Consider the following 244,687-nt stretch of genomic DNA (forward strand, 5'->3'; position numbering starts at 1 on the left):
CTGCCCCAAACCCCTTTCCAACTTCCAATTCATTCCTCTCACTGTGACGAGAGCAATTTTTTTTCCACTCTATATATGGACATCTCGCTCCTCTGCATAGTGGGCTTCAGTTGTTCACCACAGCTTCCAGGAAGCCCGTTTCTCAGAGGTCCCACAAGCCCCCCAGACTCATCCCATGCTCCTCTCTCGCCATCACTCTGTCCCTGCCACACTGGCCTTCTTCCCATTTCTGGAACAACCCAAGCCTTTTTCTGCCTCTGGGCTGTCACATGTGGCCAAAACTTTTACATTTTACCTGGCTAATTTCTCATCCTTTGGGGCCCAGCCAAGTATTACTCTCTCAGATAAAAATCTTCCCTGACTCTCCTTCCCCAAACTGGCTTAAGTCCTTCCATTATGCCTTTTCTGAGTCCACATTTCCTGAATTACAATTTTTTTTCACTTGTAAAAGGAAAAGGTTGTATTTGTACACCTCATAGCAGTGTCATTCACACCAGCCCAAAAGTGGGAGCAAACAAGTGTCCATTGATGGTTGAATGGGTAAATAAAATGGGATATATACATATAACAGAGTATTATTTAGCCTTCAAAAGGAACACATTCCAACACATGTGACAGCTTGGAGGATTATTGTATGATTCTCTCTATGTTGTCTATCTTCCAATTGGACTGTCAGCCCTTTGGAGGGCAGGGACTTGATTCTCTTATTCACACACCATTTCCAGCACTTGGCACCATGCCTAGGGTAAAGCAGACTTTCAATCAATATATGAGAGAAGGAGATTCAGAAGGACACACAGAGGACAGAAATTAGGGATCCTCAGTTTATGTCTGTCCATCTCCAGGCTCTGAGAGGCCCAGCTGCCCATTGACTCTTCTGCCAGGCAGTCCTTGAATGTACAGACTTGTAATTACAATCCCTTGACTTACGGTGACATGAGGACCTTTCTGTTCCTGGAGTGCTGAAAACATGACTTCTTTAAAATCCCCCAAGGCCTTTCAAATAATAACAACAAATGCTTAGCATCAACTTGTTGTGAGCCAAGCACTATTTTCAGTGTTTTAAAAACTACTCCCTTAATCTTCACAACAACCCCCTGAGGGAGGCACTGTGAACTAGTCCTGGTTGTCCAGATGAGACACAGCATCGAACTAGGAGGTAGCAGAACCTAATAGTCCAGCCCTGACGTCCCGACGTCCGTACACGTGACCATTACACTGCATTGCAAATCCCCCTGTAAGCCTGGCATGAATGTTTGTGGGATAAAGACGTGGCGTAGCTGAACAGAAGCAGGGCCAAAACGTTCTCTCCTCCCGGCCACGCTCTCTCCCTCCAGCACAGCCTCTGGACTGTAACCCTCCTAACCTGGCTCCACTCTCTTGATTCTGTGTGTCGGATTCATCCGACTGGCAGATTTGGAAAGAACTATCGCCCCCTTCCCGCCGGCGGTGTGAATGCTGCGTTACCCACCCAAGAAGTCTCCTGGTCCAGCGTCTCCCCATCACCGCCACCAGGTGGGAGATCTTGCTGTGTTCTGGCTTCGGCAGCCCCGTGTGACTCAGACTAACCTCAGGTCTCCAGCTTCGCCTTTATAAAAAATAAAAATGCAATTTCCATGCTCAATCTATGCAACTCAAGCAAAGGAAGGGGTCTCTATTGGTTGCCCCATCAGAGACCCCACACTCAGGATCTTAGGGGAGCCCTGGCTGGTCTGGGTAGAGGGAGCAGGTTTTAGTGCTGGGCCCCTCTGAGCATGGGCACCCCAAGCTGAATTCCTAGTGGCAGGCATGTAAGGCAGGTGCCCCCACCCCTGCAGACACACTGCCCAGCCTCCCTGAGCCTTGGGTGAAGAGGGCCAGGGTTCTGCTGTGGATGGGAGTTGAAGGCGCCCTTTTTTCCACACAGTGAAACCCATGCCTGCTGTAGACCTCTCTGCCTTGTGCTCAGGCCTCTCTGCTTTGTCAGCTCCCCCTGGGGCACCATAAACAATGCTGAGGGAGAACACCCATCTTCACTGTGTCTACAGGTGCTGCACCCTTATACCTTTCCACTCATTTTATCCTCACCACATCCCTAAGGGAAAACTACGATTATAACCCCATGTTACAGACGGGGAAACTGAGTTGAAGAGCCTTTAAATCACTCCCCCAGGTCATGGAGCCTTGACTGTCAATGGCAGAGCTGGGAATTCCCCCCAGGCAGGCTGGCTTCAGAATGAACCCTCCAAACTATGCCCTGGGCTGCCTCTGCCCAAATAGACACCAGCTGATGACCCTCAGGGATACTGGCCACCAAGATCTCCCTCCCCCAGGGGTTTTGGTGTCCCTAGCATTCCTGTGACAGTCCCAGACCCTGCCTTCCCGGCCCCTCAGTCCCTGCTACTTGCAGCAGACACCATCTTTCCTGAGGAACAGATGGTAGAACAGGAACAAGTGTGTCCAGCGGCGACTTTCCAAAGCAAGGGACTTTCCAAAGTTCCCGCCCTGCTGCTTTCTGCCCCCGATTTTCCTGGGAATAGTGACATCTGGAAGGGAGCAGGAAGATGACCGATCTGGATAAGCAACAGAAATGAAAACATGAGCACCTGTGAGGATTTTGTTAAACAGCCAAGGTTTCACTTGTGTCATTTAGACAGGGAGTTTCAAATTCCGTCTCCCTCCTTCTTTCTTTCCGCTCCCATGCGGGTCTAAACACGGCTTCTCTCCCCCCTCCCCCCCACCTCCCTCTCTTTTGGCAGGCAACACTTCTAGGTTCAAAGCCAGGACTGTTCTGCAGACACCAGGCTTTTTTTTAATCCAAACCCAGAGAATTTCTCTTCCTCGAGGATTTTTAGCATCCTTTCCTCTAAGATCTGTGACTCCCATTTGCCTCCCAAACGGAGCCGGTTCCCTCATCCTGGCATTCCAGGCCGGCCGGATCTAGTCTGTTACCAGCCATTGCCGCTCCCGCTCCAGACACTTGTCCGTTCAGCTGCTCTGCCCTGGCACATGCTGAAGCTGTTCCTGGCTCCAGCTTCTCCCTCTGCCTGAATCCCCTCCCCCGCACGGGTGACAGTTACTGCCTCCCCTTCGCCCCCTTCCGGACCGGCTCCCTGAGCCCCGGCAGAGCCATGCTTCCTTCCTCTTCTTGGGCCCCGGTTCTGTGCCTGCTTGTGACATCGCCTGTCCCCAGGGGCTCCATGTGCCCTCTGGACTGCAAGCATCCCCAGTGGTACAGCCCGGCGCTCAGGCAGCTTCCTCAGCCCCTTCATCCTGCCCTGCTTCCCATCCTTCTCCACCCACCCCTCCGGTGGGATCTGTAGTGTCCCAGGAGGCCCCTTCCAAAACAGACTCCCCTCTGTCTTCCAGAACTCCGCCCAGTCCCAGGGGCACCAGCTCTCTAGCCCCCACCCCCGACGCCCCGCTCCCCATGCCCAGAGCTGCAGACCCGCCCAGCTTCCCCGAGCATCCCCCACTCAGACTCTAAAAGCCCTCCTCCTCTGGGGCTCACACCACCCAGCTTTGCCCCCTTCTACCCATCTAGACATCAGCCTCCCAGGTTGCTTCCCTGTATTTAGTCTCTTGTCCTCACTTTGGGTGACTTCAGGGTGACCCCAATGACGTCCCAATCCCATAAATCCCCCAGGACCTCTGCTGCCCCCTCATTTCCACCACTCATGCCCAAAGCCACAGGCTACACCTTGTCCTCACTCAGGAACATGCAGCCTTCGAAACCTGAATTTCACCTTCTGGCCCTGTGAGCTGACTTCCTCTCCCTCATCTCTCTCCCTTGTTCCCTCCCAAGTGCTGGTCACCTCCGGCCCACCCCGCCAGGCCCTCCCTGGCCGCACTTCCCACGCCACCTGGCCTGGACTCCAGGTCCACGCTGTGAACCAGCTTGTCAGAGGTCTCTTGCCACCCTCCCACCAAACAGACTCACCCTCGAATCCCCCCAGGCATGGGGCAATTGTATGTACTTATGATTAAGATAATTTAAAGGAAGACACAGCTGTGAGATCCAGTCAGTACAATCCCAAGGTTATGTCTAACTTGGGTCCTCAGCCTACCCCTCCTCTGCTGGAACTCAGCAGCCCCCTCAGCAGCTCCCTCGGCCGCTCTCCGCACACGAGCCCTCCTCACAAGTCTGTGTCCAGACCTCCACCACCTCATTCTCCTCAGACAGCCTGGCATTCACTTGGCCTAGCAACTCCGGGAGCCTTGAACGTACCGCCCCCTCCACAAACGCACAATTCTCTCCTGTCAGAGGCTGTGGTGTCACCGCTCCTGTTCACGGCCACCACCTTCAGCTGTGAGTGCCCTTGAGTCTGTTTGCTACTATCTCCTCCTTGACCTTGCTCCGTTCTGTTACTCTCCTGTCTCTCTGGCTCTGTCTCTCTCTGGCTCCTTCTCCCTTGGCTAGGGGGCCTTGGCAAGAAAAGTCTGGGTTGAACTTTGTCCCCTAAAAAGATATGTCCAAATCCTGACACCCATACTTCAGAATGTGACCTTATTTGGAAATAGGGTCTTGTAGGGAAAAAAATCAAGTTAAAATGAGGTCAGGTGGGCCCTAGACCAAAATGATTAGTGTCATAAAAAGAGAAACTTTGGGCAGACGATGACAGCATGAAGACACATGGGGAGACGACCACAAGAGTGGAGTGATGCATCTACAAGCCGACAGGTGCCAAGGGAAGCTAGAAGCAGAGGATTCTCCCTTAGAGCTGTCAAAGAGAGTGTGGCCCTGCCCACAGTTTGATTTAAAACTTGTAACCTTCAGAACTGAGACAATGCATTTCTGTTGCTTTAGGTCAGCCCATTTGGTTACTTTGCTGCGGCAGCCTGGAAAACCCATGCAGCTGGGGATGCTGGCCCAGAGAAGGGCCGCAACCCCTCGCTGGGAGGCTGAGGTCTTGGAATACCAGGTGAATGGAGTCTCCCTGAGTGTCCTCTAGGAATACTAAGTACCTCCTGGCAGTCACCAATTTAAAATTGTGCTTCCACAGACCCCAGGGGTCTGTGACGTGTGGTAATTTGCAAACCTGAACACCCCAGAGGTGAATCCTAAGTACATTCAAATCCCCAGCTGCTCGCCCAGGGCCTAACACCCTGCGGGCTTTCAGGGCTATGGACCTGGTCAGTGCTCTCTGGTCAGCTAAGGCAGCAGGAGTCCGTGCAGTACAAGGCTGCGAGGCACATCCGAACATAGCAGAGCTGTCCTGCGCATGCCCACAGGCCAGCCCCTGGGACACATTTGGTCTCATGCCACGGTGACGTCAACCAAGTAAAGCTGCAAGATGCTCTGGAGGGTTCTGCAGACTGTTTCCCAAGGGTGACAGCTCCATGGAGAAGAGTAGGCTGAAACTATGCCTTCTTTTCCTTTCTTCTCTCTTTCCCGGAAGTCCTTGGAACAGAACATAAACGTAGCTCTTTCCATCAGCCTGGCATCCTACTTCCAGATGCAAGGGGCCAATCAGGCCACCGGGATAACATTTAAGTGACCATGACCATGATGTTCCTGTTTGAAAACTGGAGCCCAGCAACTGCCCTCTTCCTCCCCAATCCAGGCATTTAAAAAGCAGTCTGAGTAATTATTCTGCTTTTATCAATCTTCCTCGCTAGATATTAGCACTTTGGAAGCAGGGACCCTGTCACATTAATCTTTATGGTCTGGGGTTCTGCTCCTAGTAGAACCCCAACAAATGTTTGGTAATATAAATTTTTAAAGAAGCTTTTGAGTGGTCACGTAGTTGTTGGAGCAAAACAACATTAAGGAATTCACTCAGTGGAGGTTTACAGCCATGCATTCTACTCGGCTCCTTTTAGCAGTCCTGACGGTACCACCATAAGCAAGGACTCCACAGTTTTGCAGGAGACTTCACACCCTCTTTTCTCCCAAGCTCGCCCAGCTGGAACCCTCAGATCAGGAGGCAGGAGCTGAAGTGAGAAGATGTTCTGTAGAACTTGACTGATTATGGTTTCAGGCGAAATGATGTCACACCTTTCTTTGCATGTCTGGCTGGTAAATGGAAGGTACTTCTAATATCCTCAGGGCCTATGGTGGGAGCTAAGTACCCCCAGAATGGCAGGAGAGAAGCCTGGAGGATCAAGGAATGTGGGCACAGGTCCCATCCCATGGCACAATCCTGGCCTCACATTTCTAGCAGCCTGTTTGAACAAACTGGTCAGAGTGAGACTTCATGGGTCTGTCTTTAAAAAAGACCTTTCTTCATGAGGTGCCATTGTGTTGGTAGTTCTGAGCAGCAGCAATTCTGCTCATGCCTGCTCATGCCACCCTATTTCCATGTGGTAGGGGCCACAGTCAACTGCTTGGAAGATTGAGTGCTGAGCTGAGAGACACCTGCAAGCATTATTGAGCCCTTATGTGCACACCGTGGTGGGGAATCAAAGGGAAAACACTCGTCACTAGAGAAAGAACTTGCTTGTATCGGGGAGTCAAGATTCACAGAAAAGAGCACAGATGGTATAGGGAAGAGTTGGCACAGGCTTTAATGCCAGGCTGGGTTCTAGTCCCAGATGGGTTCCTGGGTTCCTGCCACATCCTAGTGGTGTGCCCAGGACTTGTAACTTTACTTCTGTCTCAATTTCCTGAAAAGTAAAATGGGAATGATACCAATTATGGTACCTACTTCATAGGGCCACTTCAGAGGGTCACATGGAATACACATGAAGCCCTTAGAACAGTTCCTGGCAGTTTATCAGTATTAATTGTTGTTGTTTTTATCAGTATTACTGAATATATGATAAATGAGTTATTATATATGAAATGCTAGACACTTATTGAGCCCTTGTAATGTTAACTGCTGTCTTTATCATTTTTCATTTTAAAGTTCTGAATTAGTTATCTATTGCTGTGTAACAAATTATCCCCAAAACTTAGTAACTTAATACAGCAATAAACATTTATTATCCCACTGTTTCAGTGGAATCTGGCCACAACTTACAGCTGCATGGTTCTAGCTCAGGATCTCTCAAGAAGTTGCAGGCAAGCTGTTGCCTGGGGCTTGACCAGGATCTGCTTTCAAGATGACTCATGTGGCCGGCAAGCTGGCGTGGGCTGGTGGCAGGTGGTCTCCATTCTTGCCCACGTGGACCCCTGCATGGGAGTGCCTGAGTGTCTTCACAGTATGACAACTGGCTTCTCCTCTGGTGAGTAATTCAAGCGAGCAAGGTGGAATCAGTGTCTCTTCTTGGGAAACTCGGTGCCACAATAACCTGTTAGATACATGGGTCAGCCCTCTTCACTTTGGATGGGGCTGCACAAGGGTGTGAATACCAGCAGCAGCTCACTGGGGGCAGAGATTGAGTTCCCTAGCAGCTCAGATGAGGGAAAACAATGAAGGTTAGCATACTTGGGAATGTTTGATTTTTTTTTTAGCCAGATCTTGAGGGATGGCCCCTCATCATTCCTTTTCCCTCATATTTCTTATTTCTGTAGCACTTGGAAAGGGAGGGGTTAGGCTTTTACAATCAGAAGGGCAAGAGGGAAGCAGGGGAAACTCAAGAAAAGTTTAAAGGAGGTAAGAAAGACCTATTTGAGGGATAGGAAAGGGGAGACTGGCACTTGGAAGGAGGAAAGTCTAGAAACAAGGTGAAGATAGGCAGCCTGGGCTTGCTAAAGTGAACCCCCAAAGCCAGATAAATGCGCTTAAACCAGCTGCAGTGGAAAGTAAACGTAAGGGCATAAGGCTTTTAGCTAAACACATTTTCAAAATGCCTGCAGGCTTGTTTGATGTGGGAAATTTGAGGCTGGGTAACAGATTTGAAGGTGAAAATGTTCTTCTCTAAGCGGCATTCACTTTAATGCCAGAATGCCCTGGCGAGGTCAAGGCAATGCCAGGAAACGGGCTTTAATAGCTTCCTTATATCAGGGTAGGAAGCTCAAGTTGATAAGAAAGTTGGAACCAAGTACCCCAGTTGCAGGAGGAGCCTCCCCAGAGGAAACGTTGGAGTGGGAGATAGTCTGTGTTTACACAGTGAGCAAGCTCTGTCTGCAGTTCATACAAACGGCATTCTCAGGCAGCTGAAGACAGACCTGCCTGACCGAGAAAAACCCACGTCTGGTGCCCAACCAGCATGGGGAGGAAGTGCCTGCCCAGCCCATCCTGTTGGGGGGGCCCAGAGCTGCTTGGCCACACTGGAGGTGCGGGCTGCCCTGCACACTGCTGCCCTGACACTGTGTGCTGCAGTACTGGGCAGAACCAGGATGGTCACTGAAGTATCCCCTTCAGGACCTGCCCAGAACTACCCGCTGAGCTCTTCTCGTTATTCCAGTCAGCAATGAGGAGTACCTCAGGTCGCCCCTGCACTGGATTTAGGCCCACTCAGCAAGACAATAATAAAACCTACCATTTGTGGATCAGTGTGGGGTCCCCAAGGAGTCCCAGTGATTTGCAGTCCCTGGAATACACTGTGCTGCTGAGAGGGGTGGCGTGAGTCAGGCATGTCTGGGTTTGAATGGGCACCATCCCTCAAGCATGACTTTGGCAAGTGTACTTTACTTACTGCTTAGAGCCTCAGTCTCCCTATCTGGGAAATGGGGAGAAGGCTAACAGCTAAGAAGCCTTTGGACAGTACCCAGTTTGTAGCAAGAGCTCATAGATGATCACTACCCCAGTCTCACTATTGTTCCGTGCCCCTGCTTGTCTTCAATAGGATGTTCTTCCCCAGCCCAGAAGGCCCTCCTCCCTATTCTCTGGCTTCCCCTTCTCTTTCAAAACTAAACTCAAATCCCACCCGCCTGCTTTCAGAGAGGCCCTGCACTGAGCTCCCTGGCCAGCTGGGATGCTCTAACTCTTACAGCTCTGGGCAGCTGTCGCTGCTCCCATCATGGCACAGAGCACTTAGCACAGTGATGACAGGGTGACCAGTTGGCCTCACCCACTGTAAACTCCTCATAAGCTCATTTCCTTTCGTACTGCCCAACATGTAGCACAGTGCCCAGCCCAAGCAGGCACTCCCCACATGTCCAGACAATGCAGTGTTGGGCTTGTTTCATGGTCCATAGGTCAGCAGCCGGCAGCCCCAGGAGGCTTGCTTTTGACCTGGACCATCTGCATGTGGGGACTGGAGATCTCAGTGACTCAGGCCGTTGGAGCATTAGAGGAGCCCAGGGGCAGGGATGAGCAGCTTCCTTTCCAGCACAGTCTTCCGCCTTATATCACAGCAAAACCTGAATTCACATTACAAGTAATGCTTTTTCCAACAAAGATGTCAGGGATATGAAAAAACTGGCGAAGGAGCAGAAGAGCGGTAGTTTAGACAGTTCTTCCAACTTCTGAGAAGTCCTTAATTCTGCACCAGCCTAGACCTGACACCTCAAGGAGTTCCCTAGAACTAAGGAGTGTCTTTCACAATCTCAGAGACCCTGGGCAAAGTCCAGTGTTGACTTGTGATTCAGAGGGTGGAGTGGATGTTATAAATTATACATTTGCTTTTTTCAAACTCTATAAAAAAACACACAGTCTCCTGGGCCTGGGTTCAGCTGTCTTAGGGGAGTTGCTTTTTGACACTGGTTCCTTAAACCTTTCAGTGTCAACCCAGTTACCCAAACACATAATCCCCAAGCCTCCCACCATGTCTGCCCCTTTCCTCTCTCTAAATCCCTGTGGAGACTGGCTTTGAAAGTCTCTGGATGGTACTATTATTTGCTCTCCCACTAACCAGGTGCTCTTTGTGCACACCTGGAGCACATAGCCACCTCCACACTGTTCTTTCTGCTTGTTCTCTCTCCTCTCTCCACCCCTTCATGGGCACCAGATGGGTCTCCTAAAACATGTCATCCTCCCTGCTCAAAAATATTCCAACTGTTTAGCAACAGAATAAAATCTCAACATCATAACCCAGGATCCAAACCCTTCCCAATCTGACTCCACCATGCCACTTCAGCTTCCACTGGCTGGTAGTGAGCAAAGCAGCTCCCACATTGTCCGAGGCACACACGGGGTACATGCCCTCTCTGACACTGTTCCACCTGCCTGGAATGCCCTTCCTCGCTCTGTTCCTCATAATCAATCATTCAAGGCTTCTGTCCACTTCACATGGATTGGCCCAGGAAATAGCCACTACTTCCATGTAGCTATTGAGCACCTAAAGTGTGGCTGGTGACACTGAGGAACTTAATTTTTAATTTAGTTTAATTTTAATTAATTTAAATTTACTTGGCTGATACTTGGCTGAGTTATTACAAAATGTTTAAGTATGTTTGGAACAATTTGGTTTTGTGAATCTACTTGTTCAGCTGTAAATTTTATGAGACCTAAATCCAGACCAGATCACTGATGAAAATCGGCGACTAAATTAAGATTGCTGTAAATGCAAAATACACACTGGATTTTGAAGACTTTGTACCAAAGACAGAAGCATGTAAGATACCTCCTTAGTAATCTTTACACTGATTACTTGACGAAATGATATTTTGGATATATTGGGTTTAATAAACTATATTGTTAAAGTTGGCTCTTATTTTCTTACTTTTCCAATGTGGCTACTCAAGAATTGAAAATTGCATATGTTGCTTGCATTATATTCCTATTAGACAGCTCTAGACTCTAGATCCCAGAAGCAATGATCAGTAAAGTTCATTTAAAACTTGGCATATGCTACTTTGTATTTTTTTTTAATCTTTTTATTTATATAAAAAAATTATTTTAACAGCTTTTAATCCCCAATGCCGAGCAGCAAATGCTATTATCAGACACCTATTTTGGGCCAGGCACTTTGTTAGGTGCTTTACATATGTTAATCACACTCAATCCTCTTAGGAACCCAGTGAGGTGTGGGCATAATTAGTTCATTTTTTTCAGAAAAGGAAATTGAAGTTCAGTCAGCTCAGGTGGTTTATACCAGGATACTTATGATAGATACAAGAAGCAGCAGAGCTGGGGTTTGAATCCAGACCCGCTCAACTCTTGCTGATGCTCCTTGCCCTCTCGGCTCATGCCTGATAGGAAAGGACATGCACTAAGTACTTGCTTAGTGCAAGCTCTGTTTCTTCTGGCGCAAGTCCACTGTCCTGCTTCCCTGCTGTGAACAGGCTACCTGATTGATGTCCACTCTGTGGTGGTGTGTCCTAATTACCCCTGCCACACACACACACCCTCCAGCTAGTTCAAGTGATTTAATAATCCATTCTGTGATATCTGGCCGTTCCAAGTTAGCATGGTGTGTAGCAACGTCCGGCACCCTGGTTCTGACAAGTGGGGCTGAGCCAAAAGTCTCCTCTCTGGGCGCTGACTAGTCCCCCTCAGTCCTGGAGGACTGCAGATCCAGCTGGCAACCTACAGAGATGCAGGAAAATGATTTGGGAGTAGGCAGATGATGTGTACTCATTTAACTTACACTGACTTTAGTGAGCCTTTATGATATGACACACTAGATGCTGAAGGTCCCAGGTAAGTTAGCTGTGTCCCTTGCCTCAAAGGGTCCACATTCTGGCATGGTAGGTGAGGTGGCAGGGGTTGAGGGGGCAATTACAGTCAATTAGTGTGACCTGTGCTGTGACTGGCAAGGAAGGATGCTAAAGGACCTCCGAGGCTCCCAGACCTGGGCAGTAAGAGAGGGGAAGGAAGGGCTGGGAGAAGGAAGGAAAGAGGGATAGCGCAGGGGAGGAGAGGGAAGCAGGGGAAAGGAAGAACCTGGGGACACAAGGGGCGAGAGAAGGGGAGACAGCCTGGAAACAAAAACAGGGGGAGCTCTGGGTGTTTTCTACCACTGCTGGCCAAATTAGACAATGGCTGGCACTGTTGGGATGGACATGAAATTCACTAAGAGAGTACTTTGTCAAAATATACACCTCCCCAAGAAAATGCTATATTACTCCATGAGAAGATTATGTTGGGGGATGGAGGGAAGGCCTTTCAAATTCATCTCTTAGTTCCTGACAATTGATAAATAGCCACTATTTATCACTACCCACTATTATTACTTGTTCTCTCATTTATGGAGAGGATTAAATAATTAAAAATAGGGCCATGGACAGGTAAATTTTCTAGGGACCAAAGGCATAAATGGAGGTTTATAGTTCGTTTAGATTTTCCATCAGAACTCACTGTGCTTTCCCCATGAATCTATTGGGTCAATCTATTGGGTCTGTCCCGGGGAAGTTAAATACCCCCCACCCCAGTTCCAATTTCTTAATTGTAACAAATTAGTCAAGAGATCACATCATCTTTGTGTTCTGCTGGAGTCTTAGAGAGAGAACCAACTAAAGCAATAGGTGTTCATCCTTCAGAGCCCTTTAACTTGAAAATGCAGTGCAGAGCTCCTAAACTACAGAGGGTGAGTTTGCCTAAGTTCTTCACACCCTGCCTGAGGTGGCTCACCGAACTCCGTCTCCTCCTGGAGCTGGGGCTAACTGGAGCTAACTTCCCTGTTTTCCAGGAGGCCCTTCGCGGAAATCCACAGAAAAGGAATCATTGAGGATTGGTCCAGACTCATTATGTGTCTGCTATTCTATAAACCGCTCAATACTTCTTGCCCAGGGTGGCCTTGGGAAGGGCAGTGACACCCCAGAACCTTAGCAGGCTTCTACTAGAAGGGCACAAGAGTCCCAACCAGGGTCTGGCTAATGAATAACTTAAATGAGCCGAAAGTTCGAAAGTTTCTCCATGGAGATCGACCTTCAGGAGCCTGGGAAGCTGGATGTTTTTGAGGTTTCATTTAGGCCCTATGTCTATAAAATGAGGGCAATTTAGATCTTATCTCACTGTATACTCCCAGCCAATATCCCCTTAGCTCCGGGCAAGAGAAGTGTCTGCTTCCACCAGGGCTCCAGCGGGTCCTGCGCTGGCCCTCTCCCAGTGCTGTCCCTCCTTGTAGAGCAAGGCTGGGGAAGCTGCCCGGAGCCTGTCCTCCCCACAGACCGACACGCCAGATGTTAGGGATGCCAAGCTCCTTACTCAAGCAGGCCAAGCCTGTGTCCCTGGGTGTGCTCTGTCCTAAGGGGCAACTGCTCCACTGGTGCACCCACCTCTAGGCCCAAGAGCTGGCCAGTGGTGGCTGGTGGTAGGGGTGTGCATGGAGCACAGGTATGTGGCCTGAGCGTCCCCATACTATCCATGACTGTGGTACCAGTTCAGTAATTGCACAAGAAGAAAACGTGACACTGACTGAAATCCTGATGTCATTTTACATTAAACTCACTCCGCCAGACTCTGAGATGACCATACCTACCTGCATGGGTGTGTTTTCCTACATATATATAACAATAACAATATTATATACAGCAATAATAGGATAACTTCGTTTGGGTTCCCGAATCCAATTCCAATGTGTGTAAGTATATGGGAGGAGGTCTTCCCACACATAACACCAAGCAATTCTCAAACACCAGCAGAGTGCTGGAGAAATCAACTCAATTCTGATGCTGTCTGCCAGGAGACAGCACCACATTCCCCAGGTTAAGGGCTCTGTCCTACAAGACTGCCCTCCATCCCCACTCCAGATGCCAGTCGTAAGCCCCAAGCAGTTAGTTACCTGTGCTTCTGACCTACCAGCTACAGAATGGAGGTTCCCAGGACCTACCCATTAGTTTCGATTAATTTGCTAGAGTGGCTCACAGAACTCGGGAAAACACTTAGGTTTACCAGTTTAATAAAGGATGCCATTAAGGATACAAGTTAACAGCCAGATGAAGAGAGACACAGGGCAAGGTCCCAGATGAAGGAGCTTCTATCCTTATGGAGCTTGGGGCCTGGCTCCATGGCATGTAGAGGCATTCTGGTTCCCCAAGCAGAGAAGCTCTCCCCAGTGGAGAAGCAGGATCCAACTGAGCAGAGAAAGACAAGCTTTTCTTAGGGGTTTTTGTGAGGGCTTCGTTGCATAGTCATGATTGACTGAATTATTGGCCATTGGCTGATTCAACCTCCACTTGGGTAGAGGTCCAAAAGTCTCTCATTAACATGACAAAACACCCATTTCACCTTTAAGACTACAGTGTTTTCAGGAACTGTGAATGAAGACCAAGAACACCTGGGAAATATGTATTTCTTATGACTCCTAATATTGCACCACCTTACAGATTAGAAAACAAAGCCCATGTTCCTAATTCCCTGTGCCAAGATCTCTGCTTGAACCTCTGCTCTCTGGCTGAGGTTATTCTTTATACTCCCAGTGCTGGTGGGGACTAACAAATCCTGCCCCTCTTCAGAGTTTAGATTTGGGGGACAACCCCTAATATGCATGTATTTTTCACATTGTTATCAGACTGCTTCAACCAGAAGTAGCTGTACCCGCTGCTGTGAGTCAAGTGGAGCATAGGAAAGGATACATTTAAACCTTAGAAGGAAGGGCCAGGAAAGATATGGGAGACTGTTCTGACCATGACAATATTGTTAAACTTTCAAAGAAGGTTTTTAAGGAAGTTTGCTTGTTTCTTCCTCAAAGAAGCTAAAACTGAATCTTCTCATTTATGGACAGAGAATGAGTTCTATATGGACAGAGTATTTGTTCTATAATTCAATTATCAGGGCAAATGTTTATGTATAAATACTCCCATTTTATAGAAATGAAAGGCAAGGCTCAGATATGTTAACTGAATTCTCACCCAGGTCCTGCACCCCCACGACATTTCCTCTCTGGGAAACTAAACGACAAGCAAACAACCTGATACGGTTTGTAGGATTTAGAAAAGCAGATTACCCATTACTTAAGAGACTTTTTCCTATTCGAGTTGTTTATTAGCAAAGAAAGGGAAAACAGTCACACCTGCAGAATTGTTTGACACACACGGAGCAGCTTCCCCTCGCTTTTGTCCCCTCTCCTCATCGTCTCCTGAGTGGGCCTGGCACAACCCTCCCACGGCCAGGAGAAAGCTAATAACGAATGCAGCGCAGGACCTCAGGCTAGTACTTCACCTTCTTAGCCCTCCAGCTCTGTGATTCTGACTCAGCAGCTGCTGCCCTTCCCCGAGTCCTACCATGAGCTAACCCTTCTTTTCATTAGCAGCTGACACAGGAGTTTGGAAACAAATGAACGGATGCCATTATTTGCTTTGGGAGCCAGGCTGCCACAGCCTGACAAAGGCCACATATATGGACCATTTCTCAGTGCTGCTGGGTAAGCCCTTACTGCTCAATGGTCAACTCAACCAGCTGACGCACGCTGGCATTTATAGTGAGACAAAGGGTAGGTTGACAGCCTGTGACATGTGACACCACCTGGCTAGCCAGCTAGCCAGCTAGCCAGGAGTGTGGTTTCTGGAAGCGGCAGGTCAAGCTTGTTAAGCCAGTGTTCTGAGAGCAAAAAACCCACTCTCACTGGATTGGGAGAAGATGATTTTAAGACGCAGGAAACAACCAAGACTTTGCAGACTTTAACTTCCCCAGAGAAACAACTTAATGTTAAAGAACCCTTGCCTGTTTCTGGCAAGGGGCAGTCCACTTACAGACAATAAAACACAGAAAGTATCCCTCATCTTTAAAAGCCATAGGGAAAATAAAGGAGTCGGACTGAGCAGGATGTTTTGCATTTCTCAGAAAGAATATCAGATTTACAAGCAAAGCTTTGTGTTTAGTGTTATATAAATAGATTGCCCATAAACGCATCCAAGGCAGTAAGCAGGGTATAAGGGTTTGTATGCACGCTGGGGTGTGCCTTTAAGACAGCACAGGCTTCTGCCATTGGATAAGCTGAGTGAGGTCACAGCTGGTCAACAGCAGCTCATGGATCTTTTTCAGAGACTGAGAAAAATACAACCAGTAATTAAAGTCCTGTTTTCCATTAACAACAACAAAAACCCCACCAACAAGGCAATTCCACGTCTCTCATACAAAACTATGCACATGAGAGACTTATTTTGGTAAGGGCACCTACCAAACTTCATCACCAAAAAAGTTGCCCTTTCATGTCTAATTCACTTTAAGGGAACATCTGGGGATTGCTCACCATGCAAATGTTGCCGTAAACTTTGACTCCTCCTTACTTATATCTACATAAGCTGCCTGCACCATTGTACTAACCTGAGCTCAAAGAATGGAACATCTTACCAGAATCAGCCTAAGGGCTGGTAAACTTTGAGGTGCAGCTGGCCTGAGAGGGGATGCAAAGACCATCCAAACAGCCGACCCACAGAACTACTAGACTGTGGTGCTCCATGGTTAAGCACAGTTAGCTACTTGCTTCTTAAATTTGTACATACATCTGGGCATTCGGGGCACTGCTTCCACTTTAGCATATCAGAAAGAACACTGAATTCAGAGTCAGAGGGCACTTCTGGTTCTGGTTCTGCAACTGGCTGAGTGAGGCTTCCAGCGTGTCACTGAAAACGTTTCTGCCCCGAGCTCAGCTTCCTTGTGTGTGATGGGAGTGAGGTCAAGGTAGGGTGTTCCTAGTCAGGCTATTGTGAGCAGAGAATGAGATAACGTGGGTCAAAGTGCTTTGGGGAGTTTAAAACTTTATGCACATATAAGGGATTTGTATTCTGGGAGGGCTAAGGAATTCCCTTCCTTTTCTAGTATGGAAAGCAGGATATGAAAAATCTATGTCTGTCCTAGCTGTAATAAAGGATTAAAATCAACCCATTTCAACTGATGACGAGGCAGGACAGAGTTGTGTTGTCACCCTTATTAGAAAATGAGCACAAGGTTTAACCATCAAGTAATGTACCTGATTTTTAAGTAAACGTATCTAAATGGGTGTTGTCCTATCCTGAGTAGTGAGTAGTCACCTTGGCAGGCAAAACACATATTTAAATTATATTTCCCATCATTCAAAAAAAATTTTTTAACTTGTCTTTTGGAATTGTTCCTAGAGCCCCTGGCACATGCTTTTGAATATGTCCAAGGGTGACAAATTTTTGTTCTTTGTGGATAATACTGATTTGTAAATAGCCCAAAGTTATTTGACACAAAGGTTGGTAAATGAGCTAAATAATACCATTCTTTTTAGTGGGGAAAAAAAGCTAGGAAAAAAGATAGAATGACTATCCTTCAGTTCCAAGGGAAGAATTAACCGGTCAGTTTAGAGAACTGGCAGTATTGCTGGAAAAGGCCTTGTTCCCTTCTAAGGTAACTACATTAGAGGAGAAAAGCCATTTGCAAATATACTTCTACATTTTTAGTTACACCTTCATTATTTATATTGCAAGACTGTTTGCCACCAGACTTTTGAGTTTCCACAAAGAAAAGAGCATTACAACCAATCAGCTGTTCATTTTATCACAGCTCCTAGGGGCCTCTGAATCCCTCATTTGCAAAGGGTTAACTGGCTAGGCAAGCAACATTACAGACGTGTTTCCAATGGGTTAACGTCTGGGCCTAATGTGAATATACATTTAAATTCAATGGCATTTAGTACATTCACAACATTCTGCAGCCATCACCACCATCTAGTTCCTAAACACTTTCATTCCCCCTAAAGGAAACCCTGTACCCATTAAGCAGTCGCTCCCTATTCTTGCCTCCCCCAGCCTCTGACAACTATTAATCTGTGGTTTCTATGGATTTGTCTATTCTGGATGTTTCACATAAAGGGAACCTTACGATATGTGGCCTTTTATGCATGGCTTTTTTCACTTAGCACAATATTTTTGGGATTCATCCATGTTGTAGCATGTCAGTACTTCATTTCTTCTAACGGCTGATAATTGCACTAAATGGATATGCTACGTATTCATTCATCCACTGACGGACATATGAGTTGTTCTCACCTTTTGGCTGTTTTACACAGTGCTGCCATGAATATACATGTACAACTTTTTGTTTGAACACCTGTCTTCAATTATTTGGGGTATATATCTAAGATTGGAATTGCTGGGTCATATGGCAATTCTATGTTTAACTTTCTGAGGAGCCACAAAACCTCTAACTCATTTTTATGCTTACAGTTTCAAGGTGGCTGGATTACCAGAGAGTCAGAAGTAGTTGGACTACTGCCGTCAAACCCTAGGCTGGGCCCAAAGAAGTCTCTTTTTTAGAAGCACTGGGTAGAGCAGCTAGGGTCTATCTGAGCCAAGCTGGTTCCAGTATGCAAGGTTATAGGCAGAGCTTTGAACAGTTTTCTCTGCTGTTCCACATGTAACAACATGAACTGGCTGGGCAGGAATTACCTTCCTGCCTCCTAGGCATCCTGGTTCTCTATTATGTTGTGCACACTTTTGGAAAAAGAAAAAAGAAGACATTAACTGCCTAACTTATAGGCGTCCTTTCTTGTTTTTGTAGGATTCCAGATTAGCATCTGGAGTCCCATGCAGAAATGGTGCTTGGGGGCCAAGGCTACTCCCAGGGTAGGATTTTTACCAAACATTCTGTCTGAAGGTACCACCCAGTGATTCTGACCTTATCAATCCATACGTACTATAGTTGAGCCTACTCTACTTTGTATATTGCAGATTGTCCAACCTATGGCTTGGCCAGGACAACAGGAGATAAAATCCTACTACAGGCGTTGTTTACTACAGCCAGTTTACTGAGTCATGAGGCTTCTCAGCCATTAAGCAAACCCTGATAGTAAACTGATAAGCCCTGATTTTTTAATTTAAACCTTTTTATGAGCTTCTTAAGAGTTGTGGCCTCCTACCTCAACTCCCTAACACACAGGCTGTTTCTGAGGCATAGGAGCCCAAATCAAGGAGCCTTATGGCTCCAAAAACAGACACAGACCAAAATGATTTTTTCCACTTGAAACCAAATACTAGGAGTGAAGAAGCTGGCTTCTGGGGTCCTTGCTACGCCGTCTCTCTGCCAACCCAGCTGGCACTTGTCTTCGTCTCCTGGCAGCCCGTTCAGGTGTCCTGGCCTGAATCTGTTGTTAGGACAGAAAAAAGTCCCTTGGCTGGTCATATCCTTTGTAATCTGGCAGGAAACCTAAAATTTGCCTGCTCCAGTACTCGGTCTGTTTGCTTATCTGCTTCCTTGTAGGGAAGAGTCTGCTTCATAGTGTCCGGTTTAGGGGGATTTTCACCATGACCTCACCCTTCTGCAGCTACCATCCACTGATTTCAGTGCTGCAGCTCCAGCGGGAACCCACATTCATGACACATTAACAACCTCTCCTAGCACATCTCTGATTCCTGTCAACTCAGGTTCCTTCTCTTCAATGAAGGGTCTTCTCGGAGGTCTGAGCATGCCAACAAGAACTGCGGGGGTGCTGGGGATAGATGACGTGTGGTTGTCGTTCTGGATTTGGGAGAGCAGATGCCAAAGAAGCCACTTTAAGAAAATGCACCAAAAACGTTCCAGGCTCGCGCCCGCTGTTCCCGTAACATTCGAGCTAAGGGCCTCAAATACGGGCGCGCGAACGGTGACAGCAGGCGGCGGGCACGTAACCCAGGAGTAAGCGCGGTGGGAGTGGTTGGGGCGTCCCGGCCTCCGGCTTCCAGGGCTCTGGGAAGTAGCCCTTCCGCCCCTAAGTGGACGCAGCTCATTAAAGGAAAACAGAAAGTCGAGTTCCGCAGTCGCGCGCCCGGCTCCAGGCGCCCAGCCCGGCCGGAGACCACGTGACCCTACCCAGGTTTTTTCCCCCCTCCTCCCCCACTTGCGCGCGCCAGGAGGCGGCCGCGGGCACGCCCAGGGCGGGAGGCGGGCAGAGGAGGCCACGTGCGTGCGCGCCTCTGGGGGGCAGCGGGCGCGCGCACGCCCCGGGGCCACCGCCCCTCTCGGGCCCGCCCTCTTTCCCTCCCTCCCCGGCTCGCTTGGCCCGCCCTGCCCGGCCCGCCCTGCAAGTCAGTTCACTCGTTCCCTCCCTCCCCGGGTGCGCTCGGGCCGCCGCTGCGCTCCCCGCCCTCGAGCCGCGGTGCCGGAGCCGCCCGCCGCCGCGGGAGGAGGTGGAGGGAGCCGGAGGGATTCGCCGAGGCGGCGGCGGCGGCGGCGGCAAGATGGCGGACTTCCTGCCGTCGCGGTCCGTGCTGTCCGTGTGCTTCCCCGGCTGCGTCCTGACGAGCGGCGAGGCCGAGCAGCAGCGCAAGTCCAAGGAGATCGACAAATGCCTGTCCCGGGAGAAGACCTACGTGAAGCGGCTGGTGAAGATCCTGCTGCTGGGCGCGGGCGAGAGCGGCAAGTCCACCTTCCTGAAGCAGATGCGGATCATCCACGGGCAGGACTTCGACCAGCAAGCGCGCGAGGAGTTCCGCGCCACCATCTACAGCAACGTGATCAAAGGTGCCCGGCGGGAGTGGGGGCCGGAGGGCCGAGGGCCCGGGCCGGGGCGGCGGCGGCCGGGCAGAGCCGGGCACCGCCCTCGGCCGCTCCGTCCCTGGCCGAGCACCGGGCGAGGCGGGAAGGGGGCGCACCCCGGCCGCTGGGCCTGCCCACCCGGGTGCCCGCGCCCCCAGGGGAGAGGATGCCCAGGGACGCCCTTCTTTCTCCCTGTGGTCCGAGTCGGGGTCAAGTCTGGTCCCCGCCCCCCTCCCAGTCGCTAGCCTGGCCTCCTCGGAGGGGAGGGGACGCGAGGCGAGGCGGGTGCCTCGGGGTGCGGGTGACCGCGCCTCTTTTCCTCCCTCCGAAAACGCAAGAAGACCCGAGAGGGACAACCCAGCCCCTACGCCCCGACTCCTCGCCCCGGCCCCGCTGCCCCACCTCGCCGCCCTGGTGGGTGACCCGAGTCACATGGGGTCGGCCTGCTCCCATCTCCCTGCTTTCTCGGCCGCCCCCTGACCAGGGGAGTTCTGGAACCGTTCCAATAAGGAAACTTTTACCCGAGATTCTTGTCAAGGGCGAAGGGTGACAACCCCTGGGCCCTTTTTAGGCAAGGATATGAAACTTCAGGGTGTCATGTTTACTGTGCTGGCATCAGGAAAGAGTAGACACGTACAGTTAGTCTGAAAAAAATTAGCATCAGTGGTTTTTCGCCCCAATGTCACGGTCGGGCAGGATGTTTGCCTGTAATCGCTATGCAACACGTTCCACTCTTTTTCTGCTTAATAACTGGGGCCAAGAGGAGGGGGCTACCACTGCTTGCTTCTACTATTTAAATGAAATGGTGCATGATATAAAGAATCTTTGGCCTAAAAGTGATGTGGAGGCTGTCATAGGTTGAGTAAATGAATCAGTGTCAGCTTGGATGGTAGGCTCTGCTTCCATTTGACAGTATTTTTAAAGTTTGTTCTTTAGTGAAAAATACACAAGAATCTTTTATGCTTTCAGAGAAGTAGAGAAGATGGCTTTTATTTTTTCATTTGAGCAATAATTAGCACTCATTTTTCTCAGGATCAAGTATTTTCTACTTTATAAAAGGGCATTTTGGCAAAATTGAGATACAGAGCCTGGTATTTCAGGTGCATCAGGATTCTGTATTTCATCTGCGTAGCAAATCCAGGAGTCTGCTACAGATTTCAGGTGTTTTCAAGCAGTGTTTTTTTTAATTGGGTTTTTTTTTTGGTTCTGGAAGATTAACTTAAGCAACTCCTGTCACTTCTTTTTTCTCCCAGGATGGAGTATAGGAAAACTGCCTGGAGGGGTGGGGGAAGTAGTGCAGGGTTTTGCAGGAGAGGAGCACTAGGCCTGGAGCTCACCGACCACAGCAAGCTCAGCCCTAATGTTACTGCATTCAGGCTGTACAGAAAAGTCGTGGGTCCACCTTAGCCAATCCTTAATTGAAGGTACTTTTGTGTCCTGATGCAACTGAACATGAGGACTTACTAATGAATAGTCAACATGTTACCTGATTATGAGCCAGGTAAACACCTGGTTCTTAATGTGCACTGGGGTCCTAAGTGTGACCCTCTTTGAACATTGATTATGAGGTGAAGTCACTAGACATCTAGTATTTTTGAGTTTGGCATGGTGAGAAAATTGACAGCAAAACAGTTTTTCAGTTATCCAAACAAATGACTTCGTAGTCATGTTGTGGTTGAGATGGACCCCAGGTAGCAGTTCAGTGATAGATAACTGGGTTTGAACTCATCTTTGTGGGTTGAAATCTCTGGGGTTTTTAGATCTTTTTTGCACTTAAGTCTTCCTCCCTTTTAGGGAAATCTAAGGCCATCCTCTGACTTAGATGAGAAGCTTGATATGGGAGAAGTTTTTGAGTTCTGCATGTGTTTTTAGAAGACTCAGTGTTGCGTTGATCAGCGTGCTCAGGGAACAAACAGAACACAGAGCAATAATGTTGAATTCTTGGCATTTCATAAATGTCTTTTTGAGGGGCTCATAAAATCTTGGTTGCAGCTCTTTCATAAGAGCTGGGACGCCAGGCTATGCAGCACAGTTTATCTTTCCTTCAGTATTTTGGTTCTCTTGTGATGACCTTGTACTCTAGAAATTATTTTATAAATTAGAACATGTTCAGGAAGAGCAGTTGTGTTAGTAGTTTTTGTTTTGCAAGGCTCTAATTTTATGACTGAACAACTATTAGTTTTTTAAGCTCTGAGAAGTTATGGGGGGTTTATTTGGATGTTGGTCTCTTCTTTGGGGGAGGTGGGCCTGGAGTAAAGTTGAAGAAAGTAATACTAGAATAGAAGTTGAGAATATCTAATGACTCCTATCACAACTTTCTTTTCCTTTTTAAACAAAGGTATGAGGGTGCTGGTAGATGCTCGAGAGAAGCTTCATATTCCTTGGGGAGATAACTCAAATCAACCCAATGGAGACAAGATGATGGCGTTTGACACCCGGTCCCCCTCAGTGGCCAAAGGAATAGTGGAAACTCAAGTTTTTTTACAATATCTTCCTGCTATAAGAGCATTATGGGCAGACAGTGGCATACAGAATGCTTATGACCGACGTCGAGAATTTCAGCTGGTAAGAGATTAGTTCTTTTAAAACATTTTATTTTAATGACATTTATTCTGATTCTAACACACCTTTTTCACCGAATTCCACAATATAATGTATCTGTTCAGAATTTTAGCCTGAAAAATTTGGATTGCTATACAGATGAGCTTTTTAACTAAGCAACTAAAAGCAAGGTAAACCCCGTCAATTTGGTAAAGCTATTATACTTAATTGGTCACTTTTCCTTTTTGAAAGTAAGATCATAATGATTTTCTTAGGCACTTTCTTCTTACCTTATTTTTTTGAAAATAATTTCCTCCTATTTATAGTAATAGTATTTCTCCTAAAAAACTGACCTAAACTTGACCTCCTAAATTGATTCTTGGCCTAAGTGTTAAGTAACTGAGCCTCATTGTTCAAATATGTTATTTAGTCTTTAGAGGTACTCATTTTATGATACCAATGATACATATATGTCTATATAGATATGTAATGTACATATTATATAATATATAGAGAGATTAAAGTCCTTAACAGTCATTGTGCTTTTATATATTTGCATTTCTGTGTGTTTTTCAAGGCTTCTAAAGCACATTTTACAAAATCTTAAACGAAATAATCTTAGTTACTTTTTGTACCTTTGTTTCACATGAGAAGCACCTAGAATTTAATTTACATTATTTTCTACTTTGTCTTAAACAAGACTACGCATAAAACTTAGTGGCTGTTACACAACATTGAAGAGAGAGTAGAAAAGAAAGGATCTGCTCTAGGTTAAAGATATAAAAATAATAAATAGGTTTTTTTTTAAAATCAAGTGTATTGTAATTTAATTATGAATGCTTTGATTGTATTCTGGGTTTTACTTGCCAAAGACTAGAACGGTCCCAGGAATGATGATAATCTGGACTGTGTGCAGTTTGGAGGTGGTTCAGGTCTGAAGTGTTTTATGTGATCAAAATAAAGTGACATTTGAAAGTAAAACTGCTTGGAAAGGTGTTTGATGATGTCACCAGCATTAAAGTGATCCCCATTTATGGGTGCAGCTACAAAGTGATATACAGCCAGCAGTCTTTGCTGTCACAGTTAGTACTCAGAAGCAGTCTTGGCTATTAAAAATTCTAGAAAAGTGTTCATGTTAGCTTTTTTGTGAAACTGATACCCGAATCTGTTTTCTCTGATTTATGGCTCTTGTGTATCATACAATCTAGCACTTGACTATGTACTGTCTTGTGTAGTTCCTTGATGTGTGTATCTTGTTGAGTAATTTGTCCATTAATGAAAGGCAGAAACTATCTCATTGTTAAAATTGAGTAGCTGGCAGCATTATATGTTGAAAGTTATTAATTTAACTTGACAGGTCACCTTTACCCAAGTCTCAGACTTGTGGTTACTGTTTGTCCTTTGGTCAGTCAGTATTTGCTATTTTATTTTCAGTAGACGTGCTTGCATAAATTCCTCTACATACCCTTTCTTGTCTCCCTTCACCCTCCCTCCTGTTCCCAAGTGCTGCTTGTTCTCCTTTCTTCTTCATTCATTTTCTTGATCGACCACACTTTCCCACTGTAAGTTTACTCAGGATGGGATTCATCCTTCCAGGACAGGGAAGAAACATCCATCTATAATAGCATACACATGATACATACTGATTGAAGAAATAAACAAACGATTGTACTTTAAAGTTCTTTGTAGGAAAGTTCCGAAGTCCGTTTAATTGAAGCTGGACTTCATTGACACTTGGATTTGGACATCCACATCTTACAGTCTTACATCAAGACTCATGTTGCTGTTGAGAAAGGATTTCTAGGTATTGATTTGCCATTAAAACTGATAGGTAAAACCACTCAGGATGAGAACCTGCATGTTCTTGACTTGAGCCAGCTGATGCTTTAAGAGCAAACAGGGCCTCAAAGGCAAGGAGAAGACAAGTCCCAGAAATAACTTTTTTTCTGATAAAAAGTGGGGACACAAGAAAAGAGGAACAGGGAAAGATCCAATTTTAAATTCCTAGAGGACAGGGATTTTTTCCTGTGTGTATCATCAATGTTAATGGTTCCTGTCACATATAGTAGGTGTGCAATTATTACATCTAATTAATGACTTATTTTGGATGCTCTGTGACATAGTGTTGGACACTGAGAAGGCACTTGGCTTATTTAAATTTTTCCTCAATGTCATTTTCAATTTTTTCTCTTGTCTACATACCCCAATTCTGTCTTTTGTACCTCTGAAAAGTCTCTTGTATCTGTCTCCTTTACTCTGTTGTCCTAGGACCTCTTGCTTGGACTCCCAGGTAATCTTGTTCAAGCATGCAGAATGGGTTTGTTCAGAAAGCGTTGCTCATTTTCCATTGCTTCCAGAACAGAGTTCAACCTCTTTGTGTGCGCCAAGTATCTAAGTAGCTTACGTATGAGTCCAATAACGTATTTCATTAGACTAGTTCGCATACCCTATAACCTCTCAGTTCCTGCATACCCTCATCTTCTGCTTCCTTGGCCCTCTTCACAAGGTTGCTTTCTCAGGGGTTTTCATTCCTGTGTGTGTTCATTCAGTCTTATCCTTCACTTAGAACAGTGGTAGTCAAATTTTAATGTGACTCTATGTGATCCATGGACCCCTTTCATCAGATTCACTGGAATGCTTGTTTAATACAAAACAAAACAAAAACAGATTTCTGAACTCAAGAGGATCTGATTTAGGAACCAGGATGGGACCCTGTCAGTATTTGTAGCAGATAGTCGTAGGCCATTTGGGTGGATTTGCCCCTTGGCCACACTGAGGAGCCCCTCATGCAGAATGTGCTTCTGCCCTGGGCACTCGGCGGTGCACTTGCTAATTCGTGTCTAGTTGCCTGTGTTCAAGTTATTTGCATAGCATTTGGTTCTCCCACCGAAGTAGAAGCTCCTTTCCTATGCCTTGTCTTTCTCTTACTAGCATAGGGCCTGGTGCTTACTTTATTTCCTCATTATTTTAGACATTCTGATTTACAATGTTCTAGAAAAAAAGAACCTGCATCAAGTTCCTTTCAAGAAATAAGAATTATTTCTGTGGGCTAGTTTGTTAATTTTCCAGGAGTTGGGAAGTGCTGATGTTACAGAATTGTAATTTTTCTTTTTTTGCTATGTTTAATTGTATACTCTTAAATCTTGGGTAAAAAAAAATAAACTTCAGGGGAAATGGGAGGAGTCAGCAGATAAAATAAGATTAGCTTTTTAAATTTCAACTAACAATTATTAAGCTTATTAATACAAATTGAAATGCAAGAAATAAAATAAAATGGGGACAGTTTTTAACTGTCTCCATGGCTTCTTTTGCCTAAGGTGAGCGACTTCCCTGTCATCAGCCTTTGGGACAAAGGGTAGGGTGGTGATAGCACAGCGTAGGCTTTTAACAGGCCATTCGTTTGTTACTAATAACCTTGGGTACAAACACAAATGTTTTCTTTCCCAAAGGCAAACATTTCCTTTTCTGGTTAGTTTCATTATGGGTAAGCTAAATAGCTTACTGTGGGGGAAAAAAATCTAAGATTGACGTTGTGACAGCTTAAGGCACCTTTCTAGTTCTTGTAAATGAGCGCACTGAGGATATAATAAATTCTAAGAAGCGGTCTCCTTTAGTACTGGATTAAGTGTTGGTAATGCTCTGCTTCGGTTGCATGTTCGCTATAGCCTGCTGCTGCACTCATGAGATGCCCTGTCTTTAGAAACACTTATATGACTATAGCTGGAAATTTGGTAACTTGGATGACTTAAAGAGATGCTAGTGACAGGTTGTCTGGGAAATGATACAACTGGAGAAATGTAGCAAAACTAACAACATGGCTAGGAATCACCGCCAGTTAGGTGTTTTTTTGAATGCTTAATATATAATTACTTATTCAGAAATGTAAGCAAGATTTATATAGCTGGTTATATAGGATAAGAAAGTATGTGACACTGAGAGGAACACTACAAGAGCTTCCTAGTTTCTATAAACACTTTGATGTTGTCAGCATTAATCCAACTTCCTGTAATGATGTCTTTCTTTGCAATTCTTGAAACCAAAATTATTTTCTTTGTTATATGGTACCTCTAGTTAGACTTATTTTACTTTACTCAAGTCGTACAGTTTGTGCTTGATGAGAATTACACTTCTCCAAGCTGATGAGATAGTTTGGTCATTAAAGCATAGCTTCCCTCAGTCTGTGTAACAGAGTAACTATTTAGCCTCATACATTGGCCTATAAAAAGGAGCTGAATGCTAAGTAAAATAGGAACTTCAGTTTGGGCTAAAATATTTATTCATTTGCACTGCAGCATGGATTTGAAATATTATAGGCTCAGAAGTACTGGTTTATTCTTTAACACTAATTTGGAATTACTTTAAAAAGTGAGTCAGTTGTTAACTATTAGTTGTAGCCTATTTATGTTTCTGTTGGAGAAATTTGATCCATATTCTCTGAATAAAATCAAGAAAGGACTTTGATTTCAAGTTGCTGAGAACATATTTTTTACTGATTCTAGGATTAGGGTAAAATATTTCATCTTATATAACAAAGATTGTATGTAACATTAGAAACTTCTAGAGATTTTAAAATCTAGGTCTCTATAAATAGAATTTTCTTTTGGTGACTGATCACATGTCAGAGTGGTTACATTTATCCAAACCTTGTAAACCCGGAGCTGTAGCACTGTTTACATTAAAAACAGAGTGTGTTTTGGCATATGCTTATAGTTTTAACATGACTTTTTGAGAGAGTATACACATATATGCATATATAAAGTATATCGCTGTGTTACATTCTGTTGACATGTTCGTGTTTATACTTTTTGATAGAAGCTTCACTAGCTTTGGGATGTCTGGGGTCTAGATGCTGAAGGGGGGTTGTAAAATACTGTGGTTTTTATATTTTATTGATAAAGTAGTACAACGATTTATGCTGCTTTGAAAGTGTTTATTTTACTAATGGATGAGACAACGTAATAGTTTTGTTATGTAAACTAAACTTCAGTTTTACAATTCTTTGCTAGTGTGTGGACCTAATCTAGGAGAAAGGTCTCTGAGCTTGCTTTTAAGGAAAGCATAATGGCCTAAGGACTCCCTGGATTGAGTGGTCCCTGTTCATCTTTGATAAATAGGCAACAATCTAACCAAACTGGGGTGTCTAATATAATTGGCCCCAAACAGGTGCTAGTTTCTTTCTCCAAAAAATTAATTCAAGTGCTGTGGTAATTATATCACTTTTTAATATCTTAAGTTTTTTTAACAATTGCATTGTATTTTTCAAAGCTCTATCACATGCATTATCATATAATTCTTAAAAAGAACAAAGAGAAATATAAATTTTCTGCTGTCCCCATTTCACAGATTAAAAATTCAGCTGCAGAGAGGTTCTTTGATCCTTTGATCACAAAGCTAGTAAATGATGGTAGAATAGACACTGGGACGCCAGTCTCCTGACTCTTGGTCCACAGCCTGGCCACTATTTTGCAAGCACTCAAATGTTATATCCATGGAGCATTCTTTCCTTTCATTCCCAGTCTCTTCTGACCCACACCATACATTCAGATAATTAGCACTCCCCTTGTAAGTTCTAGCATATTAAGTAGATGAAAGGTTTTACTAAGAATACATAGCACTGTACTGATATTCACATAGTTCTTTTTATATTCTTAACTTTCATAATATCTTTGCCATTCTTTTTTTTGTTGTTGTTGTTATCATTAATCTACAATTACATGAAGAACATTATGTTTACTAGGCTCTCCCCTTTACCATGTCCCCCCCACAAACCCCATTACAGTCACTGTCCATCAGCTTAGTAAGATGCTATAGAATCACTACTTATTTTCTCTGTGTTGCACAGCCCTCCCCTTTCCCCCACACCCCACATTAGACATGCTAATCATAATACCCCCTTTCTTCTTCTCTGCCCTTATCTCTTCCTACCCTCCCATTCTCCCCAGTCCCTTTCCCTTTGGTAACTGTTAGTCCCTTTTGGGTTCTGTGATTCTGCTGCTGTTTTGTTCCTTCAGTTTTTCTTTGTTCTTATACTCCACATATGAGTGAAATCATTTGGTATTTGTCTTTCTCTGCTTGGCTTATTTCACTGAGCATAATACCCTCTAGCTCCATCCATGTTGTTGCAAATGGTAGGATTTGTTTTCTTCTTATGGCTGAATAATATTCCATGTGTATATGTACCACATCTTCTTTATCCATTCATCTACTGATGGACACTAAGGTTGCTTCCATTTCTTGGCTATTGTAAATAGTGCTGTGATAAACATAGGGGTACATCTGTCTTTTTCAAACTGGACTGCTGCATTCTTAGGGTAAATTCCTAGAAGTGGAATTTCTGGGTCAAATGGTAAGTCTATTTTGAGCATTTTGAGGAACCTCCATACTGCTCTCCTCAATGGTTGAACTAATTTACATTCCCACCAGCAGTGTAGGAGAGTTCCCCTTTCTCCACAACCTCGCCAACATTTGTTGTTGTTTGTCTTTTGGATGGTAGCCATCCTTACTGGTGTGAGGTGATATCTCATTGTGGTTTTAATTTGCATTTCTCTGATAACTAGCGATGCAGAGCATCTTTTCATGTGTCTGTTGGCCATCTGAATTTCGTTTTTGGAGGACTGTCTGTTCAGTTCCTCTGCCCGTTTTTAAATTGGATTATTTGCTTTTTGTTTGTTGAGGTGCGTGAGCTCTTTATATATTTTGGATGTCAAGCCTTTGTCGGATCTGTCATTTACGAATATATTCTCCCATACTGTAGGGTACCTTTTTGTTCTATTGATGGTGTCCTTTGCTGTACAGAAGCTTTTCAGCTTGATGTAGTTCCACTTGTTCATTTTTGCTTTTGTTTTCCGCCATTCCTTTTTTTACTTTACTAACTTAGATTATAATTATGATAATGATATAATCTTAAGTGATAATTTAATAGTAAGTTTACTAATTTAGAGTGGTACAGGTCATCGTAGCACCATTTGTCATCGTAGAGGCTGAATCCTTACTTCCTTGAAAACTGACTACCCGTGATCCTCAACTGATGGTCTATCAGTGAGCGTGATTTTTAATGTACCCTGAAAAATAAAAGTTTATTGGCAACCAGTTATTTGAAAGGCAGCCATATATTTTTCTAGGAAAGTGTCTTTCAAAAATTGGCACATATCTGGTATGTAGTTGCCCAGATTTGCTCTTGGTTTGGAGAAGGGGTATCAGAACACATGTATTCTGTTATTTTTATGAGTACTTTGCAGTGTTTCTCACATTGTTGTCACAGTTTTCATACTGCTTATGAGCATTCCAGATTGCAGTTTGTTGCATATTTTTGTTCCAGTTAAAAGCTACCTTTTTTATTCTAAGTGCTTATTTCTGGAAATTAACAGAAAAATTTTTAATTTAACTTGTTTGAAAGTACTTTTTTTTCCTAGCTGCATAATATAATTCACTTTTGTCTGTATCATGAACATATTTTTTTTACAAGATGCCTTTTTTAAGTGAATTTGTTGCATTCACATTAGCAGAGCACTATGGGGATGGGCTGATAAGGACCAAGGAAACAATTTTATTTTGAGAACTGTACTTAGTAGCCTTGGCTAAATTGACCAGTGTGTTACAGTGATAGGAGTTAGACAGTGTAACCTAATCTTTCCAATGTAATCTCTTTTCTTTTGGCAAAATGAATAAAAAAATTTTCAATCGGTGCAGCGGGTGAACTTTTTCATCTGCAGCTACTCTGTGATAGATGGAGAATACTTCAGTAGAATTATTCTTCAGTGCTGTATTTTGGTTTTTGGTCTTAAGTCATAAGACCTATGTACTTGGTTTTACTAATGGAACTTTACTTTGCATCTTCCAAATTAGAAGATAAGCATATTCAAATATATTGATTTATTTTACATATTTTAAAACATGTTTGCAAATGTTTTTAATGTGATGACCTTGAAATTTGATGTGGCTTTCTGCTATGTTGTGGAATAAAGTGGAGGTGGATGGCCAGCTAGGACTTGAGTCCTGGCTCTGCCACTCACTGTGAGCTTGAGTACCTCAGCTTCTCTGAATTTCTGTTTCTGCAGCTGTAAAATGGGGATGATCCGAGGACTGTTGTTAGTTGTAGGGATTTTATGAAGAATCCATGTAAGCCTTTAGCACAGTGCCCGAAACAAAATAACCATATTTTTAACATTAACCATTAGTATTCCTAAAATGTTATAATATGGATTATAACGTAATCTGTAAGTAGCTTTTTTAAAAATAAAGCACTGTGAGCTTTGAACTTGATTACCAATATAAAAATTCTGAATTCTGAATAATGCAGAATATGACTACATTCTCATTAGACCATGTTGTCTCTAATAATGGTAGCACGTCCAAGAGAGATCTGAAGTTTTTGTTGCTACTTTGGTCCTTGTTGTCTTCTCCTATCACTTTGCTTGCTTTTCACTAGGATGTGTAAGTCACATCGGCCACAGTCCTCACCTTCCTGCAGGAGGCATGGTGAGGTCACCGTGGCGTGGGCGCAGGTGCTCGGTCACTCCTGCCGACTGAGCTGCATTTCCCCTCCCTCCTCTGTCTCTGTCTCTCTCTGCGGCTCCGTCGCGCGCACACAGACTCTTTCCTCTGCTGTCACTTCCTGTGCCTGTGGTTGGCAGAGGCTTTGTGAGCACTCTGGTTAAAAAGGGTATTTGGGCTTCTTTTCCTAGCAAAAAAAATTTCTTCTATTTACAAAAACAATGACTTTTTGAAGACTTCATGGTACTTCTTATGAACTTTTTCTTAGAACTTTTGACCATTTTGTATAAAAATCAGCCAAAAAACATTAGTCTAACAATTCCTACTTTTTCTCATGGAAAAAAATAAATTTCAGATTTCCTCCCCAAAGGAAAAAAAACCAATTTTACTGGTTTTGGCATTGAAAACTTTGTTAGCCACCAAATAAAACTCTTCTGTAATCTCCTTCTGTAACCACGGTAACAATGTCTGGGTTCTTTGAGCCAAAGCAGCTATGTTTAGCCTGTTGATAGGACATTTCTCTTTTCTTTTTTAACTCTTCTAGAAGGTTAAAGAGTTGGAATAATGAATAATTGGGGTGGGAGATTTTCACTTGCCTTTTCAATGTCCTGGTTACTGTTTTCCTATGCCCTGGGTAAACACTTTAAGGTCAATTTTTCTGATAAATAGGGTGAAATTGCCTCAGTTGAAGTTGTTAGAGAATCTGTCATGTTATCATGTGATTTTCAGTTAGGTTTCATGTTATGAAGTGTGGTTTTATTCATTTATTGATATTATTTTTAAAAAAACAACTACTCAGGGAAGCTGCTAAGGATGAGCGACCACATTAGTTTTCTGAGTTGCTCGAGAATCGCTCTCCAGTTCCTACTGCCTGGCCAGCTCTGTGCTCCAGGAGGTCCGGTGAATGAGAAGATGGACATGATTATACTCTAGATAAGTAAATTCCTATTCATATGTAAGATGGTCTCTAAATTTATTTTTATTTTTTTAAAACATAAATAGTTGAGTGCTATATTCACAAAATTGTATGTAACTATCCTAGTTGAAATATTTTTAAAAAGAATAATGTGATTTAGCCTATCGAGTAAAAATATCACAGTACAAATGACTTGCTATTTTTAACTGTTACGAACTTGCCACATTTGCAGTAAAACTGTCTTTGTTTATTAGCCACAGCTTCAAAAATTATAGGGACTTTAAATTACTACCATATAGATGTTACACATTTCAGTTCTAGACTGCAGCAAAGAGAATTATACTTGCTTGATTTTTTTGTTGTTGACTTTTTAAATTATGATCAGATGTTGCAACCAGTTTTAAGGTTGGCATTACAATTTAGTAAGAAACTAAGGTTCCCACCTGTTATGTAGAATTTTGCACATTTGGCCTTAATGTAAGATATATTTCTTTTGGAAAAGGAGGTTCATAATTCTTTGAAAAAACCTTCCTTCTGTAGAAACAGATTCTTTTGATAGGAATATATAGGTCCCTCTGATAATCTTATATGTAATTATATTTTATATTCTCTGCAAGTATTAAGATTTAGAGAATTACTCTAAGAATATCCATTTTCATTATGATAATCTGAATTATTTTCTTAAATGTCAGGTGAAGAGCAAATGTAAAAGGCTGTGATGGCAAGAAGGCCTTGGGTTGCAGACTTCAGGAGATCTGTTGTTCTTTAACTAGACTGGTAATGGTTAACTAGCGGTTTTCAGCAGCCATTCATTAACACGTTTTTGAATACCTATTAATGAGCCAGGCACTTTTTTGCAGGCTGGATATTTGCTAGTGAACCAAATGAAAGTAATCTCTGTTCCTGTTGATCTTGCAGTTGCAGGAGGAACCTACATTAAGTAGGCACACAATCATGCATGTCATAAAAGTACTCTGAAAGAAGAGAAAAGGAAGCAAGAGAGAGCAAGAAGACAGTTTGGTGAAGTGACATTTAAGTTAAGACTGCACGGATAAGAAAGGGTCGGCCAGGTGAGGCGCGGGAAGAGTTCGGCAGGCAGGAGGAGCGCCATGTGTGCAGAACCTAGGGTCGGGAAAAGTCTGCTGGAGTGTGGAAATTGGAGGGAAGTGAGGAGAGCAGTCAATCAACAAATACTTATTGAGAACCTGAGCAGTCCAGAGGTAGGAGACTAACGCAGAACGAGTGGCTTGTCGCTGGAAGGTAGACCTAGAGACGAAGACAGTGGTTTCAAGGTATGCTTTGTAGGGAATATCTTTGGGATTCTGATAGATCAGATATGAGATGAGAGAGAAAAGCATGTATTAAGAGTGACTTGGGTTTCTGGTTTTAACAACCAAGTGGCTGGTGGTGCTTTTTGCTGAAATAAAAAGAGTGGGAGAAGGGGGGGAAAGGTTAAGATTTCAGGTATATTGAGTTGAGATCTCTGTGAGACATATAGGTAGAATCAAGTAGACTATTTGATATATGAGTCTGGAATCTAGAACACAGCTTTAGGCTGAAATAGAATATTGAGGAATTGTACCAGGTGGATAGTTAAAGTCTATAGAATGTGTAAAATAACTTAGGGAAAAAGGTGTAAAAAGAGAGTAGGGCTCAAATAGTGTCTTGAGGAACCTTCAGATCTTTTGAGAATGTTCAGAGGAGGAAATGCTAACAGAAAAAAATGACCAGAAAAGTAGGAGAAATACAGGAGCATGTAATTCCATAGAAGCCAGAAAATGTTTCAATGAAGAAAAAGTGGTTAACAGTGCCATGTGCCACCAAGGTCTAGTAGGGCGAAAGCTGACATATCTGTTGATTTTGGCAACAGGAGGGTTATTGCTGACAGGTGACCTGGTGAGGAAGAAGCCAGGCTGGAAGGGTTTGAAGAGAGAAGACAGGTGCAGAAGCAGAGAAGATTCCCTTGAAATCAAGCTGACTATTCTCATTTCCCTTTTGAAGTACTTTCAAACCACCTGGCTTATTGGGTTGGTTTTTTTTTTTCAAAGTTTAAGCCTTTTTTCAACTTCAAGAGGACATTGTGTTTTATTAACCAGTTTCTCTGAATCTCATTCTCAGAAGAAGAGTTAATACCAGTTAATGATATTGTTAATCTGTTAGGCCAGGCAAACATAAGAGTTTTTCACTTTGTACTTGATTGTTTTACTTAAGACCATTTCCTATTTAATAAGGGCAATAATTTGATCAGTTACATACGTGGCACTCATTTGTTCCTTTGTTCCTTCAGCAAACGTATTGAAAAACTGCCCACATTGTGTTCAGGGCTGAGGAGGCCTTGGGGACTCAAGAACTGCCTACCTGGCTGCCTTAATGGAGACTCAGTCTACTGGGGAGCAGATAAGTCAACCAGCAGTGGTTGCAGACAATATGATAAATTCTGTAGTATACTGCATTTTTTGCTTCTATCCGAATAGTAAGCAGAATCACTGTTGACTAACCTAGAGAAGATGTTAAGAGCATGTAGTCCAGTGTGCTTCATTTTGTACATGAAACATAGGTCTGTAGGGGTTAAAGTCACAGCTAATTTTGGATATCGATAGAGCCATGATTCAAATTCAGGGTTATAGGACCCTGTAGCCTATGTCTGATATTCATTACCATGTACCTACATCCCTTAATAACACAGCTAACCGAATTGTGACTTGGAAATAGGAACTGATAGGCCAGTGCAGATTTTGAGTTGTTTCCCACATTCATCAGTATTTAGAAACACTCATGGGTTGCATTGCTTTGCTGACTGACATGATTGGTTAGCAGATGGGGAGGGGAAGGCAGTTAATGCTCTTGTAGGCTGTGTGGAGCTTCTCTGCTGGCAAGAGTTGGGGATGATAGATTGAACACTAAAGTGGAAATAAAATGATCTGGGTTTTCCTCTCAACTGCTGTGTGATCTTAGGCATAGAATTAATTTATTAATTAATGTTCATTGTTAGTGTTGATTTATGTTGATTATTGCCTAGTGTTTGAGTGGCGGGGCCCTGTAGCGCATCCGGATAGAGCAGAACTTCCCATCTGGTGTGCATTCACGGCGACTTCTGGGCATCACGAAGTGCTCTTACAGGCCCCTCTGTATAGAGAGCAGAGGAATTGAAACTGTATTTAGGAAGTATGTCCCTATGTTGGAAGACTGTATTCTTTTTTTTTCTTTTTTTAACAATTGAGGTCATTTCTTTTTGAAAACCAAAAAAAATTTTACTACTAAAAGGTTTTAGTTCTGCCAGAGCTAAATATTTCTTTATATGCTGTTGGGATTGTATATGACTCACCATTTTCAAAACTACTTTAACTTTGAGGAGTTTTTCAGGGCTTGAAGCTCTAAGCTTTTTTTAGTGTTTTCATTACATGAAAACTGAAAAGTACAAAAATTGTTTTTTGAGGGAATTACTTTATAGGCTCCAGAATCCCATTGGCTTTTTTTAAATTTAAATTTTAAAACATATAGATAGAAAATCATCTAGTTAGCCACTATACCACCTCCCTTCAAGACATCTTTGTTGACATTTTGGTGTATTTCCCCCAGAATTTGAATATAACATTAGGTAATTGAGATAAACTTTTCTGTACTTTTGGTACAATTTTGTATCCTGTTTATTAATGTTGCAACATTAACATTTCCTGTAAGACGTGATTTTCTCAGAGGACTGGTAAGGCATTCTTCTAGAAATGGATATGAATTTTTTACTAAAATGGTGAATTCTTCCCTGAATATATATATATTTATGTTAAAAGGTAATGGTGCTGAATAATAACATGGAATAAATGTGGGGTAAATCTTACCATGTTGCTGCCCTATTGAGCAACGTTATATACTTAGTTAGAGCTGGCCTATCTCTGCAATATTAAAATATAAAATTCTCCTCACATTTAAAATTTGTATTTAATTTTTAAGGGAAAAAGATTTTTTTGAAATGCTTACTTTGACCCTGAAACCTATATTATTTTAAGGAAGGTGCTGTAATTCTTACACAGAGCTTTGAGAGTAATTGACAACTTTCTTAAGGTAACAAAACTGAATGGTACATAAGATAACATTATGTATCTATAAATGCTTATTAGACATATAGCTAAATTTTTTCTCTCCAGGATGAAGCATATTAATAAAATAAGGTTCTTTTTTACTTTTACAGAAGGACAATTACTAAACTGCATTGTACATTTTGTGTTATGTGTAAATTAGGATTTGGTGGGACTACAGGAATACCCTTAGGAAACTAAAGTTAACTAGCATCAAATTGTTTCAGTGATAAGTCCAATAGAAAAACTTGATATAAAAAGGAATTTGTTTTGTGAACAGTGGTGAAAAAAGGGCAGTATGCAAACTAAAGTGATAACTTAGTTCTTTCCAAAAGTCTCTAATTTTTTGCACTAGTTTGTTCACACAGCTTACATGCAAGAAAAAATTGAAGTTAATTACCTAAATTAGACAAACGTATTCTTTTGGAAATTCTGTTTAGGCTATTGTAAACTATCTTAGATTAGTCTGGAAAAGTATTTAATTTAAAAGAATGTTGTCAGATATTGGGGTGGTTTATAATGTGATTGACTAATTTTTGGCTCTTCTGGAAGTTTTTGGTGATGTACATAGGAAGTGCCAGCAAGAAATTTGAAACTGCATTCAGTTGGAGTCTACTTTGACTTACCTATAGAGCAAAGGAAATAGCTTACAGCCTTTGAATATAAGTAAATATTTTGTTCCTCATGAAGCAAACAAAAAGGCATGAGTGGTTTAGTAGTTTAATGATAAAGATGACAGTTTTACCCTTATTAAAAACATAATGCTATGTTATCACATCGATACTTTGTAATGCTTTGACCAGAGAAAAATGAATAGAGAAAGTCATTAAAATAAAGGTGGTCATCTCAAAGATAAGGAACAGTAAAATAGGCCCTTTGTGAAGACCAGACAAAATGAGAATGTTGGAAGGACAGTAAATGAAAGAAGTGAAACCATTCCATGGCAAGCTCAGAACCAGAGACTTTTATGCTTAGTCTGTATAAAAACTAGCCTTTTTATCATATTTTTATTTTGAAATAAGAAGAGAGGTGAAAAGACATGGTAGTGGTATATTTCAAAAGACAAAAGGCAGAGGTGGTGTATTTCAAATATTTGAAATGCCATGGTTTCAAGATTTTTGAGAGTCATTTTCAAAGCTATGAATGAATTCTTAAAATATAATTAGGCCTGGTTTTGTTTTCTGTCTTTAGGAATTAAGTATACTGTTAAAATGTTAGATTTCAGATGAATAGTGTAAGCAGAGCAATGTCATGGTTAATTTCATATTTTCCTGTATGTGAAGAGACAATAAAGGATAAATAGATGGGAAATTGAGTCTTTAAATAATAATAAATATTAACTTCTGTCTTTCTTACTAGCTATGTCCTTGTATTGAAATGATCAGTCTTCATTCATTAACCAGATTTAACCCCAGACTTTTCCATTTTGTACCTTATTTTCATTTGGCATTTGATTCTTGCTGTAAACTAAGTAAATTTAGATGGAAAGGCTTATATTAGACACAGTCCATTTATAGAATATTGTCCTAAAGGTTCCTTGTTTAGATGTGGCTTTACTGAGGTATTTGCAGGGCTTAAATAATTAGTGTATACAAATGTGAATTACTGATTTTAAAAAAAATGTCTAGGTCACTTTTAAAGGCAAGTGAATTGAATAGATTTTTCCAAACATATGCCTAACAAAGCCTGCATAATGAATATTCAGAAAACATTTGACTTGGCTTAGTTTTGGATGATAAGACAGATGAAAATTAAAGGCATACTGCAGGTACACCAAAACCCAATCATGGCAATAGAGGCAAACCATATGGCAATACAGTTCACAGCTGTAATCAATTTAAGGAGTAAACAGAGACTTCTAGTTTTCTCTCCTATCTCTTGATTCTTGTTCCTTTTTGAAGTAGTCCAAACTTGAAAATGGAATGGCTTAATACATATGGGAAGAGTATAAAACACTTTAAACCATTGGACTTGGCTCTTTTAGAACATAGACATCTATTTTGTAAATTACGAGTCACCTCAGAAAGTGTTTTCCTGTTCATAGCACTTGGCTGGTAGTTGATTCTCTGTCTAAAGAGAAACTGGATAATAACTTTGAGTTATGCTACATTGTCAGAATCACATGTGTACTTACATTTCAAAAGGAAATTTCTCACTGCTTAATTATCTTGGTAATACAGATGTTCTCTGAGTTTTAATATTTCTTGTGTTGTTATGTTTACTTTTACTATTTTAGGTAATGCTCATCACATAAAAATGGGATACTTTTCAATTCACTTTATTTTTTATAATTGACATGTTTTTTCACAGTGAGCTTTCTGTCATTTATTTATTTAATTAGCCTGCAGTTAAATTCTAGACATTTTATGATTTGGAGCAAACTAAATCTGATACATTTCTTATGGGTATGCATTTGATTGATTTTTTGACCTTTTTCACCCTACAGTGTAATTTTTACCAATTTACCATTTATACTTTAAAGTGCTTCTTATTAAGCACTTTGAATTACTTTACCTGTTACACAAAGTTTAGGTGTCTGTTGTAGAAGCAATTTAATTTTGTAATTTTGAGGTTTCAAGTTCCTTATTAAATCCTATGCTGAAATAGCAGCAGTTCTGATAACTAGAGTATCACATTTACTAATTTTCAACCCCCCAAAAATCTCAGGGAGTTAGCTTTGAAGGCTGTGGACTGTCGTGGACATTTGAAAATAGTCCTTAGGGTCATAGACACTAATAAGTGACTGGTGGTTACCATGGGGGAGGGGCTGAAGTCAGTGGAAGAGTGAGGGATAAAAGGGCACAAAAATTCTCAATCGCATAAGTTGGTCATGGGGATGGAAGTGCAGCAGTGGAGAATATAGTCAGTCGTTCTGTAACATCTTCCTATATTAACAGATAGTAACCACTAGTGGGGGCGAGGATTTAATAAAATGGGTAACTGTTGAACCAATGTGTTACATACTTGAAACCAATATAAGATTGTGTATCAACGATCCTTAATTAAAAACAAAAAGTAAGAGGGAAAAAAAAGATGTGGAGAAGAAGGCAGCCAGAACAGTAGTAATATGTCTGCAAACCAGTTTTAAAAAAGAGAAAGAAAAATCTCTACTTGTAGACTTAATTCTACTGTTTATGTCACAATTCAGGTATGTCAAATGAAAGCCTGATATTTTACTTGTAAGATCTAGTTGAGTGTAAATGTTGCTTGAAACCTACTTTTGCAATAAGGTAAAGCTAAACAAATTGCTAATCAAATTTCTTAATATTCTTGGAAGTTTACAAGGCTTTAGAAAAAAAAAGATCCAACTGATTTGTTGTAATCAATACCAAATAATATAAAAATATAAAATCCAATTTTGAGTAAAATGAATGCCCAGATGTGAACTGATACTTCTCTTGAAGCTTTGTTAAGATTTGATTTGGTCAATTTATGGTAGACCTGGGAATCTGTGTTTTAACAAGCTCATAAGGCAGTTCTGATGCACTGCCAGCATTAAGAACCATTGTTCTAGAACAAAAGCCAAAAAACTGTTTCTGAAAAGGTCCAGATAATATGATATTTTATACTTCACATGCTAGCAGACAAAATCAAGGACATTATGTAGGCATTTTTATATAATAAGAATGGAAATTTCCACAGATTTTTTTTACTGATGAAACTCAAAGTATAATAAAATTATATAGTGTCAAATAGGTTTATAAATGAGAAGAATTCTTTTGAAGGGGAATAATGTTTTATTCAGTTGGGATTCAAAGTTTTAGTGTTCCTGTCATCAAAATCAGTTGCAAATACTCATCCATTAGTGCTGATCGGTAATGAGATTTTACATATTCTGTCCTTGAAAATGTCTTTTCACACAGATGGGTACTGTAAAATATGCATATGATTTCCATTGAGCATAGTCATGGCTTGGAAGACATTTATAGAATTCTGTTAGATTCTTCTCGAAGTTTGCCTCTTGGCATGTCATTTATATTACAAATTAACTATTTCCAATTGAAGGTTAGGTGGAAGCTCCTCGTTGCACAGTTAAATTGATCTTGAAATATGGAAATTCCCTTTGCATTTGCACTGGGGCCTGAAAGATGCAGCTGAAACTATAGTTTTATTTTAGAAATGTGTATCTGCTATAAATTTGTGTGGCAACAGAGGCCTCACTCCTTGTTTTAACTTTTGACAGCAAAGAAAGTGTAGAGAACCATACACCATTGATTATGATTCAAATAATGCCAGTTGTTGAAATGACATTACCACAGTATAAGTTTTTCAAAAGCTGTTAGCCTTTTAGTTTGGGGTTGAATTCATTAAGAAATATAATCAAATCTTCCCTAAAGCTGATTTCCAAAGTCATTCATTGGTCTACACTAGTGGCTGAAGGTAGTTGTTGTATGGAAAAAATTCAGTTTTACCTATTCAAAAAATTTTCAATAAAAGTTTATCTCTGCTAAGCCATCAAACTGTGTAATAGGGCAGTAGGCATATTCATATTCTATTTCTGACAAAAATCCATGGAACTGATGATGGTCACTAAGTCCATGACAGCAAATTAAATTAATTGTTGACGCTACTTGTTCATTAACCATGATAGATTCATACATTTCCAACAAAGTACCTGCTTTGAATAATACAGTAATATAATCAAATAATAAGTGAGTAATCCAATATGTAACCATTTTCACAGTCTTTGTAAATTTTTCCCTTTTCTGCTCCACATATTTTGCCATCATAAGTTGTAACACAATCTAGCACATTGCAAGTTTGGTTGTACTGATTTAGTGTTGTCTCAGCTTCTTTGAAAATATGCTCATTTGTAGTTCTTTCACACAAACTATTAATACAGACTAATTCTTTAGTCACTTCAAACTTGGCACTGATTCCTTGAGTGAACAACTGAGCAGTAAATGGTAGTACTTGCTTGGCTGACAAATATGAGCCACTTGGAAACTTAATTTGGTTGTAGTCTCATTATCATTTTTTAGTTTTGTGAAGAAATTCTGCTGTGGTGAACTATTCCATTTAAAATTTTGTACTTTTCCTGATGATCACATTCCTGTGAGGTGGGATTATTTTGAAGAGTGTTCGTCCTGATAATGGTGACATATATTGTATTATTTTAACACAGTTACCATGTTACTGCATAATAAATACAGTGCTTTACCATCTAATTTGATAGCAGAATTATCCGCTGTGCCTCAAGAGCATGACATTTGAAGTTCTCTTTTTTGCTTTTTGTTTTTGATGGATGAGTACTAGTAGTAAAGTCATGGTATGGCAATACTGTTGACACTTGAAACCTTTTCAGGTTGTAATTGCGTCAGTGTAGTTTATAGGGCAGAGTGAAGAGAGCGCCACATAGGCCTCATGACTGTTCATGGCATGGAAGCAGCCATAGACAGCACATAAACAAATGAGCGTGGCTGTGTTCCGATGCAGTTTCATTTATGGACACTGAAATCTTAATTTCTTGTTATTTTCAGATGTCATAAATTATTCTTTTGATTAATTTTTTTTTTTTCAACAATTTAGAAATGGTCCGCAAAAAACAGGCAGTGGGCTGGATTTGGCCTGCAGGTCATAGTTGGAGGACTCCTGATGTAGAATATAGGTACATAAAAGGAATAATCCAGTGATTCTCAACCAGCCTTTCCTTCTGGCACAGTAGTAATTCACTACCACTGTTGTACTGGCATATACTTTTCCTGTAGTTTTGTGATGAAGATAGTTTTTAAAGCTCCTGTTATATATTGTCGGATTGCCTTCTAGAATATATTTATGCCTTTTAAAAAATCTGTATTTGATCCTTATCTCTATAGACTTTAGAAGTTAAGATTGGACTTTGAAGTTAAAATCTCTACTTTGCACCTATACTGTGTAAGTAAAGTTACCCCCTTCCTATTGACATAAAGCTGCCAGTATTTGAGTATATTCTTCTAAAAAAGCAGATAATTTCTTCTTGTGTATTCTTCGGCTGTCCATCTTAAATTCCACATCCTTTTAAAGTAGTACATTCCAAATCCTGTCCTTTATATATTTTAGCTTTGCAGAAGAGAACATTGAATAAATCCATCACTTGTTCAGTAACTGGGCAAATAAACTGCCGAATCTTCCCTATTACTATACATTGGTTTAATAGAAGTTATTTTCTAATTTGGGTTCTCAGCTTTTCTCTTACCTTCAGACTCATACTGTCTTTGCAAAGAATCCTTATAACACATATTTGAGGGACAACATTGGGGCTGTTCCTTTATGGAAGAGACAACTTTGTAAAGTGGATACAAAATATAGTTCATAGAACTAACAGAATTTTTAAATTCAGAGGGACACTGGAGCTAATTAATTTCTTTCCCTTTTTTTTGGTTACTACATTCACCCTTATTATCAAGTCCCCCCCTCCATACCCCATTGCAGTCACTGTCCATCAGTGTAGTAAGATGCTGTAGAGTCATTATTTGTTTTCTCTGTGCTATACTGCCTTCCCTGTGACCTACCTACAGTATGTGCGCTAATTATAATGCCCCTTAATCCCGTTCTCCCCCATCCACCCTTCATACCCCCTCCCCTTTGGTAACCGCTAGTTCCTTCTTGGAGTCTGTGAGTCTGCTGCTAATTTTGTTCCTTCAGTTTTGCTTATACTCCACAAATGAGGGAATTCATTTGGTATTTGTCTTTCTCTGCCTGATTTACTTCACTGAGCATAATACCCTCTAGCTCCATCCATGTTGTTGCAAATGTAGGATTTGTTTTCTTCTTATGGCTCAATAATATTCCATTGTGTACATGGACCACATCTTCTTTATCCATTCATCTACTGATGGACACTTAGGTTGCTTCCATTTCTTGGCTATTGTAAATAGTGCTCTGATAGACATAGGGGTGCATATGTCTTTTGAATCTGGGATCCTGCATTCTTAGGGTAAATTCCTAGGAGTAGAATTCCTGGGTCAAATGGTATTTCTATTTTTAGTTTTTTTGAGGAATCTCTGAATTGCTTTCCACAATGGTTGAACTAATTTACATCCCCACCAGCAGTGTAGTAGGGTTCCCCTTTCTCTGCATCCTCGCCAGCATTTGTTGTTCCTTGTCTTTTGGATGTCAGCCATCCTAACTCGTGTGAGGTGATATCTCATTGTGGTTGTAATTTGCATTTCCCTGATAATTAGCTATGTGGAGCATCTTTTCATGTGCCTGTTGGCATCTCAATTTCTTCTTTGGAGAAGTGTCTGTTCATATCCTCCACCCGTTTTCTAATAGGATTATTTGCCTTTTGGGTGTTGAGGTGTGTGAGTTCTTTATATATTTTGGATGTTAACCCCCTTGTTGGATATGTCGTTTACAAATATATTCTCCCATACTGTAAGATGCCTTTTTGTTCTGCTGATAGTGTCCTTTGCTGTACAGAAGCTTTTTAGCTTGATGTAGTCCCATGTGTTCATTTTTGCTTTTGTTTCCCTTGCCCGAGGAGATGCGTATAGGAAAAAGATTGCTCATGTTTATATTCATGAGATTTTTGTCTATGTTTTCTTCTAAGAGTTTTTTGGTTTCATGACTTAAATTCAGGTCTTTGATCCATTTTGAGTGTACTTTTATGTACGGGGTTAGACAATAATCCAGTTTCATTCTCTTGCATGTAGCTGTCCAGTTTTGCCAACACCAGTTGTTGAAGAGGCTGTCATTTCCCCATTGTATATATCCATGGTGTAGCTAATTAATTTTATCTGTCATCTCATCATTTTATTCTTGAGTTAACTTAAGCTCACTGGTGAGTGTTCATTGGCCTGTTAATAGAAAAGCCTATCTTGTGACTAGAGCTCTGGTCCACTGGCTGCTCTGCCATTGACATAAAACAGCTTTAATTTTAAAAAGTCGTAAGTGTGAAAAAATGCTTTCTTTGGATTTTATTAAAAATTCCCTTCAGTAACATAAAAGAGACTAGGAAAAGTTACAGTGGAGTTTTAGGTCAAACCAAAAAGTGAGTCTTAAAGCCGTGATGTTTCTTGCCAAATACATTAAATTATTTACTCTGTATTAGCCAAAAGACAAAGCAACATAATTCAAACGAATCACAACAAAAGTGAATTAAAGATTACTAGGTACATAGATATAAGGAAAGGAGAACTTAAATTTAAATCAGTTGCACAAACTGAAATTGTTGCCTAGGGCAGAACTGCAGTGATTATCCATTGAAGCATGGAACTTCCTCATTTTGACTGTTAATTGAGGCCTGGAGAAATTTAGAGACTTGCCAGATTGCTCACTGTTAAGAGAAAGGACTAGAATTCATTCTTTTCTTTGATGTTAATATTAGACAACTAGAAGACTTTTGATCACTTCTGAAACTGGCAGGAAAAATATTCTGGAGGGAAAATTTCACCCAGTAATTCATACGTTGTTCACCAGACACTGTTGGGGAAGAAGGAGAGGAGGCTACCAGGCACCATGCTCTGAACTAGATATACAGTTTGCAGAAGGGCACAAAAGCACAAACAAAAGGCAGTGATCAGAAGCTTGCGGGCTTACTGGGAACAGAGATGCTGTGCTGCACTCCATGGCTTCATAGTTCAATTGCAGATAACACACATATTGTGTTTTTTAATTTGGGATTTTTTTGAGATTGTAAATAGACAAGTTTTCTCTTTCTTCCTGCTCTTTTTTCAATAAAACTCTTTAAAGCTACTGAAAGAAAATTCCCCAAACTATGTACTTCAGAAAAGTATTCATCTTATAGTACATGTATTCACATATGCACATGTGCATTTGTGTGTGGGTGTGTAATCATTTGCTTCAGAGTAATTTAATTTGGGGGATCCTGATGTCTAATAGTATGAAGCTTTAGTTTACAGCCACACACATAAAAAGATTATTAAACCATTCTTAGGTCTCCACTGTTTTCTTGCTAATGGAAGACTCAGTAGTATCACCTATGAAACAAAATGGTGAATTAGCATAACAGCTTTTTTCAATTGGTGAGTTATTTGTGAAACTAAAATGTATTTCTCATAGGAATAATATTTTAAAGTATTTATACTCCTTGAGTAGATACTGGCTGAAGTGGTAGGGCAGAAAGCATAGTATAGTCATTTGGCAGTAGGGCACTTTACTTAGAACTTAAAATATAAAGAGGTAATTCACACACTCAAATATGTGAAAATGAATTATAAATATTGGGGTTTTTATTTTATACAGTCCCAAGTTCATAAAGGACTTTGTGAATTATACTGATGAAACTTCCTTCAGTAGAAGTTGAAATTTATTAACAGGAATACATGCATATTTCTGTAATTTTTATCATCTGATTTTAGTGAGCTTATAAATTTCCAATAAACAAAAACATGTAGTAATTTGAACCCAAACGATCTAAGACCACCTCTTAAGGAATGCAGTAAAATCAGGAAGCTTCAGTGAAAAGAACATGTAAAGCATTTTTGTATTTGTAACACCAAGAGCAGAGCAAATGGGACAAAGTTTTGACTTTTTTTTGTTGAAAAAAGAATATAGTCACTTTTAGAGACACAATTACCATTACCATATTTTAAAAGCAAAACCCATAATGTAGATCATTCTTACCAAATCCTTGAGTCCAGATTTGTTATGGAATTAAGAATTTTTTTGGATTTCAGAAAGATAATATAGTGCATGTACTGTTTAGTATGTAATATCCACATTTTTTTGCAGCAAAACATTTGACTACTTCCACTAAGTAGGAGAAATAAAGACTTTAAAGAACTGCACATCAATTCAGGTCAGGTTTTGTTGCCAAATGAGTGTTGAGGCCAAACTTACAACAAAACTTATGGATAAGGGGTTGTAGACCTTCATTTTGTAATCTACTTTAATTTAGCATTTAATGGTAAAATATTTAATATATAGTAATTATATGAAAGTAATTGTTATTTGATGACTTATATGTTATTATGTTAGTATGCCAAAATTCATTCAGTCATTCCCCTAATACGTGGAAAAATTATCTTCTAAATCTTGCTATCATAGGTAGTACTGAGTAAAACATCTTTTTGTTTGTGTCATTTTGTTTACATTAAATATATTCCTTAAGTGGGTGAAAGTTCATAAAAATTTTATGAAATATACTATTCATAACTTAATGAAAAGTTCATGTGAATTTGCAAGGTCACTAGACTATTCCAATCTCTCTACCCTCAAAAACAATGGGTTGAGTATAAGTATTTATTTTTTCAAAGGGGAAAGAGGGCTTGCTGCTTCAGGTAATATGTTTGTCTTAAGGTTATCTTAACTTGGATTTAACAATTTGTTAAGATGAACAGCAATGCTAATTGAAATTTCTGTACCGTTGAACTTTTATTACTGGTTTGGACTTGGATATGGAATGTGTCATTTTCTCTTTTAAACTGGGCTCCCTTGCTCTGGGGTCCCTAAAATGATGAACATCAGTCACCGTAATGTGGAGCCTTAAGCTTAGAGTTTGCACCTTGGCATATTATAGAAGTATCTGCAGAACTTCTGCATATCCTACATGATCCTGGCTGAGTACGTCATCTTTGTAGTTTCACTATTAGTGGGCTGAATTAGTATTGTAATTGTTGAGTAGGAGAGAATCAGTAGAACCTTTGTACAGTTCAAATGCAAAAGCAAATGAGTGTCTCACTGTCTTTTATTGAACTGTACTAAGAATATGTTAACGTGATGGGTTTATTACTCATTTTTTTAATGAATTAGTTAATACTTGTTAACATTTCTCAGTTTTACTTCCTAACATAGTAAATATTAATAGCTATAACCCACATAAACATAAGTGTCTTTGGGATCCTCAAGAACCTTAAGATGTATAAAGGGATCCTGAAGACCCAAAAATTGAGAACTGCTGCATTAAGGCTTTGGGACTCAGAGTGTGTTTGCAAAACTACTGCATGTGTGCCCCTCCCCCATAAGAGCCTACCCTTAACACGATCTTGAGGTGATTCTCCTACACATTAAAGAAGCACTGCCTTCTTGCAGAGGCAGCTTTGGGCAGGGGAAGTGCCATGGTAGTTTAGAAATCCAGTAGGAAAGTGAAAATACAGGGAGAGAGCCATGGGAGACTCTGAGACACATCCTAGAAATCTAGGCTCAGAGAGAGTAGGGAGGCCACTGCAAAAGACCTATTGGAAATATGAAGCCTGCTGCATTTTTCAAAACCTTTCAGAACAAGGTGTCTGCCTATTACTGAAAGGTTTTATAGTGTTCTCACCTCAGCTCCAGTTTGCTCTTGTCTCTGCAGATAACTACCATTGGTATGCGCTTAAGATAGAAAAATGTAGACCAAAAAAATCCCACTTAAATTTTCATTGTATATTTATCTCAGAAGCAGTTTTCACCTTTTAATTACATCTTCTTTTTGGATAGTTATATCAAAAACATACATATAATGCTAACCAAATAGATGATCGCTTTGAGGTATTTATTGCTTATGTAAAACATTTGTGAAGTTAATCAGACTGTAGCACTTTGTGGCACAGGCAGACATTTTATACGTTTTTAGTGGGGTTAGCTGTTCAGTCTGAAATTGGTGACTAAACAAAGAATGTTTGGACTAAGTGTATAAGCAGACAGTTTAATATAAACTGTTGTAACAGAAGCTTCCATTTCTAAGCCCTAATAACTGTTTATTCTCTTTTTGTTTTTAGGGTGAATCTGTAAAATACTTCCTGGATAACTTGGATAAACTTGGAGAACCAGTAAGTTTTTAAACTGAATGTTTAGGTTTATTGCCATTTGAAAGCAGTAGTTGATGATATTGGTGGTAGGAAATTTAGAAAAATTACATATTGATCTATTTGCTTCTTCCTTTTTCCTCGTGGCAGTCTTCTGACTGTTGCTGCTTCATTTTTCCTCCTGCTGCCATCTAGATCTCTGCCATTTCTGTAAGGAATACTCTATCCACTATCTCATGAAAGTAAAATGGTGTAGAGAAAAAAATTTATTTTTGAAATGAGATTGCACATTATCTGTTCTACTTCAGTGTCTTTTTAAGTTTTTAAATCAGAAACAGAAAAGAATGCAGTGGGTTGATTGATTTCAAAACCTTTCAGCAAATGGTACTTTCCAGTTCAGAACCCCTTGTGTTGAGTTTAGAGTAGGAGGGGTGGATCCTGGCTGCAGGGATTCCATAGGGTTGGAGAAGGAGTCCGCCTTTGAAAGAGTGTATGGTTTTGCTGCAGTGTATCCCTCAGAACCAGTCACTGGCTTGCTGCAGGCAGGCAGCGTACGGCCTGTCCTCCGTACTGGACTCTTGCAGAAGACTGCGTTGGAAGAAAGGTGTCTGGTGCTAGAAAAGATTTGAAAGCTGTTGCCCTTGAGTCATTTGTTACTTACTGAATTTAGTAGAGCTCCATTTACCTCCTCTTAAAGCACATTTCTGTTGCAAATTTTAATACAGTCTTCTGGGTTCTTTGAGGTTTTTAACTTTAAAAATCTAACTGAAGGAAAGCATAAAATACAAGCCATTGCAAGCTAGAAAGTAGCATACTAATGTATCTAGGACATGGGAAAAGTACTTTCTTTTTGCTCTAGCAAGGTAGTTTTTGCATTTTACTAATTTTGTATTTTGCTAAATTGCATTTGTCTGCCCTTAAGCTGACATGTTTTTCTCCTGCCTGTTTCCTAGACACGGGTGTTCCAGAAGTTGGGCTCTCCCTATTTGTTTTTATTCGTTCAGTCCACATCAGTGAAACTTTGTATTATGACTTGTTTGATTGTCACTTTAACATCTGGTCAGATTGTAAGCCTTAAAAAAAGTTTAAGTATAGGCCAAATGGAGAGAAGTCTTAGTAGATAAACTAATTTTTAAGCATCATTTCATGTTTTCCAATCCAAGCAGTATGGGTTTGACCTGCTCTTCTCAATTTGTCTTTTGAGATAGGCCTCCCTGAACACACCATTAATAGTAGGTCCCCTCTTATTCTCAGTATCAGCTCTTGCTTTTTTCAAACTTCATTGTTCTTATTACAGATTATTTATGTTTTATTTATATGTTTACTGGTCTTTTACTCACCTCTTTCCATGAGGGCAAGTACCTCATCTCTTGATGATAAAGAGTTGAGTTCCTGATGGCCAGGGGCAATGCCTGGCACCTAGTAGACATCAACGAGCAGCTTTTGAGTGAGTGCTTAGTCAGCTCCCGTTAGTTTACGCTACCTGCTTAGAGTGTAATGTGGAGAACAACTCTGAGGCCACATCTGGAATAGGAAGAAAAAAGTGCTGTGATCAGTAGGGTATTGTAAAGGAGGGGTGAATAACCCTGGTCTGCTCAGATTGGCCACCCCATTATGAGCATGTCAGACAATTCACAGGATTGCATTTGCTGCTGCTTGTCCAACAGAAGGACCAGGGCTGCTGAAGCCCTGCTGTGTGCTCAGCCTGATGGACCCCCTGAGTGGTGGAATATCACTGGGGTCGGGGACATGGGCTCTGCAGCCAGACCACCTGGGATCCCATCCCACTTCCACCAAGGGGAAGGGCGGGTCTGTGACCTTAGATATCTCTAAACCTTATCACGGGCATAGTAACTGACCTGTAGGACTATGAAGCAGTTACATGAAATGAACTCCATGTCTTAGTCTGCTTAGGCTGTCATGAAGAAATGCCATTATAACAACATATGCTACATTCTCATAGTTCTGGAGGCTGGAAGTCCACAATGAAGGAGTCAGCATGCTCGGTTTCTGGTGAGGACTCCCGTCCTGGCTTGTAAGACTATGGCCTTTTTCTCTGCGTCTTCACATAGCTTTTGCTCACACATACACTTGGAGAGAGGTCTCTTGTTCTTCTTATCATTCTAAATTATCTGATTAGGACAATACTATCTGATTAGGACAAATACAATCAGGTTGGGGGTTAGGGCTTCAGCATATGAATTTTGAGGGAACACAGTTCAGTCCATAGCACCCAAGAAGGTGCTCAGAATGGTGCCTGGCATGCAGTAAATGCCCAGTGTTAGCTGGTTTTTTTGATCACTTGTATTTTAAGAACTCATTCTAGTCAGACAAAACTTAACATACATAAAACAAGCACAGGACAATAAATGATACTAATCATGAAGATAATACTAATTCATAAAATAGCAAGAGGTGTTTTGGCTGGAAAAGTTGGAGAAAAGTTGGAGCTAGCTTTTAAGAGTAAGTAAATCTGAACTGTCCGGAGAACGAGTTGAATTTAGATATGAGAGGAGGGCATGCAGCCCATCAAAGTGGAGGAAAGCTGGATGTGTTTAATTTTAGGAGGCCTATCTGTCTGACGAATGATATGAGATGTTCGTGGCTCTAACTTAGAGAAACAGATTTCTAGAAGACAGTGGCTTGGATCTGAGTATATCATCCATCGCACTTGCACTGCTCTGCATGTGAACGGACATATAATGGTATCAACTGTAAAGCTCTGTGCAGCCTTTACACCAGGATTGTGGAAAGCCTGAACAGTGTAGAACCGAGTCTGCCGTTTCCAGAGAACAAGGAATGAGGAGGTTATGAAAGCCAGGCAGCAGAGTTTGGATCTGATGCAGTGAGGAGGCTCAGCCCTAAGTTCTGAAGTTCTCTTGCAGGAGGGTGAGTCTGGGAGTGGCTTAGAGATGGAGCTGAGGGGTGCGAGACATTCCAGGCAGAGAAATGGTAAAGAGATGGTAATCCACACCTGAGGTGATAAAAACAGGGACAGTGGAAATAAAGAGGAAAGGGAGACCATCAGAACGATTCAGAGAAGGAGCATCAGGATTTGCTATAAACCAGGAGATAGAAGAGCCCCAGGTGGCGGGAGCCTCAGGAATGCGGGGACTCGGTGGGGCAGCTGCAGAAAGGAAAGCCTTCTTGCTGGGCTGAGAGGTGTTGGTAAGGAGGGAGGAAATGAGGTTTCTTACTGAATAAGTTGTGTTCATGAATAGGTTGTAAAATGCAAATGAATGGCGAGCATGTAAAAATGAGAGATTTGGGAGATGGAATGGAAGCTGGCTCTCTCAGCCTTCTTGATCGCCCTCTCCACAGCAGTGGCGACCGTGGCAGTGCAGCTAGGCTAGTGACACAGACTGCATGTCAAATGCAGCTCTTCAGCACTCACACATTTAACTCACCACACTCCTGTGACTGTTTCTGTATTTTACAAATGAAGGCATTGAGACACAGAGAGGTTAAGCAACTGGTCCAAGATCACACAACAAGGATGTGAAGAGCTAGCTCTAAAATTGATAGTCCTAATCACTGTTACTATGCCACACCATGTAGCGTTTGATTACGTTATCCTGTGTTTTGTGCTGAATATGCTTTAGCCTTTAATTTCCTAACTATGTTGTTAGCTCCTAATTAAGGCAGTAATAAAGAACTTTTCATTTGTGTGGGATTAGAAAATTTTAAAAGTCAGGGCTGGCATATTTCTGAGACAGCTGGTGTACATAGGCACACATATGTAAATTGGTACCTTTCTGGAAAGCAGTTGGGCAGTAAGTGTTCAGGGTCATCAAAATGTTCATAATCTTTGACCTCTTAATCTTACTTGTGGTTATTTAGTCTCAGGAAATAGTCCAAAAGGAAAAAAAAAAGTGTGTCCATGAGAATTTTAATTGTAACATTTCTGTTAAAGCAACAAATTATAAACAACCTAAATGGCCACTGGTAGCAGGAGATGTCTATGTGAATTACAGCATATTAATCCATTGCATGTATGTTACACTGTGTTCATGGGAAATACAGTTCTAACAGCATATATCACAATTTGTGATAAAATGTTAAGCAAAAAAGTGGGAGCAGGCTAAAAATTGTGTGGATATACTGATTTTAAGTAAAGTAGGGAAGTATGTGAACAAAGGTAGAAGGAAACATGGAAATACCAACCCATCAGAGTCCTAGAGTTATTTAATAAATGGCTGTGGTCTACAGAGAACTGAGAATGGTTTACTTTTTTTATTCTTAATCCCATTGTACCATTTTGAGGCGATAGGTAATGAAATTAATGAAATGAAATACTATAATGAAATTTCAAAATCATATTAAATGCTATTTGGAAAAGCCTAAAATGTAGTATTGTGAAAAACAATTGGCATTGTTTTAAAATCTTGCCTTGGTTTTTGAAAATATTTTACTCTTGATGATGAACATTAAAAGCTCTTCTGTTCAGTATTGCCAGAAAGCTATGTCAGAGTTCTGGAGAAATGCTAGCCTGAGAAGAACGGGCCAGATACCCAGCAAAGAAAGTGCACTGTCGGGGGAGCCGTGACCCCCAAGACCAGCAGCTTCTGTTCACTGTCTCATAGCTGACTGACCCCGTCAGAGAAGGCTCATTTGATCTTCGCATAAACTCTCCCTCTGAGGCAGAGGCAGGCCAGGTGTGGTCACAGGCATATGTGCCGACAGAGTGACTACGGTCAGTAGATGGAACTGCCACCCAGGTACTTAGGCTGTGCTCTGTAGACAAACCTCGCAAGTGACCCAAAGTAAATTCAGTTAGTTAGTTATAGTGAAGGAAGTGTTTTCCACACATGTAGTATAGCAGCGATGAGAACACGGAGTGTTAGTCATAAAGGTGGGTGCAAGTAAAGGAATTTTTAGGGTGGGCTGGAGAGAGAGGCAGAACCTTGACCTGGGAATTGACCCATGTGGGTTGGCGTTTCAGCCCTTCTCGCTTTTAGTAGAGAGCAAGGAGCAGGCTGGTGTGTGAGCAGTGAGGGCCCTCAGACCGGACCGAAGGGTGGGCTGCAGTGAGGAGTAATATCGAAGACAGACAGAGCAGTGGGCAGGGGTGAGAACGGTAGGGGAAATGAGACTTATACTTGAATTTGAGTAGTATTGCAAGGGTGAAAAAAAATACGAGGTGCCGCTCCTTTGCAGTGAAGTTTGAAAACCGGTCTTGGTGCATTGGCATTTACAATGAGTAACGATGCCTTGATGTTTCAGAGGATGTCGTTTAAAAGATAATTTTGTTTGTATATCCACTCCACTCACTAGACCAGGTAGCTGTACATTAAGAATTCTAATTACTTTGGGATTACTGAGTATAAAGAATGTTTTTTCCTTTTCCAGGATTACATTCCATCACAACAGGATATTCTGCTTGCCAGAAGACCCACCAAAGGCATTCATGAGTATGACTTTGAAATTAAAAATGTTCCCTTCAAAATGGTTGATGTAGGTGGGCAAAGATCAGAAAGAAAACGTTGGTTTGACTGCTTCGACAGCGTGACATCAATACTTTTCCTTGTCTCCTCAAGTGAATTTGACCAGGTGCTTATGGAAGATCGACTGACCAATCGCCTTACAGAATCTCTGAACATTTTTGAAACAATCGTCAATAACCGGGTCTTCAGCAATGTCTCCATAATTCTCTTCTTAAATAAGACAGATTTGCTTGAGGAGAAAGTGCAAATTGTGAGCATCAAAGACTATTTCTTAGAATTTGAAGGGGATCCCCACTGCTTAAGAGACGTCCAAAAATTCCTGGTAGAATGTTTCCGTAACAAACGCCGGGACCAGCAGCAGAAGCCCTTGTACCACCACTTCACCACTGCTATCAACACGGAGAACATCCGCCTGGTTTTCCGTGACGTGAAGGATACTATTCTTCATGACAACCTCAAGCAGCTTATGCTACAGTGATGTATAAAAAAAGACTTGCTGTTTAGTATCTTTCGTCCTTTTGTTTGTTTTGTTTGTTTTGTTTTTAAATAGTTTACAACAGGAATTAGAAAAATCTTCATTCTATGTTTAACTTCTTGGAAATCTTAGTCCTTCTTCTGCAGACTTTGGTTTGTGGCTGAAAGCTGCTGAATAACACGTCGCCAGTGTCTGCTGAAGTCCAGGCTTTGATCTGCTTCATTTCCATTGGAGTGGAGTTGTAATTCCCTGCAAGACCTCAGACTAGATGTATTCAGGCCTTAAGTTCTTTCACTTTTCGACTAATTCTCCTGTAGTGCCAGCTGTAGAAGGTGTTCTAAAGTACTTGTAGGTAGGAGGTTAGGAATATTCAGCTGTAAAACAAGTAAGATATCTTTTGTCTGCCCTACACATAGCAGTGACACTTGTGCCTAGCTTTATGGTGACCTGTTTTGAAAGGGCTATTGGAAAAAAGTTTCATCTAAGGAGTGGCATTCTGTAGATTTATACAGATTTAGCCTTCATGTTTTTTTAATTGCTTGTATACCCAACAGTTAACTAGTTTTTAAATTTCTGTGGTTTCTGAAGGTAATGTTCTTAGTGTTTTAAAGTTTACATAAGGATTTCTGGTCTGATGCTAATGAAAGTTCACAAATGGTACGGAGGAGCAGAAGCAAGCAAATGCCATGTAGTGTTCTGATCAAAAGTAATGATGAAATAAAATTTGCCCTGTTTAAATATCATGTAATAAATGTGCCATATAAGAAACATTCTGGCCATAGCAGCAACTAAGAATTGCAAGCAACTTGATAACAGAACTTGCTAAATAAACATGCCTTTGCCAGAATGTTAGGTGTTTTACTTTCATACTTACAAATCCTGTATCAGATAATTTTGGTCCTTACTCTAAGAAATCATCACTGTACCATCACAAACATCTTTCTTTTGCTCTCCTACCTGTGTCCATCAACTTCAGACTGTGGCATGTGTGGATTTTTTTGGTTTACTTGGAGCTCACCAAGCACAGTATTTTCCTGTCAAAACTAGTCAGGAAGGTATTATTTGAGATTCCTGTTCATTCTTGGTGTACCTCTAAAAGATAGAGCATGTACATGTTTGTATCATTGTTTATGAAATTCTAGCTTTATTGAGGTACATTTTGAATGTTTTAAGAATGCTTCTAAGAATAAGTTGTAATTTTTTAGTTTACACCGAAAGGTGATTACATTTGACCCTTCCTCCCCCAATTCCACACTTACTAAATTAAAATTTATCCACAGAGTAGCTTTGTGATTATAAATACATTCATAGTGAACACATGAGAATGGCTGGTTTGCAGGACTGAAAAATACTGCCTTGGAGATTACATGCAGTGTTAGAATTGGATGAGAAACAGATGTGTAAGGATGGTGACAGTTTGGAAAGTCTGACAGCTTTTCTCCTTTTCCTGAAAATTGAGATTAAGACTGTGATACCTGCCACTTTACTGTGTAGCTGACTCTGTTCTCAGGTTATTTTATTGGCGAGAAAGTCTTTGAAAGATTGGTCAACAGTACAAGTTAACTGGCCTTTCTAAGACCATGGCTCTTGGTCTGTCTTGCTGTCTAGTGTGAGAGGAGGGCTTTTCAGTGAGCTACCCAGGGATTGTTCTCCACATACCTGACTTTTCTTGCATTTGAAGTTCCACCATCATTATATCCACAGAAACTTCTAGTGTTTCCATGCCTTGGTAGTAGTAACCTGAGCTACAGACACACATACCCTACATTGTAAGTGTTCATAACATAGTTCATGCATGTTTGAATAGTTCTACATCTAGTGCTTCTGGCCAAAAAGAAGATATTGTTTGAATTCACAGCTAGAATAATTTCAGTGCTAGTGAATATCTGAATGTGTACACAGTAACATTCAGACTTCTTGGTGGAGAGCCTGTGTGTACATTTAGCAGATAGTTTTATTGAATGGCCAAAACATTATTTAACTCAGTGAGAGCTTAAGTAAGTTCCCTGTATAAAGAAGAAACTTAGTGTTATTTAAGTTTTATTTAAGATCCCTGATATGAACCGTAAGTATGCCTAACAATGCAGAAATCACCAAGTTTCCCTATTTGACTACCACCAAGAAATATTAGAACACCAAATAGATATGGTATCATTTTGGGCATTTGTGATTTTCTTTCCTGATATGTGTGATATCTCAGTCAACATTCTTTTAAAATAAAATCTAGAATATATTTTGAAGCAGTAAATTACTTACATTTAATGGTAGACTTGTTCAGACACTCAATGGAACTGTAAGGTTTAAGCTGAAGGTTTTAGTCTGCTTTTTTTATAAACTATTTTTAAACCTTTTAAGGAGTATTATACCTTTATTATGAAAACCAGATCCTCTTGAAATACCATTGTATAAAGAGGGAGATGAGACTTAATGAACAAAATAAAAGGCTGCTCATTTTCACAATAGCAATTTCCCTCCAATCTCTAAAAAAAAGTACTTTAAAGTTCTTAGGTGTGTTTGGTTCTCTAAGTCATGGTTATGATTTGGAATAAAATGTGTCTATTATATTCTGTTCTTAAATCTGAATGTCTTCTCAATTAATTCTTAATATCACACAAGTGTCTTCACTGACCTTGAAGAAATTTATAGTATACAGAGTTGCCTTATAAACCAAAAAACACCAAAATTTGGGCCTTGATTTTTATAGGGAAAATGTTTTGTCAGATGTTTTCTGAAGATCCAAGTAATTTAAAGCATGCCTCTGCCACTTGGATATTATTTTTAGTAACCTGAATTTGGCTTTCTGCCAGGTACTGTATTAAGTTGAAATTGTCATTTCCATTTTATTGTCTGGAAAGGTCATTTGATAGCTAGAGAGCAACTGCCGCCAAAGAAGGCAGTGTGGAACGGAAAAGATGATTTATTTTCATTTTCTTGGAGGGTGTACTGGCATGTATTTTACATAGTGAGGATTCTCTGGTTAATCTCTGAAGTGAAGTTCAGGGAAATCCTCGTTCAGTTGGTGGCAGTGGTGGGTTAAAGGTAGAAGGAAGTAAGATGACCTCAGTACCAGAAATAATTAAAAGTATTCACTTAGATTCAACAGACATCACATGTCCTATAATTTTTTAAAAAGGGAATGAGTAAATCTTCTAATGTATACCCAAATACTTGTATTTATACTTTTGATAAAATGTATTTTCTGCATTAGTTCACATACCCGGTCATGCCTTATTTATGTGAAGAATAAAGTTACCAAGTTATGTTCTGTTATGTTCTGAAACTCAAATCCCTATTTGAGTAGCCCTCAAATTGGTGCTTTCATTATATAATGATACATTCAGACAAAACCCCAAGCCATTTGAAAGAAGATTCTCTCCATTGCAATTTGTAGCAATGTTATTTCTGTATATGTAACAAGAAGGCTAAATACCAGTGTTAACTTTTAATTTCTTGTTTGAACCCATGAAATCATGCCTGTAAAACTCAGTCAAACATTTGTAACAAAGACCCTAATAAATCTAGAGAAAAGTCGCTCTGTTACTTTCTTATTTATTTTAGTTTTGTGTGAGGAATCAAAAACAAATTTTGCATGTCTTTTTCAGCAGGGAATCTGACTTAGTGCTGGGTCATTTTCTCTCTTTTCCACCATTCCAACATGTTAAGTTCCATTACTCACAGATGATCTATGTGTTGTGCTGCTTGACTAATAGTACTGATTTTTTTTTTTTCTTAATGATAGGATACAGGTTGGCCTTACAGTCTAGTAAACATGAGGAGAAGGAAGGGGTTGTACATGAGTGGGTATGTATGTGTCTCCACATTCCAAAATGAAGCAGATGACATAGTACATACCCATTACTTTATGGTACGAGGTTAGGGCTTAATAAATTTATACTAGAGATTGAAATATAAATTTAAACCTGAACACGTTAAACAAATTGGACTTTATGGCTTTTTCAAGTACCATCAAGTTGATACTAGCCTCAGACTGATAAGTGATTATTAACATCGTTTAAAGTACAGTGTTTGTACCACTAGCGTTCTTGGGCTGTACTTGAAAGTATAGTTAACAAATATGTTGATTCTTGTGGCATCCAGGTCGAACCATCTGATTTCAAGTGCCAGAGCTTATATGGAACAAAAAGCATTAATGATAAGGCAGTATTTTCTTTAGTTGATAGATTTTGCCACTTATCCAAATATGCCATTGATGATGAAAATTTCCAGATGGCTCTTAAGTTTCCTAGGGCCCACTATGTGTAAATTTGCAATCAGTGAATATGTCATGATAGATACATGCTACTTGGTATCTGACTTGGGTTTGTATTTAGAAAGTTCATTATAACATTTCTTCCATTTGTCCTCAGTCAGTCCTATTTAGTTGGTACCAGGGGGAAAAAGCAGGTGGGAGGGGGAAAGGGGTCAATTCTTAGAGTATGTAACAAAACAAACTATACCATTTACCTTTTCTTTACCTTTTACTTAAAAGCAGAATTGCAAAATGTTTAAATGGCTTTTCTATGTAAGTCTAAGATGGTGAGAGCCCATTTACCACAAGAAGCCTTATCAAAAAGTGTATTTTGTAACAACCTCATAGATACTGTACCCAACAAAACATGATTTGTATTAGTGTTGTATGAAAGTACTGTGGCTTAGGATTTTTTATACATGTATCTTTTTATAGCTTTCCAGGAACTAAGCACATTATCTGGTATTGTATTATTTTGTGTTGGTGCTTTAGTTCAGTATTGGCAATAAATTATTTCTAAAGGAGGTCCAAAAATGGAAAGAACAGTTGATTTTATAAGTTGCTAGTCATTAAGGCGTTTTACTTTTGTACATGTTTTGCAAAAACTTTGCCTCTTGCTATTAATATTTGCTTTGTAAAAATTACTGACATTTAATAAACATTTATAAACTATTCAATACTATGATGTTATTTAAATCAGTGGTTTGATAAATGTAAAATGTAAAGCAGATACTTAATTTAAAGCAAAAGGTTCATCTACTGACTAAAAGCATGGAAATCTCCCCTTTTGGCCAATCTCTAGCAATACTTTGCTCCAACAATGCTTGTAAGGCTAATTAATCTATAAACTTTTCCTTACTAAAGATGGAGAGGTAGACTTCATCCCAGGAAGTTCCCAGACACTTAATATGCTTTTATGTGGAAATGGGATAAGAGGAACCACTCATTAAAAAAACTCTGCTCTTCTAGAGGGTATTCTGCTCAGTGAAATAAGCCAGGCGGAGAAAGACAAGTACCAAATGATTTCACTCATCTGTGGAGTATAAGAACAAAGAAAAAACTGAAGGAACAAAACAGCAGCAGAATCACAGAACCCAAGAATGGACTAACAGTTACCAAAGGGTAAGGGACTGGAGGATGGGTAGGAAGGGAGGGATAAGGGTGGGGGAAAAGAAAGGGGGCATTAGGATTAGCATGTATAATGTGTGTGGGGGCACAGGGAGGGCTGTGCAACACAGAGAAGACAAGTAGTGATTCTACAGCATCTTACGCTGATGGACAGTGACTGTAATTGGGTTTTTGGGGGGACTTGGTGAAGGGGGGAGCCTAGTAAACATAATGTTCTTCATGTAATTGTAGATTAATGATACCAAAAAGAAAAACTCTTGCTCTTCTTAAAATTGCTCAGGTGTTTCTGGGCTCCTGATTTGTCCACCATCAGGAGTAATGCTGTTATGTCTATTGTAATTGAAATGGTGTTTTAAAAACGTTAACTCATTTTTTTATTCAATAAATTATATTAGATTAAATAAGCCAGGCAGAGAAAGACAAGTATCAAATGATTTCACTCATCTGTGGAGTATAAGAACAAAGAAAAAAGGAACAAAACAGCAGCAGACTCACAGAACCCAAGAATGGACTAACAGTTACCAAAGGGAAAGGGACTGGGGAGGACGGGTGGGAAGGGAGGAATAAGGGGGAAAAGGGGCATTACGATTAGCACACATAGTGTAGGGGGTGGGGCATGGGGAGGGGTGTACAACACAGAAGCACGTAGTGATTCTATAGCATCTCACTACGCTGATGGACAGTGACTGTAATGGGGAATGTGGTGGGGACTTCATGGGGGGAGTCTAGTAACCATAATGTTGCTCATGTAATTATAGATTAATGATACCAAAATAAATAAATAAAATAAGTTATATTAGATCATGATTTACAGAAAAATAGCAAAGACAGAGTTCCTCTAAACACTGTTTGGAATAGTTTCCCCAGTTCACATCTTGCATTAGTATGGTACATTTGTCATAATTAATGAACCAATGTCAATAACTTTATTATTATTAACTAAAGCCTATTCTTTAGTCAGATGTCCTTAGTGCTCCCCTAATGTCCCTTTCTCTTCCAGGAACTACCCAGGATACCGTGTTTACATGTAGTCGTCACGTCTCCAACTCCTCTTGGCTATTAACAGATTCTCAGACTTCCCTCCTTTTTGATGACCTGCCCGGCAGTTTTGAGGAGGAGGGTACTGGTAAGGTATTTTGTAGATTGCCCCTCTCTTGGGATCTGTCTGAGGTTTTCTCATGATGAAACTGGGTTAAGTGTTTTGGGGACCACAGAGGTAAAGTACCATTCTTTCCAAATCAGGCATGCCATTCGTCTTATATCCCTTTACAACTTTGGCTAAATTAGAAGTTTTTAAAAATAACTTGACATGTTTATACCTTTTCTTGACTGGCATTTATTGAAAAGTGTCCCATTTTCTACTCCAGCGAAGAATGAAGGGCCTTTCCCCACAACTGGAATTGTAAAGCAGTTGTGAATAAATGTGGAGTAGCAATGGCTGTACTGAGACTGGTTGGCTCCAGGTCTTTCTGGCAAATAAAAATTCTGTTCCAAGGCCTTACCTTTAACACTAAATGTTACTGTTGGTCCCAAGAGAAATGAAAATTTTGAGCTTAGAAATACCTACAAATCTACAAATACCTACAAATCCGTACATTGGAAACAGGTCCTTAAAGGTCTAAAGCTTCAACAGGTCTTTTTTTTTTTTAGAGATTTAAGATCTAATACTGAAACTAATGAGCATTTGAATCCCCAAAACAAATCAAGAAATCTTATTTTAAAAACTTTGATTATGCTATTGTTGGAACAAAGGAATATTCATTTGTTAAAGGTAGTAGCTAACCTCATCATTGTCCGGTAGAGTGTCCTGGCATCATCATGGTTAACTGGCACAGGACGCTCTCTCAAAATGACCTGTTCCATGGTCCGCAATGTGGGTCATTGAAAGAGAAAAGAGAGACTTTGGTCTCTTGAGAGTGCAGAAACTCAAGAGTTGATAGGTTAAACCAGAGGTTTGTTTTGGTGATAGGAAATTTGGCAGATCCTTAAAAAACTAATGACGGAGAGGAAGTGTTTTAAAATACATACTGCAATTTTTCCTCAAATTAATGGGGGACCTGAAATACAGTATTGTGGTCAGAGTAGGAGTATCTGAAAACACTGCATCTCCATTTAAAAGCATCCCTTTTTCAAATACACCAAGACAACAAAAGGCTCAGGCAAGTATTCAGCACAAACTATTCAAGGCAGTGGTTTAATTAAGCTGCTCGGTTGGCCACAAGAATACTGTGTGTCCAGAATTAACATTTATACTGTGTTGATTTTTCTTTTCCCCGTGAAGGTACATGATAGGAAAACATAATCAACAAAGTCTTTTAGGAAGTTGATCATTCTTTTTTAACTGCATTGCGGCTTTAGACTTAGCTTGATTTTCTGCCTCTGTCAAACGTTGGAGAACAGAGCGAACAAGCTCTTAAGATGAAATGAGGCCAAACCCTGCTGACCTTGGGAGAGAAGTGGTGTCGTTGTATTGTTCTATTTGGAAAATCCCAGTTCTTGTAAACTTTGTAGGATTGAACTAGCTGGTGTCTTTTAACTCCAGAATGAGTTCACTGAAACTTTATCCTGAAAAAAAAAAACAAAAAACGCAGCACCCATGGCTCAGTGACATTGATGAAGTTGTATATTAAAGCTATGTGTTTACAGGCAATCCTTGCATTTATGTAGCAGGTTATAGTTTGGGGGAAGATGCTGTAATTCAGAGTAAAAGAGGAGTATGTGCCAGACTAAGAGCTGAATGCCCAACTTTAGGGAAATAATGAAATCACTTTAATACAGGTATACTGTACAACGCAGGCTTTTCTAAAGTGCGTATAACAGAATGATAGTTCCCGAGAATAACCAACGCAGCGTGTACTCAGGAGACTCCAGCGAGGCTGTGACATGAGTGAAGGCAGACTGAGGAGTGGGGAGGGAACCCCGTCCCACCGAGGTGGAGAAGTGGCTTTTCAAGTTGACTGTTGCTAACTTGAGAACTGGCCTGATTAGACCAATTTACCTGAGAAATGAGGGTGAGCTGGATGGCTTCTGCATCTACACTCAGATTACTACGTTCAGATTCTCGAGAGCTTTCTCAAATATTCTAACTTACAATAAAAATTGCTTATAACATAGTATTATATAATACAAAGTTCCTCTGTTAAGGTCTTCAATTTTTCCTAGGGGAAAAAAGAGAAAAGTAAAGTGGGGGACTTGATGGGGAAAATTACAACTGTCTTTGAGGATGCTAAGGATAACTCAAGGTTTTAAAAAAAATTGACCCCCAGTGTTTTATTATTTTTCTCCTGCACTCTTCTCCTCATGGAGAATTTCCTTGGAACAAGCCATAGATACTCAAGAGCATGTTGTCAGTCTTTCTGAGATGTTGAAAGTTAGGATCTGATAGACTCAAAAAGTGGATCTTTCAGATAGATGGTCAGATTCATTTGTTTAATGAGCCCTGTCTTAGTTTAGCCTCCTATAAGAAGTAGTGTGGACTGGGTGGCTTACAAACAACAGAAATTTATTTCTGGAGACTGGAAGTGCAAGATCAGGCTGCAAGCATGACCGGGGTCTGGGGAGGGCCTTCTGCTTTGCAGGCTGCCAACTTCTCGCTGTATCTCTCCTCACTTGTCAGAAAGGGAGCTAGCTGGCCTCTGCTAAGTGCACTAAGCCATTCATCAGCGCCTCATCCTCGTGACCTAATTACTTCCCAAAGGCCCCATCTCCAAATACCATCACATTGGAATTAAGGTTTCAGTGTGTGGATTTTGGGGGGACACAGTCAGTCCATAATGGTCACCTAGATGTCATCAGGATTGGTCGGACTCCAGCTTGATTTTCTGGTTTTATTTCCATCAAGAACCACTTTTTTAGTGATCAGTGCAGGGACTAGAATCCAATAGGTCACGAGCATTGTCTGTTTGACAGGTTTTTGGTATAAACTTTCTCCATAATTACCAAAAACTTTTGGTGAAACATCACCCCTCATCTTACTACTCTATCACAATCAGTATAAATAATTTTGATGTTTCTGTGTGACCAGTTTTCCCTATATATGGTTCATTAACATGTCCTTAGAATAAGCCCCAGTGATAATTGTTTTAAAGAGCTGCATATTTCAGCTCATGCCTGCCAACATCTTTCTACTTGAACTTCTTGCCCAAACTACTGATATAAACTGTTCTTAAAATAGCAACAATGATGACCTTCACTTTGTTTTCAAATTCCTGCAAGTCAGAGGACTTCTGAGCCTGACTTTTTCTCTCAAACACCAGTAAGTTTGGTTCTGAAGTCCTTCAATGTTCTTGTAAATACAACATATCAAAGACTTTCCAAATTTCCCTGAGAGTTGAACTACACCTTCTTTGTGGCATCATAGATCAAAAAGAAAAAAATTTTTAAACTGATCCCATGTTCTGTGGATCACTGGGACTACATGAATAATTCTCAGTTTCAGGAAGACATCTCAAAATCCGACAGGAAATAATTTTACCCATTAAAGTGATTCTATTTCTGCATTGTAAAATTAAGCATTCGTTTTCTAGACTTGGGGGCTTTTTTGTTAGTTTTGTGTGACCAGGGACATTCTCTAGCAGCATGCGGCTTGTGTTCCAGAATGTCCTCATGATTATTTATAAAAGCCAGCTCAAAACTACCTGTGAACATTGTCCAGAAAGCTCACTGGGCTACCAAACTTCAGGCTTTTTTTAATTATTCACTGGTGACTTGATTCTTGTCTTTAGTAAAGTCCTCAAGTAGCCAAGATTTTTTGTAGCAATACCCAGATAAGAAGTTGAGCTTTCATAATGACGCTCAACATCAATAGCCAGCCGAAAAATGCAAATCAAAACCACAATGAGATACCACTTCACACCCACTAGGACGGCTCGATTTTAAAAATGGACAGTGACAATGTTGGTGAGGATGTGGACAAGTCAGAACCCTCATCCATTGCTGGTGACATTGTCAAAATGGTATAGCCCCTTTGGGAAACAGTCTGTCAGTTCCTCAAAATGTTAAACATAGAGTTACCATATGACCCAGCAATTTCAGTCTTAGGTATATACCCAAGAGAAGTGAAAATGTACGTCCCTTCAAAAATGTGTACAGGGGTGTTCATACCAGCATTATAATAGACAAAAAGTGGTCACAACCCAAATGTCCAACAACTGATGAGTGGGTTAAATGTGACACATCCATACAATGGATATATTTAAGAAAATGAATGCAGTACAGCCTCATATGACAACATAGATGAACGTGGGAAACATGCTAAGTTAAAGAAGCCAGACACAAAAGGCTTCCATCACTTTACAATCATGATTTCATTCAAATGAAACATCCAGAATAAGCAAATCTTCACAGGACATATATTAGTGGTTGCCTAGGGCTGGGGGCAAGGGACCTGGGAAGTGACTGCTAATAGGTATGGGCTCCTTTTGGGGGTGATGATATTGTTTCCAAATTAGATGATAGTGAGGGTTGCATAATTCTGTGAGTACACTAAAAGCCACTTGGGGAATTGAATGGGGGAGAAAATACAGTGGCATAAGTAATTAAAATGACATTCAGTAATAAATACTATTCAAGAGGTCTACATAAATTGCTACAGGCCTTCAGTGAAAGGCAATTACTCCCATCTAGATGGAATCAGGGACACTTGTGGAAGAGAAGTCATTTTAGTTGGGCCTTCAAAGATGGCTTAAATATACCTGGACATAGAGCGGGAAAGGCTGTGTGTCACAGATGGAACAGCATAGGAAGGAGAAAGCACTTGTCATTGACCAGCCTTCTGTAAGACACTGGGAATAAAGAGGAGAAACTGCCCCCACCCCAAGAAGTTCACCATCTAGTAGGGGGAATAAAAATATGGAAGGTGCAATAAAAGATGAGTAAGAGAGAGATCTCTGCAGAGGATACAGCATGTGCTAAGGCACTGAGGCATGGTGGACCTAGTAAGTGGGGGTAGCAGCAAGATCTCCTCTGAGAGAACAGCTGGAGAGAGACAGATAAAGCAAATGGCAAAATATGAATTGTTCACTATGCTATTCTTTCCAATTTTGTGTGTGTTTGAAGTTTTTCATAATAAAAAAAAATACAGGTATCATGGCCTCATTGGGATTGTGTTGAAAGCATAAAAACAGCTTCAAAGCTGAGACTTGAGTAGGGTCCACACCAGGAGGCATTAGGCCTGTGTTACACCAAATCCGTGACATCAGGATGCTCTCATCTCAGCAGCTGTCCTTGTGTGGCCTTGGTGCAGTGAAGCCCAGAGGCTTTCTTGCCAGTCTCTCTCTGATCCATTTCTTTAATCCACTCTTTGCACAATAATACAAGAGGCCTACATTGTCAATTCCAGCACAGGACATAACTCATTACGTTCTTTTCTAGAGAACTATTGGGCTACTTCTTCCTTGTATTTTATAAGATTAAGGAATGACTATAGGCTGCTTCTGTGATTGATAAACCAGAACATGGACTGTGAAGCAAACGTGTCCTTGGATTCGAGTCCTGGTTTCTCTTACCAAGTTGTGTCTCTTTAGGCAAAACAACTTAGCCTTTCTGGGCATTGAATGCCTCACCTATAACACCTATGCAGTAAGTCTGTTACCAAACATTAAATGCTGAAACTGCTCCAGTGCCAGGCATGGGAGAGGAACTGGGGGTGGGGATGGCTAGTATGACTTTTATCTTTAAAATTTTTTAATGTTATCTTTTTAATTTTGTTCTTTGTCACTCCCCTCGCTTCGTCTTCCTTCTTCCTGCTCATTCTCCTCTGCTTCCCTTTCCACCTTGACAGTTTCCCCCTAGAGAAACCGGAAACCAATGTGTGAAATTCTGTCTATTTACCATTGCTACCCAGAGGTGATACTCGAGCTAAAAGTCCACTGAGAAAAGAGCTGTGTTGATATTTGGCTGGAGGGCTGGGTGCAGATGCAGTTCAGCCATATATTAATAGGACTGGTAAGCAAAGGGCATATGTCCTCCCCTGATCCAGGCAGCCACCTGGGAGTGCCCAGTCTTGCTTCCCCGGGAACTTCCTGGGGGTGGCAAGCATCCTCCCTAACACGCCCAGTGGGCTTGGGTATGGAAAGTGTGTTTGAATTCATACTGTAATTTTGGAGAGTGGTCTGGGGACTGCTTAAATAGCAAGGGTCATGGAACCAAGCCAGCATTTTCTTTTCACATCTAAGCTGCTTAATTTTTTTGCTGCTACACTATATTCAGGGTGCTGGGTGGGAACTTTCTCAGCTATCTTCTGATCTGGCTCTGACATCAGGGGACCAGACTGAAGACCTTGAACAAGCCACCCCTTCTTGGGTCCCCGTTTGCTGCCTGTGACCTAGCAGGGGTAGGAGACAGATGCACAAAGGCACGTTACAGGACTCCATGCGCTGTGACGCTGTGGCTGGGCTGGGACTTTGAAGTGCAGTTGGTGCACATAATAACTTTGTGACTTGGAACCCTAAGAGAGGAAGCCACTGAGTCCATTACCAGAACCTGAAGCCTTGCATAGGTAACATTTTTTAGGAATACCTGTTTAGCAGGGAGATGACTAGTGGGGTGGTGGTTAAGAGGATTACATCTGGGGTCTGTCACTGGCCAGCTCTGTGACCTTTGAAAAGTGATCCGACCTCTCTACATCTTTGGGAAGTGGGGAGAACAGTTCCTGCCTCACAGCCACATCCATCCGCGTGTGTGGTGATAACACACAAACGCTTAAGTTGGGGCCCAGGCTGGAGGGCCTGGCCGTGAGGTATGCGTCTCTGATTTAGAGGATGGCCAGTGCATTCATTTCCTGTGGCTGCTGTAACAAATTACCACAAACTCTTGGTGGCTTAAAACAACAGAAGTCCTTCCTCTCACGGTTCTGGTGGCCGGATGTCTGGAAACAGACTTGCCCGGCTGTGCGCCCTCCGGCAGTTCCCGGGGAGAATTGTCCTTTGCCTCTAACGGCTTGGGGGCTGCCTCCCTCCATTCTCAAGGAGGCATCTCCGCCTCTTTCTCTGCTCCCTTTCACATGACCTTCTCCTCTGTGTATCACATCTCCCTCTGCCTCTCTTGGGAGGATACATGTGGTGGCATGTGGGTCCACCCAAATGATCTGGAATGTTCTCCCTAGGATGTTAAGACCTTGACTTAATCACACCTGGTAGACCTTGTTTCCATGTAAGGTAACATTCACAGGCTCCACGGACTAGGACTTGGATATCTTTCGGTGGGAATGTTCTAGTTGGCTGTGATTTTGTGCCTCCACTGCCCCTTTGCTCTGGGCATGTGCCCTGGTCTGCTCCAAACTTCTCTACCAGCAAACGCGTCAGCCTTTCTGCCCAGCCCCGCTCTCCCTCCGACTTCCTATTTCTGTGACAGCTGCATCATTTTCTCCAAAACCCCCCCTTAGACGTCTTGACCCTTCCAGCTCCTTCCCTTCCCTGACACCACCCCACCCACGCTCTGTATTAGTCACCAAATCTCAGAATCACAAAGTCCCAAGAAGAAGGGAACCTTCCCACCTGACCCCTCTGGTTCACAAAGATGAGCTGAGCCCTAGAGAGAGGTAGTGACTTGCCCCCATCACACCGTGGCTGAATGGTGAGGGTGGATGAGAGCCCAGGGGCCCCGGACTCACTCCTGCCAGGGCTGCCAGCCTGCCAGAGTCCTTCCTGAGGACAACGTCCCTCTGCCCTTTACCTCCATCTGCGCTGCTCCCTCCTCAGGCTGCCCCGCTCCTCTCGCAGGGACGCTGCAGAAGCCTCCCGGCCTCCTTGGCCAGGCCCCCCTTGGACCAGCCACCACAGCTTTCATACCACTTGGGCCCCCCAGTGGAATAGCTTCAGCATCTCTCCACGGCCTGGAAGCCAAGCCCAGGTGTTCAGCATTTACTAAGCATCTCTTCTGTGCCAGCTGCCAGGGGTCGCCACGGGTCAGATTCAGGCCCAGGCTGCCATGGCAGCCTGGCACCCACGGTTCCCACCTGCCCCTCCTGTCCCCCACCCCAACCCTGCACTGCCCAGGCAGCCCACCTCTGTGGCTGGGGTGCCTGCACTCTGCTTCCGCACATCCAGGGGACTGTCCCCTGTCCAGGGGTGATCTGACCAAGTGCAGAGAAGCTCCCCAGGTGCCTGTCACCCATGCCCAGGCCAGAGGCCAGAAAACAGGGCTCTTCAGGGAGTTCCTGCTTGGTGCCCAGTGCTAAGTGCTCCTGTCTGTGGTCAGATGGGGGCATGTCATCTCTTTTGACCCTGGGGAACCTGACAGCTAGATAGCACAGATTCCTGACATTTTAGTGGCATTTTACCTTTCCTGGGAGTGTGGGGTTTTATTACCGCGCTGTGTGATGGACTACACAAAAATTTAGTGGCTTAAGATGACAGTGATGCTATTTGCTCACAAATGTGTGGGCTGAGAATTTAAAGTTCAATGGGGTGGCTGGTCTCAGTCTGGGTTGAACATCCAAGCTGACATCTCCACCCCCATGTCTCAGCTGGTTTGGTGCCAAAGTCTGGGGGTGGCTTGATTGACTCAAACAGGGGTTCAGGTCTGGCTGAGTTCCTCACTTCTCTTCCACAGGTGTTCAGGGCTGCTCCCTCTCTAATGGCCTCTCCACGCAGCCTCCAGTGGGATAATCAGGCTTGTTACGTGGTAACTCAGGACTCCCAAAAGCAGAACCCACCAGGCTTTCTTAAGGCATAGGCCCAGAGCCGGTATGTGTCGCCTCTGTGGCATTCTGTTCAAGGATGAATACCTGGAATCCCAGGAGGTGTGGTTCATTTCCTCCTCCACTGTAACAAACTATATGTCTTATCATCCGAAAGGGTGTCAATTCTCCAATGAATGGAGGGGTGCCTCTACCCCTTAGCACCCTCGTAATGACTGGCTCCAAGGAGGTGCTCTGTGTGTCTTGCTGAGAATGAGATACCATGGGACCATCCAGTGGGCCTGTCATCACTAAATCCACCACTAACATCATGCTAACCCCTTTGTAACCAAGAGCTTTCTTTTGGATTGGTGGGAGGGAAATGTAGCAATTTGGGCCAACCTCTGATTTTACAGATGAGAATACAGTGTTTATCTGAGTGTTTAGCTTATACATTTGCCAAAGGCCATTACATAAATTAGCAGATTGGTTTGAAAACCCAGCACACACACTCTCTTTCTCTTTTTTTTTAAATAGGGAAAGAAATTTACCTTTCAGAAATGCATCCACTGGCCAACTTCTCTGTGCCAATCGGTAAAGCAAAAGATATCCATATTTTCTTCTATAAGCCCCCTGTACCCAGACGTTAACTGCTTTGCTTGAATATATGCCTTATTATTTTGGCAGTGGCAATTGTTTGGGAATGCAGCTTACTCTAGATATGATAAAACTAGTTCCTTGAAGGCTGAGATAGCACCTCCTCCCGTAAAGGATATTTAGGAATATCTCACCATTTGAAAATTGTACTTGCAAAAATGTCGGTGACTCTGGGTTTGGTTGTTTTCTGTTTTTTGTGGGGTTTTTTTGTGGGGGGTTGCTTTGACTTGCATGTTCATTTAATTGAACCCATTTTCCCCAGCCTTATTTCCTTCCTTTGCCTCTTTACGTCTTCTATGCTCTGCCCAGAGGAAGCCACCAAATATGGTTCATTCTCTCCCTCTACTTTACGCGTGTTCAAGTCATTCCATCTACGGAGAATGCCTGATTACGCCATCTCCACCTGCTGGTATCAAGGTACATACAAATGCCACTCCTACAAGGAACCTTTCTTCATCCAGTCCCTCCAGGCAAATGTGGAACTTGGAGTACCTTCCATGCGGCTCTTGCATTCTGCCCTATATCAGGACTAATTGCATCTTCTACACTGTAGGGTCCCTAAGGGCAGGACTTGTGATTTACTAGTCTTCACGCCTGAGTCACCCAGCACCTTGGGTATCTTGCATGGGGAGATATTTGCTATTTGTGTGGAATTTTCTTACCTTCACAGAATTGTGTAATATAAGCAACCATGAGGTCACCACCTCCTCTAAGAATTTGGAAATAGGGAAATAAAATTTCCCTTGGGAATAGGGTGACCAGGTTAAGCAAATGAAAATACAGGATGCATAATTAATTCGATTTTCAGAGAAACAACGAATAATTTTTTGTATCAGTCTGTCCCTCAATTTCCTTATATGCTTGTACTAAAAAATTATTCATTGTTAATCTGGAATTCAAATAGCTGGGAATCCTACCCGGAGAGTTAAACCATAAAACTAACACATACAGAGTAGAACAAAGAACTGTAAAGTCAGTGAAGAGGTCAGAATGGGTCCTTCAGCAAGACTTGATTGTACTTGGAGAGTTCAACAAAAGTATATTTATAAAAGCACTTTGAACCTTCTATTGCAACATATCTTAAGAATGGGCCACTTGGAAAAGGGGGTTGATCAATAATTGAAAATGGAGGGTGAAGGAGACACACTTTGATCATTCTATGCCATGTCGTCTGGGAGCACCAACTTCCGGGTTTAGACAGCTCTGATCTCATTGTGGAGATAAACTTACCAGGCCTTTGAGTGGCAGGGGCTCCTGGGGTCACCCACCAAAGTCCCCGTGTTTACCAAGAACACTTGTTAGAATCTGGCATCCCATGCCTCCGGGGAGTGAAAGTGCTGATCTTGAAATGTGCATTCAGCCCTCTGAGGGTGACAATTATGTGGTATTGGGGTTTTTCTGTACCAATCTTGTTGCACCAGATCATGCCCAGGTGACAGCAACGTTAGTATGTTGTTTTATTTCAGCTACTGCACTCTTTTTGGGGTCTCTACTGTAGTTGATGGCAGAACCAACATCTTCAGGCTCTAAGTAGCACATATTGGGTGCTCAGTGTATCTTATATAATCCTTACAACAACTCTGTCCCCAGTTTCAGCGATAAAGAAATAGAGAGGTTTTGTGACCTCTTGTCCCAGGTCACACACCCAGTAAGTGGCACGGCTGGGACTCGAACCCACACTACTTCCTGTAATTATGAAGCATTATTAACATTTTGACAAACATCTTTACACACATATACACCATATTTTTACATAAATAGGCTCAAGTTATATATACTGCTTTGAAACCTTTTTTAAAATTCAGCAAGATCTTCAGACATCTTGCCATGAATATGCTCCTAACTGCCATGCCATAGAATCATGCACAAAGAGCTTTAAATGTTAGCCAGTACCTTGACAATTCAGAAAACAAGCTTCAGACACCAGATAGGAAACCCAGATATTATGGAAAAACAAATATTCACGCTCAAGGGAAAGTAGGGGCATTACACCGCCTCACACCGAAGGCTGCTGGTAAAAGCCTTATCAGTTTTGGAGCCACTTTATAACCACCCTCATTAAGCAGAAGCTTCTTGATTCTTGTGTTTTATGAGAAGACCAGAATTATTTTGAATTACCATTTAAAACATTTCACCCAGGTTACCAGGCTGGATCCTGAATCAGTGAGGTGTGTATGTGAAACAAGAGACACTAAATAGGAGCAGATGCAAGAGGAGTCACAGGAAGCCCAAGAGCAGAGACCCTGACAGTTATCTTTACCACCTGCTGTTTCAGAAGTGGTTACTGCCCTGCCTGTAAATTAATCCTCCCCGGGTGAAAATGATTAAAATCACAGCTTTCTTTTCATTAGAATATACATACCTCCAAACCATTCCCAGGAGCATTCCTGGTCTTAAACCACCCCAGTGACTCACACCAAGGGCTGTTTTGTCAGAGAGCATTTCCATAATAACTTGTGACCCACACTTCTAACCACGAGGATATATCAGAAGTACTTGTCATGAGGGTGGTTTCTAAGCAAAAAAAAAGACCCACTAAAATGTCAAGGCTTTGCATTTTTGCCTTTGGGGTTTTGCCATGCTGTTAGTACTGCAGTCAACTTCTGGTCATCAACAGGTGTAAGGGGCTTTCCTGAGTCTTGTTTAATCTGCTCAACAACCTCTTGGGATATTATTATTGTCCCATTTTGTGGATAAAAACAGTAAGAATCAGGGAGGTAAAGTATCCTGTCTGAGTCAGGCCATGGAAAGGATGGTGGTGCCTCAAACCCAAGACCACTGACCTAAATTCTAGGTTCTCTCCCCGTGGTGCAGACGTTTGAGCTTCCAGAATATATGAAATAGGTTGGCTTAATTCTCATGATCTCTATGGCGCCCCCACACAATAAAACTAAGGTTGTTGGTTAGCCCTTGCCTCATTCCCTCAGGGCCCCCAGGTGCCTGCTTGGCTGACCAGCACATACAGCAGCCCAGAGACAACAGGCGGTTCCCTCTAACCCAGAAAGATGAGGAGGAGGGTGTTCAGGAGGGGGTGCTCCATAGCGTCAGATGCCGTGGGCAATACGGACGACAAACGTACCACCCTGTTGTGACTTTGGTATGCGCTGTTCTCTCAGCCCGGACTTTCCTGCACTGGCCAGTCCTCACTCCTCCAAGACTCAGCCCCAAATACTCCTTTTTTCTTCCTGCAATGGAAATATCATTATTGTTTAAAATTTAACACAGAGTCATTATAAAAAAAGCATGGTGAGTTTTTAAACTTGTTTTTATATGCACATGTAAAATGTATATGTAGATTTTATACCTAACATTTGTAACTTATATATTTTTGCATTCACAAGTTTTACATATAAAATATGTAAAGTTGTACATGAAGATGTAGAATACAAAAATGGTATCATACTATGTATAGGTTTTGTGACTCATTTTCACTCATTTACATAAAGGATATATATCAACAAGTATAGGTAATCATAAAAATTTTAAATATATATATATATGTAACTGTTCTGAAAACTTTTTAAAAAATTCAGCAAGATCTCAGTAACATTCTTCTGTGTTGATAAATATAGCATAAGATTGATCTTTGTAGTGACTGCATAATATTTTATTATGAGATTATAGCTTTATTTATGTGACTGAAATGCTGATGATCAACATTCGCTTTCAAGTTTTTGCAATTCTAACCAATGCAGTGATGAATGTCTTTATATGTATTCTTTCTGGAGCAAGAAAGAAATAGACTGAAATATCAGTATGTACAATTTTGGAGGTCCCGTTGATCACAATTATCTTAAAAAATGTGAATGGCCTAAAGTGCAGCCAATGAACATAGTCTCTTTCTATTTCCCAGTAGAACCGGGAATAATTTTGTCATTTTGTCTCCTCTTCTGTCCTTTCAAATTGTTCTGTTATCAGTACGTCTTACTAGTGTCTTTCATTATGTTGATTCAAGGGGTGATGCTCTTTTACTTTGCATAGGAAATACATCTATCACTTGCCACTTTCTGTCATTTGTCTTCACACTCTCCCTCAGACAGCTGTCTGTCCCCCGTTCTGTCACTAGGTTAGCACCCGCCGGACCCCCCAGGTGTTCCATGGAGGGCTGCTCATTGGCTCAGAGAGGCAGTTGGAGGCAAGGTGCCCCTGGCTCATGCTCCTCTGATGGCGCTTCTGTTTAACCCAGCCTGGGCATCTCCATGTTGTGAGCCAGGGGATTCTGGCTTGTGAGGAAGAAGCCTTGAGGGACACACAGGGGCAGGGACACCTTTCCTGCCTCAGGCACATCAGAAGCCCAGCCAGCTCCTCGTACTGCCCAGCAGGCAACCCCCTGTCTGTGTCAGTTCCCCGCAATGACCTGGCCAGAGGGAAGCTGGTTGCTTCTGGGCAGCCGCTGTCCCCTCCTTGAGAACGTCTAAAAGGACTCAGAGGATGTCCTCAGTATTTCCATGGAGGCCAGTGACTGGGTGGGCCACTTGATGTTTGCTTAGTGCCCAGACACTTCCTCTTTTACTTGTGTCTCACTCAGGCCGCCCCCGCCCCCACCCCTCCCCTCTTTCTGGAGACCGAAAAAGGGGAACATGAGGCAAAAACTGAAAATTTCAGATGTAGCTACAGTGAGGGACACCCTGCTGTGGTCCCTCAGCAGTGGCTGGGAAGTCACCCTGGGGGATCATGACATCCTCCAGAGGTCCTGCAAGCCACTTGACTTGGTCTGGCTTCCTCCCCTCATGCTGTTTCTTACCTCCCATGCAAGTTGCCCAGACTGCTACAGGAGATTTGTCGGACCCCAATTCCTATGTTTCAGAGAGCAACATTCTTAAACACTAGTCTGCTTTGGCTCATTTAATTGAGTTTACTGTATTCATTCGCAAGATGAAGAGATAGAGATACACACGTGTGTGTTTATAAGCACACACACATCAGATTGGTAGTTTTTGGAAACTGTTTGAGGCACAGAAAATAACTTGCCTGACACGACATCAAAGAACTGCAAGAGGCCACAGCTCCCAAGGCCTTAGTGGCTGCTTAGCAATTTGTGATATGATTGATGATAAGCATCTATTTGCTCCAGTAAGTTGAAGTAGAACTGTAACATTTTGTTTGTTCCAGGAAACAGTAAGTAAAGTTGCAAGTCATAAATAATAAAAGCTAGCAAACTCCTCTTTTCACCTAATGGACTAAAAGACTTCTTGCTTTTCATTTCTGCTAATGGCCACTGTCCCTTGGCACTACCAGAGCTGGCCCATTGTAGGCAAATCAAGCCTCAGTTTGTAAGCAGGATGTGGTCCAAAAGATCTTTTATAAGTTGGCTGTTCAGAATGCAGAATGTTTTTCCCTGGGGACCATCTTCCCCAGGGGGATTGGGTTCACTTGCACAGCACTATCCAGCTCCTACCGTACCCCGGCTCTGGGTCTTTGAGGGCAGGTTGTCTGCAGTTAACCCTCATTCTCCAGATCTAGCCTTGGTTCTGAGCACAATTTAAATATAAGTTAACTTTCTTTTCCATCTTCTCACCTCCTTTCTGGCATCCAGGTCCCAGTGCCCTTATCTCCTGGATTTCAGCACCTTCCCAAATCTGCCTTATCTGCTCTAGGCTGCTCTCCTGCTGAGGGTCTCTGTGACCCAAAATTACCTACTGTTGCCACTTCATGACCAGTCAGACTTCCATTTCCTCAGAGCAGCTGATATCAGCTGAGGGGCAATGGAAAAGCAAACCGAGCAGATATGAATTCATACCAGCAGTAATGACTGAAACCCTTTTAATGTATTCTCATGTTAAAACAGGTTGGTTGTGACACTTGAGAGTCATGTGGACAGTAGGGTATATGGGGTCAAAACAATGAGGATTCAGAATCTGCACACTCATTACTGGGACTCTTAGCCTACTTACAGTAGCCTGCTTCCAGACAGCTGGTTGTCAGGAAATGATCCTTCCTTGGAAAAAATGGGATGGTCACAGATTCAGACACTAGGAAGTCTCCCCTCAGTGAATCAGCTGGTTCTCTGCCAGATCATCTCTAAGAACCTCCAGCAGATAAGCTCCTTTCATGCACATGAAACCATTAACCACCTGTTTGTGCCTCATGATGAAATCTTAAAATATAATCATGGATTACCAGATGTTAGTGGAAAGTTCTAACATGAAAGAGAAAGCAAAATAGAGAAAACAGCAAAACAAAACTTCAAAAGTAGGATAGTTAATATCCCTAAAGAGATAAGAAGAGATATTTTACCCATGAAATAAGAAAAGGTGTAAAATAAATAGAAAGGTGCAAAATAAACAAAATGAGAAAAGAGCTCTTGGCTATTAAAGAATAGAAGGTTTGAAAATAAATATTCAGAAGAAAAGATAGAAAGTAGTTGATGAAAACTCAGAATACAAAAAGATAGATGGAAAAATATGAAAGAAAGCACAAGAAACTTAGAGGATCCACCCCCAAAATCCCACATCCACACATCCAGCAAATATGGAGGGAAGGAAATTATAAAGAAATAATACAAGAAAACTCACACTGGAAGGATAAGAGTCTCAAGATCAAAGGGCCCATGGAGTGAGCAACAAAGTGAATGGGGAAAAAGGCTCAGACAAGGGAATATTTTTAAAAATCTTATAAACTTACATGCTTTAACAACTTAGAACTCTAAGGATAAAGGGAAGATCCTAAGATGGTCCTAAAAAAGCAGGGGACATACAAAAAATTAGAAATGAAAATGGCATTACTAGAAGTCAGTAAGAAAATGGAACAAACTCTTTTGGAATTCTGAGGGAAAATGATTTTCTTTTTCTCTCATTTTTTCAATTTTATTTTAAAATTTTGTATATTGAGGTACCTATAATAAAATGCACAAATTGTAGTGCACAGCTTGATGAATTGTGACATGTGAATTTACTTATGTAACCATGGGCCAGGTTAAGATATCAAACATTCTCACTGATTTTTCCCCCTTCACCTATTTCACCCATCCCTCACCCACCAAAGGAAAATTATTTTCAACCTAAAATTCCACACCAATCCAGGGAAACTCTCAATCAAGTATGAGGGTAGAATAAAAACAATTTCAGATACACATGATTTCAAAATATTTATCTCTCTGTACCTTTACTCCAAAAGGTTCTGGGGGAGGTGCTACCACAATCAAAGGACTAAACCAAAATCAAGAAAGAGGAAGGCACAGAACGTAAGAGTTTAAGAAACAGGGATCTAACAGAGCAGAGTACAGTTACATCCCAGGCTGGTAGCTGTGCAGCGGGCCTAGCAAGGACTAGTTCAGATCAGAACAGGGGATTAGAGAGTTCCAGAATGAAGGTTCTTAGGGAAAAAAAGAACTGCAATTGATGTGCCTGGACTATGTAGAACATATTATTGTATACAACAAGTGTGTTAACAGAGACGTGAGGCATTTGTTAAAAAAAAAAAGTGGTCATGAGAAACTAGGCAAATGAATCTTTTATAATTTAAAAAAGAAAATAAATCAAATAACAGAGATGAATCAATGATTAACTCCAGGCAAAAACAGAGTTCTGCAAGAATGGTCATAGTACCTGTGGTAACTAATCTATATCTATCTATCTATATAGTTAAAGAGAGGGACAGAGACAAAGACAGACAGAGTGAAAGCAAATGAGGTAAAATGCCAACAATTAGGGAATCTAAGCCAAGATTATATAGGGATTCTTTCTACTATTCTTTCCACTTTTTTGTAAGCTTGAAATTGTTTCAGAATAAACTTTTGTCAGTTTGATAGATAAGAAAAAAGTATTCGAGTGATTTTCATTTTATTTTAATCCTTAGTAAAATGGAATGCTTTATGTTAATCTGTGTATGCTCTTTGCTCCTTTTGATGTGGTGGTGGTCTATTCCCTACTGATTTGTAAAAGCCATTTAAAAATCCTTCATTTGCCATACATGTATTTCTTTCCTGCTTTCTGTAGTCTTCTAATTTTGTTACAGATTTTCTTTTTTAACCTTGGATGGCTGGCATATGCACTCATTTCTAAACATCAAAACCTGTACTTCTCTCGGAAATGTAGATATACTGTGATGCATTCTGCAACTAGTTAACAGGCAAAAAAATAATCTTAGAATCCTATCCTACATTTAACGTTGTCAGCCCTTATGTATTTCCCTGATTCTGTATACTTTTTCTCCAAACCATGTATTATTCTGGCAACCTTCGTAACAGAAAAATTTTTTTATTCTAAAAAAAAAAGTTTAAAAAAACACAAAGTACTGGGTTTAAAAAAAATTCAATACTTTAATACTGTGCAGAAAGAAATATGGCATCTTTCTAAGATTTTGGGGCCGTTTTCTTTTTTAATTCAGAAAATAAACTTAAATGCAAAAATGAAACATTGTTAATGAATACAAAGAAATGAATGGAAACCTAATGAATACCTTGTATGTTCTGGACACCTTAAATGAAGGTCTTTATTTTCAAGCATCTCACAGCTTAAAAAGGGAGCATTTAAGAAATCTCTGTGATAAGGACAATAGCAGTATGCACAAGGCAATGAGCACTGCAGAGGAGGGAGTTTTGTCCTGGAGGGTGGGATTAGGGAGAGCTTTCTGGAAGAGATCAACTCTGAGCTAAAGAAGCCTCTCAGGATGTCAGAAGGCCATTGAGTCAAAGGCAGAACATCTGACGTAACTCATTTGATCCCTAAAACTACAAGGTATGTACTATAATTATCTAGGGAAGAGACGGAAAAGAGATTAAATAATTGACACAAGTCACATGCTAACAAGTGGAGGTTTTAGGGTTCAAACACAGGCCATGATCTTGGCCCCTGTGCTACACTGACTCAAGGGATGTCCTAGACACTAAGTAAAATACACACCACTAAAGAAAGCCCACTACTCAGGCATGGTAAAAACCCATTTTATTGAAGAAAGGGTTCAGATAAGGGTGGGTATGGGCACTGTGGTCAAGGAATGAATTTTGAGGTTTCAAGATCTGGGGTGGGTGAGCAAAGGAGAGTCCCAGGTGATCACTGGAGTTGAAAAGATCAAACATTTATGAAGTTATGATCACCTAGGGAGTTAATAAGGGTTTAAAAGTTAAAGTTAGAGAAGATTAGCAATTAGAAAGTTGCTGGAGTCATCAAGAAAGTGTGAGTGATTGAGTGTGTGTGTGTGTGTGTGTGTGTCTCCTTCCTGGAGTGTGGGAATAATTAAGATAAAGAAAAATTAGAATAAATTAAATGATCTGAACTTCAGAAGGATAGAGGCTGCTTTGCAGTAAGTACATAGCTTGGAAATGAAAAACGGGGCTTAGGAGTATTTTTGAGTGAAGGCTGGGAAGGAAGAGGTGATGCCCAGGGAGGAAAGTTGGGTATCAAAAAGGTGGTTTGAGTAAAGAGGTTTACAATGGACTAGAGCTTCACTGGGGTTCCTCTGTAGGAAGAAGCTTCTGGGACACACGGAGTGGAGCATGGGATGGACCTGGAGAATTAATGGCGTCGGGCAGGAAGGAAGTCGTGGAGGATGCATAGGCTCGTTTAGAGGCCTGCACCCTCTAAGGGCAAGACGATGGCGATGAGGTCGCGATTTGTCCCTGGCAGTACTCGGCGGCACTAGCCAGCCTAAGTATTGGCCATATTCTAACTGTGATGGGCACAGGCATGTATAAGGGGGGTTGTAAAGGGGTGGGTCTGGGGATCCTAGGCTCTGATACTCAACATTCAAGGACTGAAGAGGGCCTTAGGGGCCAGAGCTCTCTCCTATCTTCCACACAAAAACCGCGAGGCCCAGAGAGGTTAACCGGCCTACCCAAGGCCACAGAGCTGGTTCAGTCTTCACGCCTGCGCGGTGCCCTTTCCACTTCACAGCCTCTGGCGTACACATTTTGGCTTTCTCAGCACCAAGGGGACACCAAGGGACGTGTCCCTGCGTGAAGAGAAACCCTGCCGGCGTCATCTGGCGCGGACACCGCCTCCGCCGGCCGCGCCTCCGCGCGCCCAGGCCGCTGCTCTGGCTGCGCGAACGGGAAGTACAGCGGGTGACAGCACCGGGCACGCGCGCCGTGGCTGTGCTTAACCTGCAGCCACGGCTGCCTTAGCCCGGCCCCTGCTGGTTAAATCAGTCACGTCGGGGGCGCCTCTCAAACCCACGGCCCACCGAGCACGCTCACTCTCCTGGCAAACCCGGCGACGCGGCCGCGGGCCGAGGGGGAACCGCGGCGGTGCGAGGCGTGCTCCTGCGCGGGCGCCCCCTGCAGCTCCCCCGGGGCCCAGCACGAGAACAGCAGCGGCGCCCCCGCGCGGGTAAGGGTGGACGAGGCGACCGCGGAGCCGCCCCCTCACGACCTTTCCCCGTTCCGAAAGCGAGGCCACGGCTGCCGACGGGGCCTGGCCTCCGCGCCGGCGGGACGAACTAGCCTGCGGGGCGGGGTGTGAGCGTGGGGGCGGGGCGCGACGGAGCGCCGCGGGGGCCGAGGGGCGTGGCCCGGCTCGTCGGAGCGGGGCGGCGGGCGGCGCAGGCCTGGTGGTGGGAGGTCAGCGCGGGGGCGGTGTCAGAGCCTGGGTGGTGCTGACCCTTCCGGTAGTAGAGGCTGGGGACGGTCGCGGGGTGCGATGAGGTAGCGGGAGGGGCATCGGCGGCGAAGCAGGGAGCACAGCGGGCGCGGGCAGTCTCCGGAGAGCAAGGCCCGGCCTTTCAGAAGGCTCCTGGGGAGAGAAGACGAAACGGAAGTCCCGAGGGGCATTCCCCATCCCGTCCCCAAACGGGGTCCGGGGTGCACTTGCACGGGGCCGAGGCTAAGGTGCGAGTTGCTAAGGCAACCAGCCTGGGTGACCAGCTGCCCCGGCTTGCCGGCATTGCGGGCCCCCTGACTATTCTGCCTCACTCGACTCCACCCAGAGCAGACAGGGAGGCTATAGGAGGCCTCCTGACCGTTCATACTGCCTTCCTTTTCAACCTTAAGGTGAAGGCACCCCGCACACTTTCCCAACCAGGCCCGGAGATGCCCGTCCTTGCAAGGTAGAAACTTAAGCGGGAACCTTCCTCCCTAAAGGTAGGTGGAATAGAGGAGGGCACATTTAGCTTAATGTTCTGTCCTGTAGAAGGCAAATTACAGCCCAGTTGTGGAGCCGTGAAGATAATTCTGTGCTCTTATCAGCTTTGACAATAGAGATCTCTGTTCTGGAATTTCTTCCACACTCTGAAACCCCACAGTTAAGATGTCCAACAAGAACTGCCATTAGCTTAAATTTTCCCATCAGTTGTCTATCATTAAACTGGAAAAATCTAGATGATTAGAATACATGATAGGTTACAGACAGGAATGTCCAATATTTTCCCTTTTCTAACCCTAAAAGGCTCGTGGTGGACCAGCTGTTTGACCCATTCAAGTGGAAGGATGAAATCTCTACACAGGAACACGATCTGAATGGAAGACACCTGCCATCGTGAGTCTGGCTTTTGACTAGTCACCTGATCTTCCCCAGGGTGACATGACTTTGAGATGGCAAACTTGAGTGAATGAGATATAAATATCAGCCTGCAGTTAAATTACAGAAATGGCAAGACCTATATTAGTTCTCTTTTTGTTTGGTCTTGAACATCTTTGAGTCACATTGGAAACGAGTATTTTTCATGTGGCCCTAATGAGTCATTTCATAATATTGTTACTGGTACACCCAATGATAGGAGGAAATTGGAAATCAGGTCATGTTCTTACGGTTACCACTAGTTTCTGTAATTGGAGCAGGTTCCATAAGAGATGAAGGAACAAATTTCATGATTTTTTTTTCTCTTTTTCAGCTCCTCTTCCCCCCAAAATTGATTAGGAATGAGGAAAGCAAACAGTAGTTTGGTGTGACCACTCTGAGGTATTAGCAGTGAGTCATCCCACTCCCGGGAGAAATTAAAGGTGTATGTGAAGGATAGGTAAATTTAAGTCACTAGTGTGAATGTGCATTTTATATTTGACTGCTCGTGTTTTTCTGGTAGATGCAAACAGTATGGCACTCTGAACAGACACTAAGAACAGCTCTCATCTCAAAGAACCCAGCCCTCGTGTCACAGTATGAGAAGCTAAATGCTGGGGAACAGCGTTTGATGAACGAAGCCTTCCAGCCAAACAGTGATCTCTTTGGACCCATTACCCTGCATTCGAAATCTGACTGGATCACCTCCCATCCCGAGGCTCCCCAAGACTTTGAACAGTTTTTCAGCGATCCTTACAGAAAGGCACCCTCTCCGGAGAAACGCAATATTTATATACAGTGCATTGGTATGTATTGGTAAAAACTGGTTTTGGTTTGGTTTGCAATGGTGCTTGTTGCCAGGGATAGTTTGGGCTGTTGATCCCATTCTGGTGGTTAGTTTTTATCATGGTTTTTGACATTCACTCCAGTGGTGGGAGTTTTGTAGCTAAACTGCCTTAAAAGAGGACATTTTGTCTTTCTAATTTATATTCACATCAATGAATGATAAAGGTATTGAAAATTTAGAGTTGGTTTATTTCTAATTCCAAATTTCTAACTTTAGACTGAGGGAAAGACTGAATATTTTAATTATTTAAAGTCTGTGTTTAAATTTTCTTCCCTATTACAGGAGCTCTGGGAAACACCAGAATTATCAGTGAAGAATATATTAAGTGGCTCAAGGGCTACTGTGAGGCATTTTTCTATGGCTTGACAGTAAAACTCCTGGAACCAGTTGCTGTCTCTGCAACCAGGTGTGCCTTCAGAGTCAATGATAGCACACAAAACCTACAAATTCATGCAGGTGAGTGAAACAGCTTTATAATTCGAATTGAGTAAAGGATGTCTGTCTACTTATCTATCTCACGTGCATTTCTTTTTACCTAGGGCACATCCTGAAGTTCTTAAAAAAGAAGAAACCTGGAGATGCCTTCTGTATTGTAGGAATAACAATGATTGATCTTTACCCAAGAGACTCCTGGAATTTTGTCTTTGGACAGGCTTCTTTGACAGATGGTACTCATTTTCAACACTGGTGGTAGAAACTTGAGAATATTTGAAGATGTTGAGAGAAAAAATTTCAACCAGTTATAATTTTGATACTTAGCCCTATTCTATTTCTGGTGTGACATCGTGCCACAGTGGGATGTGTGCTGTTGATAGATTCTAATGATCTGGGTTTCTCCCCAGGTTATTGACCATTCAGTACCTATATGACCTTGAAGCTAATAATATCTATTTTACAGTCATTTTGGGATAATTTGCATTACAGTGCCAATACATAAAAAGCATGTAAATATGCCTCGCACATACATAGCCGTTAAGCACAACAGGTGGTGAATGTCAGTACTTCAGTAGTAAGGTGAATTAAATAAATTATGGTATTTGAACTGTAATTAACATAAGTGAAAATCTTGCTAATTGTTTTTCAACTCTTTTTGTAGTCATCCTGTGTAGAAAAAAATGTTATTCTTGCTAAAAGTATTGTGGTGAAATATGTCCACACTCGTTTGGCCAGAGGAGGTCACCTGTGCACAAGTAGAATTATATTTTTTTCTTAACTTCCAGAACGCTTTCTTACCTTAAATTTCAAAAACGAGTCCACTGTTTCCAAGGGTGAGGTGAGAAGCATTCTTTCTGAAGGAAATTGGATTGGATAAATTTACTATGAATTCATTTCCTTAACAAAAAAATTCCTTAGTATTTTCAAATGACAACTGAAAGGAAGGCACAAATAAAAATGATAATGTAAACAAGTCAGAGTGTAAAGCAGCCCCTCTTAGAATGAGCTGTACTTCAAACTCTGTTCTCCATGTATGTAAAGATGGCTGGAACAAGCCCACGGGTGACACAGGAAGCCAACTTCAAGGGTGTTGATTCTGGTGCCCCAACACCAGCCACACTGTGGAGCTGTGCTGTGCCTACCTGGGGGAAGAGGCCCGGCCCAAACACCGCCTCCCAGGCCCTGGGGGGCAGCGGCAGAGCAGTTTCCTCTGTGGCACAGCAGAGCAAGGTACCGGAGCCTCACTGACACCTGGTGGACACCTGCCGATTGTGTTCTGTAATTATCACAAGTGCATGTTGTCCATGTGATCCTTTCTCATTGCTCTGTTTGAAGTACTTGATTTGGACTATTTTTTGAGAAAAAAACCTTTGTGGGAAATAAAACTCTGGAACTCCCAATTTCTCAAGATTTTGACCTCAAGACCATTGAGTTTTATAGGGTAAGGCAAATTGGAAAGCAGAAGGAGTTTGATAGGGAAATCTGGGGCAAAGATGCCCCTCAGGCTGTGGGACCGTGAGCCCAGCAGCACACATGTGCCCTCAGCACGCGCCCCCGCGGTGCGCCGCCCTGGTCTTCCCTTCAGAAATCATCCCCTCGTTCTGTGTTGCTTGTTCTCTTCGTAGGTGTGGGAATATTCAGCTTTGCCAGGTACGGCAGTGGGTTTTACAGCTCCCGCAGTGAAGGCAAAGTGAAGAAACTGCAGAAGATACCCTCCCATGACTACTCCGTTTTCGATAACTATTACACTCCTGAGGCGACTGGTGTTCTGCTGCTTCGGTCCTGTAAGGTGAGTTGTTTAAAATATTGAACAGGAGTATTTTTTTAAAGAGATCTTAATTCCCTAAACTGTCCACAATCCTTAAGACAGTAGTATAAATGAATTTGTATAGTTTGTATACGTCTGGTGGATGTTGTTTGAAATTATCAATAAAAACTGGATTTAAATGGGTGCCTAAATATTGAAATTTACAGTACCTGTGAGTTTTTTTTTTTTGTCCTGTTAATTACGTGCAATAATTACATCCTAACCCATATCCTAACCATTAGTTTAATTCCAGAATTCAGGTATCAGCAGGTAATCTCTTTCCATCTGCTGTGGTCATCAAGGAAAGCTGCCTGCCTGGGGCTTTTGGAGGCCTCTGCTGTCTGGCCTCTCGAGGAGAATGGGCCTCCCTCTTGGGCCCCAGGATGCCTCCTCTTGCAGTTAACTCTGACAGTGCCTGAGCTCCCCACCCCCTGCTCTCAAGAACGCCTGTCTCTTCATTTTCCCCTTTCTTGGTAGAGGAAACATAGGCTTTTCCTTCAGCTGGAGAAATGTGCTTTCTCTAGTGATGTTTGTTGGGGTTTGGGAGCTATGCCTGTGACAGTGTTTTCAAAGAATGTGCCCCACATCAGCATCCCCAGGCGTGCTCGTTCACACACAGATGGAACTCCCTCCTCCCAGACCTACTGACCCATTATCTCTGGGGAAGGGCCCCAGAACCCAAGTTGTAACAGGTGCCCCACTAGTCTAGAGCAATGGCTGTCAACCCAGAGCAGTTTTGCCACCCAGGGCCTTTGGCAATGTCTAGAGACATTTCTGGTTGTCTCAGGTGAGGAGAGGGTGCTGCCACTGGCATCCGGTGGGTGGAGGCCAGGGATGGTGCCAAACATGATAGAGGCACAGGACCTCTTCACCCCTCTCTGGCCCCCGGGGGCTGGGGGCAAAGAGGGTTCCCACTCAACATGTCAGTGATGTGGAGTTGAGAAATCCTGTTCCAGGAAGTCATGAAGTAAGAAAGGCAGTAAGACATTTAGGGAAATGAGAGATTAAGTCTTTGGGCAGATTGAAGTTTGGTGATGATGGTAAGGGAGTTGATTCCTTATATATATTTGTTTCTTGGAAAAGAAAAAGGAGTGTGTAACTAACTCGGTATTGGTGAGGGTGGCGCTATAAAGCCTCAATGTGAATGTCTTACAGACTTTAACCCATGAGATTGGACACATATTTGGACTCAGACACTGCCAGTGGCTCTCATGCCTAATGCAAGGCTCTAATCACTTGGAAGAAGCCGACCGGCGCCCCCTGAACCTTTGCCCTATCTGTTTACGCAAGTTGCAGTGTGCTGTTGGCTTCAACATTATAGAAAGATATGAGGTAATCGGGACAAGTGAGAAAGGGGGAAGTGGTTATTAAGTAGCGAACTACCATTTTCTATTAGGCCCTTCTGTGAAACTGTAATTTATCAGAGGAAATTAGTGCAAAGATAAGCAGGAAACTGTGGTTTAAAAAAAAAACATGCAAAGAAATACCGTTCTTAAAAACTTTGACTTGCCTCTGCCTTACACTTATAATTCAGTGAGAAATGGTGGAAGAGGTTTCTGTAATTCCTGTTAGTTTAGAGCAAGGGAGCTTGGCCCTTCAGAACAGAATAAATAACTGATATGTGTGGTGAAGTTTAGAAAGTATAAATATGTGGAGGTGATTAGTCTTTCCAAATATGGGATAGAGGTGTGATACTCATTAGGAATGAAAGGATGATTTCTTTAAGAAGGAAGAGGTCAAGTACCTAATCTGAGTATGCATTTAAATGTCTGTGTCCACATATGCCCACAAAATACATCACGTAACTCCTTGTGGGTATGACTGCTTATCAGCTGACTGTGCATACATATGTCTACCCATACCTGTGTGCACACCCACCCATGTACACGCAGTCAACATCAAATTAAAAGCATAGTATAATGCCTTACAGAACATTTAACAAGTGGAAAAAATAATCATCCTTCTACCCAAGAAAACCTGTGAGGATTTGTGCATTTCTCTTTAATCTTTTCTCCTGTGTATTCTTTTGACCATAACTTGCCATCATAGTTTATGAAGTTTTGGAGAATGCTCTCGCTTTCACTATATCATCACCAGTGGTGTTTCATATGCATGACCATCTTTATCAAATGGTAGGTCTTCAATGGGGTAATTTAAGTCACTGCTTGAGATTATGTGATTTAGAAGCTAATGTTTTCTCTCACCTGAAGGTATTTTGCTGTGATTTGCTAAAATACCACATTTTAGCATTACTGCTTTTCCAGGCGCTGGTGAGGTGGGTTGATGAAGAGACTGCTGACGCAGCCGGAGTTGCCCTGAAACACAGACGTGAGGATAGTGGGAATCTGCCCAAACCCATGGAAGCCTTTAAGGAATGGAGAGAGTGGATAATAAGATGCCTTGCTGTGCTCCAAAAATAGGGACCTTCGAACAGGAGTAATTGAAATAAATACTTGGTACATTCATTAGAATAAAGTGTTTACTGATTCTGTGCTGCTTCAGTAACAGGATAGAACCTTCTTTAAAGCACCTAAACCTTGAACTGAAGCTCATGTTGAACAATAAAAACTCTGTATTAAACTCTCTTCCATTGTAGTAGGCTCATCTGCGGCCACAAGCACGTCATTTCCTTCTTCAAATACAGTTAATGTCTTACAAAGGAGCTGGGACTTGCATGAACTAGCAAGTGGATAAATATTGTAAAAAAAAGCTGTATGTGTCCCAAGAAAGGATTTCCAAGGAACATAATTTGCAGGAGGTGTTTTTTTGGTTCTTTAGAAGCAGTGCTCCTGCTCTGTTAGACCCAGTCAAGTCTCCCTCCCTAGCCACACCCCTTTCCTTCTCTGTACTGTCCTTACCCTCTGCGCTTAGTGTTTTTTCTTTACTGGTTATCACCTTGTCCCTGAAAGAAGCAACAACTCATCTTGGTTTTTAGCTGCTTAAAATGTGACCACCTCTCGAGAATATTTACAGGTGGAAATAACAGTACTGCGCTAACCTTCGTAATTCTCAGTCTAACAGACATTGTCATTTGTGAGGAGTCTTGCAAATAATTTGTTGTAATTGTCCTCATGTTTGTGAATGCTGCACTTTTCCAGTAGGCGAGAGCAGGTGTCAGGTTCACTCCTGCAAAAATACCTTTTTCTCACTTTGCATTGTGAAGTGTTTGCTTGAGTTGGGCAGAGAGCATGCTGGGTTACTTGTCAGTGTGCCAGGAATGCCCTTGATGGCCTTTCAGGCTCTGAGCATCAGCTCGATTTCCACAGTGTGGAACAGGTTGAAAACCTCAGACTTGACAAACCACCTTTGCTAGATCAACATATCCTGGAAATCTAGAAATTAGGGATTAGCATTTTCTGCTTTTCCATCTTAACTTTAAGAGTATAACTTAAAGGTAATTCTTTTTTTGACCTTTGAAGCCTATATTCTTTCACTGTTACTATTTATGTGGTATGATTTAGAGCACATTTTGTAACTGAGTCAAGTGGTTTCACCTACATTCACTCTCCTACTTGATTAAACCTCTTTAAGTCATTTAGAAAATGGTGGTTTGCCATTAAAACTAACTGGAGAGCAAACGCTTGGTCATTCTAATACTGAAAAGAGAACTGAATGGAGCATGGACATTATGGATTCCGTTACAGGTTTTAGTGCCTCTTGAATAGTGTACCTTTAATTATTGTCCATTCTATTCAGTTTTCTTTTCTTACAAGTTCAGCGTTACAAACCTAAAATAACTCTTACTTGGCTAGGTGCGGTTATAGTCGTTTGCACAAGCTATAAAGCCTATTTGTACTTTGCGCGGTGAGCACAGGAAAAAAAAAGTTATTAGAATCAACTCGCCCTAAAAGCTGGACAAACATGTTTTATGTAATAGGCATTTAGGCAGCAAACATCACTTAAGTATTATGTGCACTTTTTGCATCGTATTTAGGGGCAATTTCTCAGGGTTACGTTTTACAATCTAACTGCAACTAAATTTTATATACTATCGGTAAATCTTGTAGTTTTTAAAAACGATTTTCGCCCAGTAACAGACACCCAGGCCGATTTTGCTCTTCAATTGTTAAATAAGCAAGATATTTAAAGAGAATTGATTATTTCCAGGGTCTATCACTTCCAGAAGTGCAATTTGAAAGGTGGTTCACGTTGGCGCCTCCGGGATCGGCAGCGTCCCTCCGGTAATCAGAAGGATTAAGTCTGCAAAGACTTTGACGGCGCGAGTTCTCCTCCGTCCGGGCCCAGCTGGCTCGGCGAAGCCCAAGCTCGCTTCCGAGTCCGCGTGCGTTTGGGGCCCCGAGGTCCCGGCGGGCGGCGCGGCCCTCCCCGCGCAGAAAGCCCTGGGCACAGGCGGCGGCGGGGAAGCGACGGCGCCGGGCCGCCCTGCTTCCGCCCGGGACTCCTCGCCCGCGCGCGCGCCGGGGTGGGGAGCCGAAGGGGCCGGGCCGCCCACGTGGGCCGCTCACGTGGCCGCGCCCCGCGTGCCCGGGGGCTCGGCGCGCCACGCAGCAGGGCCGGAGCGGCCGCAGCGCTCGGCAGAGCGTGGAGAGGGCTTTCAGATTTGCTGCTTGGTCCTTGCTCGGTTCTGGTCGATTATCTGCAGCAGCACCGTCCAAGGTAAATACAGTGCGGGCCACATATGTGACTTTCATTTTCTAGTAGCCACATTCGCAAATGCAGGACGAAGCACGTGAAGTTAATTTTAATCATATGTTTTATTAAGCCAGTACATCCGAAAATATTGTTTCAACCTGTAAGCAATAGACAAATTATCGCGGTATTTTACATTCCCTTTTCGTACTACGTCTTTGAATTCCGTGTGTATTTGACACAGCACATCTCAATTCCTACTGGCCGCGTTTCAGGTGCTCCACACAGCTCGTGGCCACTGTATTGGACAGCACCGCTCTAGGTCAGTACCCATTTCTAGCCTCCATGGAAAGGTGGACGTGTAAGTTGAACTATTAAGAGAGAAAGGCTTTTTGGTGGAAAAGGTCGTCCAGCAGCACCCTGAGTGTTCACATTCAAGCTGCTAGCGAGTGAACGCTTGTAAGCGCCGTTGCATTTGGTATCGGGTCTTGCTGTTCGCTTTTGGATCTTGGTATTATCTGTGGCAGATTGTTTTTTACCCTCTCCTTTGATTGCCAAGTGCCTCGAATGTTCTTCAAATGCGTTTTTGCTTTTGGAAAGCAGAATTGTAAAGTTTTAGTAACTTGGATATCACTGCTCAGTTCATTTTGCACGTGGGGACACAAGCCTGCAGCAGCTAAGTAAGCTTGCCGTGCGGTGACACCAATAGCAGAATGGGACCAGACCCCAAATCTCCCTCTTTTCCAGCTCTGCTTTGTTTTCACTGTGCTGCATGACCTCATAGTAAAGTACTGCAAGCCAGAAACCTAACCAATTACTTTGCAGTTTGTTTATAGAAGGGGTTATAAGATTACACTTTCTTTCAACCTCTTTTCTACTCAAGTGGGGCCATCTGGGGTTGCTCAAAGTCCAAGAAATCACAGTCTATGTACATTTCCTTAGCACCAAAAAAAAAATATATATATATATATATGAAGAAAAAAGAGATTCAATCAGGAAAAGCACTTGCTACCAGTTGAGGCTTTAAAAAAAAGCATCATGAAAAAAATGTCTACTGGGAAACAGGTTAGGTTTGAACAAAATCTGCTCCAGCAGTATGTTAAAACTCACTTCTCTCCATTTGCCTACCTGCCTTGGCAATTTCTTCTCACTGTTTTCTTCCTTTCAGCTGACCCATGCGTTTAGGCTACTACTGAACACTGAGCCCCACCCTCAGATGTTGGACTAAAATTTTGGTCTTGATCACAATGCTTTCAGTGTCCTACAACCACCCAGCTGCTTGATAGCAGCACCAGACTCCCTGGAGCTCTGATCATAAACAGATAGCATTTTTTTTCTCTTGAAGAAGTCAATGAAAAATGAAGAACTCGTGCATGCATTCAACAGTATTTTTGGAGCACCACATGCTATGTGCCAGGCCCTGCTCAAAGCCTTGGGAATATAGCAGTGTCTAAAAAACTGCTACCCAAAGGTACTAGTGGAAGAACAGATGATAAATGAGTAAAATACTTTTATAACTTTTTTTTTTCAGAGTAAAAAGAGCAGAAAGAAGTGCTGTTTTGGATAGGATAGTCGGAATGCCTCTTCAAGAAGATGATATTTGGAGGGGCCCAAATTGAAGGGTCACATCATGTACACACCCAAGGGAAGGGTGTGCCAGGGAAAGGGAATCACAGATGCTAAGCCAGAGGCTGGTGTTTTCAAGGAACAAAAGAGCCAGTGCAGCTAGAGTAGCAGGGACAAGGGGAAACTAACAGCACTGGGCAGCTCACCAGAAATCCATTGTCAAGGGTTTTAGGTGTTAAATGTGATCATGTCTGACTTGTGCTTTAAAAGGATTATTGTAAGGCTTCTGTGTAGAAAATTAAGGCAGGGGTGAGGAGGGGTGGATGTGCAGCAAGAGTGGAATTGGGCAAAGGAGCTAGAAGACTATGGTAATTATCCAGCTAAGATGATACTGGCTTGGATCAGGGGTGCTGGCAGAGTTGGCAAAGGCAGTCAGGGTCTGGATATTTTTAGAAAGTAGAACCAGTAGGATTCATGGAAGATCAGGTTTGGGGAGGCGGGCCAAGAGTTCTGCTAAGGGCAGGTTAAGTTGGAAATGCCTAGTTGTCACCCATGTGCTGTCACATAGGCATAAATCAGCCTGGAGCTCGGTGGCAAAGTTGGGACTTAGAACGGGGGTCATCCTTGCAGAGAAGGTACTCAGTGTTTCAGCTGATTCTAGGGGAGTCAGTTGCTAGGGTAGTTGGTGTGCTTGTTCTTGAATTGCTGGAAAGGTTCATAAATAATATGCATACATGGCCATGATTTGTTATTTCCTCTCCATAATATTTGGTGAATGAAAATAATATGTTTAAAAAGCCTTTATAGATAAAAGTATTCTGGAATATCGCTTTCACTGTCCAATTTCCCCTTTAGGAAATCCATGGTCGCTGAAGTAATTTTGATTTGAAAGGAAGTTTTCTTAGGTGAAAAGCAAAGTTGCAAGTTCTTGAGCTTGCCACGCGTTCTGCACCCTCAGGGCGTCGTTATGGAAATTGAACACCAGGGGGAGCTAGTTTCCTTACTTATACAATGGTTGGCCACCTGTTGGAGATGGTAGCCGTCACTTTTATTAAAGACAAATCTGAGGGCAGCTTCTCTTTCCATGCAGTGTATACTTATACTTTTATTATGTAACATGTCAGAACTGCCTTTACATTGATCATTTTAACTAATGCTCATAACCATTTAAAATTTTAAAGGCGATGGTTTAAAGGCAGTAGATCCCTATTTGTGAGCTTTTTAAAATAAGGATTCATGATTATTTCTGATTTAGAATATTTGCCAAAGAGTATGAAAATCTAAACGTCATAAATACTTCTCCAGTGACTTGAATGGACAACTGGGTCATGAGAACCCTGACATAGAATCCGTTTTCTATTTTATCACCGGATATTAAGCTAAAGGAAAAGCAAATAAATGCACAAAAGCCCCATTACAGGTTTATTGGAGTACAAAAATGATAACTTTGTGAAAAGGTTTGGAAACAGTGTATCAGTTAAGCAAGCATTTGTCTTAAATGTGCACATGATCTTAACTCATTTTTACCACTGCAGTAATTTTGCGTTTTGGGTGGGAGATAGTCTACATTTATACGGAAACATTAAATAAGTCAACAAGGTAAAAGCAGAATTGCTTTAATCACGGGAAATGGAAACTAATAATTAACATGCTGTCAGCTATTTGATCTTTCCTACCTTTGGCCCCTGTGATCTAAGGGTTACTGCTCACAGTGATCCTTCCTATCAGTGAGGACTGCTGGTTTTCAGAGGTGTGCCATGGGTGGTACCCATCCAATCCTGTGTGGCAGGTGCATAGAGCAGGGGGCAGGAACTACAGCCCACAGGCCAAATCTAGTCCACTGGCTGTTTTTCTTTACAGACTGTGAGCGGATGAGGGTTTTTACATTTTTATGTAGTTGAAAAAAATCGAAGTAGTATTTCATGATGTGTGAAAATTTTTACACAATTCAAATTTTGGTATCCATAAAAAACTATTATTGAAACAGCCATGCATGTTCATTTATATATTGTCTCTGGTTTTCTTCAGACTGTAACAAAGCTGAATAGTTGTGACAGAGACCATAACGCCCTCCAAACCTTAAATATCTGGACCTTTACAGAAAAAGTTTGACAATCCCTGGTTTGGAGAGTATGCGTTGTTTACTTAGAGATTAGAACAGTTCTTAGGACTTAGAGTCTGTAACTGAATGTAGGTGGCCTTCACTATTTTCACATATTACTTTTGAGAGGCTCAGCTAGTATTCTGTTGTGACCACGATGTCATTTCATTCGTCTATTTTTTATTAAATAATTAAGCTCAACAGACACTTCCTGGAAATGTTTATGAGTCTCTAGTAGAATTGAAAGGTGTTGCAGAAAAGTTTTTAAAAAATCACTTATTTGAAATGAAACTTCTTTGAGTTTTTACAACTTTCACTGGATCCAGCAACAGATGCTGGTAAGTCAATTAAAAAAACCAGTCAGTCTCTTTAAATAAAAGAGCCATACATTTATTGCAAATCTAGAAGTACCAGATATTTCACTAATACAGGACAAATCAGCAATTCTGCCTTTAATTTTCTTCCAAACATTTAAAACCTTGATTATTGACATACTGAAATTGGCATACATTTCTTTTTCATGCAGTTAACAGAATGGATTTAGAGCAGATCACTCAGAAATCAGTTATAAATATTAAATTGTATCGAACATTCATAGTAAAAATGTTGTAAAGTGCTGAAGTCATGTAGGTCTGCAAAACTGCCACAAGCTCCAAGTCCTTCTCAAGCAGTGACAGGCATTTGCTGCATCCACCGTGTTTTAGTTGTGTCTGCTTTCGACCAACACGTTGTCATTTTTTTCCCCCAAACCCCAAAGTTTTACAGATTGTCCTATTTCTATGGCTGATAAAATGCTATATAAAAGGTAGCAGGTGGTGATGAACTGTGCCATTTTCATTTCAGTGCAGAGAAAGATTCAAGCTTGTGTGTACCTGTACCCAAACTAGGCTTGTTATATTTTTTCCCCCTGAGTTGTCATAAATTAACAGTAAAGATGAATAAAGATGGAGCAGCGAGCATCGACCATCACCTGTACGGTGAGATTCAGTACATGTGAGTAAGTAGCCCACCTGTTAACCTCACATGTGCCCTCTTTACGTAAAAATGCTAAAATGAGAAACTCTATACATGTAGTGTAACTCTAAAAAAAACACAAAACTCAAAAACCAAAGAACAATGACCTGTTACCTGATAACTCTGAAAACTTGAGAGAGCCATCAGGGATTATATGAGGATTATATAACTTGTAGCTCTTAATGGTAAAAGTAAATGTCTCTGCTACCCCATGTGAAATGCAGAAATGCTTCAACAGTTAGATGTTTTTTTTTTTAAAAGAAAAAATCAGAAATGCTTCAGTGATTCAATCAATGAAATATAATTCTGATTAAAGAAGATCATCAAGTATTTTTAGGTGATAAAATAAATCATTTAAAAAAGCTAAGGCGGTTTGCCATTCATTGTTTTTTTCCCCTTCAAATAACACATGTTGCCTTTAATCAAATGGAAGAATCATTACAACTTGGCCTTTTATGACAGTAACTTTTCAATGTAAGAAGTATTCTTTGAGGCATTTAAGGGATTGCAGAATGCTGTTTATGTCTCAGGTTTTCTTTCTTTTGATTACTTTCATCATCCTAGAATAACTTAATAATAAATAGTGGTTTAAATTAAAGACACTATAATCACATATTTCTGAATAATTAAAAGCAACAGGAAACACATTTTTGAATGCCATTCTGTATATTCTATATTGAAATACTTCTGGTAATGACTGGCCATAAAAAGAAGTGATCATCTTCACATTTATGAAGTTCAAGTTATGTGTATCTTTAAAATTTCCACTTAATAGCCAAATGTTTGGTCTTACACTGTACTTGATTTCCATGGAATATCCGGAAAGTTAAGAGGTCATAACTTGTTAGTGGAAAACCTCAGTATTTTTCAAAGGGTTTTAAATAAGTTGTTTGTATTTCTGGAAAGGAGAAATTTTGTAAATGAGTTAATTCTTTTTTTTCCTGGATGGCCAATTTCATCTCAATGACCTGGGCCAGATGTCATTTTATAAGATAGTATTTTAATTCATGCGAGAGCTCTTAAAACCACTTTGCCAATCGACGTCACTATTTTAAACCTGGAATCTGAAGCAGAGTCCTATGTATCTTTGTTCTGCTACTGAATACACCCAGGTTTATGTTTGGAAGAGTGGGTGGTGATTTTTGTTTTGGCTTAGGAAACAAGCAAAAAGGAAAACTTAAAAGAAAAAAAAAAAGGATGTTGGTAGTGGTGTTCCACGTATACATTCCCTTTAAAATGTCGATTTGAAAGTGGGTAAGGCATACTTCCCTGTGCCTCCTGTCCCCCTTTTCCTCCCCAGCCAGTGGGACGGCTGATGCTGTAGGAAAGCAGGTCATACTGGCTCCATTTTCATACGAACTTTTTGCTCATTTTTCCCAAGGTCCATTTCAAGAAAGTCTTCGGGTATGTCTTGTAAAGCTTTCCCACGGTAACTCTCTGTCTTTGCTTCACCTGCGTGGTGGCGCCGGCACAGCCCGTTTTTACATGGTCTCACAAGAGCGAGGCACGCAGAGGCCACGGCCATGCCAGCTGCACAGGAGTAGAAGGCCCGGCTGTATATCTTACTGTGGTCCACCAACAGACCTGGGAGAAAGCATGTGCAGCCATTAGCAATGGGGACACAGACCTTCCCTCACCCAGGCTCCCCCAAACTTAGGAGCATCTCAGTTTCTTTGCCTTCTTGTCTTTATCTCATTTCTCGAAAGGAAAAAAAAGAGCATTGAAAGGAGGAATCTTTTCTAGCCTGGGGAGAAAAAATAAGTCAGACACACATGCAACATGCTTATTAGCACCTGAGAAAATGATGGGGCTAACTGTTCTTCATGGGCTAATCTGTCCTGGGAGAGAATAAAGCATGAGACGATTAGATGTGTGCGTCTTTGAAAAGGTAATATTCTTAAGAGCTCTGTTATTTTCACTGGGGTTCACTTCAGGTGTCTTAACATAGGGTCAGATTTCTAATCACCATGACCTTAAGGAACTCCTCCAGGTGTAAGATATGGAACCTACCCATGTCCTCCCTACAAGAAATCAATTAAGTATTTGCAGCATGTAGCTGTGTGCTAAATTCTGGAACACTGTTCCTAAGAAGGGAAGATGACTTACAGAAGTCCCTTAGTTCTCTGGTGCCCCAAGTTAGAGTGCAGTGAGGTTATAAATCCAAGGGTTCCCTTTAGCATTTATAAGACAAGATGGTAGAAAAAGGCTGGGGCAGCTAGGACCACAGACATAGGTCCCAATCCTGCTGTCATCACTAATTTACCCCATGACTGCTGGCTTACATTCTCTGACCTTCATTTTCCTCATGTTTAAATTAAGAGAGTTGACTTAGGTAATCTCTAATTTTGCCAGTTCTGAAATTCTATGAAATATAAAAATCAGTAGATTTTTTTTTATTAGACTTGAACAGGAATCTGGCACCATTTATAAGGAGACAGTAGACAAACGTTAATATTCTGCATATTTAAATTACCTGCAAGTGGTGGTCCAGCCAGGCCTGCTATACTCTGAATGAAGACATAGACACCAGCTGCAGAAGACATCCTCTCGATGCCCACCACATCGTCCTCAGCGAGCAGTGGAATGTGGGTGCCTCCTATTGTTCCAAACATAAAGCCAAAAAATATGCTGCATGATGTGAGCCCCCAGAATTCAGTAGCAAAGGGAAAGGCAGACAGAGACACAGTCAGTAAGATGACGCAGAGGAGTTCAATGTAGATCTTACGGATGGGCTCTCGGTTGAGGATGAAACCGGCTGTGATTCTCCCAAACACTTCGGTGATTGCCATCGTAGATAATAAAAAAGCAGCGCGGTCCTGGTCGATGCCCAGACTGATGCCCAAGGGAATGATGTAGAGGGAAGGTGCAAAGAACCCCAGGGTGGCAAAGAGACCAAAAAAAGCGTAACAAATAAAACTTTTCTCTTTCAAGATGGAGAAGTCCAGTAATGGGGCTTTCCTGGCACCCTGCTTGGATCTGGTCTTGCCCAGGCTGTGTGGTGGGTTGGCCTTCGGCTCCAGCTCCGCGTTGGCATGACTAGGCACATTTTTAGGTGAGGTAGTTAGTTCTACTCCTGAGTCAATGGAATCTATTGAGGTGCGCGTTTTCTCATTTTCAAGCATATATTGCACTTCTTTCCGATTTTCTTGCGCAGTGATTTTCGGGGACCCTGGTCCTTTGACACTAAGTGGTCTTAGCAGCGACCCACACACCACGATGTTGAGCTGCAGCAGGCCCACGAAGAGGAGACTGTGTCTCCAGCCAATGTTCTCCTTCAGAGCCGTGATCGCTTGGGTAGGCGAGAGTGAGGAAGTAAATCTGGGGTCAGAAACGGACTCAGAACCCAAGAGAAAATCTCGAGCAGAAGTAAGGATCCAGATTTAGTAAGAGATCATGTAAACATCTCCTCAGCAGTGTGAGTGCAGTCCACCTGTATTCCCCTTTATTCTAGGCTTTGGTGCTCTTAGGAATTAATAAGGAGAAAAACGTGCAGAGTGACTGTTACACAGAAAGCAAAATATTTCGGCCCAGGTCTCCAGGAGAGCTTTGGACGGTGTATTTTGCCAGGGAGAGGCACAGGAGGTGAAATAAGTTTGTGACCTACATCAAGGTTTGGCAGACGGCAGCCTGTGGGCCAAATCCAATCTGCGGCCCGTTTTTGATAATCAAGCTGGACTGCAGTGCAGCTCACCCTCCTTGGTGCATGTGGTCTCTGGCTGCTTTTGTGCTGTGTCAGTAGAGTTGAGGAGCTCTGACAGGTACTTACACTCCATGAAGCCTGAACTATTTACTATCTGGACTTTTCAAAATAGAACTTCCAGCCTCTGAGCTAGATCACTGTACATCCACTCATTCAATCCTTAGTAGCAATGGATCAAGTAAAAAATACATTAATAATCTAAAACCTCTTCTGATTATCCCAGAATTAAATGATACTGTTCTCCCATTTCTACCCGGTAGAATGTCCTTAACTATCTGAGTCCTCCTCCTTCCTGCCAGTAAGCCAGGTTCTAGGTTGCTGACCAGAGGCAGCATGGTGGGGCGGGCTGGACACTGGAATGTGAGGCTGGGGTCCCCCACAGATCCTGAAGGATTCTCTTCATCATCCCAGAAAGGCTAAACGATCTTCGTTAGAATTTAATTTTACTGTACTCGAAGTCTCTGAGAGCTGGCAGCAATGACACTCTAGGTAACTTGGTTACCTAGAAGACAGGCTTAGCAACACAGCCCCCCATTCTTAGTGGGGGTCCACTTATTTTTTTGGCATATGTTTTGCTCACACCCCTCGTCCCCCATTAACATGGGAAACAGAGTTGCAAATACTTTAAGCTTGGATATTTCACAGTGCTTTACGCTCATCCGGCCATAATTAGTCTAGTTTTCCTTTCCCCGCTTCACATTTCTTGAGCGCCCACCCCGTGCCAGGGCTATGCTCTGTGCTAGGGAACCAGGCTGACCAAGAGGCAGCTTCTCCCCCTTAGGGCATTCACAGGCCACTGACTTCCCTTAACAGTTTATTTTGAAAAGTTTCAAGCCAACAGAAAAGTGGAAAGAATGGCACCTATACGGCCTGCCCACCCTTCACCTAAATTCAGTAATAAACATTTTTCTCTGCCTCTCTGCCCATTTCTGTCCATATATTTATAGGCACACGTACATTCATTTTTCTGAACTGTCAGAAAAACTTCAGATGCCATGATGTAATGTCTCCAAGGTAAACAAACTGTCTACTACTTGTTCGAGTGTAATTCACATACTAATGCTACCAGAGGGAAATAAACCAGGCACTATTTCACTGTGAGATGCTACACACACAGATAATAAAACTGACTTTATTAGCATAATTTAAATCCACATTGAAATATGGCTCTTTCGACAAAAGAGAGAAATAATAGTATGACCCATCCCAAATCATTAAATTATTCATTTGGGAATGGAGGTTGCAAGTCTATCCACTGACTGTGTCAGGCATCTTCCTAGTTAGGTACACTTGGGTAAGCATGAAAGCATGTGAATTCCTAAAGTGGGGTTTGGGAGGACAGATCCTAAAAACGTGCTGGAGAAGAGACAGCAGATAACCTTCACTATGCATACAGGTAAAGTCATCCGTCAGCCAACTATTGGCAAAAGACAGCATAGCAAGAATAGCTGAGTTGCTTCCCCTGTTCCACACGAGCACAGAGACTCCCACGGTCCACCTACCTGGTGCAAAAGCAAACACAGCAAAACATTCTCCCGTAGAAGCAACTGCAGTGACCACGGAGCGTCTTTTGTCAAAGTACTGTGACAGTATAGTGACAGTCGGCAGGAAGCTAAGGCAGTACCCCAAACCTGTGACAGGAGGTCGGAAGGAGCAGTGAGAGCCACATCCGGGTGAACTGAGGCTGCATTCAAAGACCTGGGCCTTCTCTGTTTATTTTGTAAATCACAAATTCTGGGAGTCAAGTAATTCATTCTGGAAAGAGGTGTTATAGCAAAGAAAAATGGGTTTCTTAGTGGTTTGGAGAAGCTGCAAAGATGGATTTGGGGATGTGAGGAGTATGAAAACTTTTTTTTTTTTTTTTACTTTTCTGCACAAAATGCATTTTTATATGATTCACAATGGACGAAACTATTACTGAATATTATTGAATATACTTTTTATGTAAGACCTGTATTTGGACATAATTGAATTTTGATATGTGCAGAAAATGTGAAAAATTTACCAGTGTGCAAATCTTAAATATCTATCTCATCTGTGACTACAGATGGACTCTTTTTAAAGGGAAAGAGGTTTTCGCACACCAGCCCTGCCCCGCAAGAACAAGCCCAGTGCACCGCACCTTCGTCTACAGCTCAGAAACCTCTGGCTCTGCCTGGGGAAATAGCGGCAAAAGACATTCTTATCTTACTTTGTGAAAGTGATGCCTTTGGCTGCAAACTACCATGAAAGAGAAGTTCTCTTTTTCATTAATAAATATTAAAAAAAATATCTGACAAAAAAAAACCCTCTTGGGCATTGAGAATAGGTCCATACAACCCAGCTCAAAACCAGCGATCTGGAGCTTATCTACTTTAAAGAAAAAAAGACAGGGGAAAAAGAAATACACTTTGGGTTTGATTTCCCATCCCCCCAACCCTCCGTGTTCTTCAAAATAAGTATCTGGAGAAAGTCTGGGCCCAGGAGAAACACTTACCAGAGATGACGCCAATTGAGATATACATCTGGTAAACCTCCTGGGAAAAGGAGGCCACCACCATTCCTGTGCTAACAAGCAGCCCTCCAGCCATCACCACCACCCGGTGTCCAAAACGTGTGCTCAGCACAGTGGACAGGGGAGCTGCGTTAAAAGAGCATCGTGATATTTTAACTCCCAGAGGCATAGCAGTAGTTTTAATACAGTGCTTTTGTTTAAGTCTTGAACAGAGAGAGATGATATACAATCAATCTGTAATACATTTTATGCAATGGTTTCTTAAGTCGGTTCAGGAATTATTTCAGTATTTGTCTAAACTGGACAATAAGTTCTTTGGGCTCCTTAAAGAGAAAGCCAAAGTAATATAATATCAAACTTATAGCTTTATTTTTAGACAAAAGATTTTTACTCATCATGAGTACCTATAAAATTAGACATGCAGTTGTGTTATTCTGTAATAAAAGGGTTTTCCTACGATGGCTTGAATTTTTTTTTTTAACACTACCTGAGATTCTTTTAAGAAAGCTCCATTTAAGGTGGACTTCTAGCTCAGTTTCATTTCATTTTTCTGACAATGACATCAAAGTACAGTGAATTCTGTTATGCATACAAAAAAGGATAGGTATGAGTTGGATAATTCAGAGTGGCTGATGAATTCTAGTTTGCTTAGCTTCTACACTTTATATCCTCTAGGACATTTACATCTGGCAAATTTGTCTCCTAGCTGTACATCAGTTGAGCTGGGCTAATGTAGTACAGGACCCATTAAGGGGCAGGTAAAAGAACACACAGAACATGCTGGATAGAGTGGGAAAAAAAGGACTAAATTTTGTTAGAGTAAGTCCATACATCTCCTTTATGTTAGCAGAATATAAGTTGATATTCATATTTGAAACCATCATAAGATTGTATATCAAGGTACTGTAATAAAAAAATTGAAATTGATTATAGCTTATAATGAAACCATTATTTTCATTTTTAGGCGGTAGATTGGCTCAAAGCATTTTAAGTATACTAGAATAATAGCACTTGGAAGAATTATCTTCCAGGATAGTAGTATTAATAAAAGAATGGAGATTTCTCGTTGACTATATTGTTATCTAGAGCTGAAAGTTAAGCTTTGGGATTTTCTTTATCTTTAGATGACCGAATGTAAAATTTGGGTTCTAATTCATTAAAATGATCTTTCTGAGAAATTAAACAATCCACGATTAAAAAATTAAGTATCTTAATACTCAAACTGGAACTGGGAATGAAACTAGCAGGAGACAGTTTTGGGGTGATTAAGAAGAATTGGTCCTTGCCCCAGGAGGAAGGAAGAGTGGGGTTGCCTCTTTCAGAGACTGAAAACCAACTATATTTAAAGAAAGGTTTAGAAAACTGCAGCGGCAACATCTCCACCCAGGGCTTTAGGGGGAAGTTAGGACAGCCCAAGGTCAGCCCCACTGACTTTCTGCAGTGATTTCAACAGCCTTGTTCTCTCAGGAAGCTCATGGCGTGGCCTGACAGCCAGATCAACTGTCACGAGACCTGGTAGGCATGTTTCAATTAGGTGTGTACGGGGCCAAGTAAAATTAGTATGCAAAAATCACACTAAACGCTGTTTTATTTGATGTCGTCGTTTGCATGCAGGAGAACTGCACCCTGACCAGGGAAGTCCTGTAGGGAAGCAGGTGTATGGAATTTAGCAATTGTAACTTTACATTATATCCTTTCTCCCATCCCATTTTCTTCATGTGTCCATACTACATGTTTCCAGCCTGTTTCCTAAGCATGTTTTTATGAAACCAGGGTGTAGTATATCAAGTAACTTTGATGTTGCTTCTTGAGAAAATGACTACATCCCCATGGAACTGGGGTTACTGCTATCCTCAAGTAATCTCCAGTATCCCAAGTGTGCATACAGTAGGTACTTAATACATGTGTGTTAAACTGAAGGCAGTCAAGGCTGCCAAACGAGGCTCTCTTTTTCAGCACCAATGCTTCTTGCTATCCCCAAATCCCCGAAAACCAGATATATTGAGTGAGAAAGGGCCAATAGACCATATAAGGAAATGCATCACCCCCATAGAGAGAACCATGACATAATTTGGCAAATGACATAGGCTTACATAATGTTTAAACTGAAAGATGGACTAACCTGTAAATGTTAAGACAAACACACATAGTGATATGATCCATGAAATCCTGCTATTAGATTCATTAAAAGTGTCCATTAAGTCATTGAAGAAGACACCAAATGACTTGATGATGCCATAGGTGAAGACTTCCACAAAGAAAAAAGAAATAGCTATTGCCCAGCCCCATCCTCCATCAGGCACTTGAGTATCAACATTGGTTCTGGAACAAAGCTGTGATTTCTTTTGGGTCATTCTTAACCTGAAATAAAAAGTTTAAAAAAAAATTCAGACCAGCAGTAGAATGAAAGTGATGATTCTAATATTCTTTAGCAGACATAACTGAGAACTAGTTACCACATTTCATCAATTGAATATTTAAATGATATGCAGTTAGTATAAAGTCTTTGGACAGTTATATATATATGCAGATATAAAATCTTTGTATTATATATGGAGGCCCCAAAGAATTTGGAAAAAAGACTTCCAAGCTGTGACATTTAAATGGGAAACACAGAAATGTTAAGGAATCAGAACAGAATAATTAGGGGCTCCTTGAAGGACACAGAATGGCCACCAGACCAAGTATCAGGGCTGACCTTGAACTTGAAGACAAGGTAGGGAAAGGAAGACTGAACTGATCATAAGGAATGTTGATCAGAAATGAAGCCTAGAAAAAGGCAGGCCAAGAGCTGAACACTGACAGTGCTCCGGTACCTTCCATGGGCTAAGTGCTTGTGACACCCTTTGCGTCTCCTGTCCAGTCAGATCATCCAGCCACATCTCCTTGATCCCATTTCCCACTATGATCTGGGGTCATATGTGGATGAACTTCCACAGACAGAATGTTACTATAAATCAAAGTGTGGGATTTCTGTTTCTGGGAGTTTGCTTAGCATGAGGAAGTTCCTCAGAGCAGATCACCACTTGGTGTATTAGCAGTTGAAGTTCTATATGCACCCCAAATATGCTAGATACACAGTGACCACATAAGGCTCTCCCAGCTTTCAGGGTGTAGCAGCCAGTTAATTATGTTACTCCTGACCTTGCTATGCTTTTCTGTTCAAACCCAGCAAATCCCAGAACAGAAGACCTGTGCCCATAACACCATGGAGTGAGAGGAAACACTATATTTAACACTGGAGGGAGGATAGTTTAACTCGAGTCTTCTACACTGGGACTCTAGTACATGAACACTGTCGTTTTCAAAGTCTCTGCAACTACATACACTTTGGAAACATGATGTGTTTTTAGATCAGCCAAAAATTAATGTCTATAATAATAAATGAATCCATTGTCTTAGAGCTCTTAATGGAAACCCATCTTGAGTTTAAGAACTCACTACAATTATTCCATTGGATACAAGTGAATTTTCGGGATGCATGTGTATCCTTTTTATAGCCATAAATTGTGATATTCAAATGCAGTTTTTCATTGGTGATGGAAGGCACTTGAAAACAGGACACAATCTCACCTATCCAGTAGACTTGCCAATTTCTGGTGTTAGGATCTAATATTTTGAACTTACTGTATAAATCTTAAAAAGCTGCAAATCTGACCTGAGTATCATCTGTCCTCTTGATGGCACCATTTCTGTAGGAGCCCAGGACTCTGAAAGAACTATCTACTCACTTTTTACCCTATGAGTGCTAAGTATTTGATTGCATAAAATAGTGCATAAGATGCTTTAAGAAGCTTATGCTCTCTGCAGCAAAGACCTTTGCATTTTGATGTGTCAGTGTGTCATTCCTGACGGCAAATGGAAAGGTGAGAAGGGCAGGCACATAGCTCGAGATACAAGGTGAGCAGCCACAGAACAGGTTGTCACTAGTGTCCTCAACATGGAAAGCAATGGATTTAAGATGGGAGCCAGAGGCCTCTAGTAAATGAGGTTTTCCTAATACTCCTCCTTCATTAAACTTTCAAAATGCACTTCCAAGATATGGCAGCTGGGGAAGAGGAGTGAAAACAGTACTAGGCTGAAGATTCAGAAGCCCCGCCCCACAAAAAGTCTTTCCCAGTGGGGGCTTTAGAAGTGTTTATCCCTAGGGAGAGGCGCAGGAGGGAGGGAGAGAGGGAAAGTGGTGGAGGGCTGCCAGCTCATGGCCTAGCCTCCACCCCTTGCATGCCAGCCCTTCCGAGTTTGAGCGTGTCCTTGTGGAGCCGGCAACTCCTTTACTAGCCTCTTAACCAGCTCCACGTGTCCGGTTAATCTTTTAGACATGCTGCGCTGTCATGACATTTTTCTGCTCAGCCATTTTCAATGGCTTTCCTCTTTCTGAAGGATGAAATCCACTGACGAGCCTGATGTTCAGTGTCCTTCATCCCTAGAGCCCACCTCGTCTTTCTTCCTGTTCTAAAACTTGAGCACCTGCCACGGCCAAAATAAGACTCCTCCTTACCCTCCAGTGCCCAACCGCCTTGCCTGTGGCCATGCCTTCCCCTCTGCCTGGGCGTCCCCTCTACGGCTGGTACCTTTAAGGCCCTGCTCCATCAAATTGTCTTCCTTCCATAATGCTTCCTCTGACCGACTTGGCCTAAGGGCTTCTGTTCCAGTGACAGGCATCATGTAATAAGGGGGTATGATTTACCTTTGTGTATTTATCTTATTGACACAATTTATAAACTCACAGATGATAAAATCTGGAGCCTCTCTCTTGTTACCCTCCTCTTCAGTACCTTGCACACAGCTTTTTATTTTTTTCAGTAAAGTATTTACTGGGTTCCAGGCCCAAGCTAGGAAGACAGAAATGGTCTCTACCTCCATGGACTTAACTCTGCTCATAATGCCAAGGAGCTTACGGAACTTTAAGACTGAAAGGCATCATATTTAAAACTCTCCAGCTGCGTCCGTCCAGAATTCAGCACATTTCTGCAGGCAGTCAAACATACTGGCTACTAAGTCAAAGGCCACATTGGCACGATCATTCTGACCCAGAGGGGTGCCCATAAAACCTTAGAGTCTTAATACAGGGCTCAAGACCAATCTGAACAAAAACATACTGGGATAAAATGAATGAAGGCCCCAAAGACATAAATTGAATCTCTTATTAACTTACAATCACTTCAGGATCAGGAGACAGAATATTTTTGTAGAATGGCATTTAGATGAGTAGGGCTAGACGGCAGTTTTGGTATGAAGGTGAGATTGCCTCCCATCCTCAGAAGGCTCTGGGTCAGGCCGGCATTTCAGTTCTGGGGATGGGAACCCATCTCTCTCTCTCTTTTTTTTTGCCTCCTAGGATCCCTGGTTTGGATGTGCAAAATGGGTGGCATCACGAGCAACCAGGAGCTCCAAAGTAGAGTTAGAAATACAGACTGTTAAAACTCAAAGGACATAGGGAGCTTGTCTTGTCCATTTTACTGCAAAATCCTACTCATTTTGCAAAATGGGGAAACTGAGCCTCAGATCAGTGAAGAGACTTGACCAAAATTATCAAGAATCAAATCTACCTCCAGGGCCCTTCCATATCAGACTACAGGACAGCATTTTACAGGCCAGGGAGGGGCGTGTCTTAAATTGCAAGGGTGGGGTGGGGTGGGGTTTGAGCGGGGAAACAAATTTTTTAAAGATAATAACTCTCTTGGCCTGTGTGTGTGAAGAAAGAGGTCTGTGAGTGGTTTCACCTGTTAACTGTGTGACCTCAAGGAAGTCACTATGCCTCTCTGGGCCCTAGCTCCCTTTAGCAGTGGAGGCCAGACTGGAGAATCTCAAGGGCTCCATCCAGCCTCAGCAGTGGGTTATTTTGTATTGGGCACTGAGGTCTTTAATCACCTGATTCTTCAGGCCAGACCTGGTGGTCCAACGTAGCCTTGGAGATAGGAGGGAAGTGCAAATGCTAGATGGTTTTTGCAAACGCAGGGGGTAGAGTAATTGGATGTTGGTTAACTCTGATGTGCCTGCTGGTTAGATGACTGACTTCTGACTGCTCTTCTTGTGTTTACTTCTGAGCCTCCTCTGTGTGATCAATTCCTGTGTTTGTTTGTTTAAACTGTGCCTTACATCTCTGCTACTCTCCTAAAGCTAAATCCAAATATACCTTTCACCCGCATGGTTAGGTTTTTGGAGGACAAAAGCTTTCTTATTATTACCAGGAACATCATAAAGGAAAGATGATAGCCCAGTGTCCTCTTCTACTCCAAAAGTTATGCCTTTGTCATCCTAAAGCATCTTATGTCCTATTATATTTAGTTTTGAAGATAAGACCATAATATAGAATGGCAACAGAATAACCTTGTTTCTAAAGCATACTGGAGATAATTTCTGCATGTTGCCTTACAAAGGGGCAGTCAGCAACTCTTTGCAGGACCCAGTGCCTGGCAAGATTTTTGGCACATAGTATGTGCTCAGTGAAAATCTACTAAACAAAATAGGAGTCTTGGGGTGCTCTTCAAGTAGTGCACTGCTCTGTCCTTATAAAACCAAGGCATCAAGTGGAGAAGCCCTTGGTTGCAAAATAAATCCTTTCCTGGGCTCTTCTTTCCTTTCTTCCATTCCCTCAGCAGGCCAACTGGCATGAACTGTCAGCCTCTACAAACAAAGCATTGCCACTAAGGCCTGAATTTGGAATCCAGTTGTGTAGAAACCTCTCTTAATTCCAGAACACAGACCTACCTGTCTGCTTGGGTTTTACATTTACAGTTCTGTGAATTTATCTGATGGGAGGGGCTATTCATTTACCACGTGGAGAGGAGCTAGCTGGGGTGGCAAGCTGGGTGCCCTTGTGGCCTGGGGTGACTCATCTGCCCCTTGATTTTCAGTGTGGTCAACAGGTAAGGCCAGTGAGTTGAACTAGACTCTGATGATCTCAGGTCTTTTCTGGCCTGAGGATCTACAAATCTCTGAAAGCCTATGACCTGACTTTGCTTTGAATTCCCCGATCATCTTAACTCTGGAGTCCTTTGAGGCAAACCCCATGAGTTTGTCTTCTTGAGGCCCTCCAGCATTTGTTGACTTCTGTTTACCACTTATAACCTGGTGCACAATCTTGAGGAAATCTCTTAATGTCTAAATTTCATCATTTGTAAAAGCAGGAGTTAGGGTGGTCTTGAAGGTCTTTTCCAACTGTAAAACTCTTCAATTCTGAAGGGGGCTGGGAGGTGTTCCTGGCAGCCGTCTGCCTGCACCCTAATGATCTTCCAAAAGGAGTTTCATGACAAAATCTGCAGGGCACTTCGGACTATTTCCTATGAGCATTTGGGTGGCTTAGCCTTAAGTGAGTATTCTGCTAAGGCTGGGAAATCTGCTCTACCTGGGAATTTCACTTGATTTGAATTGCTGAGAAAAGGTCTGACCTGGGGGCATGAAGAATGCTAACTACTGGATTATGAGAGCCCTTCAGCGTGTTAAGTCTAGTGTCAGCTCAGAGCAAAGTTCAAAATGCAGGCTTTGGATGGAAAGGTGATGGCTGCTGGTGTGAGCCAATCTCCTTTCTTCTGAAAGGCATAGCCTGGAGAACAGCTTTCAACAAGTTGTTTCCAGCCCGTCGTAAAAGCCAGTCCGTATTTAGGTGAAGTTCATCTGAATTCGCTATTAAAGGAAAATCCCAAACCTATCCCTGACGGCTGCCTCAACAGCTTTAAATGACTGGATAGGAACCATTCACAGTTTTTACAAGACCATGATGTTGAAACCTGAGCCCCTAATTTAAGTGTCCTCCTCAGGAGTTCCAGGGAGGAAAGTCCCTTTTTAAGGAAACCACAGAAGGAAAACTCAGGGTTAGTGGTACTCATTAAGATAGAAGGAGCTTTTCCACTTGGCTGCATTGTTTATTTACACACTGTAACTCTCTATCTTGGCTACCCTTCCCTGAACTATGAGAAGAGGTATTTCTATATCCCAGGGGCGGGGTGTACTGTTGACCCCAAAATGCCACATAATGGTGCTTGGGACCTGGGAGATGCTTCGCTTAGAGATTTCAGCGTTTGGTATATTTTTACAAACGAGACACTTGTGTTAATATGATTTGCAAAACAGTAAGATAACTGAGAAATCTCATTACCAGGGTAGAAACCATCTCCTTCGAGAAAAAGCTAGCACGGAGTCTAACTGTGCCAACAAAAACCAGCTTCCAGGTTGACAAGTTGTAATGCTCTTCCCCAGCTGGCTCCAGGGAGTTTTTTCTAAGACTAACGCCCCCCGTGTTTGGTGACATTTGAGGTGCCGCCTAACAAACTTGTACACCTGTCTGCTCGGGGGAGAGTGGGCGCTTAATTTTGAAAAAAGAAAAGAAAAACCCAGAAGGAAATAACCCATTTCCTCTGCGAAATCATCCTCCCTCGCTGTAGAACTGCTCAGCTACCCGGGCGCTTTGCTGCGGTTCGCAGCCCCGGAAAGTTGAGCGGGAGCTGCCGCCAGACGCTGACAGCTCCGACGGTCAAGGTGTAGGACCTGCGCTCGGCAAGGAAATCCCTGCCTCCCCCCAGGGGGCTCACGTTGGCCACCCCGGGTGTGTGCGTGGGGTGGCGCAGACCGGGATCCCCACTTTCCGGGGCACTGCCTCGGTGGCCGCCCAGCGTGCGCGCGCGAGCCTGGGGAAGGTACCTCTGACATTTCGCTCGCGACGCGCAGGCAACTTCATGCGGAAAATCCACGCAGGGGCTGAACTCGGTGCCCCCACTCGCCCCACAGCCTGGAGCCCCCAAGCCGGCGGGGGGTACTCAAAGGCCAAGCCTGGCTTTAGGTATTTTCTGGACCCCGACTGTCCCAGGGCCACGCACATTCAACTCTCAGCGGGCGAGAGCGCGTCATCCCGGTGGCCCTGAGCATTCCCAACTGTCAAGAGTATTTTTGGGATCTCCTCTCCAAAATGTTAAGATGTTAAGTGGTCTCCTCCACCTCCCTCCCCGTGCCCCCAAAAGGAGCTCCCAGAAAAGATTAAAAAAAAAAAACCCCACACCCCACAATCAAACTTTTAAACATGTAAAATAATAAAACCAACTCACCAAGTTAGAAGGGAAGAGAATAAACCCCAAAAGGCTCCCAATAAGGCGGAGGCTTGGCCTCCCCCTCCTTATAAGCCGCTCGGTAACATGAGAAAGGTTTAACCCCTTAGGGCGTGGGCCCGCGCCTAGTGCAAGTTGGCTCCGGCCCGCAGTGCCCCGGCCCAGGCCCCCCGCCCACTCCCGCGCCCGACGCCCCGACCACACCCGCCTCCCGCCCCCCGCCCCGGCCGCCTGCGCCCGGGCGGAGAGTGCTGCCGCCCGCGCCCCGGCCCCGCGCTGCTGCCTATCTCTTATCCTATACCGGCTGCAGCCGGTCTCCGCCGGCCTCGGGGGCGCGCCGCCGCCGACCATGTGCTGCGAGCGCCGAGCGCCGCCAAGGAGGGGGCCGGCCTGGCGCGCGCGCGCCGGCCCACGTGGACCGGGGCCGCGCCCGGCGCGCGTCGGCTCGGGCCCGGGCTGGGGGGTCACGGAAGGTAACCGCGTCACCGCCCCCGGCCGGCAGCGGGGTCCTGCGGGGCTGCCGCCGCCAACGCCGCCCGGGGCCTTGGCACGCCGCCCGCGAGTCTCCCCCCCCCCCGGGCACGGCTCTGCGCGCCAGGCCCGACCGGACCCCGGCGCTTTGCCGCGCTGCAAGTGGGGAGCGCGGGCGTGCTCGGGGGCTCCTGAACCCGGTCTGCCAGCACCCCCAGCTCCCGGGCAGCCTCCCTTCCCGCAGCGCCCGCCGTGCCCACCGCCCAGTCCCGCCCGCGCCTTGAGGTCTGGGGACTGCGGGGCGGCGCGCTGGGGCCGGTTCCGCGCGGCGCTCGTGGCTGCGGCGGTTCCGCGCCCGCCCCGGGCAGAACAGGTTCCTTCCAGTTTGGGTGTGAGCTGCGCGCGCGGCGCCGCGGACCCCGAGTTCCTCCTCCGGCGCCCGCTTCCTCCCGTTTCGTTAACTTGCGCACCCCGCTGGTTCCCCTTTGGGCGGGGGAAGGAAGTGCCGCAGTGAGTCCCGGGGAGCCGGCGGCCCGGCTGCTACGGGTGCCTAGCTCTCCCCCCTTTGCTGCGGCAGCGACAGCATCTGCGTTGCGCGACAGGGATGTGAACAGCCGGGCTGAGTCAGCATCCCCGGGCCGGGGCGCGCGCTTATCCTCTCTTCCCGGCGGGAGGCGCAATCCACGCAGGTGCATGGCTACCTCGCCCGCGGGCAACCCGCTGTAGGGGAGGACCCGACGTAAAGGGAGTTCGTGATCCTCATCCCCAAGCCCCCGACCCCAGGGTCACTGTGAACGCAGCAGGTGCTGTAAGGTAAACATGGGGGGGGGGGGGCGGGACAAAGCAGTGTGCCTCATTCCGCGCATTTCGAAGCCCGCGGGGGCACAGACTTGGCTTCCTAATTTCCACCTCACATCCCGAGGGTCAGTCTGAGACCTGCTTGGAGACCAAGGCCTTATTCACCGCATTCCCCTGCCGACTTTGGCACCGGCTGTTGCGTTCACTAGGGTTTTGAGAACGTGGTTCTGATGTCAGAACCTCAAGAGAGCCGAGTCTGGGAGTGCATGCACGGAGGGTCGCCACCGGAAGGAGTCAGTGATCTGAATTTTAATAAATTTTGCAATCGCTGACTGATTTCTCTCATGATTTTAGGATAGGGTCTACTAGGTTGAATGCCATTATGTGCTATTAGAAGCTCTGGCGTGGGTTAGGTGGGGAGCAGGTGTCTTGGTGTAAAGTGTCCTGTTAATGGTCAGTATTGTACAGCCAGGACTCACTCAGTAGCTTTGCAATCTTGCTGGAGTAACTTTTTGGGACGTCAATTTCCAAATCCAAAAAATGGGCACAATAGTGTGTTCCTAGAATTGAGGGGTTTAATTTTTTATGCCTGCACATGCAGGTCGAAGTGACTGGAATGTGGCAAGCCCTCAGTCCACATTGGTTCTTACTGTTATTTTTGGCTGACCAAATCCAGTTGCTGACTCTAACACAGCGATTCTTTTTCAGAGTTGTTCTTTGACGAATCCACACCTAATGATATGTAGAAACTGATTTTAATCATTAAAATGAAAACAGTTTTAAAACAGGACTGCTGGTAAGTGTAATCTTTGATGTTTAGGATCGTACAGTGCATTAGGACCTGTCACTGCACTCAGGATGGAAATGTCATAGCTAATATGACAGTGTCTACTGTATTGAGCTTTTCCGAGGATCCTAGGGGGTGTAGCCCCTCATGTATGACCGAGTGACTCTAAGCAAGTCACCAAAGATCTTGGTGCTTCCAGCTTCTGGATTTTAAAAATCAGACATTGCCAAAAGCCCTGTGGGTGAATGATCGAGATAGCCCTATCAGAGTCACATTTGACCAAGGGGAACACTGGCTGTTGGGGAGGCATAACCATAATAATAGTAGTAAATGTATTGTTACTAATAATAACCATACCTACTCTTAATTTCTTGCAGTTTGCTTTATTCCCAACACTGTATTAAGTGCCACACATGTGATCTAATCTTACCACTGCAGCAACCTTTTACAGTTGACATTCATCCCATTTTATAGATGAGACATGTTGAGGCACAGAGGCGGCTGGAGGATTCACACAAGGCTTCACATTTATAGACACACAGTGACTCTTTGCAACTAAAGCTTGTCCAGAGATGACATCCGCCACCTGCGTTTGGATAATGAGAGGTGACTGGAAAATTCCTCGGCCTGGTCTTGCCAGCTCCAGACCAATGACTTTTGCCTGCCCTGGTTGGAGGCTGGCTTCACCTTGTTCACTCAGTCCTAGTGAGATGAAGCTTGAAAACCCCTGCTTTTATTTTTTCACTCCTCCAGGGAAAGCAAAGAGAAGGAGAACACTGCATTACCATGCTAAAAAACCCACCAAACAAAACACTCTGTTTAGTTTTAAATACCAACAAAACAACCTTTGGAGTCTGGAGTGTGGAACCAGAAAGATCAGGACATGAAGTTAAGGGTTCAGCTCCCCTCTTGCCTCTTCTGTTGTGTCTGTCGCAGCCCAAGTGCAGCAGAGCATCTCATATCCTGCGTTTACAGTTGGGTGAGGCCGTAATGATGCCCTGAAAAGTCCCTCAACATCTCAGGGAATAAATTGGCTCCTGAAAGCTATCCCCACTGCTCTCTCTTTTCTAGCTATTTTACTGAGGGTCATTTGCATGACAACAGATTCCTTTGTGGAAAGTTGGCCTGCCAGTTCTCCGTCAACATTTAGAGTCCTTCTAGTCTTCATGTTGGGTTGCTAGGCAGATATGACCCTGGCTTGCAAATAAGCTCCCTGCATTTACCAGCCCGTGAGAACTTAAACTTTGGAGTAAGTAGATTGAAAGGCATCTTGTCTGGAGCTCAGAGAGCAGAAAGCCTGCTTTCAAGGGCTGGGTCTTCAGAGCAGCCAGTGAAGAAGGGGAGATCTTGAGGGGGCTTCTCTAGGAGGTCTTGACTGCCCACCCATCCATTCTCCTTCTGTCTCTCCACCCATCCTCTCATCTAAGGGCCTGTGTTCCAGGTAACCCACATGTATTTAACTGAGGCCAATGCTTGCTTTAAAACCTTAAAGATCTACTTATCCAGACAGCAGAGAACCTCACAAACTTTCCCACTAGGAATGCTGATGTTCCAGGTAGATACGTTGAGTTTATCTTGCGGTTTGTAAGGCCTCATCCAACCACCACATTCAACAGTTTGAAGGAAAGCAGGTGTTCCTAAAGCAGGTTTGTCTGAGCACCTGCCATGGAGTTGACCTGTGCTCCGATAGGGTTCCACGGCTGGCCTTCTGCTGAACCAGAAACAGGGTCTACCTGGGGTGCCCTGCTCCCTCTGTGAACATCTCGGGGGAATACGGAAACACTGTGCCAGGGAAACTGCCTTTCGTCAAGTGAGTGTTTGTCCCACCCGCCCAAGTCCATCTTGTTAAAGATGGCTTTCCAGTGAAATCGTCTTATGCTTAATAATAATTTGTCCAAATTTATAATGTATGTTATGTTTGGTTACAAATTATCATTTACAATGATAGTTGTGATAGTAACTCAATCCAGAAGGGATTCTTTTAATACTAAGTATTTAAAAAATGGATTTCAATTTATACACAGTCTGTATTTCAGAGAAATAGGATAAAGTAAGTACTTTTGAACACTAAAGTGTATTGTATTGTGATACAGCCTTGAAAAAAAAGAAAAGTGACAGAAAATTTCCAACCTACTGAGAAATGTTCTTACATGGCTCTGGTGTTTATATTACACTGGATACATTTAAAAGAGTGTTTTCTATATACAAAAGCCAACATTTTATTATAAAAGTCAACATTTACAGATAACTGAAATGGTATCTTTTGTAGCTATGTTATGTTACAATGAAAGGTAACTTAAGACTGTGATGATGGTTTGGACTGAATGTGACCCCCTCCCACCACACTCCCAAGTTCACGGGTCAAAGCCCTAACTCCCTGTGTGACAGTATTTGGAGATGGGTCTTTGGGAGGTTGTTACGGTTAGAAGATGTCATGATGGTGGGGCCCTCAAGATGAAGAGGAAAAGAGAAATCTCTGAGAACACACACCAGGGAAAGACCCTGTGAGGACCTGGCAGGAAGGCAGCCGTCTGCTAGTCAGGAAAAGAGCCCTCACCAGAACTCTGACCTTAGACTTCCAGCTGCCAGAACTATGAGAAAATTAATTTCTCTCATTTAAGCCACCCAGGCTGTGGTGTATTGTTCGGGTAGCATGACCTGACTGATACGGAGGAGGTTTATTATTTTTCCAAATTCTTTTAGAGGAGACCCAAGAAAAAAAAGTTTGCAGGCCACTGAGTATGGCCCATGTTAATAGGAGGACAAGAAAGATGTGGTCCTGCCCTCATGGATAAGCTCTCTGGGGAGATAACACCCACCCAGGAGTCACCATAGTGGCCCATGTGAGGCCAGTGAGGGGGCTACATAACTGAGAGGTATGATGCAAGATGCTTTAAATGGTAAGATGCACATGAGCTGGGCCCTGGGGCCTGACCTTGAATCCCAGCCATGCTCTCACTAGCTATATATTCTTGGGCAAATTACTTGCCTTCTGTCTGCCTCAGTCTGCTCATCCATAAAAGGGGGATAATAGTAACGCCCACGGCTTAGGGTTGTTGTGGAGGGGCTTAGTGCTGTGCTTGGTAATGAGGAGGCTCTAACTCTTAGATGGAGGTGTTGGGAGGATGGAGATTGAGGCCTAGAACAAGTAGGAAAGACCTTGTAAGGATGGGTAAGGGGGAGGGGCAGAGGTGAAGAGCAGGTGAGAGAGAGCATGCTGGATTGGGGAGAGGGAGGTCATCTCCCCACCCATGGTGGTGTGGCCTCTGGTGATCTAACCTCTATCACGCTTGGTTACCTTTTGGTGCAGTGGTGCTTATGTGTCATGGGGTGCATCTCATTAACTCTGGAGTGAGTTTTATTTGATTGCAACACTGTTATTTGTTTCCAGACTTCTCAGTCTTCATTGTTTATTGCTGCTGAAGTTTTTCATCCTCTCACTAAAATAGAAAAAAAAAAAAAGAACATTGTCTTGAGGAGGTCTCTGTAACTATTGCAAGCCTGTTACAAAAGTTCTAAACACAAAACAAAAATCAAAATTCTCAGAACAAAGTGATTTTCTTCACATTGTTTATAGGAATAAATACATGCCCTATAAACATTTTATGACACAGTCATAGGTCACGAAATCTACTGGGAAGTGCTGGAAAGTGCTGGGTAGGGGACCACTGAGTTTTGCCCTGATGAAGTCAGGCTTTCTTTGGGTAATTGTTCAGGTTGCCCTGCCTGCCCATCATGTACCTCAAGGCTAACAATAAAAACCCGCTCCCCTGCTATTTCTTGCCTAAAGGGAGATGCAGGCTTTCCCCCTGTGTTATCTAAATACACCCAGCCTGGCCTGCTGCACCCTGGAACAATACAGTGTTAAGCTTCTCTTTTAATCTATTAGGAGCTGTGCATCCCCACATTTTCAGATGGCTGGGGGATGATGCAAAGCTGGAAGAGGGTTCAGGACTGTAGTATAGACAGGAGGCAAGGTGGGATCCTGGGCTGCGGTAGTGGGCGGAGGGCTAAGGCCCCCAAAAGTGAGCCCAAATAACTAGTAGGAGTGCCTGGTGGTGCAGTGGGTGCAGGGAGCATCCATTCTTCCATTCCAGCCCCATTGCTCCTCCATCAGGCAGCTCCTGCTCATCACAACCCATTCGAGAATCCTGCTAAATGCAGTCATCTCCCGGGTCACAAAGCCACACCCCAGAGGATGCGGTCCCTCCTCTCCAAGCATGTACTGTCAAGTTCAGAAGACAGGACACTTGTGGTTAGTACCTAACTCAGCATTTCAACAAGTGCACTTTTACAGGTGAGGGTGACAGAGGAAGAACCCAGAAAGGGCACCTGCAGTGAGGGACGTGAGCCCGAGCTGGGCCTTCAGGGCAGACCTGGCCATAGTGGCTTGTGTTAGAAACTTGCATCCATCTGTCAAGTACTGATTGCACACCCTCGGGGCTAGGTACTGGGATAATGCTGTGTGTGCATGAAACAGAATCTCTGCCTGTATGGAATTTATATCCTAGATTAAAATTGTAACTCCAGAATTTATATCCTAGAGTTGTGGACTTTTCTTGCTGGACCCTCTAGCCCACTGTCACCAAAAGTTCTTCTGGGTGTTCCTGGTATTAAAATGTGACTCCCATTTTCAATTAGCATCAGCAAAAGGAGATCTCCCGCACACCCACTCTACATCCTGACCTGACCTCTTACTGTTAAGTTGTCTAAAACCAGACTGGCAGGCTGTACAGTACCCTGGTGGGCAGTGTGCTTCACAGACCCTGCACACTGTCAGCAGAGTCAGCCCAGGCAGAGGGACCTGGCTCAGGTTTAGCCAAAATGGCACAGACAGCCGTGGGATTGTGTGACATGGAACTAGAGTTTGGAGCTTTGCAAATGCAAACCAGAGCCACCCTTCCCCTTCCCTTTGATGTAGTGTCCTTGGTGTTTGTAGCTTCTACCTTCTCTGGGTTCAGCATCTCACAGCAGAGCATGCTGACAGTTATGACTCAGCCAATAGCTGCAGGGAGTCTGGATTTCACCATCTATGCTGAGAATAGTTTTATTTAATATTAATTTTAGTAATGCTTTGGGCTTGCATAGTACTTTTTCAAAGGGTTCTCATATTTGTTATTTCTTTATTCTCAAAACAGTCTAGAGTTGGAGTAACAATAGCCCACGTTTCCTGAGCACTTACTGAGAGCAGATACTTAGTGTTAGATCATTTCATTCTCATGTTGTGTTTCGGGTGGGGGAAGTTTACTATGGCTCTGTTTCTCAGGTAAACTGGGAAACTGAAGCACAGAGAAATCTGGTAACTTTGAGGTCACATAGCCAGTGAATGACTATGTTGAGCCCTGGCCACACATTCTTCTGGAAACAGGTCAGCACATCTAAATCAGTTCCCCAAAAGGCAAAGGTACCAAGTAAAAGTTTCACTGGGTCAAGCATTCCCGCCACCCCTCCAAATTGATCTTTTCCTTACTTCTGCCCCTGCATCAGCCTCAGAGGTTATCAGATAAAACTTGGCTGGAATCCATCTTGGTTGGCTTGGGAAGCCATAACAAACTACTACAGACTGGGTGGCTTAAACAACTTTTCTTACAGTTCTGGAGGCTGGGAAGTCTTAAGTTCATGGGGCAGGCTACTGTGAGTCCCACTAAGAACTCTCTTCCTGGGTGGTGGACATCCACCATCTTGTTTTTGAAGCTTCTTGCTTCCCCTGTCAGAGAGAACAAGGTGTCTCCTACCTCTTAGTCTAAGGGCAGTAGTTCCATCCTGAGGGCCCCGCCCTCATGACCTCATTTTATCCTCATGACCTGTCCCAAAGGCTGCATAGCTCCAACACCATCACATTGAGGTTTAGGGCTTGACACAGGAATTTTAGGAGAACATTCAAGCATATTTCACTGTAGAGGTGGAAGAGATCTCGGGAAAGGGTAAACCTGCAAAAATAGAAAGTATTTAATAGAAAGTTCCTTACTGTCATGCAAACATGACACAGGAAAAAAATGAAACCTTGACACATGAACCACTGAGGGATCTTCACATAACAGGGAGAAAGGTGAATGAGATGGGCTCCCAGAAGAACTGAGCCTGAATCTGAGCTTACTTCTGGATCTAAAAGTCAATTAACAGGGGTGCTGGGAACGTTTTAAATGGCACCATGGGATGCTGTCAGCCAGATCCAAAATCTGAGAAATTGTATAGGACAGACAACCAAATTTATTTACAAATATACTGTAGGGAAGAAAGAGGAGGAAATTCCACATGAAAAGAGAAGAGACACATGAAGCAAATGCAGTGTGCGGTGGACTTTGTTTGGATCCTGATTGATCAGAAGAAACCATTAAAAAAAATCAGTGATACAATAGAGGACATTTAAACAATGGATTTTGGGTGATACTAACAAATTATTAGTTTCAAAAAGGGGCTACTAATAGAATTGTAGCTGTATTTAAAAAGAATCCTGATCTTTTGGAAAACCATATAAAAATATTTGTGGATGAAATTACACAATATCAGGTCTGCTTCCAAGTAATCCAGTGTATGTGGAAGATGAGGCATGGGAGGCTGGAAAGGAGACAAATGAAACTTAACAGGCTATGTGTTGATAATTGGTGAATCTGGATGTCGGGTACAGATGCATGCGGTTCCCAACTTTGCTGTGTTTGACAGGTTCCATACCAAAATGTTTAATATTAAAGTTAAAGCTTCATAAAAAAAGTCCTAAAACATTTGGCAAACAGGCCTTCAGGGAGTGGGTGTCTTAGTTGAGCTTGAGCCCTTCTGGCTTGCCCATACCACTCATGATATTTCTTCTTTAGTGGAAGATAGAATTTGAGAAAGGATGTTGTTCAGAAACCCATCAAGTCTCACTGTTTTCCTGACTCATGTTCAAGGACCCGATGTAACTTTTGCAAGGCTGCTGAGTTTGTAGGTGCCTGGCATGGTGCCCCCTCAGCTCTCTCCGTTTGGCTCCTGTCACAAGGCTCCCTTCTGTGACAGTCCCAACTAGAGGTTCCAGCCTAACGGTGGGATGGATGTCACATGTGCCCTGTGGATGAGTTTCCTGGCATTGGGGGTTCACAGAAGTGATATTCCTAACAGCAGGTCTGGCTTGAGATTTTCAAGCTTAAAAAAAAAAAGCATTTTAATTATCTAAGTGGAATTGTTCTCCCAGTCCAGATGGAGGCATCCTCAGAATTCAGTTGTAAGATAAATACGGGGGTGTGTGATATACACCATTACTGAAGTTAGCACTGCTGTATGGTACGTTTGAAAGTTGCAAAGAGAGTATAGATCTCCTTTGTGTTAGCTCTTCATATTAAAATACAAAATTCAAGTAAATTTGAAGATCTAACTGGTTTTATTAAACCATTCATGAATCAGGCAGCATCCCTTCCAGCAAGCAGAGAGCTGTTTCCAGGAATTGTACCAAATGTAAGGTTTTTATACACGGGAGTGTGGGGCAAAAAGTTACTAGTATAAGAGCTTAGGGGATGTTTCAGTTACGGTCACCGGCCCTTGGGAGGAGCAGGGGGTCTTAGGCAGATGACCTCACTAGGACTTTCCAAATTGATTGGTTTAAAATCCCACTCCTGGGAGAGGCTGAAACTGCAGTTAGCTTGGGCATTCAGCCCCAGTGACTTGGCCTAGAAGCGACCCCATGTTGGGCCTGTGTTTTTAATGCAAGGAAAAAAAATGCATTTTTCTCTTTTCTTATGTCTAAATGAAATGATCGATGTTAACTAAACTTATTGGGGTGATTATTCTGCAATATATGTAAGTCGTCATGTACCCCTTAAACTTACACATACTGTGTGCCCATTATATGTCAATAAAACTTAAGAAAAAAAATATAAAAGGAAAAAAAAAAGATTGCCTTTGCATCTTCTATTGGACTAAGAGTGAGTCCCCACAGATACACCCTAAGAAAGCTGTGTTTCTGATTCGGCCAGCCCCTGACTGGTGGTGGGCTCTAAGGGCAAAGAGAGGGGCTCTGAGGATGTTCTTTGCACATAGACATAAATAACCTGAATTGTCTTGGTTACCATGGTAACTGGATTTTCTTCTCCACTTGGCCCTGGATTAGGGTGTGGCAAAACGGAAGGAGGTGCTCACGGTCAGGGTCATGGGGGTGCAGGGTGGGCACTTGAGGGGGTGAATCAAGTTGCCTTCTTGAATGTTGTGCCCTAGGCTTGCCTCCCCCTAGCACCCTCCCTCTCCTGGGCTCACCCGGACCGATGCCATGCATGCCTAACTTCTGAACTTCTTACCTGCTACCCAGCAACAAGTTAGTTTATTCTCAGCAGAGCAGCTGGACGGATTCTGTAACCTTATATCAGAACCTGCCGCTCCTGCTCAAACCCTCCTCCAGCCCCCCTGTCACTCAGTAAAAGCCTGCCTTCCTCTTGGCCTCTCTGAGCACTGGCCCTTCCTCACCCCCTGTGCCTACAGTGCTGTCTCTGCCGCTCCTCCCCCATGTGCCAGCCTTATTTCCCTTGTCCCTCCTTCGGCCTAGCCTTCTTTGGAGACGTAACTTCCCCTCGCTGCGTGGCTCCCCCCTGTGCCTCCTGCAAAGCCTTATAGAAGGGTCACCTTCTCAAGCGGCTGGCCTTGACCTCCTCTTTAACTTTGCACCTGCTCACCCCCACCCTCCCGACCCCCCTCCTGCTTTGGTTTTTCTCCCTAGCACTTGGGTTTTTACCCATTTTGTTTCTTTCCGCCATTAGACTGTAAGCGGCTGAGGACAAGGGTTTTCGTCTTTCACTCAGTGCTGCGTGTGCCGCGCCAGGATCAAGAACTGTCATTCCGTCCATATTTGCTGCATGGAGATGTTGAGGAGGAACACATTTCCTCTCCTCCTTGAGCTAGCTTCTAGCTAGTCTAGGAAGCAAACTGAGGGGAGACAGGTCAACAGGAGAAAAAAAGCAAAGTTTAATTACGTACTTACATATAGGGAAGCCATAGACATGAGTTCCAAAGACAGGGAGAAGTGTGGAATATATGCCATCCCGAACCCGGGACAAAGGGGTGGGGGTCTGAGACTTCAAAGGAAAAGGGAAGGTAATTCACAGGAATATGATGAGAGTAAATGTTTCATAGACAAAATGCTTGGTGTGTTCCAGGCCCAAACAGAAACAGTGGGGAACAGAATTTTTATCATTCTCAGCCACAATCCCTCCCTGTCCACCACCCCTAGTTCACATTATCATATAGCTTCTATGGTGGTAACTCTCCTCCTGGGGTGGTTCCTCTATCTAAATTCTTTTTATGCAGCTGGGGGAGGGGGCGATGGGAGGTCAAAATGTCTTCCTGAGTCTATTGGGCCTTGGTGATTTTCAGCCCAAAATAATCTGCATGTTACAATGGCACATCTTGGGGCAGCCTGCTCTGGTGCCTAACAGGTCCCCCCTCTGAAACTTCCCTGGAAGTTTCACGTTAAAAATTGAGGTGGTAAATGTTCCATCTCATCGAATCAGTCTAGGTCAGTTCAGCTGAGTGATGAAACAGACATGTTCCCAAAGTTTGGCCTATGGTTCAAGTAATCAAGTATTAAAGAGACATTTCTATGGAAACAAAAGGAAAACAAAGGTTAATGGTTGGAGCAAATTATAAACCCAGTGTCAGCCCCGGGCACTGCCAGTGAGCTTTCTGGATGTCAGGCTCCAAGCATCCTCAGAGCGCGTGCAGGCAGTGGCAACTTGACATTTTCCTGGTTTGTTGTCATATGTCTCTGGTGATCTTTGAGCAGGAAGATTGCCTAAACATGGGCTATGGCAGTGATTTCTATCTAGTTCATATCAAGACACGGCTTCAGGAACAAGGGCCATTTTAGTTCTCGATGATTCCAAGTCTCAAGGATGGGAGGAAAATTGAAAACCATAGTTTGGAGAGTGGGAGCCAGACATTGGAGGAAACTAGAAAAATTCAGCATCCTCTCCAGTTTACAATGAACAATGTTTGAATCTAATAATCCATAAAAGTGCACTATTGAAACATATCCTTAAAGTCACCCTCATATTTGTTAGAGGCAACCATACTAAGACTAATTTGTTTGTAAAATAAGTTTAGCTTCAGAACATTTGGCCTAATTATTTACATACGTGCAGCAAGAATAGCAATTGATCACATAGGCTCTTTCACATGTGCTTTGCTGGAACTTTTCATAAGGAATTTCAGGTTGAACTTTTAAAGGCCTCTTGAGGTCAGGAAAGCCAGCCAAGGATTTGCCATCAGACTTTGTATGCAATACCTAAAGATTTGGGTGAATTCCTCTCCTCGACGTCCCTAAGATATTCTGAGGTTCCTGCACCTGCCAAGAAATGACCTTCCTTACTCACCTGATGAGGTTGCTGGGAACCCTGCAAGCAAGGTACCAAGCTGATTCTTCCAGTGCACTTTACTGGCCCCATAAAGTCAACCCTAGATCCTTAAAGCCGTCTGGTCATATCTGAGTCTGTGCACATCTGTCAATTATAACGTTCCAGTCAAAGCCTTGGTAATATAACCATTTCCAATTGTGTCCTCTTATAAGGAGAACAGATCCTTACTGAACTTGTGTAAATAAATATATTGCCATAAAATATAAACATACTCACTGAGAGTTTCTAAATTCTGGAGGGATCAGGGAGAGAAAGATACATGTTCCTGTTCGGCTTACAAAGATAATTTCCCAAATTGCTGTAAGTCATAGAGGCTTAAGAAAAAGTGTCCTTAAATCCGGAGAAACAAAATGTTTCAAACAAAAGTCATAAAAATTAAAATCATCTCCCTTGGTTCATTTAGTTCCATGTTATTAAATCTTGTCTTGCTTAAATCCAGTTTTTTCACTAGTTCCAGAGTGAAATAGTAACTGTCTATAAATGACAGAAGACTTAAAGATGGCATTGGTTACAGATCTGATGAGAGTTTATCATAATGCAGTTGACAAGGAAATTTGGTTATTTCTGTAATATACAACATTCAATAACTTTAATTAAAGTGATAACATACCAGGACATATAAGATTTCTATGAATTTCATATAGTTTCTTGAACACATTTTAATAACATTTTTCCACACCAATAAAATCTAAGGCTTAGCATCCCTTATTTGACAATGGTTCCTGTTTAACTTAGGTTACCCAATAGGTAAATTAGAGGCAAAAAGGACTTTTAGAATTCGATTTTGGGAAGTCGTCAAACATATCAAAAGGTTTGAACTAAATAGGATCACATATCATTATGAAATCAATACTTATTCATTCATCCAAAGTGACAATAAAAGATTTTAAAGACAAACACAGAAAGTCACATAGTTGTTAGCAAAACTTAGCTCTTGTAATATTACGATTTGTTTAAGTCCTCAAAAGATGTGATTCAGACAACATGAAGCCCGAGAAAGTGTGCTGATGAAACAATTAGAAAATCTTTTATACTCTCTTGATATTTTAAGGGTAGACCAATAATTCAAGGAGACTTTGTCCTTTTAACAGACAGAAAACAAAATTCTAATCTTGCCGTGTACTTTATATTAAAATTCATTTAATCTTAGGCAGCATGACCACACATTAAATTTCTTTTCAGAGATTCCTTTCACAGAAATCTCCTACAATTTTCTATTTCACTTTTAGATTTTTGTCCTATTTTCTCTCTTTCCCAGACTCTCTAGGACAATTAATTTTCTCTACCCTTAACAAAACTACATTTCCATTCCTCAGACCTTCTTTCCCCTAAAGCACACATCCTCCTTTTCTTGCATGTAGAGATGTTTCCCTTATTATTTCAAGTAGTCTTAATTAGAACTTAAAACCCTTAGAAACCTTAATTTTCAGTGAAAACTATGAAGTAAGCTATTGCAAAATACTACACCAGCATCCTTTGACTGGCAGTTCTGTGAATACACTTCTTCAGTTCTAGAAACAGGCTTCTTCATGGTACAGTCTTTCAGTAAGTGTAAAACATGTTTACTAACAGACCCAAATTATCTTGGTTTCTTTGTAATAAGGAACCCCAAAGTAGATAAACCTATGTTCAGTAATTAATGTTCATTATTTTATCTTATTTGAAAATCATCTAGATGGTCGATGAATTTAACTTATTCTCATGCTTAAAACTTTAAGGTTTCAAGTTAGCAAAAAGATTTACAAGGTGTTTTATGTACATATATCTTAACACATGATTATTTCTAAAAAGTTCACCTACTACATCTATTTAGTTTATTTGTTTCAACACCCATGCCTAGATTATTTATAAAGGCTTCATTAGACATCAAAGTCAGCCATTTCCACAAGCCTTCTTTTAAAAAGATTTATCAGATAACATCAACTTATATGATTTTTAAAGTAAACCTAGGCAGAATAAGTTTTAATTCTAATGCTTATAACTCTAAAGACATGTCGATTTTACTTAAATCAATCTTAGACTAGCTTTAATTTACCAAAGATTATCCAGATCAGGTGAATTTGAAAAGCATTTGTGTTAGTTTCCATCAAAATGTGAGACTTTAGGAATGTCCAATTCTTGCAAGTGTTTGTTTTTAAACCAATTAATTTTAGCAATATCATCCTGAGGTAGAAAAATATCTCCCACTTAAAACAAAGGTCACGTACACAAACAAATATAAAAACAGCTGCCAAGATTTTATAGTTACTAATATTTGTAAAGATTATATTTACCTAATTCTAATTTCTAAATATTTCCCTTCTTTCTCTCTGGTTTTCCTGATGAGAAACTTGCCTCTGAAGTCTGTATTTTAAAGGTCCTAAGAAAAATGGAGGTAGAAAATTTATCACAAAAGCACAGACAAGAGTATCTAAGTTTTCTTCCAGGGTTGAGTCCTGGGGAAAACATATTTTCCTACTATCAGAAGTCTATCGTAATATTAAAATTTTTCCTTTTCTCAAGTCCAAGACAATCCTGTTTTGAAATGTTCTAATTTTTTATACTATTAAGAAGCATTTTAAGATGAATAGGCAAGGTCTGGATTTTTAAATAGAAGTAACCTGGGCTTTGAATTGTTTTTAGACTCCCCATCCCTGGTCTTGCAAAGACTCAATTTGCATAACAAGGACTGATGTAGTCATTCTCCTATATTGAAATGTGTTTCTTTCCTTCTGGGTACATTTAATTAGGGAGAAGGCCTAGAAAAATTCTATCAATATCTCAATATGTTTCCAGTTTGGCCCCAAATGCTATCATAGTTATTAAATCCTTCTTACTGTATAGTCAGATTTCAGCTGGGACAAACTGTAAATTTTTCTGGCAGCATTAAACAACTCAAGAAGCATCCTTAAAGGGATGAGAAAGACATTGACAAGGTCTGTCTGGAGTTACTCCCAAAGATAACCGAAGCAAGAAGCAACAGAGCGCACGTGCCAGGCAGACAGAGAGCCAAGGAGACGGGCAGGAAGGCAAAAGCTATTCCAGGGGGTCTGGATTTTCTAAAGAAGGGGCATCGTGAAATCCCATTTCCCTCCCTCTCCAGCCCCAGAACATTGGCCTTCTGTTGATCTTTTGCAGGAGGGCCTCCCAGAACTTTCATCAACTGCTTTCCTCCTTAAGAGGGTTGTGAATAGTCCCTAATCTTTTTAACTCCCCTCTAAATTTGGTAGGATTTTCTGAAAGTGGAGGTTAAAGGGCTTTTATAATTTAAAATATCCGCTGCTATCCCGGATACATGAAATTTTCTTTCTCAGTGCGGGGGTCTAGGATTCATCTACAAGGGACATGGCAGGGGGATGCCTGAGCGGGGAGCATCTGATTACAAGAGCCCTGAAAGTGGGAGGAAAGCAGGCCTTACTTCAGACTCACGTTCTTGTTAAACTCACGTTCTGGCTTCCAGCATTTCCTTGAGTGACCTGTATTCTTTGGGCTTAGAGATTAGGTCGAAGTATTCCTTACACATCTATAGGGAAAGGAAGTTAAAACAGGCATATGGGGCTAGATTTGAAGGGGAATTTACGTTGAATGTGGACATAGTTTTTGTTCTAAGCCTACTTTTAGTTATTCTTGTCAAAGGAATCCCTATAGTTAAAATTATATGGATAAGACAATTCAGAGCTCTTCCATAAGGACTTTTTTTTTCTTTCCAGTTTAGCCAATTTAAAGGATCCACTGTCTGACCGTTGACAAGTGGGATCTTAATAGTGACTCAAACTAATAAGCTTTTCTACGGAAAGACCGAGAGGGAACTTTCCAGGCTTAAACTAAAGGTGCAAGGGGCATCCCTAGAGAAAAGATGGTGCAGCCCGCATGGTACAGAGTTCACCTCCATAGCCTAAGAAGGCAAATAACCTTCGTTGCACAGGTAGTAAGGATGGTGTAGTGGGAACGATGTCTCTGATCTCCTGCAAATGTGAGATGCCTCCAGTCACAGATCTGCTAATGTGTGACTCTGGCAGGTGATACTGGAATGGGACCTTTCCAGCATTAACAAGTGACCAAGGATGAGACTACAAAAGTCCCTTAAGGGTTGGGACCTTGGGACAAACTCCCCTGAGAGCTGGCACAACCAGACAAATGACACATTTTCAGATCCGCAGCCTGTGGGGCTGCCCACCAGGTGCGTGCCTCACTGCATCCTCTGGGTGGGGGCAGCCAGAGAGAGAATGTCCTCACTGGTCACAGAGCCAAGCTCTCAAGACACACAACAAGACCCAAGGGAAACTTACCTGCACATTAACAGCTTTAGTCAAGACTTGGTTCTCCTTGGAAGCTAAGTTAATACCTAGGAAGATGTGATACTGGTTGGGGACTAAATGGTGTTTTATGGTGTATCTCGTTGCACAGAGATTTTCTTGAGGTTGATAGGTGACCTAGTGTCCATCTAACGTATTCCGTGGCCAATTTATCCTATCATGGGAGTCTCCCTGAGGTGGCAGGTGCTCTAACAGTCTTTAACTGCTTGATCTGTGCCCACCAGTTCTGCAGCTCTGGCTTCCAAGTTGTCCCTAGGCAACAGCCTTGAGCTCCTGGCTGCATTTACAAATGACACAAAAGACACAGCCAGAGAGAGCCAAAGACCATATCTGGGAGGAAATGGATCTGCAAAAACCAAGAGTCCTCAACCAAATTGACCAAGAGTCGTCAAGCCCAAGGAACTAGTTCTGCAACATTTTCTCCTGTTCATGCAAATTTAAAGAGTGTCACCAGTCTCAGTCCATCAGACCCTGCAGACAGAGATTCCAGGAGGCTGACATGGTAAGAAACCTTCCCTCCCAAAGGCTGTTGCCCGATGTCCTGGAATCTCTCAGTTGCAGCAGCCTGTGAGTGAGCGATGTCCAGGAAGTTAAAGTATCCTGCCGACTACACCAGCTTTTGGGGAGGAAGAAATTTCCTCTATCCCTTAATGTTCTTCTAGCTGGTCTAAGAATCAAATTGACATGAGACAGGTTAATAGGAGAAAAAAGCCAAAGCTTAATTATGTACCTAAAGGGAAGTCATAGCCATGGGTTCCAAAGAGAGTCAGGGAGAATGAGGTATGTACGCCCACCTGAACCAAGGAGAAGCAGGTAGGGGTCTGAGACTTCAAAGGAAAAGGGAAGTAATTCTCAGGAGTATGAAAAGACTAAATGCTTGGTAAACAAAACTCTTGATGGGCCCCACAGAAACAATGGGGTGCAGAGAGGCATTGTAACATTCTTAGCCACAATCCCTCCCTGTCCACCACCCTGAGTTCACATCATCATATAGCTTCTATGGTGGCAGCTCTCTTCCTGGGGTGGTTCCCCCAGCTGAATTCTTTTTATGCAGTTGTGGGGTGGGAGGTCAAAGTGTCTTCCTGAGTCTTTGGGGTTGATGGTTTCCAGCTCAGAGAATCTGCATGTCACAGTGGCACATCTTGGGGCAGCCTGCCCTTGGTCCCTACAGATGACACTGCACCGGGGAATCGTTTCAGTCCACACGTGGGCAGCTGGCGCCCTGGGCCCCTCCTGGCAGCCCCATCTCGCAGATGTGTGACTCCTGGCCCCAGCCAGCGCACCGTGTTCTGATTTGGCGGTTAAAACAACATTACTCTGCAACCAGAGATCACACTCCCCCTGCTCCTTTGTCTTTTTTGGCCTCAGCTCATCAGAAGCTTTGTCTCTGGAAAACCAACAGAGCCCTCTGCCAAAAAGGTCTGCCCAACCTTCTTGTTATTTCAGCTGTTTTCAAGGCCCTCTAGCAAGCTGCTTGGCCACAGGGAGGCCCATGGGGAGCTAGGTCAGGTGATAGACTTCCAGCCCCGGGGTTCAGATTCTGCAAAGTGCATCTTCAGGTTGCCCCATCTCGTTTGATTCTCAGCCCTTCTGGCCAGCAGCCTGTCTGTTGGTCATTCTGCTGCTTATGAGTGCCTTTACCCATAAGCAAGCCCAGAACCTAAAGGAAGGCCTGTCCTTAGCAGAGCCAGCAGCCTTGCTTTACCCTAGGATCATAGAGAACGCAGATCATTGCAAAGCTGGTTGGCAGCTAAGGTCTACTGATACCTGGGGAGCACTGAGACACGAGCAGTGGTTCATATTCATGCTCAGCAAGGATCTCTCCCTTTCAGTTCTGCCCTGATAGAACAGATGGGTACTCTTTGTGGGGCTTGTTGAGTAAGGTGGTCAAGGAACCCCATGGAAGGAGGGTTGAAAACTTTATTTGCTAAAGACTCCCCTTTTCTTTCTTAGCCCACGTGAGGGCTCCACACCTGTGTTCACTCTCCCTTCTGGGAGGTGAAGGGTGAGGCAGAAAGAAAAAGATAAGACACTGAGCTCAAAGTCTCAGCTTGGATCTTGTGAAAAACTTCCCCCAATTGATTGACAAATAAAAATTGTATATATTTATTGTATTCAAGGTGATGTTTTGATATACACATACATTATGAATGATTACCATAATCAAAGTAATTAACAATCCATCACTTTACATAATACTGTTTTAATTTTTTGTGGGGAGAAAATTGAAGGTCTACTCTCTTAGCAAATTTCAAGCATGCAATACAGTATTGTCAACTATAGTCACCATGCTAATCACTATTGTTAACATTAGATCCCCAGAAGTTATTAGTACTGCATAACTGAAAGCTTGTGCTCTTTGCTCATGTTTGTGAACCTGTCCCCCCTGCCCCATGACCAGTCCCTGGCAGCCACCATTTTATGCTCTGCTTCCATGAGTTTGTCTGTTTTAAACAGTTCCACATACAAGTGAGATCAGGCACTATTTGTCTTTCTGTGCCTAGCTTATTTCACTGAACATAATGTCCTCCAATTTCATCCAGGTTGTTGCAAATGGCAGAATGTTCTTTTTAAAGGCTGCATAATATTCCATTTAAGGCTAAATTATACATACATATTCTTATTTAATTTATTTAGTTATACAGCACATTTTCTTTATTTAATTCATTGATGGGCACTTAGGTTGTATCCATATCTTGGCTATTGTGAGTAATGTTGCAATAAACATGGGGGTGCCAATATCTCTTTAAGATCCTGATTTCATTTCCTTTGGATATATACCTACATCCATGTGCTGGATCATGTAGTCATTCTATTTTTAAGTTTTTGAGGAACTTCCATACTTTTTTCCATAATGTCAGCTTGACTCTTAATCAAAGTCCATGGCTTGCTCAGAGTCCAGTCTTTGAATGTTTGATTTGCCTTTTCACTGTCGTTAAAAATAAATAAATGGGGAAAGGATTATATGTCTCCTTGGAGGTATGGACATGAAGGATAATGTAATGGTGTAGTGGCTAAATTAGCTTATTTCCATTTGGTAAAAATTTAAGTTAATGAGTCTCTTTGAAAATCCTCAAAGGAATGTTTTATCATGGAACTCTTAAGAAAAACAATCTGTTTATTTATGTTACTACCTTAATTTTAGCTTTTTTCTTATGTGCATTTTTTTCCCTGCAGTCTTTCATTTTGGGTCATTCCAAAGTGGATTATTGATGAAGAATGAGACAACTCTACTGTTCCAAGCTAAGTAGCTTTAGGAAGAAAAGTCTCCTATGATTGTTGCTCATGGTCAGAAGCCAGTAGAATGAGGCTGGGAATCAACCAGCATGTCAACAACTGTTGGTTAGGCACTCTTCTTGTGCAGGGCTCTTTATTCTAGAAAGAGAGAAGTCTTTGGGGCCTCAAGATCAACAAATACCAGTTGAATCTGATTGAGTTTGAAATAATAACTCTCCTTTTGGAAAACGGAAGAATTTGCATTTCTGAACAATTGATTCATTGGCCTCCAGATGACCGTGACTGTTTACTTGGACTTCCTTTTATTTTGATTATGTATTTGCCCATCCTTTTAAGTTTATCTAGGTCTTCCAGGATTTACATACCTCCAACCACCCCCATGCACTTGGGTTAGCCACGGGCTGGCCGGCCAGCTTTATCAGCTGTGCGTTCCTTCCTCAAGGACAGGGATGCACAACTGGAAATAGCATCTAGTGTAACCCCAGCCATAATAGCATCTTTATATATTACAAAGTGCTTCTCCTTTAATCTCTTCCATGGGTTGGGTGTTCACCTAAGGTTTTTATTTGGTCCAGACATTCAAGTCTGTGTCTCCTTTCTAACCTTGCAAAGTCAAGGCTTTTAAGTGAACGAGGGGCAATATGCTTTACTTCTGTGCTTCCACTTGCAAGCCACACTTGAAAGCATAACCTTCAATTCCCGTCTTTCATAATTCAACCTGACTTACTGCTTTTTGTTTGTCCACTGAAGCTGAATTATCTCCAGTGAGGTCAAGCACCAGTCAGACTAACCATCTCTAGGTAGGTTAGTTTTCTTTTAGGACCAAAAGCACAATGTTTTTGTTTGCTAAGCACCTTGCTACTCAAAGTGTGATCCAAAGACCATAAAGAGTAGTCCTCACCAGGGAGCTTGTTAGAAATACATCCCTCAAGCCCTAGCCTTATCTACTGAATCTACATTTAAATAAGATCTTCAGGTGATCTGTATGTACATCCAGTGTGAGAAGCAGTGGTTGAGTATGTCCTAATTTTTAATTTAAAAAAAAATTACATTGTCAAGATGTAAAGGTACACATTTCCATTGAAACATTTTCTTTGGAACTTTTTTCTAACATCTTATTTTGAAAATTTCAAATATTTAGCAAAATTGGGAGTTCTACAGTGAGCACCCATATATTATCCACCTAGATGCTACTATTAACTTTTTTTTTGTTAACTTTCATCAAGAATTTTATATAGAAATACTAGTTTACGAGCTGGAGGATATTATGCTCAGTGAAATAAGCCAGGCGGAGAAAGACAAGTGCCAAATGATTTCACTCATCTGTGGAGTATAACAACGAAGCAAAACTGAAGGAACAAAATAGAAGCAGACTCACAGACTCCAAAAAGTGACTAGCAGTTACCAAAGGGGAGCAGTGGGGAAGGGCGGGTGGGGAGGGAGGGAGAAGGGGATTGAGGGGTATTATGTTTAGTACACATGGTGTGAGGGGTCATGGGGAAAACAGTGTAGCACAGAGAAGGCAAATTGTGAATCTGTGACATCTTACTACACTGATGGACAGTGACTGCATTGGGGTATGGGTGGGAACTTGATAATATGGGTGAATGTAGTAACCACATTGTTTTTTCATGTGAAACCTTCATAAGAGTGTACATCAATAATACCTTAATAAAAAATAAAAAAAAAAGAAATATTAGTTTGCAGCATGACCATTGGAAAGAATCATGTGTTGGTAATAAGGTCTCACCCTTTCTTCTAGAATTCTCAGTGGGTTTGATCAGGTCACAATTAGTTTGGGAATTTCTTATGAATCAGATAAGCATGGTGGGATGGTGGGAGTTGGGGGCACCTGGATTTTGTAGGGTTGGGTGCTGGTCCTTGCCCCAGTCAGAACACTGGGCCTCAGAATTCTCATCAATAAGGTGAGTGGGTGCAGTGATATCATCTCTAACGTGTCTCCCAACCCTATGATTATAGGTTCATTGAAAATATTATCGTTATCATTATTTCTCAGGTGGAGAAACTGATGAACCAGTTAAATATTCGAATAAGAAGGAAAACATGTGTTGGCATGAAAAGTGGTTATTTCCTAAGCTACTGAGTAAAACACAGCTGCACTGGCATTTTGGACTCTGTTTTCTTGTCAATTTTTGTTCTTTCAGGAAACCTCACAGAAACATGAAGCCCCCAACCATCTGGAGCTCAGAAACTCATTTGCAGCTGACTGCGGCTTCTAGAACCTCCAGGTGTTTTGCAGATGTGAGAATTTATCCTGCACTCGCCAGCTGGAGTCCTGAACAGATGCAAGCCTTGTGCTTTGGCTCTAACATCCTGGAGCACAGAGAGGTCATTTTCTAAGTGGCCAAAGAGTGGTTGTTGACACTGATGTCTGATTGCTGCTCACAGCTGGTCCTTTTATGGAGCTGCCGTGGGGAAAGAAAATTTGGGATTGTATGTTTCCTGACTCTCTCGAATTAGGATTCCAGAAGAAGGCCTAATTTCTGTCTCCATCCCTGTAGGCACCACCACCACCACCAGCATCTTCTTGCAAACTCCACCACTACTCTCCAGGGACTCCCAGCATTGAGCAAAAGGGAGCCCCCAGAAAAGTCCCCAGCCGTGGCCCACCACCACTCCAGACAACCAGAATCCTCCCCTCCCCACCATGGGCTGGCTTTTTCTAAAGGTTTTGTTGGTGGGGGTGAGTTTCTTGGGATGTCTCTATCCTCTTGTGGGTTTCTGCTTCAGTGGGGAAGCAAGAGGCCAGAGACCGAATTTTGTGATCATTTTGGCAGATGACATAGGGTGGGGTGACCTGGGAGCAAACTGGGCAGAAACGAAGGACACTGCCAACCTTGATAAGATGGCTGCAGAAGGAATGAGGTGAGTCTTGAGGATGCCAAGCCAGCGTCTCTCTGTATGTCTTGCTCTGACTCTTGTGGGCAGGTAGCAATGTAAAGCACTTACAGAGCAATTGATGGGTCTGTGTTGATTTAATCAATTGATTGAGTGATTTGTCTTGAAGCCAGTAGAGTATTATGAAGAAATCCATCCATCTGTCGGTCCATCCATCCATCCATCCAATAACATCTTTCAGTGTGTGTGTGTTAGGAGATGGGAATTCAGAGGCAAACAGGGTAAAAATCCTTGCCTTCAAGGTACTTAACTGTTTGGTAGCAGAGATAGATTAAGAGGAAAGTAGGAACTACAATCTAGTGCCCAGCCTGCATCAGGAATTTTTGTCTTTGTGGGGGAGGGCGGGGAACCCAGCCTGAGGCTCAAGGGAGAAGGTGACCTTTGAAGACTAACTGAGGGTCAGTGAGGCACATGAAGGCCAGAGGACTTATTTGTGAGCAGACAGGGCTTATGGGTCCATGTCAGGCACACTCAACCCAAAGGGACCGCAGAAAGGGATGGGGTGTGTGCATCTGAACAGGTTGAAAGGGTTATAATTTTTGGTCCACATGAGCAGCCCGTTTCCCTGCTTAGATAGAGAGCACATATCAGGGCTTCCAGACTTCTGGGTATCCTCCTCGGTCTGATGCTGATCTGCTGGCCAGCTCAGACGCGGTCTGCACTGGCCTGCAGTCCTCCATTGGGCTCGGTGTGAATCATTCCAGCTGGCTGGTTAGGACAATGCGGGGGTATCTCCACCGTTCCAGCCACTTGCATCCTCAAGCCGGGCGCTTCCCTTGAGACAGGGACCCCTGGGGTCCCTGCGTTTGGTCTCACCCACTCCAGTCTATCCTCCTCGCCTCAGCCAGAGTGAACTTTCTAGAAACACTTTTGCTTCCAATCCTTCAAAGGCATTTTGTGGTCCTAGGGATCAAATGCAAACAGTAGCTTACAAGCCCAGCCCATTCTCCACTCCACGGCCCTGCGTGGCCCCTTCGGCCCTCCGACAGTTGCCCCCTCCCTTGGGCTCCCCCTGTGGGGTTCACCCCTCCCGCTGCCCTTTCCGCTTCCTCTGTTTTGTCAGTTCCCACCCACCGCTCGGGGCCCGATTCCGTAAGAGGTCCCAGGAAAGCTTTCGCAGGTGCTCCGGCGTATCTGCCTTCGCCCTTGCTGCTCTCCGTGGTGCGTGTTTGACCCTCTGGGTGCCCGGGTTGGATTGAATAGTGTCCCCCGAATTCTTGGCCCCCTGGAACCTCAGAACATGACCTTACCTGGCAGCAGTGTCTTTGCACGTGTCCTTAGACATCTTGATGACGTCGTCCTGGATTTAGATGGGTCTTAAACCCAGTACTGAGCGGTAGTGACCTCATGACAAGAGGAGGGGACACAGCGAGACGCGCAGAGGAGAAGCGGACGTGAGGCTGGAGGCAGCGGACGGACTGATGCGCCTCCCGGCTGAGCTGCCGAGGACGCCGGCGACCCTGCGAAGCCGGCGGGGAGGCGCGGGCAGGATCCTCCTCGCCTTGTGATTTCACCCTCCTCCCTCCTGAACTGCGAGGGGGCAAGCTGCTGTCGTTGCAACGCTCTCATTTGGGGTCCTCGCCCCGGAAGCCCCCCGGAAATCCATACAGCTTCCTTCTTGCTCTGGGCTTCAGGAAGTGAAAGGCTTTGTCTCTTCCTCCGCCCTTGTACTCCCAGCGCCCAGCACAGTGCCTGGTGCGTAGTAGGCAATTCATAAGTATTCGCTCATCGATAAGCGGACTTGAGGGGTTCAAGATGCCTTGAAGAGTCACTCCTAAGTTTGCCCGTCAGAACGTTTTTCTGGGGAGAGAGTTCATCCATAGCACTTACCAGCCCCTCAAAGGGAGCTGGGTTGCCAAATCCCTAAGAACATCTGCTTTTAGTGTCCAGAGGTTTGTGGGGAAATACCCGGCTCATTATTTGAACGGAGAGTTGAGAGGCCCCGACATCCTCTTAGGAGCTGTTCCCACCAGCGCGCTCTTACCCTGAGCAGAAAGGGCATCTCCAGGACCAGATGCAAACGCAGTTTGGTGGGCTCCCCTATTTTTTTCTCCCCTTGATGAAAACACTCCCTCCGTCTGAGCGTTGTGATGGAGGGGGCCAGGCAGGCGCGGAGGGGGCCAGGCAGGCGGCCCTCTGGTCTGGTGTTGACAGCTTTTCACTCTGTGCTTTGTTGACAGGAAAGCGGGCTTCCTGTGAGGCCGCGGGTTGATTCACCGCTGGCTTCTCCCCCGGCCTGCCGGGGGGAACCGTAACTTTCGGCAAGGACTCTTATCGGCAGACAGAGTCAAAGGGTGACTGGAGAAGGTATCTTTTGTATCATCTCCTTTTTATTAGTGTGTTGGTTTCCTAGGACCGCTGAAACAAACTGCGGCAAACTAGGTGCTTTAAAGCAACACATATTTATCCTCTCGCAGTTCAGAGGCTGGCAGTTCTACATCAAGGTGTCGGAAGGGTTGGCTCCTTCTGGAAGCCTTGAGGAAGAATCCCTTCCACACCCCTCGCCTAGCTTCTGGTGGCTGCCGGCACTACTCCGGTTTCTGCCTCTGCTGTTAACGTGGCCTGCTCCCTGCGTGTGTGGCTCTGAGCTTCTCTCTTCTCATAAGGACACCAGTCATTGGCTTTAAGGCCCAACCTAATCCAGTATGGCCTCATCTCAACTTGATCTGCAAAGACCCCATTTCCAAATAAGGTCATATTCACAGGTTCTGGCTTGACATGAAATTTGTGTGTGTGTGTGTGCGTTGGCAGGGGCGTGGGGTGGGGGCAGCACTGCTATTTACCCCAACAATTAGCTGTCTGTATATATCTCTGCCTCTGTTCCTAACACAGGCTGTAATACAACAGGTGCTCCGTAAGTATTCACTGCTTTGAAGACTAAATACCCAGCTTAAGAGGGTGAGCTCCAGTCAGATGCTTGGGTCAAATCTCGGCTCTAAGAACTGTCCACCTGTGTGACCCTGGGCAAGCTACGTCATCCCTCGGAGCTCTGCGTTCCTCTTTTGTGAACGGGGGACAAGGGTGGCACCCATCTCATAGGACACTGTGAGGATTAAATAGAATAATCCATGTAAGCAGTTAGTACAAAGCCTGGCACACAATGGATGTGGGTTTTATGTTAGTGGTTTTTTTGTTATCATTATTAGAGATAATATGCATTTGAGTGGTCAGTGTGAACTGGCTGCTTTGCATAATGAAAGGTCTAAATGATAAATCATGGAAGGTAAAGTGGGGCTCCAGGAGTAACAGGGTTCCAAGTCCCTGCTGATGTCTATTTGGACCATGTGCACTGGGCCAGCAACTGTATTTGGATCGAATGCCACAGCTGCAGTAATAGCCAATCTGTCCTGAGTCCTTGCAAGGTGCCATGCTCCAGATATCGCTCCATTTAATTCTTGCTAGTCCTCCAATGCTTTCTTCTTTCACAGATGAGGAAATCAAGTTCAGGTAACTAGTCCAGAGTTGGTGAGTGGCTGAGTCAACATTCCTTCATTCTGGAGCCTTATCTTTAAGAGCTGGGAGAGAGGGGAATTAGCAAATAGTATCCTTCAAGGCCTGGACAAGCTCTGCCAGGGGGTCTGTTGAAGAAGAGGAGATTGGCATCTCAACATTTTTCCTCTCTTTGGGACTGGCAAAGCGTCTCTGTGCTGTCCAGGTATAAGAGGCAGTCTGAGAAATGTGGTTTAGATGCCACTCATCTGAGAAGTTGGTACAGCTACTGGAGAGGAGACCCAGTCAGCCAGGGATGTGTGGCTGTGAAGGCTTCAGATGCCCATGATCTCACTCTGCCTACTCCGACTTCATCTCCCAGCCTCCCCCCAGGCTCCCAACATTGCTGTTATTTGTATTCTTCGAACACACACTTTGCCTGCCTCAGGGCCTTTGCACAGCACAGGCTGCTCCCTCTGCATTGGCTCTGCTGCACTGATTTCCCCCATGCGCCCCTCTCCTGGCTGGAGGGTCATGCCTATAACATCACCTCACTCTGTGCCCTGATCCCCAAGTTCCCCCAAACTGGGCTCAGCTGTCCTCTCAGGATCTGCTGGATTCTGTCATTCCTAGACCAAGTCCCCAAAACAATACTTAAATGTCTCTGTGATATTTCCCTCTACTTCCCTCCAGCACACACCATTAGTTTTTTTTCCCCCAAACTGGTGATGGTAGATGCAATTTGTCAATATTGTGGAAAGAATAGGCATGATTCACAACATAATTGTGGTGTTGTCATTGTTGCACAAAACAAAAGGAATCCTTGGGGGTAGAAAAGCAGAATCTTCAGTGCCTTGATTTTGGCATTTCTTTTAAGACTTCCTAAACTCCATTTACTGGGAGGTAAAATAGGGGTTGTGGCTGGAAAGCCCACAGCCTTGAGGGTTGCGGCTGAACTGTGTCATTTACAGTAGCTCACATCGAAGAGCATCGCCATCATAAATCATAGAGCTGGTAACTGAGGCCAGAGAGAAATGAAGTTATAGCCAGCTGACATGTGGGGACAAATTATCTAGTTCCCCAATTCACAACATTAAAAACAATAAGCAATTTACTTGTGAAAAAAAAATGGAAGTGACCACAAAGCGGCAAATATCTCTTCCTCAGAGGGCACATGTTAAAGGTAGTGCTGAGGGACTACAGGAAAAGGCTCCCTGGTGCTCAGTGACTGCCCGTGCGTGCACGTGTGCACAGCTGGGCAGCAAGGCGTCTCAACCTGTCAGTAGGTCCAGCAGCCATGTTTTTCTCTTGACCCTGGGGGCTGGGCATTATGTTGTCAGTGTCCTGTGCAAACCTCAGCTGGTTTTGAACATTCGAAAGTTTAAAAATTATAAGATAACCAGAAGAAAATCAAAATGTTACAATTTAAGGAAAAATGCCTTGGCCTTAGTAATCAACTGAAACTTAAACTTTTCAAGCAACTAGAAAAGGGGAACTGCAACTTGCATTGCAAGAGGGGATAGAGAACTGAATTGCACACACTTTAAAAAAGAGACAGGGACAACGGTATTACACCGGCATCTCTTCCTGTTCTTACAGCAGTCCGAGGGGCAGTTACATCATTTCAAATCATCACAAGAACCCAGGAAATGACCTTGATAATGCAACAGGAGTTTGGAAAGGCTGATGCTGGTTTCACTTGTGATGAACAACTAAACTATTTCTTGAAAATTCTCAGATTGGGAAATAACTCGCATAAGTCTTCTCATTGAGTGACTGGAGTCAAGCAATGACTTAAGATGTCCAAACCGGGGTTTGAGCATCTGTATGGGCACGACCACCCCCCCCTCCACGCCTCCCTCTCTTACCCTCTGCTGCCTCCCCTGGTCCTGGTCTCTTGGGGAGAGAGACGGAGGATGAGTAGTCCCAGCCAGCAAAGCCCAGATACTGCCAGTCACTCCATTCGTCTGCCAGGCTGACAGTGCACTGGACAGAATATTGTAAATATGTTTGCTTATGTAAAATGACTTCCTTCCTGCTTCACTCCTTCTCTGTCCCCAGTCTAATTTTGAGTCAAGTCAGTGCTGCTGAGAGCTATAGACAGTGGCTTAGCTAGGAATCAAAGATCAATATTCACCACTGGAAGGCCAGAGGCTCCCAAGGGCTTGAGGCTGTTTCTAACAACGGCCTCCGTGGGGAATGAATCAATCTGCCAATTCAAACACCTGATGTGATTTTTTTTGCTCTGAGCATTGGCCTTTTGCAAAAATCCATCCACTTGGTTACCTCTTAGGACTTTCTCAGCCATCCTGCCACCTTTAGGATTTTTCAGTCACCTAAAGGAACGTGAATGCCAGGCTGGCACTCAGAGCAGCAAGGGATTGTAACAAGATCTTGAGATCATGGTGGATGCCACGAGAGCCCAGGAAGAACATTCTGAAGAAGACTAATATTGCCAAGAAAAAGACCCCACCCCACCATATCCAGCTTTATCCCTGGCCCCCCTTCCTGATACAGACACTCAGATTCAGGGTTGAGGACCCTTATCAGGGAGCGATTCTCTTCTCCCTGATACTAACCTTCCCCATTAACTCTGAGATGTTTGCTTCTGGAGGGCTCACTTTGTCTTCTTGTAAGTCCTTGGCACCACCAGCCACCAGATAGGCAGTTTTACCTCTTTGCCCTCTGGTAAGGTCAAATAGACTTAAAATGACCATGTGGCATCCATCCACCAGCCGGGGCAAGAGGAAGCCTAAACAAAGGCAGGTCCTACCCTGGTGGCACTTTTTAATAGATGGGGACATGAAGGAACACAAAGGGCTAGGTGGTGTCCAGTCTTAAAAAGGAACTGAGATGTTAACCAGGGGGGCCTGGGCACCAGCCTGCTTCACAGTGGCCATTCAGAGTCACCTTTCCAGTGACCATCATTCTTTCTCCTTTTAAGCTTTCCAACTATAGACATTCAACAAGGAATCTCTATGAAGCACAGGTGATGAGCTACATGCTGGGAGGCCCCAGCCGGCTCTGCCCTTCAGCGGCTTCCAGCCGGGTGGTGAATAAACACAAGAAAACCAGCCTTTAGAAGGCAGAGGGCAATGTGCCGTAGGAACAGGAACCTGACACAGCCCCACCCCTGGGGCTTCTGTCACCCAGTTGGAGGAACTGAATTGATATCCTTGGGGACAGAATTAGCACATTACTTACACACTGGTCTCAGTCAAGAATGAGAAAGTTTGCACTGGGATTCTGCCTTTTTGGTGATAAAACTCAGAGCAAGAAGCATGTTAAAAATAGTTTGAGGGACCATGGGAAACGTCACACCATTTGTCTAGAGGGCAGCCGAGGGGTCGTCAGTTAAACTCTGTTAGAACCTGAAGGCTGAGGCCTTAGAGATGAGTAGGAATCAGTCACGGAGGGGAGGAAAGAGCGTTTCAGTAAAGCGTGAGCGAAGACCCAGAGCTGGAAGGTGCCTGTCCTCTCAGCAGATACCCAGTCTCCCCAGGCACTGCCCCAGGGGTGGGAGTACATCTGTGACCCTAGTGAGGAGAGGCCTTCATTCTCCCGGGGCTGGCATCCTGGTGGTTGAGTATGACTGGGCGAGGAAGTGTGAGGCCGGCCCCTCCAGGGCAGCCGGTGAAGGGCATCGTGTGCACACTCAGGTGTTTGGCCTTGATCCTGAAGGCAGTGGGGGCCCCGAGGACCCAACTCCTCAGGCTGCCCTGGAGATGGATTGCTCTAGCTCACCCATGGGTGGCTGGGAGGGAAGGGGGCACACTGCAGGAACCTCGGGGGTGGCATGGCTCAGGGTTGTGGCAATGGGAGAACTGTCCACTCTAGGAGGCGTTGAGATGTGTGTGTCTTGTTGTCATGTACGTAATGGGGTCTTCCTTTGAGTGTGAATGTGTACACGTCCACAACAAGAATGCGAAAAGGAAAGGGGGAGTTTGCATAGGATCATACCAAGCTCAGCTGCTGAGAATCTTTTTGAATAGAACAAGAATATAAGTGGATGGATGGATGGATGGATGAATGGGTGAATGGGTGAATGAATAGATGGATGGATGGATGAATGGATGGGTGAATGGGTGAATGAATGGATGGATGGATGGATGGATGAGTGAATGGATGGATGGATGGATGGATGGGTGAATGGATGGATGGATGGATGAGTGAATGAGTAAACAAAACACACCAAGTTCACTATTTTCTTCCACATATGCTTGCGGTTTACAAAGTGCCGGCATATTGGTTTTCTATCTCAATGATTTCATCTAACAACCATCTGAGGGGTGACTCAGCTGTCCTTCCATTGAACAGAAGGCAGCATGGAGGCTGGGCCGAGCTGGTTTGTCTAGGTCTTATGTCTGTGTTTTTCCAGTTCTCACCTTCCACCCCATCTGTCTACCCACAAAGACCACAGCAAATGATTTTTAAAACCTATTTCCACCTCCAAGCCTTTAAATTATGAATGGAATAAAGATAGTTTTTATTCTAGTCACACAGCAATTTAGAGAGTTGCCCCAGAAGGCCTCATCATCTATTTTAAATTCCTTATAAATGAAAGTCGGACACGCTTAACTTCCATTGTCATGTTTCTCCAGGGCTTTCGTGGTGATGGTTCCAGAGCCAAGGGTCCCTGATTCTTAATACGTGTAATTTATGCAATGGCGACTTGCTTTGGTTCCTTTCTGACTGTGTCTTAATTTGCGTTGATTGTCCTGTTAACCGGCTGCTGAAACGTCTGGTTCTGCATTTCCAGCTTCACTTGACAATGTATTTTCAGGCTCTAATTAGGACCCCCGTTGGTGAACTGGCCTGAGCCTGCCCAGATAGATTTGGGGAAAAACAAAAGCAGCTTTCCAAATAGCAAGGCCATTTTATCGCTTATTAATTGGCCTCTGCCACATGGAGACAGAGGACGGCAGGGGGAAGGAGGGGACGCACGTGCAGGGCAGGTCAATGGTCTATGTGGGTGGTGGTGGTTTTCTTGGGGGGTGTATAGTCAGCGCTCTCCGGAGACTTGCAAAAAAAGGAGATTCGATTGTTTCTGAGTGTTGAAAGCCATGAACTTTAATGCACAGCAGGGGAGGAATTGAACCCTAAAAGCATCAGCTCAAGCGATTATGTGAAAAATGGACTGATGTGTTTTTTCCAGTCAAATGACCTGGGTCTTTCTTTTCAAGTTTTGTTTATTCACTCACCAGATTTCACTGGAGCACCTCCACCCCACCCAGGCACTCCACGTGGGCCGGGAGCTGCAACTCTAAGTCTGTTTGCAGAGAACCTACAGCCTGGGGAGCAGCTCCGGGGTACATCTTGTAGTAGAAATGTGCTGTAGCTATTCCCAGGATGAGGGCCTTAACACGCCCGGGGAGACACCAGTCTTAACGTTAAAAAAAGGCAAGCAGGGGTGGCATCAAGGCAATGTGTTCTTGGCACCGCTCAGGAGTATTAGTCAGCTCAGGCTGCTATAACAAATTCAACAGAGAGGTGGCCTAAGCAATAGAAATTTATTTTCCATAGTTCTGGAGGCTAGAGGTCCAAGATCAGGTTGCCAGCACGGTCAGGTTCTGCTGAGGACCCTCTTCCAGCCAGCCTCCTCTCGGATAGAAAGGGAAGTGGGGTTCTAGTTGAGCAGGCCTGTGGTCAAGTTCTAGCTCTCATTTCCTAAGTGTGGAGGTCTCATCTTCCATACAGCATGGTGATTAGACAGAGTAAGATGCATCTGCCTTCATGTCAGCTGCATGGTCTTGGGAAAGTTACTTAAACTGTCTTGGTCTCACCTTGCTTATCTGTAAAATGGGAATTCTGAGGCTTTGAAATAATATATGTGCTATGATTAAGGTAGTAGCCACTTGATAAATGGTAGCTGTTTTTATCACTATAAAACAAACGTAAAGTTAATATCTATTTACTGTCTCAGCTTACATGTAACTTCTTTTGAGAAGTGCTTGCTTGCCCAACACACGTGTACACCTTGTATACTTCAGAATACCCGGTACTTACTGTTCTTGGAGCCCTTCCCCGGGTTGGAAGTATCCATCTCGCTTACTGAACCCCGAGCAACTTGAATGCAGGGATTTATCTTGTTCACTGTTATACTCTGGGCCCCTGTTCCATTTTATCAACAGTGTGATAGCCAGGAGTCTCTGGTTGTAAGTGACAGAAATCCAGCTCAGCCACCCTAAGCACAAAAGGGGCCCCCCTTTGACTCCTGGACTAAACTCGGAGAGACTGTCTTCCGTCTGGGATCCTGGACTTGCGTCTGAGCCAGTGGGTTCCTTCTTTCAGACTTCTCCATGCAATGGGAGATGTGGCCCCTGCCCTTCTGGGGTTATATCTTTACAGCTTGAGAATCAAGGGGGAAGAGAGAGTTATTCCTCACTCTCTGGTTCAGAAAATTACAGGTTGGACTTAGAGTAGGCCTGTTTGGGTCAGGCGTGGTGGGCCCGGTCATCGGGGATAAGAGGTTGTTGTTCTACTCTGATTAGCCCCACATCAGGGTCTTGGGCTCATACTGGGGTAGGTGTGGAGCAGGGGAGGGGCATCAGCAGCCTGGCAGGCTTCATGTGGAAGGGAAGGTGGAGAAGTGATGCATGTACCACAGTAAAGTGCAACTGATGGGCACTCTAGTAAGGGCTCAGAGGCTGTCGGGTGAATGTCTGCATTCAGGCATGGAGAGGCTGCAGGGAAGTTTCACACGCTCCAAAAGTCACAGTTAAACTCATCCACCTGTGGGCTAAGGAAAGATTTTGTGACAACAGTAGGTTTTGAAGGATAGGTAGGAGTTTGGAAGGGCAAGAGGAGGGTCAAGCGTTCTGCACTGAGATAGAGCTGAGTCGCAGTGTTGGGTTGGAGAGCTGTGTGTGGGGTGTGAAGGGGAGGCATGCAGGGTGTTCCAGGAACAAGAGTCCTGGGGGTATGTATGTATCAGTGTCCTGGGGCCACTGGAACAAAGTACCACCAGTTGGGTGGCTTAAAACAACAGCAGTTCATTTTCTCACAGTTCTGGAGGCTTAAAGTGAAGAATCAAGGTGTGGGGCGAGTCATGCATCTTCTGAAATTCTGGGATGACTTCCTTCCTTGCCTCTTCCAGCTTCTGGTGGTCCCAGGCATTCCTTCGCTTGTGGCACTGTAAGGCCAGTCCTGGCCTCTGTCATCATACAGCCATCTCCCCCATGCGTCTGTCTTCATGTGGCTCTCTCCTCTCTGTGTCTCTCCTCTTCTTCTAAGGATACAAGTTACATTAGGCTAAAGACTCACCCTAATCTAGTATGACCTCATCTTAATTAACTACATCTGCAATGACCCTAATTCCAAATAAGGTCACCTTCTGTGGTACCGGGGTTAGGACTTCAACATATCTTCTTGGGGAATACAGTTCAACCCATAGCAGGCAGCAGTGGCTCAGAAGGCTGGAGAGGCAGGCCGAGCCAGAGCATGACGCATTTTGGTGGCCAAGCAGGAGTCACTGAAGACGTGGGGTCGGGGGGCAGCGTGGCTCATCAGTGTGCCAGCGTGGGCTGGAGGGAGCAAGCCTGACCTTTCAGAAGGTCACCGGAGCGATTCGGGTGCAGGACAGCAGCCCTGTGGGTCCTGGGTGGCATCATTTGGAATGAAGGAGCTGAAGGAGGCAGGGAGTGGGAAGAGACTCAGAGATAAGGGGTCAGGGTCCAGCCAGGGGGCTGGGGGTGGGGAGTAGACCCAGGCTCTTAGTGGGAGGACGCTGAGCTTACTTGTGTGCATGTTGAAGCCGCGGTAACCTGGGACACACAAGTGGCAGTGAGTATGCAGTATGATGCTCAGGTCGTAGCAACAGTAGCCACGCCCCCTCGGCTCTGTCCACTGGGCCTTGCTCGCTGCCCTCCTGCTGTACCTGGAATGTCTCTTTCTCCCTACCTAGTAGTGATGATAGTAATTACATTGATGACCATGAACTTTTAAAAAGTCTGCTCTGCACCTGGAGCCCTGCGCAGTGCTGTGTGTACGTCATCCCACTGGGTCCCTCGGCCACCCTGGTGAGGCAGGGGTGGTTTTGCCCATTTTGCAGATGAAGATACTGAGCCTTAGATTAAGCGCTGTGTAGTCTCACAGTAGGGGCCGCTGGGGCTGGGTTTGAACTCAGGTTTGTCTGCCCGTGCGATTACCCTTCCTGTCACTCTGCCTCCTTAGCCCTTTCTTCATGTTTCTCTGACGGGGCGCATCTTATTTTGTCTTATCACCCACATATGTCGGGACACATCTGCCAAAGCGTAAGCTTCCTTATGGGCAGTGCGGAGCTTTTCTCCCTGTAGCCCCCAGGCTGGCACTCCTGCGGTTGGTTGGACCAAACCAGCAGCTTAGAGGGGAAGGGCTTGAGGTGAAGCGTGGTGTGTGTGTGTCTGTTGGGAGGCAGAAAGCTGCGTAAGGGAGGAATGTCAAATAGCGTCACAATGTCGAGAGGAGCAGTGGCTGCAAAGATGGAGCCTGACGGCTGCAGAGAACCTCACTGGGCGGGCCAGCCTCCCTACAGGCTAGGACTGGCCCACCAGATGGGCAGAACTGTCTCCCCAGCAGGTCTCTGGCCGCCCATGGGGAGAGACAGCCTTCGCAAGGTGTGGAACCAGACCCCGGGGCAGTGGGGGGAGTAGGCAGACCCACCCGTGCTATCCAGGAGCCCAGTTCTAGATGGGGGAGCAGGGCAGCCAGCAAAGAGGCAAATCCATGAAGGTGAGGTCAGAGATGGTAGTGGCTAGAGACCAAACTGAACAGTGGCAGCAAGGTGCAAAGGAGCCGAGCCCCAGATACCAAGAAGGGGCCAGAACAGACGTCCCAGATGGAGGGGACATATAAAGGGCAGGAACGAGCTTGGGCGTCCTAGGAAGAGCAACTCTGGGCAGTGTAGCTGGGGAGAGAGTGGGGGAGAAGATGCCCAGGGGGACGCCTGGTGCCCTGCCCCTGGGTCTCTCTCTAGCTTGTGCTCTGAGGGGACCGCTCTCCCTGGAATCGTGCAGGGCACATACGGAGCTGGCGTAAGACTAGCCCTGTAGCCTCCAGTTGCCTGGGGCTGAGAGAATGACCTCAGAAAACCTCTGACCCATTTGGCCCTGTCTATGTGCTCCAGCTGTGGCCGGGAAGCTCTGGTGGAGGGCCAGTAGACCGTGATAATGACTTGGGATTTACGTAGACTGCACGAGAACCCATTAGAGGGTTTCCAGCCAGGAATTAATGTTAGCTGATAAGGAGTTTTAAAAATGACTGTGGCCGCCCTGTGGAAGGCGGGAAGAAGGAGAATTGGGGGGTGGGAATTGGAAGTGAGAGCGCATACAGCTGGGCAGATTGTGTGCTGCTCAACGGCAGATCAGAGCCCTAGGGTCACACCGCACGGTGGCCCTGGGCGACAGTACGGACGCTGGCGGTGGTGTCCCAGCAGCAGGCAGCTTGGACCAGGATATTAGCAGGTAAATGCAGAGAAATGGGTAGGTTCTGGATCTATTTGGAAGCCGAGTCCTGCCAAGGATGTGCTAATAGCTTGGCCGTGGACAGGGAGGGAAAGAGACCATCATGACTCCTGCGGCCTGAGTAACTGGTGGGAGGTGGTGCTAGTTGCTGGTAGGGAAGCCTGGTGGGAGCAGCAGGTGTGCCGGGAAAAAGCCAAAGAACCAGATAAACCTGCAGAGACAGGCGAAGGAAACAATCACGTGAAAGCCATATCTGGGCCCCGAGACCGGTGGGCCTTTCTCTCCGAGCTCTGGGAAGCCCAGTGGGCCGAGGGGTGACCCGCGCTCAGGACAGAACTGGCGCTTTCGTGCAGGGCCGGCTTATGGACATGGGGCCCGTGCAGTCACACGGGGCCCCACACTCAGGAGCATGTTTAATTCTCTGCTGTTGCCTTCTTGAAATTCACAGTGACTTTCGAACATGGGCCCTGCATTTTCACTTTGCACCAGGTCTTCCAAAGTGCTCAGTGATTCCGCTGTGGTGGATGAAGAGATGACATCAGGCTGGGGCCAGGCCACACCGAGATGTAAATACCCAAACCAGGAGGCGCCCGTGACTTAACGTATGTACAGAGCCTGGGTTATAGTGCTTTATAAGCATGACCTGTGAGAATGATAAGGATTATTATAAGAAGCATTCAGGACTGTGAGCTAGGAGGGGCCGTGCCTCAGTCTCAGGAGGAGCACGGAGAAGGCTGGAGAGGGACGTTTGGCTGGGGAGCAGACCTGTGTTCACCAAGGAAGACTGGGTTCGGAATCCTAGAGGGGGGGTTGTGGGATACCTGCAGCTTCCAGGGCCCTGGGTTTTGCCCCAGGAGTTTGACTCTCTTTTGGCTCCAGTGTGTTTGGCAGGTGGGGAAGCTTTGAGAGAAGCCTCTGGGGTCACTACCCCAGGCACCCCAGGACAGAAGGCAGAAAAGCTGCCATGTTCCTCCCAGCCCCGAGGGCCGGGGGCCAGGAAGGAGGTGCTGGAAGGAGTGGGAAGCCAGAGTGGTGAGCACCAAGCTCCCTGAGGCACGGGGAGCCCTGCTCTGTGTTGGGGTGCATGCTCTTCCCCACCCTCCACCTGTCAGCTGGAGACCCCACCTGGCCTGCTCCCAAGAGTGTGATTTCAGGGCCAGGCCAGCGCTTCCTGACAGGCAGCCCTGAGGTCTCAACAGTGCAAAGTCACTGCTCCCTGATCATGTCTCTTCTTTGCTGTTTCTTGCCTTGAAAACTGGTGCTGGGGAATTAGTGCATCTTCTGCACTGAGACCCAGGTCTCTTCAGCAAGACTTGTTATGTGGCGCAAAGGCAAAAGGGCCGATGTATCCTCCACTCAGCACGCAGTGGGTAGCGCCTGCTTTGTGCTGGTCAGGGGACTTAATGGTGAACGAAATGTTGCTCAGTGAGAGAGACAGACATTGTTCTGGTAACGTATGGCTGAGTAACAAATTACCCCCAGACTTAGTAGCTTAAAACAACCACCATTTTATTCTAGCCCGTAATTTCGTGGGTTAGGAATTCAGGCGGCTCCTGGCTGGGCAAGTCTTCTTTTCCACATTGTGTTGACTAAGGTGGTTCCATGGAATTCAGCAAGCAGAGGGCCGGGCTGGGCTGGGCTGGGCTGGGCAATCCAAGGTGGCTTTACTCACACGCCTGGCATCCGGGTGGGGATGGCCTCAGCTGGGGCTCACTGGCCAGAGCACCTACAGACAGCCTCCAGCATGGTGGTCCAGGGGTAATCTATCTTCTTATTTGGCGACACGGTATTTGTGGGGAGGAGGTGGAAGCTACCGGTTTCCTAAGGCCTGAACCCAGAAACTGGCAGAGTGTCACCTCCACATTATTTTAGTCATAAAAGCAGTCCAAGGGGAGGGGACACAGACCCCACTTCTCCATGGGAGGCATGTTAAAGAAATTGTGGCTATCTTTAAGCTGCCCTAAACAGAGAATTACATTTCAGAGTTGCGAAGAACACGCTAAAAGACATGTACTTACATAGAGAAGAGGGGGCACTGATTCTGAGCAGGATTATGGGGGGCAGTACAGATAGGATGGGGGAGGGGAGAGTCAGGGAAGATGACACAGAGCGGGTGCCATCTGAGCATCTGAGCTAGGTCTTGAAGACAGCTGGGACGTGTAATCAAGACAAGGTCTGAGAATAAGAGGGAGGCCTTCCCGGTGGTGGGAACAGCTTGTGCAAAGGCACAGAGGTATGGAAGTAATGTGGTGTGTGGGGGAGCACGGGCTGTGGAGAGGTGAAGCAGCAGGTGAGTCTGGGGAAGCAGGCAGAGAGAGAATGTTTTTCCCTCAGGGATTGTGACTCTGACTCCTAAGTGCTCTGTCGAGGCAGGGACCGTGGGTGGCAGAGAGGGGGGATAGGTCTGGGGCTGGTGAGGAGGCCGGATGGATAGAACTTGGTTAGTTTGATGTGAGGAGTGAGCAAGGGCAGAGTCCATGCAGACCCTGGGCCTCTCTGAGGGACGGAGGGGTGTCTGGAGCGGTCGCTCAGCGAGACGGCAGGTGGGAGCAAATCTGGGAGATGAAGCTGATGACCTCAGCGCTGAACCTTCACGCCCAGTGCCAGGTGGAGATGTCCAGGAGGGGGTGGTGGGGATGGTGCGGAGCCTGGGCTGGGAACCTGGATTTGGGAATTGTTAGCTTTCAGGCATTGGCTGAGGGAGGGGGCTGGTATGAGACTCCCCAGAGGCTGTGTGAGAACTAGAAGCAAAAGCAAGTTGGGGGGTGAGACCTCCAGTGTCTTAGAGGCGGACACAGAGATGAGGCCACAAGGAGGTGGAAAGGGAGTTGTCGGGAGGCAGGAGGAGGAGGAAGACAGGTCTCTGGAAGGGAAGGGGGAAGGTTCTGGCAGGAGAGAACTCTGTGAGTGCCCACCACGTGGCAGGCACTTCTTTCCAGAAACGCGAGGTCCTGGAACCACAGCACGGCTTTTGCTTAAGAAACCTCAAGGCTATTGGGTGCAGCCTCGTGTTTTCAGGTAGATCTCCAGTGGGACCGGCTGCTCAGATGCTCATTTTTATTTTGAAGTTTTTCAGGATTGAAGGCTCCCTGGCCAACTTGAGAAGAGTACGCCAGTGTATGCCAGTGTATTGCCATCTTCTTTCAAGAAACTCTCCAGATGCCCAGTCAATAATTCTCTTAATTTGTTCCCAGCTTGATTTGGAGATGTGTGTGTCCGTGTGTGTGTGTGTGTTTGAGACCCATACTGATCTTTGGATGATTAAGCCTCAAAGCCTCTTGTGCCCAGACCAGCACCTGGTCTAGCCTCCCTTACCCTGGGTGTGGGCACGCTTCACCCTATCTCTTTGGGTTTTCCTCCCAAGACTGGCATGAGTAAGTCTCCCCCTTCCCTTCAACTTTCCAGACCAGCTCTGGACTTCCTAATGGAGGCAGTGTGGTTAAATGGCACGGATGTAGAATCTGGAATTGGACGTGTCCCAGTTTAAAGATGTGCTCTTGGGTCCCTGGCCGTGCAGTGCCATGGCTGGGAGCGGGCATGGCGCAAAATGCCTGGGTGCAAACTGACTCCACCCTGTCCAGCAGTGTGTCTTCTGTCTCAATTTTCTCATCTGTAATGGAATCCTTACACTAGCACATCCTAGGGCTGCGGTGAGGATTTAATGAATTAGCATATGTAAGGGCCCATAGTTGGTGCTAAGTAAGGGTTTATAAACATTAGTAGTAAAATGGAAATGACCTCATAGGACTTTTGTTCAAAAAGCAAACTGTAAGATCATTGAAGACAGATCCTGTTTCTTTGCTTCCTTAGAATCTGTTACAGATCTACCCCTTGCTGTGGCTTAATCAATATTTTTGGAACAAATGAATGAAATGATGAATCACCCCCTTAGCTATAAATGAGTAATTTCTCTTCTGAAGACGCCCAGACCTGACACCCAGCTTACTGGGCCTGTCTCCTTCCTGAGAGATTCCCATCGGGCATTTTCTTCTCCATCTGTCAGATTTTATTTGTTTTTACAACTGAGGTGAAATTCACATGACAGAAACTTAACCATTTTAAAGTGAACTACTTAGTGACATTTAGTACATTCATAATGTTGTATATCCCTATCTCATTTCCAAACATTTCCATCACCCTAAAAAAGAAACCCATTAAGCAGTTTCTCTCATTTCCCCCTTCCTCTAGACCCTGGCAACCACCCATCATTTTCTGTCTCTGTGGATTGGGTGTTTCATATAAATGGAATCTTATAATATGTGGGCTTTAGTGTCTGGTTTCCTTCACTCATGTAACTTTTTTGAGGTCCATCCATGTTGTAGCATGTATCAGTGCTCCATTCCTTTTTGTGGGTGAATAATATTCCACTGTGAGGAGTTACTGCGTTTTGTTTATCCATTCTTCCACCGATGAGACATCTGTGCCAGTCTGGCAGTTGTGAATAATGCTGTTGTGAATGTGCTAGTCTAAGTATTTGCTTGAGTACCTGATTTCAATGCTTTTGGGTAATCCCATTCCCGGGAGTGGAATTGCTGGGCCATATGGTCATCCGTTTGTAAGATTTTTAAAGTTTTGCCTTGTAATCTCTAGGCTTGAGTGTAGTATTTAAAAAGGAGAGAGAAAAGGAAAGAAACAAAAAGAAAGGAATCCACTGTGTTATTTTGCAGGCCTCATTGCCTGGTTCCAGGGCCATCACCTCTACAAATGCCAAGGTCGTGGTGAAAGGCAGGGTGCCCAGGGCCCTGCTTGCTCTTGCAGGCTGGGCATAGCTCAGTAGGGCATCTCTGAGTGGTGGGAAGGCATTAGAGACTCAGGATTTGCTATGGTGTACAGGTGGTCCTGGTGTCCAGAAAGAAGCTGCAGGTGAAGACTCTTTAAACACTGTTTTAACTTCCTCTATCCCTAGTCTTCTGCCAGAATTACTTGTGCAGAGAAGCAGGGATTTGTGTGTGTTTCCCCATTTTCCTGCCCCAGGCTGACCTCTGTGAGGCACAGACAACAAGGAAATGTCTCCAGACTAGTCTTGGTCCTAGAGCAAGCCCTGCCCTGGCCAGTTGCCTGGAGAAGTGGCCTGTCCAGAGCTGTTATCAGGGGGTCTGGGAGCCGCCACACCCAGGCCTGGGCTTATGGCTGTGCCCTGAGGCCGTAATGTATGTGGCTGGTGGTGACCCTAGCCCTCCTGCAGGTGGGAAGGGAGCATTCAAACACAGTGCCCTCTGTGACCTTGTCCTCTCGCTCTCACACAGATCCCTTGATGTCACATCTCTTCATGACACTTGATATGTATGCAACTTCCATGTTAGCAGGCCATCTTTAAAACTATTAGAAAGATGCTGATTTTGGTGACTGTGCTCAGGGGAACCACTGCTCCTCACCCCTACCCCCAACTCCACACTGCCACCTTCCCAGGAATGGTTATTTCAGGGTTTAGTTACATTTTCAATGAAGTTGTTGGGGAAGAAGGCCCCCCTCTTCCCCTCCCCTCCCCTTTCATCCTCTGCTTCCTCTATTTATAGAGCTGGTTTTAGGAACTGCAGATGAAGCAGTGAGCCACTTAGGCAAAGCCTCCCCTCTCACAGAGGGAGGAAGACACAGAATGATGGGACACACTCATAACCCAGGTCACTCCAGGCTGGGATCAGGGTGCACCTAGGGTGCCTGATTAGGGGAGAAGAGAGGAGGCCCCTTGGGGGGGACCTGGGTAGAAGGGCAAGGGGGAAGCCCATGTTGAGATGTGGCAGGGCACACCGAGCAGAGAGTGGCCGTGGAGGGCTAGTGGGAAGGAGCTAGCTGGTGGCTGGCAGTTGCAGAACTGCAAGAACACTCATGCTAGCCTGGGGCAGGGGACACGGAGAGGCCTGAAAGATGGGGCTCGCACCACACCCAGCAATCATTTTAGCATGTTAAGTGGTGGTCAGAGAGCACTTTACAGTTCCCCAGGGCTGCTGTTGCGGGTGTATGGGAAGGGGAGTGGAGAGGAGAGGCAGGGAGACCTGCTTTCGCCAGTCGACCCTGTGGCTGTAGGCTAATCCCTTATCCTCCCTGACCTCAGGTTTCCCTTTGCCCAGGGTGGTGGCTGAGCTTGTCCACTGGGATCCTGGGTAGCCTGGACACCTGTCTTCTGAGACGCCTTCCTCTGCTTCAAGTCAGTCCTCCTTGTTTGCAGCATGGCCCCTGGCCACCCACCTCATCACTGCCCTGCTCATTCTCTACCCTGTTCATTCTCTACTCTAATCCTTTTTAACCTTTTCAATATTAAAAAACTCAAACATAAAGGAAAATGGAAAGAATCATCAACTATTAGCATTTTGCCCTTTTGCTTATATTTGCTCTATCTATAAATAAGGTGATTTTTTTTCCTGAATCATTTGAAGGGTGCAGAATCACGTTCTTTTATTATAAACACTATAGCATGCATCTCTTAGAATAAAACTTCCTGAATGTAATGAAAACATATTCTTAATGCAATACAGAGACAATGGAATATTACTCATCCATAAAAAAGGAAATACTGCCTTTTGAGACAACATGGACAGCCCTTGAAGGTAGTGTGCCAAGTAAAAGAAATCAGACAGAGAAAGACAAATATTTTATGGTTTCACTTACATGTGGAATCCGAAAAAAACACTGACTTTGTAGAAGCAGAGAACAGATTGGTGATTGCCAGAGGTGGTGGGTGGGCAGTTGAGAAAAGTGGATGAAGGGGGTCTAAAGGTACCGACGTCCACTTATAAGGTAAGTAAGTTCTGGGGAGCTAACGTACAGCATGGTGACTATAGTTAACAATATTGTATTGTATGCTTGAAAGGTTGCTAAGAGAATAGGTCTTAAAAATTATCATCACAAAGAGAAAACATAACTTTTTAAAAACTTATTGTGTTGATCATTTCCCAATATATACATGTATCAAATCATTGTGTCGTACACCTTCATCTAATAGTGTTGTATGTCAATTGTATCTCAATAAAACTGGAAGAAAAAAAAGAATAAAAACATTCTTCCACATGGCCACAGTCGAGAAAATGAGCAATAATCCCCTCATGTCTTATGTTCTGCTGTATGAAATCTCTGTAATTAGCCCCAAATGTGTTGTTAGCTTGGTTGAACTGGGATCCCATCAAGGATCATGTATGACATCTGGCTATGACTCTTTAGAGACATATTTTTCTTTGGATATTGCCGTTTTGAGGAGTCCAGACGTCTTGTCTAGTAGAATGTCTAGATACTGGTTTGTTACATTATTTCCTGTGGTGTCATTTAGTTTGTTCTTAGCTATATTTCCCATAACCTGGAAACTAGGTCCAAAGGTCCGATGAGATTCAGGCTAAATGTTTAAATGGCAAGAATCCCTGATGTTATGAACTTCTCCCATGAAGAGACACTCAAGTTCAGTTTGCCCCATTATTAGTGATGTTAAGTTTAATCACTATTCTTGAGGGTAGGACAGTAGCTAGACTTTTTATATTTCTCCATTGTGTCTAAAATAAAAAAAGGGGCTGGGCACACAGTAACACGGTATAGCTACAGTCAGGTTTTGTTAGCAGCCGTGGTTATTTTCTATCCATTTACCATGAACTTTGACTTAGGGAATACCGACCCATGGGGGCAAACACAGGGCTAGGGTCCTGCAAGCCTCTGGCTACAGCATTTTTATCAACTGATCAGTACAGACCCTTGTTTTGTGTGTGCTTCTACTTAAGGACATCTTACCTAATATATATATTTTAGATTCATTTGCACTGACCTCAGGGCCAACAGCACTTCATTCCTGAATGAAGCTTGTGTAACACGTGTATTTTCACCATAAAGTACATGACAGCCTTCTTGCCTGTAGAATACTAGCCAGCCCTTCAGCACTATGCTTGGGGCATTTTAAACAGTGATATCACCAACAGAAAGAATAAAAATGCAAAAACTATTCCACTATGTAGACTGAAAAGGAGGACACTTGCTTGAAATATGCAAGCCAAAACAAGAAGGTTGCCCTATTCAACCAGAGCTGGGGAGAAGCATGTTTTTGAAGGTCTGTGTCTGCATGACTACTTAAAAGCCATGAGCATGGATGTGGGAGTTACAATGAAATTTTATTGAGTAGGTGACTTTGAAATATGGAATCTTCCTATAAAGACGATTGACTAAATATGTTGGGTTAAATCAATTGGAATTAGCTGTGTGACCTTGAATTCATTGCACTACCTCTCTGAGCTTCATTTTCCTTACCTGTTCCGCAACTGGGTGATCTTTGAACTTTTTCCCCTGGCACTGTAATTGGAGGGCTGTGCTCACTTTCCTTTCTGTGCAGGTTTGTGGATTTCCATGCAGCCGCCTCCACCTGCTCCCCGTCCAGGGCCGCCCTCCTCACCGGCCGACTAGGCCTTCGCAATGGAGTCACGCACAATTTTGCTGTCTCCTCTGTGGGGGGCCTTCCGCTCAACGAGACCACCTTGGCCGAGGTGCTGCAGCAGGCTGGCTACATCACCGGCATGATAGGTGACCCTGGAGCCCCACAGCCTGGACCCCCATCTCCTGCTGCCTTTCCAGGGTGGCTGCTTTGTGTTTGTGCAGCCCCCACCTGCTGCCCCCGCTTCTGCACGTCTGCTTCTTCGGTCATCTCTTGCTGTCTAAGTTACAAAGGCTCTTGGCTGCAAGCAATTGAAAAGACCCAACAGTGGACTAAACCAACATGGAGCTCCTTTCTTCCCATTGTAACAAATGAGAGGGCAGTGATTGCTTTCATTGGCTCAGCCACTCGGGAAATAGTTTCTGTCTTTCTGCTCTGCTGTCCTTACTGTGTTGGCTTTGTCCTCACACCTGTTGCCTCACGGTTGCAATATAGCAGCTTCAGTACCATTCACCATAATTTGACTTCAAGGAAGGAGAAAGGGGGAGGTGGCACCAGTCTCATTTGTTCACATTTATCGGGAAAGCAAATCTTTTCTCAGACACGCCTCCTCCATGTCAGCAGAAATGCATTTACTTATCGGTGGATTTATTTGGCCCCCTCACTGCAAGGAAGGCTGGGAAACTGGGGTCAGAATGACAATGATTGACGTGGACCTGGGCACAGGTCCCCAGCCCTCTGAACATAACTGAAGTTCTATTAGCAGGAGAAGTGGGGACATGGGTGTAAGGGAGGCAGCCAGCAGCGTCTGCGACACTGGCCAACAGCTTCCATTCCTTTTAAATGTCTATAGGCACCTCTCACTCAGCACTTACCATGTGTCAGACATTGGGGTAAGCGTTCGTTTGCATTGGTGCCTTCTTAGATGTGATTTCCCCCGTTGTCTAGGTGAGAAAACAGTTTTAGACAGATGAAGAAACTTGTTCGGTGTTGCCTAGCCTGGAGTGGGTGGAGGCCAGCCCTAGACGGGCGGGTCTGGCCCAGCCTTGCTTCCAGGCTCTGCTTCACTGCCGGTCTCCCCTCCAGAGGCCCAGGCAACCCCAGATCCCAGCAGCATCCTCAGGCTGCCTGTGCTTGTTATTCTGACTCCCCAAGAGCTGGGTCCAGCAGGACTCCTGCCTCCCTCCAGTATACGAAAAGTGGAAGGGAGGGTGTGCTCAACAGGACAGTGGCAGCCAGGGTCCCCACCGTGTGACTGGGGCCCACCCCTCTTGTGTTCACCTGTAGGGGGCTGGCGTTTCTGATGTTGGTCTGGCCTCCTCCTCTGTGTCAAGATTCTTGATGTACTTTTACAGAAGGTCAAACATATGAGGCATTCATTGCCCCAGGAGGGCAAGTCCCGTTGGTAGGAGTTGGTAGGTACCAGTTAAGGTCCAACCCTTTGCTCCTTTTTTTCCCCTTCTTTCCATTCCCTGAGGTTAATAATCGTGGAGCTCCCAGGATGGGCTGGCTCCCTTCCTAGTCCATTATGTGCATCCACAGCATGTTCACAGCCAGGTCCCTGGGGCTCCCTGACTCTGCAACTTCATGCTGCAACAGTGGGGTGTGTTCTTGAACTGGGTTTGATCTCCCTTGCCCCCCCCCCTATGCCTTTGAACTCCATGTAAGCAACTGATCATGAATAACTGCTCGGCCCATCCCCTCCTCACTAATTCATGCACCTTTTGCATGGCTGAGAGAGGATATTTAAACACATCCACTCGTTGAGATTATGAATTTCCTATTAGCATACTTACAGGAAGAGAACAAACCCACCGAAGGAATATCAAGTCCATTTCTACCACTCACATTTTGCTCCTTATCTTGGCCCGTGCTAGTATGTTTTTACCTAGTTGTATACATACCACTTGGTCCTGCTTTTTCCCCTTTCCTATTATTTTATATTTCCCTGCAATATAATACTACTATCATATTTATTATAACTGTAATAATTTTAGAAATAATTTCAAATTTTTAATACAGTTTTTATATTTCCATGTAATGCCTAATCCAAGCATTCCACATAATGCCTAACCTATTTCCCTTTACATTGTATTACATTTTTTCAAACTCGCAGAGCAGTTGCAAAAAGGGAATAATAGATACCCATAAACACTTTACCTAGATTCACTGATTATTAACTTTTGCTACATGCATTTGTCTTTAAAAGATAGTTTGGTAGTATTTTATTGAAGCCACATAAAATGGCTTACTTAGTCCCACTCCTGTGATTGCCTGTTTATTTCTCTCCTTTGTGTTGTTTACTGCTGCCACTGTTTGGCTCTTTGTGCCGCATTCTTTCTTTGCCCCCTTATCTTGCAGGCCAGTTTCTGGGGTCTTTGCTCCTCAGAGCAGAATTAGCAGGACAGGAGTCAGAGCTCTTGATGATGTCCGGGGAGAGGGGGGGGTCTCAGCACTGGAACTGCGGTGGGGAGGTGGTCTCTCATGCAGCCCCCTGCAGGCTGTTGATGATGGCCAGATAGGAGGATTATGAAACAGGTGGGAACTGGGCCTCTGTGAGACCCATCTGGGACATGCATCTGTACTCCGGGCCACCTGGCTCCATTGCGGGGCCCGGTGCAGGAGTGCAGAGGGAGGGTGCAGGGGGCTAGGTGGGGTTGCTGTGGGCACTGGACCCCCATTGAGGGGTGGAAACTCAGCCTGCTGGCTTCTCTGGGCTCCCAGTAAAGGCCTGGTTCCGCTTCCGCTTTGTGCTTTCCTGCGCGGGTCCTGAGTCATCCTCGCTTGCTTCTGTCTCCCTGCACGCTCCCTCTCCGTCTCAGAGAGCAAGGCTTGGCTTTCCTCCAAGCGTTTGCAGCCTCTCTTTGCTTGTCCTCAGTAAAGGGCAACACTGATGGAGAACTGAGTGTGTGATCAGCTCCCCAGCGGGCCCGGGAGCCTCCGCAGGGACTCCTGAAAGTCTCTCTCTTGTTTTCCTGCAGGCAAATGGCATCTTGGGCACCACGGCTCTTATCACCCCAACTTTCGTGGTAAGAATTCTTTGGGGAATTTGTTACCTGGGAAACAAAGATCTCTGTGTAAAAGGATTCCATTAACATGTAAGCCTTTTGCCTCTGGGGAATGTGTCTCCTAAGTGAGGATGGGGGCACTCACAGGGTCGCTTGGGTGCCTTTGGGGTGCCCAGGGCTTGCCTTGGTCTCACATCCTTCTTGCCTGGCACCTTTCCTGGCTCCCCTCCTCGGTGCCTGTCTGCCCTTCTGGCTCCCCTAAAGCAAGCATGTCGGTGGCATCCCTGACCTGGTTCTGCACATCTCAGGGACTGTTTGCCCCCATGAGGTCCAGACATGTCTAGTGCGGTAAGAAGTAAAAATCGTCAGGTGTGTTCGGGGAAGCAGGCCATGAACCCACACAGGAGATGCTCCCTCTCGGCCTCTTGTGCAACTGTTTACGGCCTCAGACTTCTGACTCTCTGGCCTTTGGGAATAGGCCAGGATCAAACTGCCGGAGCCAATTCTCTGAAAACCAGTTTGCCGATGGACGAGTTCTCTGAACATCCAATTCATTGAATTATCCCTTGTTTTTAAAAAGTTGAGGTTTCGGCCACTGTTCTCTCCCTGACCTGCTTCTTCCATTTCCTGTGGGAATTCATGGACTTTCTCTGAAAAGCAGTTTATCATTATCTCAGCTTTTGTGGCTTCTCCTCTGTCTCTGCCTGGCATTTGTTTCTCTCCCCTCCTGTCATTGTATAAGCAAATGATGGCCTTTTCCTTAAAGGTGGTTCTCTGAGGATTTTACAGCCGTCTCCCCTCCTCTGCTCCATGGAAAAGGGTTGCAGTGGTCTCCCCTATACTCGGGGAAAGGGATGCATTTGCAGGGTTTTGCATTTGGAGAATGGCTTTCAGAGAATTGGCCTAGTACCAGCCTTCAGCTCCTGGCTCCTACTGGTCAGCAGCCTTGTCAGAGGACATCCTCCCCATTTCCTGCCTCTCCTCTGCTGCCCTTTCCACCTCCTCTCCTCCTTTGTGCCCTGTTTCTCAGTTGGGCATCTAACACATGTGCTTTTTGAAGAATGACAGATGGAGACGAAGAACTGGCTTTTCCACTAACTGAATGTTACGCTACAGGGCTTACTTTCCCTCCCTCGTCTTCAATTTTCTCCTTTGACAAATGTGGACTTTAGCTCAGGGTGTTAACACCTTGAGTAATGCACGCCTGTAGTCCCATGCTAGGGGGATCCCGAGACTGGGTCCTGCTCAGCAGGAAGTGTTGCCGTTTGGGGTTTGTGGTGCTGGCCATGGAAATTTTGGGGAGTGAGCGCACCTGCCGTATATTTGCTGTCCCTGGACCTGAAGGCCTCCTGCGTGGATGCTCTTAGGTTTCTCGCTGTCCATTTCTGAGGTCACACCTGTTCCCTCCTGCTTCTTGTACCTCCTCATGGGCACTGTCCTGGTTCCCTGTCAGCTCATGGCTTCACCCCCAACCTCTTGCAGCTTAGTCTATATGTCTTACCTCCCCTTCAGATGGGGAGTCTCTTAAGGGCAGAATTTATTCTTTTATCCCCTAATGTATCACGTATGTGGTAGATTTTCAACAAATACTTGCTGAATGTGTCCAAAACTGCACTGGGATTGTAGGTATACGATCATTCTCTCCACTTCCTCCTACTCCGGGTTAATTCTAATCACTAGATATTTTGTAAATCTAATCTTAACTGCCAGAACGCAGCAAAGTGTTTTCTTTGCATACCACAAAGGGATATTAATCAAATCCTCTTTTAATTACATACACCATAGCACTACAGTATTAAATCATGGAAAATTAAATTTTTGTCCTGGGTATGAGAATGCGGGCTCATAACAGCAGAAGCCAGGGGTGGGAGTTGGGGGGAGTGCTAACCAGTTGCTTCTCTTCCAGGTTTTCATTACTACTATGGAATCCCATACAGCCATGATATGGGCTGTACTGACACTCCAGGCTACAACCACCCGCCTTGTCCAGCGTGTCCTCGGGGAGATAGACCATCAAGGTAATCCTATCCAAGACATTGGCTATAGGCTCCAGAGCAAGGTGAAGCCTTAAGGATGTGGTCCATCTGTGGTTAATAAGAGAGGTTGACAGGGTACAGTTAAGACAGTGAAAAAAGAGTACGTTCAGTGCAAATTCAAATGCATTATTTGCAAGGAGTGCAATGAACTTTTAGCAAAGGAGAGGACAACGAATTCACTGGAATTTTCCAGGTTCCTTGGTCTGTTTAGCTTACCTGGGGAGAGCCTGGTATTGCCACAGTCTCACACAGGTGGGACTCGAGGCCCCTGCTGGGACCACTCACCTGGCCCAGACACTGGACACAGGAGGGATGTATATAAAGAGAGAGAAAGAAAGTGCATAGGACCCCTTACAATTGTCATCCCCCATCCCCAACAAATAGGCCAACATTCTGTTCTGAAATGCGTACAGACCCTCAATAGGATGTTTTAAAAACACTCAATGAAATGGGAAATTGCTCATGATATAAATGAAAAAGGCAGAAAGCAAATCATCAGCAGTGTGATCTTAACTACCTCTGTATCTCTTACCTTTATCCTGTCGAGAGAGACTCAAAGGCAGTTCATTCTGGTTGTGGGACTAAGGAGTTTTCATGTTTTTTTCTTACTTATTTTCCAAATATTCTGTAATGAGTTTGCAATACATTTATTATCAGAAAAAGGTAATAAACTTTACTCAGGCAATAAAGCAACACAAACCAGGTGCTCTGGTTGGTCAGACTGTGCAGTGTAGTTATTTATAAGGTTACAGGTATCTGAGCCACTTGGCGAAGGCAAGTCTCAGCTGGCTCATTAATAACATAATTGTTAATATAATACCGGTCGCTTATCGAGAAATCATGTTGTACACATTCTCTCTGCTTACCAGCAGTGCACATGATCACTGTGTGAGGCAGGTGTTTATCCTGGTCTTACGGTCTGGACGCTCACCCTGATGCCCAGCTCGAGCTGCAGCTGGCAGACGTAGGGACAGATTCCAGTCTGGGCCTCTCTGAGTCTGGAGCCCCACGTCCTGTATATCCTACCACACTCAGTGTGGTCGCTGGACGAGCAATGAGGGGGCCGGTGGTGTTTGTTAGAAATGCAGGAATACAGAACCCACCCCAAGATCTACATTTTAACAAGATGCCCAGGTGATTCATACGCACGTTGCAGTGTGAGAAGTGAAGTAGAACATCTCATGCCTTCCTTACCAACTGTGGCCTAGGGTCACCCCTGTGTTCACATCTGGCTATATCATGGTATGACATATGTCAGCCAGTTCCTTTTCCATTCATGTTAAATAGAAAAAAGGGTTGGCTTAGGGGAGTAAAGAGACAGGATGTAAAGGATGGTGGAATTGCAATGAGATCATGAAAAGCTGAAACATTGGACACAAATGATTGGAGCAAATTAGCATTGTGATGTCCCAGACTGGGATAACTCTTTCCTCTCTTGAAAGCGCTGGTCTGACCTGGTCTCCTAAGCTTTCACATGTGCCTGTAGGTATGATGGGGAGTTTTCATTTCTTTGCAGATGCTTTCCAGCACCATGAGGCAATTTCTCCCTGAGGCTGCCCAGTACCCCTGCTGTCTCTGTTGTCCTCAGCCTTTCTCCTGATTCTCTGTGGCAACCAGAACAGAGGGCCTGAGCCGTGTGTGACGTGCCAACCATTTGTTATCTTGTCTGGTTCTCCTAACACCTCTTTCTGGGCTCATGGACTTCAGATGAGGAACGTCCAGCTCTGAAAGCTTAGGTAGCTTGCCCAAGATCAGGACTCGGTCACACTCATGGGGCATCACGTGTCAGATTCATTCCCATCTGCAAGACCAAGAGCTGAGTTTGTTCTGGGGGCTGTCATTGGCTTGGCCCCTACTTTTTCCAATTGCTAAAGTTTCTCCAAATATTCCAAACATGGTTTGAAATTTTAAAATTGTTCCCAGCCTTTTCTCCTATAGTCAGATATGGTGTCACATGAAGTCCAGTTATTGACTATGAAAATAGCAACTATTATACCTCATAGACTGAAGTCATCATTTAGGGAGGGGAGTTAAGGGGGAAAAGCCAGGGATGGAGCTATTGACTGGCTATGGGACTGGAGTAATTTAGTTTGTTTAAACCTCAGTTTCTCTCCCAGCGAAATGAGAGTAACAATGTCCCTAGCTCACAAAATCTTTGTGAGCTTTACAGAGTAGCTGGGCTTGTCCAAGGGGCATAAACATCTACTAGAGAGAATGGAAGAAGGTATTATGTTGATTTTACACTTGGAAGAGATGGCAGGCTGGAAAAATCATTTGGGGCCTGGGTATTAAATATTTTGCATTTATGCATTTTGCTGCATTAAAACATTTTGTTCTCCTCCATAACTACTAAGGTTGAGGGAATGAATTCTCTACCATCTGTGGTTTCCACACAGGAACCTTGAGAGGGATTGTTACACTGATGTGGCCCTTCCTCTCTACGAAAACCTCAACATCGTGGAGCAGCCTGTGAACCTGAGCAGCCTTGCCCAGAAGTATGCCGAGAAAGCTACCCAGTTCATCCAGCATGCAAGGCAAGGAGTGCCCTGGCCCCCACCCCACGCCCCCCCGCCACGTCCCCTGGTCTCACCACTCCTCAAAGCCGTGGTGGGGTTCCACTGCCTCATGAAGATGCATACATGCATGTGTTGTGTAAGTGAAACTGGGAAACAGCCTACCTGGAACCTCCTGTGTTCCTGGGCACTTACTATGGTCCCTGCTCTTTTGCCATTACCATTTTGTCCTCTCCTACAAGCACCTTGAGAGCAGGGCCTGTCCACTGCATTGTGGTCACTCAGGGGATGTGTTGAATCCATCCGTTGGCAGGGTATGTGTTTCTCATTGTTGCTGTAACAAACTTACCACTGACGTATTGGCTAAAACAATAGCACTTTATTCTCCCACAGAGCTGTGGGCCAGACATCCAAAATGAGTCTTAGGGGCTAAGATCAAGGTGTCAGCAAGGCTGTTTCCTTCTGGGGAGCTCCTGGGGAGCATCATTTCTTGCCTCTTCTAGCTGCTGGCCGCTGCTGGCCTTGCTTAGCTTATCACCTTTCCGATCTCTGCTTCCGTTGTCTCTTTGCCTTCTCTTCTGTAGTGAAGTGTCCCTCTGTTTTCATCTTAGAAGGACACTCGTGGTTACATTTAGGGTCTACCAGGTGAATCCAAGATGATCTCCCTATCTAAATATGCTTAACTTAATTGCATCTGCAAAGACCCTTTTGCCATAGAAGGTAACACCCACAGGTTGCAGGGATTAGATCCTGGATCTCTTTGGGGGCCATTATTCAGTTTAACACACAAGGGTTACAAATTCCAGCACTTTCCCTGAAAGAGGGAAGCAGGCTGAGTGTAAGGCACTGGGGAGTGGTGGGGTGTGTGGTGAACATGGGTCCTGCTGTTATTTAGCTCCCACCGCCTTGCTGCTTCGTGGGAATGGGAACCTGGATTGTCAGATCTTTCCATGTCATAAGAGAGACAGGATACCCTGTCCTTGTGTGAAATCTCCTGATCTTTAAATGTTCAAAATGACTAATTAAAAATAACAAAAGGCAAAATCCAGCTGTGTGTGTATGTGAGGGCTGCTGGTTTGCTCCTCAGAAAGTAGATATTTCTGGAACAACAGACAACTCCCAAATAAGGCAAACTGCCCTTGGGGGCACAGACCTAGACCGTGGGGTGCAAGCATGTGTACCCATACATGCACACACCCAGTCACCCCGCTCCTGCCACTGCAGGCCTTGACCCGACCCCTCCACCTGCCCTTGTGCTGCCCTCCCATGAGCCCTTGTGTGCTCACCTCATCTTTCTCCCAAAGTGCGAACTCCTCAAGGAAAGTGGAGCGGCTCCAAGGAGGCCTGTGATGCTCTCCACGGCCTTAGCCTAAGCCTGCCTGCCTGCTTATTCTGTGCAGTGTTGAAAGTGCACTCCACCTGACCAATCCCATCAGCTCCTAGAATGTGTGAGAATCCCCCCAAGCCCCTTGGTCAACCACGTGGACTTTTCTAGAGAGAAGGGCACCAGCAGTGGTGAAGGCAGCAATGCAGCCGGTCCATTTATGATGTTATCCTGATAATAAAACCTATTTATGGTCTAGATCTCAAGAGCAGCCCCTTGGGGCTTCAGAAATCACGTCTTACCAGTTTTTCAGGGTTTCCTGAGAAACACCAGCTTTTCCCTGGATGGCTGATCAGAAAAGAGCAAAGCCTCCTCTCCTATCTGGAGAGCTGAGTGCTTCTCTGCTCCCGGGAGCCTCGAGAGGGTGTCAGGTCCCCGTGCCCTCTGACAGGGGGATGCATGGTAGCTGCTCAGCCCTCTCCTGCCTGGAACAGCCAGGTGTGCTCGGAGCGGGGTGGGTGGCAGCCGGCTGGGGACTGGGGACAGCCTGATGCTCTGAAGTGGGCATGGTGCTGTTCAGCCACCAGTTAATTAGTTAAAAGACAAACCGATCAACAAACAATCTCCTTATCATAGGAAGGTGACGAGCTTGCTAATTTATGAATGAATTATTAAGTAAAAAAGTCCCATGAATCCCCATTGCCTTTGAACTTCATGGAAACTAACCCCCCGGGGGTTGATTCCTTTAGGATTTGACTTGCCAAGTCATCTGTGACTTTCAGACTGTCAGCATCAGGGACCCAGATCTGCAGTCCTTCCTCCTTCCTGGGCCCCATCCTCAGGGAGAGACCCCTCCCTCAACTGGACCTGCTGGTCAAGGCTGCCGGGGGTCCCTAGAGTGTGCCTTCCTGTCTCCCCCTGCACCCTACCAGAGGCCCCCTTAGGAATTCTTTGCAAGTTTTCAGGGTCTTTACTTGAATTTAGACCCTTACCCAGCAGTGATGATGAAAGCTAATCCTTGGTTTGAGGTTTTTAAGCAGCAGGCACAGCTCCGAATTGCAAAAAGGGAGAGAGCAGGTGGCATGGGTGCCTGGGTCACAGAGCTAGCCAGTCCCCTGCTCCTTACGGGGCTGGGGCTGTGCATCAAGCCTAAATAGGAGACACAGGGCTTGACAAGGAGGCGTGTATCGGGCCTCGCTCCAGAGAGAACCGCAGCTTGGGGCTTTTGAAATCAGACTGCACCGCCGGTATTTCAGGGCATCCATCATTCTGAACTAGGCCCTGGAGCTGCCCAGACGGTGCCCAAGCCCCAGCCCCGCCTCCGCCCTGCGTCAGCCTGATTCCCTGTTCTACTTGACGGGACCCCTGCCCCCGCGTTGCTCGCCCCCTGCTGGTCAAAGTCTTCTTTCTTCTCCTCTTCCCCCCACGTGGCCCCCCTCGTACCCACCACCATGCCACCTGCATCAGGGCCCCAGATTCAGCTCCAAGACCATTGTCACCCCCTGTTCCCGTCTTTCTTCTTCCTCCTGTTAGCAAGCTCTGATGAATTCACTTTCTGGTGGGAAATGAACACACTCAGGAATAGCTCTGGACCGGGACCTTCTAGCTCCTCCTGCGGCTTCTCCTAGCGCGGTTCTGTCCGCCTCCAGTGGCCACGAGTGCAGCCCACCTGCAGGCCCTTGACCCGCAGGCCTCCCTCTCTTAGGGGTCCCCCGCCCCTGCATCCCTGCTACTCGCCCCCCGCCACAGCACCCTATGTGTGTATTTCTTCTCCACCACTCCTACTAAATCTGTAAATAATTACCTGATTAATATTTTTGTTGCATTTTTCTCTCTCCTGTTCCCTGTTAGATGTTAAGCTCCAAGAAGGTGGGAATCTTATCTGTCATATTCGTTGCTCTATCCCCAGTGCCTGGGGCCTAGTTTCAGCTTAATAAATATTCATCAAATGAGTGAATAATGAGTGAGTTACTTTTTCTAGCCCAAAGATGTGCCCATGTTGTGCTAAGGATGCAAGCATGAATGAGTTCTGTCCTTTTGAGTAGCGCCCAGGCTACCAGGAAACCGACATGCGAATGGCGGGCTTTAATGCAGGGTGTGTCACCAGTGCTCATCAGGAGAGGGCACTGGGGAAGTGGGGAGCACTGAACGGTGTTGGTGGCTTTTGAACTGGATCTTAAGAATTGGTTAGATGTTTTTAGGCAAGATGCAGAGAGGAGACTGCGGAGGGGAACTGCTGGAAGAGGAGGGCAGGAGGAGGTGGGGGCTCGGGGAGCTGGCGCATGGGAAGTGCCTCTGAGGGGGATGAAGGTAAGGTTGGAGGGGCCCAGCATGTTGTGGCCTCTGGGGCTGGGCTGGGCGGTTTGATCTGACCCAGAGGCTGCTTGGACCCTAGTGGGCATCGAAATGGGGGACCATCAGATCAGGTTTAGCTTGGAGAAGGTTTTCTGTTCCACCGAGGCTCAGCGGGCAGTGGTGAGGTGTGGGGATGAGTGGCTATTGCTGGTGACCGTCCCAGAGACGCCCCTCGTCCGCTTCACCCCAGCGGGGCACAGCAGGAGAGCCGAGAGGGCCCAGAGCTGGGGACCAGCAGCAAGCGGCCACTCTCCCAGCCTCCACCCACAGGCCTGGCTCTCTCTGGCCAGGCACCCACTTGGGACCCTCCATGAGATGAGTGTGCCGCTCACCTGCCGTTTTCCATCCCAGATCAGGTGGTCTTCTCTGGGCTCTGCTGTCCCAGGCCTCCGTCTTCCGCACATCTCCACGCCCTGCCTGGCCCTCTCTTCTGTGCCTCCCTCTTCTGAATCTTACTTCCTCTAACATTCTCCTTTCTTTTTTTCCTTTCTGCTCCCCATTTCACTCATTTTGCCACACAAATAATATGTATTCCCTTTGGAAGTCTCTGAAAACGCAGGTAAGCAAACAGAAAAAAATCTCCCTAAATGCCTCGCTCCAGAGAGAACCCGTTCTGATAGATTTGGGCATTTCTTGTGGCCTCATTCTGTGCTGGTGTATAAATATATATATATATTTATTTACATATATATATAACACAATTATATATATATATTCACAAAAATGGAATTAGACTGTCTTGTCATCCGCTTTTTTTTTTAAAGCACCATATCTCCTCCACCCTATTTTCTCCTGAGCACAGGAACATAATGAAGGGGTGGCTGGGGGGATAAACAGTCCCAGGGAGCCTTGTTTATGTGGTTTCTGCAAGATGCCACCTCTGTGAGTTCTAGCATGGCATCAGGATGCAGGGAAGGAGGTACCCTGGGTACCATGTGTTGTAATTATTAATAAAAAGACTACTATTTATTAATATTTTGGGCAGTTCATAATCACAACAACTTTACTGGGGAGATATGATTGTCTCCGTCACATAGATACAGAGGGTAAGTTGATTGTCCAGGTCACGCAAGCACGAAATAAAAATCCCAGGCACTTGGATGCAGGTTCCAAAGCCTGCACTTTATGTCTGTCCACCTGCCATCCCTCATCACTGCATGACTCTTCAGCTTCTGGTCCAGGATGCTAGTGAGACTTGGGTGATGGAGAGGATTTGCATGATAATGACAGGGAAGGGACATGTGAGCAATGCCTGCCCACCCTCCCACCTCCCCAGCTCTGGCCCATAGTGGGTGCTGAGTTAGTAAATGTATAACAACCAGCACTCTGAGATAAAAACCCTGACTTCTAGCATCTGCCCATTTCTCTGGTGTAAATACTGTCACCGTAGCTGATTTTGGGCCACCAATGAGATGTCACTGAATGTGGAGCTGGAAAAAGATGGGCAGTAACACACGGTCAAATGGTCTTTCCACTACACAGATGCAACAGATGTAAAATAGGCTCAAGAACATGGATGATAATAAAGCTAGTAGAATAATTGGGATGTGATAAATCATGAGAATTGATTATCTTTTTAAAAATGTCATGTAGTTCATTGTAAGTCTGTATCATTTGGACTTTCATGATGGCCGTGTTTAACAAGTGACTGGCAACATTCCTGACCATGTGAGCCTGCTCTATCCAGCAAGCTGCTGTGATACAGAATCTACCTGCAAATTAGAAAAAGGTTCCCCTCTGGTGGGGTGCTGATCTGTGCCAGGATGCCTAGTTTGGCCAGTGGATTGGGGGCTGGAATTAAGCACCTATTCACTCTCCCAGCAGGATGTCCGTGTGCGGGACACATGCTGTACATGATTGTCCTTGGGAGAGTGGGAAACAGACACACAGTCAGGGCTCTCCAGGAGAACTCTGCAAGGACGAAACTGTTCTCTACCTGTGCTCTCCAAGATGGTAGTCTCTAGCCACCTGTGGCATGGCTATTGAGTATTGGGACGTGGTTAGGGTAACTGGGACACTAAATTTATATATATATATATATGTATATAGGTAAAATATGCATAACGTGAAATTTACTCTTCAAGTGCACAGTTCTGTGGCTTTAAGTACATTCATATTGTTCTGCAACCATCACCACCATCCATCTCTAGAATTTTTTTCATCATCCCAAACTGAAACTCTGTACTCATTAAACACCAAATCCCCATTTTCCTTTCCCTCCAGTCCCTGGCCACCCACCATTCAACTTTCTGTCTTTATGAAGTTGACCGCTGTAGGTACCCCCTGTCAGTGGAACCATACAAGATTTGTCCTTTGGTGACTGACTTATTGCACATAACATAAGGTGTTCAAGCCTCATCTGAGTTGTAGCATGTGAGACACTGAAGTCTTTATTTTACTTAATTTTTAGTAATTGAAACCTAAATAGCCATACATGACTTATGGCTACTGCATTGGACAACACAACTCTAGAAATGTTGCAGAGGAACTGTTGATAAAAATAGGGAAAGTGAGACCCTGTCTTGGGACTTGTGTCCTGGATTTTATGCCTGTCAAAGAGAACAGAGTGTGGTACAGTCCCAGCAGGGGACCCTGGGAGTGGGGAGGCAGGGGACTCTCCAGGAGGTGGTTCGATGTAGAGCAGAGGCTGGTAAGACTCAGAGAACTGGATGTGAGGTGCTGTAAATCAGGGTAAGCTAAAAAGGCTTAGGCTAATTTGGAAGTCGAATCTGTGGGTGAGCTGGTATAAAAAGAGCCATGCTTCTATCTCCACTCTATGAACTTAACTGAACACCCCCTTGCCTTAACTGCATCCTCTGAAAGATGCCCCCCTCCTGTAGGTATGGGAGGGGGCTCCATGAGGGTCCCTGAAGCTTCAGGAGAGGAAGGATGTGGTTCTGCAGCTGTCTGCCCTCAATCCTGTTGTTTGCCTGGGAATTGAGGTTGGGGACAAACAGGAAGCAGAGGCCACCCCTGCTCCTTCCATGCCTTCCAGGGAAATCTTCAGGGTTAGAAGAGGGGCAGCCAGCTGCCTTGGCCCCCAACAGGCCTTGATCTAGATGTTCCCGGATGATCATGTGCATCTTTGGAATTCCCAGTGGTCAACCTGAGTCATCCATTCATCTCTTAGAAAGGACCAGGGCTGGGAACAGACATGATGGCCTGGATGCTACAAAATAGCAGATAAAATTAAAAAATATGTTTGCACCAGATTTTAGAATGCAACAGTTATGAGCAAGTGCTTTGCTCTCAGCCAGATGTGAGTTTGAATCCAGCCTGTTACTTACTCATCGCATAACCTTGGACAAATCCTTTAGTTTCCCTAAGCCTCCAATGCTTCATCTGTAAAGGGGAACTTGGGGGTTATTACAAGGGTGAATTTAGACAATGTGAGTCACATTTAACAAGCTCTCAGTAAATGTTAAAGGACAGCAATGGTTATTGTAATTGTTCTTAGCTTTTAAGTGGCTGACCAGACTCTCCCCACATTTCCTTAGTAGGTTGTAGACACGTGCACTTCCTGAGCCTGTGGGGCAGGTGTTCTGGGGCTTTTCTCCGAGGCAAGGGAGAGCTGCAGAGACACTGGACAAGCCAAGAGAGCCTTCTGGAGAGTTACCTCTTGGGTCTTCCGTTTCAGCACCAGTGGAAGGTCCTTCCTGCTCTATGTGGGCCTGGCCCACATGCATGTGCCCTTACCCAGGACCCAGCGATCCGCACACCCACAGGACCAGAGGCTGTACGGTGCAGGTCTCCGGGAGATGGACAACTTGGTGGGCCAAATCAAGGACAAAGTTGACCGCACAGCAAAAGAAAACACATTCCTCTGGTTTACAGGTGAGGTAGTAAGAGCCCGGCCAGCCTAACTGAGATCTAATGGATAACCCTGCTCATGCTCCGTGCGGGGCAGAGCCTGGCCACGGGATCCTCTTTAACAGGGCAGGGGGCTTACTTTGAACTTGGTGCCCTGCTAGTATTGTTGGCTTGAGTGCTGAGCAGGCCCTCTAAGGCTCAGCCCCTGGAGAGGTTTGCATGTACAGAGCAGGTGCCCTGCTGGCCCCTTGTGATTAGGGCCATCCAGGTACTGCTCATAATTGTTAATGAATGACTTGGACATCGTGAACCTACCTGGTCCTTGGACGGGTTTAAGATCCCCTCCTCACTAACCTCCCAGTCCAAAGACTGGTTGCTACTGGTCACCAGGTCACCTTTGGGCTGAGTGGAGCTGAGCTAGTGAGCTGCAGAGAGGGCCCACGCAGGCACTGCTGGTCCCTGGAATGAGGGCAGAGACCCTCATTAAAAGCCCTGCTTTCAGGTCAGGTAGAGACCTGGATCTGAATCTATCTATTGCTCTTGGGAAAGCTTCCGCCTCTCTGCGCCCTGTTCCTCATCTGCAGAACTGAGTTAACATTAGAACCTAACACAGAATGCGAGCTGGTGAACGTGCCCACGTGCCTGTTGACCATTGCACGTTACTTCTTCTGGTTTCTAGGAGACAACGGCCCGTGGGCTCAGAAGTGTGAGCTGGCAGGCAGCGTGGGTCCCTACACTGGATTGTGGCAAACTCATCGAGGTAGGGCATGCGGCTGGGCGTGGTGCACCCCACTGGGGTTGCTGAGCCCTGGCCAGGGCGTGGGGTTTCCCCCAAGGAGGACTCACTCATACACAGTCCTCGGGCCAATCCTGAATAACACAGACAAGGAGCTCACCATCCACCAGCAAGCAGAGAAGACGTAAACTGGGGTGGAGAGCCTGTTGGGCCTGGACCCGCTCGTCTCCCTTGTTCTCCCTCAGGGGCACGGCCCCCACAAGCCAGCCTATGGACCTTCCCACATGTGGGCTCTGCCTTTGCTTTTCATCCTGCTGTCCTCACTCTTTCCCCTCCCTTTTCCAAGAAGTCATCCCTCCATCTATCCAACCATCAGTTCATTTCATTCATCGAGAAATAGTCAGTGTGCAAATACACAAGGTGTTCAGATCCAGTATTTCTAAACCTTACAATAGTGAAAGGTAGGTAGTTATCACTCCATTCACGGATGAAGAAAAGAGACTCAGGGAGGCTCAGTAACTTGCCCAACGTCCCACGGTTCATGAGGATGGAGCCAGCCTTGCTACCAAAGTTAAAGGTGGTGATCTCCTTACTACACCGTGCTATTGCTCTCTAGTTATGAACACCTCTGGCCCCCAGCTTAGTGCCCATTTGCACAGACTTCATTTTCTCAGAGAGCAGCCATGCAGGGGACAATTAGGCAATATGGAACAAAGGCTTAAAAAATATGCATGCCTGCTTACGCATCAATTCCTCCTCTAAGAATGTGTCAAAGAAATAATTAGTCAACTGCACAATGATGTATGTAAAAGGTTGCTGACTGCAGTAGGTTTTTACAAATATAGTTGGACATAACCCATGTCCAGCAAGAGGGGAGTGCCTAAAGAAATCATGGTAAATGCACTTAGAGAAATACTAAGGAACCACTAAAATGTTGCATATAATAGATCTGGAAACATTTACATTAAGTACTTTTCAGTGACTAAAGCAGGATACAAAACAATATGTAAAGTATGATTTTATTATATAAAATAACCATTTTTCTCAGAAAAACCTGAGAGAGGCAACAAAAAATAACAGAAGTTTAGCAGTAATTACCTCTGGATAGGGGAGGGAAGATGAAAGTGTGATTTTCTTCCCACTTTTTTTTTTCTGTAACAAGCTGGTATTATTGGTATCCTACATAATTAAAATTTTTATGGTTTTAATACAAAATTAAAATTTCATAGGTTTAGGGGCCGGTAGGGAGATGACCCCTGGGGCTGGGTTTTCCCTGCTGTCCAGCTCCTGAGCTATGGTCCCGGCTTGTCTCCCAGTCTGAGGACACAAACTCCCTTTCTTATTCGTCTGGCAGAATATTTGTAGTGACCTAGAAATGGGAACATACATGCATCTGGTGGCTGGTGGCAAGAAGGAAGTGTGATCATTCATTTTTATTTGTCAACTTTAACCTGGTGTCCCTCGGATCAGATCTTTTGAGAACTTTACAAGGGAGTGGCTGCCAGGCTATGGCCAAGTCTTGTGCCTGGATATTTGGTTCAGAATCAGCAGTGGGTGCTAACTGCCTCTGACCTGCTCCACGACCAGACTATTTCATCTCTCAGCGTGTTGGTGTGTCTCTCTACATGTATTGCTCTTTGACCTCTCCAGTTCAAGAATGCTGCGCTTTTGTTCTGGTTCTTGAAGAGTTGGACCAGGAAAAGATGTTAAGCGTGGTGGTGGGTGGCAGTGTATCTGTTACCTACAATAACAGCCTAGAGAAATGGTGTAAGCTAGGAGTGGTTTTTTGCATTAGCTGATTATAATTCCTCCTCTCTGTACCCGGAATACCCTTAGGCCAGGGTACCATCATCAATACTCAGTTGGAAATCCTGGAAGAGCCTGGAATCAAAACTATCCAGGGTAAAAATTGAGAAGGCATGGAGACAGAGGATGGGGGTAAGGATCTGTCAGTAAATGACTGCTCTGTGGGAATAAGATGATGTCTGATCTCCTGCCTTATCTTGGCTCCTCCTTTCTTATGAGGCAGTTTTGAAATAGTGAATCAGGTTTAAGGATGTGGACTGCGACCCTATTCTTCGAGGAAAGAACTGTGTCCTGCAAGAAAGACATTTACTAGCTGAGCAGCCTCCATCTCTTCTTCCTTCCTCCTGTAGGCATTTGTTGAACACCTATTATGTCCCAGGAACATTAAAAAAAAAAGGCTCCTGGATTTAAGAAATAACAGTCTAGAGTGTGTTTTTCAGATCTTAATGGGCAGACAGCCCCCCGGGGAGCCCGTTGAACTGCAACTGTGACTCAGTAAGCTTGGGAGGTGATGGCGATGTTACATTTCTAACAAGCTCCTAGGTGATGCTGATGTGGCTGGTCCCCAGACCACACTTTGAGAAGCACCAATCTAGAATACCCACATTTGGACCGTATGAGTCTAGAGTCATCCGAATCTAGAACTTGCAGATCTAGAGCAGTGGTTATGGAGGTGTGGTCCCAGGACCAGCAGCATTAGCATGGCCTGAGAACTTGTTAGCCATGCAAATGCTAGGGGCTCACTCCAGACCTAGGGATGGACCCTGGCGATCCGTGTTGTACCGAGTCCTTCGGGTGATTTTAATGCAGGTTAAAATTTGAGAACACCTGTCTAGAGCTACACTGTCCCATGTACTTGCCAGGCACTAGCCACATGTGACAATTAAAATTAAATGAAAATTCAGGTCTTTAGTCACACTAGCCACACTTCAGGGACTCAGAAGCCACAAGTGGCTGGTGGCTACCATATGAGATACTGTACATATAGAACATTTCTATCATCCCAGGAGGTGCTATTGAACGGGGCTGGCAGCAAGTACTTCAGCAAGTGGTTATAATGCCAGCTAAGAACTCCCTGACACAAGGGCATCTCACCCACATGGGAGGGGGACAGGAAGGCTTCCCTGAGTGGTTGGAGTTTTGCAGAATGACTAGGAGACAGCTAGGGGTTTGCAGGGGAGGGAGCTCAGGGTGGCCTGGTAGGGATGGGAAACCAGAGTGGAGGGCCCGCCCAGTTGTCCTGTGTCAGGAGCTCTCGGAAGCAGCGAGGCAGGGCCAGAGGGAGAGCCAGGACCAGTGCTCAAAGGGCTTTTCTTGGGGGGAAGGATTTTGGCCTTAATTCTGAAGAAATGTGGACTCATGGAAGGGTTTTAAGAGTGAGAGTGGCATTATTCAATTTTTCAAATTGAGCCGAGATTCCTGAAACATGAAATTAACCATTTAGCTTGCACAGCTCAGTGGCCTTGAGCACATTCACAATGTTGTGTGACTGTGCCCTCTGCCGAGTCTCCGGGCATTTTCATCACCCCAGAAGAAACCCCATATATTCTATACACTTGCTCCCCGTTTCCCACTTCCCCAGCACATAGCTCAATTTTCAAAGACCCCTCTGATGTCAGTGGGGCTGAGAGCAACAGGAGGCAAGGCTGAGCCTCATTCCGCCTGGCCAGGGAGGAGAGATGAGAGGAGCGAGTGACAGAATTGAAAGAAAGCCAGGGCTGGGGGAGACCTCAGCGATCTTTACCCCACCCACCCTGTCGGCCAGTGAAGAAACTGAGGCCGAGCTGGGGAGGGGCATGCCGGTGACCATCACTGGCTCCTTCCTCAGCCACATGACTGCCATCACTCATGCCTGCTCAGCCGCCTGGAAAATCCTCTCTGCTTTCTCTGGACCCCTTGGTTGTCAAGGAGAAGGACTTAGGCCTGTGACAGTCTGAGTCTTTCTAAACCTGTGGGAGGCAGTACGGACGTGCGGAAAGAGCTAATGGCTTTGGAGGCCCAGGTGGGGCTTGAATGTCCACTCAGTTCAGGAATCGGTGTCCAGCAGCCCCTTGCCCCTTGAAGCCCAGCGTCCTCCTCTGTGAGGTGGGCTGGCACCACCAAGCTGGACTTCTGGAAGAATCTACGGGGCTGTTGCCTTGCATGTAGCAACCCCACAAAAGGCTCCATTTCTTCATCCAAGCAGGACAAATGAGGGTACCCCACAAAGAGAAGAATCGGAAGGGTTGCCGAAAATGCCCTGTTAAAGACTTTCCTACTGAAATACATGGGTGACTTAATGACATATGGGCAACTTTACACGCGTTCTGGGCCTCTGTCTTGGGAAACTGCCCTGAAGCTGGATTTCAGTCATCTCAAGACAATACTCTTTTCTTGGGCGAGGCCTTGCACAAACGTGTGGCTTAATGCGGTATCTGTGGGACACAGCACTCACTCTCGGCAGGGCAGGAGCTGAATGCCATTTTCTTTTTTGCTCAGGAGAGCCTGAAGGTGAACTTTGCGTAGGGGTAAACACTTCCCCTTCCTTATTCTCCAAACCAGCTTCCTGTCAGCCATTCCACAGCCTTCTCCGACCTCTCTGCCCAGAAAGTGCTGGGCGTTCTGGGAAGTGAGGCCGAGCCCTGCATGGAAAGGGTGTGGCGGGGGGGCTCGGGGGTCACGACCCGGGAGCTACGGGTCCCTCTGGACCATGTGCTCCTCCTCACCCAGGTTCCTCTTCAGTGGGATGCCTGCACGTCCTGCTGTAAGGGGCCCAGTCTCGAGAACAGATGAAAGAGAGAAGACAGTCAATGTTTTCGCAACAGAGTAGGACAAACAGTACCCAGAGTCCTGCTTCTTTCTCCCTGCAGCCAGCCTGCTACGTCAGGCCACGCGCTGCCTTCCCCTGTTCCCAGGGCCCCCAGGCCCCCCTCCTTGTCTTCCCTTTCCTTTCCTGGCCACACCGCCTTGCTCAGCTGATGGGATGAGGCAGCGTCTCCTGGAGTCATCTTTTCACCCCGTGCCGGATTGAGGATGCTTCATGGCTTGGCCTGCGCCCTACAGGGCTGAGGGGAAGCGGCACTGGGGGGCAGGGGCAAAGCAGGGCAGCCCTGCCTTCTCCCAAACCAAGTGGACACGGGGTACATGCCCCACTGATGCTGAGCCCACGGCCCTGGCTCTACCCCGGACCTATTTCCTACCTGGGACGGAACAAACACCTTGTTTGTCCCCTAACTGACTGCTCCTCTGTCTGGAAAACCTTTTCTTGTTTTATTTGAAGAGCAGAACTGTTCCTTCCTCCCCCTTGGTGATGAGGAAACATTCTGTTGAATTTGGCATCCTCCGCTTCTAGAAGACCTTGGCGTTTGTAATTCGATGCTATCAGGTTGTTGCATAATCTTCCCCACTGGGAGGCCGGCTCTGTATCCTGGGCCTTCTGTCCAGTTTGGGGTAGGGGGTGGGGTGGAGAAAGGTCAAAGGTGGGGCTGGGTGAGGGAGCCAGGAACAAGGGATGCTGGCTGTTGGCCCTCACTGGGGACAGGGCCAGCTGGTGGGGCCCCCGTGGAAGTGGAAATGTAAGTCCTTCCGGGCCATTGGCCACCCGGTTTGGAATATCCCCATCCCCACCCTCAGAGCCACCCCAGGGCAGCCAGAGTCCTCGGTCCCAACAGAGGCCTGCCTGCCCTGTGTTTCTAGAAAACTAGTAAACTGTGGGCATCCTTGGCAAGGTCCTGTACTTATATTTAGAAATGAAGCCTGCTTTTTTTAGATGGTTATAGAATTATACTACTCAGAACGGGCACATCCCACCTTAGTCACAAAAGCCAACCCCCCTTTTAGGCCAGGCAGGTGATATGAATGAACAAATGCTTATTTTTGTCAATTGTGGACAGTGTGAGGCATTCAGTAAACTGGGGAGGGGGCTCTGTCTCATGATATTCAAAATTAGTTAAAAAAATACTATTCATGCCAAACCAAACTGTCAGCGGGTGGAATTCCGCGTATGAGTTGCCGGGCTGCAGCTTCTGCTGTTATCTGTAGGTGATTTGGGTTTGTTACCTGCTTTTGCATTTTGTTTTGCATTTGGCGGGCACTTCCATGGCAGGCACGATGCCAAAGGACCTGCTTAGAACTTTATATACATTATCTTATGTAATTTTTCTCACAACACCATGAGAAAAGTATCAGCAGCTGAGACTGAGTCTGAGAGAGGGAAAGAATTCGACCCAAGGCGCGCTGATCAGAAGGGGAGGCCCTGGGCTGCAGCTGAGTCCTCCTCGTTACCTTGCTAATCTCTCTCCAAGTCTGGTCCTCAGACCATCGGCATCAGAATCATCTAGAATCAGAGCCCCACCTGAGACATATAAAATCAGAATCTCGGGGGTTGTCCCGGTGGTTCAACTGTACTGGGAAATTTACAGACCTCTTTATTAGCTACATTGCTTTCTGACTCAGTGAAACACAGCAGTTACATCCCTTCTGAGAAAGACTGCTGTACAACGTGCAGGCCGTGGTGAGGCTTCCTGGCCCGCGCTGTTTTCATGCCTTGTGGAATGCCACTTCATTTCCGTAGCCAGGGAAGGAAAAGCAAGCAAATTCATGAATCACGGTTCTGTTTATATTTTGGTTGCTGAGGCTAAATATTTATTGCTGTAAGTAAGAGGGTCTGCCTTAATTAGAGTCATAACTAACCACAAGTGCATTGAGATGCATTCTCATGACCTTAAGACATGCATTTCTCAGCAGAAAGTCAAATGCAACCAACGCTTTTAATGTTTTGGTGCCACTGATCCAAGTATGAAGGTTTATTTAAGCTAACAAACAGCTTTTGAAATAAAAAAGTGCATAGATGTTTAATTTATGGGCTTATCTATTGTTCCTACTATAACTGATAGGTTGACATTTATGATCCTATGGCATAAAGGTATAAAGGTGAGGGCAATGTAAGACAAGGACTTAAAAAGCAGAAATGTTACATTTTGTTTTGAAATGCATTGAGTCCACTCCCTGATCTTGCCCCTTGCCCTCTTTACCCATACCCTGGAATAGGCCTTCTCCACATTAAATCAGCAGAGAGCTTTAGAAGTTACTGGCATCCAGGCCCCATCCCTAATTAAATCACAATTTCTGGGAAAAGGACCTTGGCATGGGAATTTTTTAAAAGCTCCCCTAGTGATTCTACTAGGCATTCAGGGATGGGTGGGGGCCAACGTCTTAGAAGGTTAAATGGCTGAGGATGCTGGCTGTGTAGTTAGACCTGGATTCACATCCTGACTGTAGTATTTGCCAACTGTGTGACTTTGGGTGAATTACTTAACCTCTCTGAACTTTGGTTTCTTTATCTAAAAAATGAGAATGATAAGTGCTGAGCTCGGAAGGTTGTCATAAGGATTAGATGAGATCATGCAGGGAAGCACTTAGCATTATGCTGAGTACTCAACTTGGTGCTTAGGAAGGGTTCAATAAATATGAGATATTACTGCTACAATTATTATTATGTTTAACTCGAAATAACTTTTCCTTTGTAGAAGCAAGGATCACTGAAGAGTCTTGGGGGACTGGGGGCAGCTGTCCTGGGACTCAGCCTTCCCTGATGCAGATAAACCACAACAAACACTGTTAGATGTTTCTGATAGTCAGACTGCAGCCCCTGGAATGCTGTTGGATATTTTCAAGTTTGTCCACCTCTGGGTGGGCCAATGAGATACTGGTATTTGGAACCAGGTGGTGTCCATGCTGCAGAGGACACTTTTTTTTTATAATTGCTTACCCACACTTTAGACTCTTTTAAGATAAATTCCTTTACTGTGCGAGGTCTGTGGGCATGGCTGGAATATATAATTGGATCTTCCTGTTAAAGCCAGAACCGCAGTGCAGGCGGCATGGAAGGGGATTGCCCCTCACGTGGGCACTCCCAGGGGCTTCTCTCAACCAATCTTTTTCTCACTTTCTCTTAATTTCTGACTCTTTGTATGTGGACTGTCCACTTGGTCAATGTATACACGTTTTGTAACTGGCTGAATTTCTCCTAATCCCTCCAGCTTTCAAGCCTCTGCTGAAATAAGGCAAACATATTGAAATATTTTGCTCTGAAAAACGAATAGTAAAAGACAATTGCCTGAGAAACAACATCACAAAAGGTTGTGGCAAACAAGCAGAAGCCCTAGTGGTAAAGACCAATTAGTAAATTTATTAAGCAGGGGCTTGTGCCCCCTTCTAGAAACCAGATCCTGCATGCCGCCCCTGGTGCCCACTGCCGGCTGCGGTGCAGGCCCTCAGCTCTTGCCTTCTAGTTGGATCATCTGAACTATGGCTTATTTCCTGGAACGGAAGCCTTCACCTTTCCATAGCATCTGGCCTCAAAGGCTAAGTAAGTCTGAATTTTGAGCACCCCACGTGGACAAGTAACTCCATAGGCTCCATAATTCCACCCACCCATCCACTTGAATGCACCACAGCTTCCGCACGGATGCCCCTCACGGGGGGACCATCTGCAGAGCCCCGGCACTCGCAGTGTGGATGCCCCTCTCCTGCTCTTTGGCCTTAAGCTGCAGCATAAGTCATGCATTCCAAGGCCATATGGGAGTGTGTTTTATGCTTGCTGCTCTTCTGGATTCTCTGTTACGTGTGTGTGAATAATTGGGAGTGGGCTCTGTATGTATTTATGGGAGACGTGGCTCTCGATGGGAAGAATGTATTTGAGAAATCCTGGGCCAGGCCAAGGAGCTTCCCATTCAGCCCGCACAGCTCCCCTTGGTTCGGAGAGCCCCACACCCCTAAACATAAACAGTCCATAGGACGTGAGTTGTTTTGTGGTTTGTTTCTTACTTGAACACTTGGGGGACTCCAAGCTGGTTATGAGAAAATCCCAGGAATGCGGGGCATTTCCGGTGTGGCGTGCTGGGCCAGGGACATCAAAGGTTCCGTTTGCTGCAGGGTGAGTGCAGAGGACAGAAGCCTGCTCTTGTTGCGGCTTCCTTCTCATCATCATTGCTTTCATATTCACGCCAGGCAACACGGGGAGGTTGCATGACTGCGGTATGTGCAGCCACATACAGCGTCGGCTTGGAAGGGCTTTCTGCACGCTAACTTGGTGGGATCCTTGGCTCAGCTAGAATTGGGGTGGGGGTGTGTGTGGGAGTGGTGGGGATAGTCATGGTTAATTCAGTGCAGCATGGTTTCAGGATGTTTCCATGAAACATGACCTCATCTCTTCCAGCCTGCTGGTCATCATTATACTGGTGGTCACTTTTGACTTAGTGGTTACAGAAATAACTCCTTTAATTACCAAAGTGGAAATTCATAGATTGCATGTATATTGTTCTTACCTCCCCTCAAGAGGCAAGAGGTCGGAGCTATTACTAACACTGTCTCCACAACATCAGAACAACTTATTAATTCAAGGAGAAGCAAAGCAAAACAGAACAAAATACAGCAACAAAATCCATACCAGATAAGTGGTTGGGCATTGGGCAGATCAAACAGTGAGGGACGTTTCCGCCTGACTCTCTTTCCAAATAATGGTTTTTTTTTTTCCCCATCCTAAACAGTCACATTACAGTTAGTAGGAAGACAAATTCATTGATTCAACAAATGTTTGTTAAGCACCTACAATGTCTTGGGTGCACAAGAAATGAAATCTCACGGTGTGGAGGTCCGCAGTAAGCAAGTGAATTAGTGAGCTGGGCAATGTAAAGTGTTAACAGTGTCATGAAGAAAATCAAGTGATGCGATTCCGCAGGGTGGGACAGAGGCAACTATTTACATATGTTTGAATCCAGTAAAATACAAACACATCAGCCAGATGAATAAAAGGAGCTGGTTTCTAAAGGAAGTCATTGCTTTGCTGGAATTATCGGAAACTCTTAGATGGTCTCTCTGTCATCCTGTTGGGACCACTCTCTGCTGTCCCAGAGAACCAACTGCCTCTCCTCCTCCCAACAGGGGGAAGTCCGGCCAAGCAGACCACCTGGGAAGGAGGGCACCGGGTCCCGGCTGTCGCTTACTGGCCTGGCAGGGTCCCCATCAATGTCAACAGCACTGCCTTGTTGAGGTATGAGACCCAAACTACCTGAGGTGTTGGGGTTTAGAGCAAGAAAGGCTTGGATGCTTGAATGGCTAGAAACTTTGTGGGAATGGGAAGAGACCTCATCCTTTGCCGGGTGTTCCCAGATACCCCTAAAACTCCAACTGCAGCAGCAGGGATCTGCCTGTAGTAATGCCATGTGCCAAAGAAGCAGTGCAGTGGGACTCGAGCCACTCAAGCCATCCTCCGGGGACAGCCTGAGTGACGAGGGGACCGGGTGGGTTTCATGGCCTTGGGCGCAGCGTCGTGGCAGAGGCCGCCGGGTGGAAAGCAGCAGGGAGACCAGCAGCAGCCTCTCCCCTTTGGCCTGGGCCACGCTGACAGGAGCGGATGGATCACTTGAGCCGTAACTACCCTGGGGTGACTGTGTGAAGCCAGCATGTCACTGGCAATCCCACGGCCCTGGGAAAGGAAGCTAAATGTCTGCTTGCTGTGGAGAGGCAGAGAAGGGAGGCTGCAGGTAGTGAGAGAAAGCATCCTTAGGGGAGAACATTCTTCCTGCCTCTGGCAGTAAAGCCTCTCGCATGAGGTGAGTCTCCTATATTGGGCGCTTCCTTTATTAGGATGACTGTGGCTGAAAGAACATCTTCCCATCACTCTTATCTCCTTATTAAGACAGATCCAGGAGGCTGTCTCCCTCCCTCTGGCGTGTCATTCTGAAAGCAACGCCATGCAGCTATGTAGCCGTGACTTATAACGGGGACTTCCTCTCTGTGGTTCTGCCCTGTAGTAACTGGCAAGGGGGACCCTCCGTAGAAGCGGGTACTTGTTCCTGTGCTCAGAGGTTTTGGTCTGGTTAAAGACCCTGCTGATTCCAAAGGGTTTCCAGCATCAGCTGAATGGGTGCTGGCCCAAAGACCTCAATGGAGCCTCACAGAGGAAAGTAGGTGTCACGGGCCGCTCAGCATCCCCAGCAGGGAGAGAGACTGAAGCTCAGGGGGAAGGAAGTATAAACAGCTCTGATGGCCAAGCTAGGGGGTGGGCAGGCACTGTCCCTGGCAGCGCGTGGGCCCCCAGGACTCGGGTTGGCCCTGCACAATCAGGAGGGGGCAGCGGGCCACAGGGGGTGCCGGCAGGTGTGACAGCAGCAGCACGGGTGGGAGTCTGTGATGTCGGGCTGGCTGGGAAGAGGGTCAAGAAGGCTGCTTTTTATGGGGCTGACTTGGTGAGGTCAGACCAAGTGTTCCAGGCTTGGCTGCACACGCATAAGCAACTCAGCCACCTCTTAAGTCACACCACCAAAAACCCAGCCTGTGTTCTCCCTTGAGAACGGCATTTGCACCTACAGTCAGCCACGGCGCTGTGATAGAATTGCATGATCTCACTGATAATTCAGGGCCTCAGAGGTGACAGTTGCTAGGGGACACTTGGTGACCCAAGGAAGTGAGTGTTGGCACAGGGTAACCTCTGCTTGCAGCCCCTGGCACTTTACCAGGATAGGATACTGATAGACCATATCAGCCCCTCACAGGATATGTTTTGATAGAACAGATTGGCTCCTAGAATTCCCCATCTTGCTGTTTCCCCACGTGAATCCATGTAAAGCAAATGTGGCTGGAGCATCTTCACTGCCAGACAGGCCACCATGTGTCTGTCTATTGCCCTTTCTGTGACCCCCTCAGGGGCAGCTCTAAGGAGAATGGCCTTAAGATCCATTTTCAAGAAACTGCTCTAATACTTCATGTTCTTGGGAGCCCAGCCAGGCCTCCCACCCAGACTGCTTATTGCCTATTCTCATACTTTATTCCTTAGAGGGAGATAGATCTCCATCCAGATCAGAGAGAACTCCCTTAAAGCCCTCAAAGCTAGGGCCAGAGCCCCTTAAACCTAAATTCTGGTGGCCCTGAGGAATTATGGGATAGAAGTACTCACATGAATACAGGAAAGTAAAGGGTGTGTCGGTCGGGGCTGGGGAGATGGGGTCCACACTAATTCATTGGTTCCCTTTCAGAGATAAGCAACATGAAATTCCGGGGTGCATCCAGGTGATGGACTAAGATCAAAGACAGGTCTTACACGTGCCTGGAGTCCAAAGCCCAGAAGGGGAGGGGAATTCATTTATGCAACCAGTATTTATTGTTGTGTCTGATTATGGCTCCAGCGTTGCACTAGGGACTGGGGATGTAATAAGGAGCAAATGAGACAGACAGCTCGCGATGGTTAGGAGCTAACTTACCCCCAGGAGGGCAAGGCTTTGGTAGCATGTGCAAAGGGCCTGGTGGCTTGAACCTAAAGCTCTAATGCAGGATATGTCAGCCTCAGCACTGTGGACATCTTGGGCCCATCAGCCCCTGTTGTGGGGGCTGTCCCATGTCGTACGGTGTTGAGCTGCATTCCTGGCAGCTACCCAGTAGGTGCCAGCAGCTCCCCCTCCCAACCGTGACAAGCGCTGTGTCTCCAGGCAGAACCGAATGTCCCCTGGGAGCATGTCCTCGTGCTGGTGGAGAACCACTGCTTCAGTGTGATTGCTCTTAGCCACATACAAAAAGCTGAAGGGTCTGCTCTGCCTTTGAGCTGGGAGACCCCCATCTCTGTTCAGGACAGAGAACCTCTCTTTTGGAGATTGCTGGGGCAAGTACACGGGAACCGGGTGTTTTGAAGGACTTGAAACAATCTCATTTGAAAAACGGCTGTTCTAGAAGTGCTTTGCAGCCACAGGAGTGGATAATCCCCTGGGTACCTCGGTGCCTTCTTCAGATATCTGAATGGCACTCAGTAGTGTGGAAGGGGGTTCAGCTGCTTAGGACTGTCTCAGGGCACAGAACCAAGTCCTGGAAGGTGGGACTGTGGGAGATGCTGTTCGTGTCTGTCTTCTGGGGTTTAGGCGTCCCCAATGGGCAAGGCCTAGCCATATGTCCTCTCCAAAATACTCCCCTCTCTGCCATATCTGGCAGTGGGTGGCAGTGGGTGAGCCAGCAGGGTGGTATCAACCCCACTCCTAGCCAAGCCCTTGCTCTGTGACCACATGCTTTACTGCTGGCCAGGACCCTGTGGGACCCCTGTGCTCCCTGAGAACAGTGCTCCTGGGCCCTGCTGGCCTCTGAGAGGGACCTGAGGCAGGGTCTGGGGAAGCTGGGGCCTCTCAAACCTCTGCAGTAGGGCTTCAGCCAGGAAGGGGTGGGTACCTAGCTTTTCCCAGGGTTCACAGAGGGAATTACAACGCAGGAAGGAACTTAAAACTGAGCGCTAAAAAGAGCCTCTCTGCGCACGTCCTGGGGACAGGCCCCCCCCACCACGTAGTCTGGGGCAGTGCTTCTTTCCCTTCCTTCACCTCGGGTGGCAAAACCCTCCCGGTCTGTCCGCACCCACGGGCCTCCCAGTCCTTCCCGGGGCAGCTTCTCACTTCCCATCTTCAGAGCACATCCTTCTTTCCCAGACACAGTGTCCCAGCTTCTAGGCAACACTTCCTTTTCCATCCCCTGCCTTTGTCCTCCCCACCCCAGGACAGTGCAGCCTGGCACCTCGATGCCCACGTATCCCAAGGTCCTGGCCATTCTGCTTGACGCGAGCCCCTTGCACCTCCCCATCCGCCCACCACCTCCTGGTCCCCACACCCAGGGGCCTCGGGCAACTCCTTGGATAACAGCACAAATATACACATTTCCATGCACAGCCTTTAGCACCTGGGGCTGGCTGAAACCATACTCAGGAAAAGAAAATATTTGCACACGTCTGCAACTGTGTCCCCTTGCCTACTCTGAGGACAGCTTTTTATGTCATTTTATGCAGGGAAACCTCAGCCTTTTCTTCCACCAGTGGGCTCTTGGCTGCCTTTCTCATAATCAAAAGACCCAGTGAAGTGGGGTTTCCTTCCTCTAGAAGTCAAGGCCGACTTGCCCATCAGGCTAGGGAGGCACAGTGCCAGGCCCCATGAGACTTTTAGGGGCACATGAAAATTTTATTTTCTTTTACAACCAGAAGAAAAAAAACCTTTTAGGTTGAAGGAAATGGTTTAATGTATACTGCTTATATATTCATCTTTGTGTCAACAATTGTGAAATGTAGTTTCTAGCATCTTCTGTGAAAGCCGAGGGAGCCGGGCCCCACGGGAGTCAGCACGCAGCCCAGAAAGCCTTCCTCTAGGGGTCGTCATGAACCGCAGACACCTGCACATGGAGGGCTTGGGGGTTTTGGTCTCTTTTCCAAGGTTTCAAAGACTCCCAGGACCAATTTCATAGGTGGGGTTTGAGGTTTGGAGCAGCTGGGGTCCTTTGGAGGACTGATGCTTTCTCCCGGCTCACAGCTCGGCTGGGGGCCTGGCCCTGGGGTGGCACTGGGGCTCGTGTGCGGAGGAGGGTCTCACCCCTCCAGGGCTGATGCTGGGACCTTGGCTTCCTCCGTTACACAAGGAAGGACTTTTTGGCAGCCTGGGCTTGGCGATCAGTACTGGGCTGGCAAGTCATGGGAGGTGTTGATGCTCTTCTCGTGGACCAGAGGTTTTCTTTGTGCTCTAAGTGGACTAGGCCCCTCTGAGGTTCCTGCCAAATTCTGAGACACCAGGGTTCCACGAACATTAAAACGACTGCTGTACATGTATATATATATATATATAGGATGCTAAGCCTCATGGTAGAGGGGTAAAAGCTAAGATGGGAAAAGAAAGTATACCACACATTCCAAACTCAGAGGCGGATCCCGTTTTGCTTGCTCACTGTTCTGGCCCATCTGCGGTGTCTATCTCTCCTCGGGGCGCCGTGTAGAAAAGGCTCCCACAAACCAGCAGCTGTGCCTGCCACTGCCTTGTCCACCGCACTGCAGTCTGGGCTGCCTGAGCCGCAGCAGAAGCCCTGGCCTCTGGAAGGTGTCTGGGCTGTGTGCTCTGCAAGTGCTTGCTTCATGCTCCTCGGCTTTGCACCAGTGAGGGATGCCAGCAACCGGGGCGCATATCTCAAGAGAGAAGCCACCAGCTATGCAAGCTGTGAAAGCTAAAGGCAAACCAGAAATGCTCTGTATTGTAGTCAAAGGAGAGGTCCCATCAGGGGTTGTTGGCACCGCCACGCGGTGGGTCCCTCTTGCAGCCCCTCTTGGAGGGTGGAGACTCCCCTCTGCAAACCTCAGGGTGGGGAAATGGGAGGCGTGGCCCCAGAGGCCTTCTTGCACCTCAAATTCGTTGCTGTGCCTGGCCCCAGGAGAACCGGGGGCCTCTTGCCGAGGAAAGCAGGCCCCACCTTGGCCCTCCACGTCAAGCTCCATCAAGTCCCACAGGCCCCCTGTTGGCTTGGCCCTCAGATAAACAGCTGTTGAAAGGGCAGCCCATCTGTTCATGTGGAAAAGTGTTTTTCTGACATGAGCACAGCAGGCTGGAGGGAGATCTGCCCTATAGTAGAAAAAATTTGTACCACATGATTTAAAAAAGTATCATAACAAAATCCAGCAAAATGTTAACAATGGCCGCTTTGGGGATACAGACTGTTTATGTGTTGTTCTCTCTTATATTTTTGGATGTTCTGTTCTTGGTCTACCCTAAGCATTTACTATTTTGTAATGGGAAAAAAGAGCTAAAATCAAGGGGGAGGAAAGTTTCCCATATGCTGGCGTTCTAAACAAAGTCTAAGCATTTGTGACGCAGAGACTCAGGGAAAGAAAATGACGTGGATATTCTTTTGCAAACACCTGTTCCATACCGTTTGCTCTCAGTGAATGGCTGAGGCCTACTGGGCAGCAGGTAGAACTCCTTAGTCCTTCCATAGGCTTGGAGGGGTGCGCTGCAAACGTCCAGTGAGCACTTTCCTAGGGCCAGCCTTTCTTATCCATTCCCTGCTTGTGTGTCTCAAACACATAACCACCCGGTGAGGTGGGCACTGTTGTTATCATGCCCGTTTTAAAGAATTGGAAAGGTGAGGCACTGTGAAGCTACATCGGGGTGGCCCTGGGATTTGAGCCCAGGTAAAACCTAGGCGATCACCTGGGTGCTGAACTACCACGCCATTCCTCTTCTCATAGGAGCACAAATCCAGGTGGAAGTTTAAGGAAGGACGGGCAGGAAGAGGAGGAGGAGGGCCGTGCAGGAGGCTCTCAGTGCTGTTCTGGGCTGGTTCAGGTGGAGGGCGGGCGGGTCTTGAGCGCAGCGTGGCCAGGGGGAGAGCCTGAGACTAGTAGCGACCAACGTGTCTTGTCCTTCCTGCAGTGTGCTGGACATCTTCCCCACGGTGGTGGCCCTGGCCGGGGCCGGCCTGCCCCGAGGCCGGCACTTCGACGGTCTGGATGTCTCTGAAGTGCTCTTTGGCCGGTCTCAGACTGGGCACAGGGTAAGTGGAGGAGGTGTGTGACCCCCAGGCTCTGCGGGAGCTTGGCCCGCTGCTTGTCATCCAGAGCTGCCTTTGTACACACAGAACCATCCTCAGTGAGTGGCCACTCCAGACTCAGTTTAAGAAACCCCATGGGGTGACCCCTGTGAGATGAACCTTTCTTTCTGCTCCCCTCACTCCTTCCTCTATAATCAAGCCAGTTTGTCAGTCCACATTTATATTTAACAATTTGGCTTAGGGCGGGTGTACCTGGGTGCTTTTCTCCTATAGCATGTGATTTTTTTTCCCCAACTACTGAATTTTCCGACACAGAGGTATCCAGCACCGTTTTGTTGGAGGAGATGGCTGACTAATGCCTGTGACTGCCCTATTGTGGGGCTTCCCCATTAGAATAGGAGCTTCCTAAGGGTGAGGATCCCACTTCAGAATTCTCAGGGCACCTAATATAGTGCCTGGCACCCAGCCAGAATGCAATAAATGCAAATTGGATGAATGAATGAACAAATGAATGAATGGAACTCCCCTTGGACGGCAGGGCCAGCAAGGCCTTCATGCCCCTGACATTTCCCTGGATCCTGGAGGGCCTAGCGCACAGCTCCGCAGCCCCAACACTGGCTTTGGGCTTCTGCTTCCCAGCATCCCAGCATCCCCTCTTCATGTGCTCTGAGTACTCAGTGGCAGCAACAGCCAGTAAGTGTCAGGCCTGATGGCTTTTTCTTGTCATTTCCATGTGTTTTCCTTTTGCTGAAAGGAAAAGGAAGAGGAAGTGGGTGGAGGGAACCCTGAGCCCTCTTTGTAAGGCCTGGTGAGGACACAACTTCTCAGTTACGGACCCACACATCAAAGGGTCTATTTATGTCTTTACCGAGGGTCACATGGAAGTGACTCAAATGATGCTCAAATGTACTGTGGCAGCTGCTAGAGCTGCCCTTCCCCTCAACTGGCCCCAGTGAGCCAGCACCAGGGCCTGTGTGGGCCATCAGCACTTCTGGGAACATTCATGCAGGTTCTGGGGGCTGTCAGAGAATGCCTGGAATGTCATCCGAAGAAGTCTTGCTTCTCCCTGGGATATCTGACTTTCTAGAGCCTTCTAGGCTGAGCCCTACTCCCAAACAGCAGTGAAGCAGGAAGATGGCTTCCGCCTTTAGCCTGGAAATTTGCAGTATGTGACCCTGCTGGCTTATGGAAGACGTCAGTGGAGAGGTGCTCCTGAGTATTTATTACCATGGCTACTAATAGAATAATTGGGGTCACCAGGAAGTGCTTCAAGAACTGTGGTCTCCCTGACATGTCAGCCTGCCTGGGGAAGTCAGCTCCTTCACGCGCTAACTTCCGTTCTCAGATGGGGAGGGCTTGTCTCTCAGCTCACAGAGGCCCCATGCTGGGGCCTTAACAGTTCCTCGTCTGTGTCCAATGGGGTTGGGCACAGGGGCCAGGTGGGGGGACCAGAAACAAGCCACAGCACCGTTTGGGGTTTTAGTGGGGACATTTGGTGTGTGGTGATGCAGCTGGAGTCGGGCTGATTTGCTCCTTAACCGCACCCCTTGGCCCAGAAGCTGCTGATGGTGTCTTCCTTAGTAAAAGCACGTGCTGGCAGGCACTTGGGGGCCACGCCCAGCCTCCCAGAGCACTTGATTCCTGCAATGTCAGTGAAGATGCTTGAAATAAAATATTTTGCAGTTTGAGAGCAGTATAGGTAGTTTTATTGGCCCTGAATTTGACCTTGATCTTTTCTGGAAGATCACTACAAAGACTAGAGTAAAATTGTCTTGAGTCGCTGAAGGGAAGCCAGGAGGTAAAAATATGGGTGACTGTATAGATACACATACATATACATATATGTGTACCTACACATGCCTGCATGTACACTCATGCATTTTTTTAATAAACATGATTTAATTGGTGTTCACAATTAGATATGTCCTGGGCTTACAAGGATTCTAATATGGGTTGGTTTAGAAAACCATTCCTGTTTCAAAAACTCACGGTGACTCCTACTTGGTCATTGTAAAACAATATGCAAATATGTCTCAGCAAGTGGGTTCTTCCCTATTTTGAAGATGTAGTGACTGAAAATTGAATTGTGGAAGCAACCTAGAGCCACATACCCTCTGGTAACCTCCCTGGGCTCTATGTTGAGAGGTTTAAAGGCAGATGATGAGCTCTCCATTTTCCCACTGCCCATCTCCTTGATAGCTGGGGACATCAAGTCCTTGAAGTTCAAAACTGACAGCTGTGCTGGGCCTTCTGCTTCTGATCTTGACAGGTCGACATCTGCCCTGAGGGAACCACAAGGGGGGAGTTGGGAGCTGGGAAGGGGAAGGTGCACAGCCCTGCATCAGTGTCCCACTGTATGTTTGCCTGATTCCTCGGTGGGAGCTGGAGTGGTGAGGTCCCCACCCATCAAGTCACTTCTCAGCCCCAGGTTGCTCTGACCCTGTCCAAAAATTGTCCACAAAGGGAAGGCTTCTTTAATGGCTCTGCACTTGTCCTGCCCGAACCAGTCTGGGGCTGCTGGGGGCCCTAAATGCTTGGCGCACCCCTGGAGGCCATACCCGGAGGAAGCAGAAGCTGGGTTTTAGTTGTGTCACTTCTCTTAGGGAGGCCCCTAGTGGCGAAAGAGGCCACCTGGAGTGGTGGCAACAGCCGACCGCTTTGAGGAACTGCTGTGTACCCGCCACGGAGGGGCTTTGAAAGCGATGCTACAGAAGCTCCAGCCCCCAGGGCCCGAGGTAAGGAGATGCTAGCCGGCTTAAAAAATAAAATAAAACCAAGCAAACAGGTGAGAAAAGCAATCAAAAAGGCGCAACATGTTGGCTGAAGATAAAGTTATCTTGGAAATTTGGACCGGGTGTCCTCTGGAGAGGAAATGTCTTCAGTTGTGATTCATGTGTAAATTTGCCAACCTCCTTCCTACGTCAATATAAACAAGAACGCCATAATCAGTCTGCTCAAAGGAAGGAAAAAGAGCATATACGAGTTCCCCCAAATCCATCCACATTTCTGAGAGTGAGCCATCCCGAAGCTTTGCCGCCTCTCGGATTTTGGAAGTTGCCTCTGACAATACCACGTGAATGTCCTGAACGAGGCAGCCACCCTTAATGGTGTTTCGGTTCCTGATTCTCAAATACCAATAGTTTGAACCAGCGGACCTTGACTCCCATCTTCTGGATATCGGAGCGCATCAGAGATACGTTGACAATAGGGTTTCCAAGTCTCCCACTTCCTGCCTTCCCCAGAAGGAAACAAAACAGCCTCCTGCGGCGAGAGCTTGGCTTCCTGCGGAGCTGGAAGAAGTGAGGGTTTTGAGTTACGACTTCTTTTCCTGTTTGGAAGGAGCCTGCTGTCATCACGCTGGCTGGGGAGCTTGTAGGGCTGTCACGAGAGCACAGAGCACGGAAGCAGCAGGTGTGGGCGGAGCCCCGCCCTGGGCGGCATCCTCTCAGAGCCGGGAAACTTGGGGGGACAGCTGTTCGCGGCTCCAACAGATGTTTCTCATTTTTTTTTTTTAGCCCCATGGAAACTTTGAATCACGTAAGCGCCTTCCAGTGATATATATCGGTCATGATTCATACCAGCGTAGTCTCACACTTCCACCCAAAACCACCCACCTCCAAGGGCATTGGTTACTTCTTTCCTACCAAAATCCTGCCCTTGGGGGTCCTGCATTAGGTGTTTCCGTTCCGTAGGGTGATGCCTTCATCTGTGACCTGACAGAGGAAGGATTTTCTCAGCCTGAGTGGAGTAGGACTGAGTTAGGTGAGGATCTCTGTGTTCAGAGGTCAGGCTGCGTTCAGTTCCTCCACTGAGCTGTCCTCAAGATGCCGTCTTACACTTGCTTGAGTGAGAGTTAGAAAATCGACTGGGTGCTGGAGAAGCCGTTTTTCAAAGCCATCTGAGGCTCATCTGTGTCAGAATCCCTGGGAATGTTTGTAAAACATACAGATTCCCAGGCCCCTTTTCTCCAGGGGTCGGGCCCAGGCAGGGCCCTGGCCTCCCAGGCCTGTGACCTGAGCCCAACCCTGTGCTTCGTTTGGAGAGCATGTGCTGTAGCCGTCGTGAAATTATTTCCAGAAAGCGTTTCTCTCATTCTCATTTTGCGCTGGGCCCTGCAAATTGTCTAGCTGGTACTGGGCCTAGGAATCCGACTGGAGCTGAAACCCATTCCTGTTAATTAACCAGTGGAATAGCTATTCGTGGAGGCTCCGGGGAGTTGGCCAGTGTCTGCCCTTGTTTGGGGTCTGAATAGGGATGGAGGGCAGAGACAGTCGGGGTGGTGGGGAGGGGGACCAGACGAAGAAAATGATGCTTTATAAGGAGCATCGAGTGTGGTTTCCTCATTAGTAAACCTGCCACCCTTTCTTAGGTACTGTTTCACCCCAATAGCGGGGCAGCGGGAGAGTATGGAGCTCTTCAGACAGTCCGTCTGCAGCGTTACAAGGCCTTCTACATCACCGGTGAGTCAGTGAGGTGCCTCCCACAGGCACACCTGGCCTCTGCCCCTCCTGGGCTCTCACTCAACCCTCCAAGAATGAGTGTGGGCTGCCCTCCTCAGCTCTCAGCACCTCTCATGGTGCACCCCAAAACCCAGGCCTGCCAGAAGGGTCCAGCACAAGCCCTCTGCACCCACAAATAATGCAAACGAGGTCTTTCTCCTGTTCACTCGATTCCCAGCAAGCTCAACCCTAGTTCAGCACATCTATATGGTTCCTTTTCACATGAAGAACCTTTCATTCCATTGTTTAAATGTTAGTTCAGCTGAACATGAAATGGAAGCTTAGAGGTATTTTAAAGTGTAATTTACTTGACACCAGCCTGTTTCAGAAAATAGACTTGAGAGGTCTGTTAAAGCACACCGACGAAGTCTCTCCTCTTCTTGGTTCACTCGGTGACCGTTGTACTTGTGTATTTCAGAAATATGTTACTGGACCAGGATGGTTCTTGAAATCTTTCAATTGGCTTTTTGCTGCCCACTGAATTCAGATGCCCTCGGTCGCGGGCCCCTCTGCTTTTCTAGCCTTTGTTCTCCAAGAACAACGGCTCTCTTCCTTAGCCTTCGTATATTAAAATCCCTCCTAGTTTTTAAGGCCTTGAATCAAATTCCACCTCCATCATAAAACTCCCTCTCATTCTCTCGGCTGGGTAGGACTTGAACTCTGATATTTATCACACTTTGCCATGATGCCAGTCATATAGGTTCATGTGCATTTTCTTTACCGGTTTTGAGTCTCTACATGTAAGAGTTCTGTAAGCTCTGATCTTTGTTCCTCTGAAGTGCCTAGAACAATATTGTCCACCTAGCAGGAACTCTAACCTTCTTTTAATGAATGAAATAACAAAAGAGAAAAAGAAAAACAAAACAAAATCTGGGACCTCACGCGGATTCCAATTTGATTGGGTTATTTACTGTTCGAGCTTGCCAAAGAATTATAAAGAACAAAAATTATTTTTCCCTGAGTGTACATAAGTGATCCTGAAGAAAATGTGGCATAAGAACAAAACAAGTTCTTTGAGTTCACAACTTGAGGGATATTAAATATGCCAGAAGAATCTTTGGATTCTCCAAAACCTAAAATGCAAAGCAGTCAGATATTTGTTCTGCTTTCAGATGGAGTTTCTCGAGTACGGTCCTTACTTGACATGGTAGACGAGGTATGGTTTGTCCAGACTGAGTTAATTTGAGAATTCATAACCCTGCCAGAAAGCCCTTGGCATCACAATATTGGAATCATACATATTACCGTGAAGTAACAGGACCATTTCAAATCATCAGAGGCAGACAGGAATTATGATTAAGCAGGGAGGTCTGCCCTTCTGGGACTTACCAAACTCCCAGGAGAGGTATAGGATGAGGAGGACCGAGCTCTCAACAGACAGGGTAAAAACTGTGAATAGGACGAAAGACAGACATGCTCTGATTCCTCCCAACCCTTTGGAAATCTGCATCCTACTTATTTAAAACTGCTCTTGGATACCTAGATGAATTGACATCTATTGCATTTACATTAGAGAAAGATGTATCCTTCTGCACTAAGGACGTGATTTTATGGTTGTAATAGGTGTGGCCTTAAAAGGCAACAGGTCTGTTTTTGTGTGTGGCCTAGGATTAAGGTATCTTACTGTTTTTCTGTTTTTGTTTTTTTTTTAAGTGACTAAGGCAAATTTTACATACAGTAAAAGACACAGATCCAAACTGTACAATTTGATGAGTTTTTATAAATGTATATACCTGCATAAGTACTCTCTTACGGCTGTGAATTACAGACTGATTTTCAAATGTTAAGTCAACTTCATGTTCCTAGATAAATCCCACTTAGTTGTGATGTATTATTCTTTCTATATATTGCTAGATTTAATTTGCCAAGGTTTTGTCTGTAAATTTCCTTCTTGTAATGTCTGTTTCAGGGTTTGGCATCAGAGTTTTGCTGACCTTGTAATATAAACTGGGAAGTGTTCCCTTCTCTGTTTTCTGGAAGGGCCTGTGTAAGACTGATATTACTTCTTTCATGTTTGATTGAATTCACCTGGGAAACTATTTGGGCCTGGAGCTTTCTTGATGGAAAAGTTCTTGGTTATAAATTTAATTTAATAGGTATAACACTATTCAGACTTTTTATTTCTCCTTGTATCAGCACTGGTAAGTTGTTTTTTAAAAATAATTTGTCCATTTCATCTGATCAGTCAGATTTATTGGCACAAAATTGTCTATAACATTCCCTCTTTATCCTTTTAATTAACCTTTTTAACAAACGAACTTTGGCTTTGCTAATTTCCATATTGTTTTCTATGTCGTGATTTTTGCTTTGACTTCTATTATTTATTTCTTTACTTATTTTCAACTTAATTTCCTCTCTTTATTCTAGTTTCCTAAAGTGGACATTCAGATAATTAATTTAACTTTTCTTATATTCAAATAGAAGCGTTTATAGCTACAACTTCCGCTTTAAACACTGCTTTATTTGCACCTCACAAATTCTGTTTTCATTATCATTAATTGAAAATATTTTCTAATTTCCCTTCTAATTTCTTCTTTGACCCACAGGTGATTTAGACTGTAAAATAGCTATCTTATCTTTGTAATTTCTAATTTAACTTTATTATGGTCAGAAAATAAGCTCCGGAAGTTTTCAATCTTTTGACATTTCCTGAGACTTTTATGGTTTTGCATATGGACTATCTTGGTGAACATACCACGTGGAATGAAACAGGTGTGTATTCTGCAGTTCTATGTACAATGTTCCATAAATGTCAGTTAGATGGAGGTGGTTGATAGTTTTTAAATCATCTATATTCTTCCTTTTTGTCTAGTTCTATCAATTATTGTGAGAAGGGTATTAAAAATCTCCATTTAGAATGAGATTGTCTGTACTTCCCTTTAGTTTTGTCTTCCTTAAAATTGACTATCTTTATGAAATGTCCCATGTTATCTTGAAGTTTATTTTGTCTGATATTAACATAGCCACTTCAATTTCTGATGCTTACCATTTTCCTCCTTTTATTTTTAACTCAACTGTTCTTATATTTAAAATGAGCCTCTTATAGGCAGCATGGAATGGAGTCTTGCTTCTTCATCCAGTTTGACAGCCTCTGCTTTTTAATTGCAGTTTTGTCCATTTGCTTTTCTACATACAAGACCATTTGATCTGCAAATAGAGGTACTTTTCCTTCGCCGTCTGGATGCCCTGTATGTCGTTCTTGCCTAATTTCTCTGGCTAGAACCTCCAGGATGGTGTTGAATAGAGGCGATGAGTGGAGTCCTTATCTTGTTCCTGATCTCAAGACGAAAGCTTTAAGTCTTTTACCACTAAGATGTTAGCTGTGGGTTTTCCATACTTTTCATTAGTGTGAGGAAGTTCCTTTCTGTTCCTGGTTTGCTGAGGGTTTTTTTGTGTTGGATTTTGTCAAATGTTTTGTCTGCATCTACTGAGATGGTCATTGTTTTAGTCCTTATTCCATTGTTCTACATTTGTATCCCTGGGGTGAATCCCACTTGGTCATGATGTATAATCCTTTTTATGTGCTGCTATGCTGAGTTCAGTTTTCTAGTGTTTGTTGAGGTTTTATTGCATTTATAATCATAGGTATATTGGTCTACAGTTTCCTTTTATTGTGATGACTTCAGTTTTAATATCAGGGTAGTACTGGCTCAGAATGAATTAGGAAGTGTTCCCTCCTCTTTGGAAAAGTTTGAGGATTGGTGTTAGTTTTTGGTAGAACTCACCAGGAAGCCATATGGTCCCAGGTTTTTTGTGGAAGATTTTTATTATTAACTCAATCTCTTTACTTGTTATAGGACTATTCAGATTTTCTAGTTCTTGAGTCGGTTTTGGTAGTTTGTGTGTTTCTAAGAATTTGTCCTTTCCATCTAGGTTTCCTAACTTGCTGGCATATATATACTCATTCATTGTATTCCCTTATAACCCTTTTTATTCCTGTAAGGATGACAGCAATGACACCTGCTTGGTGTTCTCTGAACTTCATCTGTGGTTTGGTGTCTGACATAGTTTGGGGAAAACCTCAACCATTTCATGTATTTCTTCTGTTCCTTCCTCTCTTTCTTCTCCTTCTGATTTTCCCATTATGCATTTGTTACAACATAGTTATCGCATAGTTCTTGGATATTCTGTTCTGTTTTTTTTTTCCTCAGTCTTTTTTTCTCTTTGCTTTTCAATTTTGGAGGTGTCTTTTGAGCTCCTCAAGCTCAGAGTTTCCTTTCTCAGCCATGTACAGCCAACTGACAGGCCCATCAAAGGCAGTCTTATTTTTGTTCCTGTTACAGGGTTTTTGATCACTAACACTTTAAAAAATTCTTATTAGAACTTCCATCTAAGAAGTGTCTGTCCTCCCGCCCCACCCTCCCATGGAGCTTTTAACCCTTAGATACGTCCATACTGAGCTTCCAGCAATCTGTCGATCACAGTTCAGGTTTCCCTACCAGGGCACCGGTTTCCAGAGCTGTCTGCTTGTGGGTTTCTATTCTACAACATTGTGACTCTTTGTATTCAACTGCCTCTATAGTTTGAGGGGATAGTGGTTTACCCTGTGACCTCAATTTTCTGATAGATTTAAGAACAGTTACTGATTTTTCAGTTTATTCAGCTTTTGTTAGGGTGGAGTGATAACTTCCAAGCTCCTTCCAGACCAGAAACTGAAGTTTCCTATTTAATTTTTAAGAACTGGACATTGTGAATGTGCATTGTAGAGACTCTGACTTCTGTTATTTGAAGACTTGATTTTTGTTCTCATAGACAACTAATTACTCACTACCTAACCCCCTGAAACTTGCGGAGCCTTTCTTTTTTACTTTGTTAGAACTGGCTTTCAGATTTTGTGCTTAATCTTAGGCAAATGCTTTCATCCTGGGATATGATCTTTACTCCTAGCATGAATCTTTTGGGACTTCAATGGAAGATGTGAAGTGTTTATCAAGCCTTTGTAACTTACTAGAATTCATACTCTAAACTCTATCTTCCCCGTAATGGGGAGCACAGAAATGCCTGGCAAGCTATTCAGACATCCAGCTATTGCTAGAATCTGTCTCCCTTGACCATACACAGTTCAGGGGTCAGCCAAGGATCTGAAAGGATCTGAAATTCACATATTTTGAGGCTTCCCCTCTCCAGCTCCCTCCTTCCCAGGATTTCATCTATCAGTTTTCTTCTCTTGTGGCAGCACTGAACTCTGTCCCCCGACACCTCAAGCCAGAGAGACCACAGCCTTCTCCTTGGGCTCTCACTGCTCTGTGCTGCACATTCCACGGGGTGGTGGGGACAATCTCCTGGAGAAAAACATCTTTTAAGCACAGACCCAACCCAGTGTGGCCTCCTTCATTGAACGATCAATGTCTTTTCAGTTTCTGCTTGCTTTGGTAATTTCCTAGTGGTGTCAATTTTGTGTATGTATTTTTAAATATGTTGCCTAGAATTTAGAATTGCTGCCACCGGAGGGGTAGTTCTTTGCAAGCTACTCCACTCTTCCCTTCAGTGGAAGTCTGTAACTTTTATCATTGGAGTTGGTCCCAACCTTTGCTTGACTGATTGCCAGATCTCATGCCACCAACCTTGATTGGTAACGAAGAGCCAAAGTGAACTGCAAACTCTCGGCAAAGGCAGTAACTCTTACGTTCTGCTGAACGTAGCCCGAATCTCGGTCAGAGGAGGAAAACCACTAATGGAGGGCTGCCTAAAGACTCTGTGAGATACCCATTCTTCTTACTCAGTACTTCAAATTTTATTTCTGTCCAGACTGGATGCTGCATCCTCAGGTAGTATGGCTTTGGCCCCGGTAGATTTGTTTTTACTGAATTGCATCTTGGCATTATGCTCTCATAGCGAAGGGTGTGAAGTCAAGAGCTGAACCATCTTCATCTCACAATGGTGGTTTCCCCAAGAATGTTGTTGAACATTCAATCATACAGGGTCCCCCGTAGGAGGAGCCACTGGAAACATTTCTCACACCTCAGTGCCAAAGACAGCTCTGCTTCCTGGGAGCAATTGGTAAGTTTCTATCATTAATGTTTGGCTGCTAAGAAGCTCAGAGGCAAAGCAGATGTTTAGGAATTCCTGTATTTCCAAGGGTTATCCTTTGCCTTAATTCTTTTTGCTTATGGAATATTCATTTCTGTCAGATAGTTTAACTACTTCTTGCACAGAAAAGGCAGAAACAAAAGTCATCTGCATCACGAACAGCCAGTGATGCTGCTGTCCCTGCGCACGTCTCTGTTGCTCATCTTCTGAGACTGCTTTACTAGCCATATTCTAATTCATACAAGAATCTCAGCTGCAACCCCAAGTAAAATTCCTCACCTTGCCTTTCTGCCTCATTCACCAAACTGAGTATCTTTGGAACTCAAGAAGCTGATTTTCAAAAATCTATTTACTCCCGAAGGGTAGAGATGAAAGATATTTGAGTGAGTGCTGTGCTCGCTCTGAAGGCATGTGCAAGACGTTGCAAATCGTTTTGGATAATAGAAGCATCACTGGAATGAAGCACATAGATTCTCATGGCCATTTATCAGAGAACGCACCCATTTGAATATTCAAGTCCTGGCATGCTGACTTAGTTTATAACGGACCACAGTTCTCCCCTTTCCAACAGAGGGCCTGGCTGGGTTTGATGGGGTATTTGTTGTCACCTTCCCAGGTGGAGCCACGGCCTGTGATGGGAGCATTGGGGCTGAGCAGCATCACGAGCCTCCCCTTATTTTTAATCTCGAAGATGATGTTGCAGAAGCGGTACCTCTAGAAAGAGGCAGTGCTGAATTCCAGAGTGTGCTGCCCGAAGTCAGGGAGGTGCTGGCAGACATCCTTCTGGACATCGCTGGTGACAACGTCTCCAGAGCGGATTACACTCAGGATCCCTCGGTTACTCCCTGCTGTAACCCCTACCAAACTGCCTGTCGCTGCCAAACCAACTAACAGACCGAGTTTCCCAAGAGAAGAGGTATCAGGAAATGAGACGGGACAGGTTCATATCCCAGCTTCAGTTTTACTCTCTACAGTTATGCTTTAAAGCCTCAGAATTTTGTTTTGAAGCCCCCCACTGTCCTTCCTGTGTGCCTGTTTAAGAGAACAGATGTGCCAAGCTGTAATAGAAAGCACACAGGTTTTGGGGTCAGACCAGGTTCAACTCGTTTTTCAACTTGGGCAATTATTTAACCTAACTTGCAAGATGATCTTCATGATTAAATAAGGCAATATATAACAAATGCCTGGCACATTACATGACACAGAACAGATGCTCAATGCATTTTCATTTCCTTTTCATGTACTCAGATTTGCTGGTCATTTAGCACCAATTCATTCCACTGGTATCTAGAGCAGTGCTTCTCTGTCTTTAATATGCATACAGATCACCTGGGATCTTGTGAAAAGTGCAGATTCTGACTCAGTCGGTGTGGGGTGGGACCTGAGACCCTCCATTTTTAGGCAGTCCTGGGGGATGCCTCGTGTAGCATAGATGTTGACTAGACAAAGTTAGATCCATTTCCAGGCCTCAGAGCAGAAGAGCCCACAGATAAGCCCATGACCCTACCTGCCTCGTCACTCCCTTTTGAAGATCAAATGACTATATTTCAAAGGTTTTACGAGTTCTTCCTGGAAATAAAATAAAAATTTAAAACCTCAAAAATGCATTGCTATGATTTTATTATTAGTGTCCTAACTGGGACTCAAAGGTAATAAATGATTTATTCCAATCACAGCAAAAATACTTTGCCTGGCTTAAAATAGTCTCTCTCTAGATGTATGTAATATACAAGAAATACAATTCAAAGAAGTTTTCCTATAAGTACATTTTTACACAGCATACATTTAAAAAGGATGCCCTTTTTAATATAAAATTCCGGTTATAGACCAATATGGTTAGTTAGTATTGACACTATGGCTGTGACAGGCTGTAAATAGCAGGAGGTGGACAGTGCCTCCCATACCCACTGGTGGCCAGGGCTGAGAGCTCGCTGAGCAGTGAACCATGTCCTGTGGCTTAAGCAGGCAGCACCCGGGGGTCCTGCCCCACTTTCCGCAGACACAATCGCACTCCATTCTTCCACCTTCCTTGTTCTCTCCAAAACCACCTGATAGGGGGTGTCCTGATTTCTGAGGTGCGCTTCTCATCAGGACTGCTTCGTTTTGCCCTTCTGACTTCCACGGCACAAGATTATCTACCAAAATCAAAACAGAATGGCCTTACTCTTTCCAGGAAGACGCTGTTAGGCAGGCTGCATTATCAACAGATCTGGGCCCATGCAGGGTCAGTGGCGCGGCTGGGCACTGCAGAGTGTTTGCACCTGTCCACAGATTGACTCTCACCCATGGCTGCAGAAAACTCACCCATCTTATTTAGCTCTGCACGAGTAGGGCACGGTTTCAGAAAATACAGATTATATATAAAATATATATGTGCATGTATATCTGTATGTACATGTGTTTTTTAAAAAGGCTTATTTTGTAAACACAGACTGCTACATCACTATTAAAAAGTCAGTAAATACCCTTGACCCCAGTTCCCTTACTCTTACTCACAAGACTAGTATCAGAAAATAATCAGACTTGTAAAGGTTGGTTTGTTACTGAAACAAAAGCTGCCCACCCTCCTGAATATAGCATCTCTCTAAGGTACCAGAAATGATCAGTTCTCTTTTCTTTTCATTTTTCATGGAGCAAAGTAAATCCCAAGGATATAAGAGTGATCAAGTACAGGGACATGCCAATATATTTTTTAAAAAGACCATTACTGCTGACCCACGTTCTTAAAACAAAGGCCCAGGGTGCCCCTTATGAGATTATCCAGGTTAAGGCCATGTTCATAACTATAAGCAGTGATTTTAACCAAGCCAAGACTCCAAGATCCTTTTGCAATCTTGGAAGTTTCTGATGATTCCAGTGGGTTGAGATGTAAATTCTGGACAAATATTGGTAATAGGCACAACAATTCAGAATAAAGGCAGAGAGAGGAAATGGTCTAACATCTCCAGCTGAATGTTACTGCCAAGAAGGGCACGACTGAGATGGTCTGTGCTGAGAGAACATCGCACAGCGCTCTCACCTCTGTCTGACCCTTGTGCAGCGGCCTGGAGAAGCCTGCCGATGCCAACACAGTAACTCTGCAGGAGCCGGGCCCTCCCTCATGTCTACCTGCAGGCAACGTCAGTGACTGGCAGAAAGCCTTTCTTGTGTATGCATAAAAATGTCTGATGCAATCTGAACCAATGTTCACTCATTTGGTCCTTAAGAGGGAGACAGGACAATTGGCTTGTATGCAGCTTCCTGGCAGGGTGTGGCCAAATAGGCATCTTGACAAGTCTTAGCACTAGAACTTAAGGAGCGTCTTAAAATTTTTTTTTTTTTACTCCAAACAAATGACCTACACAGTGTACCTGTTGTTAAATACAGGTTTTCTTGGGCAAGGGAATACCTCCTGAATGCCAGTATCTGAAGTATCCCAATTCTGCAAATATAAGAGGTTGTGGGGTTTACTCAGATTACAGTTAAGAATCTAATTAATAATCAAATAATCTTTTATAGCAGTTATGGACTTTTACCAAAATTACTGAAATGGAACCTCAAGAGCGAATGCTGTAAACCTCACCAGAGTAGGACGGTCACATTTCTCCTCACTGCGTCTGACTTGCCCTGATCCCTGGAAGATGCCACTTCAGACAAAATAACCACCAACTTTTGGGGAACAGAAAAACTCCCTTTGTGGCTAGCTGGGGCATGAGAACCCAGAGGCAAAACAACTGGTTTATTGCGAGGCAGCAAGCCAACAGATGTTTTAAGATTTATAATCAGTATTTTTGAGAACCACTGCTCTCCACCCCTAAAGTAGAAACTTGTTGGCATTGTATTTGGCAATCTGCTTACTGAAAGCCAGAAATGTAAATCTCAAACTGCAATCTATAGAGCTTTTATGGGAAGTCAAACACAGCCCTCCAGTCATGCACAAAGGGCCCTGCAAGAGCTTTTTTTTTACAGCTAGCTTGGCTTACCAGATAGTCCTGTGGATCTATGCAAGAAAGAAGCCAGACCTGCATGCCACCCTTTTTCAAATGGAATCTCAACTGACACCAAATAGCAATCAGGAGAAAGCACATGACATCTCAGGGGTGCTGAAGCGATGCCCAAATGGCTACTTCTCTCTGGCGTCTGGAGGGCCACTCAGCTGACTCTCCAAGTCTTGGCTGAACACTGCTTCCATCTTTAAATGAGTTCAAGTCGACTCTCTGGGCTGTTCTCTAACTGAAGCTCAAAGAGGGGTTTATATGTTGTGCTACATGGAAGCTTGAAAAATCAGGAGCTAAGGAGTCCCTGGCAGCCTCCCAGGAGGAGCATCTTCTGTTCAGACCAGAGGCTTGGAGAAGTCAAGCCCAGCGTGTGCCCCTTGCCCCCACAAAATCGCTGGGAGCTCTTGCTGCCAGAACAGCTGAACAGGGCACTGGGAAGCCCAGCTGGGGGCGGGGAGGAGGCTCCACTGCTGCCCCCACTCTCCCCACAGCTGCTGGGGAACTGGGGTCTGCCCTGTCAGAGCCGAAGGTGGGTGAGGGTCCACCTGGCCTGCAGACTGCAGTGGCCCAGCGCTGCTAGATCGTCATCTCTTTAGCACAAAGGCGGCAGCGTTCTGCAGGCACCCTCAGGACCCTCAGGAAAATAAGAGGCTACGCAGGCATGACTTGCTACCTATGAGCAGCAGAGACAGCGCTAAAGAAGCGAAGCCAAGGATGCCAGGCCTCTGCGCGCAGGGAGGCCGTGGTGATGCCCTGTGCTGCTGGGCTTAGCACGACACCTGACTGCTAGTCTGTAGGACCTGGGGCATGTGGCACCATTTGCGTCCTGTGGCCTTCTGAGTACCAGGAGGGTTAGCTGTTGGGCTGGACAGCAGGGGAAGGGACGTCGCCTCCGGCTGAGGTGAAGCCCTCCTTCCGACCTAGGGGCTGAGCTGCTCTGTTAGGGGTCCCTAATGCTCACAGGGGGGAATTCATTCTCATCATCCAGACACACTGGTCCCGTCGCAAACTCGTGTTCGGGAATGACCTCTCCTCGGAGCGCCCCGCCGTCCTCAGAATAACCTGGAAACCGAGGAGACATGAGAGAAGCCACACGGTCTGGCCCGATGCCGCCACCCCAGGGCAGGACCTCAGGGAAAGTGGGAGTCCGGGGAAACCTTTACAGAGGCCACCTTACCCTGTCGACTAGACCGACTGTGCTTCAGATGAAGCGAATCCCCACCCCCACCGATGTCTCTGGGCTCTAAGCCCCTGAACCCCCGGAGTCCCCCACCCTCCACCCCAGGAGCTCAAATTGTCTATTGTTCATGATTCTCAAGGAGGCGAAGAGTGATTGCTACTTGTTCGGGACCCAGCCATGCTGCGCCAGGCCTGCGGGGCTTAGGGCCCGAGGGTTCCGTGGCTCACCTAGGAGAGCGCATGCGCGGGCAGTAGTGCACAGACGGGGGGGTCGCTGTCAGGTGGGTCTCCGCAGCGCCCCCGCGCGCACCACCGCCACTCACCTGGCACCGTGGAGGCTGAAGATGGGCCGGGTCTGGCTACGGTTGCTGCGTAAGACTGAGGTAATGAAGGCCTGAGGTCATTTTCTTTATTCTCATCTGTTGTTCCTGAGCTAAGCAAGCTAATTGCAGCAGTTAAGAGGGGAAAGAAAGGAAAAGAGATCATCACATGTCCAGGCCACTTTGTAAAGCAGAAGCACTGGGGAGCGCATGCGAGACCACTTGGCTTAAAGCAGGGGGCCGAGGGTGGCCTGCTGGGCCCACAGGGACTGCAGTGCCCTTCAGTGCCAGCGCCAATCCCGCCGCTCCACGGGATGCCTGCCCCTTATATTTAACAAACGAGGGCTGGCCCTTTGCACTCCTGGTTCCCTCTGGCAGGTCAGTAAGCCCTGCTCACATGGGGCGCCCCATGGACAAGGGCTGCGGCCGCTCATGGCGTCCCATCCACAGCAGGAAAACGGCGCCTGCACTTGGTCACAGACGTGGAGAGAACGTCTCGATTCAATTCGGTAAACACTTTTGAGCACCCATTATGTACACGGAATGTACAAGGAGGAAAGGCTGAGCGGGAAGACACTCCATTTCTTCAAGTGTGCATTACTCATCTGGGCACGTTTCCAGAAGCAAACCATGTGGTGAGGGTGCCTGACCTTGAACCCAACACAAGCAGGTGCCCACGCCGAGGTTTGCCACTCACAGTGCCCAGGAAAAGGAAAGACTGTCACTCTTGGCCAAGGGACAGTTCTACGCGACCAGCCCTTGAAAGGCTATGATTCTGAAAACTCATCTCTTCACCTGTGGGTCTTGATTAAGACACATTCCCCTCCGTCCTGAGGGTCCAAGTTGTAGATGTAAAGGTGTCCGTCGGATGATGCAACTAACAGCCTTGGCAATTTCTGGATCCTAAGAGCCAAGTAAAACAAGGGCTGTGATTACAGCAGAGACGGGTAACGGACCAGCTTCAGGTGACAAAACCTCACTCAGCCTCACCGTCCCCACCTCCTTTCACGCCGCCATCAGACGCCCTCAGCCCACCAGCCCCAGATCCTGGGTTTCTGGCTACTTTCTGCATTCTGACCCAGTGATCCACCTTGAGGATTATTTCTTGTCTTTGAAAATGGTTGTATGGATGAGACGAAATGATGTAATGTGCACACTATTGCTCTGGGGAAAGCTGCTGCCAGCAAAAACATGAGCTTACCTAAGTGGGACACAGTCTCTCTTTTAAGTGCATTTCTGCCTTTAACAGTGGCAGAAAGGAAAAAAATTGCAAAAGTGGCTTACCATCTCAGCTGGCTGTGTTTATGAAACTTAAGTGTTCAACTTCTTTAATAAACCTCCTTTAAACTTCTCTGGTAAAATATCTGTCAACCCCATAGGTGTCTGAACCTAGACAATAGAACTGGAGGCTCTTGGCAGAATTATGTAAAACAGGAATTGTCTTCAAGACAGAATAATTATAACCATAAGGTTTACACTCCTGTGCCAGTGTCTGGCTGCCCTGAGAATGTATTATAATCAGACAGAAAAGCTGCTGATCAGGGGCAGTAGGGTTTGGATTTTGCTCACCCTTCCTCTTGGCTGCCTTCTCTTTCTCTTTTCACACGTTTGGGGATTTTGTGCTTTGGGAAAATCAACCTGTAAGAGCTCCTGCTTGTTGAGAGTGGGTGGTGCCATACATACGTTGAGAGGGTGCAGATGTTTCTCTGCCCAGAGAAATTCAAACGCCCGGTGGCGAAGGCCCTGTCCTGGTTGATCATGTCTGACACCTGGGCGGGGAGGTAGTTGGAAGCTGCCATGAACATCTTTCCCATGTAGCCACTCCAGGTTGAAGGCTCTTCTGGCCGACTGCGTGGGGGGAACAATGCATAGGCGGAGATGAGCTGAGCTGCAGGCGCTGGCATGGAGCCAATGATCTACACACCCGACTGTTCCGAGCTGCATTCACCGCAACAGGAAGAAACCGCCTGAGCGTAATGTTCTGCCCACCCAGAAAAAGTGAGGACATACGATTCTGGCAGTACCAAAGGGCACCCAGGGCTTGTTTGTCCTGCCTGAGAGCCATTGTAAAGCTGTTAAGAGGTTCCCAGTGCTACTCCATGTGCTACATTAAAAAGTTGTGGCTGATGATTAGTCTGATTTCTAGATTTCTGATACGCGGCCAGGGTGGAAAACGAGATGGAATGGATATCCAGACTCTGAAAAAGAAGCTCAAGACTGTCCCGGGCTCACGGAAGAACAGACGGATTTCACTGTTAAGGCCTCCCAAGCCAGACTGAGTGGGAAGCAAGTCTCCGGGCAGGACGCTTGGGGCCATATTTGATTACAGCCCTGGAGCCACACAGGTGCCCAGTGAGTCATAATGGTGGAGGTAATTCAGAGGGACCTGGAACGTCCCCTGTAGTCACTGGACTTCACCCAGGGCCTCCCCCAGACAAAGCGGGTGAGTGCTGTTGGTGAGAGAGGCTGTCGGTGAGGATGCACGGGCACACACGTCTGCCTTCATGCTCTGCACAGTGCTCAGCACATCCAAGGACCAGGGTGGCTACCCGTGCTCCCAGGAGCCCCTGCTGGGAGGCCACTTGTCTATGGGACCAGACGTTGCAGCTCAGAAGCCCTGGGGTTTATTTCTTGCTTACTACCAACTGGCCGGGCAGTCTTTGGACAAACATTTCTGGGTGCTGATGTTCTCACCTGAGCGGCGGGCCCTTTTAGGCACAGTGCTATCATTCTGCGATCCTAGACATCATGAAGCACCCCTCTAGTGGTGCCCTACGGCTCGGTGCTAAGGGATGGTATTTACAAGGAGTTATAACACTCAGGTCCTGCATTCAAGGTGGACATGTAGCATAGATATAAAAAAAAAAAGAAAACAGGAATAGTTAACAGAAGGTGCCACACATGGCCCAGGCATTAGCTACTTCAGCCCCACAGAGCTGGGGAGGCGAATGGAGTTCCTGCTCTTCTCTGTTTCCATTTCCTCTCTGGAAAACAGGGATGACCACAGCCACCTGCCTGGCAGGGTGGTGTGACAACAAGCTTCACATGCGAACAAACAAGTCAACACTGTGGAGGGCTTCACACAGTGCCAGGCACATGAAATGCTATGAGATAAGACAGTGTCTGCAGGGAGGGAAGAGGTTCTGGGGGTGGTGGCCACTGGGCTGGGCTCTGAAGGCAGGTGTGACTCAGAACTGCAGGGCAGGGTGGTGCCAGCGGGTAGGGCATGGGGAGGAGGACACTGCAGATGCCCCATAGATGAGTGACGCCCCCAGGAGTCAGCTACACTAGTCTGGCTGAGGTGGGAGAGGCAGGAAGGCTGCTGCAGCAGATAAGGGGCACCAAGAAGAGCCTTGAATGTCAGGCTGGAGGGGCAGGGACTTCATTCCCAAAGGCAAAGGGGGTCAAAGTTTCTGAGAAGGTTGGGTCATGTTCAAAGAAGGATTTTCAGACGATTAGTCCATTAGGAAGATACAGGATAGATGGGTAAGAAGAGACTAGGGGTGAGCCTGAACAGAAGAGTGAGGACTCAGACAAGAGAATAAAGATGTGGTTAAGGGCAGTGGCCAGGGAAATGGGACTGAAGAGTCAAATGAGGGACATCTCAGGAAGGATGTGGTGACAGTTCATGGACGCTCAGGGGAGAGTCAAGAACCATTCCGAACTTCTGCTCCTGGTTGTCCGAGCTCACGGGCAGACACAGGAGAGCCTAGATGGAAAGTGAGTTCAAACGGCAGCTTCCTGTCTGAAGCACTGGTAATGAACTCAGACAGAGACGTGACGAGAGCAGCCGCCTGGGGTCACGCAGTCACGGAACCCTGGGTGGAAGGCTCTCCTGACACCCAGCCGTCCTCCAGTGCTCCAGCCTACGACAAGAGGTGGTGATGAATTTAAGCTCTGGAAGAGATCTGGGCTTAAATTTTAGAAGCTGTCTGAGACATGATGGAAACATCTAGAAAACAGATATAATCTATGGGGAAAATGGGCAGAGTTAGAAGAGCTACAGGGCCAACAGTGAGCTTTGGGATATGTGTCCACAGGGTAGACCTTCACAGGGCTCCAGGAAGACTGAGGGGTGAGAAGGGAGCAGCCCTTAGGGCGTCAGCGCCGATGGGGACGAGGTTTCCAGACCCAGAGCATTACACTGACCCAGAGAGGGAAGTCAGAGCCAGGACAGAAAAGTCCCCGGCGCTCACTGGCTTGGTTGCTGGGCCACTGGATGGAGTTTCAGGAGAGAGGGGACAGGGGCTGGGTTCCGTGTCAGAGACACACACTACACATACGTAGCAGAGGCCAAGTACAATATCTACTAATTAGGTGGAAAAGGTATTTTTCTCATATATGTTCTGCCACACCAGGAGCAGAATTTCTTTCGGCCACAGAGAGGGGCCTCTCGGCCATGTTGTGAGACCCAGTGTAGGCGCAGGTGTTTGGAACATTTCTGAGTGACAGTTCTGGGCTTTCCACTCTGGAGCAGCTCTAGAAGCCCGGCGGGAGTGCAGAATGGGGCACTTACACGTGGCCCCTGGGATCTGGAGACAGAGGCCGGCTTTGGGCAGGATGCTGAACTTCTCTGAGCCTCAGTTTCCTCAGTCACGACACCCAACCCTGCCTGCCTTCTAGGAATATAGTGAGGACCCGAGGGGGTTAGTGTGTGAGAATCTCTAGTGAAGATGAAACACTCTATCAGTGTACAAAGGCCAGGCTGTGAATACCGCTAGTGTCTGCTTTCCGAGCATAACTGAGCTCATGGCTAACACTTCATAGGTCAATTTCCATAGTGACACTGATGAGAAGAGTCAGGAGACAGGAGGTGTCTGAAGTCTCCCAAGGAAGGCTTGAACCATTTGCTGTCCTATGAGAGGCAGGATCTTGACCTTACTGGAAGGACTGGGCAAGCACGGACCATGGCTGGGTAGGAGATTCTTCTTTGCTTCGCTGCTCTCCAGGGCATGGTATCTCTGAGAGCACACGGGCATGCTCACAGCAGGTGCCTAATGCTATAAACTAATGCTCATGCACCATCGCAGGCATAATTTCTAGGAGTGGCCCTAAGATTCCATGCCCTGGTCCCTGGAATATGTGACTGTGTTGTTATATGGCCCAGATAACTGCAGGTAAGGAGATTATCCAGGTGGGCTTGATCTAATCACCTGAGCCCTTAAAAGCAAAGTGCTCTCTCTGACTGGTGCCAGAAAAAGAAAGCAGAAGCAAAAGTCGAAGAAATCCGAAGCACAGAAAGGAATCATTGCAACATTGCTGGTCTGAAGGCTACGTGAGGAGGGATGTGGGTTGCCGCCCAGAGCTGAGAGCCAGCAAAGAAGTGAGGACCTCTCTACTGCAAATGCAAGGACCTGAATGCCTGCCAGTAACAGGAATGAGTTTGGAAGAGGATCTGAGCCCCAGATGAGAACACAGCCACATGAGACTTGTGAGACCCAAGTGAGAACTCAGCCCTGCCATCCAGACCCACAGAATTGTGAGATGATGAATGTGTGCAGTTTGAAGCCACTACGTTTGTGGTAATTCGTTACAGTAGCAGCAGGAGCTGATACACAGACCACTGGCTGCAATTTAAGACACACTTTTCACTACAGCCCGCACTCCGCTCCTGCCACAGCTGTAATCATGGCTTTGCAAGAGTTTACCAAGCACTCAGCAGTGGGAGTAACGGCAGGGATTAACATATTGCTGTACTTACAGCTACATTGGCTAAGACTTCCTGGAGTTTACTGTGTGCCAGGCCCTATCTTAAATGCTTTAGGTCAAGCATTAATCTTCACAAGTTCAAGGTGCATACACCTATTCGGTACTGAAGTATACAGAAAGATGGCCTGTCTGGGGTTTCAGCTCATAAGGGGCAGAGCCGGGGTGTGAACTCAAGAGGGTGACCCCAGATTTTGTGCTTCCATCCATTACAGCACCAAGGTTTTGTTAACACACAGTCACTGCTTTGGGGAAGACATATAAACAATGCCAAGTTCATGGCGTTCAGAAAGGGAAGAAATCGCTTATGCTGGCAATGGTAATGCAGAATAACCATGGCCTGATTCCTTTGGTCTAATGAGTAATTTCTGTCTGGCGCTTGGACTGACCTGGTGCTGAGGTGTTCCAGCTTGAAGATGTGCACGGTCTCGGTGTTGCTAGACGCGCAGAGGAACTGTGAGTCCATACTAAAAACTAGAGAGCTGATGGTCACGTACCTGGAAACACAGCAATATATGCACTGGTGAGCCAGAAAAATGAGGTGATTGCCTTGTAGTTCAAAAATCAGCTTTGTAAGAAAACTAAATGTATCCTGTAAAGGCTAGGCATCCTCAGATCCCTGCAACATTGTGTCATTCATATTTAGACATTAATGTGGGAGAGAGTCATAAAGGGTTGGGGTCTCAGGAGAGAAGAAACAAGGCGTTTTGGAGGATTGCCAGCCGCTCTGCACGGATGCAGCTGCAGACCCCACACCGCTGGGCTCCCGGACCCTCATGCTTTCCGTCATCCTTTATCTCCAGGAAAGGAACCCGGATTGCTTTTGAATCGTGACTCCCTCGCTCCCTCACTTCTCCTTTGCCAGCTGTCCGCTCACACGTCAAAAAGGGACTCTGGTGGCTAAACAGTGGCGAGGGAACGGCGTCTGCGCTCTCAGGTGCGCTACCACTGAACGGGGCCTCCACGTCCGTGAACTGAGGAGGCAGTTTTCCCTCCTATGCGGGAGAGGAGAGCACAGAGCCACCCTCCATCCTTTCCCTAGACGGCTGCCAGCCGTCCCCTGCAGGACTTCCGTGGGTACTCTAAGTGGGTTGTACAGTGAACACAGACCTTTTCATTCCCCTCCGAAACTCATAGAGCTTCTGCCCATCAGGTACAGAGAACACCCGGATGACGGTGCCCTGGAAAAGAAAGCAGGCAGACATTTCCTACCATTAACAGCCTCAGACAGAGAGGTCCCTTTAGACAGGTGCTTGTTTTACTGGCTTTGAACATCTGTCTCTGAGGAGGAAGCACAACGTGTTGGGCATAGAGGCTTTTTTGTTTGTATACTGCCATGTAAGCAATTCTTGGAACACGTCTTAAACACTGTCTCCCTTTTCCCTCCCGCCCTAGCCTAAGGCTCTGCATGTGTTCACTCACACTGCTTTGACTTCCTAGAATATTCCATCTCAGCCTGTTGAAATACACCTGTTTTTCATGGCATTTGAAAGTCAACTCGATCACCTTTGCTGATTAGTCAGAAGAGATCAATCTCCTGCTCAATAGCACATTTTGTTTATACCATGTTTATGAAGTGCAGCATCTATCTGTATGGATGATGTGCCTGCACATTTTATAATAAGACCACAGTTTTTGTGCAAAATATCTTGTGTCTTGCATAGCACAGGCCTTTGGTCGAATGAATTGATCAAAGGCATCAATATGCCATAACATGTATGGGCCAAAATTTCTTCCTGGGAGATGAATTTTGAGTGGGCCCCTGTCACCCACCAGTCTTGTTCCATCAGATCTTTGACACTGCAGGGGCCGTCCCGCAAACCCCCTGCAGGAGGAGAGCCTGTGAGGACACAGGGACCCACTCACTTTTTCAGAAGCGCTCGCCAGTTTGGAGCCCGAGGCGTTGAAGGTGATAGCAGCCAGTGTGCCCTCATGGGCAGCAACAGTGCAGACTGTTTTCTGTTGGTGGAAAGGGAAAATGGACACTGACGCCAGGGAAGATGGATTTCATCTCCTCCTCCCTCTTTGCTCCCGAGCAGCTCTCCCTCATCTGCCGGGTTCCCTGTCTTTCTCTTTGCATCAGACCACTTACATACAAGCTCTACATCATTCCCTGGTGTGCCTAGATTCTGCTTCGAGGGCCACTCTGTTCCTACCGCCTTTCCTGACCTCGGAAAGATGGACAGCCAGCTGCAGGCCCAAGGCAGAGTGACATCATGGCTCTCCTTGTGCGCATCCTCAGGGGACTTCCCGCATCAATCCTGCCCTGCTCAGTGAAGCTTGGGAGCAGAGGACAGGAAATGTGAAACAGCTGCACACTGTGACATGGTTCAGCATGACACCTTCAGCCTGACAACAGGCCACCGCCTGCCAAGTAGTTTCCATTACCCTGCAGATAGATGTGTGACTCGGCCTGGCACACTGCCTCATGATTATGTTGACTGATGGCAACGAGGGCAAATATTGTCACCTTCTCCTCCACACCCCATCTCTGGCTAGAACAAACTCCCCCAGTGGTGCTTCTGCCTCTGCACCTCACCCCACCAAGACATAGCCCGCTGAACACCTGCCACTGGCTGCACAGACAAACAGGTGGGCCTGGTCACTGGGGTCACTGTCAACTTACCAGGGAGTGTCCGTCATAAAGCACTATCTCGCCTGTAGTCAGGCTTCCAGGATAGGCCACGTAAGAATTGGAATGGTTGATAGAGAGGGCGCACAGACCTGGCAAAGAACAAACCACAGATGAAAAGTCAGCATCCACGGGGGAGAACTTGCCTGGAAGGGTGTCTGAAAACAGTACAACCACGGCGCCACCCGGTGGTGGGGGGAGGAATGGCTTTGCAGACATCTACTTGGAGTTGGATCTATCTACTCAAAGGACTCTGATAACGTAAATTCACAGGGAAGAAAGACCTCATGATTTGACACTGGCCGTGTCCTCTCCACAGCTAAGCAACCAGAATTTAGAATACTGAAAAGTGCTCTTCTTCACATTTCACCCCTGGGCTCTAGAACAACATCTTCCCTTCCAATTCCATTACTGTCCAGAGCTACAAGGACTTTACTCATCACCGACGCGGACCGTCCTAGGTTAAGGGCAGTCTGCGTTAGCCTTTCCACAGGCAATTAAACACCATCGGCCAGTCATTTCATGTCAGGGAACGGGGTGGGGAGGAAAGGACCTGTTTAGAAACTGCCCATTTCTGAGCCAAATGTCCTGCCCTGATGAGGGGGGTGCCCCCAGATGTGGCAGTTCACTTGGGGGCAGCATCTTCAGTTAAGAATGTGTGTCTGCCATGGAAACCATTAAAGAAAGAGGACATAATGGACTTGAGATGCTTCGGCAATATTCTGGAAGAGTAAACAGCCAATCAAGTCATTGAACCAACATAAGCCATTTTTATGTACAAGGGGCCTCGAGGGGGACATCCAAACAGCATTTAAGTAAAGGTTTTCCACATCAGTGGTTTATATTCACAGATGATACATGATAGAAGTGCATTCAAGGAATTAAACCAGGACTGAAAGCATCACCGAAATAGGAACTTGGAGATTTAGCAGGACAGACTCCTTTTAAATAAAAAAAGGTCACTGACATCTTGGTTACATGTTAGTATGTTAAATGGGTTTCTTATAAAACATAAGAAAAACTTTAGATCAAGCTGAAATGTAGCTTACCTAATTTGCTAGGGGGAAGAGCAGAGAAAAAAGTCAAATGTTGAAAGTCAGTTGAAGGCAAGGTCCCACCTCCTTCTCTTGCTTTGCTGAGGACATAGCCTGTCCCTTGCCACACTGCACGACGGAAGGAAGACGACCCGTCCTGGTGCCCTCTCCTGCATGCTCTGGCACCCCGCAGCCCTCTTGCCCGTGCAAGGTCACACACCCTGGCTTTAGAAGAGGCCACTCCTAACCTCCCAGTTTTGCTCTGGAAACCCCAATTCCCCACATCATGTGGGTTCTCTGCAGCCAAATGTGATTTCAAGAACAGGCAAGCAGAAGGCGGTCTGGTCTCGGGAAACCGGGATGGGAGACAATCAGGAGACTGGGTTGGCTTGCACGGTGGGTTCCCACCCTGGTTAGCAGAGAAGATATCAAGATGGAAGGACCGAATACCAAACCAAAGAGTGAAGATGGTACAAATTGCAATATGTAAGTACTGAAGGTTTCTGAGCACATGTGTTTAAAAAAACAGGGAATCAAAATCACAATGAGATACCATTTCACACCCACTAGGACAGCTAGAATAAAAAAGACCCTCATGGACACTGGAACCTTCATACACTGCTGCTGGGAATGGGCAGTGCTTTGGAAAACAGTCTGGCAGTTTCTCCAAAGTTTGATCACAGAGCTATCATATGACCCCTAAATTCTATTACTAGATATCTACCAAGAGAAATTAAAACAGAGAGCTACATAAAGACTTGTATACAAATGTTCATGACAGCAACATTATTCATAATATCAAAAAGGGGAAACAACCCACCTGTCTATCCACTATGAAAATGGATAAATAAAACACAGGATATCTTTACAATGGAATATCATTCTACAGTAAAGAGAAATGAAGTACTGGCATGTACTACAGCATGGATGAACCTTGAAACTATTATGCTAAGCAAACAAAAGCCTATCACCAAAGACCACATACTGTATGACTCCACTTGTATGTCCAGAATAGATACATCTATAGAGACATAAAATAGATCAGAGTCACCTAGGGCTGGGGCCTCACGGTGATGGCTAAGAAGTACGGGGGGTTTTTTTGGGGTGATGAAAAGTGCTCCAAAAGTGACTGTGGTGATGGTCACAAAACCCTGAATACACTGAGAGCTGCTGACTTGTGCACTTTAAATGGGTAAATCGTATGTCACGTGAACTGTTTCTCAATACAGCTGTTAGGGAAAAAGAGCAGTGTTTTAAGAATATCCGTCTGGCAGAGACAGGCTGGGGGCTTGGGTTCACGACCCAGGTCTACCATCTACTATATAAGCAGTTGACTTATTTGTGGTCCTTTCAGGCCAGTTTCCAACCTGTGAGAGGAGAGGGCCACAGTGATCTAGGGATCTTTCCAGCTTTAACATTCCAAGATGTCAAGTCTTCATTTACTTACTTCCTCCATCTGAAAATATCAGGGCCCATCTTTGTGGCAGGGAGAGGTGGGAGGTTTTTGAGTCGAAGGCTTGGACAAATACTTCCAGTTACCTTCAGAGTTTTTTTTTAGGTATAATTGACAAATAATATTATAATAGTTTCAACTGCACAACATAATGATGGGATATTTGTATATACTGCAAAATGATCACCACAATTAAGTATAGTTAAGATCCAGCACCACACAGTTACAATTTTTTCTTTTTGTGTTGAGAACTTTTAAGATCTATTCTCTTAGCAACTTTCAAATATACAATACAGTATTACTAACCACAGTCACCATGCTGTACATTACATCCCCATGGCTTAAGGATTTTATAACTGCAAGTCTGTACCATTTGATCCCCTCACCCATCTCACCCACCCCCCACTCCCTGCCCCTGGCAACTGCCAATCTGTTTTCTCTATGAGCTTGTTTTTTGTGTTTTTGTTTTTTTTAAGATTCCACATATCAGTGAGATATGATTTTTGCAATATTTGTTTCTGTCTACTTATTTCACATAGAATGTCCTTAAGATCCGCCTATGTTGTCACAAATGGCAAATTTCCCTCTTGTTTTATGGCTAAATAATATTCCAGTGTATATATCACATCTTTATCCATTCATCAGTTGATGGATACTTGGGTTATTTCCATGTCTTGGCTGTTGTAAATAACACTGCATTAAACATGAGGGAGCAGATACCTCTTGGAGGTGACACTTTCATTTTTCTTTGGATAAACAGTGGAGTTGCTGGATCATATGGTAGTTCTATTTTAAATTTTCTGAGGCATCTCCATACTGTTTTCTATAGTGACTGTACCAATTTATATTCCCAGTAACAGTGCAGCAGGGTTCCTTTTTCTCCACATCCTTGCCAACACTTATTATTTCATTTTTATAATTTTAATTTTTTTATTATGGTATCATTGACATACAATCTTATAAAGGTTTCACATGAGCAATATTGCGGTTACTACAATCACCCATATTATCAAGCTCCCCTCACCCCCCATTGCAGTCACTGTCCATCAGTGTAGTAAGATGCTATAGAGTCACTACTTGTCTTCTCTGTGCTATACTGCCTTCCCCGTGCCCCCCTACATTATGTGTGCTAATCATAATGCCCCTTAATCCTCTTCTCCCTCCCTCCCCACCTGTCTTCCCCAACTCCTTTCACTTTGGTAACCGCTAGTCCCTTCTTGGAGTCTGTGAGTCTGCTGCTGTTTTGTTCCTTCAGTTTTATTTTGTAGTTATACTCCACATATGAGTGAAATCATTTGGTACTTGTCTTTCTCCGCCTGGCTTATTTCACTGAGCATAATACCCTCTAGCTCCATCCATGTTGTTACAAATTGTAGGATCTGTTTTCTTCTTATAGCTGAATATTCCATTGTGTATATGTACCACATCTTTATCCATTCATCTACTGATGGACACTTAGGTTGCTTCCATGTCTTGGCTATTGTAAATAGTACTGCGATAAACAAAGGGGTGCATCTGTCTTTTTGAATCTGGGATCTTGTTTTCTTTAGATCTAGGATCTAAATTCCTAGGAGTAGAATTCTGGGGTCAAATGGTATTTCTATTTTTAGTTTTTGAGGAACCTCCATACTGCTTTCCATAATGGTTGAACTAATTTACATTCCCACCAACAGTGTAGGAGGGTCCCCCTTTCTCCACATCCTTGCCAGCATTTGTTGTTCCTAGTCTTTTCTATGTTAGTCATCCTAACTGGTGTGAGGTGATATTGTGGTTTTAATTTGCATTTCTCTGATAAATAGCTATGTGGAGCATCTTTTCATGTGCCTGTTGGCCATCTGAATTTCTTCTTTAGAGAAGTGTCTGTTCAGATCCTCCACCAATTTTTGTTATTTTCATTAAAAAAAAAAATAGCAGTCATTGTAACAGGTGTGAAGTAACCTTCATAGTTTTATGTTAAAATGTAAATATCTCAGAAAGAAAGAAGGGCTTAAACTTCTTCAGCTAACACTGAACTTTCTAAAGTACCTAACAGAGAAAGAGATGACACTAGATTCTAACAAGAAAAGGCTAGTGGCTAGGGTAGGTACCCACAGACACATAACCACATACTTGACAGTTCTGCCTCTGGGCTTACACCTCTGCCAATCCATCTGAATTAAACCCAAGGACCCTGCACACCAACCCTTGCAGATTTAATGAAGGTTTCCAGAAACACCTAACTTGAGTTCCCTCAATGTCCTGTGGTCCAGTTCTCAGGCAGGTCCAACCTGCTGTAAGCATGTATTTTTATTTCTTGTGAAACTGCTGTGGGAAGCATGAAGAACTTGTTTCAGGCTTAGATATCACAATTCTACTAGTCTTGTTTCTGTCACAGGTGTCAACATAAAGCCTTTTTAGGAAGGAAATGAGATTTTCCTTTGATATTATTTTATAATAGAAAAGTGATAGTGTAAAAAATTTGCAGAGCCAAAGAAATATAAATAAGAAAATAAAATCACCCATCATTCTAAAACCCAGGGCTTTTCACTATTCTCAACATCTGAACATACTTCCTACCCATTTTTTCCTATGTAGTAGTTAGGCTCTGATGTGGCTTTTGGACGTGTTTTAGAATTGATGCATTTAAATCACTGTCAGCTATAATTTCACTGAAACTGGCTGCAGTTCTTCTACAGCTGGAAAAGAAGTGCCTGTTATCAATTCAAGAACCAATGGCATCATTGGCTGGAATTAGAAGGAAGTCCTATGATTCTAAATCATTCTCACCTTGGTATTTATAGTATTACATGTCAAACTGAAGGGAAGTTAACAGTGATTTATAAAATGCAGTTCCCTCTGGGCTGATTCATGTCTCACAGTATGCTTTCCAATTTTTAAAAATATAAAGGAAAGAAATCTTCTCTGTACTTGCAAATGCTCATTGCTGCTGCTGCAAGCAAGAGTCACTTACCCCACCTGGATTGTCATTTCCAGAAAGCACCTTTCTGTTCTATTACAAACATTGCTGTACGGTATGCACTGCCCCCTCAATATTCTGTAAAGGTTGGAAGATCTATGGCACACTCTAGTTCTGCACTTGGCAAAATGGGTATGGAGATTTCCACCCTTGAATGCTCAGTGCACAGACTGCTGTGCGGGCAGGAAATTAACTTCGAGCCCCGTCTGGCCAAACCCTTTAAAGGAAACAGCCTGCAGTCTTTGACACAACAGGAATGGGCATGACACAAACACAGACACAAGAAGGAAATTTACAGCCGCGTTAGATACCAAGTTCCAAGCAACTGCGGAACTCTGTATATATCTTTTATTTGTAACATAAATTCAGAATGTGTGTGCTCCAGACGATGAGACAAGTGATTCTGTCTCCCTTGTGTACCCATTAAGGATTTATGAGAGCAAGAGCCAGAGTTTCCATCTCATATTTTTGTTCAGAAAAATAAATTAGAGAATGAGAACAAGTAAAGGAGACTCCCAGCTCTTGAGAATTTTATATTCATGGTTTTTGACAGCTCAGAGTCTGCTGATGGTTCCTGAGTGACAAATTGGTCATGTCACTGCAGTGAACTTCTGACCTGTGGCAAGCTGCCTTCTGGGATATGATGAGCGCTAGGGAGTGAGCCTAGCCGACTGCCTGTGGTACAGGGCACATGTGCCTTTGTTCTTGCTCACTCCCTGTCTGCAGTAACTCCAGCCCATAATAGCTCTGGGGGTATCATGGTCTCTGTTTTACTGAAGAAGAAAGGAAGTTCAGTGGAAGCTGAGATGATAGTTATAAAGAGCTGGATCTGAAAGTCTTGGGCTCTCTCTCCAAAGAACATCAAAGGCGTAGTAAGACATTTGGTCCTGCAGCCCGCCTGTGGTCTCTCAGAAGGAGATGCTAAATCTGTCCCTGAATCCATTCATCATGTTCATCTGACACCCAGAAAACACCTCCCATTGTTTCTAATTTTTCTTGGGATAAAAATTATTCCCTTTACAAGTAACATACATAAGCACAAACCGCCCCACACTTTTAAACCTTTTCTATTTAACTGCAAAAAGGGAGGTAACCAATGAGTTTCCTGAGCTATAAAAACCCAGCTCTACTTGCTAGAAATTAGGAGGAAATAGAGAGACTCTTTATTTTTCCCAGAAGGAACAGGCCCAGCCCCGAAGGCAGGCAGCACCCCCTGGGCCTAGCGTGTCGGGGAGCGAGGGAAGCCGGCCGTGGAGCTAATGCTCAGGTCCCTGGGCTGCAGAGGACACTGGCTATGCCCAGCTCCTGCCCTGCCAAATAAATGGAAAGCCCAGGCAGCTTCTAGCTTTCTGCCCACCTGAAATGTCCCCTGCCCCAATTGCCCAGGTCCAGCTCAGGCCTCCCCCCTCAGGAGGTGAGGCAGACCCTGCAGCACCCGGCCCACCCCATCAGAAAGGCACGCCTTCCCCGCAGCTGCCCCGCACAGGCTGCCTGAGCATTTGTCTCACACCATGTCACACGGAGCAGGCTCTAGGGTAGCTGGTGCAGGTGGACTTGGGGTTCCTGGTGTGTTTAGCATAGCTGTACCTGACAGTGCCTGGAACCCAGCACAGACGGTTCACATACCATCTTCAATACATACTTGTCCGTGGTGGTTCAACTCACATTCCTAAATCAAAACCCTAACACCCCCCACCATAGCTCCTTCACTTGCCAACCCCCATCTTCTGAGGTATGCTTAAAGTCATTATCTCATAGGAGTTTATAACCACCTCATGGCTTTGATCTTTTAAAGTATCATTTTCTCATGGCTGACATTTTAAAGCATGAAGTCAGCAGCCAAGGACCATCTATATAATTGAGATGAAGAGGAGGCAATGAGGTGGAGGAGGTAGTTACTGCATGGCAGGCGTGAGCTGCTAACTTCCAGAACACTGACTGCCTCTAACTCTCAGCCAATCCTGTGAGATGGGTACTATTATCCTATTTCACAGATAAGAAAACCGAAGCTTCCATCGTGAAGGGAACCCCTGGCCATGAGGTGTGGGGTGCGTGCCCCGCCTCCAAGCTCACCTGCTGGGTTTGCGGGAATCTCCAGGATGGTCTTCAACAGCTTCATGTCTTTAATGTTGTGAATGTAAATGGACTCCTCCAGGCACACCAGCAGCCTCTGTAATCACACACACCCTCGTCATCCCACTGCACCGCTCCTCCAAGAGACTCACCAAACAGAAATCACCCAGGTTTCACAGAAGGCCTAACTGATTCTAAGCCTAGAGGAGGAAGAAGTTTGACGGTCAGTTTGGAGATTACGTTCAGGATGTGCACATATACACATGCACTACCCATGTGCACAGAAGCATAAAATACAAGAAATATAAGATATTAAGAAATTTCATTTAGAAATTGAAATTCCTTCCTTCCTTTTTTTGTGTACTTTCTCTTCTCCTTACACTTCCTGGTCAGACTCATCTGCCATTTAGGACAATTTCTGGTGACCTTTTTGGTTGCTCTTCTCAGATGGGCTCCCTTCCGTTGTTCCTCACAAAGTTGCCCTCTGGGGCATATGTGGGGTTCTTTGCTCCCTCTGTAGCACCCAATCGTAGGTTTTACCCTCTTTTAACTTCGCTCCACCTACAGTCTCCTCTGCACCAAGTGGTGTACATCCCCTCCAGCCCTGGTAAAGGCATGGGAAAAGCCCCCAAGCCCAGTGTGAATGCCCTGTCCAGTGTGCAGAGCCCATGCAGCCCCTGTGCCCAGCTCCTCTCACTGGGACTCCCCCTCCCTGGTGTCCAGGGACCCTTCTCTTCCTCTTCACATGAACTTGTCGGGTTTAGAGCCTCTTTCCCATGGCTCTGCTCTCTACCAGGTGGCAACAGGCCACGGGGTTAACGTGAGTGCACAAAGGAGCAGAACACATAGCTCAGCATGGTGCAGACGTTCGATGCAACGAGCTCTTTCCCCACCCCGAGCAGCTGCCTACGCCTGACTCAGTCCTCAGGCTTTGAGGAACGTCCAAGCACCTAAGGGGCAAAGCTTGGACACTCCCTGGAGATCCTGGTTTGGGAAGTTTTAAACAAGTATCCCAGGTGATTCAGACACACACTCAGGTCTGAGAACCACTACTCTTGGGCCAGATCCTTTTATCCCAAGGAACACTGGGAAAGGAAGGTACCTAAAAATACTACCAAAAAAGGGCAGGCTCCCCTCCCAGTAGCATGGTGGCTGCCTAATGTTTCCCAGTAAGACTTTTCACAGCTCAGAAAAATGGAGATGATCACTTTTACCAAGCAGAAAAAAAAAATTCAAACACCTTTCTCAATTTTAATTAAGGCTCTCTGGTCACAGGTCTGGCTGTTGAGAAGTAAAACAGTTCTAACAGGGTCTCAAGATTGATGGCAAATAATAGTGTTTCTCCATGAGACATAGACTCCCTGATTTACCCGATCATTTTGTTTTGTGCTAGCACTTACAGTAGGTTGGACTATAGTATTCTATGCTCATTTATGTTCTTAGGTTTCCGAAACCCTCTTGTATCCCCACGCCCAGCCCCACATCCAATGCCCAGAATATTGGGTCCTTGGCATATGCGTCCTGCAGGAATAGCATCTCCATCTCGCTTGTCTGGTTATCTACATCTTTTCCCACCAGCTCCAACAGCACCACCTGCTCTATGGCCAACTTCAGGTCACCCCCACACTGGCGACAGACTAGAATAAAATGGGGAGGGAGGGCAGAAAACAGTGAGAGGAAAAGAGGAGGCACTCTGTCTCGAGTTCATGCGAGGCACGCTGCCGGATGAGCACGACCCCTGCTAGCTGCTTTAACGACCAGTGTTCAGTCTCAGCAGAACCATGGGCTGGCCTGCAGCTCATCTCATTCCCTGCCACCGTGGCTCCCATCTACTTGTCTAGGTTTTAGAAGTAATAACTCTGTTTATCAACTAAAAAAAAATATGTATAGCACCTGCCCTTGAGCACCACAGATTTAGTTTTGGCTTCAGCAGCTTTGATCCAATCCATCTCCATCTGGATAACGAGGGCACCTCAGAACAGACGGTCAGAGAACTGTACAAGTTTGCATATGGAAAGGCATCTGGTTTTTTCTCTGCTCCACAAAATACACTGCCTCAGTTAAAGGACAAGTGGATTAACATCAACTACAAATGAAAAATAGCACAATTACTAAATATTCTTCCTTTCTATATATTTAGAGGGAGGGTTTTCCTTTCCTCATCAGCCCCTACACAACTCTCTGATTTTTTGTTTTTTAAAAAAGGAACTGTGCTGCCTGCAGTGGTGGCCCCTGATCGGGGTAGGGACCCTGGGGAACAGGATGCACTGCTCTCCCAGCTCTTCACTGGCAGAGCCTGGGCACCGCAGGGCCCCTACCTGGTCGGGCGCTGCAGCAGTTGCCTAGACCAAAAATTGTCAAGACCCAAACCTGAATGTTTTAGGAGAAGCAAACCCCAAACACTTTCCAGGCCTGTTCCAATCATCTTCTTAGGAGAAGAAATGCGAAAGGAGGAGAGAACTGCTCCATCTGGGTCCCGGTGGCAGGGCTGTTAATAGCTGAGCCGTTCTAGAGGCACTAATGTTCTTTAGAAGATGGGGAGGAGGATCTGAAAGTTAATGAGTGTTATACTGAGGAAAGGGTGGCATCTAAAGGTTAACGGACTCAAGACACTTGAATAATCCTGTCTTATTTGCTAAGGAAAATATCAGAAAGCAAGTAAGACAAAACTATACAAATAAATATCCTAGATACTATTTGAGGGTTCGATCTTTACAGGACATTTGCCAAGCAATCTTAAAAAGACAATCAGATGCCAAAAATAGACAAAGCAGAAAGTTCTGCCATCAAATTTAATGTGCTACCAACAGACTTCAGAGGGAGCACTTGAGCCAAGAATTGGGCTTCAAAGCCTTCAAGTCAAAGATTCTCAAACTGCCTTTCCCTCCCTTGCCAAGAACCTGGGGTTTATTTTCTTTTTTATTCCTGCTGCTCCTCGCTTAAAAATCCCCGTACTCTATTTCTCAGGCTATTTTCCACCACACTGCTTTATAGAGACGTAAGTGGATACTCAATCAAAATAGTTGATCAACTCAAAGAAACCGTCTCTTTCTTCTCACAAACTTAAGAGGGCACATTGTCTCATTTGTTAAAAGAAAATTACTTAGCACTTAAGAGTTAGGTAAGAGACAGAAGAAAACATCCTCAATGAACGTAACAACCTCCACCAGCCTGGGCATATAGTTGAATGGATAGATCTACATGGTGATATAAAAAAATCTTCCTGTTTGTTTATGTAATAGGCAGGCGGGCAAGAGATATTTATTGAGCATTTTTTTGCCTGGCACTGTTTTTTCCCACCAGGTCCTAGAATAGTGAACAAAATGGACACAGTCTCTGTCCTCACAGGATTTAAAATCTAATATTTCAAAGGAAATTCTGCTAATACCCCAAATGCTTATTTAACAAATACTTACATTTTTCAAGGAAATGTCAGGAGTATTTGAGATAAGAAGAATCCTTCCCCCAACAGATAAAACACTACATGAAAAATCTCAAGGGTTCACTGGGACACAGAAGAGAGAAAGCATGAGGCTGAGTACCCGGCCCACTGGGGAGGCCCAAGCAGGCAGCAAGAGAAGGGGCTCCAGAACTGACCCAGGAGGGCCTGTTGCAGCCTCACTCTGCAGGCTTCATTCCGAGCAGCATTACTGCCAGTATGCGTGTATGCCACCCCGTGAGGCCCAACGCAGAGCAGCATTCCTCTGGTTTGAGCTGGCCCTGCAGGAGCGTACAGGACAGTTTGAGAGGCAGATTTCCACCCAGCTTGCACCCAGGGGAGAGGGTTCGCCCAGCCAGTGGTACGAGAAAGAGCACAGGACAGAAGGACCAGGGAGGCACAGTGCTGGAACGAGCTCACGGAGCAGACCCTTTTAACGATGCCCCCCTAATACCGGGCCTGAGTGTTAAAATGCCCTTTAGAATTTGGTGATTGATTTGCAGACATTCATCTGGAAAGACAGTCATCCTTTTCTTCAGTTCCAGTGAGCAGAAACTCTGCAACCTGGAAGGCTTCCTGCCACATACCTGCCGGTTCAGCCTTATGGACAGAATGTTGCTGGAGTAGCTGTAGTTGCAGATCTCCGTGCCCTTCTTGAAGTGGTAGACATTCATTTGCCGCGGCTTTGTGCGGCTGACCACCACCACCAGGCTGCTGGAGAAAAGGCGCTCCACGATGTAGACCTCGGGGACTTCATCTGGGAGGGAAAGCGGCCTGCGGTTACCCCGATTTCAGCCCCGCATGCACTGAGCGCAGCCTGGGCCCCTTAGCTGGCACTCTCTCTCTCTAGGTCCTGCTGACGGGTCACCCTCCCTTGGCACGCATCTGCAACGCTTTCTTTCCCCACCATGGTAGACATGCCATAGCCCTTGCAAATATCTGAAATGAAGAAAATGCTAGCAACCAGCAGACAGAGTCAGGATTTCCTGGGCTCCCTTGTATGGCAGATCACGCCTCCAGGGACCTAGGGCCCCACTGTTTGCAAAACATATTTGGGAAGTTTGGACAACCTCAATCTACCCTTCGTCCCTGAGAGGTTCCAAAGGAGTGACTCCTGTGTCAGGGCCTCTTCTTTCAGAATTTTCTGGTCCCTGTTGCTAAGAGGTGTGGTACTGCCATGGGGATGGGGGCAGCAACATAGTCAACCTGCTGTGTCCCCTCCCCACCTCACCGTTCTCTCACCCTCTTGGAATCCCTTTCCCATTGAGAGCCATCTGGACATGTGTTATGACCAGGGAAGTACTTCTTTACTTTAGAAGGTAAATAAGTAAGCCTCCTGAGTGTCCATAGGTGGGGCCTCCTTGTCTTTCTGAGAACATTCTTTTCATATTCTTGACTTTTGTGTACTTGGGCAAGTCCCATAGGGAACAATATAGGACAGATACAGAGCAAAATATTCACGAAAATGGTATAATAAAAATAACATCTTACAAATAAATTAGGAGCCCAATATATTATTTGTCAAACCACTTATTTTCCAGGAAATACAAAGATTGTGTATTCTTGACTACTATAATAGCATAAATTATTACTTACCCCGAGAGAATAAGACAGGCACATTTCTAAGTTGGATTTTTAAAATATTCACTAGAGGCACTTCAACATCTTTATTAAAACAAGGAAAATATTTCCATGTCTGAATGACTATTACCAATATTCTGCAATGCCAATATAAGGGCAAAATAAAATTCGTAAGTAAATTTTGTTTGACAATTATAAATGTTGACAACTGTGCACAGTAGTGTATAAAAAAGAGTCAACAGTATGGTTTCAAACAAAGAGTTTCTTACTATAAAAAGAAAATGTTACCTAAGCTATTGCCAGATCATACAAAGAGCTTAGTTGTGTTTAAGACAAGTAGAAGCAATGATTTATATTTAAACCTGGAACATACTTCCTTAGGTTTGACAAGGAAGGGAGGGAAATGCAGAAAGCTCAGGAGCACTGAAGATTAAAGTCTAGAGGGAGGACTTGGGGTCCCTGAGATCACACACACACACTTACTGCTTCCGTGGACTTGGTCTAGGTGCTCCACAGAACTCAAAGAAAACAGCTTATAACCAGTTTTGGTTCCAATTGCTAGGGATCTGTGGAAGATAATAACAGCATGAGGAGAACAACAGGCACTGTGTTCCAATCACATATCCGCCTGAAGATAGACAGCCTCTTCTCCCTGGCCTCATAAGGAACAGAAAAACATACATCCTCAGGCACTTAAATATTTGCTAACTTGCTAAATGATAAGGCTCACCTTGTCAGGTGGGCAAGTACAGTAAAAGGGAGAAGATTAAAGACAACTATACACACAAATGTGAAATTGTTAAGAGATCTGGAACTGCGTGGGCTCTACCATCAAATGAAAATGTCCAACCCACCAGACCCCACGCTTTACTAACTGGGCAGAAATGGGAAAATGGAATGTTTAAAAATATTCATCATGGTGCTACTCCCAACACAATCAGGGATCTTCTGGTTGAGAAGTACTTTACCAAGAGGTAAACTATTTTTTATTTCCTCTTTTTGCTTAAAAAAGAAGTATATGATTATGGTAGTCATAGTAGGTCATTAATAGGCAAAATTAATAGATGCTCCCTTTTATCACTGTCCATGAAAATTTCCTGGATAATTTATATCAGTAGCTCTCATCCCTGGATAGACATTAAACTTACTTGAGAAGCTTTAAAAAAAATACTGATGGCTGATTACCCCTGCTTCCCCGGCCCTGAGCTTTTTATTTATTTGATTTTTTTAAGTTCAACTGTTTTAATGTGCAGCAGGGGTTAAGAAGTCTGCTATGTTCCAAAGCTAGGATCACAACCAACCAACAAAATAAAACATAAATGCTTATCTAGGGCAATGTGGCTAAAAAAAAAAAATCTTGTTTTCTAAATTTTTCCACTTTCCAACCAATAGATAAAGACAGAATATAAACCCAGGTTTCCTTGGCCTCAGGATGAAAGCAAATGAATCAGTGCTGTTCAGTAGCTGGGAATCCCCGTCCAGCTCTCTCCTGCTTTGCCCTCATCACCTATGTGATGAACAAAATCTAACGCACAGAATATTTAGAATAAGCAGTCTGACCTTGAGCACTTCCACCCTGGGAAAATGGGATGTCAGAACTGAAATGGACCTTAAAATGGTCCAGGTGAGCCTAAAAATGTACCCAACTTCATTTAAAATAAATACATGAAAAGGTGAGATTTGTTCTTCACAGGGCAGTATATACTAAAATAAGGATCTTACTGTTAGAAGCCTGGATGGCCAAGGCTCTTGTTTCACTAGCCTAAAAAAGAGAAAGTCACATGCTTCTTTCTGGAATTTTTTTCCTACCCAAACATTTGTTCTTCCCTGCGGTAGGAACAGGAGACTACACTCAAATTTTAATCAGTGACGTAGCTGCTTCTGTTCCTTAGCCCTCCAACCTGCTGAGAAGCTAAAATGGAATGTCAGACATCCACTTAAGAGAGGCAATGTGCTCAGAACTGGGTTTGGTATCCAGAATTACAGCATTAATGATGACAAACAGCAACAAAATAGCAAGCCAATCTGAAAACTTCAAAATACATCTACAGGCAAAAGAATGAAACTGGATCACTATGGTACCCCATATACAAAAATTAATTCCAAGTGGATTAAAGACTTTAATATAAGAACCGAAACCACAAAACTCCTAGAAGAAAACCGGTAAGTTTCTTGACATCAGCCTTGGTGATTTTTTTTTTTTTTTTTTTGCTATGACTCTGAAGGCAAGGGAAACAAAAGCAAAAAATAAACGAACAGGACTATGTCTAACTAAAAAGCTTCTGCACAGCAAAGAAAACCAATTATATGAAAAGGTAAAAGGTGACATTTGTTCTTCAAAGGGCAGTAGATATTGAAATAAGAAATTTACTGTTACAAGCCTGGATGGCCAAGGCTCTTGTTTCACTAGCCTAAAAAAAGGTCACATGGTTTTCCCACAAGGAGTTAATATCCAAAATATATAAGGAACTAATAAAATTCAATAACAACAACAAAAAATAGTCCAATTAGAAAATGGGCAGAGGATCTGGATAGACATTTTTTTCCAGAGACGACACACAGATGGCCAACAGGCCCATGAAAAGATGCTCAACATTATTAATCGGGGAATGCAAATCAAAACCACAGTGAGAGATCACCTTACACCTGTCAAATGGCTATTATCAAAAAGACAAGAAATAACAAGCATAGGAAAGGATGTGGAGAAATGAGAACCCTTCTGCACTATTGGTAGGAGTGTAAATTGGTGCAGTCACTATGAAAAACAGTATGGAGGGTCTTCCAAAAATTAAAAATAGAACTACCATATGATCCAGTAGTTACACTTCAGGGTGTCTATCTACAGAAAACAAAGCACTAATTTGAAAAGATATATGAACCTCTATGTCACTGCAGCCTCATTTACAGTAGCCAAGATACAGAAACAACTTAAGTGTCCATCCATGGATGAATGGATAAAGATATATACACACACAATACAGTGGAACATTATTCTGCCAAAAAGAATGAAACCTTGCCATTTGCAACAACACAGGTGTACCGTGAGGATATTATGTTAAATGAAATAAGTTAGATAAAGACAAATACCACGTGATTTCACTTATATGTGGACTCTGAACAGACAAAACAAAACAAAAGCCAGACTCAGAGATAACAGAGAACAACAGATTGACGGTTGCCAGAAGGGAAGGAGTTGAGGAAGCAAAATGCATGAACGGAATCAAGAAGTATAAACCTCCAGTAATAAATAAGTCATGGGGCTCAATGTACAACATGGGGGATACAGTCAATACTAGTTTATTAACTTTGTAGGTTTACAGACAGTAACAGCTTATTGTGATGATCGTTTCACAATGAATACAAATGTCAAATCACTAAGTTGTACACCTGAAACTAATACAAGATTGTATGTCAATTATACTTAAATTTATAAAAAAATTTTTTTTCTACAATTAGAAAAAAACCTTCAAAATATACTCTGTAGTGATTACTATTTTTAAACATTCTTTACATAGACTTTTCACATGAAATAGAGGTATTTCGTTGCAAACAGGATTGTAAAACTTGCAAGTAAGTAAAATAATGTTATAACTGGAGTCTAATAATATTAACTGAAATATTTGGAAATTTAAAATAATTTTCAAACATAATTCCTGCTCCTGAAACAGAAGAATTTTATATATGAGAAAATGGCAGTGTGATCACTATTATGTGTTCAATGACTGATGATCAATGGCCACAAAAATACTCTGAATCAAAGAATTCAGACTAAAACCTTATTTTATCCATAGGCCTTTCTGTAGGAAAAAAAAAAAATCATTATCTCTCATGGGCATAGGGCTTGGGACAAATACCTATCGCCAATCAAATGAAGAAATGTACCCCAAGTACCCAGCACAATGCCAATCATGAAGTATTCGTGGACAAAACTGGTGAAGGTTAGTGGTAATAACGGACCTCAAACTTAGACTACATTTAACAGAAAAAGACACACTGTATTCAGTAAGTAGACTAACTTATTTTAAATCCAATGTCATACCCTCTGTGGCTCAAAGCAACTGACTGTGACAAAACTTTTATTTATAGGTGAGACAGAGCTGTCCAGCAGAGCCTTCATCCAAGAAAACAGAGCGGACAGTAGAGACTAAGGAAATGAATTTTTCAGGCACCCTACAGTTTTGAAAACATTCTCATTCAGTTATTATAGAAAGCTGGGTTTAACTAGAGTAAAAATTAACATCACTTAAAAAATTGAATAAACAATGTTACAAAGAAGAATTTAGAACATTTACTACTAATAAGCAAACTAACTCTCCTCCCTAACCTGGGTTCAGTTGGGAAGGAAAACACCCAGGCATTTCAACAGCCAGCCCCTCTTGCAAAATGTTTCTTACAAAACATCAGAATTTTATCAAGACCATCATTTCTGTAAACTGCAGGCCTCAATCCATGAGTGGATCCTAAAAACAATTCAGTGAGTCACAAATGGCTTAAGAAAAATAAATAGAAAACACCAGAGGGTATCACACATAATAAGGGTAAACACCATTTTATGAATTGCTTGTCAGTGATATTACATGTATATGGGTTTTGGTGGGTGGTGTTGTAAGATGCATTTCTTATTGTGGGTTGTAGAAAGCTTGAAAGTTACTCATCTAACCAAGCTGTCTGGCTACCAGATTACATGATTACACAGTTTTTTCAAACAAAGGCATATTGTTTGGCACAGGGTGTTTTTAAGCAGAATCACAAAGGGAATGGAAGTCAGAGTTGCTTATGTTACACGCTGGCCTTAATTACACCACTGAATGTTCAATATTAGCATAGCCCAGTCCCAGGCAGCCAGAGCACAAGACTGAAGCTGACTCCAAACAAGGAACCCAAGAAACTGGTACAGCAGGAAGTGGGAGACTGGGAAGCGGTCATCCCTGCTTGATGCTCTGGGTGCACATTCCAAAGAGATTATTCCATATGGTCCTCTGGGCTGGCGTCTAACCATTTCATGAAAAGAGGAAAGGAAACAGGCGTTTGCTTCCAAGGGACCGAATCCAGACGTCTTAAACACAGTTCAGCAACTCCTGACTCTCTGGCCAAATCCAAAGGTGAACATCAAGGTGGAACATTAAAAATCCACTCAAAAAGCAACAGGGTGGAGCTCCTGCTTCTCGCTGAAGGCAGCCTGAGCCAGGGAAAGGGTTCTTGGACTTGGAGAGGGAGAGCCTGCCTTGCTGAGTGGGAGAAGTGAAAACACAGGGAGAGGGATGGAAAGGTCTGACATCCTGGCGGGCAGGCGAGATGCCCCGCGCAGGGGCTGGGACAGGGGCTGGCCTGGCCGCAGGGATAGGCTGCCTCTTTGTCCGAGGCCCAGCCCAGATGCCACGTTGAGAAGCTCAAAGACAAATGGGAAAGTTTTTCCTGTACTCCCATCTTCCTGGGCCCCAACTACCTCGCCTCGGGTCTGCTAGCAACTTCCTTCCCCCCTCCCATCTTCTTTGTCTTGGCCTCTGCCCCTCCTTCCCCGGACCCCCACCCTGGCACGAACCTCTCCCTTACCGTATTCCTTAGCCCTCTCCAGCCCCACTCGCTCCCTTCACGCCCGCTGGCCTTTTGGCTCCCGACCCGAGGCAGGGGCTGGGGGCGCACAAACCCCCGCTGGGGGACGCGGCAGGCGGAGGCGGTGGCCACCCGGACCCCGGCCAGTGCAGGGCAGCCGGCCGTGCCGTCCAGGCCCTTAGGGGCGCAGGCCTGCGCCTCTCGCAGCAAGTGCCTATGGGACAAGACCCCTGGCCGCGACTTTTCCCCCACCTCCCGTCAGGGCTGGCGCGGCAGCTTACGTGCAGTCCTGGTTGAAAGAGAAGCAGCTGATCGCCGCCTCGACCCTGCCTGGCGGGCCGTCCGCGGCCTCGGCCTCCATCGGGGGCTCGACCCGCGGAAGCCGCAGCTACGAGCCGGCGACAGCCACCTCAGCAGCCCGCTGGCGCGGGCTCCGCGGGCCGGGTCGCCGGCCCGGCTCCACCCCTGGCCCCGCCCAGTCACATCCTGGCCCCGCCCCATCCAGCTTGCCCCGCCCCTCCCCGTCCGGCCCCGCCCCTCCAGCTGGTTCCCCGGAACCCTGCCCCTGAGAGGGCGGGGGTCCCGATCTGAGGCCACCATTGGCCATGAGCCTATGCGCTGCGCCCCCTTCGACCAATTGCTGACGGCTGCGGGCGGAACCTCTCTGCTGGAGGTCCGCCCCCAGAACCTGGCTACGGCTCTCCATAGGGCGAAGTCGCGTGACTCAGAGGCTGCAGGCCACGTGGTGGTGTTTTCATCGCTTGAACCGCGGGGCGTAGCGCGGGCGAGAGGGCCCTTGGTGCCTCCGTAAAGGGGCCTGGCGGACGCGCTCCTTCCCATCCCACCCCAAATCTCGTTACGTGTAACTGTCGGTCAGTTAAGCTTACAGAGTTTAGTAGAGAGAGTTGGACGCCAGAGCCCCACCCTTTTGCAGAATCTTCAAGCTGTTCTCAGAAAGTTTTTCTAAAACCAGGATGCTAAGGCCAGACAGATGTGAAATTGTATTACCGATTGCCCTGCCGTTGAGAACTCTTACTACATGACAAGCCCTGTGTATTACTTCGTTGAATTCTTATAGAAAATTTTGTGGGTTAAGTGTAATTATGCCCAATTTAAAGTGTAATTAGGTCCTACGTGAAAAAGCCCTGAAAGCATGCGGCTGCCAAACAATCTGAAATAACACAGTAAGTGGTAAAACGTGGATTTTGTCTTATTTCAAGACCCATGCACTAAACGACTCTGCTAGACAGTATTTGGCGAAGCCTGTCTGATTTGCAGCTTCAAAAAAATGAAAGAAATGTGTACAGGATGGTGCATTTTATGAAGGGGATAAAATCTTGAAGAACACACAGGTAAAAACTCACATGACTCACATGATTTGAGATGAATCCTCACAAGTGTCTCTTCCTAAGCTAAATTCATGTGCCATGTAGAATACCAACACAGTTGATGAACCAGTAGCTCTGCTAAGCTTTGGATTTATATAATTCCTGACAAATTTTTAATTCAGCTTTACAAATTTTGGGATAAAGTGACATTTTAGTTATTGTTATACCCCAGTATTTCAAATTGGAATTATGCAAATTTGCCTAATTTGTGACAAAGCTGTATATATAACTTTACATATAAAAAAGCTATATATAATACACCCACACTTTGAAAACTTGGATCTAGAATGGGTGAGTGAAGAACACTGTTTCACTTCAGCTTTTCTGGTTGGATTTTCGGTTTGGGTTTTCTAAAATGCAAATATAAGAGCTTCTTCTCTCAATGCTAATTCTTTCTCTCAACTGATGTAAAAATAGTTCAGCTCATAGATCCACAGATGTTGATTGCTCTTTAGTTGATTGTGTGGTGTTGTATAAATGGTCCTACGTGAAAAAAAGCTGTTGTTTGGAGCCTTTAACTTTATTATCTTTGTGACCTCTCAGATCAAAATGCTTCTCCTGCCACTCCAGCTCAGCCAAATGCTGTCCTCCTTTCTGTTCTGTTTAGAAAAGCAGGGTCTGGCATGCTAGGTTGTTGGGAGAATTGCATATAGTGCAGAATTAAGGTTTTTAAAGTGGAAGCTGTTATTTAATGAGTTTGGGCTTTATGGGGTAAAATTGGGAGCTGGTGATAGTTTTTCAGCAGGAGTGTTTCGTGATAAAAACAGTGTTATAGGCAGATAAACTCGGCCAGGGTGTGCAGAACAGATTAGGAAGGGGAAAAGCCTAGACTAATGTAAAATTCTAGGAGTGAAGGGATGTGAGATACAGGCTATTGGACGGCAGCAAGGCCAGAAAGATTAGGACAAACCCAAGAGGTTTCCTTTTTTAATGAAAAATATTTGACATCTAACATTGTCTAAATTTAAGGTATACAGCCCATTGGTTTGATATATTTACATATTGTAATATAATTGCTGCTGTATGTATAATTGCACCTCTATTATGTCACAACAAGAGCTATTTTGAGACAGTGCTGTCCAAAAGGATGTGCGCCACAGAGGTGAACCCCATATGTAATTTTAAGTTTTCTAGAAGCCATGTTAAAAAAGGTAAAAATAAATGGACAAATTAATTTTAATAGTATTCAGCAAATATGTCAAAATATTTCAATAGGTTATCAATGTAAAATGGTTAATCAGCTAGTTTAGGTTTTTTTTTAGCATAAGTATTTAAAATCCAGTGTGTCTCTTACTTACCTTATATCTTTTTTTTTAATGTTTACAGAACCTTTATTCATAATTGCTAAAAACTGGAACTAATCCAAATGAACTTCAGCTAGGTAAAGGAAAAACAAATAGTGGTAAATACCCATAATGGAATACTACTCAGCAACAAAAACCCAGTGATACACACAACCACTGAGAAACCTGAAACTTATTATGTTAAGTGAAAGAAACCAGACTCAAAATGTTCCATACTCTTTAATTCCACTTTTATGCCCTTCCTGAAATGCCAAACGATAGGGAAATAGAACAGATGACTGATTGCCAGAGACTGGAGAGAGGAGAGACTGTATATAAAGTGGTATGAGGAAATTCTGGAAATGTTCTTATGGTGATGGTTATATGACTGTGTACATTTGTTAAGCTCATAGAAATGCTCACTAAAGTGAGTGGATTTTACTGTATGTAAAATATACCTAAAAAAACCTGCTATATATAAAGTATGTTAACATCCTATCATGAGCTGGTGGGGAAGTGGATTAAGATTCGATCAGACCTGGTCAGGACTTGAACAACTGGTCTGGGGCAATTGGCCAACAATCTAAAATGCAATAGTGAAGGTGGTGTGACCAAATTTCCAAGCATGCATGTCAGGTAAGTTGTGGTTCCAGCAATGAGACTCTCAGGACAGTAATGACAGTCAGGTAGACTCTTCTTAGTGGGGAATAGAAATGGCTACACCTCCTGGTTAAAATAGGACACTGTCAGCCTCATGACCACAAGAACAGGGTCTGACCCCAGGAAGGAACTGCCATATGTCAAGGTCCAGCCCAAATCATTAGACCAAGGCAGGACTCCAGTCATTACACCTTGGATTCTCTGGACTTCTTTCTGTTTTTGCAATGTCACGTTTTTTTTTAATCTTATTTTTTAAATTTTGCTATCATTAATATACAATTACATGAGCAACACTGTGGTTACTAGATTCCCCCCATTATTAAGTTCCCACCACATACCCCATTACAGTCACTGTCCATCAGCGTAGTAAGATGCTATAGAATCTATTTACCTTATATCTTGATTTGCACTAGCTACAGTTTAAGTGCTCCTGTGGCTGGTAGCTATTTTACTGTTCAGTGGAATTTTGAGAGAATAAACCACAGGGCACGGTGGCTGATGGGGAGGTTGGGTACCAAGGAGGAAGAGGGAAGAGTCAAAGCTGATTCTATGGTTAGGAAAGGGAAGCTTTCAGAAACTAGATGGGTGGACAGGTATTTAGGAAGATAGTTTCAGGCATGTCAAGGTAACAGAACTGAATGCTTGTTGGAATTAAGGTTCAGGCCTCGGGATGTAGGTATGGAAGAAAACTGATTACCTTCCCAGCCCTACCTTTCTTGTCAATGATTCCCCTTGTACGTTTACAACTGTGCTAATGGCCCACCATCCACCACCGCCCGTGTGGAAGAAATAACTTCCCCGGGCTGCCTCATCTGGTTTCATTTTTCCCAAGACAACACAGAAATCTATATTTTTATATAAATTTGTACTTACATAAATCTTTGTTTATTTTGTATAAGCTTGTGCTCTTATGTAAACACTTTAAATGTTGACAACTAATTCTTATTTTTAAAAAAACACTGTGTGGGAAGAAGACATCAGCTGGCTGACTGTGGTCTGTGGAGGGTCAGTGTGTGACCTCTGCTGGAGGTGTAAGCAGCCTCTTGGAGAGGCTCCGCCCTCAAAAACAATTCCCAGAAGTCCATTCTTATAAAAAGACACAGAAAATATTACGAATACATGCAGAGGTATTGAGTTCAGTTATTGTTGAGCTGGTTTTTATTTTTTTAAGTTCCAGTTCTAGTTCTAGGTTCTGTGGGAGAGAAAACTTAGGATTTGAATGTTGGGCTTATGGCAGCCTAATCCTTCCACATTCTTAGAACGGAAATTTCAATGTTCAATAACATAGGCAAAGGATATCCCGAGGAGGAGGGGGACACATCAGTTTACCGCCAGTGGGAACAAGAGTTTGGCTTTTTCTCCTGCCAACTGAAATTCCTAAGCGTCTGTCTTTTCCAAGAAAAAAATGTCCATTATTTCTAGGGGAATCGGTAAATCAACAAACATTGGAAGAATGACGCCGAACTCTGAAAATCAAGCATCCTTGTAATACAAAATTGTAGGCCGCAATCCAACTAATGGGAAAACTTCCTATTTATGTAACACTCAGGTTTTAATTTTAAAATGCTGAGGAGAGCATGCACAGTGCATTAACAGGGGAAGCTGGAAATGCAACATCCTGCCTGATGCAACCCTCGGGTCACCCAGTCTGGTTTCCCAGAAGACCCAACTGTCTATAATTAGAGTAACTACTAGGTGAGCAAACACCACTCCGTTCCTCTTCTTTTTATAAAATCCATTCTATTTTTATAAAATCAAGTCACAGGAAGTGATTTTCTTTTTCTTTTCTGATGTGTTTCAACACTCAGAACGTGAGCTGACAAAGAGCAGAGCCACAGTGGACAGTATATGGTGGTGCTTTGAGAAAAGAGTAACGGAGGAAGGGCCTGGGGACAATACAGAATGAGTGACTTGGGGACAAGGAGGAGGGAAGGGTGAGGTGTCACAAAGAGAAGGAAGCTCAAGGAGTCAGCCCCACAGTTCTGGAGTAGGAGGGGAGAGTTTGGACTGTACGGTGGTTTCTCAGAAAGGGTGTGATCCCATCGGATTGGCAAACAGGAAGCCCCAGCCAGAGGTACAGCTGAGCAGCACGCACAATTGGCCTTTTTCATTACTAATCATAGGTGCTGTCTGAATGAGAATGCATAGCTGTACTGGATGAACAGTCCCTGATATACGCCTTTGCTCCCAAAATGGAACCACTATTTCTGGTTTTATTGATTAAGAAAGGGAGGGCAGGGGGCAAAAACCAACAACCATTCTAATATTCCTTGGCTTACATACTTCCTCAGAAGAGCAAGAAACAATGACAGTTAATTAAAGAGTGAACTGGTGTTCTTGTCTTCATTTTCCCCCTTACCTTTCTTATTTTTACTTCCAGAATAATATTCCTAAAACACCCAGGCAAATCACAAGGTCTCCATGAGGCAGTTCTTGCTGACCAGCTGATATTCATGAAGACACTATAGTTGTGAACATACTTGAGCTAAGGGTCTGTTACTCCAGACAAGGTAGAGAAGTTCAATCATGGAGCTTCTGTTCATTGGGACATCGTAAGACGAGCCAAAATTAGAGAAAGTTCAGCAGGTCAGTCAAATACCCTGACTTGAGTTTTAGTGTATAAAGACACGCATCTGGAAGTGGAAAATAAAGCTTTATAGCAAGCTTGGCTTGAAGCCCCATGCATCTTGAATGCCCACTACATCTGTCCTGTCCAGAAGACTGCCCCCATCGTGAAGCTGTGTAAACCAAGGTCGAGAGATGTTGGCTAAGTTGAGAAAGATCTTAGGGCAGTTTGCAATTCCCAGGTCACCGTTTCACACTGCCTCTCCGATTGCTGTGGCTCAAGGCTAAAATAGAATTGGCATCTTAACCTGTACTCCATCCTATAAAGAGACAGAGAGGTGAAGGTAGAGAGAAAGAGGCAGCATGGAGCTAAGGAGGCCACCGGGCAAATGCAACCAGGCAGGTGTGGAGTGCTGCACCTTTACAAAGCTTTGTGTACATTTGTCAGAAGTACTGCTAGAAGGGTCTAAAGACATCTTTTGCTCCCAAGAAAAGGGTCAACCTGCAATTATGGGCAAGGGTGGCTAGTTGATAAGTGGCACTGTAGGACTCAAAGTTTCTTCCTGGTCTAGAGGGATGGCTTTTGGGCTGGTGACCATTCTTTGGAACTCTTATCTGGGAAAATGGTGCTTTGGGAAATGGGAGAGAGGCTGACTCATGATTCTTGGTGAGCAGTGCCATCTAGGGACCTGCAGTATTTAATACCAGAAGGGATGAAGAGCTGGTCCTGAAGCCCCAGGAAGAGGAGACTCCCCACAGGTGATCCCCAAACCCCTTTACAGTCTATACATGAAAACACAAGAGGCCCCATTCACCACATCCTCTGTTGAAGGAAGAGTTTGGAAGGCATTTGCATATTCATTCATCTGACACATTTTTATCATGTGCCTACTACGCGCCTGGTTCCAAGTTCTGCGATGTGCCACGGGACAAAATAAATAAAAGTCCCTGCCCCATGGGCAAAAACCATAAGCCAATAAACACACAAACAATAAAATGGAGACCAACTCAGATGGCGATGAGGGCTAAGAAGAAAAATAAAGCAGTGAAATGCATTGGGAAATATTGGAAATAGATTGCACAGAGATTGCGCAGGGAGGGGGTCCCGGGAAAGTTCCATTGGAACAAAATCCCTGAGGAGAGAAGGGAACAGCTTGAGCAGCACGTGGGGAAAAGCATTCATGGCAGAAAGAACACAAGTGCTCTTGGGTGGTGTTTGGAGGAGAGAAAAAATAGGAAAAGAGGAATGTTAATGCCTGGATTCTGGGGGAAGGATGGAAACTACCAGACATTCTGACTTATGTTTGATCAGAATTACTCAGCAGCTGTGTTGAAAATAAATTGGGGATGTCTTGGGAGGTTCACAGTCAGTCCAGCGTGCTTAACCACTCCAGAAAGCCCAGTGTTAGGTTTATTTAACATTGCTGAGCAAGTAGTTGTAGTTGCCGAGCTCATTTAGATCTTTCTTCCAAGGGGTCGCACTATTTTCTTGTGGGATCTGAGAAAGTGAAAATCGGCCCTGATAAGCTGACTGTGATGTCTCGGACAGTTGTAAACAAGGCCAGCAGGAAGCCAACAGACAACAGTTTCTCCCAAGGCCACACCACAGCTGCAAAATGACTAACGTTAAGTGACTAATTCTTTCTTATCAGTGCCTTCCCCAGGCTCGCTCCGCTCCTCCCACCTCCTGAACAATGATTTCTGAGATAACTATTAAAATACCACCCTTCATGCCCACCTCTATCCTCAACCTGATTCTCATTTCTCCTACCCTTCCCACCTTAGAATCATATATCACAAACCCAAATCCTACAAAAATCCCCTCTCGGGGACACCCCTTGGTTCACTTGGTGTGCACACCCCCTGGCTGCTGTAAGTTAATACAGCTCACACGGACTGGGTGAGCTTGGTGGTCTTTACCTATAACTGTTATGTTAATGTGATGAATTACATTGATTCATTTTTTAATTGAGGTGAGACCCCCATTAAATGAACCTTTTTCTCTTTTTTTGGCAGCACAATATATTGACTGGCTATAGTATTTGGGTATGTATGTTAATAGGTATTGATCTAACACCACTGTGAACTCTATCTTGAGACAGAGCAGCCCACAAAGAAAACCTCAGAATGTACAAGAGCAATAAATATCAAACTTTCTCAAGTGTGTAAAGAAGAAATACCAGCCATTTCTGGGATCATCTTACAGAAATGTGGCCACCACGGGTCCAGGTGGCTGGTGTTAGCAGCGCTGAACTTTGAAACATATCGCCACACTTGGGCTCAATGACTTTTATGTCTGTCACTAACACATGCTTGGATGTGTTAAACAGACCGGGGCCCTTGGTACAGATGAAAGCCCTTCTTTTTACAGTGGAAGCCTCCATCATGAAGGTTGGTGAGCCTGAAGATGCCCTGTGCTTTGGTGAACATACAGTGTCAATAGCCTCTGGCCACGTGAGTGTGGGTCAGAACACCGTCTGGGTCAGACATGTGTGGATCCACCCCAGAGTGAAGGAGATCATGTCGACCCTGAACACTGGATAATTCTACATTCTCCGTGTGTTAGTAGTCTGGTCCCGCAGATGGCTTTGGCCCGATTATGTGGATATTAATTCATGATGCATCAGTTTACCACCAGGTATCCACAGATTTCCCTTTCCTTTCTCTGTATTAGATTCCACCAGCTGCAGAAATCTGTTGTAAAGACAAAACTCCTGATAAAACTATACATCACCATCCTCCAACCACTAAATTCTGAACAGCGCTTTGAGCAGCAGCTGACTTGAAGGCCCTGTTTACAGGAGACTGGTCAGCATAAGTGACTGCGTCACTTTTACTGGGTTGATCTGAAAATACAGCCACAATGGAATTGTTCCCGTGTGTGTATGGGAAGGCAGGGCAAAGCAGTCCCATCAATCTGCTCCATCTGTGGGGGCGGGTGGGGTGGGGTGGTGGTGGTGGGCCGGAGAGGACTGGGGGCATGTTTCTGGCTCCACATGTGACCTTGGGCTAATTCTCACTTTTTGAGTCGACCTTTGAAAAGCAGAAACTGCTCCAGTTCTAGCTGCTGCTGGAGAATTTGAGCAGCAATTCTTCCTTCCCACCTCTATCAATCTCTGATGCTCCAATTTTTAGATAATTTTAGCTTTAGATTTGTTTTTGCTGGGAAAATATTCTTGGTATTCCATGTTATATTTCTTTAAAAGTCCTTTTTCAATTCATCTGTTGTTGAGAATGCAGTCTTGCTCAGTTTCTTCATAATGTCCTGCTTTTCTGGTATTGCACCTTGCTGGTAAATCTCAATGGCTGGGGAACTTTTCTACAAACAAGGTTAAGAACTGACTATAAAGAATAAAGTCATTTTCCAAGTTTCCTTCTTCCAAGTGCACAGATGCCATCCTCTCCATATCTACTCCAGATCTAAAACAGCGTCCTGGAGTGATTTCTTCACTGATGGTAATATTACAATGAGGCTTGCCAAGGTACTGGACTCACTCTTTTGGGCTGAGGGACACATCTGTGTAAAGATAAAACTCCTGATAAAACTATACATCACCATCCTTCAACCACTAAATTCTGAACAGCACTTTGAGCAGCAGCTGACTTGAAGGCCCTGTTTACAGGAGACTGGTCAGCATAAGTGACTGCATCACTTTTACTGGGTTGATCTGAAAATACAGCCACCATGGAATTGTTCCCGTGTGTGTATGGGAAGGCAGGGCAAAGCAGTCCCATCAATCTGCTCCATCTGTGGGGGCGGGTGGGGTGGGGTGGTGGTGGTGGGCCCGAGAGGACTCATTTTTTCAGAGAAATCACAGTAAATGCCTGATCCATGCTGGCCTTTCTACAAAAAAAAGATGTTCACTGCTTCTTGTCAGTGATGTCATTATGCTACTTTGATCTAACCAGAAATACAGTGGGTCATGAAAATTAGATTACCAGTTTATTATAAGAGGATGTAACTCAGGAACAGCCAGATGCAAGAGATGCATAGGGCAAAGTATGTGGGAAGGGGCATGGAACTTCCAGGCCCTTTCAGGGCACACCATTCTCTCAGCACCTCCCTGTGTTCACAACCTGGAAGCTCCAAAATTAATCTTTTAAGATGAACAATTCAGTGGCACTTAGTACATTCACATCCTTGGACAACCACCACCTCTATCTAGTTCCAAAACATTCCCATCACTCTAAAAGAAAACTCTATACCCATTAAACAGTTAGAAGCAACCACCAGTTACCAGTTCCTGGCAACCACCAATTTGCTTTACATTTCTATGTGTGTATCTATTCTGCATATTTCATATAAATGGGGGGGGGGGTCATACAATATGTGATCTTTTGTGCCTTGCTTCTTAGCATAATGTTTTCAAGGCTAATCTTTATTCTAGCATGTATCAGTATTTCATTTCTTTTCATGGCTGAGTAATATTCCATTGAATGAATGTATGTACCACAATTTGTTTATAAATTCATCAGTTGATGGACATTTGAGTTGTTTCCACCTCATAGCTGTTGTGAATAGTGCTACCACAAACCTGCCTGTACATGTAATTAATTGAGTACCCGTTTTCAAGTCTCTTGGGTATATATATATATATATATATATCTAGGAATGGAATGGCTTGGTTATATGGTAGTTCTATGTTTAACTTTTTGAGGAACAACAAACCATTTTCCCCAGAGACTGAACCATTTTATGTTCCCATAGCATTGTACAAGGTCTCCAATTTCTTCACTTCCTTGGTAACACTTATTGTTTTCTGTTTTAATTTTTAAAAATTACCACAGCCATCTCCATGGATGTGAAGAACACTGACGTTTTATGCCATGACTGCAAAATTGCAAACTCTTGGGACATCCAAGTAATGCTGGGCCCCCCAGCACTCTCCCTGAAGTAAAGCTATTCTATATTCTCAAGGCTTCTACACCCATTCTGGGTCACACTCTAACACCTGAGCAACAGAGCTTTGTATCATATAGAAACTTGTTCAGTTTCAACACACAAAGCTCAACTGTGAGTCCACAGGGTCAAGTCAAGAGATCAATATCTAAAACTGACCATGGGCTGCCCCTCTAGCATGTTCTTTCCATTCTTATGTATTATTCTCCCAGCTAAAACCCCTTAATGCACCACCAGTTCTTCAGATGTGTTGGGACGTGATTGCATCCCAGCTGTGCTTTGGCTGAGACATCACCACTACATAGGTTTCTTGTTAGGGTGGAAAGTGGTGCCAATCACGCAGCTGATACAGAAGGACAAATCACTTCGGGAACCCATGCCTTTGGTTCCTTTGACTGTGAGGATCCTGTGTGACATCAAAGAGGGAATGTCTCAGAGGTAGTTAATAATCGGTATCCTGGGCAAAGAGTAGGTGTATGGGACTGAGAGAGAGATCCAGAATCACTGGTGAAGAAGTACTGGCTGAAGCCATGAGAGGAGTAAGATATAATGGAAGATGTCAGTCAATGAAGAACTGGAGTGAAATAGCCTGGTTTGACGTTTTGAGTATTCCTTTAATTTTAGGAATGCTGTCAGAAAGGAGTCTGGCTTGTGTGCTGAGCCGGCTGCAGCAGCTCTAAGTCACACACTGTGGATGAGTGAGAACCTCTGTTATAAATGAAAATGTGCACTGGCAAGTGCTCATTGGCTACCAGTGAATGCACTAGGCTACCTTGGTACCTATTATCTATATGGTCTCCTATTTTGCTTATTGATTGGAAATATGCACGAGGAATCAAAAGCTGGTGTGTTTTTTCAAAACCACAACTGCAAGGTTTCACTGCTGCTTATTTGAAGTGTGTATGACTTAGACTTTTCATTTTTTTCTCTGAGGACAGAAATGTCCTTTGGTGGGTTTCTAATTTTTTATGGAAGTTTGGTTCCAGAGGCTATTTAGAAGGTGTTAGGAAAGATATCAAGTGGCCCAGACATATCTTAAAATATCTAAAGAGGCCATTTCCTAGGCCCTCAGGTCTCTCTCCTCTTTTTCCCCAGGGATATATTCCCACTTGTGGGGGTTTAAGTAAGCCTCTATCTACAGATGGCCCTTGTCTGACCCCACTCTCTGGCATGCTCTGCCTACCTCTTACTTTCATCCCAGAGCACATCATCGAATACTTCCACTGGCATTCATGGTAGGATCTCTTTCTCCTGAGTTCTTGCAAGAATCCTGCTTCAGCAACTCCCAGGAACTAGTGGGAGAGTTGTCTTTTAAAAAGAGATTTATCATATACCAAGGGCAGGAATCACATATTTTGCACCAACTTATGCATTGACTATTTGTGTGGTAGGCTGCTATTTTCCATTCTTCTTTTCTCCCAGTCCATGAACATAGTATAGATTCTTAGATCCTCTTGCCTAGGTATGTAGTTTCCCATGACCACAGTGCCCAATTCCTTCCATTACCAGGGATTCTTATTACATTGGCCTGCATATTTCCACAACCTGAAATTATCTTATTTGTTTATATGTTTACTGTCTAGCTCCTCTACCTAGAAGGTAAGCTCTGTAAAAGCAGGGTCTTACATATCTTTTGCCAGCATCTAGAGCAATGCTTGACCACATAGTAAGTGCTCATAAAATACTTGCTAACTGACTGACGTAGAGAATCAATAATTTAAAAAATCAGTCACAAGTTAGCTTTCCATTAACCCATCATAAGTATCATTTTTTTTCCTCTCTACTATTAAGGACTCCAAAGAATTTTCATTTATGTGGGTTATATCTATCATTGTTTATTGCAATAGAAATGAAAAGTGGGAAGAGTTCGAAATATTCATTCATTCATTCATTAAAAACTAATAAGCCCATCGCATGTTAATACCACATTTTTCTCTGTTTACAAAACAAACACAATAATAGGGAGAAGAGAAGCACTGTTTTACATTTTTATAAATCTTTTTAGCATCTGGCTTAAGAGAGGACAGCTGGGTTCTCAGTCAGCTTCTGCACTCAATCTCTGGTAGTATCAGACATCATGCAGCCTTCAGAAAACCCCACTGTGCAACTGCAAAAGAATAGGAGTGAAATAGGCAGATGACATCTTAGTATTGTGTTTAAAATAGTTTTGACCTCACAGATGCCTTAAGAGATTCCTGGGCAGCCCCAGGCAATCCTTAAAGCACATTTCCAGGAACAACTGATCAATATTAATGGAGAGGAATACTTTTTTTTGCCTTTGAACTGCCTCACCTTTAAACACCGTATCTTCCTCTTTGACATCTTTTGCTTGGCTTAATATTAAAATGTTTTTATTCCTCAAAACTGAATCATTGCCAAAGATGGCCAAAATCCGTAGGGAATGATTAGTGATCAATCAAAGCAAACCAAAGGTTAATAATTTGTTGGCGCTCAGATATATCTGCAAACAAAAACACAGTAATAAAAACATGGGCCCTTACAGAGCACATGCTGCATTCTTCCTATTTTCCAGAGATTATCTCTATTCTTTATAACAACACTTCCAAGTAGAATTTATTGACTTCATTTCATAGACAAAAATAGAAGCTCAGAAAATTTAATTTACCCAAGGTCACCAAGCTAATAAGTGATAGAGTGGTGATGGCCATACACAAGTCTCTTTTACTCCGAAAACTTGTGCTTTTTTACCATTAAATGCTGGATTACTGCAACATAGGGAAAAATCCAGAAACAATGAAGAGTTCACTGTGTAAATTAACCTTGGTGTTCTGCACAAATGAATCAAGGAATCAAAAAAAAAAAACCGTATCTTTTCTTCCAGTGATGTATAACTAAAAAAGAGTTGATACATTTTTTTTCCAATTTGAGAAGTAATACACTTACAGCAAAAGATTAAAGAACAAGAAAACATCAATAGAGATGGGTTACATTAACTTTGGTACACCTGTGGACATAATACAATGCAGTCATTAAAAAGAATAAGGCAGCCCTATTGGTACTGACATAGAACCATCTCTAAGATACATCATTATATGAAAAAGTAAGGTAGCACAAGGTCTATTTCCATTTTAAAAATGTGTGTATTAATGTGCAATGTAGCTGGTTTCTTCCATGAACTCAGGGGGGAGAAACAGGAGTCAGCCTATTTTTTGGTATTCGTACCACCTTGAGGTGTGGTGGGGACAGATCCCCTATCTTTTCAAGTCTTTCCTGAGAGTAGAAAACAACCCTCTCACAGCTAATTCAAATCTGAGTTCCTCTTTTCCTCTTTGCCCACCTCCTCCTCGCCACTGCATCTCAGACCTCCTGTGGCTCTTCTTCCCCCAGTGAGTACTCACGCCTCATTCTTCTGTTGCCCTGGCAGGTGGCAGGAGGGGCCCTTCAGGGTGGTTCCAGCCTTGGTAACTTCTCCAGCCTCTGTTACTCTGGGGCTCATGAATCTCCACCTTCCTGTGGCTGAAACAGAGATTTTCCCCTCGCTTTCCGACCCCGGCTGCTGGAAGCAAGCATAGGTTCTACGATCACACCTTTCCTTTCCACATTCTGGGGGGCACAGGCCAAACTCTCAAAAACTTGCCTGTACTCTCTGCTCAGGTGCACTAGAATGGGTCCATGAGTCCTTACAATGCAACAAAGCTTAATAAGACCAGTGACATAATTGGCAGGCTCCAGTGCAAAATGAAAATGCATGGTCTCTTGTTCAAATAACATGAAGAAGCGCTCTTAAAGGCACGAAAAGAAAGATTTTTCCTTTAAAGATATTTTATGACTTACAATAGGATAAGGAAGATACATGAGTATCAACATAAACTAACACATGGCAAAAAATAACATTTTGTTGTCATAATTTTATATGAAGCAATAAAAAAACTGTTAACTTGATATCTGGATGGATCATTAGGTGTTTCTGGGTCATTTTTCCACAAATTCATTTATCAGGTCATCAAAATTTGTACTTTTAGCAGCTTTATTTTCAATCAATGTAATTGAAAGTGATGTCGGCTGCTCTTGGCAAATGCCACATTGCAAATGATTTTTAATTTTGAGGATTATTCTGTGGATGGAAGTTTTGGTTCTTGCATGTCCCCCACAAGTTACAGGAAATGTCAGAGGAAATATTAAAAATGTCACTGTACAAATAAGCATTTAAACTTAAATTCAGACTTATACACAGAGCTGATTGGTACAAAGAGATAGGACTGTTGATGTAGCTACTGATCTCTCTGTCAATCCAGCCATCAATTGACCTGTCTCTCTTGGAAATGCATGCTTGATTTCTTGAAAGATGGAAACTGTAAAAGGCAATTTCTAGGTTTCTTCACATTCCCAAAGCCTTTGTAATTTGGGGAGTAGGGTAGGAGGGAATTAACTCTTTATTTGTGTAATTTGCCACTGTTTGGCTTTTTCAGTTCAGGTATGTATTTATTCAATTTAAAAACTTGTTAACAAGAAAAGGAACTCTTCAAGAATAGAACTCAGTTGTTGTTCATTGGTAATGTTTTGATTATTGTTACTCTTTCTAAAAACTATTCGATGCATTTTATGTTCATTTTAGCTGTTTATAGTTTAGCAATGTTCAATTCAGCTGAAAAATGTAAAGCCTGGAAACTTTCCAAATTTAGAGCATTAAGTCAGATCAACTCTGCTTTTTCCTGGGGCTAAGTTTTTGGAAAGACAGGGAGTCAGCTGTCATTTTTGTGGCTGGTTTTCAAAAGATGAGGTGTGCTTCCTAATGACTGAAGAGGATGCCGACAGAACGTTATTTCCTGTGTTGGACATCCTATGCATGTACAGGAGGAGTCCAGGGCTGGGTGACTTGGACAGCAGTGCCCCAGGGGCCTGCTTGATCTCTGGCTGTCTGATATCACACATAGTGAGAAGGCTGGCAGTGGGCAGGCAGGGTCACCTCCGGTCCTGCGACAAATGGTCAACAGATCAGGATGTCAGGTGGTACCTCTTGAGCTCCCCATACAAGTTTCTCAATCAGCTTATCAAATAAAACCCAAAAGACACCAACCTTCAAAATCAAAATACCCAGTTCTCCTATTTGCTTAAATAAGTAAAAAAAAAAAAAATTATTAAATGTCTTAAATAAAATTTGAAAACCTAAATTGGATTCATTTCTATAATGAAAATATGGGTTAACACTCAAAAATCAATTAATACATTAATGCAACTTTAACATATTAATGGATGAAGGGGGAAAACATAACCCTCTCAACAGATCTTGGTGGACTGACAAATTCCAAAATCATTTATGATAAAAATTCTCAGCCAACTGGGAGTAAAAGGGAACTCCCTTAACCTAATAAATAGAATATACCAAAAACTTCTAGAAAATAGCATATTTACTGCAGAAACAGCAAGCATTTCCTTGGAGTCAGGCTTGGATGCCCTGTGTCTCCATGTGCCAGTTGAATGGATGAATTAAATCTTCATGTGTCAACAAAATATCAAGAAACATAATATGGAGCAAGCATATAAAAACAGAAGGATGTGTATAGCATGAAACATTTCCTCTAGCTTCAGTTTCGGCTCAGCCCAGTTATTTTGATACAGTCTTTTCATTGCTGCTCAGTCTAAATCTTTTCTCTCATTATGGTCATTTATATATGTAAAAATATATATTAAGTATATATATATATCTATATATTTTACTAATATAATGCATGTTTTATGTATTAAATTATATATGCTATATATTTAAGAAATACTTTTATGTATTATATATATATATATATATATATATATATATATATATATATATAAACACTTTCAGGAATGTTTAAAAAAATCTCTGAACATCCAGCTTTTGTTGTTGCTGTTTCTAAAGTTGATTTCAAATTTTGAAGAGAACATGGTGATGTGATACTGATATTTTGGGTTGCTTGGTTTTGCTGATGGACACTTTTGTAGCCTAAGTAACGCATTTGTGGGTGTGTGTGGCCTGGTCATTCTGGTAAATGTTTTTTTTTTTTTTGTTTTTTTTTTTTATTGAAGGGTAGTTGACAACAGTATTGCATTACATTAGTTTCAGGTGTACAACACAGTGATTCAACATTTATATACATGATAATTCTAGGTACCAGCTATCACCATACCAAGTTGTTACAATATTTTGACTATATTCCTTATGCTATACATTACGTCCCGGTTACTTATTTATTTTACAATTGGAAGTGTGTTTAAATATATATATATATATATATATATATATATATATATATATATATATATTTTTTTTTTTTTTGTGAGGGCATCTCTCATATTTATTGATCAAATAGTTGTTAACCACAATAAATTTCTGTAAAGGGGGGTCAATACTCAATGCACAATCATTAATCCACCCCAAGTCTGGTAAATGTTTTGTAGTATTTAAAAATAATGTTATGTGAGCTAATTGCTGGGTGCAGAGATCTAACCATTAGACCAAGCTTTTAAGTTACATTGTTCAAATCTTGTATCTTCTTGCTGATGTTCTGGGTTATGTTCTGATTATTATTGTCATTTTATTTTGTACTTTCTATCCACCATGTTTGCCTATGCATCTGTTTGTCTGGTTGATGAATATTCATTATTGCCTACCGCTGCCTCTTTTAACCTCTTTTGGTTTGGAAGTTATACATTCCCACCATTCTTTTAGAAAGTATCCTACAGTGGGGTTTTTTTTTTCTTAGCTTATTTTTAATTCTAACCAAAGTAATACAGAATACGTGTACAAGATTCAAAAGTCAAATAATACAAAATAACTTCTAATGAGCAGGAATAGGTCCAAACTTTGCATTTCCCTGTTGTAAGCTCATACACCCTATCTATTTATTTTCAATGTCTTTTGTTTTGTTCTTCTGAATTCTGAATTCTTTGGTATATCCAAGAACATGTCTTTTGTTACTTGTTTACAAATTTTAGACAATGCCTTCCATTGTCTTGGTATGGTAGTGGAATCTTAAACGCCCTCTTCCACAATGATGTAGTCATATTACAATCCTCAATGATCATGTTTGCATGTGCCAGCAATGGTCGTGTCATGAACCTTTATTTTTGTGCA

At 44.5% G+C, this 244,687-nt stretch overlaps 5 protein-coding genes, 1 long non-coding RNA gene and 1 pseudogene across 19 annotated transcripts; 3 read left to right on the plus strand and 4 right to left on the minus strand.

The window, feature by feature from the left end:
* The first annotated feature begins 19,600 nt into the window (after positions 1-19,600).
* Positions 19,601-57,250, plus strand: GNA13 (G protein subunit alpha 13). Its single transcript, XM_036899728.2, has 4 exons — positions 19,601-20,093; positions 22,447-22,673; positions 47,774-47,824; positions 53,150-57,250. Exons 1-4 carry the CDS (start codon positions 19,811-19,813, stop codon positions 53,720-53,722), a joined length of 1,134 nt encoding a protein of 377 aa, XP_036755623.2. The 5' UTR covers positions 19,601-19,810; the 3' UTR covers positions 53,723-57,250.
* A 2,880-nt stretch (positions 57,251-60,130) lies between these two features.
* Positions 60,131-79,477, minus strand: LOC118919684 (uncharacterized). Of its 2 annotated transcripts, XR_008997428.1 has the most exons (5): positions 79,147-79,477; positions 75,267-78,409; positions 72,452-72,557; positions 71,735-71,886; positions 60,131-61,661 (listed from the first exon to the last, which is right to left on the minus strand). It is a non-coding gene; the product is annotated as an uncharacterized LOC118919684 (long non-coding RNA). The 2 variants fall into 2 exon arrangements; XR_005027605.2 differs by lacking the exon at positions 75,267-78,409.
* Positions 79,478-79,618: 141 nt separating this feature from the next.
* Positions 79,619-86,478, plus strand: AMZ2 (archaelysin family metallopeptidase 2). Of its 4 annotated transcripts, none has more exons than XM_057501649.1 (9): positions 79,619-79,640; positions 80,300-80,389; positions 80,694-80,783; positions 81,328-81,610; positions 81,934-82,107; positions 82,191-82,319; positions 83,712-83,875; positions 85,049-85,225; positions 86,158-86,478. In XM_057501649.1, exons 4-9 carry the CDS (start codon positions 81,328-81,330, stop codon positions 86,311-86,313), a joined length of 1,083 nt encoding a protein of 360 aa, XP_057357632.1. In that variant the 5' UTR covers positions 79,619-79,640; positions 80,300-80,389; positions 80,694-80,783; the 3' UTR covers positions 86,314-86,478. The 4 variants fall into 4 exon arrangements, with proteins under 4 accessions (XP_057357632.1, XP_036755724.2, XP_036755726.2 ...); XM_036899829.2 differs by lacking the exon at positions 79,619-79,640 and adding an exon at positions 79,782-79,870; XM_036899831.2 differs by lacking the exon at positions 79,619-79,640 and adding an exon at positions 79,896-79,917.
* A 1,900-nt stretch (positions 86,479-88,378) lies between these two features.
* ARSG (arylsulfatase G) lies at positions 88,379-234,884 on the plus strand. Of its 10 annotated transcripts, none has more exons than XM_036899820.2 (14): positions 88,379-88,510; positions 130,529-130,625; positions 130,886-131,067; positions 131,162-131,249; positions 152,454-152,641; positions 155,474-155,590; positions 157,407-157,518; positions 159,933-160,070; positions 167,366-167,562; positions 168,218-168,298; positions 178,004-178,112; positions 184,273-184,393; positions 188,760-188,850; positions 234,735-234,884. In XM_036899820.2, coding segments are annotated over exons 2-14 (1,449 nt in total). In that variant the 5' UTR covers positions 88,379-88,510; positions 130,529-130,623; the 3' UTR covers positions 234,758-234,884. The 10 variants fall into 10 exon arrangements, with proteins under 10 accessions (XP_036755715.1, XP_036755706.1, XP_036755713.1 ...); XM_036899811.2 differs by lacking the exon at positions 234,735-234,884 and adding an exon at positions 195,536-196,497; XM_036899818.2 differs by lacking the exon at positions 234,735-234,884 and adding an exon at positions 195,536-196,495 and having other exon boundaries at positions 155,474-155,521.
* On the minus strand, positions 92,519-108,572 carry SLC16A6 (solute carrier family 16 member 6). Its single transcript, XM_036899826.2, has 6 exons — positions 108,403-108,572; positions 101,481-101,719; positions 99,341-99,484; positions 98,367-98,495; positions 95,638-96,453; positions 92,519-94,748 (listed from the first exon to the last, which is right to left on the minus strand). The coding sequence occupies exons 2-6, from the start codon at positions 101,710-101,712 to the stop codon at positions 94,498-94,500; spliced, it is 1,572 nt and encodes a 523-aa protein (XP_036755721.1). The 5' UTR covers positions 101,713-101,719; positions 108,403-108,572; the 3' UTR covers positions 92,519-94,497.
* Positions 196,523-227,292, minus strand: WIPI1 (WD repeat domain, phosphoinositide interacting 1). Its single transcript, XM_036899827.2, has 13 exons — positions 227,104-227,292; positions 221,753-221,835; positions 220,276-220,445; positions 216,250-216,346; positions 208,728-208,825; positions 207,968-208,060; positions 207,212-207,282; positions 206,491-206,598; positions 202,079-202,243; positions 201,191-201,298; positions 200,399-200,517; positions 199,858-199,958; positions 196,523-197,054 (listed from the first exon to the last, which is right to left on the minus strand). Exons 1-13 carry the CDS (start codon positions 227,181-227,183, stop codon positions 197,007-197,009), a joined length of 1,341 nt encoding a protein of 446 aa, XP_036755722.1. The 5' UTR covers positions 227,184-227,292; the 3' UTR covers positions 196,523-197,006.
* Positions 234,885-234,913: 29 nt separating the features above from the next.
* LOC118919681 (AMSH-like protease) lies at positions 234,914-237,237 on the minus strand (annotated as a pseudogene).
* Between the last annotated feature and the right edge of the window lie 7,450 nt (positions 237,238-244,687).

The sequence above is a fragment of the Manis pentadactyla genome, chromosome 4 (assembly GCF_030020395.1).
Source record: "Manis pentadactyla isolate mManPen7 chromosome 4, mManPen7.hap1, whole genome shotgun sequence".
Classification (NCBI taxonomy): Eukaryota; Metazoa; Chordata; class Mammalia; order Pholidota; family Manidae; genus Manis; species Manis pentadactyla.

Coding starts and splice junctions, on each gene's coding strand:
- GNA13 (XM_036899728.2), top strand. CDS start 19,811: ATGGCGGACTTCCTGCCGTCGCGGTCCGTGCTGTCCGTGTGCTTCCCC. Junction 20,094..22,446: donor CTACAGCAACGTGATCAAAG/GTGCCCGGCGGG, acceptor TTTTAAACAAAG/GTATGAGGGTGCTGGTAGAT. Junction 22,674..47,773: donor GACGTCGAGAATTTCAGCTG/GTAAGAGATTAG, acceptor TTTTGTTTTTAG/GGTGAATCTGTAAAATACTT.
- AMZ2 (XM_057501649.1), top strand. CDS start 81,328: ATGCAAACAGTATGGCACTCTGAACAGACACTAAGAACAGCTCTCATC. Junction 82,320..83,711: donor ACAGGCTTCTTTGACAGATG/GTACTCATTTTC, acceptor TTCTCTTCGTAG/GTGTGGGAATATTCAGCTTT. Junction 83,876..85,048: donor TGCTGCTTCGGTCCTGTAAG/GTGAGTTGTTTA, acceptor AATGTCTTACAG/ACTTTAACCCATGAGATTGG.
- SLC16A6 (XM_036899826.2), bottom strand. CDS start 101,712: ATGACCCAAAAGAAATCACAGCTTTGTTCCAGAACCAATGTTGATACT. Junction 99,485..101,480: donor GTTTGTCTTAACATTTACAG/GTTAGTCCATCT, acceptor CTTTTAACGCAG/CTCCCCTGTCCACTGTGCTG. Junction 94,749..95,637: donor GGCTGGACCACCACTTGCAG/GTAATTTAAATA, acceptor GCTTTCTCCCAG/GTCTGTTGGTGGACCACAGT.
- ARSG (XM_036899811.2), top strand. Junction 131,068..131,161: donor TAAAGGTTTTGTTGGTGGGG/GTGAGTTTCTTG, acceptor TCATTTTGGCAG/ATGACATAGGGTGGGGTGAC. Junction 155,591..157,406: donor TAAAAGGATTCCATTAACAT/GTAAGCCTTTTG, acceptor CTTCTCTTCCAG/GTTTTCATTACTACTATGGA.
- WIPI1 (XM_036899827.2), bottom strand. CDS start 227,183: ATGGAGGCCGAGGCCGCGGACGGCCCGCCAGGCAGGGTCGAGGCGGCG. Junction 220,446..221,752: donor AGACCAAGTCCACGGAAGCA/GTAAGTGTGTGT, acceptor TTTCCCTCCCAG/ATGAAGTCCCCGAGGTCTAC. Junction 197,055..199,857: donor ATGAGAATGAATTCCCCCCT/GTGAGCATTAGG, acceptor TGATTTTGGTAG/ATAATCTTGTGCCGTGGAAG.